This window comes from Ornithorhynchus anatinus, chromosome 9, assembly GCF_004115215.2.
Source record: "Ornithorhynchus anatinus isolate Pmale09 chromosome 9, mOrnAna1.pri.v4, whole genome shotgun sequence".
NCBI lineage: Eukaryota > Metazoa > Chordata > Mammalia > Monotremata > Ornithorhynchidae > Ornithorhynchus > Ornithorhynchus anatinus.
Window position 1 is genome coordinate 6,458,980 of NC_041736.1, and position 216,527 is coordinate 6,675,506.

At 48.2% G+C, this 216,527-nt stretch overlaps 3 protein-coding genes, 1 long non-coding RNA gene and 1 other non-coding gene across 12 annotated transcripts; 2 read left to right on the forward strand and 3 right to left on the reverse strand.

The window, feature by feature from the left end:
• Positions 1-8,578: 8,578 nt before the first annotated feature.
• ARL5A (ADP ribosylation factor like GTPase 5A) lies at positions 8,579-32,779 on the reverse strand. Its single transcript, XM_007671130.3, has 6 exons — positions 32,674-32,779; positions 22,268-22,328; positions 21,005-21,152; positions 19,349-19,432; positions 14,275-14,426; positions 8,579-12,123 (listed from the first exon to the last, which is right to left on the reverse strand). Exons 1-6 carry the CDS (start codon positions 32,717-32,719, stop codon positions 12,075-12,077), a joined length of 540 nt encoding a protein of 179 aa, XP_007669320.1. The 5' UTR covers positions 32,720-32,779; the 3' UTR covers positions 8,579-12,074.
• A 6,715-nt stretch (positions 32,780-39,494) lies between these two features.
• On the reverse strand, positions 39,495-154,670 carry CACNB4 (calcium voltage-gated channel auxiliary subunit beta 4). 8 transcript variants are annotated; one of them, XM_029071457.2, is made up of 15 exons: positions 103,465-103,542; positions 102,540-102,638; positions 101,113-101,273; positions 68,448-68,567; positions 67,582-67,704; positions 62,721-62,851; positions 60,150-60,226; positions 58,420-58,439; positions 58,095-58,175; positions 56,822-56,880; positions 53,326-53,435; positions 50,963-51,114; positions 48,806-48,901; positions 45,770-45,955; positions 39,495-43,873 (listed from the first exon to the last, which is right to left on the reverse strand). In XM_029071457.2, exons 3-15 carry the CDS (start codon positions 101,116-101,118, stop codon positions 43,613-43,615), a joined length of 1,422 nt encoding a protein of 473 aa, XP_028927290.1. In that variant the 5' UTR covers positions 101,119-101,273; positions 102,540-102,638; positions 103,465-103,542; the 3' UTR covers positions 39,495-43,612. The 8 variants fall into 8 exon arrangements, with proteins under 8 accessions (XP_028927290.1, XP_007669305.1, XP_007669306.1 ...); XM_007671115.4 differs by lacking the exons at positions 101,113-101,273; positions 102,540-102,638; positions 103,465-103,542 and adding exons at positions 153,193-153,276; positions 154,351-154,670; XM_007671116.2 differs by lacking the exons at positions 101,113-101,273; positions 102,540-102,638; positions 103,465-103,542 and adding exons at positions 153,193-153,276; positions 153,568-153,712.
• Positions 51,757-51,894, forward strand: LOC114814371. The gene has a single exon (XR_003762169.1). It is a non-coding gene; the product is annotated as a small nucleolar RNA SNORA7 (small nucleolar RNA).
• On the forward strand, positions 136,474-138,554 carry LOC114814259. Its single transcript, XR_003762023.2, has 2 exons — positions 136,474-136,663; positions 138,345-138,554. It is a non-coding gene; the product is annotated as an uncharacterized LOC114814259 (long non-coding RNA).
• A 4,383-nt stretch (positions 154,671-159,053) lies between the features above and the next one.
• STAM2 (signal transducing adaptor molecule 2) lies at positions 159,054-190,845 on the reverse strand. The gene is made up of 14 exons (XM_029072127.1): positions 190,706-190,845; positions 179,509-179,593; positions 177,275-177,350; positions 177,062-177,160; positions 174,420-174,566; positions 172,009-172,078; positions 171,232-171,421; positions 170,740-170,834; positions 169,222-169,304; positions 168,962-169,049; positions 167,591-167,645; positions 166,321-166,465; positions 162,739-162,893; positions 159,054-161,777 (listed from the first exon to the last, which is right to left on the reverse strand). The coding sequence occupies exons 1-14, from the start codon at positions 190,749-190,751 to the stop codon at positions 161,549-161,551; spliced, it is 1,563 nt and encodes a 520-aa protein (XP_028927960.1). The 5' UTR covers positions 190,752-190,845; the 3' UTR covers positions 159,054-161,548.
• Positions 190,846-216,527: the final 25,682 nt, after the last annotated feature.

Consider the following 216,527-nt stretch of genomic DNA (forward strand, 5'->3'; position numbering starts at 1 on the left):
TTCTTGCCAGATCCAATGGCTCTTACTCCATTCTGATCCTCCTTGACCTCTCTGCTGCCTTTGACACTGTCGACCATCCCCTCCTCCTCCATACCTTATCTCACCTTGGCTTCACGGACTCCGTCCTCTCCCGGTTCTCCTCTTACCTCTCTGGCCGGTCATTCTCGGTCTCCTTCGCCGGAGACTCCTCCCCCTCCCATCCTTTAACCGTTGGAGTTCCTCAAGGGTCAGTTCTTGGCCCTCTTCTGTTCTCCCTTTACACTCACTCCCTCGGTGAACTCATCCGCTCTCACGGCTTTGACTACCATCTCTACGCAGATGACACGCAGATCTACATCTCCGCCCCTGTCCTCTCCCCCTCCCTTCGGGCTCGCATCTCCTCCCGCCTCCGGGACGTCTCCACCTGGATGTCGTCCCGCCACCTAAAACTCAACATGAGCGAGACTGAGCTCCTCATCTTCCCACCCAAACCTGGTCCTCTCCCAGACTTCTCTATCACCGTGGATGGCACGACCATCCTTCCCATCTCTCGGGCCCGCGATCTCGGTGTCATCCTTGACTCGTCCCTCTCGTTCACCCCACGCATCCTATCCGTTACCGAGACCTGCCGGTTTCACCTCTACGATATCGCCGAGATCCGCCCTTTCCTCTCCACCCAGACGGCTACTTACTGTTACGGGCTCTCGTTATATCCCGGCTAAACTACCGTGTCGGCCTTCTCTCTGACCTCCCTTCCTCCTCTCTCGCCCCGCTCCGGTCTATTCTTCACTCCGCCGCCCGGCTCATCTTCCCGCAGAAACGATCCGGGCATGTCACTCCCCTTCTTAAACAACTCCGGTGGTTGCCTGTCGACCTCCACTCCAAACAAAAACTCCTCACTCTAGGCTTCGAGGCTCTCCGTCACCTCGCCCCTTCCTACCTCTCCTCCCTTCTCTCTTTCCACCGCCCACCCCGCACGCTCCGCTCCTCCGCCGCCCGCCTCCTCGCCGTCCCTCGGTCTCGCCCGTCCCGCCGTCGACCCCCGGGTCGCGTCCTCCCGCGGTCCCGGAACGCCCTCCCTCCTCACCTCCGCCAAACTGATTCTCTTTCCCTCTTCAAAACCCTACTTAAAAATCACCTCCTTCGAGAGGCGTTCCCAGACTGAGCTCCTCTTCCCCCTCTACTCCCTCTGCCACCCCCCCTTTACCTCTCCGCAGCTAAAGCCTCATTTTCCCCTTTTCCCTCTGCTCCTCCACCTCTCCCTTCCCATCCCCACGGCACCGTACTCGTCCGCTCGACTGTATATATTTTCGTTACCCTATTTATTTTGTTAATGAATCGTACATCGCCTCGATTCTATTTAGTCGCCATCGGGTTTTACGAGATGTTCTTCCCCTTGACGCTGTTTATTGCCATCGTTCTCGTCTGTCCGTCTCCCCCGATTAGACCGTAAGCCCGTCAAACGGCAGGGACCGTCTCTATCTGTTGCCGACTTGTTCATCCCAAGCGCTTAGTACAGTGCTCTGCACATAGTAAGCGCTCAATAAATACTATTGAAGTGAAGAAGCTCCGCAGATAGTAACTGCTCAATAAATACCACTGATTGATCGATTAATCGCTGCCCAGGCACAGACAAAAAATAGAAAGTCTTTTGACATTCTTGATTCATAAGCTTCATTTTTGGATCCTGGTCCTTAGAAAACTTGGGGCCCCTGGTCTGAACTTACCCATTCAACTGAAGAGCACAAATGTTTGGCAGCACACTCCATCCTCACACCTCGCAGATGGTCTCCATCTTTCTGTCTGACTGGGCCAGGGTTAAGACATGGGAAGTGGCACGTATTAAAGCGGATTTGGTCTGTTGGAAGGCAGAGATCCCAAAGAGTTCCTCAAGAACAACGTGCTCAAACCACCTACATTCTGAAAGCTGCCAAACTTGTGCAGAAGCCTAGAGTCACATCAGAGGATGAATCCTTTTTTTTCAGGGCGTAATCAAAAAGAAAGACCCATTATTCAGGACTCTTTGTGGAAAGTGTGAAAGTTTTTCATAAACATCATCCTCAGCACCTCTATGAAGAGATAGAAGATTATGACACAAGAGATGGGTTGCACCCTGCCGGAGGCAAAACAATAAAATAAGCAAGGAATTAATAATGCTGGTATTTGTTAAGCACTTACTATGTGCAGAGCACTGTTCTAAGCGCTGGGGGAGATACAGGGTCATCAGGTTGTCCCCCGTGGGGCTCACGGTTAATCCCCATCTTACAGATGAGGTAACCGAGGTACAGAGAAGTGAAGTGACTTGCCCACAGTCACACAGCTGACAAGTGGCAGAGCCGGGACTCGAACCCATGACCTCTGACTCCCAAGCCCGGGCTCTTTCCACTGAGCCACGCTGCTTCTCGAATTAGGAACCAAAACCCCAGGAATGTCTGCAGATCTAGTTTCTAGAACAACTTCTTGCTTTGGTTCAAAATCTTCACAAAGAGGGAGGCATCTTTCCAACTCTTCAGGTGGCACTTGGCTTGAATAGAAATGATTACACAAGGGACCCACAGAAACGGAAAATTGAGTTACAACACAGTATGAATTTACAGAATTCACAAAACAGGCATCAGAAATAAGAGTACGAAATAAGAAATAAGAAACATCAACAAAAAAGCAACTATCTCAAACTACACACTGCATATCTGATGGGGGAAAGGGTAATAATAATAATGACGGTATTTGTTAAGCGTTATTTGCCAAGCACTGATCTAAGCACTGGGGTAGATACAAAGTAATCGTGTTGTCCCACGTGGGGCTCACAGGCTTAATCCTCATTTTACAGATGAGGTAACTGAGGCACAGAGAAGTTAAGTGGCTTGCTCAGTCACACAGCGGACAAGTGACGGAGTCGGGATTAGAACCCACATCCTCTGACTCCCAAGCCCGCGCTCTTGCCAGTAAGCCGCACTGGCACTCGGCCTGCAGCAAAATCAATTCTTCAAGTTTTAAACTTCCAACCGCCAAGGATTGCCATATACAGACAGTGGAATTTTACACTTATTCGTAATTGCACTCTAAATGAAAAACAGCTAACACCGCAGCAAAAACAAAGAGTACCACAAAGTACACTCCTGTAGTTACAAAATTGCAGAATGAGGGTGGAAGGGACTAAAATTTTCCACGGAAGGAGACTGCACAACTACGATCGTTACCACAGATTCTTTTCCTATTTAACCTAAATTTTACATGCTGAAATCATACCAGATTTTCTTATCCTTCACTTTGAGGTGATGAAAAACAGCAGTTCTCCAACCCCTGGTTATCAAACTTTTCGACATTAGCAAATTAAATTACATTTGATTCCACTAAAATGAACCCCAGAAGAACACTGGAAGAGCTGGAAATGGTTTTGGGGTCATTTGGTCCAACCCCCAGGTTCCAGGGAGGTTACAGAATGCGTCCATGGTTTAATCAAGTGTAATATTTTAGAAGAGGATTTTAAGTTTCCAAAGATTTTAAGCTTCCAATTTGACACTACAGAAAAAAAAAATCACTACGCTTTAGTTCACTTTTAAATCCAAACTCCGGAAGTAAGACATCCTGCTTAATCATCCGGGGACATCTGGCAATTAAATCAGAAAATTTACCAGAGCTTTAAGTCTTTCAATTCTCCATGCGAAATCACACCGACCATTGCCAGTCTCTGCTAAGCTTTTCAAGAAAAACAGTGACAAAATCAGGGAAGGCTATTAGTGCTCAAACCAGTGGGATTAAAGATCTATTCACAATCCTGATGGCCAGGAAGAAGCCACACGGCCTCGTGGAAAGGCATGGGCCTGGGAGTCAGAGAACTTGGGTTCTAATCCCAGCTCTGCCAAGTGCTTGCTGTGTGACCTTGAGTAAGTCACTTACCTTCTCCACGTCTCAGTTCTGCTCTTCCTACTTTGACTGTGAGTCCCTGGCAGAACAGGGAGAGTGTCCAACCTAATTCAAAAGTGTCTAACCCAGCGCTTAGAATACCGTTTGGCACCTATTAAGTGCTTCACAAAAACCACTTTAAAAAAAAAAAAGGAGAATTTCGAGAATGAAAGCAAGTGGGTTAATATGTACAGAAAATCCTTATGCTCACAGACGACACTGCTGACAGCCAACTTCACCCACGGGTGCACAACTGACAACACCTCCCAAGACGGGCAACCCATCATCAACCGCACGCGCAATGTGCAGCACTTCGGCACGGCTCCGGTCACCCTGTCCCCGTCCTCCGCACACCAAACTGGTCTGTCTGCAGGCTCTCGTCTCCCGTCGGGTCGCTGCTCTGTCAGGTCGTTTGTGGTTGTGTTGCACTGCCTTGAAGTGGTTTAGTGCGTTATGAAAATCATGAAGGCAGAATTGCTTAGGGGCAGATCATATATCAGAAATAATGGCACATTGCATTCTACGATATTTTAATGTAACTTTACGAGCTGTTTTAATAGGTTTTTTTTTTTACAATATCGCATCAAGAAAGACTTCCATTAAAAAAGTGACAATCAAAAGAGAAGAATCAAAGGCAGATTAATGAAGGATTCTGAAGTTTAAATTGGATTGGGAATGAGGAAAGGAAAAAGCAAAAGCAAACCCAAATCAATAAAAATTGAAGGAGTGTGATATTTGAAGATTTCTCAAGAAATCTTTCTCAAGAAATTTTGAGAAAGATTAAAAAAAAAAAAACCCTAGTGTACTGGTGAATGGCTATGTACAACTTCGGGACAAGAATCACGCCTTTTACACTATTGTGCTCGCCCAAACATTTAGTGGTGTTTAGCATAGACACTTAATAAATACTATTGATTGAGCTCTCATTTTAAAGGGTCTTTTCACCCTTTAGGGGACATATCCTAGTTTTGAATTTGGGGAGAATTGAAGAGAAATGAGATTGGGGTTGATTTTTCATTTCAAAACTAGAGTCCTGATGGATTTTTACCAACTGGAACCTCACCCCTGTCAACTGCTTCCTCACCCATTATCTTCCTCCCCCCCAGTGGGCCCCTTCCCCACAACTCAATCCCTCCAAAATATTTCACCTCCTCCAGCAATTCTTGCCCGGTTCATTTCCTCATACTCTACGCTTTAAGAACCCATCAGCCAACTCTAGCACCTAGCAACTTAACAGTGCTCGGCACATAGTAAGCGCTTAACAAATACCAACATTATTATTATTTTTACCCATCCTCGGCCTCCAATATACATCCATCCTTTCCCGTCTCCAAAAGGGCAGAGTTTCAAGAAGTTACATGATAAGAGGATTCCTTAGATCAAGTTCATCTAGGCAGAAAATCCCACACATTTTTCATTCTTAAACTAATCCAAAAATGCATCTGCTTCCTTCATTACGTTATGTGGTTTCTCATTTTTTATTAAGAAAATCATCCACAAGCTTGTTAGTTTCGTTAAATAAAAGAAATAAAAAATCTACTTTTGGTGATAGTTGTTCTGCTCCTATTGAGGGTGCTATCATGACTGATCTAGTGAATCAATCAGTAGGATTTATTGACCGCTTACTATGTGCAGAACACTATTCTAAGCACTTGGGAGAGTACTATTCAATAAAATTGATGCCTGTCTACTTGTTTTGTTGTGTCTCCCCGCATTTAGACTGTGAGCCCGTTATTGGGTAGGGATCGTCTCTATTGCCGAATTGTACTTTCCAAGAAGCACTCAATAAATACGACAATGAATGAATGAAAGAAAATTAGCAGATGCGTTCCCTGCCCATGATGAGCTGAGAGATGAGGGGGAGACAGACATTAATAGATATGTAATTTATGGTATATAATATAAAGATATGAACCTAAGGGCTGTGGGGTTGAGGGTGGGGCAAATGTCAAATGTCCAAAGGTCACGGATCCAAATGCAGAGATGACGCTGCAGGGAGAATAAGCTACGGAAAAGAAGGCTTAATTGAGGATGGTCCCTTGAAGGAGATGTAGAGAATTTAGAGGAGCTCACCTACTAATGACCCAAAAGCACGAGCTCCAATTAAGCAGAGTTTTTACTTTACTTCAAGGCCATGACTCATGTTTTCATATTTACGTTTACTTAAACAAACTGTAACAAGCCACAGTTTGTTTTAGTAAACGTAAATATGGAAACTCTTTTTCAGGGCTCTGCGGCCTCACGTGCCAAAGAGGAGCAGTGAAGCAGTGTTGCCGAGTGGATAGAGTACAGGCCTGGGAGTCAGAAGGACCTGGATTCTAATCCCGGCTCCGCCACTTGGCTGCTGGGTGACCTTAGGCAAGTCACTTCACCGCTCAGTGCCTCAGTTCCCTCATCTGTAAAATGGGGATTGAGACGGTGAGCCCCATGTGGGACAAAAACTGTCCAACCTGATTACACTGTGTCTACCCCAGGGCTTAGAACAGCACCTAGCACACAGTAAGAGCTTAACAAATACTTTTTTTTTAAAAAAAAAAAAGAGAAAGCATTAAGGTGCCTTATACATCTGAGTTGTCACTTCTCCTTAAGAGCTTGCCACAACTAAGTAAGGTGGTATTGGAAGACTTGGGGTGGGTGTATACACAGACACACATTCCTATTTGGGTTATAGATCCAGGACTTGACGAATGTTGCCTTGGTTCACCAAACAAAAAATTTCTAGTGGTCAACTGTCCTCTGCTTCTCCGTGTGTTGGACTTCACTTCATCGTTGGTACAGCCCTGTCTATCTGTGTTAACTAATCACAATAGCATTAAGGAGGCAGCCCGCTCATTCATCCTGGTTTTCAGTCTTTGTTGGTAGGCAGAGTCCCCCGTTACATCATGGCAGAATGCGCTTTTTCTACCCACGTTTCTAGGACCGTCATTTTAAATCATGACTAAATTGACCCTCACAAGACTTAGGAAAATGCCCCTCCCGCAACTCAAATGATTAATTTGGGAAACCCAGACCAATTCATCATTTTCTAAATCATGGAAATTCCCTGGGAGGTGAGGCTGGGGTGTACTCTGCACCTGTAGAGAGTGATGGGTTATAATAAAAAACACCGACAACATAACGGTAATGAGAGGAGTCATTATACTTAACCTTCTTCGAAACCGGAAGACGACATACTTTGCAACAGTAGATAATGCGGTTACACGTTATTGAGTCTGATTGTTACAGCGGGCAAAGACAATTGGTCCTATTTCCCGTTACCAATCTCTTGGCAACTTTTAAGTAGGTCATTTACATAATTCATGTTTCAGAGCTGTTCAACACACAAATGTACTCTGTGAAAGATCGTCTGCCATCTTCTATTACGCCCCTTTAACGCGTGGCCATCACCCCTCTATTTCATCATTAGGCATCCATCATGCCGGGTGTCTTCAAAACCAAGTTCGGCCCAGTCTCCACCCTCGAGAATCTTACGTTTCTCAGACACTTCTAGCACTCGAAACGTCACTGCTTCACGGATGTCACTGGGAACGGTGTTTTGGGATGTGGCTTCCCCTCCGCCCAATTCCAAGGGGCTTTGGTACATTCACATCCCTCATGTGGCCACATTGAATGCCAACTTTCCTGACTGTGCAACAAGAGCCTGCAAACCCCCCCCCCGACTTACCCGTAACAACCTGTGTCGCCGCAGTTGCTTCCCAAGGTGCCACTTGTGTCAAACCTACCTGGCCGAGATAGCCAACAGGAACGGCAGATTCATTAAATGGGTGGTCCAATCCTCTTCTTCCTTCCTGCCTTTACACTGGACAGACTATCCACCTGCCACCTCGCGTTTGCTGCTGCGCATTCCTGCGTAGAAAAACCCCGTGGGTCACTTCAAACGTTAACCTACGGCCTCCGACACGACTGAACTCGTGACATAGGAAGCTATCCCCTTGTCCATCTTTATATATTTGATAAATGCTCCGTACTGAGGGCCGGGGTAGATGCGAGCTAATCAGGTTGGCCACGGTCCGTGACCCACGTGGGGCTCACGGGCTTAATCCCCACATTACAGGTGAGATAACAGAAAAGAGAAGTGACTCACCCAAGGTCGCACGACAGAGTGGCGGAGCCAGGAGCGGAACCCAGGTTCTTCTGACACTCAGGCCCGAGCTCTATCCACTAAACCACACTGTCTCTCTTCCACTGGAACACCTCAAACCCCCACAGTACAGACGGTTCCATTCTCAAATGAATGCATCAGTGGAGCATTCCATTCTCACATGAATGCATCAGTGGAGCATGAAATACTGAGACCGATGTAGGATTTAGAATGGGGACGGATCTTTGGCAAAAGGAAACGATCAGGACATCAACAGATTTTCAATGAAACCTAAAAATGACAGAAACTTAAAGCCAGATGTCTTCGCTGTATTTTAATAACCACAAAATGGGCAAACAATCCACGGTTTCATTTCCTCCTCTTGGACGTTAAGGTGCATGAGAAAAGAGGGTTCCCCTAATAACATCAGCATGTGCGCTACGCTGGGCTCTTCCCAATCCAAGTGTTTAGGATCACCCTCTAGATAAGATTTAACCAATACTACAGATCATTCAAAACTTCGGGGTCTGTTTGTATCACTGATTAGGCAATTTATGTCAAGCATTAACAACTTTGGAGGCTACTATTAGTGGCCGATCAGACAACACTAGATAAGATCCACATTATTTATTAGATATACTTTAATGGTCATCACAAATCAGTTTTAGGCACTTCTTGAACATACTGTAAAAATGTCCCTATCAAATAAAATACATCCAACCGACATGAACATGAAGGAAGAAATTTTTCAGCACGATACACGAGAAAAGAACCGATATAAACACTGTATGACTAACCTCAGGTATCCAGACACCTTTCCACAAGCTATTTTATAAATACACGCTTAGTCATTTTTAATCCTTGGCTTCTTCAATTTCCAATTTGTCTTCCTTTTTTTCAACCGCTCTATCAGTGACAGAGAGACACTATAATCGACTATCCTTTGGAGTCCGTACGTGGTGATGCATTCTTTCTTTGAAAAGTTTTGTTTTTGAAGGAGAGAACTTTCAAGTCACAATGGAAGATACGAAGTTCAAAATTTCTGAATATTTTACCAAAGTTCTTCATCTCATAAATCCAATTACAGTAAACCGGCCCATTACTCTCATTTCTTTTGAAAAGTGCACATAAAGCACGCGCTGCTTCCCAGACAGCTGTTTTACCTTCTTAAAATAAACATTAGGAGAAAGCACTGTGAGTGTTACCCGAAAAGGTCTGAAAGACCAGCCTTTAAAGGGTAGAAAAAATTTTTTAAAATCTGATTGTTCACAAGTTTCTTATTGAAATTGTCAATTCTTAACCACACGCTTTTACTTTGAATTATAACTCAAGAAGCTTCCCTTTATCAGAATACCAATGTAGTGTATCACTTTTAAAACAAGGCTTTGCCTAAAGCGAAGCATTCCTCTCAGCTAATTCCATAAAATAGTAAAAAAAAAAAAATGCGGATTGGGTCTATTTGAGAAGACTTTTTGAAAAGTAACATGAACTTTGCAAATTTCAACTCTATCAAGATGGCTTTTCACATGTGAACTAGACTTTGTTTTTTTTTTCCATTTAAAACAGTTTGGGGTCAAATAATGGTAGTGTCAGATGTCCCAATCAAAAACAAAAAACCAAACAGAAACAAAAAAAACCCGTCTCAAGATAGTGGCCTGTCTTTATGATTGACAGTTTATGTACTCTGTAATCCCTGAATGCATTCTCTTGTCACATTCGTGGTAGCCTGCACTGGAGCAAGAGAAAATCAAGTCACCTTGTCGCGCGCGTTTATGGACAATCACACTTTGGGCATGACTCGACCCAAATTTTCAATACTTTTTATCGATCTGCATAAAATTGGATTTAGAAGACAGTAAGACCATAGTATAGGCTGGTGACTTCCTGAATGAGAGGCAAACAATAATAACAATACTAATTTTTTTAAATCTCACCCTTCCCTCTCTACTGTACTCTCCCAAGAGTTTAGTTCAGAGCTCTCAATAAATACTTCTAACTGATTGGTTAGGAAGGGCGAAAGGCGTGCAGTGACTCTTCCTTTTATTAGGATTTACCGAAGAAGTTGGGTCATCAGACAAATGCATAAAGATAAATACTTAACATGAAAACACTATGCTAATACCTGGCCATGAAAAAAAGTGTGAATATTGAATTTTTAAAAATTTATTTATGATTCACTTGGCAAAAAACATAAAGTGACCTGCATATCATCATATCATTAAAAACAAGAGTTCCACTTTAAAAACGATACAGGCTATTAGGAAAACTTGAACAACCTAACAGTACGTTTTTCATTTATCCATGGATATCCTTCAAGTAAGAGTTTTCGTTTTATTAGTTCCCTAAGGTATCTTCTTAGACAAACTCTAAATTTGTCACTATTCAGATCATGAACCACTGATTCCCTGACATAACACCCAGAACCCCTGAAAAGGCCGGTTGGTACTCACTTTTTATATTATTTTTTGCAAATTCTCTGAAATGCTAGTGAGGAACAATTTTGAAATTTTAGAGAAGTAGAGATGTGAATATAATCAATGTGAGTACTTTCATTTTATAGGTTAGGGAGAGAGGCAGTTCACGTTTTATGGCGGAGGGTTGCATTTTGTTGCTGTGAAGAAAAGAAAAAGAGAAAAGAAACCCTCCACAAAAACATAACAGCTCTAACCAATAAGCTGACCTGCACCAAAGTCCGCCGAGCTTGGTGGTTGGTCAGACCATCTGCAAAAACATCCCACTGTTCAGAACCAATCTGAAATCAAACTGCTTTTCAAAGAACTCAAAAGAATTCCCCTTCTTCTGGCTTGTTAAGCAACTTTTAGGCGGGTGAAAAGCATAAGGCATTTTAGCAGTAATTTCAAATTTATCGAAACACCAACGCAGTGGAAAAACAAAACAGGGTGCAGATGAACTTCTCTCAACCAACAGACTGCGGGAGCCGCCGGGAGTCATCAGGAGCCTCAAAAATCTCTGTTGCCTGACCAGTACACATCTCTCACGGATCTTAATCACACTGCTTGAGAAATCTCAGAGGACCGCTGAGCATCCATGCGCAAATAATCCTTTCAATATCATTTTCCAAAATCTCTGGGGCAAATTTGGGGTCGATTCTTTGGATCCGAATACATTTTTTGAAATACACGCGCGCACATACATACATATATATATATACTTATATTCATAGAGTATCTTTTCCCCCGTTATTGATCTTGAAAACCCACCCACTGAATTCTCATCACTGAATACACATTTAAGATTACCAGAAATTACATCAGCTCCAAAATAAGAGACATAGTGGAAAAAGGCGAGCCACCACTTCATCCCACTGTTCCACTTAACTCTCCTCTTCCTACCGGTGCAAGCATGAAACCGACGAAAAGAATGACATTTTCCAATCCGCTGGGTCGTGATCGGATTCTTGGTTACCCGAGATGTGGGAACTCAAAGGGTTCCCGATCTGGGGTAAATTAGAAAAATACGGACAGCCTGCAAGAGAATGTGAGAATGGCGTATTTCCTCCATCAGAGTTACATCTCCTCTTACTCCAGGCCAACGTATGTAGGTTATTCATTTTCCTCTTGATCAGAAATCAAAGTAGTTAATCTAAACCTGAGGACTAGACGCAATGAACATACAAAGCCTATGCCAAACATATTCTTATCTGTAGGATTACATTTTGAAAATACTGGAAGGTCAATATACATGCCATTGATTTGCTTTCTGACTTATTGGAACAAGAAGTGGACAACATTCAACGAGGGAGGGGTTATACTGACAAAGCGTAAAGTTAAAAAAAAATAAGTTCCTTCCTCTCCTTTTATACTCACCACAGACTACACAATGTCCTGAGAGGATTCATCGTGAGAGAGAGAGAGAGAGAGAGGTCAATCGCAGCTTTAAGACCTAACTTTGGAAGAAATCCACGTGAAACCAAACCGGAACGTCCATCTTTGTTTTCAAAGTGGTCTTAACTGTTGCTTCTTCTAGAAAAAGTCTGTAAATCAGTTTATTATAAATATACCTAGCCCACTAGTTTTTGCAGCTTTCAGGTTAATTATAGTCCAGCACTTCAAATATGCAACGTCTGTGAAAAAGAGGTCAGCAGTGATCATCTGATCTTAAGTCTTGACATCATCCATTCGAGTCCTTGGCACAATCTGCAGAAAAAATAAAATGATGTAATTGAAAAAAAAAACAGTCGAAAAAGATACGTTTTTAAAAAGACACAAAACCATCAGACGAATGAGTTGTACTTGTTTACAGTTCAATGCTTTGACTTTTTGAACGAGCAGACGATTAGCGGCAACTGCAGAGCGGAAGAAATTTCCTTCAAACTATTGTTCTGAAATTAAGATACAGTTCCTCTTGCTCCTCTCAATCAACCCCAGAATGCCAACCAGGTTCATCAGTAAGAGCTGAACAAGTTTGTTCCTGGAAAGAGATTCAGTGGCTTTGGCAAAATTCAAGAGGGGTAAGAAGATAGAGGTAAATCACTGCCTTCCGCCCCCTAGTCCTATTTTTCATTTCCCACTCATCGATATCTAATCTAAGCCAACAGCGAACAAATAGCCAGCTCTGAACCCCAGCTCCTCACTACTGGAGAGGAAAATGGACATGGGTAATGAAGACCTAAGAAGCAGAGTGGGATGTTTCTACGCAAAGTAGGAAGGATAAATGTAGAAGAGGAGAGCCCTGGAGAAACTAAATATGGAGAGAGCTATTGCTGCCAACTGCAGAAGGAGCGTGGCCTAGTGCCTAAAGCACGGGTCTGGGAGTCAGAGGACCTGTGTTCTAATTTGGCTCTATCACTTGTCTGCTGCGTGTCACTTCACTTCTCCGCGCCCCGGTTACCTCATGTGTAAAATGGGGATGAATCAGTCAGTCGAAGCGCTGTTCTACGCGCCTGAGAGAGTAAAATACAACCATAAACATTCCCTGCCCACAACGAGCTTAGAGTCTAGAGGATTAGGACAGTGAACCCCACGTGGGATATGGATCGGGTCCAACCTGATTAGCTTGTATCTACCCCAGCGTTTAGTACAGTGCCTGGCCCATAGTTGGCGTTTAACAAATACCATAAAATAAAAAAATACACCGCAGGAATCTCAGGGCAAGAGGTTGGAGGGCAAGCAGGTAATCGCCTGGTCCGAGCCCAGTGAGGAAGAGAGACCACATGGAACCGTTCATCTTACAGTCACCCCAGCTTTTAGCAAGGACTCAAGAAATACCCTAATTAAATGGATAATCCACTCTCCAAGAGGAAACTGATTGGATGGCTCTACTGTTTACAATTGAAACACCGCTCTTTGATAGCTGACTGATCTACGGAATAACATCCCTGCTGGGTGGAAGTCGCAGACTACGCCCCATTTCTCCTCATTTTCTACTCCCTTCTCCGTCACCCAGACCTGCTCCCTTTGCTCTCCCTTCCCGCAGCCCCACAGCACTCACGTATATTTCTCTCAATTTATTTATCTGTACCGATGTCTGTTTGTATCGACGTCTGGCTCCCCGCCTCTAAACGGTGAGCTCATTGTGGGAAGGAAGGGGGCTCTGCACACGGTAAGTGCTTAATAAATACAACCGCATGATATGAATAAATGAGGAGCCTGGGGTTTTCTGAGGTTTAGACAAGATGGGAAGATCTGAGGTGATGGCTCTTCTCTCACTTCTCCCATCACTTTCCCCAAATTTGTGCTGGCCTGGGAAAGGAATGGGAACTGGATAAGGGGGAGCTCTCACTTCCGCTTCTAATAATAATTATAATTACGGTTATTTGTTAAGCGCTTACTATGCGCCAGACATTGTTCCGAGCGCTGGGGAAGATACAAGCAAATCGTGGTGGACAAAGTCCCCGTCCCACATTGGGCTCACAGTCTCAATCCTCATTTTACAGAGGAGCGAACTGAGGCGCAGAGAAGAGACGTGACTTGCCCAAGGTCACACAGCAGACGAGCGGCAGAGCTGAGGTAAGAGCTCATGACCCTCTGATTCCCAGGCCCGTGCTCCGGCCACTATGCCAGCCTGCTTCCGATACCACCTAGAGACTCCGTTCGGCAGACCATTGATGCCGGGGCACCAATTTGTGGCTCAAATCCTTGGAGAGATCAAAATTGCAAAAGCCGGTGGCCAAAACGTTCTCGCAACGAGCTACTCTAAGGATCTAACTCGGATGATACGTTAAGAAAGACACCAACTCATATCCTGGGTGCCCGCTTTAACATTCCCTGTGGTTTCATTTTTCTTTTCACACGGACTAAGTGAACACTTAAAATGAAAGCAAAGCGTTTACGAGAAAATTTCCTTACCCTTCCCCGGTGAGCGCACAGCAAGCCTGGATGTGCCACTGGTGATCTTTAATAGACGTTAGTTTCAGAAACTGGGAGATTTCTGCAACAGTCATGCATTGTTTAACATCTTGCTTGTTAGCAAAGATCAGCAAACCAGCTTTCTTTAGATCCTATAGAAAAAAACACCCTTATATTTAAAAGGACGGTTTATTTCTCCCCGAGGCATATTTCCAAATAGTTCAAATTATATTAATTGGGATCCATTTTCATGACCTTAGCCAGAATGTTGCTCTTAAAACTTGTTTAAAAAAAAAGAGAGAGATGCTCTCGACTTCAAGATTGACCCATATAGTTTCTGAATGGAAAATTCATATTTCCAAACACAAGAAATTAGGGAATGGTGTACCTAAAATACTTTTTAAAAACAAGGATTCTACCCGCCCCCATCACAACTGTGGGCCTCTTACAAGTACAATTATTAAGGGTCTCCTTTTGATACAAATCAAAAAGGCCCATTCAGAAGAGTGACAGTCACAGTACCCTATTAACTTTTCACTAAATGAGGTTTGTTCTATTACCCTGTCTCTAAGTAGTCTTCTACCAAGAAAAAAAAAAATCGGGGTCATCAATAATGACGTCCTGGATCTCAAGATTTTCGGAGTAGCACCAGAGTTATCTGGCAGGGCTGCTCTAATTTAGACACTGAAAGATAGTGCCACCTTCTTGTTCAAATCTCCTCAGGAAATGCAAGGCCATTTCTATTCTCCACAGTTCCAGCTGTGGGCCTGACTTCTCTGAGAAATAATGGCCTAGTGTGTTGCGTCGGGTCAGTATCTACACTGCCTCTGACCACAGAAGGGGCATTAAGATCTCTAAGGGACGGCTGCGGCAGCTGCAGAAATACCCTCCTCCTCACTGGCTTGGGAGGAGCCAAGGTTTCCCTTTCGCTTTCTGCCCTCCCTTCTCCTCTCCGCCTCCCTCCAACACCCCGCGCTCCAACTTCCGTGGACATTTCGGCTGCAACGTGGTCTTCCGCTCCCTCGCCGTCTACCTTTCCTATTGAAACGGTTTAGCTGTTTTTAAATCATGAGACTGAGTATTTTACTCGAGTTTTACTATTTGGAGGGCATTCAGATTTTAAGAGCACCGACGGAGGTGAAACGAGAGGAAAAATTTTTCCGTTACACACAACTGGGGACCGTTGGGGATCCCAAAATTCATACTACTGTATTTACTCAATCGCACAGTGATTTTTTTGTACCCCATAATTGTACGCAGTAATAGGTGAACGCACTGGGGAAGGAGGTGGAGATGGGTCACAACACGATAACGCATCCACGGAGATTCCTCTTCGACGAGGGTTCGCTCCCGGGAAAGAGGAGTAGAAGGGCCAGAACATGAATACACAGCAGAGAGAAGCTCCCCTCTAGACCGTAAGCTCGTTGTGGGCAGGGAATGTGTCTGTAGATTGTTATACTGTACTTTCCCAAGCGCTTATAACAGTGTTCTGTACCCAGTACGTGCTTTAGTAAATATGACTGCCTGGCTGACAGACTCTTAAAGGGGCACAACCAGGGGGAGAGAGAGAAGGAAAGGGGCCTAATTTGTCATGTTTCCCCCCCATGGTATGGAGCATTTACTATTAATAATAATAATAATAATAAAGACTTAAGCGCTTACTATGTGCCAGCACCGTTCTTGAGCAAGTACAATTGAAGAGATATAGTCTCCAGTCACAGGAGTCCTTTAAACTTCCTTTTCCTTCTCTTCTCCCCTGCTAAACTTATTATTGTGCAAAAAAGTGGGGCAACCAAGTGAGTGAATATGGGATTTCGGATATTTGCGAAATAACAGGCTATTGCTTCCTGTAGCGTCTTAGAGAAGCATTCACGTCTGTCTACTATACTCAAAACTGTTAGGTCCTTAAGGGCAGGGATCGTGTCTCCTTACTTTCTTGTTACTCTCCCAAACACTTAATCAAGTGCTCTGCACAGTGAGCCCTCAAAAAATACCACTCACTGACTGCAGTAATTCAATTAATCACTCATATCTTGGAAAATATCCACAGTTCCCAGAACATCAGGAAAACCCAAATGAACAAAAAAATACTGCAAAGTGACTCCCACACTAGCCATCCACGGTATTTAAGCACCTGTGTGCGGAGCGGTTTTGTCACATGTATTTAAAGTATCTTTTTGAAGCAACCGTCCGAGGAACCATCCTAAATTCACAAACACACCCCCGATTCCTCTTCCCATTTATTTCCTGCGCAGTGAATTAGTTAGTAACCATATACCAGTTTAGGATTTATTGTTCTGCTCCTCAAATCTACTGGCAGATGGAAAAAGGCTCAGAACCCATCTGTGTCCCAGTGGTATAGAGGTTCCAGAGACAGGCCTGGAGGCAGGATGGAATTACGAAGCCTCAGAAACAGTACTTTCACCCACGGGACACTACATCCATTTAATGCCGATGGAGTTATGGGGGGATTTCTGTGCAAATCTGAACCCAAAATGTATTTTTCAACTCTAAAATTATCTTCAAAACATACTCTTGCTCCGTGTGCTCTGTGCGCAATGACCGGCTGCTGTCTTGCTGCTAAATGAAGAGAGATGGTGGACGGATTACCGCTTTTCGAAAAGCAACGAAGCTGCCGTTCCTCAACCACCCACGACATCTCATCATGCCCACTTGAAATAATTTGTCCAGCTGAAGGACTTAGTAAATGACTGTAAATTGCTGAAAAGACAAGACACTTCAAGCGAGGAAAGGTGCTTAATTAAAATATTCCTCTGCTGGAAATAATTTTCTATAGAATGTCTTCATCATGTTTTCCTCTTCGTTTTATTTTCTGTCCTATTGAGTATGCGAGAGTTGTCATTCGAGCCCCGCATCTGCAGAAGTTTTCTGCTGACGTATTTTACCGGTGAGGCTCTACTCCCTATTCACTCCTTCCTCTGAAGGCATACGGAGCATATTCGAGGTCGATAAAAATGGAAAACTAAATCAACATCTGTACGGTAACGCGTTACAGGCTCCCATGTATTCATGCACTGCTGGAACTTCTAACTCAGGGTCCCGGCAGCCGCGAGGCTAATCGGGGAAGTGACACGTTAGGGGCACCCTCCATCTCCACTAAGTCGATCGTATTTATTGAGTGCTGACTGCTTGCAGAGCACTTAACCAAGCACGTGGAAGAGTACGACATACCAATAAACAGACATTCCCCGCCCACGATGATCTTACGGTCTAAAGGGGGGGAGAGTCATTAATTTAAATGATGAGTATGTACATAAATTACAAACATATAAATTACAGACAGAGCCCTACTTAAATGGGGCAGGGCGGTGGGTTACCCTGCCTAAATGGGGCTCAAGCCACATAAAATTGCCTGTGTGTTGATTTCACTGTTTCGCCGGGGAAAGACCAACTGGGACTTCCAGGAAAACCCTCACAGCGCTTCACCTGTGCCGCTGTCTACATTCATTCATTCATTCAATCACATTTATTGATCGCTTACTACGTGCAGAGCACTGTACTACGCACTTGGAATGTACAATTCGGCAACAGATAGAGACAATCCCTGCCCAACGACGGGCTCACAGTCTAAACGGGGGAGACAGACAACAAAACGAAACAGAACAAACCAAAAGTCCCGGTCTACATAAACCAGGACATCCTGAGATTCTTTCTCAGCCTTCCTCACCGAGGAGGAGCGTGGCTTAGCGGACAGAGTACGGGCCTGGGAGGCACAAGGACCCGGGTTCTAATTCCGGCTCCGCCGCTTCTCTGCTGTGCAACCCTGAGCAAGTCATTCCACCTCTCTGGACCTCAGTTACCTCACCTGAAAAATGGTGATTACGAGTGTGAGCCCCACGCGGGGCAGGGACTATGTCCAATCTGATTAACTTGTATCTCTACCCCAGTGCTCAAAACAGTGCTTGGCACATAGTAAGTGCTTAACAAGTACCATAAGTCTTATTTATCCTTAAGGGGTCGTTTCTCTGCCGGAGCGTTCCACCACTACTTGGAAACCGCTGCCGTCACCCTGCGGCTTACATTTTAGATCTCAGAATTGGTCAAAAGATGGACAAGGGTACTCAGAACAGAAAAGATAGAGGTATTTTGTTTTAAGAGAGAAGAGAAAAAGAAACCTTTTATTTAAAGCCAAGGACGGATCAAAGTCTTAGGAAAATAACGGCAATTGGCGTTTACCGAGCTGAACCGCCCCTGGGGATCCCGGGGTCCGTTGGGGTCGGCCTGAGCTTCAGGCCGCCCTCCTTCCTTCACAACCAAAACCGGGGGACGCCCCATCCCATCACAAGCATAAGGGTGGGCACGGACCTGCCGCTCCCCCCGATCCAAGGCCCCCCTCACCAATGGGGCTCCCAGGTCCGTGGTTGGGGGCAAGCCACGGGCTGGGCCACGTCCTCTCTCTCCACCCGACTCCGCAAGCCAGAAGCCCGTGCTCCCTTCATTCTAAACGATGGCCTTTGGATGGGGCAGCCTAGTCCGGGACGGGGAAAAGTGTGGCCTAATGAATAGAGCACTTGGAGTCACAAGGGCCTGGGTTCCAATCCCCGTTCGGCCATTTGTCTGCTGTGTGACCTTGGGCAAGTCGCTTCATTTCTCTGGGCCTCAGTTCCCTCATCTGAACAACGGGGACTAAGACTGTGAGTCCTAAGGGGGGCTCAATTATCTTGTATCTACCCCAATACCTGGAACAGTGTTTGGCACACAGTAGGCGCTTATGAAATATCATTATTATTATAAGCTCCTTGAGGGTAGGGATCACATCTACCAACTCTATTCCTCTGTCCTTTCCCAAGCGCTTAATACAGGGCTCTAGACCCAGTAAGCATTCAAAAATAAATGCCACTGACTGATTTTTGTTCGCTGTTTAAATCTGTCGAAATTGGCTTGTGATTTTTCCCCCGACGTCACCTTCCCCTCCTCCTACGCCGTGAGTCCCTTGCGGACGAGGGGATGCTTCAGACTGGAGACTCCTTCTCGTCTACTGTACTCGGGCAACGGGGCCCCTTTCAAGGAAGAAACTCCTCACAGAAACACCGACAAAGGAAAAGCCACTCACCTCATGCGCAAGCATCTTGTAGAGCTCTTCTCGGGTTACGGAAATCCTCTCTCTGTCTGTGCTGTCCACCACAACTATTACGAACTAAAAATATCAAAAAAGGCTCATTAAGAATTACACAACCCTTTTTCCCAAGCATACGACCACATCGCTTGAATCCTCTGAGACCATAAAACCTTAGCGTGCCCACATAATTGGCTCGTAACACTACAAGCGTCGAGGAGAGCGGTTCCCGTGAGTAAGGACGGCACTGAGGGCAAGTCAAGCTCGAGCTGTCTGCCCAATTCTGAACCGAGGAAATGCTTTCTGGACGCTAGCGTTTTTCGGGTGAACAGAAAGAAACCTTCCTATGCCCTGATTCTAAGATCCTTATAATTCATCCTTAAACTTGGCATCAGTAATCCCACCCAAAGTTCAGAAGCTTACGAAGTAATTTCGCTATCATGAACCCCGGTGGTATCGATATGTATGCGGTTCTTCGGGAAGAGATGAGAATCGGCTCCAAAGTTCACAGTCTTCCCCTTGAGCGGAGGGCTGCTTTAATTAATCCTGTGAGCCGCCAAGATAGCAACGGGGGAAATGGCGCAGCTCTGGCCTAACTGACCTGCCCCATGCTTGCACTCGCCCCGGGTCGGGTCCATCGGAATCCTTCCATTAATATACCCAGAGTACCTCCGGAAGATGTTCACCTATCTGTCTTCAAAAAACACAGGGAGCCTCTCGGTCGTCCTCGTCGGCAGTGGAGCAGATAGCGGGACGTTCCTCTAACAGCTCCGTTTAATGGGTAAATGGGTGGGGGCCATTTTCATCCCTAAACACTTTGATCAAGTTGGTTTCCACTGGACCATCGCCACCGTACAAGATACATTAATAAGTCCTTTCTTCCTTTTCCCCACTTGGAAACAAGATCTAATATGGTAATGTAGGCGGATGCAAAGAGATTTAGAAAACATTTTACAAACAGTTCTTTGCTTTCACTGGCTCTTCCGAACGCCCACTTGCTTTTCTGGGGGGAAGGAAGGCGTGGTACGATCCTGCTTTATCAACTTAAAACAAGATCCATTCACTGTGTCTCTAACACTCTCAAGTGAGAGGCACTTGGCAATCTTTGCTCTGTGATCTCTTTAGTGGTTGGCAAATGTTACCTAATGCTCTGAAGGTGGTTGTAACCAAAAGAACGGTCACACGAGACCTCCTCGGAAAGGGGGAACGGGAGAGACGGTATGAAGGTCTGGAGATCGATTCTCGTCTCTGGGTTTTTACCTAGTTTCACTGGAAAAATCTCTTAGGATCTTACTTTTAGCATCTGTAACATCAATAAGCTCCTTCCTTTGGGCACAGAATCCACCCCCCATGCTCTGCAAAGCCAGCCTGGCATCTCACTTGTACTCCCCCATGACTACACGCTCTTAGACCAGTATCCTCAACTTGAACAGAGGAACGACACCATCCGCGTCGATTTTATCAAACCTCCGTCCTTGCATTCCAAAGAATGTCCGAACTCTTCGAACTGTTTCGATGGTTTGTATGACGGCACCGCTGGGGAAGTTTCACCTGATCTCGGACAGCCCCGGGAAAAAGCACCAGGTAAAGGTGCCCGCGAGGGCCGACACACGTGGCTTCAAGAAAACTGAGTGAATTCACCGAAACGATTACCTCCGTATTGGTGTAATAAGTGTTCCACGAAGAACGGAGAGATTCTTGTCCGCCAATGTCCCACATTAGGAAACGGGTATTATTCACCACTATTTCTTCCACATTACTTCCTATTGTAGGGGATGTGTGCACCACTTCATTCATTGAGCTGCAAAAATAAGCAGGTCACAGTCAGCATGCCTAGCTAAAGAACAAAATTAGCCCATTTAGGCTAATTCGTTTGGAAGCGGTGCGGTCGAGGTTTCTGGATTCTTTTCCTGGTTGTACTCACCAACCCCTCTCCGCCCACCGAGTACTCTGCTTCTTCTGCTCTGAACTGTTGTGCAGAGGAAGCTGGTGCTCTCAGCCGCACCATGAATTCAGGGGCAGCAGTTGGGTATTCTCTGAGCTGAGAGATCATGGGGATGGGGGTGGTGGCTTTGTAACCCTCCCCACATCTGGGGAGACCTATAACTGCACTCCGGGTTTGCAAGGGGAAAATCTGTATCACCATGAGACCTCAGAACAATCTGTGAGAAAGGAAAACGGCTGCACTTATTAATCCCAACTATAGGTAAGGAAAAAACAGCCCAGAGAGGTTAGGGAAATTGCCCAAGGCCATTCAGAAACATAACCTGGATTGTTTCTTTAACAGAGTCTTTTGCAATCGTGTCACTCCTGTGAAACTTTTTCTTATTTATTTTTTTTTTGCCTTGTGGACTTACTCAGCAATCGGTTAAAATATTTTATTTACCCCTGCATACTGGAATAAAAGACAACTGCAGTCCTGAGGATCGCTTCCTCAAAGTGACACTTTATTTTTAAAAATCTCCATTCGACACAAGAAGCAGTGTACTAGGCTCTCATAAAATCACACCAACTGCCAAGTGGGCATCCAAAACTGGGTGCCTCATCAGGCTTACTAATCTCATTCATGAGAGCCCTTCGGCCTTATGTCCGGTAGCCAGAGCTGCATGGCAGAGAGGTGGTGACTTAAAACCTCTGAAGGGAGGCTTAGGGAGATCCCAAGGGCCTAACTAGACACTCACTGCGGTATTTTCTACTTTTCACAGATTGGGGAAACGAAGGAAAAGACAGAGTGACTCACCACTGTCATCTGAACTAAACACAATAACTAGACGGAATTTGATTCCTTCTCTGAAGCACTGACGACTAGCTTGGTATCCCGAGAGAATACAGATATAGAAATGGTTCAGATAGAACTTATTCCATCTCTTTTGAAATGACACCTAGTGGCATAACTGTTTACATTTAAATACTTACAACTGATAAAGAATGGTAGTCTTTCCTGCGTTATCCAGACCAACGATGATAACTTTGTGTTCTGAAATAAAAGACATCGTCGGTAAATAACCTGATGCTGTGGACTAAACTCCAAAAAAACAATCCACCATAATGTCAGAACTCGTTCAACATGCATATTATCACCTACGTGTGTCTCTCCAACGATCACTGTTCAGAACCCAGGATCGAGCGCTTGGGAAAGTACAACATAACCGAGTCGGTAGATGCATTCCCCGCCCACCGTGAGCTTACAGTAGAGGCAGGCTTCAACGCCCAGAACTTCCCCTTATGAAATAGAACCATTAAGTCCTAAGTGTCGCTGTTTTGAAAAGAGCTTTGATCCCGAGAAGCCCCAAATGCCGCCCAAGAACGTGGCACCAGGCAAGCTAAACGGTGAAACTGCTTGGCCCCCAGTTGGGTGATGCAATTTCCTGGCTAGGCCAGAGAGCAGGGCGGGCCTCCTGGCCAGCAGCCAGCCTGGGGTGCGCCCGGGGCCCACGGAAGCCGGGCCAGTTCCAGGGCCACCAGAGGGAGGGAGGAGATGGTCCACTATGGATCCTGAAGGGAGTCCAGAAGGGAAGGGAGTCCTTCCCCAACCTGATCCGGGGCAAACAGCCGCCTCGCCCCATCCCCGGGTCTGGCCTTTCTCCCATACACGCTCTCTGCCCACAGCGAACTTACTGCCAGGGTTCAGGGTTGCCTGGCACCCAACAAGCCACCCTGGCACCACTCCCCCACCGTGGTGTGGGACACAACATGCTGGAACAGCATGTAACCCTCAAGGTCCAACTAGGTCAGGAGCAACATTATGAGTGAAGTCCTAAATTCCTCTCTCTCAGCCAGGTGGTTCTAGGAAGTTTAGAGAGGATATGAGCAGTTAAAATGAAATTACTTTACTAACTTTTCCGATCTGGAAAGTATGGAAGAGGAGGACAGAATAGACTTCAGTTCAGTGGGGTAAAATAAGCGGCTTAGAACTGGCCCACTCTCAACTCCAAACCAGACCGCCTCCCTGATGTACACAGCAAGCCAGGGCCTTCTAATTTCCACGGTGAATGGAATCACGGGGAAAAGAGTAGATCCCAATCATGTCTAAACTGGGAGAGAGTGAAGGAGAATCAATCAGGCAACCGGTGGTATTTATTGAGCACTTACTGGTGCAGAGAACTGCACTAAACGCTTGAGAAAGCACAACGCGACAGGGTCGGTAGACGTGAAGTCGGCTCACAAGTTTACAATCGACCGGTGGAGATAGACATTAAAAGAGATTAGGGACAAGGGAGATAGGAGACTGAGAAGGTTCACCTGAGTGCGTGTGACTGAGATGAGTGTCAAAGCGCTCAACGGGTACACGGCCAAATGCAGAGTTGAAGCAGAGTAGGGGAGGATAGGGAAAATACAGGGCTCCATCTGCAAAGTCCTTTTGGAGATGTGAGTAGAGGAGGGTTTTGGTTGGGGAGAGTGGACTGCCAGACACAAAGGGGGAAGGGATCCTAGGCCTGAAGGAGAACACGGGCCAGGGATCAGTGGAGGGACAGGCAAGACGGAGGTACGGTGGGTAGGTTGGTGTTAGAGGAGCGGAATGGGTGGGTTGGGTTGCGGGAGATCAGCAAGGTTAGGGAGGAGTGAGAGAACTGACAGAGCGCCTGAAAGTCGAAGGTACTCTGTCAGTTCTCTCACTCCTGAAAGTCGAAGTGCCTGAAAGTGGGAGGTAAGGAGTTTCTATTTGATGTGGGGGTAGGTGGACGGGCAACCACTGAAGGCTTTTTGAGGACCTGGGAAGATCGTCGTCATCATCCACGGTATTTAGTAATAATAATAATGATGATGATGGCTTTTGTTGAGCGCTTACTATGTGCAAAGCACTGTTCTAAGCGCTGGGGAGGATTCAAGGTGATCAGGTTGTCCCACGTGGGCTCGGAGTCTTAATCCCCATTTTACAGATGGGGTAGCTGAGGCACAGAGAAGTTAAGTGACTTGCCCAAGGTCACGCAGCTGACAAGCGGCTGAGCCGGGATTTGAACCCATGAGCTCTATTGAGCACTTACTGTGGGCAGAGCACTGTACTAAGCCCTTGGGAGGGCACAGTATCATCCCGGACTACAACGAGCTTATAGTCTAGAGGGAGATATGGTTTGGTAGAAACATGACCCGGGGAGCGGAATGAAGTATGGAAAGGAGATGGGAGAGACAAGGGGGAGAATGCAGATGCAGAGAAACTGAGGGAAAGAAAAGGAAAAGGAAAGGGTCTCTGTCCCTCCAGCAACTGATGGAAGCTGACTTTGGTGCTGCCTGGGACCAGGGACCTGACGCAGCGTAGCCTAATCCTGAGTCATGAGTCCAAGTTGAAAAACCTTAGTATTTAATTTCCTCTGCTTAAAAAAAGACGATCCTAGCCTATCACTTAAGCAAAGAGGGCACAAGTTGACTACTTTCAACTAAGAAGTGTACTACTCTCTACTGAATGGTCTGTAGCTGTCTCAGTAATACTTGGGGCGCTGGCAGAAAATTTACCACAAGAAATCCTTCTCAAGTTTCAGGGTTTCTGCACCCCACGGAAGGAGGGCAGGTTCACAGTGGAAAAGCATCTAGTTTATCCTCCTTTTAGGCCAGAGCTGGGGACCCAACAGGCACTCAACGGTTACTCTTGACTCCAAATTTGCACTTTTGTGCCCACTTCCAAATTGGGGTGGAGGGACTGCGAGGGTGAAAGGAGAGTGGAGGGGTAGGTAGAAGGGAGAAGCTGATGGCATGAGAGTGGGAATTTTTCTCACGTTCAACTTCAGGCCAAACGGTTTAAATTATGCAATGCTTTTTGCTGAAATGGTTTCACTGCACTGGAATGTGGTAAGAGGTACCTGCACAGCCAAAGCATCGAGAAATGGAAGTGGCTCTGTTCAAGGAGCTCCTTCTCCCAGACCAGCTTCCCCTCCTTTCTCCCTACCGCCATTTGCCTCATTCCAGTTCAATATTAGGAATCCATTCAAACCTTACCTTTAACTTGCAACTGTGCTCTACAGAGTCACTTGTAATTCAAATCCCCAAATTGGTTAGGGCTATCACATCATTTAAAAGACCATTTAAAAGTCAGAGGACTGCTTCCCACAGCCCTATGTGGAGTCCCCTGCCTCCTTCAAAAGGGGCTCTAACAAAAGGATCTACATTTCTAGCAACAGATCGACTGAGAAGCCACACACTGAGCCCTACACATTTCCAGTTTTCAGAGTCGGGGAGGGGAAGAGGTTCCCCATGTTAACGTTACAACTTCTCCCCAGCTCCCAAGGCTGGCTGACTTTCAATGGCTGCTCTGTCTGAACCACTGATCTCTCCTCCTCGAGCAGTTGGACGTTACTGGGGGAGAGAGATGAGCAGAGAGACGCAGCAGGGCCGCAAAGGACGAAGCAAACAGGGCGGCGTGAGAGAAAGGAACTAGGAGACACGGAGGGGGAAAGGATGAATTCAACACTTCAGGTCAGGCCAGGCACCTTATCCAAGAACATTCAAACCTACAGGTGCGATAAGGGATAAAACCATGCCGTTCTTAATGATGCCTCTTCCCTTTCCTCGCGGTACAGTGCTGTGCACATTGCAAAACATTCAATAAATACCACTGATTGACTAAGGGCTCAAAGTTCTAGAGAGCCCTGATGGCTTCTCCTTCACTTTCCACATAGCCCACACGCTCATTCATTCAACTGTATTTTTTGAGCGCCTACGGTGTGCAGAGTACTGTACTTAGGGCTTGGGAGAGTATAAATGTAACAGTAAACAGACATTCCCCGCCACAACGAGCTTACAGTCCGGGCTGCACCGACTCGATCCCTGAGCTGGGGCTCCCGGCAGGCCCCTGTTGTGTTCTGTGCCATTCCCGGTGGTATTTAAAAAAGAGACTGAATGAAAAGACAGTTCAGCGTAAGGAAAGAAGGTGGACAAAGAGGAATGCATACTGCTGCTTAATTCAGGGATACTGATCATTATTATTACTGTTGGACTCCCTCAAAAGCAACCATTTGGCACCGGTTAGCTTGTCGGGTGAATTATTTAGCTGGACGTATACTTCGGAGCAGTGTGGCTCCGTGGATGGAATATGGACCTGAGAGTTGGAAGGACCTGGGTTCTAGTCCCTGCTCCACCACGTGTCTGCTGAGTGAACTTGGGCACTTCACTTCTCTGTGCCTCAGTGACCTCATCTGTAAAATGGGGATTAAGATGAACTTGATCTATCCCAGTGCTTATCCCAGATACAACCTGATGAACTTGTATCTATTTCAGTTCTTAGAACAGTGCTTGGCACATACTAAGCGCTTAACACATAGCACTATTATTATTGTTTTGCACAATTCACAGAGGTGCACATACAAAATCATACCTCTTCTAATTACCCCATGTTCTTCACGGGGACTGTGCGTGGTTCAAAGTAAGTGCTTAAGGAACATCATAATTATTATTCACACAGTTGTCTCCTCGTTGCATTCTGCTGCCTTTGAATCCTAACTCCAGGATACCCTAGCTTCTCATCAAATCGCTTGAGGAACAAATCTGGAGGAGAAAAACTGCCCCTCACCTCTTGCCCACTTCACAGACTCTGTAGGCCTTGGGTACCATGGGGAAAAAGATGGGGAAAAACTGGGTGAGGCAAATGAAAATCTGGAGAACTATATCCAAGGGGCACTAGCCTTAGAGATAAGGGTGCAAACAAAACTAATTTTCTATCATCATTTATATGTTCTGAATAATTGTGGTATTTGATAAGTGCTTACCGTGGGCCAAGCACCGGGGCAAGCACAAGATAATCAGGTTCTCTATGGGGCTCACAGTGTAAGTGGGCGGGAGAACAGGTACTGAACCCCCATTTTGCAGATGAGGGAACTGAGGCACAAAAGTCATGTGACTTGCCCAAGGCCACAGAGCAAGTAAATGGCACACTTGGGAAAGAACCCAAGCCCTCTGACTTCCAGCCCTGGGCTCCTTCCACTAAACCACACTGCTTCTGTGTACTTCAGTACCATCCTGTCGTCCAAAGACATCTGCCTAAACCTTAGGAAGGGTGCATGTTTCACATTCAGAGAGAAATTGAAAATGATGAGCGAGGGATCCGCGAATCCGGGTGCCAGCTCATCTGAAGCGACCGTAATCCGAGAGGCCATCGGGTCCACTCCCCAGCCCTCGGGCACAATTACCCCATCACCACCCAGGAGCTCAGGTACCCTTGCTCAAGCACCCATTCGGTTCTCTCACCGCCTTTCATTGTTAGGAAGCTCTTCCTCACCTACTCTAAATTCTTCCTGTTCTGGACCCCAGCTGTTCTACTCTCCCCGTAATAATTACTCCAAAACAGGGCCACTCCTCGAGCAATCAACACTGAGTGGGCAGGCTGCTGTCTCATATATGCAGAAATCATTCTCCTCGCCCCACCTGGAGGGTGCGTCGGAACGTCCTTCTCTCTGAAGAGGGTTTATGGACCAATGTATGGCTCTGACGAGCAATAACTAGCCAAAAACTAAGGAAAAAAAAACAGGTGGCCCTAACCACAGCTAACTTTTGGAAACCCAGGAACATTTATAAAAGCACAAGAAAACCCAAACGCCGCAGATCGGAGGCAACACACACACACCCGCCCAGAGGGCCACAATGAACCGGTCCCCGTTCCTTCGATGTTTCGGCTCACCTCGGCGTGACGTGGCCTGAACTTTGGCCGGTTACCTTCCCCCGTGCACTCTGCTCGGCCACGCACCGGGCGGAAAGACTGTTCCACAAGGCCCGGGTGGCAAGGTTCACCCACGACCACTCATTTCACATTCCTAGAATCGGGCGTCTCTTATAAAACCGACGAGGCCTTATAAGGAAGGCCTCGGCTTATAAAACCCGTGAGCCGGCACAGGCCCGGTCCGCTTCGAGGGGTACAAAGTCGCCGTTGGCCATCTTTGTCTACCCATGCGGAGTAGCAACTGCACAGAGCTAACCAGTGACCTGAACCGCACGTTAAAATCGGCAGAGGCATCCGAACCTGGCAGCCTTCTTTACCGCTCATCCGGAAGAGCTCCTCATTTGCCTTCAACATGTATTATGGCTGGGGCTTTAACTCATTTGTACTTAGGGCAATTTAATAATAATGATAATGGTGGTATTTGTTAAGCGCTTACTACGTGCAAAGCACTGGGGGGGGATACAAGGTGATCGGGTTGCCCCACGCGGGGCTCACGGTTTTCATCCCCATTTTACAGATGATGTAACGGAGGCACAGGGAAGTAAAGTGACTTGCCCAAAGTCAAACAGCTGGCAAGAGGCCGAGCTGGGATTAGAACCCATGACCTCTGACTCCCAAGCTCAGGCTCTTTCCACTGAGCCACGCTGCTTCTCACAGATGAGCGATTACTTAAGATACAGTGAGATTTTGAAAGGGAATGTAGCACAAGACTTGGAGTTGAATTGGAGGACCGAGTCTTTTCGCATACATCCTCTACGACCTAAGTTCGGCTCTGCTAATTCTGCTTATTGTATTCTCCCGAGCGCTTACTCTGCGCATAGTAAATGCTCAAAAAATGCCTTTGATTGCCTGGCTCTAAAATCTTTCTTCAAGTGGGGCAAGGTATTTGTTACAGAAAAACCCCCCACAGGAAAATGAAAATATTCCTGTGTCACTTCCAGCTGTCTCCTCATCAGGTCAAATACTGCAGCTTCGGCAAGTAATCAGTAGGGCTTGGCAAACAAGTTGCATCCTGAGCACCATCTTACTCTGCAGGGACATGAACCATAAAGGGCAGGGCAGGTGGTGGGTGGATAGTAGTCCACGTTCACGTTTAAATCCGAGCCCTTTAGCACACAGTTGATGACCTCACCACCAGTGGCAAAAAAAAGGGGGGAGGGAGTAGCTCTCTAAGTAAATGACAGCTCAAATGACTAGTCGGTGACATTAGGATGGAAAAAAACCCAAGAATGTTAGAAACTAAAAGTGAAATATTCGTTTCTAATATTCTTTGTTGTCTTCCCTCTTTCCCTTGGGGGTTTCTGCCCTCCCTCCCCCGCCGTGAACCCCGCAAAATTCCTCATTTTTAGGTTAAGGACAAAGGGGACTGACATCACCTAGCAATAGTTTGTGAAGTGCACTCAACAACACAACTCCTGCCAAGTTTCTTCCATTTAGAAGAGGCCCTCTTTTTGTCCTCCTTAAGTTTTTACAGTCCCACGTTCATAAAGAAGTCCTGCTTCAAGGTGAAATTCAAATTCTTATTTAAAAAAAACAACAAACTTCTCTGGACTGGCCCAAAGTTATTACAACCACGAGACACTAGGAATCTGTTGAATTTTAGTCCGCTTTTTTATTTTTCCATCCCAAAGCCCTCCCACCTACTGAAAATGAGTTTTGGGACTCAAAAGTTCTTTTGGAATCTCCCAAGTGCTTAGGACAGTGTTTACAGTAACTACAGAAAGCACGCAATAAATACCAATGATTGACTGAAATTAAGAATGAATAATAATAATAATGAATAAGATTGTTTCAAGGCAAGTTCAGCCAATGCTCGAAATATGCTCTCTAGACTGTGAGCTTCTTTTGGGCAGGAATGTGTCCGCTGTTACACTGTACTCTCCCAAGCGCTTAGTACAGTGCTTTGCACATGGTGAGTGTTCAATACGATCGAATGATCATGTCTAAGCGGCAAAACAAATAAAAATAAGCAAAAGGGCAAGGGGTGTGTGTCAGTCGATAGTATTAACTGAGCGCTGTGTGCAGAGCACTGTAGTAAACGTTTGGAAGAGTAAAATATAACAGTGCAACAGAGAAGCAGCCTGGCCTGGTGGCAAGAGCACAGGCTTGGGAGTCAGAGGACGTGGGTTCTAATCCCCATCCCACCCCTCGTCTGCTTTGTGATTTGGGGCAGGTCGCCTCACTTCTCTGGGCCTCAATTCCCTCCTCTGTAAAGTGGGGATTAAAACTGTGAGGCCCACGTGGGACAACCTCATTCCCTTCTACCTACCCCAGCTTTTAGTGCTTGGCCCATAGTAAGCGCTTAACAAATACCATAATAATAATCAGACGCATCCCTTGCCCACGACGAGTTTACAGTCTAGAAGAGGGGGGTCTTGAGTCTGACCTCGATCCGTTCGGTTGGAAGAGGGTCGAGGGGCGACCCCGTCACCCGCTGAGGCTCGGTGGGCAGCATTCATTCATTCAATCATATTTATTGAGCGCTTCCTGTGTGCAGAGCGCTGTATTAAGCGCTTGGACAGTCCAGCAATAAAGAGAGACCCTCCCTGCCCACACCGGGCTCACAGTCTAGAAGGGGGAAGACAAATATCAAAACAAGATTCAAAAAAAGGCAGAATACCCTGAGACCGTTGTGGGCGAGGAGGGTCTTTGTCGCTGACGTGGTCCTCCTGGGCGCTCAGCACAGTGCTCTGCGCGGAGCAGGGGCTCGATAAAGGCCCGTTGTTGGGCCGGGAGGGTCTCCCTTTACTCATGGATTGGACTTTTGGGGTGCTTGGCCCAGGGCTCTGCACACCGTCAGCGCTCAATAAATACGGTTCAAAAAGCACGGGCTTAGGAGTCAGAGGACATGGGTTCTAATCCCGGCTCCATCACCTGTCAGCTGGGTGACTTTAGACAAGTCACTTCACTTCTCGGTGCCTCATCTGTAAATGGGGATTAAGACTGTGTGCCTCACGTGGAACGACCTGATTCCCCTGTATCTCCCCCAGCGCTTAGAACAGTGCTCAACACGTAGTAAGCGCTTAACAAATACCAACATTATTATTATTATTATTATTATTACGGTTGAATGGATGGATGAAGGCGAGTGAATGAAGGCAAGTGAATGAGGGCAAGAGAATGGATGGATGAAGGCGAATGAATGAATGAAGGCAAGTGAATGAGTGAATGAAGGCGAGCGAATGAATGAAGGCAAGTGAATGAGTGAATGAAGGCGAGCGAATGAATGAAGGCAAGTGAATGAGTGAATGAAGGCGAGCGAATGAAGGCGAGTGGATGAAGACGAGTGAATGAATGGATGAAGACGAGTGAATGAATAGATGAAGGTGAGCGAATGAATGGATGAAGGCGAGTGAATGAATGAGTGAATGAAGGTGAGTGAATGAATGCAGACGAGTGAATGAATGAGTGAATGAAGGTGAGTGAATGAATGCAGGCGAGTGAATGAGTGAATGCAGGCGAGTGGATGAGTGAATGAAGGCGAGTGGATGAATGAATGAAGGCGAGTGGATGAATGAATGAAGGCGAGTGGATGAATGAATGAAGGCGAGTGGATGAAGGCGAGTGAATGAATAGATGAAGGCGAGTGAATGAATAGATGAAGGCGAGTGAATGAATAGATGAAGGCGAGTGAATGAATGAATGAAGGCGAGTGAATGAGTGAATGGAGGCGAGTGAATGAGTGAATGGAGGCGAGTGAATGAGTGAATGGAGGCGAGTGAATGAGTGAATGGAGGCGAGTGAATGAGTGAATGGAGGCGAGTGAACGAGTGATTGAAGGCAGGTGAATGAGTGAACGAAGGCGAATGAATGAATGAAGGTGAGTGAATGAGTGAATGAAGGCAAGTAAACGCGTGAATGAAGGCGAGTGAATGAGTGATTGAAGGCAGGTGAATGAGTGAATGAAGGCGAGTGAATGAAGGCGAGTGAATGAGTGAATGAAGGCGAGTGAATGAGTGAATGAAGGCGAGTGAATGAGTGAATGAAGGCGAGTGAATGAGTGAATGAAGGCAAGTGAATGAGTGAATGAAGGCGAGTGAATGAAGGCGAGTGAATGAGTGAATGAAGGCGAGTGAATGAGTGAATGAAGGCGAGTGAATGAGTGAATGAAGGCAAGTGAATGAGTGAATGAAGGCGAGTGAATGAAGGCGAGTGAATGAGTGAATGAAGGCAAGCGAATGAGTGAATGAAGGCGAGTGAATGAGTGAATGAAGGCGAGTGAATGAGTGAATGAAGGCAAGTGAATGAGTGAATGAAGGCGAGTGAATGAAGGCGAGTGAATGAGTGAATGAAGGCAAGCGAATGAGTGAATGAAGGCGAGTGAATGAGTGAATGAAGGCGAGTGAATGAGTGAATGAAGGCAAGTGAATGAGTGAATGAAGGCGAGTGAATGAAGGCGAGTGAATGAGCGAATGAAGGCAAGCGAATGAGTGAATGAAGGCGAGTGAATGAGTGAATGAAGGCGAGTGAATGAGTGAACGAAGGCGAATGGACGAAGGCGAGTGAACGAATGAAGGAGAATGAATGAATGAATGAAGGCGAGTGAATGAGTGAATGAAGGAGGGAAGGAGGGAAGGCGCGCAGGCCGCCTGTCCGTCTGTCGGTGGCGGGCGCGAGGAGCCCGTTGCCGCCTCTTTCCCTCCGCCTGCCCCTCCCCCCCCCCGCGGCCGGTCCTCACCCTGGTGACTGAACAGCCTCCAGATCCTGGTGAAGAGGATGCCCATGGCGGGGGCGCGCGGGGGCGCGCGGGGGCCCGCGGCTCAGGGGCGGCCGGGAGCGGGGAGGAGGAGAGGGAGAAGGCGGAGGCCCGGGCCGCCCCGCTGCGCACCAGCCCGCCCCGCCGCCGCCGCCGCCGTCGTCGCCGCCACCGCCGCCACCGCCACCGCCGCCCCCGCGCGCTCATGGCTCGCGGACATCGCCGCCGCCGCCCGCACGGGAAACGAGCCTCGCCGGCCCCCGTCGCCCGCGCGCGCCCCCAGCGTCACGCGCAGGGGGCGGGGCGGCCGGCCGCGAGGGACCGCGCCTGCGCGCTAGGCATCCCTCCCTCCCTCCCCGGGGGGGGGGGGGTCACGTGACGGCGCCGCCGCCCGCTCAGCGTGGCTCCGGGGAAAGGACCCCGGCGGGGGACGCGGAGGTCGCCGGTTCGAATCCCGCCTCCGCCCCTTGTCTGCTGGGTCACTGTGGGCGAGTCGCTTCCCTTCTCGGGGGCCCCGGTGAGCTCATCTGGAAAATGGGGATGAAGACTGGGAGCCCCACGTGGGGCAAACTGATTACCTTGTAGTAATAATAATAATGGTGGGATTTGCTAAGCGCTTGCTATGTGCAGAACACTGTTCCAAGCGCTGGGGTGGTAATAATAATAATAATGTTGGGATTTGTTAAGCGCTTACTATGTGCAGAGCACTGTTCTAAGCGCTGGGGTGGTAATAATAATAATGCTGGGATTTGTTAAGCGCTTACTATGTGCAGAGCACTGTTCTAAGCGCTGGGGTGGTAATAATAATAATGTTGGGATTTGTTAAGCGCTTGCTATGTGCAGAGCACTGTTCTAAGCGCTGGGGTGGTAATAATAATAATGCTGGGATTTGTTAAGCGCTTACTATGTGCAGAGCACTGTTCTAAGCGCAGGGGGAGAGACAGGGGCATCAGGCGGTCCCACCTGAGGCTCCCAGTCTTCATCCCCATTTTCCAGATGAGGTCACTGAGGCCCAGAGAAGTTAGAAGAAGAAGTGAGCCCAGTGAGCTCATCTGGAAAATGGGGATGAAGACAGGGAGCCCCACGTGGGGCAAACTGATTAGCTTGTAATAATAATAATAATGTTGGGATTTGTTAAGCGCTTGCTATGTGCAGAGCACTGTTCTAAGCGCTGGGGTGGTAATAATAATAATAATGTTGGGATTTGTTAAGCGCTGACTATGTGCAGAACACTGTTCTAAGCGCTGGGGGAGACACAGGGGAATCAGGTTGTCCCCCGTGGGGCTCCCAGTCTTCATCCCCATTTTCCAGATGAGGGAACTGAGGCCCAGTGAAGTGACTTGCCCACAGTCACCCAGCTGACAAGTGGCAGAGCTGGGATTCGAACCCAGGACCTCTGACTCCCAAGCCCGGGCTCTTTCCACTGAGCCACGCTGCTTCTCATGTATAGAGTTCTGCACACAGTAGGCTCTCAGATACCATTGACGGATCGCTTGACCTCAGTCCAGGCTAGGCCCCGGACGGGTTCTGTCGGGGCCTCGTGATTTCAGCCCGTGCAGGCCTCTGCCACGCAAAGGCAGGGACAGAGTTGTTTAACCCGCATGAGTTCGAATCCCTGCTCTGCCACTTGTCGGCTGTGTGACTGTGGGCAAGTCACTTCACTTCTCTGTGCCTCAGTTCCCTCATCTGTAAAATGGGGATGAAGACTGTGAGCCCCACGGGGGACAACCTGATTCCCCTGTGTCTACCCCAGCGCTTAGAACAGTGCTCTGCACATAGTAAGCGCTTAACAAATGCCAACCTTACCTTACCTTACCTTAGAAGCCCTGACATCTGGGACTAGTGACTTTTTATAATAAAAAAGGGCGGAAGAGCTGGAGTCTCTCTACTTAAATAGAGAAGCATCGTGTCCTAGTGGAAAGAGCACAGCCCTGGGAGTCGGAGGCCCTGGTCTCCACTCATTCGTTCGTTCAATCGTATTTATTCCCGGCTCAGCCGCGGGCGTCTGCCGGGTGACCCCGGGCAAGTCGCAGCGTGGCTCAGTGGAAAGAGCACGGGCTTTGGAGTCAGAGGTCATGGGTTCGAATCCCCGCTCTGCCACTTGTCAGCTGGGTGACTGTGGGCGAGTCACTTAACTTCTCTGTGCCTCAGTTACCTCATCTGTAAAATGGGGAATAAGACTGTGAACAAATACCTGATTCCCCTGTGTCTACCCCAGCGCTTAGAACAGTGCTCTGCACATAGTAAGCGCTTAACAAATACCAACATTATTATTATTAGCATAAGACAACAACGACAAGGATGCCCATCCAGTGGAATTGAGCTTGTTCTCCCAGAATCAGACTTCTCCTCCTGCTCGGCCAGAGGATGGATGGGTGAGAGAGGAGGGAGGCGTGAGGCGGAAACTTGGGAGACAAATTCTTGGCAGGGAGGGTGTAGGAGGAAGGGAGGATTTGGCAAGGTAGAGGAATGCTGGGTTTTATAGGCAGCAAGAGGGGTTAGGACCTGTGTCAATAGCAGTATTCCGACCTCACCCCTTGCTTCCGGCCATTAATTTTTAATACCACTCATCAAGTCAGTACGTCTATCCACTGGAGAAGCAGCGTGGCCTAGTGCGAAGAGCACACGGGCCTGGGAATCAGAGGAGCTGGGTTCTAATTCCACACTCCACTACTTGTCTGTTGGGCAAGCCGCTTCACTTCTCTGGGCCTCGGTCACCTCATCGGTAAAACGGAGATTAAGAGGATGAGCCCCCATGTGGGAGAGGGACCGTCGTCCAACCTGATTAGCTTGTATCTACCCCGGCGCTTAGTCCGATGCCTGGCACATGGGAGGTGTTTAACAAATACCATTTAAACAAAATAGCATTATAATAATAATAATGTTGGTATTTGTTAAGTGCTTACTAGATGCCGAGCACTGCTCTAAGCAGTGGGGTAGATACAGGGTCATCAGATTGTCCCACGTGAGGCTCACAGTCTTAATCCCCATTTTACGGATGAGGTAACTGAGGCACCGAGAAGCAAAGTCACACAGCTGGCAGGTGGTGGAGCCGGGATTAGAACCCATGACCTCTGACTCCTAATCCTGTGCTCTTTCCACTCATTATATGAACCACTGGAATGGATACGAGATAATCAGGTCCGACACGGTCTTCGTCCCACAGTAGGCCTGCGGTTTAAGCGTGTGGGTAGCCGGGAGAACAGGAGACTTGGGGTTCTACTCCATTCTCTCGTCATCCCCGGGCAACGAGGGGTTGATTTAGCTCTGAGCCAACCCTTCCTGGGAGGGAAGGGCTGAGCGTGAGGAGGGATAGAGGCTTATAGGAGAATAATAATAATGTCGGTATTTGTTAAGCGCTTACTACGGGCAGAGCACTGTTGTAAGCGCTGGGGTAGATACAGGGTCATCAGGTTGTCCCACGTGAGGCTCACAGTTAATCCCCATTTTACAGATGAGGTAATTGAGGCAAAGAGAAGTGAAGTGACTTGCCCACAGTCACCCAGCTGACAAGTGGCAGAGCCGGGAGTCGAACTCATGACCCCTGACTCCGAAGCCCAGGCCCTTCCCACTGAGCCATGCTGCTTGAGGAGAAGGCTCAATAGTGCACAATAGAGAGGGCGGGAATCTTCATGAAGAAGTGGAATCACCGTCAAAAGAACTTCAGTAACAAGAGAAATGGTCAGAACGCTCCATTAAGTTGGCGGAAGTACTTTGTCAAAGCCCCTCGGATCCCTTGGGTTGGTTTCTGGTTGTTTCTGATAACCGTTGGCTTTTCGATCGACGACTCAGTGGTAGCTATTGAGCGTTTACAATATGCAGAGCACTGTACTAAGCACTTAGGAGAGTTCAATATAAGAGGTGGTAGACACATTCCCTGCTTATGAGTTTACAGTCTTGAGGGGAAGATAGACGTGAATATAAATAAAAAAATAAATTCCCCATGTGTTACGTAAGCGCTGGGGGCTGAGAATTGGATGGGCAACAACTGGAAATTCCTTCACAAACCTCTTTTAAGGTGTTAACGACAAGATTGGCCCCAAACCTTCTACCATTGTTGAGGGCGCACTGCTTTATCAAATCAGAGCCTCGTTGCGGGCACCCAAAAGATCTTAGTATTTCTCCCCACAATCTCCTAATATCGATCCTCTTCCTTTTCACTTTGTCTCCATCTGCACTGCCTCCTCTGGGAAACTTTCCGAGCCAGAGCCGAGTCCCGGACCTGGAATCCCTAACTGCCCCTGCGGAGATAATTAGCTCTGGACGAACACATATACGAGGGAGGTGAAACGCAAGTTTGGATAGTTTTTCATTTATTGTAGAAAAGAACTTTTGTTAATGCAGTTGGTTTTTTACACATCTAAAGTCCATAAAACAAATCCATAGAAATTAGGATACCGTAAGCATGCAGTCTGCATTTTCTCTGATAAATGTTTCTCTTCACAAAAATAACACCACATTTTTTTTTTCCTTTAAAGCCACTAAAGCAGAGGGAGAGCAAAACATGCAACACTGTACACATTTGCATAGTATATTTTACCCAGCATGCCTTTAGGATGCTACACATATCAATAGAAGTAAAATTAAGAGGGGGTAAATTAGGAAAAATAATACTACTGCATTTTGGTTTCATAAAGGCATTTTTTTTTAACCATAAAAAGAGATATGGTAGTAGCCTGGGTGATGAAAAGCCCACAGGGCGGAGTCTGGATAGATGGTCCATACGACTCTTAGCATATTATTGGTTTTTTTTTTTTTTGCTCCTTCATAAAAGCTAATGGTTTTTAAATTATGTCTTCCAAATGATTAGATAGTATACATAAGAGAAACAAATTTAAGAGTCCCAGAAAGCTAATTATTGAGAGTTTTGATGGATCGTTTGGATCTCGGACTATGAAAATACTGAAGTTTTCAGACATGCCCAAAATAACATGGGTGAGAACGCATTAAAAGCTCACTGGCGATTATAACTGTACTCTTTAGGAAACACAATAAGAACATAATATTCTCTTTTATCACAAAATAAAATTTAATACATTCGCATGGAAGGGGATTTCATTTCAGAAAATAAAATCGATTACATCCACAATTTGCAAGACTACAAAATAAACTGCTGAAAAAGTATCAGGCAGCAAGTTCAAAGTGACAGAAAATGAAGTAAATCCAATGAAACTTGGAACTAAATCTATATGCTTTTTCAAAAATACTACCGCCAAATGTAACGATGGATTTTGTTGTAAATTTGTGCTATAACAAATGTGCTTCTTTCTCCTTTCTCTATTCTTATATTATTGGCAAAATATATCTATATATTTTATAATTTTGTACTGTACACTATACGTTCTTGCTACATTACGTGATTTTTCTAGTGCTAATACAGATTAGAAGTAACAACAAAAGGTTTATTTTGGCAATAGAATGCTTTCCTTTTAATAATGTCTCCGAAAATATCTGTAAGGCATATGAATAAATAGTACACGATAATATAGCGATGATGACCCTGCATATCTGATCCACCCCGTAAGCCAACAGAGCTCACAGTAATTTCCGTTAGGAGCCTGGTCGTCCTCAAGTGACATTTGAGCAAAACAGGATCAGGCCCTTAAAAAGGAGATTTAGTCACCACTGACTGAGGAATAGGTAGGCAAAACAGACCAAGAACGCTTCTGAAAATACTGTAGAGCTACAGATTTTTGTTTCGATGGATGGTCTCTTTTTGATCCTTGACGAATATCAAGAAGAGCTACTAAATGTACCACTCCAAACCACTCGAAATACACTTTTAAAGATTTCTTTGCCCCGCGATCACCAAGCACTTCACTCAGTTCAAGGAAGCAAAGGGAAAGTTCATCAGGGATTCATATATAAATAATAATAATAATACTATTAGCAATAATAATGGGATTTATTAAGCGCTTACTCTGTGTCAAACACTGTTCTAAGCGCTGGGATAGATACAAGGTTATCGGTTTGGACAGCGTCCCTGTCCCTCAGGGGGCTCACAGTCTAGGTAGAAGGGAGTGGGATTTAATCCCCATTTTACAGACGAGGAAACTGAGGCCCAGAGGAGTGAAATGACCTGCCCACGTTCACACAGCAGACAAGTGGCACAGCCGGGATTAGAACTCAGGTCGTCTGACTCCCAAGCCCGTGCTCTTTCCACCAGGCCATGCTGCTTCTCGTATAAACGTGGGTTCCAAAACAGAAAAAAAATAAAAATAGATTTGTCTTCCTTACTTAAGTGAATTTCTTTGCAAGTAAAGTGACAGCCCTTTTTTAAGAGTTCATTCGCTGTTTTCTATGGTTCTATGAAAATGTCCTTTCTTAACGTAGGTTCATTTGGATTAAATAATAAAATTCAAGCAGGGAGAGGAATAGCTGTTGAACTGCCCTATAAGAGGCGACGTACCCTTTAGGCAATACCGTCCAGGCGACAGGAGAAAGGTCTCACCGAAAACTACCCAGTTGAGGATGCCGAAACTTATAGCTGAGCTAATACGAGTAGGAGAATTACAGTGTTTCGAGGCCTACGGAAGTATTACCACAAACTACGATATCCAATGGGCCGAAGGTTGGTCATTCCCAAATCAGGGTGTGATTCTGTGATTCGACAGGCAGAAATCACAGGCACCATGGAAATGAAGGTTTAAAAAGAACATGGGAGGAAGGGACCCGTTTCCTTTACCCTAGAAAGTTCCGGAAGATGGCAGCTTAGATAGAATTAAGGAGCCAAGTTTCTGCCAACTCTCTCGCATTGCAACGACGGTCCTTGTTCATCGTAAGTATAAGAAGAGGGTCAGAGGTAAAGGTGAGCCCCAAACATAACAGAGTACAACTTTATTAGGCTTGGACACACCCGTGGTAAATCACTTTTTACCTTTTTTGCCAGACTCAAGTGGCGGCTAAGAAAATCGCCCAATACTCCCTTGCAGTTTCTTTACTCCCCGAACAACTTGCTCAGTTTTGAATCTTCCAGGTAATTGTCAACCGGCACCCGGGAAAGTACATAAAGAAGGAAGGAATGTGAGTGGGAATGGAGAAACTGTTGGAATTAGAGGTTTTGAAATATGAATATAAACGGGGCCAATAAAATGCAATTAACTCTGAAGGAAGGTCAACCCTTCTAACCTTTCCATCATTTTGGCCTGTCAGGTTTGTTTCCTAAAGTCAGGCTGATTTCTGGTTCAAGGGATACGTTAAGGGCCATCATTAAAGGACAACAACTACATTTTTTTTTTGTTTTAGCCACAAACAACGTAAAGGAATCAAATCAGCAGTATGCTAGCTTGCAGCAAATTTGCCTAGGAGCATTCTGGACTAACACACCCCTCATTTACGTACAATTTTCACGATACGTTCATTTGTAGACTTTAAATTTGGAAATTCACTTTTGGTGCAACTCACCCCCACCAAAAAAAGTTCAAGTAAAGAGGTAGAAAAAAAGGCTACCAATTTTCAAAAATATCTTTAGTTTCTCCCCTACTACAGAAAAAGAAAAAAAATTAGAAAGGAACAAGCAATTTCTCATTGATTTGCTCATTTCTCTAATACTCTCTCAGTGTAGGCTAATAATTGCCATATCTTAAACCGATCGTATAATTAAGATTGTCATATTAGCACGGACTAACAATTTAAGTGATCGAGACCAGTATTTTTCAAAAGAAAACAGAGCTGAAACAAAGAACCATCACTCATTTATAAACATTTCTAAGTACTGCTTTACGTATTGGAGTTAAACAATATAACCCTGTTCAATGAGAATTGATACTAGGATTGAAAAATTGCTATTACTTCTATTCATCGAGGACTACGTTAACTCCACAACTTCACATGAAGCCATTGCATAATATATCACGAGACAGCTGGCTAACACTGTAGAAGTTCTAATATATGGTTTCTACTATGAGTTAAAATGGTCCAGATAACACCGCAGCTTTTTTTTTCCCCCCTGTGAATTAAAATTTGTTACTTTTAAAACTGAATTAACACTGTTCAAATGAAGTAAAAACCAAGTATTCGTTCTTTTAAAAAAGGTGTATGGTAATGCTTGCCAAAAATAAAACTTATTTATTTATGTATATCTGTAGTTAATGTCTTGTACACACTCACACACGATTTAAAGTGTAAAAAAGAAAAATGGAACTTATGTTGTTCATCTGCAGAAAATAAGCCTATTGCCCACACAAGGAAGGTGAAAACAATCTGCTAAATTTAAAATGTCTCTCAAGAAAATATACATGACATGCCCCATCACAACTATCTGGGTTCCTTTGGATGAGAACATTATTATTATTATTATTATTATGAGAACGCAAAACAAAGTTCACGTTGTCTCTGGACATAGAGTGGAAGGTGAATTTTGTGTTGACCATTACCTTTACGGGTACGACACGGAAGACAAAGCTTCGGAAGGCTTTTAAATTAAATGATATCTTTATACCCAAAATAAGGATGCAACTAATCTTGTCCAGAAAAATATATGAGAAAGCTGTGGTAGCTTCCTGCCCTACTATGTAAATATCTTCAAGCATTAAATGGTTTGATCACTAATGTTACTACAGAATAAAGCTGATTAACTGTTCTAGTCTAGAATTATACATCTCAGTGCATTCTTTGCAATTAATACTTTAATGCACACAAAGAAGAAACTGGTAAAGCTTATAGAAAAATGTTTTGCCTGTTTGCTTTCTCATGCGAATGTGTGCTGTACATGTAATAACTATACTTTAAAATTACCGGAGAATGCTCATCTGTGCTCTAGCTGAAAATATTCGAAATGACAGGTTACACCTTCATCTATATGATTGTTCTTGTTCAATTATTCCGCCGAATGCAGCTTTTCAAATGTCGTTAACTGAAACGCTAGATGATCTGAATGGATTCTCTAGATGGCCGTAACATCCAAACGAAACAAACCCAAAAGGCAATCCTAAAGGTCACAGCTGAACCTGCTGCCTTTTAATTTGCTGAAGACAAATGGTGGGAACTGGCATCAAGAATCTGGCATGAGTTGCATTTCCAATAGTTAGCCTCCCCGTCAGTTAATCGGCTTCATAGCGGGAGATGCACCAGAGAGGAGGAGATGGAAGGACAGGGAAGTTCAAACTTCTCTTGGCAATTGGTCCAGAAAACTAAAAACGTCTGACTGGCTAGGAAAATCGTTTAACTGCTACATGCTCTGACAGCCTGAACAAAAGGAGGCTTGGAGAAGAGAAACAAGAAAACATACCGATTAATCATTACCGTTTTCAAAGACAAGGCTTCGAGACATGAACCAGAGAAAAAGGATTTTTAAGCATAGGCCCTTTCCAGCTTTTAGAAAATGCATGCTTCGAAAAAGTCTCTCTGTTTAAAGATAGTTGAGCCTTTCCAAAATTAGAGTCGGTTCCACTAATTACCTGGACTATTCTGAATCTAAGGCTTCGTCGATAATGGTAAGACACAGGGTCTCCAGTGACACGAATGAGTCCCCTAGAAAATCACTTCCGAGTCTCAGAAGAGGGTCGGGACGGGGAGTGTTCATTAGAAACAAGGCAGCAAAAAATCTCCAAATTCCTTTATCCTCTAATTCTACGCATTAAAAATGTCAGCGTTATCATTTTCGAGGGTCTTTTCGGGTGCTATGTTCATTTTTATATCAAGCTTTTAAAGTCTGATCGCTTCAGAAGTTTTACCCACCGCATTCCGTAGAAACTTAGCTTCGATATTAAAATTGAAAGTGACTACATTAAAAAAAAACAAAACCTTTCTCCAGGGGATTATGAAGCGATAAGAATAGGGCCAGGACCCTCCGCTCCCCCGCAAGTAGAGATGGAGCGACATGTTGCCGAGGTGCAGGCGGGTAAAGGACTGAATCCGTATGTGCATAATCGATGGCAGAGACCAAGGCCTTTCTTCAGAAGGGCAAACTCGGTATGGGAGAAGAACTCCCCTCCCTCCCCCTTGCTCTTCCTGTCCGACACTGGATTAACTTGGTCGGTGGGTTCTCGCTCGACCCAAGAGAGGACCTCGGTCCATTTCATTGCACCACCAGGCTACGCATCTGTGCCTCCCATTTCTTCTCCCCCTCCCTTCTCAGTGCAGAAGACATTCAGATGATCCTCGCTGACATGGAGAGAAACAGCGGTAATGACTACACAAAAGAAAAACACTTTGACAGCGAAAGCCGTGGGAGGGATGGGGAAGATGTAGGGGGGCGGGGATGCTACAACATTGAAAGCTGAAAATACCGCAAAACCGCCGCGTTAATCTGAGCTATTTGGCACGATCAACATTTCATTTGGTAAGTCTGAAAAAGCCATTCAGGAAAGTTAACGTGTACATTAAAATGTTTCTGTATTCCAACCGTAAGTGTAAATTTAGCTTCCAGCAAATAAATGCTGTAGCTCTTTTTGGCTTGTATTGGAATTGTGGTTTTTTTTTTCCTCATATTCATCAGCATTTTTTTTTTTTCAAATTTTTCAATTGATTGCAACATGCTCAAGTAGACTTTCCAGTCAAATTCACCCAAATTCCAACAGGAATTGGTTTATAAATTGGTTCCAACTGGAACTGGTCATTTGGAATTTCCAGCACAGGAAATTATTTTATATGTGCCTTGGTAAATACCCTAAATTACACACTGATGTGTCTAATACCTAATGAAGAAAAAAAGTTCTGTGCTGATGTGGATGTCACACTAAAAAGAAAAACAAAAAAACTATACGACTGGGCAATTCATTTCCACATAAACGAGAGGGCAGGATGTATATTTTTTTTGCCCCTTACTCAGCAGCCAACGTCAGCAGCCCGTAAGCACAGCCAAGCTGCGCCGTACCTGCCATGTTAAGATGATTGGTTCGTCCTAGATATGGGATGGCAAGTCGTCAAGGGATGGGGATGAATTCCTTCCCCCGGCGGGAGAGGAGGGGAGCTCTTAAACTCAAAGCCTGTGTCGGGAATCGTGGCTATATCCCCCCGGAGAGGCTCGGTTCCTATGTGGTTTGTAAGTGTCCTGGTAGGAGTCAGAGTACTCCTCTTCCACAAGAGGATAATGATCTCGGCTGTGCTGGGAACTGGAAGACAGCCGATTCCGACTCTTCCGGGCCCTCTCGTTGTGATAGTTTTCGTCGGAGGTCATTAGGCTTCGTCTTTCAATCGGAGAGTTCTCCGTCGAGTGGTTGCTGTGTCTCATGCGCTGGCTCTGAAGGGATCAAAAGAGTCGACCGTCGGTACGGAGCCCCCCGCTGTCCCCCTCCCCCAGGGAGCCACGGTGGTCATCCATTTTGCTCTCTGTTCAGCAGGTGCCCACACTGTCCTAAAGGTCGGAGGGCTCCGGGATCTGAGAGTGGAGCTCTTATTTCCTTACCTCTGGGCCAAAGTTAGGTCAGAGGCAGATTACCTATTGGCTGGGGGTCTTGGGGACTCCCAGAAACCTGAGCCCCCGCCCCCCCCCCCCCGTGTGGCCGGGTTCCAGCTCTGACTCCCCCTCTAGACTATAAACTCGTTGTGGGCCGGGAACGTGTCTGTTTTATTGTTATACGGTACTCTCCCAAGCACTTAGTGCAGTGTTTTGCACACAGCAAGCGCTCAGTAAATATAATAATAATAATGTCGGTATTTGTTAAGCGCTTACTATGTGCAGAGCACTGTTCTAAGCGCTGGGGTAGATACAGGGTCATCAGGCTGTCCCACGTGAGACTTACAGTCTTCATCTGTAAAATGGGGATTAAGACTGTGAGCCCCACGTGGGACAACCTGATTCCCCTATGTTTACCCCAGCGCTTAGAACAGTGCTCTGCACATAGTAAGCGCTTAACAAATTCCGACATTATTATTATTATTATTCATCCCCATTTTACAGATGAGGTCGCTGAGGCCCAGAGAAGTGAAGTGACTCGTCCACAGTCACACAGCTAAGTGGCAGAGCCGGGATTCGAACCCATGACCTCTGACTCCCAAGCCCGGGCTCTTGCCACTGAGCCACGCTGCTTCCCCAATATGATTGGGGAATATGGTTGCCAATATGTATGATTGACTGACTCCCTAATTCTATTCCGTTAGGTCACATATCAATTAATCGATCGACGGTTTTTATTGAGTGCTTGCTATGCACGGACGGAGCGCTATACTAAGCACTTGGGAGAGTACAATACGACAGAATTAGCAGACCCGTTCCCTGCCGTAGTGAGCTTACAGTCTCCGGAGAGAGTCGTCATGGGAAGCGGCAGGGTCCAGTGGAGAGAGCCGGGGCCTGGGAGTCAAGAGGACCTGAGTTCTAATCCGGCTCCTACCACTCGCCGGCTGGGTGACCTTGGGTAAGTCACAACTTCTACTCCTAATTTCCTCATCTGTAAAATGGTGGTCGAATACCTGTTCTCCCTCCTCAGACTCTATGTGGGATTGTGGTGTCCGATCTGATCATCTTGAATCTAGCATGGGTTCTAATCCCGGCTCCGCCCCTTATCAGCTGTGTGACCTTGGACAAGTCACTTAACGTCTCTGAGCCTCAATTACCTCATCTGTAAAAGGGAGATGAAGACCGTGAGCCCTACGTGGGACAACCTGATTACCTTATAACTACCCCAGCACTTAGAACAGTGCTTGGCACATAGTAAGCGCTTAACAAGTACCAACATTATTATTATTATAGTGCTTGGCACATAGCAAGCGCTTAATACCCCAGTTATTCTTCTTATGGTCCCAAATGACGTGGAAAGTTTTACAGGGCCTAGAGCTGGCCTACAACGGACTGGGGCCAATCCTGAGCTGCTCCTTGGGTTTCCCGTGCTCACTTTCAGCCGCCAAAGGCAATCACATTCCCCTGGACCGTTTTCCCGGCACAGAAAGGGGCAGTTTCGCTGCGAAGCAATTCAGCCAGAGTAGCGTTTTAGAGACTGCCATTCATCGTGGAATAAACTCCCCGCGAGTGACCCTCTGGCTCCTCGATCCTCACAGAGAAGAACCCCAGGAGTCCCCGCTGCCGGATCGGCGATTCAGATGACGATCGGTCCGGCGGAAGCCGGATTGGCTTTGCCACGGGGTACTGAACTGGTCGTCCGGGGAAGGGTCGAGGAGGTGGCTGTGGGCAGGGTGGTACCTGTAATCCTGAAATGGCGGTGGGGTAGGGGGAAAGCGCTGTGGAGCCCAGGTTTCGCCCGAGCAGGGGCGTCATGGGTGTGCTGCTCGTTGTGTGGGTGGCCCTCCAGTAGGCCTCAAGGTATTCTGCCAAGTGCTCACATGCATCCTCAAGCTGGTTCTCATCCAAAATGACATCGAACATTTCCTGGTGGGGGCAAGAAAATCCCATTAGTCCGAGCCCACTGAGAAGCGGAGCGACCTAGTGGAAAGAGCCAGGGCCCGAGCGTCAGAGGATCTGGACTCTGATCCCGGCTCTGCCACTGACCTGCCGGGTGACCTTGGGCACGCCACTGTGTCCAGTCTGATTAGCTTATATCTACCCCAGCGCTTAGTATGTACCTGGCACGTAGTAAGCGCTTAACGAATACCATTAAAAAAAAAGACTGATTCCCGGAGGAGAGGTGGGTAATGGATCCTGAATCTAATAGAGTGGCCAAACCCCACAGGAAAGTAAAGGAGCTAACCCTGAAACGAAGCAAACGATCAACTGGAGACCCTCTCTTCATCATCATCATCAGTGCTGTTTACCGAGCGTTTACCGTGTGCACAGCACTGTACTAAATGTTAGCGACAGTACAATCGAATTAGTATGCCCAGTCCCTGCCTACAGCGAGCTTAGAGTCTAGAAGGGGAGACAGACATCATTATAATTTCTGATTTTAATATATAGTCATTAAGTCAAGGAACTCAGCATCTTGTCTGTTGCAGCAGCGAAGACCCAAAAGAGGATTTGGCCAGAAAAAAACAATCCTCTTCCCCTACCTCTCCCTGGCCCAAAAGCAGCTCCGACAGCGTCGGGCAGCAGAAGAGCAAGCAGGCAACGTTCTCACTTAGGCGGCGGCTAATGAGAGAGGAAGAGTGGGGATCCCGGGATACTTTCAAGGTACATTCCCAGTGAACAAATAATCACCCTGTTATGGGTGAAAGCCATTTGGCACCTCAACATCTTTCCCATTAAGAGTCGATACGTTGGAGGCAGGGAACGTGTCTGCCGATTCTGTTGCACTCTCCCGAGTGCTTAGTACAGTGCTCTGCACATCCTAAGTGCTCAATAAATGTCACTGATGAGGAGGATGATCAAGAGAGGGTCTTCAATGGATTGTCTGTCACTCTGAGGATCAGGGAAAGTTCCAGGAATACTGAGCCCGTTGAACAGATTCACGAGGCTGCGCCTGGAAACACACTCTTTCTCGGGCAAAGGCAGAAAGGAAGAGTGATTGTCTTCTCCATTTGTGGAGGATCTCAGGGATTCCACACTGCCTTATTTCTGGTGGAAGTGGAAAGTTCCTAATGAGGTAGACCAAAATCTAGGGCATAGTCTTCCTAGGATAACTTCAAGCCCCTCCTGCAATGGAAAAATAAAGGATGGCAGTGGAGAGGATATATAAAGATACTACAGTTACTGAAATGTTAGAGGCTTACATGGTTCTTTCGCTCCTATAGAGGAGACGAGGAATTCTCTGCTAGGCGCTATCGTATGTCTTCATCGAACACAGAGTGTTATGTAGTCTCAAAGGGCATGGCGTCAGCTTTTGGAAACCCAAGCCTCGTTGTAACTAAGAAGGATTATGTTCAGGTGCTCTGTCTATCTCCCTTGGGGGGCTGGTAAACACAGAATTTACGTAGGTGAAATATACCGCCAGGTTCAAGGAGAGTTTGGAGAAAACACTGAACAAATTACTCCTTGAATGAATTGAGAAGCAGCGTGGTCTAGTCAATAGAGTATGGGCCTGGGCATCAGGAGGGCCCGGGTTCTAATTCCGGCTCCCCGACTTGTCCGCCGTGTGACCTTCTCTGTGGCTCAGTTACCTCTTCTGTAAAATGGGGATTAAGACTGTGACCCACTGTGGGACCCAGATTGTGCCCAACCGTTATGCTGTACCTACCCCCAGGACTTAGTAGAGAGCCTGGCACATAGTAAGCACTTAACAAATACCATAAAAAAAAAAATGAGCAGTCCACAATGGATTAGCAGAGGGGAAGATGAATGATGAAAGGGAAAAATTGGGGATGGTCTAAGTATCACACTTTTCCCTTCAAATAGCATCTAAACAGGGGACTGGGTGGTCTAGTGGTCTGATTCATCAGTGAAATTGGGTTTTTACAGTTCTCTACCACCCTGCCAAGGTTTCTGAGCATTCTGACTTGGGCATCCCCTTCTTTTGGGAGAGTCAGCCCCTGACTTTCTGGTGGAAACCACACATTTCTCTAAGGCCTGGGGTAGATAGGAGCTAATCGGGTCACCCGAGATAAAGTTGAATTCCACAATGGCCCTGAAACTAAGGGTGGTGCCTACCCCATTCCAGTTTTGCAAGGGGCTACTTCGTTCCTCAGAATCTTCCTAAAAAGGAGCTGGGAGGAAGGACAGGGTAATTTTGCTTTATCCACCTTAGACCCATTTGGGGCAGCAGACCCACCAAGATGGAGGGTAGGGAGGTGGTCGCATGTCCTAAGGCAGTGAGGAACCTTGTTCGGATCCAAAGGAGCAGACACCATGTGACATGCCCTTTCAGGGTCAGACCGGTGGTCCATCCAGCCTCCGACTGTCTGTGTCCACAGCAATGAGATGCTTGACAGAACCGTGCGACGCCTACCCTCCTAAGCATCCGCCTGCATGGTTAGGTTTGGACCATCCAACTGACCACCTCTACCCGCCACTTTTCCTCATGAACCGATGGATAGCTTTGCCCCACACAATTTCCCGAGGGAACAAATTCCACATCTGCCAAATTGACCCCATCAAACGTGGGGACTGGAAAATAGACCCTGAATCTTCTCTTCCCCAGATGAAACGGAGAGTTACAGACAACCCACCCTACCGACAGATGATCTTCCCAGAAGACAATGTCCACTGCCATCACACTCTCCAACACGGGGCCAGTGCTCTCCTCCCTCCCGCCCGCCCCCATCCTAAAATAAAATACCCCCAAAAGGGCGGCTGGGAGCACTGATCCCCTGGCACAAACAATTAGAGGAAACGCACAGTTGTACTTACCGGGGGACATTGTGCAAGTTTATCAGCTGCCACTAACTGAACATTTAAGTGTTTACTTTGGGACTTTCCTCTGGATTTAATCAGCCGCTGCAAAACCTGGTGGAAGACGACATGAACCTGAGGGGTTTATTTTGCGAGAGCCGGCGGGTCGAAGACACGGGAAGGGGACTGCATCCCAACTGATTGTATCTACGCCAGGGTTTAGAAAAGTGCCTGGCCCATGGTAAGAGTTTAACACGGTGTGGCCTAGCGGAAAAAGCATGGGTCTGGGAATCAGAGGAACCGGGTTCTAATCCCGGCTCTGCTATTTGTCTGCTGTGTGACCTTGACCGACTCACTTCACTCCTCTGACCCTCAGTTTCCTCATTTGTAAAATGGGGATTGAGACTTTGAGCCCCATGTGGGACAGGGACTGTGTTCAACCCGATCTCCTATCTACCCCGGCGCTTAGAACAGTACCTTGCACATAGTAAGCACTTAAAAAATACCACAATTATTAAATACCATGAAAAAAAACCAGACTGAGCTGGGGATCACGCGGTGAACGTGCAGCCTCCAGATTGGTGACACGGAAATAGAGGGTGAGACGTGACATAGTAAGTTTCCTCTAGACTGCAAGCTCGCTGTGGGCAGGGAATGTATCTGTGATAATATCCTCTCCTGAGCACTTGGTACAACGCTCTGCATACAGTAAGTGCTCAATAAATACGCCTGACTGAATGCTCCCATTTCACCGTGTGAGTGGGCTCCATCTCCAGTCTGCTCTGGAATGACCTCCTGCTGTTCTTCCCGTCAGAGGCTCTTGAACATCGAAGGAGGCCTGCTCCGTTAGAACGAGAGCCAAGTTCACTGTAGCGAAACCTCTCCTTCTCTGATGGCATCCCCCACACTTTCGGTCTCCGTGTCACCGTTACTGCCCGATTGTTACTCTCGCCGAACCCTCACATCCTTCCGGAAGCTGTTCCCCGCTTCCTCCATCCATTCCCTCCTTCCGCACCCATGAGCCTCCCAAGCTCTCTCTTTCTCCACCGCCCATTTCCTTTTCATTTCCTCTATACTGAAGGGGCAGGGAAAAATAAAAATCGGGAATACTTCAAGGGGAGGAGGAGGACGGGTATCCCTCTAGGTGTTGAGGAGGGAAGGGGGAGATGTGATCACTGTGAGCTCTTCCACTAGACAAGAAGATCCTTCAGCGTTGGGACCGCGCCTTCAACTCTCCTACTCCACTGAACTGTACTGTCCCGAGAGCTTAGTACAGTTCTCTGCCCTCAGGGAGCACTCAATAAATACCATCGATTGATTGAAAGAGATGGAGAGTTGGGGAGGAGAAAGGAGAGGGAAGTCACATCACTTCTCTCTGTCTCAGTTACCTCCTCTGTAAAATGGGGATTGAGACTGTGAGCCCCACGTGGGACATGGACTCTGCCCAACTTGATTTGCTTGTTATCCACCCCAGCGCTTAGTACAGGGGCTCAGTGGAAAGAGCCCGGGCTTGGGAGTCAGAGGTCATGGGTTCGAATCCCAGCTCTGCCACTTGTCAGCTGGGTGACTGTGGGCAAGTCACTTAACTTCTCAGTGTCTCAGAGAAGCCTCATGTGGGACAACCTGATTACCCTGTAAATCTCCCCCAGCACTTAGAACAGTGCTCTGCACCTAGTGAGCACTTAACAAATACCAACATTATTACTATTATTATTACAGTGCCTGGCACATAAGCACTTAACAAATACCACCGCTATTATTATTAGAAGCAGGGAGAGGAGGGGATGGGAGGAGACAAGAGTGAGAGGCATGGACTCTTCCAAGACAGGTGGCAAAGGGGCAGGAAGTTTTAAGAATTGCCCCAAGGAAACAGGAACCCCCACTCCAATAAAGAGTGAGCTTCACTGAGAAAATGAATTCACTGAGGAGAGATGGGAGGAGAGAAGAGGGAATAAGTTGCAAGTCTCTCCCAGGGTTGGGGATGGGTGGGTATTTAAGTGCTGAAGACATCAAAGAGTTCATTTTGATTTGAGGAATCTGATCACTTTGCTCCCCACTGGATTAAGATCGTTTTGTTTTTGAAGATCTTTCCCTCAACCTCCTCAATTTTTCCCCGGGAGGGTTTAACATTTTTAAAGGAGGGCCCTTGCCCGCAGACAGACGTGGACTAATTACCTTCGGAGATGATACTTTCACATGGACGATAATTGGAGCTAAAGAAGTCTTTATAAGCTGAGCTGGATGATTGATAGTATCTGCATCCAGGACAACCAGTTGCAAGGATCTTGCCAGCTCGAAGATTCTTTCAATTTCACTCTGCACTTCAGCTGAAAAGAAACAAGGAGACAGACAGCTCGTTGCAAATCTCCTTTATTAGTCCTTAAATCGAAAAGGGACGGTTCTCAGCAGTAAATCAGAGCAACACAACAGATTGATATGGGTTTTTCTCAAGCTCCCTCGTTCCTCCCTATTTTATATAAAATGTAGGGAGGCATGGAAGTGGTCTGTTTATCTTGGTAGGCTGAGTACTTTCGAGATCTTCGAAATCACTTGGGAGGTTATGTCACACTGCATCTGGATCTGTACCCTTAAAAATTTGATATTCACGCTACCATCAGCACTTTGGGAAGCTGAATTACCAGGAAACTTGGCTAGTGCGTCTCTAACCTCAAAATTAAAAAAAAAATGTTTTGTAGGGTCCGAACAATGTCCTGTAGCAATGAGTGCAGGCAGATTTTCCAGGCGCCTGGCTGGCTCTGCTGGAATAGGTGTGAATCCTGGGTGCGGCCTGGTTGAATTCCTTTGAAAATCAATCCCTCACACACCCTGCCTGTGGCCATAAGAAGAGTCAGAAACTACCCATTGCTTTGTCAGAGTTTAAGTCGGGGCCTTTAAAATTTAGGCAAAGGAGAATATTTCTGAAAGGAACATTTGCAAGAGGATGTTTTCTGCTGGGCTAAATTTTGGCCTTCCTCTCAGGGTCACACCTGGAGAGTTTCCAGTCCTCTACCAGTCTCGGCTACAGGAGGGAGAGTCAAGCAGAAGCCGACCCATTCCACTCCCAGCTCGGACAGTGGCGGGCGAGTGGAAGGCAATCTGCTACAAGTCAAAACTCACCTATGCTGGGCACCAGCGGCACGGGAGAGAGTCGAGGGCGGAGACTCTAGTTTACCGCGTGGAAGGCGGCAGTGGTAAACCACCTCTGGATTTTTACCAAGGAAACTCTCTGGACCCGCTCCCAGAACGATTGCAGATGGAGAGGATGGCGTTCTGGGAGAGATGTGTCCGTGGCGTCGTTATGGGGCGGAAACGACTCGAAGGCATAAGACAAGACAAGTTTGGGCCGAAGGGAACTGTGACATGTCCACTGTGGGATGCTCACACAGAAGTGCCACGGGCTACCCCAAGAGGCCTGGGAGACTGCAAGGTCCCAGGCATCATCCGGGTTTATTCCGAGACCTGAATCCCTTTGCGAACTGAACAGGAGCAGCTGAAAGGCCGCGATGGAAGCTGAATGGCTTTGACACCACCGTCATAAGTCCCAAGAACAAATTAGAACACCTGCAGGAATTGCTCTTGACCGGCTACCAGACCAGGAGCAGAATGATTGTTCAGGGGACCACTCTGCAGTTCACTCTCTCCAACTCCCTCACCTGTGGAGGTGAGAGGGGGCAAGAGAGCACCTTTGATGACTTAGGGTCTTATGTACAGATTGGTAAATTATCTATTTATATTGACGTCTATCTCCCCTCCCCAGACTGTATGCTCAGTGGGCAGGGAATGTGTCTGATTATTGTCGTATTGTACTTTCCCAACTGCTTAGTACAGTGCACAGCACGTAGTATGCGCTCAATAAATACCACTGAATGAATGAATGAATGAATGACAACTTTTCAGTGATACACTGGAGGGGGTGGGAGGAGGGAAGAAGAAGGAGAGAGTGACAGACCGAGAGACAGAGAGAAAGAAAGAGAGGCACGTGTGTGTGTGTGGTGAGGGGAGGAAAACTGAGGCCCAGAGGAGGAAGGAGAAGTTGATGGGGCTCCCACACCACTCTTGTCACTGGAACTGCATCTCTGGGCCATTCCACTAGACTCTAAGCTTCTGAAGGGTAAGCATCGCATCTACGGACTCTACTGGACTCTCCCAGGTGTTTAGTACAGTGCTCTGAAAACAATGAGCGCTCAGTAAGCAGCGTGGCCTAGTGGAAAAAGCATAGGCCCGGGAGTCAGAGGACATGGGTTCTACTCCCGTTGCACGCTGGAGAAGGCATCATCCCAGCTGGTTGGGCAACCAACGCAGGCTCATTGGAACCCAGGTGGGCTCAACCCTGAAGAGCTCCAAGCAGTGACCCAATTAGACTCGCAAGGATCAAGGAAAACACACCCCATCATTAGACTTTAGCCGGCGTAGTGGATAGAGCACGGGCCTGGGAGCCGGAAGGACCTGGCTTCTAATCCCGGCTCCGCCACTTGTCTGCGGTATGACCTTGGCCAAGTCACTTCACTTCTCTGCCCCTCGGCATTTTAACGTCTTACCTAAACTGGAGCGGGTGTTCGACCGTTCAATTATTGCTCTCTTGCTGGGATTGTTTAGGACAGACCTCTTAGCGAGAGAAATGTCAGCCGTCACTCTGGTTATTGATATCCTGGGAACAGGAACACAAAAAACAGAACACTCCAGTCAAAATTTCACCAGGCTCTATGTGATTTACAACTATAGCTCTTAATAACTACCCGGTCCACTAGAGTGGGAAACACAGTACGAGACACGCCGTTCAGGAGTATCTTAGAGAAGCGTCGACGGAGCGTTAAGATAAAAGGAAGGCGCCAGGGAAGGATCACCCTTGGCATGAGTTATAAAGGCACCTCGTGCTAGGACATTCAAACCTGACTCGCCACGATCGTCCGCTCTCTCTAATCCCCCTCGTAATCTACCCAATACCAGCAGGAAGTCAGGATGTCTTAATGGATCCCGCTCCAACCACGAAGCAGCTAGAGCAGCTCCGAAACTTGGGAAAACTTTGAACTGTTAAGTGTTCGGGTCGCTGCTAGAGGTGTTGTCAGCTCTCCAGCTGAAAGGTCGGCAGCAAAGACCAACACCATGGCTCTTGAGGTTTACACGATCACTCCGTCTAGAAATCTACCTCGGGGTCTGTCCAACAATCTATCTTTCTCTCACGGTCCTTCTCAAAACCTACCATTTCCTCCCTTTGAACGCTGCCAGCTCTCTAGATCACAGCATATTTGGTAAATATTTTCCTATACTAATGGGAAAACCCACTGCCAATGCTAACTACACCTCCGCTTTGAGAAGTAGCGCGGCCTAGAGGATGGAACACAGGCCTTCGAGTCGGAAGGACCCGAGTTCTAATCCTGACTCCACCAACCGGGAATTGACTGCTGAAATTGGGGCCTTGGGTCATTCCGCTAGACAGTAAGCTCCTTAAGGGCAGGGATCCTGCCTACCAACTCTACTGTACTCTCCCAGGTGTTTAGTACAGTGCTCTGCACACAGTGAACTCTCAATAAGGAGCTGAGGAGGTGAGGAGTTGAGTTTTTGGTTCTTTTTTTAAGGGCAAACTGCAGTTCCATGTCACAGGAAAGGAGTTCATTTTCGGCCAAAGAACTTCGAGGACCCAGTAAGCTAGGCTGAAGTCTCAAGCCTTTGGACACTATCTGCTGGTTCAAAGATGGACTCTGAAAAAGTAGCTTTGCACCTCTCTGTTCTCTTTCAGATGTAAGCATTGTAAACATCAATTATTCAGGCTAATGACCAAACGGCAGCAGCAGGATTTTAGTCCTTAGAGATTCCCTTTCTTAATGAATATTAATTATTCAGAGTTCATTAACTTTCCAGCCAATGGCAGGACTGCAGCTCTCGCGATTCTGTCGTTCCGGCATGCTCCGTGACGAGGAATGTGTCGGGGTTGTCTGTTTGGCCAAGAGAACAGGAGGTCCTTCTGCATTCTGGCTGCAGACTCATCCCAGGAACAAAATTGTTTTGCCTCTTAATAAAGATTTGTTCCAGTCTTCTAGGAACTGATAATTATGCATGAGCTGGCGAACCTACTAGAAGTTGTGGGTTTGGAGGCTCCTGGGAAACCGTGAGCGGAATACTAAAAAGATGGCGTATTCTCACTGGGGTGCTGCCTAGCGCAGTTCCGCCAAGAATCTTAGTTTGCTTAGGTCTCTCCCATCATTAAAAAAAAAATTTAAAAAGTCTTCAGTCAACTTACAGCCTGCTGGAGTTTGGCAAGGCCTGGGAGGGGCTCCGGAGGGAGAAAAAGTAGAGAGAGAGAGAGAGAGAGGCAGACAGAGGTGTGCATGGTGGGAGGTAGGCAGGACGGCAGAACAGGTCTCCAGTGTTACCGTAACACCGTGGACCCAGAGATGATGCCAGGGGCACCAAAGTTGCATCATCTCACGGGAGCTCTGCTCGTGCCCACGCTCTGCCGACTCGTCCTGGGCCGACTCCCTCCTGTCAGATAGAGCGGCAGCGCCCTTCGTTCGTCCATCCCCCTCCTGGCTACAGTGTTGCCTCTTAGTCTTTCGGAACTTCCTGAGTAGGCTTCACCCGCTTGCCTGATGGCTCTGACTCTCCTCAGCAGTCCTCCCTGAAATACGCTTTCCATCCCTCACCACTTACTGCGGCTCCGCTCGGCCCATCCTCGCTCCAACATGGCTTCCCTTCCTCCCCAGATGCATTAAGGGCTCCAAAAGTCTCCTTTCAGCCTCTTCTCCTGAGCCTCTTAACCTCTGACCTTTGGCTCTGCAGCTCTTATCGGGGCTGCTTATTTTGTGGCAGGAAACTCCAGGCAAAGTTTGGCCCCTGAGGGGCCAACTAATAATAATAATACTGAAGGTATTTGCTAAGCGCTTACTATGTTAGAGGCTCCGTACTAAGCACTGGACACAGTTGGACACAGTCTCTGTCCCGCATGCGGCTCACACTCTTAACCCCCCTTTTACAGATGAGGTGACTGAGGCACAGAGAAGTGATGTGACTTGCCCGAGGTCACACAGCATATAAGTGGCATAGCCGGGATTAGAACCCATGACTTTCTGACACCCAGGCCCGTGCTCTATCCACTTCACTATGCTGCTCCCAAACTGTGGCTAGCCCTCTGGCATTTCCAAGATTGCTTTATCCACTTCTTGAATTTAGCCTACTTCCGTAGCCACACCCAACTCCAAGATACCACAGGACCCGATAAGGAGTCGGTGAAATAAGGCCGGGGTGTCTTCAGAGGCCTCGGTGGGAAAAACTCCGCTCACCCTTCCAAGGGTAAAAGTAGCAGCCAACTGCTATGGGCTGTTGCTTTCTTCTGCCGAACTCCAACTGCAGCTTGAGCAGGGTGGCCGTCGAATCCGAAGACCACCCTACCTCAACCAACGGAGAGAACCGAGCCCCTCACCGGCTTCTGGGATCAGCAGTCCAGAACACTTTTCGTGCCGTACATTTTCCGGCCACTCCTTAGCCAATCTATAGTCCCTTCCTGGTGACTCTTCAACTGCCACCGGGTGGAAAGTTATATTTAGGGTGCACTGTGGAAGCAAAATTTTGATTTGTGGAAGAATGTCTCTCTGTCACTTTCCGGTGAAACTGAGAGGCTTTGTTCTCAATAGCAGCCCAATTACAGGCTCTTGCAATAGAGAAGTCTATTTTACTGATAACCTAATACAGCCCACAGCTTTAATCCCTAACATTTCCTTTGATATTTGGATAACGCACAGGACACACAGTCTCTCTATTAAATTCATTTTTAACCACATAGAGATGACTTAGAACTCACCAACAAATGGCAGAGAAAGAAGTTGAAAGTTAGGGATAAAATAAGGAGTTCTGCTCCATGCCCAAGGCTCTTTTGCCCCTGAAATTCAGTGTCATCTCTCAACCGTGCCAGGCCTCCTCTTATTTTTAATTTTTCACCAATCGTTGAGAGAAATTCTACCGCAGTGGGCTTCCCATCCCCTTGAATCCACCAGCGGAACACAGAGGAAACAAAAACATGCAAAGGTCTGTAGGTCTCACCTCCCATCAAACCTGTGCTTCAAGAAGTCAAAGAGGGCTTTCTGCATCATGTCCGTCACCTTCTCAGAGGTGAGGAAGACGGAACAAAGATCAGTGACAGAGAGAGAGGAAGAAGTCAAAAGTGAGAGAAGAGGCAGAAGGTAAGAAACACGGCCAATAACCAATGTCCTCCTTTATCGCAGTCCATTAAGGCTGGAGAATTGAGAAAACTATTGCTTTTTGGCAACTGCTTTTATTTTTCTCTGATCGATGAATTTTCCGACTTTTACTCCCATATCGCTCGAATAATGACCCAATTATCTGAAGTCTGATATCCGACATTTCATCTCTCCCCTCCCTCCGCCATTATTTCTTCTTATCCAGAGAGAGTAAGACGACCTCCACCCAGTGAGATTTCCCCGATAACCCATTCTTAACATCTAGAAACACTTGGCTAAAATCAAGTCAAGAACATCCCAGAAGGATTAATTTTGATGCTACAGAGATGAGGCAGTCAGTAAAACTGGGAAATATCTCCACTATGGCTCACAGCGTTATTACTACTAAAAATAGGGAAATTGGGATATCATTCCAGGCTTCTGCCCTCTCGGCAGTCATGACGGTGAGGCTTGATGGAAGGCAGGAAGAAGTGTAGAAGTGTCTAAATATCTCAGAATGTTTTGGAGGTGTCAGTTGAGCATGCAGGACATATTTGAGCACGCTCCAATGCCGTCATGGAAATCCAAGTCTTTAAAAAGTCAGCAAGACTATGAGGGAGGGGAGAGGGCCAGTGCCAGGAAGGCTGACCGATATATTTGAGACAGTCCCAATTCCAAGGCATGCATGTATTTTTTAGAATTCCCCACAGAAATCTAGGACTACCCCTTCTCAATCAGGATGTAGGGTCACCCCAGTAATATAGCCAATTCCCAGTGGTAGACAGAAGATCTCAGAAACACAGAATCCACTGAAAATCCCCAAGCCTCATTTCAGCCAACTGGCATCTTTACCAGGCCTAGCAACAAGGGGGCTTAAATGAACACTTTGGGTTTCACCTCCTTTCGATTCCTCCTGTCACCCCTTTCCAAGGAGGAAACAATCGACAGGGCGGGGAGAGGGGTGGTGTGCCGAAGGGAGAAGCTGAAGGAGGGAGAAGCCCAAGGGCGAGGATCACCACTGATCTGGATAATGTGTCGTGAGGGCGCTCGGACATTGAGGGAAATCAGTTCAGGGCCGTGAACCTAGGTGACATTAATGAAACAAGGAACCGGACAAAATGAAGTGGCGTGTCTACCTCGTAACCTTTCAGCGACGGACCCACCAACACCACCGGCCTCATGGATGGCACGACGTCGTAGGGAGGAATGTGCTCCGTCTGAAATAAGATGCGGGGGGGGGGGGGGTCGTCCCTCAGTGACCAGGGTAGAACGATCACAGTATTTCAACGCTCTTCAGCTATCACCTGGCTACACCCACCCCCCACACCGCCATGGGGCAGTGGGGAACAGCTCATGTTCCGCAACTGATCGGTTCACGGAAACCGGACACGGTAGGCAAGCACTGAAACCTTAACGGCCGATGAAGAGACGGACATGCCAAAAAAAAAATCCGAAACTTACCACTTTTTGCTTCTGCTTTGCTAAAAGACAACAACAAGAACTGTATCAATCAAGCAGCCAACGGTATTTATTGAACGCTTACTGGGTGCAGAGCGCTGTACTAAGCGTTTGGGAGGATACAATAGAAGAGATCAGTAGACATGATCCCTGCGCACGCAATCCAAACGCCCTGCAAGCAGACAAGTTCAGGTTTTAAATGATGGGAGAGCAGGCCAGGTGGTACGAATTCTCTCTGCATTTCCCTGACCCACCTCCGGCCTGGAGCAGCCCTGTGGGTTTTGTCCGGAGCTGCGAAACGACACATTTTCCTGACACGTAAGGCAGCCTTTTCCACCGATCCTTTCTGGCAGGCCCCAGGATCTTCAAGGAGAGGAGCCGAGAGGGGAATTTGGGGTCCTCTCTGTGGGCGACAGACCCTGGAGGGCATTAGTGGGGGAGGGGGGCTAGAGCAGGTCAGGCTGGGAAATTGTTTTCACGCCACAGCAGCCGTAGAGATGACCCAAGGGTGTGATGCAGCCTGAAGGCTGAGAGAGCTTGCCTTTCGGGCTGGCTCTAAGGGCAGAGGCAGGATCAGGTCCCCGTCCTGATCCTGGTGTATAGAGCCTAGGATTCTAGTGGATAGAACACAGGCATGGGATTCAGAAGGATCTGGGTTCTAATCCCGGGTCAGCCACATGTCTGTTGTGTGACCTCGAGGTCAAGTCACTTCACTTCTCTGGGCCTCGGTTCCCTCATTTGTAAAATGGGGATTAAGAGGGTGAGCCCCATGTGGGACAGGGACTGGGTCCAACCCGATTAACTTGTATCTACCCCAGCGATTAGAACAGTGCGGGGCACAGAGTAAGTGCTTAACAAGTACCATAATTATTATTTAGCATTATTATCTAACCCCCGTCGAGATTTTCCCCGTCACTGCGCTGGAGCCCCCTGAGAACCGTCCGTCGGGGAATAATGGGCTGCAGACACCAGAGGTACACTTTTAGTGGTGGCCCCAATACAGAATACCCAGGTTCATGGGGTGTAGAGGCCTCCCTCATACATTCATTCATTCAGTAGTATTTACTGAGCGCTTACTATGTGCAGAGCACTGTACTAAGCACTTGGAATGTACAATTCGGCAACAGTTAGAGACAATCCCTGCCCAACGACGGGCTCACAGTCTAAACAGTCAAAGCAAAACAGAAGAAAACAAAAACAAGACACCTGCCATTCCCAGGGGTTGGGCTTTGTGGCCGGGAGGGAGCCAGAACTGAAGTCCCGAGGTTTGGCCCACATGCGCCTCTCCGGCCCCACCTTCAGCCCTCTCTGAGCCCCACCTCCGCCTTTGAATGCGTCGCCACTCCCAGCACGCCATCGCCACACTGTTGGGCCGACCTTGGTCATTTCCCCCAAGGGTTGCTGGGAAGGGACCACCGCTTGGCAATTTCCTTCCACCTGTGATCCTGCGAGGCCCAGGCTGATACACGAGGCCCAGGATGAAAGATCCCCCAGGCTCGGGCAACCACCGGCCGCTGCTTTATCGTGGTCCGGGCGGTCCACGAGGTTTGTCTGACTTGCAGGGATCGGCAGTTTTTTAGCAGCGAAAGGGACCCCAACATATCAACAAACATAAAAGAGCGTCAACTCTTTAAAAAAGAAAAATCAACCTTCTAAAATGCTCCTGGGCCGGCAGCGTTGCCATTTATTTCAAAACAGCAAAAATGGGACAAGAGTTCAAACAAACCCCTCACCAGTCGAAGTGGGTGTAGCTCGAAAGGTTCCCGATACCATTTCGCCGAGGCTGGAAGAAGAATTTCCGCTCGATTTCCTAGGGCGTTACAAAGGGGAATTGTTAGTGCTAATATCCCGGATTTTCCTGCAGCAGAACCAGATCAGGGAGGGCTTGGGGGTTGCCTTATCTGTTAAACAAAATAACTCAATTGGAAGGCAGTTCTCGCTTTTCCCTCCTGGAGTTTGACAAGCAATTAAAATGTGACCAGCCACGATCGAACATTTCAGTACAGTGTTTAGAAAACCCGTCTTCCTTAATCCTTGACTGAGTCCCAGAGGATCTGACCTTTCCAGGAGCTCACAGGAGCAAGCAGCGAAAACATCTTTAAAGGTTCTCTAGAGGCAGGGATTGTGTCGTCTATTGTGCTCTCCCAAGTGCTTAGCACACTGCTCCGGATGCTCAGTAATTACTATTGAATGATTGATTCTGAGCCGCCCCAGGGAACAGAGTGGGAGAAAGCGGAGAACCAATAAATGGATCACAGAGAGGATTTTGCTTGAGGTGAATTCTCTCTGTGGCTGACTCTGAGGTCAGGTGAAGAGTCTGGGAAGGCTAGAGGAAGCAGAGTGGTCTAGTAGATAGCGCACAGGCCTGGGAGTCAGAAGGACCTGGGTTCCAATCCCAGCTCTGCCACTTGTCTGCTGGGTGGCCTCGGGAAAGTCACTTCGCTTCTCTGTGCCTCACTTGTCTCCTCATCTGTAAAATGGGGATTAAGACTGTGAGCTCCATGTGGGGCATGGACTGCGCACGACTCGATTAGCTTGTATCTACCCCAGTGCTCAGTACAGAGTCTGGTACACAGTAAGCACTGAACAAGAAAAAAGAGAAAAGGCTGATCTCATGTCCAATGGACACAGCAGCCTTGCTAGGCTCTGTGAGCCATCTCACCCAAGTCAGAATCTTCCCTTGCCCTAGACAGTCCTCTTGGCCACGGCTTGAGATCATCACCACTTAGAACAGTGCTCTGCACGTAGTAAGCGCTTAACAAATGCCACCATCATCATTATCTTCCTCCGCCTCTAAGACGGGAGAGGGGTGGGATGGGAAGAGAAATGACGGAGATCGGGACGGCATTGGGAAAAGGAGCGACAGGCCATCCTTTGGCCCCTCCGTCTTTGCCCGCCACAGCACAGGGGACTAGAAACTCAACAGGGGGAGAGAGGCTCCCATTTATCCAGAGATTTCCCAGACCCGCTAAGGTGGGTTTGGGAACTCCCACCTCAGCTGTTGCTGCTGCCAATTTGGAGACAAAGGCCATCACCACCAGCATCCTCCAAGTTGGTCTGGCCTATGGAGAAAATCAACCGATCGCTCGGTAGAGAGCATTTTTTGAGCTCCCAGTGTGCACAGAGTATCGTACTAAGCACTTGGGAGAGCACAACAGAATTAATAGACATGATCTGTGCCCTGAAGGAGGCCGGAATCCAGTGGGGGAGAAAGACATTTTAGATAAGTTACGGCTGCTGCTAAAAAAAGCTAGGTGGGTGGGGGGCCGGGGAGGAGATATGAAGGGAGGTCACCCGACTGGAGCTAGGCCTTTGGACCAAGGCTCAACCAGGAGCTCAGTTGGCCCCAGACATCTATCCCACGGTTTCAACATTCTACCCTCTCCCTTCTATGCCTTCTTAGAAGCAGCATGGCCTAGTGGATAGAGCACGGGTCTGGGAGTCAGAAAGACTTGGGTTCTAATCCTGGCTCTGAACTTGTCTGCTGTGTGACCTTGGGTAAATCACTTAACTTCTCTGGACCTCAGTAACCCCATCTGTAAAATGGGGATTAAGACTTTGAACCCCATGTGGGAAGGGACTGAGTCCAACCCGATCAGCTTGTATCTACTCCAGCACTTAGAACGGTGCTTTAGACGTAGTAAGCGCTTAACAAATCCCATTATTATTTTTGTTATTACGATGCCCCCGGGGCATGCTGGTCTTTTCCCCAGAATTCCCGGTGAGTCCAGGGGAGTCCTGAGCCTCTGCCTAGAACAGCACCGGGCTCTGCTTTCCGATGGCAAGGTGCCTTAACACCCTTCAGTCAGGGTTTCTGAAAATACATCCTGTACCCAAGAACATCCCAGAATGCCTCAACTGCCAAATCCAGAAATAATCCCCCGCTTCCACTGTCCTTCACGAAGGGAAAGAGTTTACCGAAATGCGGAAAGACTCCCTTAGCGCATGAGGCCAGACGTAGGTTCTAGTTCCAGCTCTGCCTCGCACGAGTCAAACGATCAATCATATTTATTGATCATATCGACCGAGTGCAGAGTGCCGTTCCAAGAGCTTGGGAGAATACAGTTCAACCGTATATCAGACGCATTCCCTGCCCACATCGAGCTTACAGCTAGAGTCACTTAATCCGCCTGCGCCTCAGTTTCCTCATCTGTAAAACGGGGCCAGGACACGTGCTCTCCACCTAATAGACTGTGAGGTCCACGTGGAACAGGGACTGGGGTCCAATCCGATTGGTGCGCCTCTTCCTTACTGCTTAGCGTAGTGTCTTGGCACCCACACTGTGATTTATTATTAAGACTTACCCTCCATGAAAGCGTCCTCTTTTCTGCTCCTGCTGAATCCGGATATTCTCCAGTCGAAGGGGGCTTGGAATGAAACCGATTTCGCAGCCCTCCTTAACCAGCCTCCCTATCCACCAATCGTTGTTGTATTTCTGCAACGCAGAGAGAAGACCCGTTGCAATCTCGAGACCGTATGCTCCGGCTCACTCCAAACAACCGGCCGTCCTACATCCCTAGTGTTTAATCTCCCATTCCTGTTTCCCGGAGGGACCGAGAAGTGCCTAGGGCAGGCGTGGCATCAGTCCTCGGGGTACAGGAAAGGAAACTGCCAAAGCAGAACTGCCTCCTGCATGCCAAGAAGTCTAACCGGTTCCTCAGACTTTATTGTCATCACATGATCCACACAAACAGGACAGGCCTGTGTGAGGGGAGATGCCTGTATTTGAGACAGGATTACAACTTCCTATGAAATGTAATCTTTTCCATTCTACGGGGAGAAAAAAATTCTATCAAATTCATCCACATCTGCCGGCTTTTAAGGGTTTTTGGGGGTCCGGGTTTGTTCTTACGGGGGATTTCTTTTTAAAAAAGAACACGTTCACAGATCTCGAGCTGAGACGATACAATCAGCTCTTCAAAGGTTCTAGCCCATGAAATGGGATACCTTTAGGCACAAGCCTCTGTACAGGACATCAAAACCAAGTGGTTTCCTTAATTTGGAGAAGCTGCACTCATATGCTCGGGAGTACTGATGTGGAGATACTTGAAGAAAGCCCTCTGTTTTACTTTTATGGGATGCAGGAAAATTTTTTTTCCCCTTCTGACCATTCATCGGTGTGCTCCATATAGGTCGCTAGTCACCTACCTAGGGAAGCAGCATGGTCTACTAGAAGAGCACAGGCCTGGGAACCAGCGGACCTGGGTTCAAATCCCAGCTCCACCATGTACCTGCTGTGTGACCTAGGGCCAGTCACTTACCTTTTCTGTACCTCAATTCCCTCATCTGCAAAAGGGGATTCAATACATGCTCTCCCTCCTACTCAGACTGTGAGCCTCATGGAAAAGGAGCGTGGCTTAGTGGAAAGAGCATAGGTTTGGGTGTCAGAGGACGTAGGTTCTAATCCTGCCTCCGCCACTTGTCTGCTGTGTGATCTTGGGCAAGCCTCTTAACTTCTCTGTGCCTCAGTTACCTCTTCTGTAAAATGGGGATTAAGACTGTGAGCCCCACATGGAACAACCTGATTACCTTGTATTTACCCCAGCGCTTAGAGATGTGTTTGGCACATAGGAAGCCCTTAATAAATACCATAATGACAATTATTAGTTATTATTATATGGGACCTGATGATCTTGTATTAGCACTTGGTAAAGTGATTGGCACATAATAAGCACTTAACAAATGCCGCAATTATTACCTGTGTGTATACACAAACAACGGCTTGTTCCTTTGTGAAGCAGCTTTTAGCCTAAACCCCTGATCTAAGTCAGTGCTTGGAGTGCCATAATATACGGCTTCCAGGGGGATGGATGAGGTGCAGGATTTATCTCAAGTACAAGCACACTGAGAAACTCACACTGGGTTTTCTCCGTACTCTCCAAGAATCACTGAGCCCTGATCGGCCGCTTCAGGAAAATTCCCTCCATAAACTCCTTGTGGGCAGGGATTGTGTCTACCACCTCTACTGTCTTGTCCTTTCCCAAGTGCTTAGTCCAGTGCTCTGCACATAATAAGCCCTCAGTACACATCATAGACTGAGATACATGTCGGTTTCTGTCCATTTCCAGCAGTCCCATCCAGCCTCTGGCAAGGTGACCCTAGTTTGGGGTCAATCCCTCTTACTCTGGCTTTCCTCAAGCATTTAGAGCTCGCTCTAGAGAGAGCCTTCTTATCTGGAGTTTCAAGACCTTCAAATCCCAGCAGGATTACCGCCTTAAGGCTGGACACGACATGCCCGATGAAAGAGGTAGTCAGAGAGCAACGGGGAACAGAAAAAGCAGGAAGGCGATGGAAGATTCCGGATGGGATCGTTGAAACCCTTCAGAGTCAAGAAGAAAACGATTCTGTTGTCCTTAGGGTGCTGCCCGACCTCTGCACCTTAAACCTGGTAGGATCTTTGGGCTAATTTTCCCCAGGTCCAAGGCCCGATCAAACGTTTTTCCAGGCTCCAGGTCTCTGACTGTGAGAAGTCTTTTTCTCTAGATATAAAGAGGAACTCATCGCCATCCCAGTTGCCATCTCCATGTGCTTGGAAATGATTCCCCAAAGGCAACTGGAAAGAATAATCACTAAATCATGTGCCCCCAGGCAGTACCGAGGGTAACCCCTTCATCGATCAATCGTTTATACTTATTGAGCACTGTACTAAGCGCTTAGGAGAGTACAACATAAGAGTTGCTCAACACATTCCCTGCCCACAAGGGGCTTACGACTGTAAGGTCGTTTCTAGACTGTAGGCTCGATGTGGGCGGGGAATGTGTCCGTTTATTGTTTTATTGTATTCTCCCAAGAGCTTAGTACAATGTTTTGCACATAGTAAGCGTTCAATAAATATGACTGAATGAATGAAGTGTGGGCAGTAGTCTCGCCTTCTTAAGAAATGGGCTGTGAGGGGTTAGATTTTCTCCTCCGAGACATCCACTAGCCATTTCTGCTGTAATCTCAGTCTCTGTTTCCAACAGAAGCAGGATTGAGGTAGTAGGCGAGACCAAGATGCCCTGTGGAGGTGGCCTGCTACTGGTTCCGGTGGCCGTGTTAGTGATGCTGCTGAAAAGCACAAAACATGTAGCTTCTGCTGGTTACGGGAGCAGCCCCCTTCTCATGCTGAATGTTTGCATATCCATGGCCAGGAAGAAACCAAAATATTGATGGAGAAAGGGGAAGGGAGTAGGAAGTTGCCTGTTTAAAAGCAAGGGAGAGGAAAGGCTCCAACAATGAAAAGCAGAGTGGTCTAATGGATGGAGTTCAGGCCTGGGAAAGACCTAGGTTCTAATCCTGGTTCCACCACTTGTCTGCTGTGCGACCTTGGACAAGTCACTTCACTTCTCTGGGCCTCTGTTCTCTCATCTGCAAAATGGGGATTAAGACTGAACACCATTTGGGATGTGACCTGTGATTAATCTGTATCTATCCCAGCACTTAGTACAGAGCCTGGCACATGGTAAACACTTAAATACCATAAAAAAAAGGGTCAGTCCCTATGTTGTCCCAGAGGGAATGGTTAACAGGGAAAAGTACTACTGCAAACCACCTTCCTAAAAATGTAAAGCTGCTCCTTTCTTCTCCTTGAAGGGAGAGAGACAAGAGGCTGGCTCTGTAGTCTCACCCTGGCTCAATCACCAGGGTTTAACTGGGGTGAGGAGAGGAGAATTACTTCTCCTCATGTAAAGGATTCTGAGTACAGATTTTGGCCGTGGTTGACCCAGCATCCATGAGCCCAAATGACACGGCTAGGACATGCCGGGGGGCAGGCCAGGAGCAATTCAAACAGGTAACGTGGGGACCATTTTTTGCCTGAGGCATCATCCTTCTGCCTTTCTAAAACGGTGCGAGCTGGGGCGGCTCTGAGCTTCCGAATCCTGTGGAAAAAAGTTCAAGGTGAGATGCTGGAGGGTGCGCAGGGGGTGAATTTTCCCCTCTCCAGAGCTGAGTAGGTGTTGGGAAACCAACTGATTTCCTTAGTTGGTATACTCTCTCCTTTTTTAGAATTAGGAACACTTTACTGGGTTTACAGATCTCCCCAGCATCAAAACAATTATTGTTTCCAATCTCTTTGTAAAGGGTGAATTTTTATTTCTTTTCAATGAGATAAGAAAAACCTGCACTTCTGCAAAGACAATCAGTGATTGAGTGTTTTCCCCAGGCTTTTAGGGACCAAAGGTTCAGAATATTAAGAAGAAATTAAATCTCACCTAACATGCCCTGGTTTCTGACATTCTAAGCAGACAGCAGCTGGGACTAGGACCTACTAATTGCGATCTTTACCGAACCTAACCATGATTCTCACAGGAAATGGATCCATATCATTAGACTACAGTATAATTTATGTGTTGAAATTCAGGTGATTTTCCATTATCAATCAGTCGCATCTGTTGAGCACCTGTGTGCAGAGCACTGTATTACGCACTTGGAAGAGTGCAGTTTAACAGAGTTGGTAGGCAAGTTTCCTGCCCATAACGAGTTTACAGTCTAGAAAGGGAGACAGACATAAATCACCGCCGTTATCACTCATCTTCTACAGTAATCAACCTGTAAATGAATGCTTTTAATGGCTTTAACCCTAGAGAAAGGGCCCTTCAATGGTACCGGTAATGATAACTATAAACTCGGCATTTGTTTTTTGGGGTTTTTTTTTTCCCCCAAATTTTCCCATTTACTACATGCCAGTCACTGTACCAAGCGCTGAGGTAGATCCAAGATAATCGGGTTGGACACAGTCCCTGTCCCCCATAGGGGTCATAGTCTCAATCCCCACTTTGCCGACGAGGAAACTGAGGCATAGAGAAATTAAGTGAAATGCCCAAGGTCACACGGCAGACAAGTGGAAGAGCCGGGATTAGAATGCAAGTCCTCCTGACTCCCGGGCTCGTGTTCTATCCAGTGGGTCATGCTTCTTCTCTCGAGTAGATCAGTGAAGCTACTCAAGGAGTATACACTGCTGCCCTTCAGGGTTGGAGCTGAGTGAATCTCGTCCCATGGGGTTAAAACATCTATCTGACTGAAAGGACCCAGGAGGGGAGACGTCACAACTAATTGAAGGATGCCCCATTGCCAGGGGATCAGTTTTCCCTTCGATCACCCCTGACCTGGAGCCTGGCAGCTCGGCTTGGAGCGGGGGACAGTTTTGAATGGGTGAGAGGAGTAGTGGGCTCTGCCCGTCTTTACCTCTTTAATGTGCAGGAAGTCCTTGGCGTCAAAGGAGATGGCAGTGCTGGGGACGGGCACATCTTCGTCGAGGGCTCCGCAGTAACTCACGTTGGTCTTCACCGCAAAGGCTACTGGTTTGGACTAGGGATGAGAGCACACGGACAGTCAGGTACATTGCCCTTAGACATTTCCCATCAAAAGGTCTGAACGGGCCTTCGATAACCCAAGCCTCAGTCAGGGATCCCACATTCTAGGACCTTCTGGATATCCTAGATTTCCTGAAGGGAAAGGATTCCTTCCTGTCTCCCCGCCACCCGCCCTCCCCCCCCCCCCCCCCGACCATACCCTACCTTTTCCTAGCCCAGAAAAGCCTCAACAGGGGATAAGTGGAAACCACTGCTCTGTGGAATCAGGGACTGATTTATTCCTCACGATGGGTCCATATAAAAAACGAAAACATTTTTTAGCAGATTCCCAGATCCCAGGCCCCTGATCCCCAGCCCAAAATAAAGAGGGAAACTCAACTGAATTCCCGTGAGTGCCCAGTTTAAGCCTCATCCCAATCAGAAACTCAAAGGTCTGCCTCATAGAGCTCAACAGGTAATGCTTTCTAAGGCTTTCTCCTCAAAAATCAAAATGAACAGGAGAAAGGGGGGAGAAGATGGTCTGTCACAGAGTGATGCACAACAGGGGAAGTCCTTCTACTGATTTAGGGATTACTGAGTCTGACAACTCCCCCACTTCAAACTCTCTCCAGATGCTGCCATCTCACTAGAAAACGAGGGGTTGTGGTGAGCCATTCCCAGTTGGAAAATCCAGGGTTTTGGTAAGCCATTCCCAGTTGGGACGCATCGAATCCCAGTCAGAAAGGGACAGACGGTCACCTTTGCCCTTTCAAGCTGAATGGCTGCTTGCTGCTCTCTTTCCTGACGGATCGCTTCTCTATCCTCTTCCAGAGAGACATCTGAATCAGATGGTCTGCTTGTGTAGGAATCTGCTGAACCCTGAAAAGGAAAATATGAAGACGAATGAAGCTGTGGGAAATAAAACCAGACAAAGAGAAATCTGTTTTTTTTTAAATTAATCAATCGATGGTATTTATTGAGCACTTACTGTACTAAGCACTTGGGGTGAACACAATATGAGCTGGTAGACAGAATCCCTGCCCACAGGGAGCTTGCGGGAGCTTATTGAGCACTTACTCTGTGCAGAGCACTGTACTGTGTGCTTGGGAGAGTACAATAAAAGAGAGTTGGTAAAAATTGCTCCTTGCCCACAATGAGCTTACAGTCTAGAGGGGAATGTGCTCTGGATGTGGAAAGTTGTGGAAAGTTTCTAAATGTGGAAAGTTGTGTATTTGTGTGCTTTACTGAGGAAGTAAATTTTTGGAATAGAACTGGAGCCAGGCCTGAAAGAAACAGGATGAAAAAGAAAATACTTCACTTAGACAAATTGTCAGAGAATATACTGAAGCAGCCTGGTCTAGTGGAAAGATCACTGATCTGGGAGCCAGAGGACTTGAATTCCTATCCCAGCTCCGCCATTTGCCTGCTGGGTGACCTTGAGCATATCACTGCACTTCTCTGGGCCTCAGCTCTCTCATCTGTAAAACGGGAGTATGAAACCTGTTCTCCCTCTTATTTAGACCGTGAGCCCCATGTTTGACAGGGACTGTATTCCGACCTAACGATCTTCGATCTACTCCAGCGCTTAGTACAGTGCTTAGCACATAGAGTCTAAGACTATTAAATTATGATTATTGTGATTATTATCATTTTATTGCAGAAACATTAGGTAATTCAAGGAAAACAAATGTATCTTTTTAGTCCCCGACATACAGTTTTAATATTACCAAGATGCTAATGGGCTTCTGGCCCTCAGTATGAATTCACCCATATTTTTAATGGTACACTGAGTCCAGCTAGCTCTGAAGCATATCACTGAAATCACCACTCTGCCCTAGTTTCTGAACCCTAATCCATTCGTCCTTCAAACTCCACCGGCCTGAATTTACACAATCTTTCCCCTGGGGAGAAGAGCAAATACTTGAGAAGCAGCATGGCCTAGAGCAGAGAACCGGGCCTGGGAGTCAGAAGGACCTGATTTAACCCCGTTCTGCCACTCACCTGCTGTGTGATCTTCGGCAAGTCACTTCATTTCTCTGGGCTTCAGTTTCCTCGTCTGTAAAATGCGTATTAAGTCTGGGAGCCCCATGTGGGACACGGACTGTGTCCAAAGTGATTAGCTCAGATCTCCCCCAGGGCGTAAAATAAAATAAATGGTGGTATTTGTTAAGCGCTTACTATGTGCAAAGCACTGTTCTAAGCGCTGGGGGAAACAAGGTGATCAGGTTGTCCCACGTGGGGCTCACAGTTTTAATCCTCATTTTACAGATGAGGTAAATGAGGCCCAGAGAAGTTAAGTGACTTGCCCAAAGTCACACAGTTGGCAAGCGGCGGAGTCAGGCGTAGTACAGCGCCTCGCGCATAGTTTGTAACAAATACCATTTTTTAAAAAAAGAAAAACAAAAATTTGACAACACATATTTGCAAAACTTACATCTCACCCCCATTTCCTCACAGAGGGAACTGGATATTTCATAAGGGTATCTCGTTGGGAAAGGAGGATTAGGTCATTCCAAGGCAGAAGCCTCTCCAATTTACAAACAGAGCATCTTTCATCTAAATCTACAGTTGCATCAGGTTGAAAAATATTGTAATTCCATCAAATCATCCATAGGAGATACTTCTTCCCAACACTTCCCTTTCCCTAACTTAACTATCTATTCTTCTGCTGTTAACTACGCCAAACCCCCCAGACTGTAAACTTGCTGTGGGCAGGGAATGCTTCTGCTTATTGTGTACTCTCCCAAGTGCTTAGTACAGTGCTCTGCACACAGTAAGCGCTCAATAAATACAATTGAATGAATGAACGAACGAACGAATCCTCCACTTAACGGACGTATCCAAACTTCATTCCCACATTTAGCTGCGGGAAACAGAGCACACCCTCATTACGGGCAAGACTCTTAAGAATGCTCCACGGAAGGACTGCTTTGGGAAGCAGCATGGTCTAGGGAATAAAACACAGGTCTGGAAGTCGGAAGGATCTGGGTTCTAATCCTGACTCTACCACTTGTCTGCTGTGTGACCATGGGCAAGTCACTGCGCTTCTTTGTGCCTCAGTTATCTCATCTGTAAAATGGGGATTCAAAACCTGTTCTCCCTCCTACTCAGATTGTGAACCCCATACAGTTCGTGGACTGTGTCCGATGTGATTAGCTTGTAACAATAATAATAATAATAATGTTGGTATTTGTTAAGCGATTACTATGTGCCGAGCACTGTTCTAAGCGCTGGGGTAGATACAGGGTAATCAGGTCGTCCCACGGGAGGCTCGCAGTTAATTCCCATTTTACAGATGAGGTAACTGAGGCACAGAGAAGTGAAGTGACTTGCCCACAGTCACACGGCTGACAAGTGGCAGAGCCGGGATTCAAACTCATGACCTCTGACTCCCAAGCCCGTGCTCTTTCCGCTGAACCACGCTGCTTCTCTTGTATCGACCCCAGCGCTTAGTACAATACCTGGAACGTGGTAAGCTCTTAAAGAATACCATAAAAAAACCAGAACGGTATTCATTCCAGTGTATTTAACAAATGATGTTGGTTAAGTCAGCATAAATTCAGTATAAAGAGGAGAGAACAGAATTCAAAAATATTTACAAATAATAGTCAGATAATTTCACAGCTTCGATTCCAACCTCAGGCACGCTTAGACGTGGGTGGTTGACGCAGGCAGAGTAGTACTCAAAACTGTCAGGATTACCAGACATGAAGAAATTCTGGAGTGTGAGACGAGTAGAGTATGTTAGTCACAGGGGACACTGCTGCTGTTCTGGGGTACCATGACTCAACTCAGGAATACAGTTTGCACCAGGCATTCAGGTATGAGGCCTGAAGTTTTTGGTTTTTTAATGGTATTTGTTAAGCATTTCCTATGTTCCAGGCTCTGTACTAAGCGCTGAGGTGGATACAAGCTAATCAGGTGGGACTCAGTCCCTGTCCCACATGGGGCTCACAGTCTTAATCCCTATTTTACAGATGAGGACATTAAGGCACGGAGAATTTAAGTGCAATGAGGCCCAGTGTGTAAAGCATGGGCACCGGAGTCAGAAAGACCCGGGTTCTAAGCCTGGCTCCGCCACTTGTCTACTCTGTGACCTTGGGTAAGTCACTTCACGGTGCCTCAGTTCCTCCATCTGAAAATGGGGATTGAGACTGTGAGCCCCATGTGGGACAGGGATGGTGTCTCACCCGATTTGCTTGTATCCACCCCAGCGCTTAGTACAGTGTCTGGCACATAGTAAAGAGCCTACAGTCTAGATGGGGAGACAGTCAAATAAATTACAGATTGGGGAAATGTCCAAAAGTGCTCTGGGGCTGAGGTGAATATCAAGTACGAGGGCTTAATCAGGGAAGGACTTTTGGAGGAGGTGTGATTTTATTAGTACTTTGAAGGTATTAAGGTGTATTAAATGAGCCTATCATTTGAATCTCTAGTCTCGCCTGAATGCATAGATCAGATAAAATTCAGACGATCCCGTAGGCATTTTTCTCATCTCGACAGCCAGGTTTCCTACAGTTTTACGCACCCCTGCAAAAAGAGGTCAAGTATTTTATTTTATTCGCTGGCAAAAAATGTATTTTCACCCCACATTACTCCTTAGCCAACATGAAGCAACAAATTAGGCTTCTACTACCAACTGCTTTTGGGAAACATTTATGCTTGCTCAGTTAAAGCCTTGAATAAGTAACGACAGATTATTTCAAACCGTTTCATCCAGTTCTAAAGCAAGGAAACATGGAAAATAAGTCTTTTTTTTCTCGCTTGTGTTGGACTAAGTAGGCCTGCATCTCATTTCCCCGCTAGTAGCAATTCAGAAAATACTATTATTCCTTTGCTCACGGGCTCAGAGTTCTGGCAGCTTTTCCTCTTGGCTTTTCTCGATTCCCAAATTCAGTTTCTTGGCAAGCTGGAGGGTGAAATTCATTATCCTACTGTCAACAGTCTTGATATTGGGCAAGATGATTAAATAATAGAAGAGGACAAAAATCAGGTAAAACAAAATATGGGAAAAACCACTTCAGAAGGTTAGTGTACCTGAATTATGTAAAAATCAACCTGAGCTGGATCACAAAGTCACTAGGCCACTAGCAGGTATATCAGTGAGGTGTTTAAGGGGTACAGGATCTGTTGTAATGCTCAAAATGAAAATCTAATGCCCTAGAAGAGTTGACAACATTCCCCCCAGAAGGTTAAAGAGCTTTCTTACCCTAGACTGGAAGCTCTCTGTTATTACTATTTTATATATTTTTTTGATATTTCCTAAGTGCTTACTACGTGCCGGTCATCGTACTAAGTGCTGAGGTAGATACAATCTTCTCAAGTGGGACACAGTCCCTGTCCTACATGGGGCTCACAGTCTTAATCCCCATTTTTCAGGAGAGGTAACTGAGGCACAGAGAAGTGACTTGCCCAAGGTCATACTGCAGATATGTGGCGGAGCCAGGATTAGAACCCAGGTCCTTCTGACTCCCAGGTCCGTGCTCTATCCACTACGCCACGCTGCTTCTCCATTAAGCACATAGTAGGTGCTTCACGCATACCACAGTTATCATTACTATCTCTGGGCCTCAGTTTCCTCATCTGTGAAAGGAGGAGATGACAGCTCTTAGACTGTGGGACGGGAATTGTGTCTGATCTGGTTATCGCGCTCGGCACATATACTAAAGTGCTTAATATATACCACGATTACTATTGGACACCCCAAGCAGCAGAATAGAGGTAAAAGTTTTGTGACTGTCCTACTCGACCAAGGACCCTGTGATCTCCTGTTTAACTGAAAACCACGCTCCTTCGCCACCGTCGTTAGCAAGAGGAAAAAAAACCAAAACACATCCAAAGGCAGCCACCTTCCCTTGGCCCGAGATATCACGCCTCATTTTGAAAATTCCCCTCTTGCCCGACTTCCTCGTAACCGTGCCTGAAAGAAATTATGGCTCCCACATTTAAAGTCTGTGGGAAACCACTGTTGAAATAATAAATTAGGTGCTTAGTTACCGAACTACGCTCTGCATCTACATAGAAATGAAAGGGTCACTTCAACTTACCACGGTTAGAATTAGGGAAGTTGACTTTTTCAAAAGCAGCAGGCTTAATCTAATAATTGCCAACATCCAGACTCGCAGTAACGTTCAACGGATTGTCAAGATTAACACCCCATCGATTCACACTACCAGCAACTGGCTGAAACCCCACCTCCATCCAACAGAAGAGAGGAGGAATGCAAATAAGGACAGAGCCGAGAGTCGATCTAGTATCTTTTCAGAAGCAATTTTAAAATAAGAGAGTCGAGACCCAGGTACGGAAACAGCCCTAAAGCGCCGTCATCAAGGATAAAGGGTTGGAACTCACACCATAGAAATTCTGAGAAGCAATGTAGAGCCAGAAGACCTGGGTTCTAATCCCGGCTCTGCTACCTACCTGCTGTGTGACTCTATGCAAGTCACTTAGCCTCTCTGTTCCTCAGTTCCCTCATCAGCAAAATAGGGATTTAATACTTATTCTCCCTCCTACTTAGGCTGTGAGCCCCATGTGGGCCTTGATTATCTCGAACCTACCTTAGTGCTTAGTAGAGTGCTTGGCAAGTAGTAAATGCCTTACAAATACCATCGTTACTATTATTATCATCATCAAAGGCCAATAGAATTCTGGGTATCATTAGGAGAGGAAAAGTGAAAGGCATCGTTTTTCCACTGCGTAAAAACAACATCTGGCAAAACACGAGCGGTTTCTATTATTGCATCTAAAGATTTACATGAGAACTAGAGATTTATTTGGGTGTTTCAGCCTGGCATGTTTGTTCCATTTCCTACTGCTCCCGTTCTCCATAAATATTCTATAGGTTGGTTGTCCCCCTCTAGACGTAAGCTCACTGTGGGTAGGGAATGTGTCCGTATATCTGTTCAGTTACATCATACTCCCGTTCAGTACAGTGCTCTGCACACAGTAGGCACTCAGTAAATACGACTGACTGACCGTTTTACATCTACTGTACTTTCCTCCATGCCGAGTACTACGTGCTACCTTCGATACCATTATGACTCCTACTAGAAGACATACTGAAGAGAAGCTGAAATGATTAGGGAGACAAGGAGACTTTCCAAATGATGATAGATTGGAAAGGTTCATCCCCTTCAATCTGGAAAGGCATAATAGGCAAAAGAGGCGTGAATGAAATTTACAAAATCGTGATAGGTGGGGAGAGGCGAAATGTGAAATTGTTATTCCTTAAATCCCACACAGTCAAGACAAGGGATCAAAGAAGCAGCGTGGCTCAGTGGAAAGAGACCAGGCTTGGGAGTCGGGGGTCATGGGTTCGAATCCCGGCTCCGCCACCTGTCAGCTGTGTGACTGTGGGCAAGTCACTTAACTTCTCTGTGCCTCAGTTACCTCATCTGTAAAATGCAGATTAAGACTGTGAGCCTCACGTGGGACAACCTGAGTACCCTGTATCTACCCCAGCGCTTAGAACAGTGCTCTGCACATAGTAAGTGCTAAACAAATACCAACATTATTATTATTATTATTATTATTATCATCCATTGAATGTAGGCACCAGCAGGTGAGAGAGTAAAGGATTGAAATTTGAGGGCTAAACCTTGGATTTCACTCCCACGGATGAGGCGCTTGACGAGTATATCAGCAGGATCAAGAAGGGTTTGAATATATTCATAGGTGTTCAACCCATAATTTGGTCCATAATAGATGACCAAAGGGAAGAGTTAGGGATGACGGGTGGGCCATCCCTAACCTTTAGAATGGGTGACAAGGATGACAACCATCACGTGGTTGCTCCAACATCCCGCTATCTCTGCCGGGGACAAAAAGTGTTGTTCCCCCTCTAGACTGTAAGCTCTTTGAGGGCAGGGACTGTGTCTATCAACTCTGTTCTACTGTACTCTCCAAGCTCTTAGTTCAATGCTCTGCACAAAGTAAGCACTCAAGAAATACCATTTATCGATTAACTGATGGATCCGGAAATGGAGAACAACAAAACACCTGCCACACCGTTTCAGCTCACACTTCCTGATCATCTACCTGAGGTGTTTGTCTCCGACAAAAGCAACGGAATCCTCAGAGGTTCGGTGGGACGGTATCCTTCATTCTAGTTAGGTGTGGACCATCCACCATTCCAGATGTTTTCCTCTAACTCATTAACATTTCATGAACTGATCAGAATCCCTCCCAAACCAACCGAATTTTAGTCTCCAAAACTTCCAGTGGCAATAAGTGACCCATATAGCGGTTTCGGCTTCATGCCGCTCCTGCTAAAATTAGTCAAAACCAGACATTGGATCGATCGAATATCTTCCGTCCTTTCACTTCCTGTTTCAGAGGCAAATCTAAAGGCAACACCCCATTTCGCCCAGACCGTTTCATCTGATTTTGAAAAAGGGAGACATTTAGGGGTAAGATACTCAGCCCTCACTCCACCCTCCCCATGATCCCCCCCCTTGGGGAAATGGTAGCTAAAGTAACATTTGCATATTCCCTCACATCATTAAAATAAGACTGGATGCTATTCCGGTCCCTTACTAGCCACTCAGAGATGCTTTTGATTTAAAAAAAAATTGCCTGTCTCCAATTTCTCAAAGCTTCTGCTGCAAAAACAGATTGAATTTTGTGTTTCATTGAATTCATCCATTCATGATTAATTGGGTAGTTAAGCACTTTCATTTCGGGTGCAGCTGGGAATTCCTTCAGCTGGCAGTAACTTTTTGCTAAAACCCTGGAAGTACAGTGAAATATAGCCCCTCACCCAGAGTACAGTGACTTGGGCAAGTCACTTAACTTCTCTGTGCCTCAGTTACCTCATCTGTAAATTGGGGATTAAAACTGTGAGCCCCATGAGGGACAGGGGCTGTGTCCAACCTGATCAGTTTATATCTACCCCAGCGCTAAGAACAGTGCTTGACGTATAGTAAGCGCCTAACAGATACCATCATCATTATCATTAAAGAGATGCGGTGGTCCACATCTGATCTGGCCCTGTAGGGTTTCCAAAAGGCACGACAGATCGAGCCATCCGACTGGCTGCGGCTGGCCCGATCATAATGTTGGTATTTGTTAAGCGCTTATTATGTGCCGAACACCGTTCTAAGCGCTGAGGCGGATCCAGGCTAATCGGGTTGTCCCACGTGAGGCTCACAGTTTTAATCCCCATTTTACAGATGAGGTATCTGAGGCACCGAGAAGTGAAGTGACTCGCCCAGAGTCACACAGCTGACAGGCGGCGGAGCCGGGATTAGCACCCATGACCTTTGACTCCCGAGCCCGTGCTCTTTCCACTGAGCCACACTGCTTCTCTATGGCCCAATCATATTGTGGCCCCACCAATCCTGGCCAAACAGCCTTGTCAACATTTCCTGTTCACAGAAGGATCTAGAAGAAAGACCCAGTTAGAGCTCGCACATCATCACTGGATGCAGCCCTTCCAGCATTAATGTGAATCACAACTGCAAGCCCGGTTCCAGCCAACTCGGGAATAAGCAAATAGCAGGCAAATCAACTCCTGCGACTTGAGGGTTGATTTAGCTGAAGACGCAGTCACGATCACAGCATGATGGATGGGGGGAGAAGAGGCGGGTCAAAATCTGCTTCGAAGATGGCTCTAAAACTGGACGCTGACCCGCTATAAAATGGAGGGTGGACCAGGTTTACAAAAAGAGTTGGAAAATGTCCCTCGTCCCCACATATCCCGGAGGGAAGTTAGGTAATGGGGAAGGGCTAAAATGCGCATTGGGTTTCCCAAATGATCAGAATGCAGCATGAGAAGCAGCCTGGCCTAGAGGAAAGAGCAAGGGTCTGTCAGTCAGAGGACCTGGGGGCTAATTCCAGCTCTGCCAATTGCTTGCTCTGTGACCTTGGGCACGTCATTTAACCTCTCTATGCCTCAGTTTCCTTAACTGTAAAAAATGGGGTTTAAATCCTACTCCTTCCTGTTTAGTCCCTACGGGACAGGGACTATGTCCAACCTGATACATTGTGTCTACCTCAGGGCTTAGAACAGTGCTTGACACATAGAAGACACTTAAATACCATAAAAAACAAAACACTGAAAAAGAAGAAATACTGGCTGGCTGAAGGAGAAGGGATCCTGTGTTCCTCTGCATATCCGATCCAAGAACTTATTAGACATGAACGTTGTATTCAAGGAGTCCTCGATCTAGTGAGGAAGGGAGACCCTAAAATAATACCCAGACGGAAGGAAGGAGGAAAAGGCGGATATGGAGATGGGTTGGTTCTTAAATAATAGGTTATGTAAGAGATGGGTATAATGCTGTAAGTAGTTGTCAGAATTCGTTCAGTTACCGTGTGCAGAACACTGTACTAAGTGCTTGGGAGAGTATCATATAACAGTAAAAAGAGACATTCCCTGCTCACAGCGAGCTTACAGTCTAGAGAGGAAGACAGACATTAATAGAAATAAATAAATTACGGGTAGGTACATAAGTGCTGTGGGGCTGGGGAGGGGGCGCTGAATGAAGGGAGCAAGTCAGGGCAAAGCAGAAGGGAGAGGGACGAGAGGGAAGGAAGGCTTAGTCAGGGAAGACCTCCTGGAGGAGACGTGCCTTCAATAAGGCTTCGAAGGAGAGTAATCGTATACGAAAAGGGAGGGCGTTCCAGGCCACAGGTGAAACATGGGTGAGAGGTCGGTGGCGAGATAGACGAGATCAAGGTACGGTGAGAAGCTTGGCATTAGAGGAGTGAAGTGTGCAGGCTGGGCTGCAGTAGGAGAGTAGTGAAGTCAGGTAGGATCAGGATATAACCTGGGGAACTAAAACGATATAACCTGGGGAGGTCAGAGGCGAATCGTGGAAGGCCTCTTGGAGGAGATGTGATTTCAGAAGGTCTCTGAAGACGGGGAGAGCTGCAACCCTCTGGATCTGAAGTTCCAGACCGGGGCAAAGACGTGAGCGAGAGGTCGCTGGTGGGAGAGGGGGAATGAGGCGCGAGAGCTACGATCAGGGCAACTTCCAGAACCGACCCAGAAAGCCGGAATGCTGAAATCCGAACACCTCGTGGAACCGAGGGCCTCCACGCGCATGCTGCTGCTTCTTGCTTCATTGCAATAGGAGGGAATCTAACCACGGGTTTGGCTCCCATCAGCAGCGCTCCTTAATGAGCAGCTAATTTCTACCACAGATAAATCCATAATTAACGGGTATATTTAGAAACGTGTTTGCATTTTTCTGATTAACGGGAAAACTACTTACCAGCCCGCCGGCTCTATCTCTCCTTTAAAAGATGCTTCACCGATGAGTGAGCCAGGGGCTGGGGATCCTGACGGTACGGACTGGGATTTTTATATTCCTGGGTGGACGTGATGACATCGTGCTTGAATAGTCCAGCGCCGGGCTGGTCCTGTTATCCCAGGTACGATCCCCTGGGAAGGCAAAGCTCTAGAGGAGAGCAACACAGCTAAATAACTAGCCACTCCTGGGACCTGGCCCAGATGGTTCCGCCTTGCGAGAGCCCTCGATGATGATGATGACGGTATTTGTTATACGCTTACTACGTGCCAGGCACTGTACTAAGAGCTGGGGGTGGGTGGGAGGGAACCCAAGTAAATCCAGTGGGACACAGTCCCTGTCCCCCCCCCCCCCACCTCTAGACCGTAAACTCATTGTGGGCAGGGAATATTGTTGTATTGTACTTTCCCAAATGCTTAGTACAGTGCTCTGCACACAGGTAAACTGTCAATAAATACCGTTGAATGAATGGGGCTCACAGTTTTAATCCCCAATTTGAAAATTAGGGGACTGAGGCACAGAGAAGTGAAGCAACTTGCCCAAGATCACACAGCAGATGAGTGGTGGAGGTGGGATTAGAACTCATGTCCTCTAACTTCCAGGCCCATGCTCTTTCCACTAGGCCTTGAATGACTGAGGTTTCTGACATACAAGACCCCAGTCAGCGATGGACAACCACATTGTCTCTTGGATGTGAAAATCTAGAACACGCCAAACCAAGAAGAGACAGCTTGAGAGGGGTCTTTGTGCCATCCCAGAGGTCTGTGCCTCTGCGATAACGTCCAACCAACCAGTTTTCTTCTACCTATGTACGATGAAACCCTCACACCAAAACAAAAACGATAAAAAACCCCACCCAGCGGCAGAACCATTTTGAATTGAGTTGTGATTTCAGAATTAAATGCTTTGTAATTAGTTCCTTCTATATGTTTGGTAATCTTATTAAGACGACTCATTAGGTGTCGCAGCAATGTGAAAATTACTAGGTGTCAGAACGTGCTTTCCTTTTGTGAATACTAATTATTAGAAAATAGAGCAATTGCTCTAAGATTTCTTTTTATGGTTCCTTTTTTTGTTACTTCAGAAATCCTGCAGTTGTCTTTATCCATCAACTCAAGGTATGCTATTTTAAAATTTGTTATTTAGATGGTGGAATAGAGAAAAAAAAATTAAAGCCATCATCTCTCTCACTTTCAAGATCCTCCTTGCTTTGATCAGTAAAACACAGGTAGCTAGAGTGTAATTGGGGCTGCTGGATCTTGATGGGATTTCTTCAAAATGATTTCCTTTATTCGATTTCCATCAGATCTACCTGGAAACTTAGAATGTCTTTTAAGCACTACTGCCTATTCCACGGGGCGATGCGGAGAATCGCCGTCACAGCTTTTTGAGCTGGATTCACAGGCAAGACTTGAATGGGGATTTCAAAGGCCCAAAATTGTGGCTTCAGACCCACCAGCTCTCTCACGTTTGTCCCCTTCCAAGCATTAGCTCCTCTTAATCACCGACCCCCTTAATCCCAATGCAACTTTGGGCTTTGACCTTTCGAGTGATGCTGAACAAGTCACTGATGCCTCAGAGCAATCAACCCATCGGTGGTATTTATTGAGCACTTATTATGTGCAGAGCACTGTATTAAGTGCTTGGGAGGCTACAATATAACAATAAACAGATAGATTCTCTGACCGCGATGAGCTTACGGTCTAGCGAAGGGGAGACGGACATTAATAGAAACAAATAAATTACAAATACGTACATAAGTGCTGTGGAGCCAGGAGTTGGGAAGAACAAAGGGAGTGAGTCAGGGTGACGCAGAAAGGAGTGGGAAAAGAGGAAAGGAGGGGCTTAGTCTGGGAAGGCCTCTTGGAAGAGATGTGCCTTCAGTAAGGCTTGGAAGTGGGGGAGAGTAATTGTCTGTGGGATTTGAGGAGGGAGGGCGTTCCAGGCCAGAGGCAGGACAGTGGGCTAGGGGTGACAGGTGAGTCCCGAAAAAGGTAGATTCCCCCTGAGATCACTCATTCCAGACACCCCTAGATCCATCGGCCGGACACCCCACAGCCCGATCTACCCCACAGCCGTTGCGGCCCTTCATCGGGGGTAGGACTTTTACCACTGCGCCCGGACCCGCATCTAACACCCGCACTCTGAGCGCCCTGTCGGTCTGCCCAGTCCTACCCAGGAAAGAGCAGCGTAGCCTAGTGGTTAGAGGGACTCAGGAGACCTGGCTTCTGATCCCCTTGCGTGACACTGGGCGGGTCACTTACTTTCTCTTTGCCTCAGTCTCTTCATCTGTAAGATGAAGAGAAAATACCTGTTCTCCCTCTCCCTTAGATTGTGAGCCCGCTGTGTCCTAGATGACGATCCTGAACCTCCCCCAACACCCACTACAGTGGTTGGCATATAGTAAATGCTTAACAAATACCACAGGGACTGGAAAAGAGGTCTCACAGGGTGACTTCCGTTTCGGCTGGAGGACGGGGCTGGGTTGAGGTTTGGAAGGAAGGTTGAAGTCTGGCCTGGTTCGGATTCTCGAAGAACCAGTTTCCCCAACCTTATTACAAGCAGAACTCACCGCACAGGGCCTGGAAAAACTAATCCCCCAAGACAAACACTGCGAGGAGGAATTAAGCAGGTCGAGGCATGAGCGGGCATCGCCTTCCAGTTTCTTCCCAGGCATTCCCTCACACTTACTCACAAACCCCTCTTCCTCACGAGGAGGGTAGGTGGGAGGCTCCATTATCCTCTTTTTCGAATAACCAAGCAGGGGGCCCAGAGAAAAAGAGGCTCCACTGGACCCCTCACTAAGGGGTGAGGTATTCAGGGGTGAGACGTCTTCTATGTGCCCAGCAGCGATCCCTATCCAAGCCCAGGCCCAGATACGGTGTCTTCCCCGAGAAACGGTCCTGGGAGGTCTGTCTGCCTCCCCGACTACCAGGCGGCCTCTCTCAGAGCTCCAGAGAGAGCGCGGTCCTGTTCCTGGGGCCAGCCAACGGGGATTAACGCAAGTCTTGCCCTAATTCCTGCTTGTAAGCTCATCGTGGGTAGGGAACGTGTTTGTTATATTGTTATACGGTACTCTCCCAAGCGCTCAGTACAGTGCTCTGCACACACTTAGCATTCAATAAATACGACTGAATGATTACTACTGACTTGTGCTTGCTGACTTTCCGATTTCTCCGGCCTGGGTAACTGCCCGCTGAACCGATAGTATTTTCCCGGGCGCTATCCATTGCGGGGACCACTGTGCTAAACGCTTGGGAGAGGCTGATGATCCTGTTTCACCCACCACTTCCTCAGACTTCCGCCAGCTGGCTTGGCCCACTGAACCTCTGCCCCGCCGGCCACATTATTCAGTCAGTCAGCCCTCTAGACAGTAAGCTCGCTGGGGTCAGGGAACGTGTCTGTTACATTGTGATACTGTACTCTCCCAACTTAGTACAGTGCTCTGCACACCGTAAGCGCTCAATAGAGACAAGTGAATGAATGGACGAATATCGAATGCAGACCACTGAACTAAACGCTTGGGAGGGTACGGTATAACAGCGTGGCTCAGTGAAAAGAGCCTGGGCTTTGGAGTCAGAGGTCATGGGTTCGACTCCCAGATCCGCCACTTGTCAGCTGTGTGACTGTGGGCGTGTCACTTAACTTCTCTGTGCCTCAGTTCCCTCATCTGTAAAATGGGGATTAACTGTGAGCCTCACGTGGGACAACCCGATTACCCTGTATCTCCCCCAGTGCTTAGAACAGTGCTCTGCACATAGTAAGCACTTAACAAATACCAACAATGTTATTATTATTATTATAACAGACACATTCCCTGCCGACAACAAGCTTACAGTCTAGAGGGGGAGACAGACATTAATAGAAATAACAGATGTATACATAGTCTGTTCTTACACTCGATTTCTTCCCTGTCAATCCCTCTAGATGTGAGGCTGTTGTGGGCAGGGAATGTCACTCTCGTATTTTTCCAAGCACTTAGTACAGCGCTCTGCACACAGTAAGCACTTAATAAATACGATTGAATGAATGAATCAATCCATCAGTGGGATTTACTGAGTGCTTACTGGGCCCCGTATACTGTGTCCTTACCATCGGACTATCCTACCGTCCCACTGCTCCAGCTTCTACCTGTCCCAGGCCAAGCGTGTCAACTGCGCGGTTCAGTGACTCACGTCTCGCTGCGTGGGGATTGGCAAGTGCCGACCCACGCCCGCACGGCCCAGAACCCAATTTAACGAATGCTGAGAAATTACAGACACTAATAGGCTTGAAATTCATCTCATCACAAGTTCGCTGAATCAGTCGCGGATCGACGGCCGGCTGATAAACTGGCACAGACACGGGGGGAATTCATTTAGCCGTGGGGAGGCAACCGTCGCTTTCTGGCTTGGGTTTCAGCTTCTTGACCTTCCCTAGTGTCACCGAGGAACCGAAGCTGTTGGATTCATGGACTGTGGCTCATTCATTCGTTCATCCGGTCGCTTTTATTGGGCGCTGACGGAATGCAGAGCACCGAACTAAGCGCTTGGGAGAGTACAATACAACAATAAGCAGACACATTCCTTGCCCGCAGCAAGCTTACATAGAGTTGGAGAAGGACATTAATATGAATAAATGAATTACCGATGTGTATCTAAGTGCTGTGGGGCTGAGAGGGGGAAAGAGTAAGGGGAGCAAGCCAGGATGACACAGAAGGGAGTGGGAGAAAAGGAAAGGAGGGCTTAGACAGGGAAGGCCTCTTGGAGGAGATGGGCCTTCGATAAGGCTTCGAAGGTAGAAGAGCACTTGTCGGATGTGAGAAGGAGGACGCGGTTCAGTTTCCTCATCTGTAAAATGGGATTCCATTCCTGTTTTCCCTTCTACTTGGGCTGTGAATCCAAGGAATGACAGAGACTGTATCTGATCTCATTATCTTGCATCCACCCCAGCCCTTAGTTCAGTGCTTAACACACAATGAGCACTAAACAAATACCACCATTATTAACCATCTTAGGGCTGAACCCGATCTGAGGTGGGGTTTTTTTTATCCTTCTGTGCAAACATTCACGTGACACAGTGATGTTGCTAAATTGGGCCGACTACATGAACATTCTTTTCCCAAAGGGCCTTACCAGTGGCAGGTGAGATAAAGGGTTTTTCCTCATAGGTTTCCTTCAGTGTCTGCAGTGTCAGGCTTGAGCCCATAAAATCTCAATCCTCAAACGAGAAACCCGGATAACGTAGTAATTCTCCGGGCCATCCGGGTCTTGGCTCAGAAACCGCTAAAAGGAACGTTGTAAGTCATTCAAGTTTGAGGTATACTCTCAGTTCTCCGATAACCAGATGTTAAATCGATAGTACTTATTCATTCAATCGTATTTCCTTCAGTCGTATTTATTGAGCGCTTACTGTGTGCTCAGTGTGAGCAGAGCACTGTCCTAAGCGTTTAGGAAAATATAACGGAGTTGGTAGACACGATCCCTGCCAATGGTGAACTTACAATCGATCAGTGGTATTTTTGGAACGCTTACTAAGTGCAGGACACTGTTCTAAGCACTTGGGAGAGAATACGGCCGAGTGGATAGAGCACAGGCCTGGGAGTCAGAAGGAGCTGAGTTCTCATCCCAGCTCTACCACTAGTCAGCTGTGTGACCTTGGACAAGTTGCTTCACTTCTCTGTGCCTCCCTTCCTTCATCTGTAAAAGGGGATAAAGAATGCGAGCCCCATGTGGAACAGGGACTGTGTCCCATCCAGTTTGCTCGTATCTACCCCAGCACTTAGAACGGTGCCTGGCACAAAGTAAGACTTGAACAATTATCACAATAAAAAAAAAACTACAATAGAAGAGAATTAGCGGGCATGATCCCTACCCATAATAAGCTTACATTCTAGAGGGGGAGGCAGACATCAAGATGAATAAATAAGCAATTTATTTATAGAGCCTTATGGTTAAAAGCATCTACTTTTGAGGCAGGGGAGAGGGGGAAGATGGAGAAGGGGTGTGATGGGGCAATAAAACCCAGAGCTTCGACAGCTGGCCTCTCAGCCTTGTTATTCCAAGGTCTCCGACAAGATCTGAGTTTCCAAGCAGGGTCCAAAATGCCCCAAATGGTGACTTTCTGGCTAATAATAAAAATAATAACAGTATTTGTTAAGTGCTTATTATGGAAGCAGCATGGCCTAGTGGAGAGTCCACATGGGCCTGGGAGTCAGAGTTTAGTCCCAACTCCCCCCACTTTTTTTAAGGTATATGTTAAGTGCTCACTACATGCCAGACACTGTGCTAAGTGCTGGGGTAGATACGAGTTAATCAGGTTGGACAGTCCTTGTCCCCACTAGGGCTTACAGTCTTCATCCCCTCTACACAGACGAGGGAACTGAGGCACAGAGAAGTGAAGTGACTTGCCCGAGGTCTCACAGCAGACAAATGGCAGAACCATAATTAGAACTCAGGTCCTTCTGACTCCCAGGCCTGTGCTCTATCTATTAGGCCATGCTGCGTCTCCGCTCTGACCTTAGGCGAGGTTTCGGAGTCAGAGGTCATGGGTTCGACTCCCGGCTCTGCCACTTGTCAGCTGTGTGACTGTGGGCAAGTCACTTCACTTCTCTGTGCCTCGGTTCCCTCATCTGTACAATGGGGATTAACCGTGAGCCTCACGTGGGACGACCTGATCGCCCTGTATCTACCCCAGCGCTTAGAACAGTGTTCTGCACATAGTAAGCGCTTAACAAATACCAACATTATTACTTCACTTCTCCGTGCCTTCGTTTCCTCATCTGTAAAATGGGGATTCGATACCTGATCTCCCTCAGACTGTGAGCCCTATGAAGGTCAGGGACTCTATCTGACCTGATTTGTATTTACCCCAATCCTTAGCACAGAGCAAGCACTTTAAAAATACCGTAATAAAATTATTATTACAATTATCATTCCAAGCATTGTACTAAGCCCTGGGTTAGATACAATACAAATCATTCATTCAATCGTATTTATTGAGCGCTCACTATGTGCAGAGCACGGTACTAAGTGCTTGGAATGTACAATTACACAACAGATAGAGACAATCCCTGCCCAGTAACGGGCTCACAGTCTAAATGGTCTAAATCAGTTCTAAATCACAGTTTAAATCAGTCCAGACACAGTCCTTTCTCATACCAGACTTGGAGTCTAAAGGGCACGAAGAAGTGGTATTTAATCCCTATTTCACAGACGAGGAACCGAGGCACAGAGAAGTCAAGTGACTCGCCCGAGGTCACACAGTAGGCGAGTGACGGCTCTGTGACTGGAGTCCGAGACTCCTGACTCCCTTGTCCTTAACAGTGCCCAACAACCTTAAAATCCCTAGCTCACATTTGCTCCCATATTCAAAATGAAAAGCTGGCACTCTGCTGGCTCCGCATTCTTGCAGAATAACCCGTTCAGGAAAAATCGCCCGGGGGAATATTCACACGGTGTCTGTTCCTTCCCCACAGGCACAATTGTTCCTTCTGACGCCACGTTCTCTCACGACAGAAACACATTATAAACACCCCCCCCAATCCTCCTCGACAGCATTCTTGCTCCCAAAACTTAGTGAAAACACACACCGCAGGAGAACGGACGGCGCAGAGCAGCAATCTGGATTCGCCTCTAGCCGAGGAAAGATGAAAAGAAACCCAGTTCTCGAATGGCGAGTGTAAGAAGCCACTGTGTCCGGGAGACTTCTCCTGGGACCCACATGGTGTCCGCTGAGGCCTCAGGGGCACCAACTATAAACGGGCACTGACGGATTCTGTTCTTAGGGGTCTTTGAGTCAGGGTAATTGTTTATCTAGATGCTAAATTCAGGGACCGAATATTGGTCTGACTCCACGATGGGACTGTAAGCTCGCTGTGGGCAGGAAACATGTCGACTGACTCTGGCTGCAATTTTTGTCTCCCAAGTGCTCACTACGGTGCTTTAGAGAAGCAGGGTGGCCTAGTGGATAGGGCACGGACCTGGGAGTCAGAAGGACCTAGCTTCTAAATCCCGCCTCCGCCATTAGTACGCTGTTCGACCTTAGGCAAGTCACTTCACTTCCCTGTGCCTCAGTTGCCTCATCTGTTAAATGGGGATTAAATGTGAGGCCCATGTGGGACAGGGACTGTGTCTAGCTTGATTAGTTTGTATCTACCCCAGCGCTTAGACCAGTGCTTGACACATAGTAAGCGCTTAGCTAGACCATTATTATTATTATTACGGTGCTCGACACACAGTACGTGCTCACTAAATACCACTGATGTTGATGTCGACTTAATAATAATAATAATGTTGGTATTTGTTAAGCGCTCACTACGTGCCGAGCACTGTTCTAAGCGCTGGGGTAGACACAGGGGAATCAGGTTGTCCCACGTGGGGCTCACAGTCTTAATCCCCATTTTACAGACGAGGGAACTGAGGCACAGAGAAGTGAAGTGACTCGCCCACAGTCACACAGCCGACAAGTGGCAGAGCTGGGATTCGAACTCATGAGCCCTGACTCCAAAACCCGTGCTCTTTCCGCTGAGCCACGCTGCTTCTCTATGTTGGAGGGCTGTTATTTATATTCCCCGATGGTACTTGTTAGGCGCTTACCACGTGCAGGGACTATACTAAGTACCGGGGTAGATAAAGGATAATTAAGTTGGACCGGCTCCCTGACCTACATGAGGCTCACAGTCTAAATGGAATGGAGGAAGACTTAATCCCTATTTTACAGATGACATAAATGAGATTCTGTAACTGGTTGTTACCTTCTGTTCTTGAAGAAAAATTATGCTTCTTACATAATCATGTCTAGGGAATTCCATGTTCGACTGAATATGGTTTACATCAATAGACTGTAAGCCTCTTGTCGGCAGGGTTTGTGTCCACCAACTCTGTTGGATTCGTACTCTCCCAAGTGCCAAGTACATTGCTTTGCACACGAAATACCACTGATCGATTCATATTATTATTCAAAAAGCTCCTTAGGTTTCTTCTGACCACGCTGGAAAACGGTGATTCAAACATGCAAAGGCTTTCAATCGTATTTACTGAGCGCTTACTCTGTGCAGAACGCTGTAATAAGCACTTGGCACTGTACTAAGCGCTTGTCCAAAGGCTATGGCAGACAGTCAGTCAATCGTATCTATCGAGTGCTCGCTGTGTGCAGAACGCTATATTAAGTGCTTGGGGAAGTGCAATACAATAATAAACAGACACATTCACTGCCCATAACGAGCTTACGGTCTAGAAGGGGAGATAGCCATTAATATAAATAAATTACATATATGTACCTAAGTGCTGTGGGGGCGGGATGGGGAATGAAAAAAGGGAACAAGTCAGGGTGATTCAGAAGGGAGTGGGAGGAGAGGAAGGCTTAGTCAGGGAAGGCTCTTGGAGGAGGTGCGCCTTCAATAAGGCTCTGTATGTGCCCGACCCTAGGCAAATAATAATAAAAATAATTATTATTTTTACAGCATTTAAGTGCTTACTATGTGCCAGGCACTGCACTAAGCGCTGGGGTGGATACAAGCAAATCAGATTGGACACAGTCCATGTCCCACATGGGGCTCACAGTCTTAATCCCCATTTTACAGATGAAGTAACTGAGGTACAGGGAAGTGAAGTGACTTGCCCAAGGCCACAGAGCAGACAAGTGGTGGAGCCGGGATGAATCCAGACTTTTTCGGGAATTCAGATTTCCCTTTTTCCTGTTTAAGTGGCCTTTCAACGCCACCTTCAAACAGAAGCCAAAAAAATCAATGCTCACAGATGAACCCCCAAAATATGTCCCTGGTTCGTGGGTTCAGGCCCTCCCGCTGTTCCGGAACGGGTCAGAACCGACCGTCTGCCGAGCCTTCCCCTCACGCCGCACGACTCCCTACTTCCATCCAAATCCACGGCGCACAGCGCCGGTCGGCCAAGCGGATGGACCGTTCTGGAAACTGGGTCTTTTTTTAAACTGGGCCTCTCATTCTATTCTGGTCACTGCATCTGAGGAAGGACGTAATAGAGCTGGGAAAGGTATATAAAAAAGACAGTGGGGAGGGTCGGGGACCGAGTACTTCTGCCCGACGACAGAAGCGGGGCCAGAAGAAAGCCGGAAACGGCGGGAACTTGGTTCTGGTGTGAGAGAAAGTCCCGGAACAAATATTCCAGAGTGGTGATGGTGGGCAGTGCCCCCCTACCCACGTAGGGCTGGACTGGGAAAAGACTGTACCCACTGTCCCTGCCGCCTCTTCAGTCAGAAATATCCACAGCCCTTTCCGGTACTCTACTAGTCTCAACTATGGGAGGCAGAATCAAGCAGAGGCATACCCATTCCATTTCTAGCTCGGGCAGTGGCTAGTGAGTGGAAGGCAAATCTGCTACAGGTCAAAACTCACCTGTCCTGGACTCCAGCGGCAAGGGAGTCGAGGAAGGAGACTCAAATTTACTGCGCGGAAGGAAGCCACGGTAAACCATTTCCAGATTTTTACAAGAAAACTCTGGATCCACTACCGGAACGACTGCAGATGGAGGCGTGTCTACGGTGTCGCTACGGGTCCGAGATGACTCGGCAGCATAAGACAAGACCCCAGCGCCTGACACATAGTAAGCGCTTAACAAAAACCATTAAAAGAAGTGAGTTCAGATGAGATAGGGAGTCAACAGGGGTCCCCATTTAGTCTTCAAAATAGTCACCTGCCAAATGTTTTCAATTAGGTCCCTCTCCGGCCAGGGGTGGGGCAGGCACTCGGCAGGAGACCAGGGAGAGGGGACTGTGAGAGAGGGATTTCTTGGATTTAGGCACCTTGACACCTGGGGCGTTTAAACCAAAACTCACAACAGGGAGCGTAGCAGGAACTCCAACATCCCCAAATGGATTTCAGGAAAGCCCAACGCAATCATCCCCAGTGAAAGCTCCATATTGTGTATCTGACCCCTGCCCTGGGTTACAAACTCCTGGAGGGCAGTCAGTGGCATTTATTGACGCTTCCCTTGAACAGAACACTGTACTAAGCGCTGGGGAGAGTACAAAAGAGTAAGAGTTTTCTCTCAAGCACCAATAACAGTGTTCTGCACTCAGCAGATAATACCTCCCTCCGGGAATTTATAGTATAATGACCAGACCAGAATCGCTTTCGAATAGTGAGAGCCGAGCAGGAAAAGGGATGTAACAGGAAGTATTACAAATGGATCACGATGAGGAAGCTGAATCGATAATACATTATGCAAATAAGCAAACATAGGTGCATAGATGCTGAAACATATAAGCATTAGGGACGGTGATGGGTGAGAGAGTCTTTCCAGAGGGGTGGGGGGTGGGAGGGAGAGACGATCCCTTAAAGACTGGAGGAAGGAAGAAGTCCTCATCTAAGTCGAGTGGTTAGAGGAATTGCAACGGTGGTATGGGCTGGTCTGATGCCATAATGGCTTTGCTTCTTCCTGAGTTATCACTGCAGAACCCCTTGGCCCATTTTGAGAGGATGAAAATGGCGGCCTCGTGGGTAAAGAGGAGAACTCCCTGGGCCCGACAGCTTACGACCGTCTCCCGCGATCCCCTTCCTTAAGAGTCTCTGAGTGTGAGGAGGAAAAGACTCAGCAGAGCAATTGGCCGCTACAAAAGCGGTCAGTTTCTTAGAGTTAAGTGGACTCGTGGTCTTGGCGTCTGCCTGAATCCTCAATGTGAGGAAGGAAGCTCAAACCTTCAGGAATCAAATCAGTTCACACATGCGCTTTTCCAGGTACCCGGACTAACGGTTTGATGCCTGGGCTCCCCACAAGAGATTCACCGGGTTGATTTTAAATCATCGGTGTTTGCATATCCTCGCTGGCAACTCTGAAGAAGGCAGTCTCTCTTTATGAAAATACACATTCAGTGAAAAAAAAATCTAACAGCTGTATATCTTGCAGTTAGAATATGTTTAAATAAGAGAAGTGAGTCAAAGCATTTACAGAATCCTGGGGAAGCTTTTCTCTTAGTATATTATTTTTGTGGTTATAATTTCTGGTCCTTTGAGTCATTAGGGTAGTCAACAAATTCACTTTAGACCCCTGAAGAATTAGAGACCCTTTGACATATCCCTGGGAACTTTTAAATCTGAAACTCAATCAGTTGGATCACTCTCTCATCTTATTCAGTCCTCAGTGCAAACACTGAAAATCCCAATATTTCATAACCCATAAATTGGGATCATAGCTGTTCTTTCCTTTGAAAGTGAAGGTGCTTCTGCAGCGGCAAGAGAGAGAGGTGGATTGCAGCAGATAGACAAGGTAGGACAGGGAAAATGGAAACTAGGAAGGGAGAGAAGCAGGGTGGCCTAGAGAAAAGACCGTAAGCCTGGAAGTCAGGAGGAACTGGGTTCTAATCCTGGCTCGCCGACTGTCTGCTGCGTGACCTTAGGCAAGTCACTTCATTTCTCCAGGCCTCAGTTAGCTCATCCAAAAAATGGGGATTAAGACTGTGAGCCCCGGGTGGGATAGGGACTACGTCCAACCCGATTAGCTCATATCTACCCCAGAGCTTAGTATTCAATCAATCGTATTTATTGAGCACTTACTGTGTGCAGAGCACTGTACTGAGCGCTTGGGAGGTACAATAGAGCAATGAAGAGAGACGATCCCTGCCCACAAGGGGGTCACAGTCTAGAGACGGGATCACAGTCTAGAGAAGTGCCTGTCACATAGTAAGCGCTTAACAAATAGCGTAAGAAAAAAAAGGGAGAGTCTAAAAAGGGCAGGAGAAAAGGGAATACCTGCCCAGCCAATCCTAAGACAGGCCAGAAGAAGCCTGAAGGAAGAACGGGGCAGCAGTCCTCCATTATGTCTACGCTACCCAAAAACTGTAAGCTCACTGTGGGCAGGGAATGTGAATTCCGATTCTTTTATACTGTATTCTCCCAGGAGCTTATTACAGTGGTCTGCACACAGGAAGCGCTCATTTAATACCACTGATTAGAGTTCAAACCCACCATCCTGAGATTAAGCGTCTCATGCTCCACCGACACAGCTAGCCCGACAGCAATAATAAAAATAATAATTGTGGTCTTAGCTATGTGTTGAGATCTGGGCAAAGCGCTGGGGTAGATACAGTATAATCGGGCCGGCCACAGTCCCTCCTGCCCTGTGTGAGACTCGCGGTCTAAGGGGGAGGGAGGACGGGTATATTAATCCTATTTTTACAGATGAGGAAACCAAAGCACCATTAAGTGACTTGCCTAGGGTCACATGACAGCCAAGTGGTAACTGAAAAAGGCGAGAAAGGAATAGCAAAAGGAAAAGAGAAAGGGTACATGATTAGCCTGAAAAAGCATCCAGCGACACGGAGATGCTTCAAGAAGGAGGAAGTGTGGCAGAGAAAACCAGCTGGAAAGGAAGGCGGGGGGAAGGGAGAGAGACAGAGAAAGAGGAAGAGTTCTGCTAGTCACATAAGAATCAATGCTGATCAATGGAGACAGCAATAATAATGTGTCTTAGTCATAAAGCCTTTCCCACTTGGAACATTGGCATTAAGAGTAATTATGAATTATAGAGAGAGAAATTGGCCTCTCTAAATGAAAATCACCTCACAATATTCGAAATGATTAAGTGATGGGTAGAGGAGGTAAATCTTAGCAATAAAGTCCTGAAAGGCTATCTTTCCTAAAACGCTGGCGTTCATTACGGTACACCAGCTTGGCCCTGCTCCTCTCTGGGACACACACGTGTTCGTGGACACCCAGACACACACTTGTGAATGGGCAGAGAGCCGGGGGTAAATGTGGAGGGGTGTTTCTTTAACAGGTTATCATCAAATTGACTCTCCGCCGAGGGCCAAAGCAAAAATTTCATTAATTTTTGTATCTGTGATCTATTTATTTATATTAATGTCTGTCTCCACCCCTAGACTGTAAATTCATTTTGGGCAAGGAATGGGTCTACCAACTCTGTTATACTGTACTCTTCCAAGTGCTTAGTACAGTGCTCTGCACACACAAGCACTAAATAACTACAATTGATTGATTGATTGATTCCACCCAGTGGAACCACTGGGGACTCAGAAAGAACACTTTCTTTTTTTGTTGTTTTTGCTTTTGGTATCTGATAAGCACTTACTAGGTGCCAGGCACTGTTCTAAGCGCTGGGGCAGATAAAAGCTAATCAGGTCAGGCACAGTTCACCTCCCATATGGGGCCCACGGTCTTCACCCCCATTTTACAGATGAGCTTCCTACTGTTTCCACAGATTCCTCATCGGGATGAGGTCCAACAGAGAGTAGCAGATAATCAACCAGCCAGTGGTATTTACTGAGCGCTTACTGTGTGCACAACACTGTAGTAAGCACTTGGGAGAGTACAATACAACAGGGTTGGTAGACATGTACTTAGATCTGTGACCTTTGGGCATTTGAAATTGACCCCACAGCACGTATGTATATATCTACAAATTATAATATTTCAAATGATTAGACTGTAAGCCCGTCAAAGAGCAGGAATTGTCTCTATCTGTTGCCGAACTGTACATTCCAAGCGCTTAGTACAGTGCTCTGCCCACAAGAAGCGCTCAATAAATACGACTGAAGGAGTGAATATGGGGGTCATAGTCTAAGCAGGAAGAGAATGGGTTTTGAATTCCCATTTTGGGGATGAGTGAACTGAGGTACAGAGAAGTTAAGTGATTTGCCCAAGGTCACACGGTAGGCCCATGGCGCAGCTGGGATTAAAACCCAGGTCTTCCGACTCCCAGGCCTCTTTCGACTAGGCCGTGTTGACTCTCTGGAACCCAGAGCCCAAGAGCAGCACAGAACTGTTAGAAATGTAACTCCTCCCGTGAGATTAGGAGCTTCTGGAGAGCAGAATCTGGGCCCTGTGTTCCCGAGAATCTCACATCAGTGCTCAGTTCACAGGATGTGCTTAATAAATACCGACGATTACAACGATGACAATAATCATAATAGAGTTTTAGATCTGTATAGCGCTACCGCAGTTATTGAGCTCTTACCATTCGATTTGCATTACACTTCGAGCTGGGGTAGGTAGAAGATAATCAGCTCAAAAATCTAAGAGGTGGGAAGGGCATGAGACAACTGAGGCCCAGAGAAGGTAAATGGTCTGCCCAAGGTCACACAGTCGACCGGTGGGCAAACTGGGATTAAGACCGGGGCCTCCTAAAATCCGAGTTTCATGCTATTTCCGTTAGGCCTCGCTGCCTCGCTAACGGGAACTATGTTAGGCTCTGATCTTACACAACGCTAACCCAAATCATGATTTCCGAGGGCCCGGAAACCTCTTTCTAACATTCTCTAGGGCACTCGGAGGTTTTCAGTTTTTGTTCTGGAAAAAGGTTACTTCCGGGTAGTTTTATTGAACAAGTCCTTGATGAAGACTCTAAAATACTATCAGAAGGCTCTGGAAAATGTTGGAAAGATTAATCAATCAATTGTATTTATTAAGGGCTTAATGGGTGCAGAGCACTGTACTACACGCTTAGGAGGGTACAGACACCACTCTGGCGTTTTCTCCGAAGTCCCTCCCAATTTAGGACGTTTCTCCTTTTTTCCACACCCTCACCTCATAGCCTGAGTGCTGCATTTTGAGGTCTGTTTTGGATAAAGGAATGTGGTGCACTTGTAAAAGGCTCTGAGCAGAGTAACAAGGGGGATTGCCTACAAGGAGCTTACAGTCTAGAGGACAGAGACAAAAAAAAAGAAATTATGGATGTGAACATAAGCACTGTGGCGATGAGAGTGAGGTGAATACCAAATGCCCAAAGGGTACAGACCCAAGTGCTTAGATGACGCAGAAGGGAGAGGGAGTCGGCGGGGGAAAAAAAGGGCTTGATCAGGGACTATTCTTGATGACAAAGCTTCATAGTAAGCAGGAAAATGATCAGGTTGAGTGACTTTCTGTGCAGGTTGCTTGTGCTTATTTTGTTTACTGCTTCTATTTTTTCTAAGGTATCTGTTAAGCACTTAGTATGTGCTAGACACTGTACTAAGTCCTGGGGTAGATACAAGCAAATCGGGTTGGACACAGTCCCTGTCCCACGGGGGGCTCACGGTCTTAATCGCCATTTTACGGATGAGGGAACTAGGCACAGAGAAGTGAAGTGACTTTCCCATGGTCAAACAGCAGACACAGGGCAGAGCCAGGATTAGAACCCAGGTCCTTCTGACTCCGAGGCCTGCACTCTATCCACTAGGTCACGCTGCTTCTCGATGTCAGAGCTGAAGACAAAGAAGCAGTGTGGCTTAACGCAGAGAGCGTGGGCCTGGGAGTCAGAGAACCTGGTTTCTAATCCCGGCTCCTTCGCTTAACTGCCATATAACTTTGAGCAAGTAATTTAACTTCTCTGTGCCTCACTTACCTCATCTGCAAAATGGGGATTCAATACCTGTGCCCTTTCCTACTGTGAGTCCCGCGTGGGACCTGATTAGCTTGCATCTACCCCAGTGCTCTGTACAGTGCTCGACACATAAGTAAATGGATTGTCTCTATCTGTTACCGAATTGTACATTCCAAGCGCTTAGTACAGTGTTCTGCACATAGTAAGCGCTCAGTCAATACTACTGAATGAGTGAATAAATGCTCAACAAACACCACGGTAATTAAATTTAGACCCTGAAACGGAGGAAGTGGACCCGCTGGCCTTCTTTCGTTCCTTCCTTCAGGTAGCGAGGGGGTCCAAGAACATCACGGCGCCTCTCTCTTCAGAGGCGAGATGCCGGTGTCCCCGGGGCGGAACAGCTATGGGCCGGAAGGGCGCACTGACAGGAAAAGGAGCAATGGAACGAACATATCTTGGGGCATCCGGACAGCTGCATCTCAGTGCGCTTACCAATTAAGTCAACCAATCAATCAGTCGTATTTATTGAGCGCTTACTGTGCGCAGAGCACTGGACGATAGAACAGTATAACAGACGCATTCCCTGCCCACACCTCCAGAGGATCGTTTTCCACCTCAGGTTCCGTCTCTCTCACTGCCAGATGGCAAATTCTGTGTAATGCCAAGTTCGCGGGCTACAGGGCCCAACTCCTGCCATCCAGCTGAGCCACTGGCCCGTTCTGCCACCGGTCTGACAGTATCAAATGGCAGGAACGGCTGTTACACCCGTCCTGGTTTCTTAGGCCCCCTCAGGGCTCCGCTACCTCTTTTCCGTTCCCCACAGGGCTTGCCCGAGCTCCGGGAACACGCAGAAAATCCCCAGCTGCCTGCAGAACGTCAAGCCGCCAGGAAACCGGGCCCGCTGACTACCCGAACTCAGGCCTGAAAACGGCCGCCACCCTTGGAAGGGCTCTTTTCCTCAGCTCCCCTCCAGCTCTCGAACTCTTCGACGACCCCCAGCTCCTCTTCCTCACTCGGATTCTTCTGTCAACGTCATCACGAAAATAGTATTTGTCAAGCGTTCACTACGTACCAAGCACCGTACTAAAGGCTGGGGTAGGTACAAGATAATCTGGTCGGAACCGTTCCCTATCCCACACGGGGCTCACGGAAGAGAGAACTGGTATCGAATCCCCATTCTACAGAAGAGGAAACTGAGGCACGGAGAAGTTCAATAACTTCCTAAGGTGACTCAAGCAAGTAGCAGGGCCGGCATGTGTATCCTCAATCTCACAGACCCTGGCTCTTTCCCCTGGACGACTCGGCTTCTTGATTATATATTTGCAGTTGGTCACTTTCCCCTCTTCTATAAAATAATCTAGTGTCTGTCTCTCCCGCTAGACTGTAAGTGCCTTGAGGGTGGGAATCATGTCTCATTACCCTATTCCATATTCCCAAACACTTAGGACAATGACCTAAACACAATAAGAGCTCAATCCTGATTGAGTGAATACTCCTGGTAAGTGCTTATGGATTGTTTATTCATTTAATCTTATTTATTGAGCACTTACAGTGTGCAGAGCATTGTATTAAGCGCTTGGGAGAGTACAATGCAACAATAAACAGATTCATTCCCTGCCCACAATGAGCTTATAGTCTAGAGATGAGCTTACGTGTTAACACTGTGCCATTCAAAAAGGAAGAAAAGGAGCACCGTTAACACCGCGACTGCAAGTTCCTCGTGGCCAGGGAATGTGCCTGCCAACTCAGTTGTATTCTCCCAAGTGCTTAGTACAGTGTTCTGCACATAGTAAGCACTTAATACACACCACTGATTGGCTGAGAGGTGCTAGTGATATTTTCCATTAAAGGGAGAAGTCAGTCTCCGACGGTGACTCAGATAATGAAACCTATTCACCCCTCTCTTAGGTCCCTCTCAGGAGAGGGCCACGAGCATCATCTAGCAGTGATGCCAGAGGGTGGTCTCCGCGGCCCCCAGGTACCACACCCCACTTCCACAGATGCCTATGCACCCCAAGCGCAGGCCATTATCCCCCAACCTCACGCAATGGTCCTGTACCTAATTATGCAGCTTTTCTCTGCTTAGAAATGATAAGCCCTCATTTCCTCTTCTCCCACTCCCTTCTGAGTCATCCTTGCACTTTGATTTGTACCCTTTATTCACCCCTCCCTCAGTCCCCCAGCCCTTATGGCTGCAATTTATTCATTTACATTGATGTCTGTCTCTCCCTCTAGACCGTAAACTCGATGTGGGCAGGGGAAGAGGGTCTACCATTTCTGTTATACTCTACTATTAGTACTAATTGTGACATTTATTGAGCGCTTGCTATGTACCGGGCACTGTTCTAAGTTCTGGGGTGGATCTAAACACGTAGGGTTGGACCCAGGCCCTGTCCCACCCGGGACTAGCCATCTTAATCCCCATTTTAGAGGTGAGGTAACAGGCACAGAGAAGTGAAGTGATTTGCCCAAGGTCATGCAGCAGACAAGTGGCGGAGCAGGATTAGAAGGAGGTCCTTCCAAATTTCAGACTGTGGAATGGTGATGAGCTGCTTTTCCCTACACCACATCAAACAGTTTAAACCCCTCATTAGATAAGGACTTTGAGAAGAATAATAATAATGTTGGTATTTGTTAAGCGCTTACTATGTGCCGAGCACTGTTCTAAGCGCTGGGGTAGACATAGGGGAATCAGGTTGTCCCACGTGGGGCTCCCAGTCTTAATCCCCATTTTACAGATGAGGGAACTGAGGCACGGAGAAGTTAAGTGACTTGCCCACAGTCACACAGCCGACAAGTGGCAGAGCTGGGATTCGAACTCATGAGCCCTGACTCCAAAGCAGAACTGTGTCTTTTGCTCTTGGACTCTCCAAAAGTGCTTAACGCGGTGCTCTCCTCAGTAAATATGATTGATGCTGTACCTTTTTAAAGGGCAAGGGCAGTAGGTTCTCCCTTGCTTTGTACAGTGCTCAGCGGCATCATCAAATACTTGTCGAGGGCCTACAGGACACACAGCACATTGAAGCCGCGTGACCTAGTGGATAGAGCCCGGGCCTGGGAGTCAGAAGGACCTCGGCTCCACCACTTGTCTGCTGGGTGACCCTGGGCAAGACACATCTCTTCTCTGTGCCTCAGTTACCTCATCTGTAACATGGGGATGAAGATTATAAATCCCACGTGGGACAGGGACTGTGTCCAACCTGATTAGCTTGCATCTGCCTCAGCGGTTAGAATAGTGCCTGGTACATCATAAGCACTTAACAGATACCACAAAAAATAGTCCCTTGGCCACGAGCGAGCTTAAGAGATATTTTTGAGGGTCAAGACAACCAACTCAGAGGGAAATAAGTGTCTTAATAAAAGTTATCCTACGGTGCAGAGGTTGTTTTGTTTCGTTGTGTTTTTTTTTTAATATACAAGTGGCCAGAAATGACTTCAAATTGAAATATCCAGATAACTAAGAACCAAGAATACTTTTACAACCAAATTAGCCAGATCATTTGCTAGTGTCAACCCAGCCCGAGGCAATTACGCCCGATTTCAGAGACGGCTCTTGGGTTCATCATTATCTGGGGACAAGCAGAGAATTTACAGCCAAGGAAAACAAATTTATTTTGGGTCTCGATTTTACTCCTATCGTAGACAAGAGAAAGTAGCTTAAAATTAGAAACCAAAAACAGAAAACCCCTGCATTCCCAGCAGATAGATCTCAGCACCCCATTTCCATCTGTTTTCTCGCTTCTAATCAGTGATGCAATGCCAACTTGGGGCTTGTTAAAAATGCTTCTCTCTCTCTGCAGAGGTGGGAGGCTCTTTAGGCTCAAGAGAGACCATCTGATTTAAGTCCCTTCGCTCCTTGATGCTTCGTGCCCTGACCCTTACCCTTGTTTCCAAGAGACCAAACGTTTCAACATCTCTTGACAAATTTTTCAGAAATTATTCCTATGCTTTCGTTTTTGTTTCCACCGTCCCAACCCCCATCCCGTTCCTCCCTGCAGTGGCCTTTCTGAGGAAACATCCTATGACTTAAAGATAATTTTTTACGGTACTTGTTAAACGCCAAGTGCCAAGCACTATACTAAGCACTGGGGTAGATACAAGCTAATCAAATTGGACACAGTCCCCGCCCCACATAGGGCTTGAAATCTTAGCACCCGTTTTTAAAGATGAGGTCACTGAGGCACAGAGAAGTGAAGTGACTTGCCCGAGGTCATTCAGTAGACTTGTGGAGGAGGTGGGATGAGGACCCAGGTCCCTCCGACTCCCAAGCCCATTCTCTCTCCACTAAGCATTTTATTTGGTTCATCTCCACTTTCCTGAACACCGCAAAGAATGACCAGGTTACCACTGCTTCACTTTCACGGCTGAAATCACAGAGCTTTTTTTCCCTTTTTCAATAGATGCCACAGAGTCATTGCATCACTGGGCTTATTGAGGAAGTCCAAAGGCTCCTGCCCTTACTGCAATTTAGAATCAAAGCCAACAGGACCAGGGTAAGTTATGTCAGCCAACTGGCATCTGGTTCCAATCCACTGGAATGGTTTAGAAATCAATCAGTGGTACTTATTGAGCACCTATTGTGTGCAGGGCACCGTACTAATCACTTGGGAGAGTACAGTATATCAGAGTCAGTGGACGTGGTCTAGGAGTCAGGTCAGTGCCCACATCAATCGATTGTATTTAGTGAGCGCTTACTGAGTGCAGGGCACTGTACTAAGCGCTTGAGAGAATACAATACGAAAGAGCCGGTAGACACGCTCCCTGCCCAAAAGGAGCTTGTGATCCGAGCAGGGTGTTTTCCAGTAGGCCCTCCACAGCATCTCCCCACACAGAAATCCTATTCCTTGTGAGCTTTAAAAAATGTCAGATAACTTACTGACTCCATTTATGCACCAATGAGCAAATCTGTCTGAATCACCTGTGAATCAGATCTGACTAGGTTCAGTCTCTGAAGTGAACATCTGCTACTCGGCCCCATCGGTGGCTCAAGCAGATAAAATGTGGTTAGGGATACGCCTGAAAATCTGAAGAGGTTTAGTTGCTGGGTGAGGAAGCCCTCCTCTAAAAGGCTGCTTGGATGGATCATAATGAGCCCGGCCACGGCTCGCAGGGTGTTATCTGCTGAGGGGGGGGGGCTCTGAAGTGAGGAAGCCAGGCCGCGTGAGCCCTCCCAGGCCTACGGAGAGCACTCCGCAGACGGCACAGTACGGAATCTTCCGGGATCTAACTTCTTTCCCAGCACAGTCGCATTCCCCAGCGAAAAAGGAAAGCTGCAGCCCAGACTGACCGATAGGTCCAAATCCAGAGAGAGGTTCCCGAGACCCACATTCTCAATCCTCAGCTTAGACGACCGAGCCCCGCACCCGCCCTTCCGGAAAACACGAAATGTACAGCACCCAGGGAGAGGCTTCGGGGGCGCTATTTCAATATGCTCAGTAATCTCTTAGAAGGAGGCTTTTCTTTTTATTCCACAGCAAAACACATCTGTCGGTTTACAGTAGCGATCTGGGCTGTCGGGGATGTGATCGTGCAGGTTTCTCGTGACAAGAAAATACCACTCCTCCCTCGGCAGTTCGGACTCGTTACAGGTTGCTGGCGTGAATGCGTGGCAAAAGGAGCGTTTACCTAAATTGTGCGCTCGCGCTCTCTCTTCACACACAAACGCTCTTTCTCTCCACATCTACACACGCACACAAAACTCTCTCTCTCTTACACACACACACACCCCAGAGGCCCCGTGCCCAGCACCAGCCACTTGCCCAAACCCCGAAAGTCGGGTACTCAGCCTTCAGTCTTTCCAGCTGCCACCCAGGACACAAGCCTTTGGGTTCCTATCCGGCAGCCCTGATCGCAGAGAGAGAGCTTCTCTGTGTAATCTGCGCAATTTCCCCCCACACTTACAGCCATAAATGCATTTGAACAGAGAATGACTGCTGAAGATGGGATACTCCAGGAGGGGCTTTAAACGGTCACTTCACCGGTTCAGCTATTTAGGCCTAGTCTTCTCCATTGGCTGGAAGTTCTGTTCACACCATCTCGGGTAACACATCACATTATTCTTCCTTATAAAAACAAATAAACTCAAATGAGCATTTGGAGGCAATTCATCGGCCTGAATACTCTCGTCTCCCCCCGTGACTGAACGGGAACGAGCCTCTATTCCCATCCTCCCCTCGCCTCCCCCGGCTAAAGATCTTCCCCCTGCTCTCCATCGTCCCTCGGTCCGACCGGTTTCTCCGTCTCACGGTCTTCCCGGGTCCTTCCGCTTCATCCAAAAGGATCCTCGGCTTGCTGTCCACACTTAGTCACCGGCGGTACAGCACTGCAGTAACCCGCCCTCCAGCCGTTCGGTCAGCCGACCCACCCCGTAGATACATTTTGAATTTCCCATCCTGCGAGATAGCTACACTCTCGGGACGAGGGGGCCTGCGGAAACGGGGGATCATGGCACCCCCTCAAACCGGTACCTCGGATATTAGCCTGATCCTGGAGGGGAGAAAGCCCAACGCATCCGTTATCGGACATCAGAGGACCCTGGATGCGTGCAGAAAAGGTGCCCCAGTTTAAAAGCCACCCATTAAAACTCTCTGGAATACGTGGTGCTCTGGGACATGAAATATGTCACCTGGAGAGAGGGGTTCCCAGCCGTCACCGCCTCTCTAGACTCACCAGAGAGGTAATTTCAAGCGGGAGATGTGCGGGCTCCATCAGTTCCCGCACTCCGACATAAAAGGTTTCAGCCCTCCTTCCTCTGAACTCATCTGGCAGTCAGATCGCTCGCTAGCACGCGGGGCAGCGACGGAGGCCAGGGCTTGTCTTAGAGTTAGTGAAAGTGGCCAGGAGGAACGGAAGAGGCCTCGTCCCAACTGTTCTTCCAGGGATGCCGCATCACGGGGTACATACGTCTGCATTGACGTACACACTACTTAAGTTATAATCGGTTTATTTTTTCAGTTAGCCATAGGACCTTACATCGGGGGTCTTCTCGACTGGGTGAGCGGCAGGTCGGTGCACCTATAAGCAGGTGCCTCTGGCCCTCCCCATCCCCCCTCCCCGAATAATTCTCCCTTGCGAGGTTTCGGGGCAACCTCTGAAAAGAGGGGGTCTGCAAGGCGACCACCCCCACCAGCAACAGCACAAGGACAGGAGACGATAATCTGGGATGGGTCCCGACAGGGCCATCACTAAAACGACCCTAGCTCTTAGGGGGCTCCGGTGGATTGGGTTTTATCGAGGTTTTGGGGTTTTTTGAAAAAGCGAGGCCTTTGGCCTAACCCTGAGGGCCGAGGGGAGAATCGAGGTCGAGTTTTCTAGCCAGGAGAGCGCACCTGGTCCATCCTACGGCGAGGCCACGCACGCTGCCGTTGTGCAACTCCGGTGTGGGCTTACCGCGGCCCCGTGCATCTGATTTTTATGATTTTTTTTCCCTGCACAAAAGATGGACAGCTCCGTAACCTCATCCCGAATCCCAGCGCGGCCCCGTGCATCTGATTTTTGGGTTCTTGTGGGGGTTTTTTTCCTGCCCAGAGGATGGACAGCTCCATAACCTCAGCCTCATTCCTGGGCCTGGAGGCGGCTCACAAACTTCCCTTCCCGCAAGCTCAAAATACAAAGAGAATTATATAACGCCCGGGGTTTGGGGTTGTGTTTTTTGCTTTTTTCGGTGGTCCAGGCTCTCCGGCGCTTCCCAGGCAAACGATCCCCCCGACGGAGCCGGTTCGTTTTGGACGGGGAGACCGATAAACCGGGGATAAATAGAATCTCCTGGATTCTATTTACCTCGATGATGTTGTCTTGTTTTGGTTTTGTTCTGTTTTGCTCCGCTGTCTGTCTCCCCCTTCTAGACGTTGGGCAGGGACGGTGTCTATCTGTGGCCGAATTGTCCATTCCGAGCGCTTAGTACAGTGCTCCGCACATAGTCGGCGCTCGATAAATACTGTCGAATGAATGAATGAGTGAGAGCCTGGACCACTTGGGCCCCCGCTAATTTCTCCTCCCTCTCCATCCCTCCGCCACCTCCCCCTTCTCCTTGGCAAGAAATTATGTAATGGAGGATTATTTCAGGTGACTATAAACTGTACACGGCCCGTCTCCCGGCGGCTGCATCCCCCCCACCCGGCGCCCGATTTCGGCTCCATCCCCCCCCCAACCCACCCGACGCCCCATTTCGGCTCCATCTTCCCCTTTCGGCTCGCCGCAGATAACGGGAAGGGGGTTAGAAGAAGCGGGCCGGGGTTGGGGGGGATGACTTACCGCCTCTGAGCCCTCGAATCCATGCAGGTGCAAATCGTCGTACATGGAGGTCTGATCATCCGAGACCCCCCTCCCTCAAGGCAAAAATAGATCTATATCTATATATTTATATGTACTAAATAAAAAGGAAATCGCTGGTGGATCCCGGCGTGGGTGGAAGGTGGTGGGGAGGGGTCGGTGAGAGAGGTTTTCTGCCCGGTTTGGAGTCCGGAAGGCCCCCTCGCCTCCTAAATCACATCCCCGAGGGCAACGGTTACCCCTGGAGACGGAGCGGGCCGGGCATCTTTCCCCGTGCCCTTTCCCCCCAATCCGGCGCAGGGAAAAAAAAAACCAGCCCCCCCCCGGCCAGAGACTGATGACGCGGCGGCCGGCGCGCCCTCTGATTGGCCCGCCTCCGGCGCCTTCTCTTTGCTCATTGGCTGCCGCCGCCCTCCGGGGGGCCCGCCGAGCATCCTGCCGCCCGCGTTTGCGGGAGATCCCGCAACCACATCCCCCTCCTCCCGCAGCCCCGCCGTTAGATCCGAGGGAGGGGAGCCCGTTCCCACCAATTGGGCGGGGAAAAAATACAAAAAAGAAAAAGAAAACACAAAAAAAGACCCCCGTAAGGGTCGGCCGGGGGGAGGGAGGCGCCCAGAAACGGTGGGTGGTCGCCAAAGTCGCGATAAACTGGGGAGACGAGGGAAAAAAAAAATGACACGGGAGGAGAGAGATTCCTTCTCACATTTGGGGCTGAAAAGTTTCCCGTTCTCATCCTTGTTAGGACCCCCTAAGCGGAAAAAACAACAACAACAAAAAAGCACTTTTCTGACCGGTCGCATTCTGGAAAGTCACTCCGGTTCAGGTCCTTGGGTGGATTGAAGGAATGCTACATTTTGGAGGTGATTTTTTTTTTTTTTTGCCCCTCCTTGCTGCACTCTAGGTTCCTGTGTTTACCGTACACATCCATGCATCCATTCAGTCCTATCTATTGAGCGCTTGCGGTGTGCAGAGCACTGTCATGATAATAATAATAATGGTATTTTTTAAGTGTTTACCATGTGCCGAGCACTGTTCTAAGCGCCGGGGTAGATACAGGTTAATCAGGTTGTCCCACGTGGGCTCACAGACTTAATCCCCATTTTGCAGATGAGGGAACTGAGGCACAGGGAAGTGAAGTGACTTGCCCAAGGTCACCGTACTAAGCGGTTGGTGCTCTGCACACGGTAAGCGCTCAATAAATTCATTCAATCGTACTTACTGAGTGCTGACTATGTGCAGAGCACTGTACTAAGCGCTTGGAATGTACAATTCGGCAGCAGATGGAGACAATCCCTGCCCGACGACGGGATCACAGTCTTACTATTGGATAAATGAATCCCTACCCCACAACGCCTTCACACCTGCGCTTTTTCTAACCTGGAGAGGGGAACTGGATACATTTGCAGGCAACTGACTACTTAAAAAAATATTTAGCACTTAGTAATAATAATAATAATAATAATAATGGCATTTGCTAAGCTCTTATTATATGCCAAGTACTGTTCTAAGCGCTAGAGTAGACACAAGGTAATCAGGTTGTCCCACTTGGGGCTCCCGTCCTCATCTCCATTTTACAGATAAGGTAACTGAGGCTCAGAAAAGTTAAGCGGGTTGCCCCAGGTCACACAACAGACAAGTGATGGAGCTATGATTAGAACCCACGGCCTCTGAGTCCCAAGCCCGTGCTCTTGCCACTAAGCCACGCTGCTCCTCTACAGTGCTCTGCACAGAGTAAGCGCTTAATAAATACAATCGAATGAATGAATCAACTTGCGGTTTCATGAAGCCAATTTCCAGAGAAATTGACCTGTGCTGTGTGCGTATGTATATGTGTATGTATGTATGTATAGGCACGGAGCTGCACTATTTATTCCTCAATAAAGCTGCAGTGGAATCGGGAATAAAGAACCGGAGGGAGATGTTACCTTCAGATCCCTAGATCCTTTCCCCGACCCCGGTGCCCAAAGTGCAAAGACTGTCGCCTGGTGAAATGGGATAAACTGGGTCACTTGGCTGAGGATTTTACAGTCTTACTAGCCAAACTGGTGTCCCCCACCAGCACCTTTATGAAAACAGTTTGGCCGGTCCCGTGGATTTCGCACGCCAGATCGAAGCACAACTGTTTTTTCGTCTCAAGCAGCTGGAGAGGTTGGCGATCCCCGCTCAGCCGGGGGTTTAGTGGTAGAGAAAAGGATCACAGCTCTCTGTGGGCAGGGAAAGTGTCTACCAACTATCTTGTCCTGTACTTTCCCAACCGCTTAGTAAAGTACACATAGCAAGCGCTCAGTAAATATGACTGAGTACTCAAGTAGGAATTGGTCATGGCCCCTGAACTTCAAGGCACTCACAGTGTGTGCAAAGCGCTGCGCTGAGTGTTGAAGTCTACAGTGGAGTGAAAAGGATGAAATCCCTGCTCTCGGTGAATTTATAATCCAACATATTTACAATCCAAGTGCTTCTAGGCTCAGGTAGCCTCTGAGGACGCTTGGGTAAGGAAGGTTGATGATCAAGCTCCCTGCCCAGGACTTGAGATCTTGAGAGTCGGAAGGACCCGGGTTCTAATCCCGGCTTCACCACTTCTCTGCTGTGTGACCTTGGGCAAATCGTTTCACTTCTCTATCCTTCGGTTACCTCATCTGTAAAATGGGAATTAAGACTGTGAGCCCCATGTGGGACAGTAGACCGCGTCCAGCCCCATTACCTTGTATCTACACCAGGGCTTAGTGGAAAGAGTCCGGGCTTGGGAGTCAGAGGTGGTGGATTCTAACCCCGGCTCTGCCTCTTGTCAGCTGTGTGACTCTGGGCAAGTCACTTAACTTCTCCGTGTCTCAGTTACCTCGTCTGCAAAACGTGGGACAAGCTGATAACCTTGTATCTACCCCAGGTCTTAGGACAGTGCTTGATACATAGTAACAAATACCATCATCATCATATAGTAAGCGCTTTAATCCGCACACACACAAAGAGAAATCTCTGTGGACAGAAAAATACACCAGATAATCTGGCATAAGAGAAGATAGGGCTATCGCCGGTGGGTTTGGAAGAATTTGTGGAAGCACGAATGAAGGGAATTCTCAAACAGGCCTGTGAAAGAAATAGTGTTAATATCTAATCAGATGTTTATAGGTTTTAATGTCCATCTCCCCTTCTAGATTGTAATCTCCTTAAGGGCAGAGATCATCTAGTAACTCTACTGCACTGTGCTCTCCCAAGCGCCTAGTATAATGCTCCGCACATAGTAAGCACTCAATAAATACCACTGATGGACTGATTGATTAATTGATTGGATTAAGGATCCTGGCTCCTCCTTCCCCCCCTTTGCTCCTTTCCCCTTGAACGTAATTCATCTTGGAAATTGGTTTGAGGCCTGAAAAGGGCATTATCTGTAAATTTTCTAAAGAAAATTTTTCTTTTCAGAAACTTCTTCTGATGGCCCTTCCTTGTGGGCAGTGAGCATGTCTACCGACTCTATTATACTGTACTCTCCTAAGTGCTTATGGTGCAGAGCTCTGCACATAGTAAGGGCTCAATAAATACGATTAATTACTGCTCCTCATGCCAGCTAACCGATAACAATAACTCTGTGGAAATATTACTGCTGATGTAGAACCTGAATGTGTTGGAATTTCCATTTAAATTTCAACACTGAAATGAATTCGAGGAGAACTTCCTACTGAAACTTTTGCATTTTTCTATTGAAATGATCCCCTGGAAAGAAAGACAAAAATTTACAGGAAAGTACAGTGGGATTCCATCCAAAGAAACTTAAACATCTGTAAAATCTTGCCTGTTTTCCAATCCATTTGGATAGAAACAGAATATTATAATACTATTCTCTGTTGCACTTGTTTTTCCAAATAATGTGTTGAAATCTATCCATAGGGTTAGCACATTGGCCTAGTGGAAAAAGGAACCAGCGGAAAGAGCTCAGGACTGAGAAATCGAAGGACCTGGGTTGTAGTTCCAGCTCCACCACTTGTCTGACCTTTGACAAATCATCTAATTTCTCTGTACCTCTCTTTTCTTGGACAGGGACTGAGTCCGATCTCATTGTCCTGCAGCTGCCCCAGTGTTGAGTACAGTGCTTGACACATAATGCATACTTACCATATACCACTATTATTATTATTGTTAATAATAATAAATTGCACTGACTGAGTGATTTAGCAGTGCTGAGCAAATAGTATAAGGCCCCGATTTCAATCAGATTGCGCAGGGAGAGTTATATACCTATTACTAGGATTTTGCCCTAGAAAACGAAGATTCTTAGACCTAGGTAGTGAGGATTGCAACGTTTTCTTGTCAGAGAGTCAACCCTTTGTGTGCAGGAAATGAATCTTGAGTTTCTGCTGAATTTTGTCAAGCACTTAGTTCAGTGCATTGCACCAAGTAGGCAGTCTACAGTGACCATTTCTACTTCTTAATATTCAGATTCTCCCAAATTTATCCAAACTCTTCTTGAACCCTCTAGACTACAAGCTCACTGCGGGGAGGGAATGTGTCTACCACTGTTAGTTTGTACTCTCCCAAGCGCTTCCAGGGCTCTGCACACAGTAAGTGCTCAATAAATACGACTGACTGATCGATTGAACCTATTGATGTCTTCTGCTGGCCCAGCTGCCTTTGCAAATAACAGGTGGCCTTTCCTTACATTCATCCCCTCTGGACATCCTGGCGACAACTTACCCAAATGAATAGGATGAAGTGGGTTCAGAGGGTTAGAAAAGGTGAGTAAGCTTCCTAAACTTGCACAACGGTCTGAGAAAAGAATGGAAAATCACTTAGACATATGTATCTATTTCCCCAAGCCGCATGTCTGCTTCATTCCACCCTTGCCTCTCATTCCAAAACGGTGAGACCTTATTTACTCCCTAGATCTCTTCTCTCCCTTTCCGCCCTGTTTCCCACCCATCTCACCTCTTCTCCTTGAAGATTTTTCCTGAAATGGTTCAACTTTCTCCTATAGCCCCAATCAATTAATCGGTATGGTATTTATTGAGCACTTAATAAGTGTAACAATTAATAATTGTAGTATTTGTTAAGCGCTTACAGGTGCCGCAGTTCCTGTCCCACGTGGGGCTCACTGTCTCAGTCCCTACTTTAAAAGATAACTGAGGCACAGAGAAGTGAAGAGACTTGCCCAAGGTCACCCAGCAGACAAGTGGCAGAGTTGAGATTAGAGCCCATGACCTTCTGACTCCCAGGCTCGTGCTCTATCCACCACACGGTGCTTGGCACATAGTAAGCACCTAACAAATACCATAATTACTACTATTATTATTACAGCATTTGCAGGGACTAACTTACTACGTGCAGAGCACTGTACTAAGCACTTGCAACATGGTGTAGTGGACAGAGCAGAGGCCCGGGAGTCAGAAGGTCATAGGTTCTAATCCCGGATCCGTCGCTTATCTGCTGTGTGACCTTGGGTAAGTCACTTCACTTTCTCTACGCCTCAGTCACCTTAAGTGTAAAATGGAGATTGAGAGTGCGAGTCCCACAGGGGACAGGGACTGTGTCCAACCCTATTTGCCCGGACCCACCCTAGTGCTTAGTACAGTGCCCAGCACACAGTAAGCACTTAAATACCATAATTATTATTATTACAACAGAATTAACAGACACGTTCCCTGCTCATAATGAGCTTATGGTCTAGAGGGGGAGACAGACATTAATATGAATAAATAATTGATAATATATAATTTAAAGATGTACGCATGTGGCGTAGGACTGGGGTGAATAGCAAACGACCAAAGGTGGCAGATCCGAGTTTGTAGAAGGTGGGGATGGCTGTATGTGTTTGGGGGAGGGGGAAAGAGACCTCTCTCTAGTCTTCCTCTATTCCTAGTCTCACAAATTCCTTCACCACTTGAGGTGTTGGCATTTTTCCACTTCCACTCTCAGCCTGTGAACATCCGTGGAACGCCGCACGTTAGTCGAGCCCTTGTTATAGGTTGAGAGACAGGCATTAAATGCACGTGCCCAAGCTTCTCCTCGTGAGCAATCACCCTCAGAGATTGTTCAGGCAGGTGGGCCCAAAGGGTCCCAAAGTCCCCCGTGGCTGGCTGAGATCAGATACCTGAATCCTTAAGCGGTGTCGGCTCCTTTTCCCAGATCGGGGGTTGGGGGGGAAAGGGTGGGGAGGGAGGTCTTAATCACTGCACCAACTCGATTAAGTGCAACACCAATCTGGGACACTTTCTCCCAGTGTGCGATCTCAAAGTCGCAGCTTCACACTCTGGCCCTTAACTGAGTGTCAGCAGGTTGGCATTTCTCCTTCCTACTTTGTGATTTTTCTAAATTCGATGCCCTCGACAATGCCGGGAACTTGTGGGCTGTGATAATCTGGGCCCAGAGAAAGTGAATCAGCATATGACTGGGTGACCCCCATCGCAATGAATCTCCGCACTCCCCGACGCTTCCGTTTTCAAGCCGAAGGCTTCGCTGACATTCCTTCACCTTCTCACCCAGGAGTTCCTGTTTTTTCTCATAATTAGCTCAGTCTGTGATATAAGCCTGGGAGAAGACTGAGCGGAGCGTAGAAGACGAGGAAGAAACAAAAGATTCCTTCCTCTTGGGGCACCTGCCATTTACACTGGGGCTCGAAACTATGTCTGGCAAGATGCACTGCTAGGAAACCCATTTAAAAATGTGAGCTCTGTTCCCAGAATACAGAATTTAGCCTTTGGAAGGGGATTGAATGGCTTCAAATGATTTTTTTTTTTTTTAGTCCTATGGATCTCATCAAGGAGGCAGGGAGCAATTTTCTCTTTTCTTTCTTTTTCTCACATCCATTGTTATTCCAGCAAAAAGAATTATGGCCTCACACTGAGCTCCTAGGATAAAATGAATAAATCCCAGTCAATGAGAAATTTCACAGGAAGTCAGTGGGGGATACCAGAAACCCCACCTCTCGACTGCAAGCTCCTCCCTCTAGAGCGTAAGCTTCTTGTAGGCAGGGGACATGTCCACCAGCTCTGTATTCCTGTATTCTCCCAAGTGCTCTGCCAACAGTTATCACTCAATAAATAACGTTGGTTCATTCTTTGAGTGACTGTGGCCTGGGGCTTAATGTAACTTCCCCAGCCTCAGGGCGACTGAAGGGGTGGACTGAAGCTGAGCATGGAAATGGATGGTGAAACTTTGGAACTTATTTATCTATAATGCCTCAGGTCTCTGAATGTCAGTTACCTAACAAATCCTTTAAGAAAATCTGCAAGACCCTCAGCAAACATTCGGTAATAATAATAGTAATAATAATGACAGTGTTTGTTAAGGGCTTACAGTGTGCCAAGCATTGCTCTAAGCACTGGGGGGATACAAGGTTAAAAAAAAAAAGTTGGCATTTATTAAGCGCTTACTATGTGCAGAGCACTTTTCTAAGCGCTGGGGGAGATACAGGGTAATCAGGTTGTCCCACGTGAGGCTCACAGTCTTCATCCCCATTTTGCAGATGAGGAAACTGAGGCACAGAGAAGTGAAGTGACTTGCCTACAGTCACCCAGCTGACAAGTGGCAGAGCCGGGATTCAAACCCATCACCTCTAACTCCCGAGCCCGGGCTCTTTCCACTGAGCCATGCTGCTTCTCTGCCAGGGAATTCCTCAAGGAGTATTAATGAACCAAATTCTTCTTCTGTCTCAGCTCCTCCCTCATCAGGTACTTCCAGAAGTTGCCTCAACTCTTAGCAGATGCCACGTCGTTACGGGGACGTAACCCTAAGTAACTTAACAGAGAGTCATTCTGACCCAGGGCGAATTGGACTCAACTCCTCTGGACTGTGAGTTCATTATGGGCAGGGAACATATCTACCAACTCTGTTGTACTGTACTCTCCTAAGCGCGTAGTACAACGCTCTGCGCAGTCAGTGCTCAGTAAATACGATTGGTCATTCATTCATTCATTCATTCAATAGTATTTATTGAGCACTTACTATGTGCAGAGCACTGTACTAAGCACTTGGAATGGACAAATCGGTAACAGAGACAGTCCCTGCCCTTTGACGGGCTGACGGTCTAATCGGGGGAGACGGACAGACAAGAATTTGAAGTGAGGGTCCACCCTATTTCTCAGATTCCTTTCAGGAAGTCTTTGCGGGTATAAATCAGATTCTACCAATGAGGGCTTTCCCCAGTGGGGAAGGAAAATGATCCGTGTAGTTCAGCTACCAATTTATTGAGCAGTTACTATGCGCAGAGCACTGTTCTAAGTGCTTGGGAGAATACAGCACAACGGAGTCTGTAGACATGTTCCCTGCCCACGAGTTTATAATTACTTGCTTCCTCACTACACCAAATAAGCGTCCAGTGACCCAGTACGCTCTAGTTAAAATGGACTTTTCTACCCAAAAATCCACTTGGAAATTTTCTTTAGAACAGCACATATAGTCTCTGAAAGCAGATTCTGTCTTGCCAGAAAAGCGGCATGGCTCAGTGGAAAGCGCCCGGGCTTGGGAGTCAGAGGTCTAGGGTTCTAATCCCTGCTCTGCCACTCTTCAGCTGTGTGACTTTGGGCAAGTCACTTCACTTCTCTGTGCCTCAGTTACCTCATCTGTAAAATGGGGATTAAGACTGTGAGCCCCACGTGGGACAACCTGTTCACCTTGTATCCCCCAGCACATAGAACAGTGCTTTGCACATAATAATAATAATAATGTTGGTATTTAAGCGCTTACTATGTGCAGAGCACTGTTCTAAGCGCCGGGGTAGATACAGGGTGATCAGGTTGTCCCACGTGGGGCTCACAGTCTTAATCCCCATTTTACAGAGGAGGTCACTGAGGCACAGAGAAGTGAAGTGACTTCCCCACAGTCACACATAGTAAGCGCTTAACAAATACCATCATTTTTACCTGGGTTCTAATCTTAGCTCCGCCACTTGCCTGCTTAGTGACCTCGGACAAGTCGCTAAACTTCCAGGTACCTCCGTTTCCTCATCTGTAACGTGGAGATTAAGCACACGTGCTTCTCCTCCCTCAGACCGCGAGGCCCAAGGAGACAAGGACTGGGTCTGATCTGATTGGACTGTATCTACTTCAGCGCTCAGCACAGTGCTTGGCACATAGTAAACACTCAACAGATACCCCAGTTATTCTAATTTGCCTCACGTCACACAGAAGCCCAGCCCTCTCCCCTCTCCTCCTCCCTCTCCTTGTCTCTCTCTCCTAGGCCCACTCCTGGAGAACTACGTGGGAAACCCAGAGTAGTCAGTCAACCGTATTTACTGAGCATTTACTATGTGCAGAGCACTGTCCTAAGCGCTTGGGAGAATACAACGAAAAACAGGCACATTCCCTGCCCACAACAAGTTCACAGTCTTGGGTGTCCGCCTTAGCCTTCCCTCCCCGCCTTGCAGTCAGTCCAACTCCGTCCCTCCATCCCCACTCCCTGCCCCATCCTGGAGAAGCAGAGAAAAAGACAAGGAGAACCGATCAATCAATCAATCAATCAGTCGTATTTATTGAGCACTTACATGGGGCAGGGAGCGGGGGAGATTACGGAAGAGCAAGGTGAGAGGAAGAGGGCCTCAGCCTGTTGTTCCCTATTGCCCAATCCAGGGAGGTTTCTTTCCATCTCCATTTAATGGAAGGTAATAGCGTTAGTGATAAGTACACTGTTTTTCTCCCGTTATATAATGCAATAGCAGAGGCAGCCATTAAGTGATCCTAGGGTTTCGGGAGTGATTAAGAGTCTAATGTTTCTCTATCATCGTTTCACAAACACGCGCCTCGGAGAGTGTCAACGCATGGACTGTGAATTGCCGGTCTCAACTGAAGAGGGGTCGAACGCCTCCTTTATTCCTGGTCCCCCCGAAAAGTCCATTTCTCCAGTGAGCGGTATGTGTTTGGGTGGCCAATCTCCTAGCATGAGAGGAGGATGTTTCTAGGAAAGAAACAATGCTGGAGAATGAAAAAAGAGGAAAATGCCCCGTGGGAGGGAGAGCACCTCTGCATGAAGGAAGTTGTGAGGTGGTTTGTTTTTTTTGCGGGGGGGGGGGGTGTGTTTTATGGTTTTTGTTAGGTGCTTACTAAGTGTTGAGCATCGTTTTAAGCGCTGGGGTAGATATAAGTTAATCGGGTCAGACACAGCCCCTGTCCCAGATGGGGCTCCAAGTTTAAGTAGGAGGGAGGACAGGTATTGGATCCCAATTTAACAGTTGAGGAAACTGAGGCATAGAGAAGTGAAGTGACTTGTCCACGGTCACACAGGAGGCAAGTGGCAGAGCTGTGATTAGAACCCAGGTCCTCTGACTCCCAGGCTTGAGCTCTTTCCACTAGGCCAACCTGCTTCCCAGTTTGTCGGCTCAGAAGCCGTTAGATGATCCCAGGGCCCCTGGCTCACTTCCTCAGTCTGATACGGCTCCAAACCACTTCCCAAATCCCTGCCCTGCCTCAGGGACTGGGAAGGTGGGGGAGACAGTCCGGCTCTAGATTGTAAGCTCGTTGTGGACAGGGAACGTATCAGCCACCTCTGTTGTACTGTACTTTTCCATGTGCTTAGTTTGGTGTTTTGCATAGAATAAGTGTTCAGTAAACACCACTGATAATAATAACTATTGTACTTGTTAAGCGCTTACTATGTGCCAAGCACTATTCTAAGCTCTGCGGTAGGTACAAGTGGATCAGGTTGGACACAACCTGTCCCACGTGGGGCTCACAATATTAATCCCCATTTTACAGATGAGGTAACTGAGGCACAGAGAAGTTAAGTGACTTAACCAAGGATTAGAACCAGAATTAGAACCCAGATCCTTCTGACTCCCAGGCCCTTGCTCTATGCACTAGGCCACGTTAGCTTACTGTGTGCCCTTGGGCAAGCCACTTAACCTGAGTCTCAGTTTCCCCATCTCTAAAATGGGGATAAGATAGATAGTGATCCCCCCATAAGGGAGAGGGACTGCATCCAATCCCTTAGCCTTGCATTGACTTTTATTCATTCATTCAATAGTATTTATCGAGCGCTTACTATGTGCAGAGCACTGTACTAAGCGCTTGGAATGGACAAATCGGTAACAGATAGAGACAGTCCCTGCCCACTGACGGGCTTACGGTCTAATCGGGGGAGACGGACGGACGAGAACAATGGCAATAAATAGAATCAAGATACACCTACACAATTCCAGTGTCACACAATGGGACAGGGACTGTGTCCAACCCGATTATCTCGTATCTACCCCAGAGCTTAGTAGAGTGCCTGGAACATAGTAGGCGCTTAATAAATGCCATTATAAATAAAACTTCTGCTCGAAAAGAGCCATTCCTTTCTTGATTTCTGTGTGCCGCGTTAATCCATTCATGACAAATCACTCCCAGTTTTCAAATGGGATGCAATATTGTCTGAGGTTTTGTTTTACTGTGTCCTTAAAATATTTCAGTTTTCCAATTTCTGCTGTCCATGCAGCAGCTGTCTGGAGATCCTGTTGCCTCTGTGGGATTTGGTGAACAGCCAAATTCATGTTTGCCTTGTCCACACCCTTCCTGGTTTTGTTTGCTTCACAATGGTCCTTCTCAACCTTGGTCTTTCTAGACTGAAGAGTCCTAAGCTTTTCCACTATTAATCATGAAGAAGCTACCCCACCTCGCTGATTTTCACTTTCCTCCCTGTATTTTCTCCGACTCTATTATGTCCTTCCTATGCTCTAGTGATCAGAATCATATCTGAGAAGAAATGCGGCTCAGTGGAAAGAGCAGGGGCCTGGGAGTCAGAGGACTTGAGTTCTAATCCCAGCTCCACCACTTGCCAGCTGTGTGATTTTGGGCAAATCACTCAACTTCTCTCGGCTTCAGTTTCCTCATGTGCAAAATGGGGATTCAAAACCTGTTCTCCTTCCCCCTTGAACTGTGAGCCCCATCTGGGACTCACTGACCTGAATATCTTGTACTTACTCCAGCTCTTAATCCAGTCCGTGGCATATAGTAAGTGCTTAACAAATACTACACCTATTCTCATTCTTATTATTATTGTGTCTAGCTGAAAAGTCCCATTAGACCTACCCCTAGCCCCCATCCTGTGATTCTCTTGCTCACCGTACTCCCTCACACCAGGACCACCTGGTCTCCACCACTCACTTCCCCTGCCACACTCACCTCCCTCCCATTGTCTCCTCCCTTCCCATCTCCATCCCAGAACCATCATTCATTTGAAAAGAGGCTCTCGGATCGTTGAGGCTCTTCAGGTAATGAAGCTTGGCCACCCCAGCATTATGTGATAATCACCGAACAATAATACTGCACCGTGCAAAATGGGGGAAACCAGGAGCAAACCTCCCATCACTTAATTACTTATAGCCTAAAGAGCCTACTCTGTTTTAGAACTCCATCGTCAGTGGGTAACACCTCTATCCGTTGTCCATTGCTAAATTAATTGATAAAACGGAAGTGAAAGCCTGTTAAGGCTGCAGATGCCCATTTTCTAGCTTCACCGAAGCTCTCATTTCCCGTAATGCATCTTCCCCTTCTCTCCCCTCTTCTCCAACTCCCTCCTGTCACCATCCCTTACTGGCTCTCGAGTCACTTTCTGGTCCACACAGTTAGTTCAGGATAAACCTCACAGAAAATTGCACTTGTTCAGCTTGGTTCAGGAGAGTTGAAAAGGTTTTACCCGTTACTAACACGGGTCACGGGGACGTCTTTGGAAAGAGGACTTCTCTGGAAAGTTTTGAGATATCCAAGTTTCTCACCAGGACAGGAAGTCCTGAGGTGGTTCTGAATTCTATGCTCCCCCTTTGTTCTGACATCTTTGAGATCCATCATCACCCTCGGCCTATTGTGCGAGAATACAAAACTAGCCTTTGAGAAACCCACAGGACAGAACATTAGAATAAATCAGAATAAATGATTGAGGGTACATTTGGATAAATGGATATGTTAAAAAAGTTAGAAAAGTGCTCGGCACATAGTAAGCGCTTAACAAATACCATCACTATTATTATAATTAGTATTAGTATACGACCGGTTACATTCCTGTTCTCTGATGGAGAAGACAAGCAGACATAAATCGACAAACATACGACAGTCGAAAGAACACGAGGGAAGGTACAATGGACCCAGGTAGAAAAACGCATCAGTAACAAATCAATAAACGTATGAACACTTAGAGGGCCGAGACAGCCGGGGAAGGTAGCGGGCCGCAAACGACAGCAGAGCAGCTCAAAAATCCAAGACCTTCTCCCAGGACAAACTCCCGCCTTCCTGAGCAGCTAAAGCGGAACTCTCAACCTCCTTGCCTCTTCTAGAAAAAGCTCCCAGATCGGAGATGCTGAGAGAGGCTGTTTTTATTTAAGTCCCTGTTGCCTCAAGCTCCCAGATCGACTCATCCAGCTGGACCAGAGAGGAGGTAAAGGGGCCAGGGCTTTGATATCACAGGCCGAGCTTCGGTCTCCGCGGCTGATGAGCTGACACTGGGCTCCGTCTCTAACCTCGCTAATTGTTTTTTGTTGTTTTTTTACTTCACACTCCCCACAGGGCTTCGGTTGGTGAATTCCATAAAGATGAGACTCCTGGTGGGATGAGACGAGCCAGGAAATACCCATCCGATTTGCCTGGCCTCAGGGAGCGATCTGACCCTTTGGTGATTTGGTCCTTTTAATTTATTAAGCACTTGCTACGGACCAAGCACTGGGCTGAGCACATAAAGGGACAGAGATCTCTTTAAATCCAACAAATCCGCAGTGGGCCGCCCTCCCCTCCCCCATCCCCCCCGCCCCGACTCCCCAGCCGTTTTCCTTTGTTGCCCCTCCATTCATCATCCCATCAACCAATGGCATTTATTGAGCACCTATTGAGAGCAGAGCATTGAACAAAACACTGTCAGCTGCGTGACCTTGGCCAAGCCACTTAGGTTATCTGTGCCTCAGTTCCCTCATCTGTAAAATGGGGATTAAGACTGTGAGCCCCCCATGGGACAACATGATTAGTGGGACAACATGATTACCTCGCATCTACCCCAGTGCTCAGAACAGTGCTTGGCACATAGGAAGCGCTTAAATCCCATAATTATTAATAATAATAATAATAATGTTGGTGTTTGTTAAGCGCTTCCTATGTGCCGAGCACTGTTCTAAGCGCTGGGGTTTATACAGGGTAACCAGGTTGTCCCACGTGAGGCTCACAGTTAATCCCCATTTTACAGATGAGGTAACTGAGGCACAGAGAAGTTAAGTGACTTGCCCACAGTCACACAGCTGACAAGTGGCAGAGCCGGGATTCGAACTCATGACCTCTGACTCCCAAGCCCGTGCTCTTTCCACTGAGCCAAGCTGTATTATTACTATTACTTTTGGGAGAGTACCCCGGAAGTAAAACTAGGCATAGTGGATAGACCCCGGGCCTGGGAATCAGAAGATCATGGATTCTAATCGCGGTTCCACCACTTGTCTGCTGTGTGACCTTGGGCAACTCACGTTACTTCTCTGAGCCCCAGGTCCCTCGTCTGTAAAACGGAGATTGACACCGTGAGCCCCACGTGGGACAGGGACTGTGTCCAACTCAATTTGCCTGTATCCACCCCTGCTTAGCACAATGCCTGGCACATAGTAAGTGCTGAACAAATGCTTTAATAAGAATAATAATAGTTATAGTTATCTTTCCCCACTCACAGAGAAATTATAATCTAATTGGGGAGATAAACATATTTATAAGTATAGTGATCAAGAAGAGGAAGAAGGGTAAAAAAAAGATAATAAAGCAGGTAGAGCAGGACAGAACATTAGAATAAATCAGAATAAATGATTGAGGGTACATTTGGATAAATGGATATGTTAATGGATGAAGAATAAGTGTAAATCCATTAATTGTATTTACTGAATGTTTACAGTGTGACGGAGGAAGAAGGCAATGGTAAACCACCTCCATATCTTTACCAAGAAAACTCTATGGATAGACATACCAAAACAACTCTATGAGAATATGGGAAGTTCTGAAGAGGGCATGTCCATGGAGTCGCTGTGGGTTCGGAAATGACTCGACAGCATTGGAAGAAGAAGACGCCTGTGTGCAGACCACTATATTAAGCGCTTGGGAGAGTCCCTGGACCGGCACGGCCTGGCTGACCAGTTGACATTTGCCTCCTGAGCCCAGTCCCCAAATAATAATAATAAAGGTATTAGTTAAACACTCACTACGTGCCTAGCACTCTTCTAAGCACTGGGCTAGATACAAGGTAATCAGGTTGTTCCACGTGGGGCCTGCAGCCTTAATCCCCATTTTACAGTTGAGATAACTGAGGCCCAGAGAAGTAAGATGAGTCGCCCAAGGTCACAGAGCAGACGAGTGGCGGAGTCGGGATTGGAACCCGTGACCTTCTGACTCCCGGGCCCGAGCTCTTTCCATTATACCGTGCTGCTTCTCGGTAGCCACCCCAACACCTTCAACCCCAGAGGTCAAAACCAGAAATGTTCTATCTGGGAGTGGGGTACGCTAATACTAATCATAATAATAGTATTTGCTCAGGACTTACTATGTGACAAGCATCGGGGTGAGTAGAGGATAAGCAGGTCGGTCCCTGTCCCACATGGGGGTCACAGTCTAAAGGGCAGGAAGAACAACTATTTTCCCCCCATTTTGCAGGCGAGGAAATAATAATAATAATTTGGCATTTGTTAAGCGCTTACTAGGTGCCGAGCACCGTTCTGAGAGCTGGATAGATACAAGGTGATTAGGTCGGAGCTCACGGTCTTAATCCCCGTTTTACAGATGAGGTCACCGAGGCACAGAGAAGTTAAGTGACTTGCCCGAAGTCACCCAGCAGGCAAGTGGCAATGCCAGGATTAGAAGCCAGGTTTCCCGTCTCCCAGTCTCGTGCTCTTTTCACTAGGCCATGCTGTTTCTCACTCTCTAAAGGAAGACGGAAAAGTCTTCGTTTAGATGATGTGGAAAAGTCACCCTAAGCCATATGACTCCGACTGCCATCTCTAACACTTATGAACTTAACCAGACCCATTCTCAGCACTCATGGGATGGGGTGTATGTGGGGGTGTTGTGTATGCGTGCGCATCTTCACTCAGTTCTTTACTTCGATCACGCTAGCTCTAAGTATTTTTATGCATAACTTCCCCCGTTGCGAGGGTAGGCTTTTTGCGGGCCGAGAATGTATTCACGTCTTTAATCTGTTCTTCCCTGGCGTCTAGTTCAGTGCACTCCACCAAGGAGGAGCTCGATACGTGCTACTTATAAAAACAATAATATTAATAATTGTGGTTTTTTTAAGCACCTATGTGAAAAGCACCATTCTAAGCACTGGGGTAGATGTAAATTTATCGGGTTAGACACTGTCCCTTTCCCACACGGGGGTCACTTGGAGAGCTGGTGTCTCATCCCCGTTTTACAGATGAGGAAAGTGAGGCACCGAGAGGTTAAGTAACTTCTCCAAGGGCCTAGAGCAGGCAAGTGGCAGGGCTAGGATTAGAACCCAGGTCCTCTGATTCCCCCGGCCCAGGCTCTTTCCAACCGAATAAGTAATTGAATATACAATGCAAAGTACATTAGTGCTGAGAATGGAAATTTAAAAACCCAAGTGCTAAGGGTGGCAGTTGGGTCGGGCAAGTTGGGTGGGCTGGAGTAATTTGGGGGAGACTTCCTGCAGGAGACAGGATTTTACGAGGGCGACCTGAGAGAAGCAGTGTGGCTCAGTAGAAAGAGCACGGGCTGGGGAGTCAGAGGTCACGGGTTTTAATCCCGGCTCCGCCACCTGTCGGCTGTGTGTCTTTGGGCAAGTCACTTGCCTTCTCTGGGCCTCGGTTACCTCATCTGTAAAATGAGGATTAAGACTGTGAGCCCCACATGGGACCACCTGATCACCTTGTATCCTCCCCGGCGCTTAGAACAGTGCTTTGCACATAGTAAGCACTTAACAAATGCCATCATTATTATTATTATTAGATACAGCCCTGGAAAGGAATTAATGTCGGTATTTGTTAAGCGCTTATTATGTGCAGAGCACTGTTCTAAGCGCTGGGGTAGATACAGGGTAACCAGATTGTCCCACATGAGGTTCACAGTCTTAATCCTCATTTTACAGATGAGGTAACTGAGGCACAGAGAAGTTAAGTGACTTGCCCACAGTCACACAGCTGACAAGTGGTGGAGGCGGCATTCGAACCCATGACCTCTGACTCCCAAGCCCGGGCTCTTTCCACTGAGCCACGCTGCTTCCCAATGGGAAGGGAGGGGGGATGGATCATATGATTTCTCAAGGTATTCTTCCAGCTCCTTGAGCCCGTGGTTCCGTGGTTCTAAACGCCAGGGACAGTTGCGCCATATTCAAAGATTTTCTCATCAATCGGCAGTAGAAGTGGAGTCAGGATCCCTCCCGCAGCCCCGGAGGGGGCCCGTCCACAATGGTGCGACTCGTAGGTTTCGGTGGCTGCACGCTGGAGCTCCGCTTGACGGTGCCGCCCCGCCTTCCGGGAGCCCTGGAAAGTAGGTTGGCTTGCTCACCTGGGGATATGGTCTGAACCAACCGCTTCTCTCCTCTTACTAATCACCGTTAGTCAGAAGAATCCAAAATACAGAGTCCATCTGTCGGAGAAGCCTAGCAGAGCGACAGCAGATTGTCTTCCCAAGCCCGCGAGGATCGCAGGATCGCTGACCTCCAGCAGCCTTGGCAGCCAAGGAGGTGAAAGAGGCGGAGCGTTCTATTTAAAAATGACTCCGTGTGATCTGGAATGGCCCCGAAGTTCACCGAGGATGGAAACTTGCTTTCCTGACTCGGAAGAGCCTGGTATGTTCTTATTTTGAATTCAGGTTGCCATGGCAATCGGGAGAGTTCTGGATGGGATTTAGATTCATCGTAATCGCTGCGGAATTTTGTGCAAACAGCTGAACACCATCTCCCGGTCTCGACTGGAGACCAGAAAGCCAAGGCTCAGGCTTCTGAATCTGTTAATGAAGCCTCACCACTCATTGGGTTAAAAAAAAAAAAAAAATCACAAAAAATTTAGACTCGCAACTGCATAATTCTGTACAACTAAGTGGGAAAACCTTAAGGTTTTCACTTCTCCCAGTAGTTCCTGACAACGGGAATTTGAGTTGTGAGGTGTGTGTGTTTATGTGAGAGAGTGTGTGTGCTGGGGGTGTGCGTTTGTGATACGCAATCAGAAGGAAGTTTACACTGACAGTAATAATTACAATTACGGTGTCTATTACACGCCATGTTCTGGGGACTCTACTGAGCACTGGAGTAGATACAATCAAATCAGGCTGGACACAGTCCCTGACCTACATGGGGCTCACAGTCTCAAACCCCATTTCACAGATGAGGTAACGGAGGCACGGAGAAGTAAAGCGACTTGCCCAAGGTCACACAGCGGATGAGTGGTGGTGCCGGGATAGGAACCCATGACCTTCTGACTCCCGGGCCCATGCTCCACCCACTACGCCATGCCGCTTCTCAGGACAATTCCTTTATACAGCGATAATTCCCACTTCTGCGAGTATAAAGAGACATTCCAGTCATTCGCTGAGAGGAAAAACGGTAGGCACCGCTGGTTTTATTGAACTGGTGTTTTCGACTCTTTTGTTCCTTCCTTAAATGATATAGCAGTGCCAGGATGCGGGATCTTAAAATCCGAGGCTCCGGGCGGCCCTGGCTCTCTTGGGTCTGGATGTCGTTGTAGACAGAGAATGTGTCTCTTTACTGTTGTCTTGTACTTTCCCGAGAGCTTAGTTCAGTGCTCTGCACTCGGTAAGTGCTCAATAAATACGACTGAGTGAATGAATTACGATCTATTACTAGTTTAAATATTTATTAAACCACTGAATGATGTGGGAAGCACAGAGCTAAGGGCTGGGACAGACACCGCGTAATCGGTCAATCATGGTCTCTGGTCCCAGTTGATGGATCGATCGAATCGTACGTGTGCAGAGCGCAAGGGTACAACGTAACAGATACGGTAGATACGTCCCCTGCCCGACAGGGCTCAAGGGATGCGGGGACTGAGGATTCTTTTCACGCTTCCCTCAGAGCAACTAAAAGAGAGCAGGCCAGGAGAGAGGCAGGCCTCGGAGGTCTTAACCCACTTTTCCTTCGTGTAAAACCAGGCAGGAAATCCACCCTCTCAATGGCACACGGGCACAAATTAATCCCTCGCCTAATCCTTGCCATCCCCACCGAGGTATGCGGGCTGGGGGCTTAGAAGAGGGCGAGAAATCCCCTTCCGCCCCCATCAATTAACTGCATTGATCAACGGCTTGCCTGAGATTATCGGAACCAGATTAGAAAGTAATACCCCCTCTGATCCAAATCCTATTTAGGGGATTTGACGGCCAACCCTCCCAGCCAAACAGAAGGGTCCCATTTGTCCGTCTTAATTACACCAGGAAAACCAAGCTCGGCATTTCTAAGTAGCCATCGGGGAGATGGTGCTGTCTGAGCTAGGAGCTCAGCGTGGCCGAGTGGACAGAGCCCAGGCCTGGGAGACAGAAGGACCCGGGTTCTGATCCCGGCCCTGCCGCTTGCCTGCTGGGTGACCTTGGGCTAATCACTTCACGTCTCTGGACTCAGTTACCCTCATCTGTAAAATGGGGATTAAGATCGTGACCCCCATACTGCGTCCGACCCAGTTACCTTGTACCTTCCCTAGCTCTTAGTATTCATTCACTGTCATTCAATCGTATTTACTGAGTGCTCGTTGTGTGCAAAGCACTGTACTAAGTGCTTGGGAGAGTACAATATAACAACAGACACATTCCTGCCCAAAGTGAGCTCACAGTCTAGAGGGCGGTTCAGCGTACGGAGTAGTTCAGTGCCTGGCACATAATGAGCGCTTAACAGATACCACATTTATTATTGTTCTACAAGAAGTCCCCGACACTGGATTTTGTCTGGATATGGCGTCTTCCCATTCCTCCGAAACCCTCCGTGGGAGGGGGAAATGAACCTAAGACTGCCAGAGCCCAGCCCGCAGAAGCAGGGGGAGGCGGGGAGAGAAGAAGAGTCACTCATCGGTGAAAGAGCCGAGTCTTTTCGACCGCCATTGCATTTTGACAGCTGACTCTTGCGTGTTTCGTTCAGGATCGCTTCACCGCAAATCCCCCCTGAATGGGATCTGGCTAGGAGGGGGTTTTATAATCTAATCTGGTTTTGATAAGTCTTCCGCAAGCCAATAACAAATGCACCTAATTGATGGCGACGGGAAGGGATTTCAATCAATCGGTCAACGGATCAGTGATATCTGTTGAGGTCTCACTGTGCGCAGAACACTGTACTAAGAACCCGAGAGGGAGAAATAGGGTAAAGTACGCATGAGCCCTGCCTTAATATTCTGGCAGGGGAGACAGACATTCCCACAAGGGAATGAGCCCCATGAGAGCCCCATGTGGGGCAGGGATTCTGTCCAACCTGATCTGCTTGTACCCACGCCGGAGCTTAGTACATGCCTGGCACACAATAAGTGCTTAACAAATACCATAATTATCATTATTATTATTAATAAAAATTAAAGTAAATTACATATAGAAGAATCAATCATACTCACTGAGCACTTAGTCTGTGTAGAGCACTGTACTAAGTGCTGGGGAGAGTACAACAAAATAATATAACAGACACATTCCCAGTCCACAATGGGCTTACAGTCTAAAGGGGGGAAAAACTGAGTGTAAGAATGTGTACATAAGCGCTGTGGAGGTATTTCTTGCCAATATCATTCCTTTCAGGGAAATGAGGTACGCACATTACATGACACCTACAGAAAAATACCATTCCATTAAGTGGTTGATTCTATTTATCGTGATTATGTTGCCTTGTTTTTCTTTCGTCCTGTTTTACTCTGCCATCTGTCTCCCTCGATTAGACCGTGAGCCCGCCACTGGGCAGGGATTGTCTCTATCCGTTGCCGAACCGTTCGTTCCAAGCGCTTAGTACAGTGCTCTGCACATAGTAAGTGCTCAATAAATACTATTGAATGAATGAAAGTGGTAATGGCCCTTGCATTTAGACCTATTGGTGATCTAAATTAGATCGAGTGCTCCTTGAAGAGCTCACCTGCTAGTTCTATTTTACTACCCCAAGCGCTCAGTAGAGTGCTTTGGACACAGTAGGTGGCTTAATAAGTATTTCCCCATCGATTGGTCTCCAGGAGGCAGTGTGGCTTACTTCCTAACCCGTTCCTCGCTCTTGACTCTCCGGCCTCTGACCCTGGGACACCCCACCTTCTTCTCCTTAACTAAACCTCGATGTTCTCCTCACTCCAGGCCTTCCTCAGATGGCATCTTCTCCACGGGGGAGGATGCCTTGATTAATCTCCCTGACATTAAATTCCTGGTCGTGACATCACATCAGCTACCTCAGCACTCGTACGTCGATTTTATTCAAGGTATTTGGTATTCATGTATTAATCTGTACACATATGTGTCTTTATTCTCCCTCTTAAATCATGTCGTTTTCATTCACTTATGCCAACTGTTTCTTCTATAGCATTTTTCCGAGGGCAAGGATCACATTTTTCCATTTCTATTTTAATATTTCCAAGTGCTTCGTACAATGTTCCGGACAGAAGAGGCATTTGATAGAGAAGCGGCATGGCCCAGTGGATAAAGAGCATGGGGCTGGGAGTCGGAAGAACCCGGGTTCTAATCCCGACTCTGCCCCTCTGTCTGCCGGGTGACTTTGGGCGAGTCACTTCGTTTCTCTGGGACTCGGGTACCTCCTCCGTAAAATGGGGACGAACCCTCTGCGTCCCATGTGGGACACGGACCGTGTCCAACCTGATTCGCTTTTATCTACCCCCCGGTGCTTATTAGGGTGTCTGGCAAATAGTAAGCGCTTAACAAATGCCATAAGACAATCCTCCATACAACTGATAAGTGCTTTAAGTCCATGTCACTTTCCCCACATTTTATATCACATTGGTATGTTTTCTTGACTTTCAAGTTCTTCTACATGGACTAGATAATATTTGTGGTTCTGAAGCGTGGTACTGAAAAGCATAGAGGTCTTGGCAAAAATACCCAGGAGTACGCTCAAATTTAGTACATTGGATTTCAAGCAAATCCAAGCAGTGTGGCTCAGTGGAAAGAGCCCGGGCTTGGGAGTCAGAGATCATGGGTTCTAATCCCGGCTCCGCCGCCTGTCAGCCGTGTGACTTTGGGCGAATCACTTTTCATTCATTCATTCAATAGCATTTATTGAGCGCTTACAGGGCACTGTACTAAGTGCTTGGGATGTACAAATCGGTAACAGATAGAGACAGTCTCTGCCCTTTGACGGGTTTACAGTCTAATCTTACAGTCTAATCTAATCTGCACTTCACTTCTCTGGGCCTCAGTTCCTTCATCTGTAAAATGGGGATTAAGGCTGTGAGCCCCACGTGGGAAACCTGAACACCTTGCATCCACCCCAGTGCTTAGAACAGTGCTTCGCACATAGTGAGGGCTTAATGATGGCATTTGTTATTATTATTATTATTATTATAAGCAAATGATGCCTCAATGATTACAGCACGTGTTAAAGTAACAGCACCACCATGTGGCCACTTCCCGGAACTTCAGAAATTCCTCCGCCTCACCTCAGAAATCGTCCAATTCGCTCCACCACCCTAATAATAATAATAATAATAATAATAATAATGTTGGTATTTGTTAAGCGTTTACTATGTGCCAAGCACTGTTCTAAGCGCTGGAGTAGATACAAGGTAATCAGGTTGTCCCACATGGGGCTCTCAGTCTTCATCCCCATTTTACAGATAACTGAGGCCCAGAGAAGTGAAGTGACTTGCCCAAAGTCACATAGCTGACAAGTGGTCGGGTCGGAATTAGAACCCACGACCTCTGACTCCCAAGCCCGGGCTCTTTCCACTCAGCCCCGCTGCTTCTCTGTTATGGTGTGTGTTAAGGGTTATTGTGTGCCCAGCCCTGTTCTAAGCGCCGGGGTAGATACAAGGTAATGAGGTCGTCCCACGTTGGGCTCCCAGTCTTCATCCCCATTTGACAGAGGAGGTAATTGAGGCCCAGAGAAGTCAAGTGGCTTGTCCAAGGTCACACAGCAGACAAGAGACGGAAGAGGGATTAGAACCCACGTCCTCTCACTTCCAAGCTCTTTCCACTAAGCCCTCCCGAACAAGGCACCTCTGAGCCGCACAGAGTTTTTTCTTATTTCTTCTCGGGGTTGATCTGGGTTCTTTGACTGGTTATTGTTTCTAATAACCTGAGAAGCAGCTTGGCCTAGTGGATAAGAGCGCGGGGCTGGGAGTCAGAAGACCTAGGTTCTAATCCTGGCTCTGCCACCTACCTCCTGTGTGACTTTGGGAGAGTCACCCAACTTCTCCGTGCCTCGGTTCCCTGGTCTGCAAATTGGGGATTCAATACCTGTTCTCCCTCCTGCTTAGTTGGTGAACCCCTTGGGGGACCGGTTTATCTTGTACCTAGAGAAGGGCAAGGCTCAGTGGAAAGAGCCCGGGTTTGGGAGTCAGGGGTCGTGGGTTCGAATCCCGGCTCCGCCACTCGTTAGCCGTGTGACTGTGGGCAAGTCAGTTAACTTCTCTGGGCCTCAGTTCCCTCATGTGTAAAATGGGGATTAAGACTGTGAGTCTCACATGGGACATCCTGATTACCCTGTATCTCCCCCAGCGCTTAGAACAGTGCTCTGCACATAGTAAGCGCTTAACAAATACCAACATCATTATTATTATTACCCCAACACTCAGCACAGTGCTTACCACATAGTAAGCGCTTAACAAATACCACAATAATAATAATAGCGATTTTTATTATTACTACTACTAATAATAATCAATCCATCATATTATTGAACACATGTGCAGAGCACTGTACTAAGTGCTTGGGAGAGTAGAGCACAATAGATTTAAGTGCTTAGTACAGTGTTCTGCACACAATAAGCGCTCAATAAATATAGTTGAATGAACGAATTTAGCAGATACATTCCCTGCTATATTATTATTATTATTATCATATGAGGGCCCTGAATTCCCTAGGTGAGAAAGCGGTTACAAAACGACAGCTCATCAGGAGAACGTGGAAACAGGCCATCACCTTTCCAAGCACAGCCGTGTTGTGTAATTCCCGGAGCGTGCCGCGCTCCAAGGTTGCCAAAGGATGCCCAACAGGCCCTCTTTTTCATTTGACCGATTTCGTACTCCTCCGGCCCCGCCAGAGGTTGCCAGATTGCCAAAAGGATGCGGCTTGGATTGAAAAAGGGTTTTCACCTTCTTCTAGTTTGCTCAGAAACTCAGTAAAAAAAAGCCCCAGTGCCCCTTGACCTCAGTAAACTGAGAAAGCAATCAATCGATCACTTGTATTGAGTGCTTACTGTGCGCACAGCACAGTACTAAACGCTTGGGAGAGTACGATGCCACGGAGGTGGTAATCACGTTCCCTGCCCGCAACAAGCTTACATTGTAGAAGGGGAGACATGCATTATTAATAAGAATTATTATTATGGTATTTGTTAAGCGCTTACTATGCGTCAGGAACTGTTCTAAGATACAAGGCTTCCCCACATGGGGCTGACAGTCTCAATCCCCATTTTACAGCTAAGGTAACCGAGGCCCAGAAGTTAAGCGACTTGGCCGTGGCCATGCAGCAGACAAGTGGCGGAGCCGGAATTAGAACCCGGGTCCTTCTGACTCCCGGGCCCCATCCACTAAGCAATACCGCTTCTAGAGAATGCTTCCGGAGAACGCTCACCCTGATCAGCACCGGGATGGCACTGAACCATCGAACAGGAGATGGGACCAAATACAGCTTGAATGGTCCAAGGTTGTTACTCTCATTCATTCGATGGTATTTATTGAGTCTTTACTGTGTGCAGAGCACTGTACTAAGCGCTTGGAAAGTACGAAACAGCAATATAGTTTTCTTCTACCCGCCCCCGCCCACCATACAAAGTTGGTAAATAATTATGGCATTCATTAAGGTATGTGCCAAATAATAATAATATTTGGGTATTTCTTTATTGCCGATTATGTGCTGAGCAGGAGATAGAGCACAATTAGAACAGACCCTGACCCACATGGGGCTCACAGACCGAGGAGGAAGGAGAACAACAAGTATTTCATTTCCATTTCATAGATGAGGTAACTGAATTAATTCGCCCAAGGTTGCACAGCAGGCAAACGGCAGAGCCGAGATTCAAACCCAGATCTTCTGATTTCCAGTCCTGTGCTCGGGCCTGGACTCCAAGATACTCAAAGAAGCCACGTCCTTGTCCCGCGGAAGGGTCGTAGTCCGAGAGACAGGGACAGTAGACATTTTACCCCCCATTTTACAGATGAGGAAACTGAAGCCCAGAGAAATTGTGACTTCCCAATGGTCACCTGGATTCTCCAAGCATCCCGTCAGAGAGAGAAGGCGGAGTTTGATGACCCAAGAACAGCAAGGATCAAGGCTCTTAAGCCACATGGAAGAGGGAAAATCCATTTCCTGGTTTCTCCCCATTCCCATTTCCTCCGCCGGACAGAATTCGCCCTTCAGATTAGACAAGGCTACAGAAGCACGAAATTGGTCAAATGAGAAAGAGGACCTCTTTGGCAACCATCCCTAAAGAAATCTTCTACCCTAAGTGGGCTCAGCATCAATTTGGCAAGTGCCTGAAAGGCAGGTTCTTCCTCTTTGGGTTTCTTCCTCCCTTTTGATCTCTCTCTCTCTGGTTCTTTCTCATCTTAGCTTTTAGGCATTTCTGAGCATTCCATCCCTTCTGTTCCCTGGATTCCTGCTTCCCTCCACTTCAATACGGTGTCCAGAGGCAACATTTCTCTGATCACTCAAAGACACACACACACACACACACACATGAGGGAGGCCACTCTTAATTACGTTCATTAACCCAAAAACCAGAGTCCCTTCGGGATTTCAAACCTTCTTCCTCTAGGTTTCTGGGATATCTGGTCTCCTGAGATTAGAAAGGAGCAGATTTCCGGCTGACTCCGCCGGGCGATGCAGGCGGCCACACAGACGCCCGCTCCGTTGGTCGCGATGACTGTAAACTCAACCGGAGCAGGGAACGTGTCCACCGACACCGTCGTATCGTACTCTCCCGAGCGCTCGGTACAGTGCTCTGCATACAGTAAGTGCCCTGTAAATACGATCGGTGGATGGGCAAAAGATTTATAATACAGAACTGAAAGATACGTAAACAAGTGCTGTGTGCTTTGCGTACAGTAAGCGTTCAATAAATACGACTGGCGGATGGATAAATAATTTATTATATAGAACTGAAAGAGACGTAAATAAGTGCTGGGGGGTTGAGGGAGGGGCAAATATCGAATGCCTAAAAGTCACAGATTCGATGACACAGAAGGGAGAAGAGAGTCAGGGAAAAGAGGGCTTCATCCCTCTTGAGGGAGATGTGACCTCAAAGCTTTGAAGGTGGGGAGAGTGGTGGCCTAGAATATTATCTTCTGTCTACTCCAGCGCTTAGAACAGTGCTTGACACAGAGTAAGTGCTTAACAAATATAACAGTAATGGTGCTTATAATAATATGGAGGGGGAGGGCGTTCCAGGCAAGAGGGAGGATTTACCGAATCAATTCTTTCTCTTCAGAGAAGGCCTTCGCTGTCATGATGACTCTATTGCACTCACTGATGTTCTGTACAGATGGACTTCCATACCATCAGGCCCCATCTTGATGCTGTTTGATGATCATGATTTTCCCCCCCATGGTATTGGTTAAGTGATGACTTTGTGTTCGGCACTGTTCTAAGCACTAAGGTAGTTACTAGTGAATTAGGTCAAACCCAGTCCCTGTCCCACATGGGGCTCACATTCTACGTAGGCGGGAGGAACAGGTATTAATCCCCATACCGATGAGGAAACTGAAGCCCAGAGAAGTGAAGTGACTTGCCCAAGATCACACAGCAAGCAGTCGGCAGAGCCGGAATTAGAACTCGGGCCTTCTGACTCCCAAGACCGTGCTCAGTCCACTGGGCCACGATGATTACTACTAATAATAATGATGGTATTTATTAAGCGCTTACTATATGCCAAGCGCTGGTATAGATACAAGGTAATCAGGTTGTCCCACGTGGGGTTCACCGTCTCAATCCCCATTTTACAGGTGAGACAACTGAGGCACAGAGACGTGAAATGACCTGCCCAGAGTCACAGAGCTGACGAGTGGCGGAGCCGGGATTAGAACCCACGACCTCTGACTGTCAATCGTAGATGCCTCGCGCTAGCCTTCTTACCTTCAGTGTGTTTTCACGAGCATTCATCCATCCCGACTACAGAAGAGGTTAGGAGAGTTGTTCTCCTCCTGCTTTTCTGGACCCTGTGGCCGGGGAGAGAGGAGGGCCGAGCCAAGACTGGAAGGGAGTGAGTCGACCCCACGGTCCACGTGAAAGTGGAAGGGAAGAACCATTTCGACCTTTGCACCGGAGGAACGAACCCGAGTCGTTTCACGACCTCATCCTCAACCGTCCCACAACATTCCAGAGAGCGGATGTAGCCGCCAGTTAACCAACGGGGCACGTGGAGCCCAGAGACGTCGAGGGACGGGTAGAAAGTTGCACAGTAAATCCACTGCAATGGCAGAACCGGAATCCTTCATCTTTTATTATGGTTATTATGATTATTGTTGTTGTATTTGTTGTGTTTACTATTTTTTGTGGTATTTATTAAGCATTTACTATGAGCCAGGCACCGTACTAAGCGCTGGAGTAGATACGAGCTAATGAGGTTGAAAACTGTCCCTGTCCCACATAGGGTTCACAAGTCCCCATTTTACAGACGAGGTAATAATAATAATGTTGATATTTGTTAAGCGCTTACTAGGTGCAGAGCTCTGTTCCAAGCGCTGGGGGAGATACAGGGTCATCAGGTTGTCCCTCGTGAGGCAACCGAGGCACCGAGAAGTTAAGTGACTTGCCCAAAGTCACACGGCTGCCAAGTGGCCGAGCCAGGATTCGAACCCAAGACCTCTGACTCCCAAGCCCGGGCTCTTTCCACTGAGTCACACTGCTTCTTCAGCTGAGGCACCGAGAAGTTAAGTGACTTGCCCAAGGTCACATAGCAGAGTCGGGATCAGAACCCAAGTCCTTCTAACTCTCAGGCCTGTGCTCTATCCACTAGGCCAAGGTGCTTCTTATTTCTACCTTAAAACTTAGAACACTTATTATAACAATATTTTAATAAGACTAATCTAGTATCCTGTACACCTACAAGTGGGTGAAACATGGTTGTCACTGCGGCGGGGAAAACCTGATTAATTCTTAATGAACCGATTTCTAAATGGAATAATTAAACAAAATTGGCAAACGCTGATTCTTACTCTAATGTCTGGCACAATTCATGCTCTGAGATATTAAAAAGATGCCACAGGCAGCGTCCTACAGATGAAACTAGTAACGTCTACTAGGAGAAGAAATAGGGTCACGAAAATAAAGATTCAGGAAGCAGAAGCAAAAATAACAATAATGTCGGTGTTCCTTAAGCGCTTCCTATGTGCCGAGCACCGTTCTAAGCGCTGGGGTAGACAGAGGGGAATCAGGTTGTCCCACGTGGGGCTCACAGTCTTAATCCCCATTTTACAGACGAGGTAACTGAGGCACCGAGAAGTTAAGTGACTCGCCCAAAGTCACACGGCTGCCAAGTGGCCGAGCCGGGATTCGAACCCATGACCTCTGACTCCAAAGCCCGGGCTCTTTCCACCGAGCCACGCTGCCTGAGTGCACTGCTTTGGGAGGTGATGAGCTGGAATACTAGGGCAAATTGGAGAAGGAGCGGGGCCTCGTGGAAAGAGGGCCTGGGAGTCAGAGGACCTGTGTTCTAATCCCGGCTGGCTGTGTGACTTCAGGCAGGTCACTTGGCTTCTCTGTGCCTCAGTACTCCTGTTCTCCCTCCTACTTAGACCGTGAGCCACAAGCGGGACGCGGACTGTGTCCAACCCGATTTGCTTGTATCTACCTCGGTGCTTAGAATAGTGTTTTTGACACATTTAAGCGCTCAGTAAATCCCATTAAAAAATGATAATGTTCTTGCTCTGTGGAATGATCCTCCAAGAGAATCAGGGGATTTACAAGGCCAAGAGGTTGCCAGAAATCAGAACTGTCTTGACACTGTCATCTCGGGCTGGTGACTAGGTTGACTTTTGCTGCTGCAATACTAAGAGAAGCAGCGTGGCTCAGTGGTAAGAGCATGGGCTTTGGAGTCAGGGCTCATGCGTTCGAATCCCGGCTCTGCCACTTGGCTGCTGTGTGACTGTGGGCAAGTCACTTCACTTCTCTGGGCCTCAACTCCCTCATCTGTAAAATGGGGATGAAGACTGTGAGCCCCACGTGGGACAACCCGATTCCCCTATGTCTACCCCAGCGCTTAGAACGGTGCTCGGCACAGAGTAAGCGCTTAACAAATACCAACGTCATTATTATTAATAACAGTTACGGTATTTGTTAAGCCGCTTACTCTGTGCCGAGCACCGTTCTAAGCGCAGCGGTGGATACAAGATAATCAGATCGTCCCACGTGGGGCTCACAGTTTGAATCCCCATTTTCCAGATGAGGGAACTGAGGCCCAGGGAATAATAATAATAATGATGGTATTTGTTTCGCTCTATGTGCCAAGCACTGTTCTGAGCACTGGGATAGATACAAGGTAATCAGGTCGCCCCACACGGGCCTCTCAGTTTTAATCCCCATTTTACAGAGGAGGTCGCTGAGGCAGAGACAAGTGAAGTGACTTGCCCGAAGTCACCCGGCTGATAAATGGCGGAGCAGGGAAGCGCTTAGCACAGTGCTCTGCACATAGTAAGCACTCATAAAAATACTACTGACCGAATCGGAACCCACGGCCTCTGACCTCCCGGCTCGCCCAAGGCCCCACAGCAGACAAGCGACGGAGCCGGGATTAGAACCCACGTCCTCCGACTCCCAAGCCCGGGCTCTTTTCGCTGAGCCACGCCGCTTCTCTACGCCTAACCGCTCTCGGATTGTGAGCCTCCCGTGAGGCAAGGACTGAATCTGACCTGTGGCATCTTGCCCAGAGCTTAGCTCAGTGCTTGGCACAGAGTGAGCATTTAATAAACAGGCCGAAGAATTCTTGATTCTGTTTATTGCTATCGTTATTGTCCGTCTCCCCCTTTTAGACCGTAAGCCCGTCAAAGGGCAGGGACCGTCTCTCTCTGTGTTACCGATTTGTCCATTCCAAGCGCTTAGTACAGTGCTCTGCACATAGTAAGCGCTCAATAAATATTACTGAATGAAGAAGAATCGGGCCTGTGGGCCTTAGAGGAATTTAATATCCTGCTCTTCCATCCACTGGATTGTCCCAGGAGCTCCCTACCTTCAAAGCCTTTCCGTCGCCCAGCCCCACAACCCTCCCGTGCGCGTCTTCCCCGTTGGCCGGGGTCCAATCGGACCTTCTTCTGCCGGTCCCCGGGCAACTGATGGAGGGCTCCGGCTACTACGGGCGCTCGGTCAACACTGCGGAAGATGATGATGTCGACGTCGATGTCCCGATGGCCTCATCCGACCATCCCGGTCTGACCGGGAAACCCAGCAGATCCCCAACCCAACCACCTGCTCGTCTTTTCAATTACTTCCGAGTCAGCTCTGCTGCCGCTCTCCATCGACGGACCTTTTCAAACGTTTTTCACAAACAATTCCCTTCATTCTGCCGGTGTAGAAATTTCTTTTGATGAATCCGCACCTGGAAGTTATCTGGATAATTCCAACCCTCTCACCCCATCTCGCCCCCCACCAAAAACCACTGACCCTCTCATCCCGTCTTGCCCCCACCAAAAAAAAAACAACCCACTGACCAGGGAAGCGGCGTGGCTCAGTGGAAATAGCCCGGGCTTGGGAGTCTGAGGTCATGGGTTCGAATCCCCGCTCTGCCACTTGTCAGCTGTGTGACTGTGGGCAAGTCACTTCACTTCTCTGTGCCTCAGTTACCTCATCTGCAAAATGGGGATGAAGACTGTGAGCCTCACGTGGGACGATCTGATGACCTTGTATCTACCCCAGCGCTTAGAACAGTGCTCTGCACATAGTAAGTGCTTAACAAATACCAAAAAGAAAAAAGCAGCATGGCCTATTGGAAGGAGCATGGGCCTGGAAGCCAGAGGACCTGGGTTCTAATCCCCGCTCTGCCAAGTGCTTGCTGCGTGACCTTGAGCACGTCGGTTAACTTTTCTATGCCTCTGTGAAATGGGAGTTGAAACCTGTTCTCCCTCCTACGTAGACTGGGAACCGACTCTGTCCAACTTAATCGACTTATATCTACCCCAGCACTTAATGCCTGACACAGAGTAAGTACTTGATAAATACCATTAAAAAACCCCAGGATTATTTAGCTATTCAGGTGAGAGATTTTTTTTTTTTTTTAAGAAACCTAAACTATTCAAGCATTTCAGGTCATAGAATACTCAAAAACACTTTGACCAAAATTGTTGGGCTACCAGGTGAGAAATTTGGGGGCTAAAGACAGACATTTCAGACACTTCAGGTCACAGCATACTCATGGGCTCCATTATCTGGATAATTTCTACTGGAGATCTCCAGCTAAATAGACCAGCTTAGCTTTGCGCCGAAATAAAAATCCTCCCCATTTTTATTCCAAGAGATTCAATCAAGACCATGTGGGTTATAAATCTCACGATATCATCTCTGCTGCTTCTATATTCAGCAGCACAAACATTAAGCACAAGCTTGAAACAACTATCGGTGCCATAGAAACCGCACAGCAACAAAGGGTCCTTGAGCATATCCTCGTGACTTTGTCTTCTCAAATCTGGGAAGGCTGTCAAAATGATTCCAGAGGATACGACCGCGCTCGCCACCGTCGTCGTTAGCGTGATTGCCTCACCTGTCAGAAACGACGATCCTAGGAAGGAAAGTTGCCCGGGGCAACCGTCCCCCAGATCTCGCCGGTGGCCGCTCAACGGTTCAACCGTTCGGTCAACAGCGCCTCGTGATTTCACCGACTGTGAAAACTACATTTCTACTGCTTTTAGGGGAGCACGTTTAACCCCAACCCGCGCTTTCCGTAAGAAATTTGACATCAGGGACGTGTCCGGCTAAATACTGTAAGTTGGATAATTGTTGCTCGCACCCGAATTTCTTAGACTATTAATATCTGAGTTCCTTTCTGTGAATTTAGACTATGTTCAAACACATGCGCTCGCGCGCACACACACATATAAACGGGTTGCCATGGAGACACTACTCCGGTCAGCCCATCTGCTGGAGAGGATATCAATTGCGGAAGGGGAAATTCTAATCGCTTTACTCTGAGGAAAGACTTCATCCAATATGGATAAAGGATGCCGAGAATTCGACTACCTGCCGTATGCAAAATTTCTGATAGGCCTATTCGGACGAGAGTCACTGTCATTTTGCGACAATTACTGCTGGTGGAGGATTCGGCCACAACTGTATTTTCTGATATTGAAGCTGTGAATTATGTTCCGCTGAGAGTGTCGTATAGGTCTTGTGTACTGAATAGTCAAAAGAACGGAAAAAATTCTTCCAGAAAAGTACTTGGAAAAGTTGCTCGGTATTAGAAAAGGCTTTTCTGGAAAACCCTACGTGGTTTTCTTCTACACGGTGGTGGAGGACGCTAAGGATGTACGACCAAAATAAGATGATTTATTTCACCTCAAGAACTGAAGTGAGGAGAGAAGAGTAAATCACTTGGATCCGTGAAGAGAAGTTTCACTTGGTTCTTATTTCTTTCACTACCTTTCCCCAGATTATTTTATGAGTGGGGTTTCCTGGGACAGGAATGATTCTATTTAGTGAGTTAAACATATTAACTCACCGGCATTTCTCTTTGTTTTAGTTTTTGCTGGAGCCAGACTCCCTTGAGATAATAATAATGGCATTTGTTAAGTACTTACTCTGTGCGAAGCACCGTATTAAACGCCGAAGTGGATACAAGATAATCAGGCCAGATACAGTTCCTGTCTCATTCGGGGCTCACGGTCTGAGCGAGAAGGAAAACAGGTACTGAATCCCCATTTTACAGATGAAGAAACTGAGGCACGTAGAGGGGAAGTGACTTGCCCCAGGTCACACAGGAGGCCTGTGCTTTCTTCACTAGGCCACGCCGCTTCCAGTTTTGCCTCCGGACATTGCGGTTATGGGTTTGGTTTCCTCCTTCGGTTTCCTCCACCCGCCTTTCGGATGGTGCAGTGAGTTCAAATTCTACTCATCTAGAAAGAGGCTCACCTATCAACTCAACAAAACACTCGGAACGCATTAAAACGCGGGCTCGTGATGACGATTCTTCCGGAGAGGTGAGCATTAACGTTTCCACCTCATAGCACACCCTCCCCCGCTGCTTGTTCCCAAGGAATTACCCGGAATTCACGGACCCGGAATCAATGACGGTCCGTGACAGCCTGAGCCCATGACAGCCGTCTGTTGTGCAGAAGGCCGAGCGATATCCCCGGGTGACGTCCCTGCTGGGACAGAGGAAGGGGAAAAAGCCAGAGCCCACTTGAAACTCCAGAACTTGAAACCGTTCTAAGCGCCGGGGTGGATACAAGCAAATCAGGCTGGACACAGTCCCTGTCCCGCGAGGGGCTCACAGGCTTAATCCCCATTTTACAGATGAGGCAAATGAGGCCCGAGGAAGTGAAGTGACATGCCCAAGGTCACCCAGCAGACAAGTGGCAGAGCCGGGATTAGAATCAGAGTCCGAAGGACTCCCGGGCCCCTGTTCAGTCAGCACTAGGCCATGCTGTTCATCCTTATACCCTAAGTTAGCCCTCAGAGCTCGGTTAGTCATTTCTCATCATGGGACTCTCAGCCATTCCCCACCGTGTCACCCCACACTTCCTTATAATAAGTTCCAGGACGCAGATCTGTGAAGATCTCACCACACTTCACGAACACTGTCGTTCCTTCCTGCCAGCTCAGTCTCAGCGCTGCATAGATCTGAGGGGGAGAGAGAGAGAGAGCTCCGTTCCTTCTGACCCTGGAGTCTTCTCTTCCCCCTTCTCAAGTCTCTCCTTCACACTTGCCCCTTCTTCACAGTCTTCGGAGCAGGGTCATCCACTCCTAGCGCTCCTTAAACTGTGACTCGAAATCTGCGGTTCTTAGTTTAACATTTGGTCCTATAGGCTCTTGGCTAAAACTCTGCCAAGAGGAATGTTAAATATTGCAACATAACCACAGAAAAAGCATTGTATGCACCAAAACTTGTGCATCTAATTCAGTGCGGAAACAAGTCTAGACTGACTCTCAAGATGATGAAACGTGGCTTCAACAGATCATCTCAGTGGTAAGGGAAGTAGCATGGCCACGCGGAAAGAGTCAGAGGAACTGGGTTCTAATCCCTCCTCTGCCAATCGCTTCCTGTGTGCGCTGAGGCAAGTCACTTCGTTTCTCTGAGACTCAGTTCCCTCCTCTGGAAATGGGGATTCAACCCTCCTCCTTCCAACTTAGACTTTGATCTCAGATGGGACAGGGACCGTGTCCAACCTGTTAAACTTGTATCAACTCCTGTGCATAGAACAGTGCTTGACACATAATAAATGCTTAATAAATGATTAAAAAAAAACCCCTCAGTGGGTGACATTACACTTGGGATGGGGCTTCAGCCTATGAAGTTTCAAAAAGTTGCTGCTCAGGGCAATCTGCTTCATGCACGGTAGCAATAAGACCAACATAAGAACAAAATAAGACCAACAATACCAGTGAGACAAATTATACGAGAAGGAATTTTTACATACAGGAGCATCAAAACACAATTATATGTTAAAAGAATAAAACCGTCCCCCTAACCGCATCGCTCTTCAAGCTTTCTGAATTTATGGGCATAGACTTTCAGTTAACCTACTTCTTTTCCCCACTAGGATGCTCATAATTGACTTTTGTCCCCTGGGGAAATGCTCAAATATAATTTTGTGGCACCTGCCATGTAAGAAGTACTTTTCTACCACTGATCTTTGCTATAAATATTTCCCTTAACAGCTTGAGTCGTAAACCTTTAGCATCTTTACACGTTTCGAGGAAGAAATAAATAATGAATGCAAGGCGGCATGACTGCAAGCATCCGAACATTCCAAGGTAAATGAAGAACTCACTTTGATTCCGATTTTCTCAGTGTCCAAAGTCGTTCTGTTCAGCTATCTTTTGACGTAAGCCACAGCAACAACAATAATAATAATATTAATCACGGTATTTCTTCAGCGCTTACTCTGTGCCAGGCACTATACTGAGCACCGACGGGAGGAATACAGGCAAATCGGGTTGGACAGTCTCTGTCCCAAGTGGGGCTCACAGTCTCAATCCCCATTTCATAGATGAGGTAACTGAGGACCAGAGAAGTGAAGTGATTTACCCAAGGTCACCCAGCAGACAAGTGGCTGAGCTGGGATTAGGACCCAAGACCTTCCGACTCCCAGGCCCGTGCTCTCTCCACTACGCCACGCTGCTTCAATCACATTTATTGAGTGCTTACTGGGTGCAGAGCACTGTACTAAGCAGCTGGGAGAGTACGATATAACAATATATAACAGAGTTGGTAGACAACGGTCCCTGCTCACGGAAAGCTTACCATCTAGAGGGAGCGATAGCCTCTCGCCACCTAATCATCATCATCATCAACATTTTTTATGGCTTTTGTAAGCGCTTACTATGTATTAAGCACTACACTAAGCACTGGGGTAGATACAAGTTAATCAGGTCTAAGTCTCACAGTCTAAGTAGGAGGGACAGCAAGCATTGAATCTCCATTTTGCAGCTGAGGAGACTGGGGCACGGACAGAGGAAGTGATTTGCCAAGGTCACACAGCAAACAAGAGTGGGGCTGGGATTAGAACCCAGGACCTCCGCCTCCCACGCTTTATCCAGTAGTTCACGCTGCTTCCCGACATGCTTAAGTGATTACTATGTACCAAGCGTTGTATTAAGCGCTGGAGTAGATAATCATCAATCGATCCTATTTATTGAGTGTTTACCGTGAGAAGAGTACTGTACTAAGCGCTAGGGAGAGTACAACGTCAGCAGCGTGGCCTAGTGGCAAGAGCACAGACTTGGGAGTCAGAGGACGTGGGTTCTGATCCCGGCTCCGCCACTTGACTGCTGTGTGACCTCGAGCAAGTTGCTTCACTTCTCTGGGCCTCAGTCACCTCATCTGTCTAATGGGGATTAAGGCTGTGAGCCCCATGTGGGACAGGGGCTGGGTCCAACCTGGTGACCTTGTATCTATCCCAGCTCTTAGAACAGTGCTTGGCACAGAGTAAGTGCTTAATAAATATCATAATTATTATTATTAAACAATAGAACAAACACATTCCCTGCCCAAAATGAGCTTACACTCTAGATGCATGATAAACAGGTGAGACACGGCTGGGTTTAGAAGCTAATTTGTCCTTTTCTGTCCTTAAGAGTCAGGTAGAGTCAGGCTAAGTGGAGATAACCCATCGATGAATCATATTTACTGAGCGTCTACTGCACGCGTGAGTCTCCTGCACTCTCCTGAACTCTCGCAGAGGTGGCAGGCATGTTCCCTACCTACAACGAGCTTACAGTCTAGAGGAAAACCACAATGTTGGCATTTGTTAAGCGCTTACTATGCGCAGAGCACTGTTCTAAGCGCTGGGGTAGATACAGGGTGATCAGGTTGTCCCACGTGAGGCTCACAATCTACGGATGATTGTACGGATGAGGTAACCGAGGCACCGAGAAGTGAAGCGACTCGCCCACAGTCACACAGCTGACGAGTGGCAGAGGCGGCATTCGAACCCATGCCCTCGGACTCCCAAGCCTGGGCTCTTTCCACTGAGCCGCGCCTGGGACACGGACAGAAAGGCTCGAGAAAGCAATTCCCCTCAAAAGTGGCCTTGCCACTTGTCTGCTGTGTGACCTTGGGCAAGTCACTTAACTTCTCTGTGCCTCATCTGTAAAACGGGGATTAAGACTCTGAGCTCCATGAGGGATGGGGACTGCGTCCAACCTGATTAGCTTGCATCTACTCCAGCGCTCAGTACAGTGTCTGGCCCACAGTAAGGACATTTTTTAAAAAGAGATTCTAACGAAGGAGTCCAGCAGACAAATCTCTCCTGGCTCCTACCCCCACCTTGAATACCAAAATAAATCCACCAAACTGGAACACTCTTCCCCAGTAGACGCAAGCTCCTTGGGGGCAGAAAGTATCTCTTGGACTCCTGTTTGTCTTTCCCAAGTGTTTCGTACAATTCACTCCCCTGTCCTCAGTAGGTGCTCAAAAAATATCATTACTACCGCTCTCCCTAACCCAGATAGAGAGGAACGATTCAGCTGAATACCTCATGCCACACATCTCTGAGTCCTGGAGCAGGGTCCACGACAAACCTTGACCTGCCCCCGCGGACTGTAATCTCCCGGGAGTCAAGAGGACCAGCTCCGCCACTTGTCGGCAGTGTGACCTTGGCCAAGTCACTCCGCTTCTCTGTGTCTCCGTCACCTCATCTGTAAAAGGGGGAGACTGAGAGTCCCAAGTGGGACGGGGACCGCGTCCAACCCGATAAACCTCTATCTACCTCAGTGCTTAGAACAGTGCCAGGTACGGCGTGCTTAACGAAAACCATAAAAAAATGGGGGAATCACATCAATCAACTCTGCTGAATTGTATTCATTCAATCAGTCGTCTTTACCGAGCGCTTACTGCGTGCAGAGCACTGTACTGAGCGCTGGGAAGGTACAGTTCGGCAACAGAGAGAGACAATCCCTACCCAGCAACGGGCTCACAGTCTAGACACCACCTACCCCAATTTTACTACTATGGCTTTGTACTCTCTCCACACGCTTAGTAGCATATTCGACCTACACGAAGCGCTCAATAAATACCACTGATTGTTAGTTGGCGCCAGCCCAGACCGGCTGACACCGATGCAGGAGCGTCCATTAAATGGCTCCTGCCTCGTCCCTGGGGCGGGACTGACCTATCCCGGAATCTCGATCGAAGTTTCAATTCCCAGAAATCGATTTTTCCCAAGACTAAGAACGGTGCCCGGAGCCTCAGAGAAAGAGAGTCCCGCCAGGACGGGGGTCATCTCTCCGGGCTCCGGCAGCGCCCGAAGGTCGTGAACACACGCGTGAAGTTGGACATGGGTGAGCACTGCAGCGTAAGCCTTGAAGCGCTCAACACCTACCATAAATAAATCAAATAAATAATAAGGCAGCCGTCGGCATCTAGAACCCCCCGAGCTCCGACTGTTATCCGCCTCCCGACTCTCAACCCCTGGATCCTTCTTCCCCGTTCTGCGGTTTTCACATCCTGCCATCGCCACAGCATATTTATCACCTGCTAAAAAGCAACTGTGGGAATTGTTCCCCACAACTCCAGTCTGAGCTTTCAGAGAAGCACAGCCATAATCACTGACGCGCGTAAGATACCACAAATTTACCGCTTCTTTCGAACGGTCTGACAACCTATAAAAAGTAACGCGGCTTTGTTTTGGCAAAAAAAAAAAAAAGTTAGTTAGACTGGATGATTTTACTATCCGGCAATTTGACCGCCGCCTCGGGAAAAATATCCGCCAAAGCAGAATGTAAACAGGGAAATGAATTAGGGATTGGGAACATTTTTTTCTAAGCAAAGCCATCGTAGTAAAATTGAGGTGGGTGGTGTCTAGCTGCTCCAGCGGTGTGGAATTGGTTAGACGATTGCTACCGGTTGCAATTCAGACACTCTCAGGCTGACGAGAACGCCTGAAATCCTATCTGTGTCCCGGCTGAAATTCTGTGAGAAGGAGAGAGCAGGGTTCCCGCTAACTGATACTCTATGAGGTGGTGAGATTCCTCGTGGAGGGTGCTCCCGGATCTCACCGGGAATTTAGTCCATTCATTCGGTTCATTCTATCGTACTGATTGAGCACTTACTGTGTGCAGAGCACTGTACTAAGCGCTTGGAAAGTACAATCGGGCAACAGAGAGAGACGATCCCTGTCCATCAACGGGCTCAGAGTCTAAAAGGGGGAGACAGACAGCAGAGCAAAACAGGCACGCTCAGTGAAATAAAAAATGGCTAGAAGGTGTCATGTGGTAGGCCTCAAAAGTTCAAAAATAGGCAACATTTTAGGGGTGCCTGAATGGGGCTGTCCTGGTCAATCAACCATAGCATTTAACCAATCAATAAATCGTATTTATTGAGCGCTTATTGTGGGCACAGCACTATACTAAGCACTTGGGAGAGTACAATATAATAAGCAGAGTTGGCAGCCACGTTCCCTGCCCACAACAAGCTTACAGACTTAATGAGCTCCTACTCTGTGCTAATCTGGAAGAGAACAATAGACTTAGTAGACACGATCAATAAATCCCCACAGCACCGATGGACAAATCTGTAGTTTATTTACTGATACTAATGTCCGTCTGCCCCTCTAGACCGTAGGCTCGTCGCGGGCAGGGAATGTGCCGGTCTCCTGCTGATTAGACCGCGAGTCCGTCGAACGGCAGGGACCGTCTCTGTCTGTTGCCGACTTGTACATTCCAAGCGCTTAGTACAGTGCTCTGCACATAGTAAGCGCTCAATAAATCCTACTGAATGAATATTGTACTCTCCCAAGTGCATAGTAGTACGGTGCTCTGCACACAGTAAGCGCTCGGTAAATACGTTTGACCGACTATCTGGACCCGGACTATCTCCGCCTGAAATTTCTGAGGGGTGGGGAGAAGTGGGCGGAATCATATATGTGCCATCCATATGTATGATGTCCTAATGGGATTAAAAGTTTGGTATTTGTTCTCATGGTATTTGTTAAGCGCTTACTATAGGCCAGGCACCGTACTAAGCGCTGGGGTAGGTATAAGCCTCTTAGGATGGACGCAGTCCCCGTCTCATACGACACTCACTATCTTATTCCTCGTTTTCTAATTGAGGTCACTGAGGCACAGAGAAGTGACTTGCCTAAGGTCACTAAGCAGACAATAATAAAAATAATGTTGGTATCTGTTAAGCGCTTACTACGTGCAGAGCACTGTTCTAAGCTCTGGGGTAGATATAGGGGAATGAGGTTGTCCCACATGAGGCTCACGGTCTTCATCCCCATTTTACAGATGAGGGAACTGAGGCACAGAGAAGTGAAGTGACTTGCCCACAGTCACACAGCCGACAAGGGGCAGGACAGGTGGCGGAGGCAGGATTAGAACCCAGGTCCTTCTGATTCGCCGGCTCATGCTCTCTCCACAAAATCACGCTGGTTCTCGCAGGAACTTCCACCCGTGTGCAGGACCCTCCCCCTACTCTCCTACACCCAGATGAACATACGTATGCACAGAATAATGACAATCATCGTAACGATGGCATTTGTTAAGCGCTTACTATGCGCAAAGCACCGTTCTAAACGCTGGGAAGGATTCAAGGTGATCAGGTCGTCCCACGTGAGGCTCACAGTCTTCCTCCCCATTTTACAGATGGGGTCACTGAGGCCCAGAGAAGCGAAGTGACTCGCCCAGAGTCACACGGCGGACAAGCGGCGGATGCGGGATTTGCACCCAGGACCTCTGACTCCCAAGCCCGGGCTCTTTCCACTGAGCCGCGCTGCTTCTCTACCAGGGACGGGCCCCGGTGGGCTCATTTTGAGGCCATTCCTGCCTTGAGGTGACGGGGTTCGTGCTGGGCTCTAATTGGGGCCAGACCTCTTTCTCCAGAGGCCCCTGCCAATCAAGAACGGTCCGGAAGACCGTCTGCGATCCGGTCCGGCCCGAACTGATCCTTAATTGGGTTTCAGGGTCAGAGATTTCCAGCTTCCCGTGAATTCCACCCCCCCGGCGGCAGAGCGGGACCGCGGAACCATCCCCCGGGGGGGTGGCCGGATCTCCCAGTGGAGATTCTACTTATCGCCATTGTTCTCGTCCGTCCGTCTCCCCCGATCAGACCGTGAGCCCGTCAAAGGGCAGGGACCGTCTCTATCTGTTACCGATTTGTATATTCCAAGCGCTTAGTCCAGTGCTCTGCACAGAGTAAGCGCTCAATAAATACTATCGAATGAATTAACGAGTGAGAAGGGGCCTGGCAGCGGTGACCGGTGACGCACCCCGGGAACCCAGGACAGAGAGACGCTCGGGATCCACTGGCACCGTAAGGGACGATGTCACGTGACTGTGGGCAAGTCACTTCACTTCTCTGTGCCTCAGTTGCCTCATCTGTAAAATGGGGATGAAGACCGTGAGCCTCACGAGGGGGCAACCCGATGACCCGGTATCTACCCCAGCGCTTAGAACAGCGCTCTGCACATAGTAAGCGCTTAACGAACACCAGAATTATTATTCTTATATGGGTCCTAATCCCGGCTCTGCCACTTGTCCGCTGTGGGACCTGGGCCAAGTCGCTTCACTTCTCCGGGCCTCAGTTTCCTCGTCTGTCAAAGGGGGATGAAGGATGGGAGCCCCACGGGGGACAACCTGAGTATCTTGTATCTACCCCGGAGCTTGGCACGTGGTAAGCGCTTAACAAATTCCATTATTAGTGGTATTTTTTATGGACTATTTTGCAAATATGCCCCAAACCACCAGAAGGAGCTAGACAGGGAATTGTACAGTCCAAGCGCTTAGTACAGTGCTCTGCACATAGTAAGCGCTCAATAAATATGATTGAATGAATGAATGAATGATCCCCCAGCCCCAGAACCCTTCCGTTACCCCTCACTGGTCTAGCTGAAAATAATAATAATAATGTTGGTATTTGTTAAGCGCTTACTACGTGCAGAGCACTGTTCTAAGCACTGGGGGAGATACAGGGTAATGAGGTTGTTCCGCGTGAGGCTCACAGTCTTCATCCCCGTTTTCCAGATGAGGTCACTGAAGCACAGAGAAGTGAAGCGACTTGCCCGCAATCACACAGCTGACAAGTGGCAGGGGCAGGATTCGAACCCGTGACCTCCGACTCCCAGGCCCGGGCTCTTTCCACTGAGCCACGCTGCTTCTCATAATAACGTATTAATATTCTCGTAATAAGAATGGTGTCCGTTAGGTGCTTCCTAGGTGCCAGGCACTGTACTAAGCGCCGGGGTGGACGCAAGCAAATCGGGTCGGACACAGTCCCTGTCCCACTTGGGGCTCAAAGTCTCCATCCCCATTTGCCAGATGAGGGAACTGAGGCCCAGAGAAGTGAAGACACTTGCCCAAGTTCACACAGTAGATAAATGGCGGAGGCAGGATCAGAACCCATGACCTTCCGACTCCCAGGCCCCGCCTCTCTCCTCAAGGCCAGGCTGCTCCTCTCCGGGCACCGCGTCCGAGCCGCGGCCGAGGGGGGCTCGGGTGTTGAAGATGTAAAGACGCGGACCTGAAAGGCCGGGCGGACTCCTGCTGTAAAGCTTGGATGTCGTTCCACCAGTAGCCCAGGTCACCGGGCTAATCTACTCTGCCATGAGGGAATCTAAAAGCTACGTTAGCTCACGGTTAATCCCCATTTTCCAGATGAGGTAACCGAGGCCCGGAGAAGTGAAGCGACTCGCCCACAGTCACACAGCTGACGAGGGGCAGAGCCGGGAGTCGAACCCACGACCTCTGACTCCGAAGCCCGGGCTCTTTCCACTGAGCCACGCTTCTTCCCCGGCCACGCCGCCTCCCCAGTACAAGTCGGCCTGGTGGAAAGGGCACTGGCCTTCGGAAGACCTGGGTTCTAATTCCGCCTCTGCCACCGGCCTGCTGCACGGCCTTGGCCAAGTCGCTTAACTTCTGTGTGTCTCAATTTCCTCCTATGTAAAATGGGAATTAATCTCTTCTCCCTCCTACTTAGACTGTGAACCCCATGTGGGACAGGGACTGTGATGGACCTGATCAATTTTCTATCTACCCCAAATCTTAGAACAGTGCTTGACGCGTAGAGAGCGCCTGACAAATACAATAACCGTCACGGTGGCATCTTTGCGGGAGGCAGTGATATTTTTTTATCAACGGTAATAATAATAGTGAGATTTGTTCAAAGTTCACTTCACGTCAAGTGCTGTATTAAGTGGTGCCGTAGCTACGAAAATAATCGGGTCAGATAGAGTTCCCGTCCCAACTCGCTGCCTGAGGGGGAGGGAGACCAGGTTGCCCAAGGTCATACGGCAGGCTAATGGCCGAGGCAGGATTAGAACACAGATCCCATACCGCCCCCATCGCCATAGGTCTTATTTATAATAATAACGATGATGGCAACTGTGAAGCCGATTAGAGTGTAAGCCCGTCGTGGGACAGGGTGTTGCCGAATTCCGTTGCCGAATTGTACATTCCAAGTGCTTAGTACAGTGCCCTGCACATAGTCAGCACTCGATAAATACTGCTGAATGAACGAAGCGCTGACTACGTGCCAGGCACCGTTCTAAGCTCTCGTAGTCTTCCCCCGCGCTCGAGACAACGCTTCCGCACCTGACAGATGTTCGGGAAACGCGACGGAATAAATGCACGGATGGACGGATGAGCACAGGCAATCCCCACCGTGAGCACCATCCCCCTCCTCCACGCTGCCCACCCCGCTTGCCGCTGCCGCCTGTCCCACCCGCCAGTGGGCCCTGCTGTGGCCACTGATGGGGGGTAGGAAGGGAGAGAGAGAGAGAGAGAAAGCATGGAGAAATGAAGTGTGTGTGTCGGGGGGGGATCCTTTTTCTCTCATGGGGGCAGCAGGGGAGGCAAGAGGGGGGTGGTGCAGGAATCACCGTTTCCTGGGCCCTGCAATGCCCCGGCACGAGATGCCCCTCAGAAGCCCCCCGCCATCAGCGAGACTAAATTTAAATCATTCCGGGCGGAAAAGAATTATCCTATTTCCAAAGATCTCCAGGGGACGGGGCTCCGCCTCCCTCCTTCTTAACCCATTTCGGGGTTTCGATCCTCACTGCCAGAAACTCTTCCTCCTTCGCAACCTGAATACCTCTTGCTCCGATTTCACTCGGCTCTCCCCGCTTCTGACGTGGGGAAGGCGTAGCGGCTGGAGCACAGGCCTGGGAGTTACGGGTTCTAGTTCCGCCTCCGCCCCTTGGGGCCGTGTGACCTCGGGCAGATCACTTCACTGGGCCTCACTTACCTCATCTGTAAAATGGGGATTGAGACCGCGAGTCCCATATGGGGCAGAGACCGCGTCCGATCCGATTGGCTTGGATCCACAGCCCAGCGCTTAGTGCGGTGCCTGGCACGTAGTAAGCGCTTAACCAATACCGCAATTATTATTATCATTATAATGCCCTTGTCAGCGGTGGGGCAGGGACTGTGCTTGCTCTGATCATCTTGTATCTATCCCAGTGCTTAGCACATAGTAAGCATCCTCTACATTACAATTTTTTTAGGGCTTGCCCCTTTTTTTAATAGTTTAAGCACTTACTATGTGCCAGGCACTGTACTGAGCACTGGGGTAGACACGAGATCATCAGGTTGGACAGTCCCTGTCCCACATAGGGGTCTTTATCCCCATTTTATAGATGAAGCATCTGAGGCACAGGGAAGTTAGGTGACTTGCCCAAAGTCACTACACGCAAGTAGAGGAGCTGGGATTAATAATAATAATAATAATGATAATAATGATGTTGGTATTTGTTAAGCGCTTACTATGTGCAGAGCACTGTTCTAAGCGCTGGGGTAGACACAGGGTGATCAGTTGTCCCACACGAGGCTCACAGTCTTAACCCCCATTTTCCAGATGAGGTAACTGAGGTCCAGAGAAGTGAAGTGACTTGCCCACAGTCACACAGCTGAGGAGTGGCAGAGCCGGGATTCGAACCCATGACCTCTGACTCCCAAGCCCGGGCTCTTGCCACTGAGCCACGCTGCAGATAATTACTCTCTTCAATCACCTTGCCCTCTCCTAACTCACCTCTCTGCCCTCCTACTACAACCCAGCCCACACACTTTGCTTCTCTAATGCCAACCTACTCACTGTACCTCAACCTCGACCACCTTGCCACCGATCTCTCGCCCACATCCTGTCTCTGGCCTGGAATGCCCTCCCTCTTCATATAATAATAGTAATGTTGGTATTTGTTAAGCGCTTACTATGTGCAGAGCACTGTTCTAAGCGCTGGGGGAGATACAGGGAAATCAGGTTGTCCCTCGCGAGGCTCACAGTTAATCCCCATTTTCCGGATGAGGTCACTGAGGCACAGAGAAGTGAAGTGACTTGCCCACAGTCACACAGCTGACAGGTGGCGGAGCGGGGATTCAAACCCGTGACCTCTGACTCCCAAGCCCGGGCTCTTTCCACCGAGCCACGTTGCAGATAATTACTCTCTCCCCCTTCAAAGCCTCATTGAAAGCCCATCTCCTCCAAGACGTCTTCCCTCACTAAGCCCTTCTTTCCCTCTCCCTTCTGTCACCCTGATCTGCTTCCTTTATTCATCCCCTCTTCCAACCCCACAGTACTTTCATACATATCTGTAATTTATTTATTTATACTAATGTCTGTCTCTCCCTCTAGGCTGGGAGCTTGTTGTGGGCAGTGAACGTGTCTGTTATATTGTTATATCTTACTCTCTCAAGTGCTTAGTACAATTCTCTGCACGCAGTAAGCGCTCGCTAAAGACCATTGATTGATTGCTTCTGAATGGGCTAAAGCACCTTAAGCCACGGATCTCTCTTCATAGATTGAATTTCCCGGCCCTGTAAAACACCTTTTTGGATTTAGACGAGGTCCACGTTTTCCATGTCCCAGACTTTAATGATCCCGCTAGACCGTAAGCTGCTGGAGGGCAGGGATGGCGTCTATTACATCTACCGTTCTCTCCCCAAGTGCTTAGTTCAGTACCTTGCTGAACCTCCCTCTCTACTCTCCCACCTCCGTACCCTGGATTATGCTGCTTTCCTGGCTCCGAACTCCCTCTCTCCCCACTGCAGACAGATCATATTTTCCTTACATTCAAATCCCTCCTAGATCAGTCATATTAGAGTGCTTGTACAGCACACTATACTAAGCGCTTGGGAGAATACAGTATTAGAGTTGGCCGACCTGTTTCCCCAGATTCCCACCTCATCCAACAAACCTTCCCTTAATCTCTCAGGACTCTGAGTCATCTGATTCCATCAACCAACTCTAGCACTTATGAACTTTAAACCCTTCCTCGACATTCATCTACAAGCTTCCGCTCTATTTCGATTACTCGAGTCATAATATTATGTTTTTCTCCCCTAATTACAGAGCAAGCCCCTAGTGGTTAGGGAACGGGTCACTTGATTCTTCTGTACTTCCCGGGCATTTAGCGCCGAGTGAGGACTCAATAAATACTACTACAGTAGGGTCTGGATCAATCCGATTGATTAATCAATGCCAGAACAGAGCTGATGTTACAAGCAGGGAGACAAAGCAAACCTCAGCCACTCAGACCATTCGTACACGATCCTGAGGCCCCGTTCAGCCCCACGAGAATGAATTACGGTATTTATTAAGCATTCACGACGTGTCGAGCTCTGTTGTGGTACAAGGCAATCAGACAGGACACAGCCTCTGTCCCGCACCGGGCTCACGGTGTAAAAGGTCGAGAGGGGAGGGCATCTTATTCCCACTTTAAAGATGAGGAAACTGAGGCCCGGTGAGGCTAAGTGACTTGTCCAGGTCACACAGCAGACTAGGGCCAGAGAAGAAACTGGAACTGGGCCTCCGGACTCCCAATCCTACGCTCTTTCCGTGAAGCTCGATGTGGGAGGGGAACATGCCGACCGACTCCGGTGTACTGTACTCTCCCAGAGGCTTAGTAAGCGCTCTGCACAGAGTAAGCGCTCAACAAATACAATTGATTGAAGCCTTCTGCCGCTGAGCTTGTTGAGAGAGTGAAGTCTGTTGACCCAGGGGGACGTGGTAGAGCATACATGGAGACGCAAGGACACACGGATACACACACACTCCCCAAGGTGTGTCTGTATCTCGCCACCGACCTCTCGCCCACATCCTGCCTCCGGTCTGGAACGTCCTCCCTCTTCAAGTCCGACAATTACTTGCCCCTCTTTCAAAGTCTACTGAAGGCCCGCCTCCTCCAAGAGGCCTTCCCTAAGCCCTCCTTTCCTCTTCTTCCACTCCCTTCTGCATCGCCCTGACTTGCGCCGTTTATTCATCACCCCCCATCCCAGCCCCACAGCACTTATGGACATATATCACTTATGTAGTTATATTGATGTCTGTCTCCCTTTCTAGACTGTAAACCCTTGTCAACAGGATATGTGTCTATTTGTTCTACTGTACTCTTCCAAGCGCTTAGTACAGTGCTCTGCAAACAGTAAGTGCTCGATAAATACGATTGACTGACCGACCAACGAAACCGGCATCTCTACGTGCGGGAGCTGAGCACTTTTTCCACCTTCCTCCGTACCTCTGATGGATTGTGGGCAGGGAATGAGCCTGCTTATTGCTGTATTGTACTCTCCCAAGCGCTTAGTACAGTGCTCTGCACCCAGTGAATGCTCAATAAGTATGACTGAATGAATGAATAAGACCAGACCCAGTTTGAAGCGTCTGCTAAATTGGTCCTCCTGGTGGAACAATAGATTGTCTCATCACCCAGCCAATTCTTTGAGTCATCGAAGCGGGGGCAGTGGCTGCCACGGACACCTCCCGGGGAGCGGCCTTGTTTTCCGGGTAGCCCTCCCCTCCTCTTCCCGCCCGTGGGTGATCCACAGAGCCCGTGGGGTTCGCTGGAGAAATTTCACAACGCCGAGGCAAACGCCAAGAAGCAGACGCAGCCCTACCTCAAACTCGTTCAAAGAGTGAGACCCCACGTGAGCTTGAACAGGAAGGGTGCCTTTTCTTGTTTCGGGTTTCACGGTTCTATTTCATTTCTGAAGGTCATGTAGAATTCCTCTCCTAAAGGGCTTTCGCCCCATCTTAAATGTCATGAAACACTCTGCCTCCCAAGGCGTCTTGGTAGGCAGCTAGATTGCGCAGAAAGCATAAGGGTATAAATAATGTCAAGGCGGAGGGGGTGAGGGGTGAGGGGAGGTTAAGTTTTTCTCTCATTCTTCACTGACAGGGCTTTCGAAAGCAACTCCTTAAGGGGCTTCTAAGAGCCCAACGAACAAACCCATCAGAGCACTTAAACCAGGATGGCCCCCGGCGTTCCCTCCCGATGCAGCAGGGATTTAAAAAATTTACATTAGGTGGAATCTAGCTCAGAAATGACCAACACAGTAAAATGAATCGTGTCGCCGGCACAAACCTAGGGAGGGCAGGTGATCGTGGACAGTATCCATTTTCGTCTTCGCCAAAATAGGTAGCCTGCCTCAGAGCACAGTGCCTAAGCGAAGCGGTGGTGGAAATGAACGGGAAAGTTTGAGCCAGATTGTTCATGAGATTTCACGGTGATATGAAAAATAGTATTGCTGCTGCATAATTAGGGTCTCCAACTGGGTGTATCAATAAAGCACTGCTAAAAATAGGCACCTTTAAAATAAACATCAGAAAACCCCAAAATATTTCCGATGCTCAAATTCTTCCCCGAGAGTATTGCCTCTGTTTAGCAAATATGACAGTGGTGATATCGGGAAGGGGCTATTTACAACAGGCTGCAAACTGGATTCTGGATTTATTTCCTTTCCCCTGATTTATTTGCTCCCAATGCACATCCATGTTAAATGCAAGTGAAACAATCTCCACGCCCTTGGAGTCCGTGAACTCGGCACCCTTCCCATCACACATTTCCCAAGTAAGCCTCGCCACGCATCTTCTAATGTAATCCACTTGGGAAGGACCTGGGTCTAATTTGAGGGTCTTATAGCCATGTGCTCCTAAAACTCAAGAAGCGATCACTCAGTAAACACAATTTAAAAAAGAGCCTCAGGCAGAAGTCCAATCCACTTTGCACAAGAAGCACGAGGGACCAAGAGGTCAGATCAGATAACCAAGGTCATACCGGGAATCAATAGCAGAGCAGCAAGGACTAAAAGTTCGGTAACGCCCACGGCGAGTACCCCACCGAAATTCGAACCGTTCGTTCCTAGGGGTCTCTAATCTGCCAAGAGAGAAAGGTGACTCACCTTTCCATCTCTCTCCGCAGGCACAAACCATCTTATCAACTAGAGAGGAGAATTAGGGGATGAGGGGGTGCTCCCCAAGGAGGGCAATAAGCTTACCTCAGCATCCATTGTTACGGTCAATGACATTGGAGTGACATTCCCAGTGGATCATTAACAAGGAACACAGAGCTAGAACCCCGCCAAGACCCAGGAAGAAAGCCGAGTCAGGCTGGCAGAAACCTTGCCCGGTAAATTCTCACACTTTTCCCAGTTCCTCAGAGACGAGAACCTTTCTCCGCTGCCTGAACCAGAGACTGCTCTTGTCCCCGGGGTCTAGACCGGGAAAAGCCATCCCAAAACCGGTCTGAATTTTTCTTTAGGAGCGCCCGTCCCCTGGCGAGAGCTGGGAGGTCCCCCCCCGGTGCGGCACCGTGAAGAGGGGTCTCTCTGCAGGGAATCCTTGGAATCCCCCAAAATTGGCTGGGGGGCGGGGGGTGGAATCAGTTCCCTCTAAGGACCCAAAATGGCCTCCTCCCTCTCCCCTTCCCACCCAGACCTGGGAGCCGGGGTCTCCTCGGTCCTGGGCACTGACAGTTCTCAGATCATCCTGACACACAAACTACTAACTACCAGAGGCCTTCACCGCCAGAGCCCACCCAGATCCCGGCACTGACTGAGACCAGCAGAAAGGCACGGAGAGGGGAGACAAGGGTCTTTGACAGAACCCCAAACTGCCCAGACTCTGTGTGTCTGTGTGTAAGAGAGAGGGAAAGAGTGAGCTGGGGGACAGGGAAGGGAGGACCAACTCCATCCTACAGGTGGAAGAAGTTTCCTGGATTGTCCAAGCTCTCAGGGTCAAGGGGGTAGAACTCCCTCCCGGCTCCTTTGGTCGCCCCCTTCCTCCGCCCCGGTCCCCTCCTACCTGTCTGAGGATGAAACTGGTCGAAGTGGTGCTGCCATCGGATCGTTTCAATCGGCTTCTGCGGTTTGTGGTGCCTCTGGCCACCTGAACTCGACCAGCCGAGAGAGAAGAGAGAGTGAGGGTGGGCTGGGGGAGAGGGAGCTAAGCGTAGAGGCAAATATATGAAGCCAAGTTCTCCCCTCCCCCCCACTACCCTCCAACCTCTAAAATAAACCCAGAGGAGAAGGAGGGAGGGAGAGGGAGAGAAAAGAGAGAGGAAGAGAAGAGAAAGAGAGAAGAGAAAAAGGGACAAAGAGGGAGAGAGATGAGAGGAGGAGAGAGACGGGGTGGGAGGGGGGCAGGGGAGAGCGAGGAGAAGCTCCCCTCATCACCCACCACATCCATCAACAAGGACTTTTAGGCAAAGGATCTCTAGTCCCCCGCATGGGATGGAGGAAGCTGCCAGCCTGGCAGTTACCAGCCAGGAGCACAGAGGAAAAGAAGGAGAATGGGGGTGGTGAAGAAGCAGGAGGAGGAGAAAGAGGGAGAAACAGGAGGAGAAAGAGGGAGGAGGAGAGAGAAAGGGGAAGGAAGGAGGTCGAGAGGGAGGGAGGGAGGAAGAGGTTGAAAAGGAGAAAGGTGGAGGAGGGAGGGGAGGGGTGGGGGAGGGAGGGGAGGGGTGGGAAGAGGGAGAGGAGGGGTGAAGGAGGGGGAAGAGTGGGAGGAGGGGGAAGAGTGGGAGGAGGGGGAAGAGGAGTGGGAGGAGGGAGAGAAGGGGTGGGAAGAGGAGTGAGAGGAGGGGGAAGAGGAGTCAGAAGAGGGAGAGGAGGGGTGAAGGAGAGAGAAGAGGAGTGGGAAGAGGGACAGGAGGGGTAAAAGAGGGGGAAGAGGAGTAGGGGAAAAAGGAGTGGGAGGAGGGAGAGGAGGAGTGGGAGGAGGGAGAGGAGGGGTGAAGGAGAGGGAAGAGGAGTGGGAAGAGGGAGAGGAGGGGTGGAGGAGTGGGAGGAGGGAGAGGATTGGGAAGAGGGAGAGGAGGGGTGGAGGAGTGGGAGGAGGGAGAGGATTGGGAAGAGGGAGAGGAGGGGTGAAGGAGGGGAAAGAGGAGTGGGAGGAGGGAGAGGAGGAGACAAGTGGGGAGAAGAGGAGGAGGAGAAGAGGGAGGAGGAGGAGGATTGGTACCTGGGAGGTGGGGGTGTGCGGTCCGTCTGCAATGCCGTTCTTGGTGTAGGAGGAGGAGGAAGAGGAGGACAGCTTGGACATGGCCTGCGCCCTCCCTCCGCCGGGCGAGTGGCGGGCGGGGGACCTGTCTGCACCCCGGGGTCAAGGCTGGAGGAGCCAGAGGAGCAGGAGGAGGAGGAGGAAGAAGAGGAGGAGGAGCGGCCCGCCAGGCCAGCCCCGTGGCTGGGTCTGCTGGCCGCCAGGACCGGCCACGGGGGCCACTGCAGCCCCTTAAAGCAACAGAGGCGCTTTTCCCCTTCCCAGCCGCTGGGCTCCAGTGACACACACACGGAGAGGGGAAAAAAAAAAAAGAGAGAGAAGAAGAGAGCTGGCACTGAGCCAGCAGGGAGGGGACTTTGCTGACCCAAAGCAATCTGCAATCAGGGCAGGACTTCTAGCCCCCTCTTCCCTCCCCTTACCCCCTGCAGCTGAGCTTCCCAGAACAGGCAAAGGGGGATGTCGGGGGGCGGGGAGGGAGAGAGAAGGATAAAAATACCGTGCAGAGTTTAAAAAAAGACAAAGACTGCATAGTCCACGAATCAAGCAGGAGCCGGGATTTGCAGACGTGGAGAGGGAAAACTGGTGCAATGTGGGCACATGGCTGAAAAGGGCAGGGATGTGGGGAGGCTGAGAAGCCCGGGACTGGGAGGGAGAGCCGACCTCTCGACCTCAGGGGTCTTGTGCGGCTCCTGGGGAGGAGGGACGGGAACCCACCCGCAGCCCCGCTTCGCGGCCGGCGGCCAGCTGGCCCTCGACCACCGGGTGGGCTCGCCGACCAGGGTGAGGAGGTAGGGAGAGAGCCCGGCAATCCTGAACCCGAGCCACGATGTCCTAGCGGGCCTGAAGGTCACCCGGGCCCTTAGCCCTGTGGCTTCCCGGGTGGGCCGTCGAGGGCCGACACCCCCGAGACCCAAAACCGGCCGCTTTGAGCCTGGAATAAAGCCACCGTATGAGGAGCCGGTGAGAGAAGGGAGGGATGGAGAGAAGAGGTTTGGAGCAGCTGAACTGGAGATGCCCAGAGGAGTAGGGGAAGGGGATGAGAGAGAGAGTTCGGGTGGGTGATGGTGGGGGTCGTGGATTGAAAAATCCCTACATATTGTGTAGGAAACCCACTCAACTTCAGCCTCCCAGCTGGCCGGATCAGTCCGGCTTTTGCCTGCTGGTGGTACCTTCGAGAACCAGGACCAAGGACACCTTAAAAAAGTAGTTTCCTGCCCAAAAAGAGCCTCTACCTGGAGAGATGATGATAACTGTGGTATATGTTAAGCGCTTACTTTGTGCCAAGCACTGTACTAAGCGCTGGGGTGGATACAAGCAGATTGGGATCGGACGCAGTTCCTGTCCCATGTGGAACACACGGCCTCAATCTCCATTTTTACAAGTGAAGGAACTGGGGCACGGAGAAGTAAAATGACTTGCCCAAGGCAGACACATGGCGGAGCCAAGATTAGAATCCATGATCTTCTGACTCCTAGGCCCGTGCTCTATCCATGACGCCATGCTGCTTCTCATAAAGACAGAGGCATAAATATAGTTATGCAGTAGTTGAGATATCACTGAATATGCAATTGAACTGACACGCACGGAAGAGTGCTGAGGAGGGGTATATAAAAGTACATAAAAGCTAGAGGTGGGGAATGGGTTTAAACTACCGACGATGCTGGGAATTAACTGGGGAAAACTTGTTGGAGCAGGTGGGAGAGCACTTAATTTTCCAGGCATAGAGGTGCCAGAGCTCCCGTGATCATGGAATTGTACACGTAAAACCTTCGGTGACTTTGATGGTGACATAAATGATGACACCACATGGCTGTGAACACCCAAGCCGAGGTTCCAGGGACCTTGTCTGTGAGGGCAGAAATAATATTTATCAAGTACCTTTCACGTGCAAGGCCTCGTCTGGCGACTGAGAAAAAATACCCAGATGAGAATTACACAGGGTGCCTGACCCTCAAAGGGTTCCCAATCTACAAATAAGGTCGGGGAAGGAGAGCGGTGATGGACAGATGAAGGAGGATGGAATAACACACACACCACAGAGGAGAAAGGACCATGAAATACATTAACAATAATAAAAATAATGTTGGCATTTGATAAGCGCTTACTATGTGCCAAGCATCGTTCTAAGCGCTGGGGGAGATACAAGGTTATCAGGATGTCCTTGGTGGGGTTCACAGTCTTCATCTCCATTTTACAGAAGAGGTAACTGAGGCACAGAGAAGGGAAGTGACTTGCCCAAAGTCATACAGCGGACAAGTGGCGGAGCTGGAATTAGAACCCACGACCTCTGACTCCCAACCCTGGGCCGTTTCCTTAGGCGTCGTGGCTCAAAGGGCAAGTTTCAGACTCTGCTGGTCAAGGAGACTGGAGTTACCTCAGAAGACAGTGGACAGAGCAGAGTTCTGGGAGTCAGCCGGACCACGGTTCTAATCCTGGCTCCGTCACCTGCCTGCTGTGTGACCTTGGGCAAGTCGCTTCACTTCTCTGCGCCCCCGTTACCTCATCTGTAAAATGGGGATTAAGACTGAGTCCCACGCGGGAGAGGGACTCTAGCCACAACCTAGGGCCGAGGAAGTCAGCCTGGCCGGCAGGCCTTCCCCCACATCCTCTTCCAGCTTGTGGGCAGGGGATCGTTTAGTCATTGATAGAACTACTTTAAAAACATTTAAGTGGTTTTTCTTTGGGGGGGGAGGTTGTGTTTTTTCAAAGAATAATTGTAGAATTCATTTTACGGTAAAGTAGGATTTTTTCTGTTAGCTTCAAGTGGGGTGACTTACAACGTAAGTTGTGTTGAAAAAGCGGACGCAAAAACGTTGTTTTTGCCGTGATTAACTCTATCGTGTAAACCTCAGTTTTGCCACGCTTCTTCAATTTTGCATATTTGCTCTACTTTTATGTTGCTGATCTTTCTTTACCAATTTGGTAAGATTTGCTTCATCAAAGCAATCCCGTGGTGACTTGCCCCCATCGGCCCCGGTCTCGACCGCATAAAAAAAATAAACAGTATTGATTGATTGATTTTCAATGACGACCCGGCTCCGGTCATCAGGAAACAGGGTCAAATGACAGGATAAGTGGGGCACCAGTTTTCTAAGGTCAATTTCTGTCACTCATGCCTTTGTAGAAGGGACCCTCTTTTTAGGACAGTTTGAATGACCCAACACTTTCTCTACCCCTCCTTTGCCCGTAATGGGGACCACTTGGCACAGAACGGTGAGTGTGCGTGGCTTGGCGCAAACCATCACCACTTCTGCAAAAATACCATGGCACATGTTGGGTTGCTGGTGAGACCCACCTTTCCTGTCTTAACCACTGGTAACCCAGCAATTCTTGCGCTGTGGACTGGGAGGGCAAAAGGTGCATCGCTAGAGTTTCATACCTAAAAGGAAGTGAGTGATTATCTCCCAAGCTGCAGTTTCACCATCAGCTGCGTATCTTCCAGCCAAAGGAAAAATACCTGGGGAGAAAATGGGAGACAACCACGCAGCGGTTTCTATTATCCGCTCTGAGGTCACTTTGGAGCCGCCTTCCACAGAGGGATCGCTCCACGAACTAGCCGCTTCACCGGAGGTCGGATGAGTGAAGGGAAAGAGCAAATAACACTGACTGACAAACTGTCATTCCATTTTGTGACCCGAAGCCACCTACGGTGAAAAGGATTCAGAAGGTCAGTTTGAGAGGCCGGGATTGGCGGGTTGAATTTACTGACACTCTCCCTGCCCCCGCGAGTAAAGATAATCGAGAAGTGGCTGTACTACTATAGACTTCCTTCAGAGTTGTGGGGCATAATTAATCAGAGGACAACGGTAAAATAAATCTCTTTCCGAGACAAAGCGCTATATCTGGATTCTAAATAATTATACCTTTAAGAAAATATAGGTAGTGGGTGTTTGGCACCCAGACAGTTCTCAGAATGTTCTCTGGAAGTACAAACCGTCACTTATCTGAATATGAAAGTTTAATGATTGTTTTAAAATTTAAATTTAGGTTACTAAATTTATATAGCCCTTCTTCTCATGGGGAAAAATCAGCTCCATGATTTTAAAAAAGAAAAAAACAAAACAAAAAACAGATCTAGTTTATATCTTTCAAAGAAAATGTAGCGTTCTAATACATAAGTGCCTGATTTAGATGTAGAGAAGCCAGTTGGGGAAAAGATTTTTTTTCTGACAGAAGACACCTCGATTGGTGCTGCATGTATTATTTTTAAAAATAACTTCAGCTTTCCCATGATGATATCCTTGAGAAATACTCTGTTGGCAGTCAAGAGCACTGTGAATGGGTGCCACTTATTGAGTAAAAACGAACAAACACCTTACTCCTTTTAAGTTGAAAGACTTTCAAATCAATTCTTTTAAAAAGTGGAATGCCGCAATTTTATCCTCGCAAATGAAAAGGTCATATATTAAGTATTTCAGATAACCTACTAAAGTGACAAATTATTTCTAAATTTTTGCAGCTCCTAAATGAAATCACAGAAGGAATGAGTGAATTGGCGGGCGGGGGGAGGGGTCTGGTTCAAATTACCAAAAAAAAAAAAAAAAACCCACCCCAAAACTGCCAATCTACTCGAGTTTTCTCTATGTAGCCGGAAAATTAGTCAACCAGAAGAACGTCTACCCAATCTTACTGAATTATAATACCAGGGAAAAAAATTAGATACATTAATAATAAAATTAATTTTATTATAATAAAGTATCAGGAATTCTTTCTATTTTAACAAGAGTTCATTTGAAAAAGCAGAAGTTATTTACTACGTACTCCTGATATAAAACAATAGATATTGACCTAATGTAGAAATCTGAAGTTAGACAATTCCTTTGGCAGCATAAAGTTTAATTATGAACAGGCTTTAAAATAAATATGACAGTGCATAAGATCACAAAGAGAAAAAAAAACCGCTACAACCCTCTATTAACACCAACAAGATTACCTAAATACACCAATTTAATAAACCGATATTTTACACTATCTACAAACTGCGTAAATGATCACACTAACTGGCAACAGCATTACCGGAGAAGAGACAGTGGTCTTGCCAATACAAAATAGCAGTTATTTTTCATTGGAGGGGAAGCAGAAAATATCTGCCGGTCTATAAAATCCCACATAGACAAATGCTTATATACACTATTTATAAACACTTCATGTAATAAAGGACTAAATTTATCTGAAGATGAATTAGGCTAATTTAGTTTACTAACTCCAATCGATGCATTGGATGCCACTGACAATGGCTCCAAATCTGAATTCAAATCAACTTCATTTTTTTAAACTCACAACAGAGACAAGAACTTACATAAAAATTCAAATAAAATATTAGTAAATATAGTTGGACAAAATACTTAAGCTCTTCCAGATAATTACCTCTTCTGAACAGCAGCTTTTGAAACCAAGTGTTAAAATCGGAAGAATATTAACAAAAAGTTAAGGTGCCATTTTAGAGTACGTTATTTATATATTTAACAACTTCATACAGAACTCGGAGTAGGGACGATTACAGTTTCCCTCCAGTTCTTGAACCAGGAGTAAGAAAAAATAATTTAGAGTGGGCTTCCAAATACTATTTTTTTTCCCCCATTTTCAACACAGATCTGTGTTGGACCATTTCAGTTCAGGATACACGATGCTTTGTAGTAGAACTTTATGACTAAATCGTTTCTGACACTAGTAAACAGTAAACCTTCAGAGCCTAAGATGGGAGAACTTCATTTGGGGACAACATTTTCAGAATCGCCAAAAATTAGAATTTTTTTTCTTTTGGTAGAAAGAATACATATGTAAAAATCACATGTAGGAATCTGCCATGCAATAACTACTTTGAATATTAAAGAGCTGTCCATTATCTCCCTCAATCTAAATACCACCTGTTCATAATATTTATATCTGTCTGATGGTAAATAGGATGGACTGTAGTGTGCAATTTTTTCAGATGGGAAAGCCGATCCCACGATCACGCAATCAACTTCTGCAGTCCCTATGAACTATTAACGCGATAAAAGTCACCTAAAAATTAGGTTATCAGGAAAACTGACTTGGTATCTCATTTCTTAATCCACTGCATGCTACGGTTCCACAAGCTCAAGACGTCTCAGAGGGACGTCTGAGTCTCAAACCGTGTGGCAAACCCCACGATCACCACACCACACACTCCAAGGTCAACACGCTAGCAACGGACACATGCCATGCCTAACATACACGTTAAATGAAAAGAGCTGACGCTAAGGGAAAGACAAGGAGCCCGGTGTCTCTTTCGCAAAAGCTCTCGGTTACTGTTTGCCTACAGGCCTCCCTTCGGGTTGAGGGAAACTCTACGGAGGATGAAAGTCCAGCCCGCAGACGGGGACGGTCTTGGCCCCGAATCTTCAACCAGAAATGGCAATGGGCCGCACAGGAAATCGTAAGGGAGATGCTTCCGTTCCCCGGACACCCCCAGGCTCCTTCTCAGAGGAAGAGATCCTTCCCCTGACTAGAAGCACGTCTAGTGGGATGCTATTTAGGAGGGTTTTTTTGTGAGAAGCTAAAAGCTCTGGCAGGTCTGTATTTTTGTGGTCCTCCTCGTTAGAATGGGAAAACAATCTCCTTCCTCCCAATTTCCTCCTGCTTCAGACAAGTACACTCACATTACTCAATACGACTTTAATGGGGAACTGACAGCGCGGTAAACATGACCGCATTTTCACTAACCAAGAAGTCGTAATGGCGAACTCAACGTTCGCATTTCGGCAACACTCAAGAGTCAGCAGACAGAACGCACAACACGACTATTTTACGGGTTCATCGAAGACATTCCTGGAAAAAAAAAAAATCTGTTCCTCCAAAAGCCTCCACCCACATTTTTTATATTTGAGAATCATATGCTCAGATACACTACTGGGTACTGTGAAAATCCTCTTAATGGTTGCCCCCAATTTTTTTTTTTTTTTTAGCCTACTGGACTAAACTCTCAGACAACCGGCCCACAGATTTGGAACTGATTTCACTTTGAAGAGTTCCTTCCTAGTCTAGAGGCTGAGGCAGATTCTAGTTGTCTATTCACGGTCCTTCCGAATCGAGGGGGAAAGCTGTTCTGCTCTCATTCCACGGCTGGATGATTCAAAAATCACAAAGGCTGAGCAATACACTTGTCAATGCTTTCAAGAATGTGCCTTGTTTGCTTTTAGAGAAGAGGTTGCTGGTGGCAAGTCGTCTGCTGTTGGACAACTGAATGAGCTGGAACTGCCAGGGGGTAGCCTGGTACTTGAGGCAAACCGGACGTGGTGCTCTGGTAGGGTGCCACGTCTGCCGACATGCCCATCTGCTGTGGGTAAGCAGCCGCCCCGGGAGCCGACTGAAGGCCAGAGTTCTGGTTTAGGTACGTGGAATTGGAAACGGTTTCCAGTCCGGTACTGCGAAGAAAAACCAGAGGAAAAATATGACCTTTCAACGGTTCTCACACACAGCATCTTTTTCCTGTACTAGTTCCCAGCAAAGGGAGGTGACTGCTTCAGTCGGATGGCTGGTCCCTTCTTTACGGTAGTTAAGCACTTCCTGTGCGCCAAGCCATGTTCTAAACACGAGGGTATTCAAGGTAATCAGGTTGGAAACAGTCCCCGTCCCACACGGGGCTCACAATCTTCATCTCCGTTTTACCGACGAGGTAACTGAGGCACAGTGAAGCCACCTGCCCAAGGTCACGGAGCGGACAAGCGGCGGGGGCGGAATTAGAACCCGTGACCTTCTGACTCCCAGACCTGTGCTCTATCCACTAGGCCATGCTGTTTCTCAATGGGTGCTGAGGGTACCATTCTCTCATCCGGAAAAAGGGAAGAGAAGGAAATGGGGGAACAGGAAAGGCCCCGAGACTGAGCCCATGGCGTCAAACATTTTCCTTCTCCACAGTTCCCACTAGGGCAGGTCCCACCTGGGGTGATCCTAACTACAGAAAAAGTACCTGGAGTTGAAAACCTCCAACCTACTAAGTTTCTGTCATATTCGAGAACGGATGCGCTAGTCTCCCTACAGACTGAGTCTGGGCTTAGGTGCTGCACACTTGCAATAAACACTTATTCTTTAGCTGACAAGAAATGACAAGTACTGGCAAAATTACATTTTAAGCAAATCATTTTCAGGGTATGATTTCACATGTGCTAACGAGCCTGTCTTGACGGAGTGTGTGATGTAGGAAATGGGATTTTTCACCGGGGTTCAAAATATCCACAGGGGAAAGACAGATTAATGGAGGCCCCGTAGTTCTTTCAGGGTCTGAGTGAACAACGGGAGACCGGGGAAATACAATCGCTCTGAGGTTTCGGGAGTTTTGATCTTGAAAGACGGGTGAAAAAGATTGGGGACCGTTACCACACTTGCCTTAAGTACGGAGTCTGAGCGGGCTGGGCTGTTCCGGAAGAATTTATGTTGGGAGGGAGAGACCGCAACGGGCCGATCTGATCGGGTCCCAGACCGTAGCCTTGGGGGACGGCCTGAACCATGTAGCTCCCTCCGGGTGGCTGGACGGGATAGGCCTAGGAACAAACAGAAAACCTTCACTGGAGAACTGCCCCCCGCCTCATCCCGCGGGTCCACGTGCCACAGTGCTAGACCAAGATATTCTAGAATCCGAGGGGGTAGAAATGCACATTTAATTCTGTAGTACTCTCCCAAGTGCCCGATAAGTACCAGCGATTGACCGACTGATTAAATCTGGCATTCGGGAGCCAGTGAACCAGAACGCTGTGCAGACTGGTCACGTAGCCCTTTTCGACTACACGTCTGGTGGCTCTTTCTGGCCCCCGGGCTGGCAGTCAAAGCTTCAGAGCCATTAACCGGCACGGGTAACCGTACGGTGCTCTGCACGCAGTAAGTGCTCAAAAAATACCACTGGTTGATTTGACCGAGTCAGCGGCGAGCAGGAGTTTTCTTCCGACTCCATTCCGGTTGCCTTTGTTCCCGAACGAGGGTGGCCCAGAGTGGGGCACGAGCACCCCTGTCCAACCCACATGCCGCCAGAATCAATTCTCAACTAACTCCACGACCCCCTAACCCTTTACTGACCCACCATCCTCTGGCAGAGGGCGATGGCCACAAGAGAAGGAGCCAGCGGTCCCATGCAAGAAAACCGCCATCCACTTCCCCTAGCCAATGATTCTGCTCCCGGAAGGGGACGGACCCCCTCAGCTACACTTCTCAAACTACTCATCCTGCTAATCTGCTGTCTACTAATCCTGTGCTGTGCTCTCCAAACGCTTAGTACAGTGCTGTGCACACAGTAAGCACCCAATAACTCCCCTCTTCCAGCCTGGAGGGTCAGGACACGGGGTCTGTACACACAAGCCGGGGGATGAGAGGTGCGAGCCTGTTGAGGGCGGGGAACGTGTCCGCTAATCCTGTTATATCATGCTTTCCAAGCGCTTAGTACAGTGCTCTGCACACAGTAAGCACTCGAATACCACTGATTGATTGATCATTCCAGGGCTGTGACAAGACCTGGGAGCTTCTGGACAGGAAATGTGTTTACCTACTCTGAGGTACTGTATTCTCCCAAGAGCGTACTACAGTGCTCTGTACAGTAAGTGCTCGCTCAATAGATATGACTGATTCCTTGGCGATGCCACAAACTTTTATCGGTACTCCAAGTGCTTGTCTTATTTACTGTAGCTGGAAGCTCTTTGGGGGCAGGGACTCTGTACGGCACTTATTACACACTGAGTTCTTAATAAATGTCAAATAACCATATTTCGCCTGCTTTGAGTTCTTCCGTTCTTGCCGTATTCAATACTCAAACACATTTCTATTAGCGCTGCTTTAAATTATAACTCTTAAAACCACCTGGCTAGTTTTCAGGGCAATCAGCTTGCGTCCAAAGCAGTCACCTAATAACGCGCAGACGGCAAGCCGAGCTTTTGCCAAAAAAAAACCCTTCTAGGCTAGTGTGCGGATTATCACCGCGTTACATAAACTATGGTGTGGCTCATCCCCCTTCTTGATGGCAGACTTCATCCTCATCAAGATCATGCCACTGGTTCGCTGTGTGACCTTGGGCAAGTCGCTTCACTTCTCTGTACCTGTTACCTTATCTGTAAAATGGGAATTAAGCCTGGAAGTCCCCTATGGGACAGGGACTGTGTCCAACCGGATTAGCTTGTATCTACCCCAGCTCTTAGCACGGTGCTTGACACAGAAGGAGCGCTCAAATACTATTATTATTATTATTATTATTATTATCTCAAACCCTACCCTAACTACTTCTGGTACCAAATGGAAAATCTTTCACACAAACAATACGGCCAAATGAGTCAAGTGGGAGCGTTCTTTCGAGCATTCTCATTTCTGGTTCCGATGGGCACCACGGGGTTACGACGAGGGGATGGCACCTGAGGAATCGAATTGTGATCGGCAAAACCTGGGTCGTGCAACCTGAGCAACAAACGCTGGCACGCAGGCATCCGAACTCTGATGGGCGGACACCCCTCTGGGACCCAGATGGAAGCTGACTTTATTCAACAATAGCCAGGCTGCTCCATTTTGCTCTGTTTTCAGAGAAGCAGCCAACATCTTCGTAAAACAACTGCAACCCTGAATAAACTCCAGCTGCCTTCTGCACCCTAAACTCCTTTCCGCCCACTCACGACGAGTCTTTCATCACTTCCAAAAGTTCCGGGCACGCCACGCTGGTTCGGTGTAACTTCTTTGATGTGGCAGTTGCCACGGTAACTATTCTTTTTACCCCCCCACTGAACTATTAGCAATCCTGTAAAAACCCACCTAAATTATGCACCTGCAGTCTACCTTTTCTCCTCAGTATCTTTCATGCGTTTATGCTTTTTTTAAGTTTACCGATGAACAAATATTTGGCAGATCAAAGCTCTCACCGAACTGTCAGTAGGAGCAGTTTTGACGGGGGAGACAGAGACGAACGGGGAAATCATTTTAGTTGGCGACTGCAAGGTGAAAACCATTTCAACTGCTTTAGGCACATTCCAAAATGTGTACGTACACACACACACACAATATCTGTTAAGCGCTTACTAGCCTGGCACTGTTTTGAGCGCTGGAGTAGATACCAGGTGATCTGTTTGGACACAGACCCCGTCCCACACGGGGCTCACAGTCTTAATCCTCACTATACAGGTGAGAGACCTGAGGCCCAGAAAAGTGAAGTGACTTACCCAAAGTCACCCAGCAGACAAGTGGCGGGGCTGGGATGAGAACCCAGGTCCTTCTGACTCCCAGGCCTGTGCTCTATCCACTACGCTGCTTCTCAATTAGCACAATGCTCTGCACACAGTGAGCGCTTAGTGAACTACTACTGATAATCGGTCTGGCCGGTAATATCTGCAGGTCCCTGAAGAGATCCCATCACATTAGTGGAGCTGGGATGGGCAACTATTTGGGCAGATGGGCCATAAACTGAGTTTTAACAAATTGGCGAGGGTTACCCGCATAAAACAACTGGTGTTCCCCATATTTATCGACACACTGATATGGGAACTACTGTACAAAGAACTCCCTGTGCCACTTCCACAGAAGTTTAACCACCCTCAGAAACTGGCTGATACGCTTAATTCAGGCACGCTCGTGTGTGACGGTTCTCATTACTATTATTTTTATTTCTCTTAGGCACCGTGGGGCGGGGCGGGGGGGAGGCAGCAGGGTAAACGATCCGATTTGTCAAGACGATGCTGGCCGCCCCCGCTCCTGATGCTTTGGCTATCTGAGCTGCTTTTAAAAGAATTCACTTTCTAAATATAGCTTTCCTTCTACAGTTTTTCCTGCGGTGTATTCATGAAATGTTAATAACTGCTCTGCTGTAGTAAAATATTTCACAGTAAGTTTTAAAGAAACTTTGTGGAAAGGCCAAATCATTCAAGGTTGATGGGATGGATACCCACAATTAAATGCCACAGACATACACCCCTTCCCGCAATTTCATCCCCCAAGAGATGTGCTCACCTGCACTGGGACTCCAGGAGAGTAGTGGGTCGGAGCCTGGAGCTTCGAATAGACCGAATACACGGGAGCTTCGTTCACCAACTTGTTATAGAGTTCCAGGGCTTCCAGAACTTTCACATTCAGTTCAGACAGTTCGGAATGCTTCCTGTCGGACAGAATCAATATTTCAAGCGTCTCCGCGCTTAGCCCCGGCAGCATTACTTAGCAATAAAACACCGGCACATTGCAATCGATAGCTCTCGTTTTCAAGCTGCGATCGGGAAAATAGTGACCGTGGAAAAAGGGATGAAACATTTTAAACACATGAAATAACGAGCTAGATAATTTGACATTTTGAGCGTCGCAGGCTCAAAATTCAATGAAATTCTGATTAGGACCCAAGGTAGGGGGAGTAAGGGGGATGGGGGTTAAAATTAAAAAACACAGTGGGAATATTCACTCACTGATTTTCAAATACTGGGCCCATCACCCTGCTAAACTCTTTATGAACTAATTTTATGCTTTTCAAGTGAGATTTTCTATGGATCATTACCACTGTTCCAGTCAGTCAATGGTATTTATTGAGCGCTGACTGTGGGCAGAGCACTGTACTAAGCACTTGGGGGAGTACGACATAACAGAGTTGGTATCTCGCAACCACACGTCCCCCCTTCAAAGCCCTACTGAAGGCTCACCTCCTCCAGGAGGCCTTCCCAGACCAACCCCCCTTTTCCTCAGCTCCCCTTCTCCTCCCCATCGCTCCGACTCTCTCCCTCTGCTCTACTGTACTCCCCCTCCCCGCCCCACAGCACTTGTGCATATATGTTTACATATCTACAGTTCGGCTTAATTATTGCCCGTTGACTTGCTTTGATGTGTATATATCTCTAATTCTGTTTACTTATATTGATGCCTGTTTCCTTGTATTGATTTCTCTCTCCCCGCTTCTAGACGGTGAGCCCGGTGAGGGCAGGGATTGTCTCTTTTGCTGAATTGTACTTTCCAAGCACTTAGTACAGTGCTCTGCACACGGTATTATTATCATGGCCACCTCGCCAACCTGGGCACCAGAAGGTAATTAAAAACCAGTCTGATCATAACTCTTCACCCACACTTTTAGCAAGAACAGATTATATACGTGTCAAAATCCCTTGCACGTTATATTGTAATTGACAGAGGAAAACTGCCTCGGAAGGGAGGTGTGTTTTCTGTCAAGTTTGCAGATTCCTTGATCTTGGGAAAGTACAGAGTGAAGATTCAATTAACGTGAGAGGCACCAAAAATCGCTCACCTATCAATCTCCTCAAGCTTTTCATCTATCATAGGGCCCATCTGTTGACAGCAGTCTGTAAACACAAAAGAGGTGTCTTTCAAACCAATTCAGGTTAAACGTTTTTCATCTTGCTTTATTACGTGGAGAAAGCAATCCCCATGCCCAATACACATAGAATTAATTTAATGTGACTTCACAACTCTGCACTAGAGAAAGAGACCACACCCAGCCCAGTCGCTTTTTAGGTTATTCCAGTAACTATTCAGCAAAAGACAAGAATTAAAATGCTACATATTTTGCACTGTTAACTGGACTGACAGATAATGGAATTTGGAGACTTTCCAAGGTCTTTAAAAAGCTTGAAAAAACTTCACAGTCAGCTGCATCAACTAGGGGTCTTGGGCCACAGTGTAAAAATGAAAATACGCTTTGTAGGTTAGTTTTAAAATCACTGTAAAAGTGATCTCATAAACTGTTCATTGGAAAATATGCTCTAGCCCTAAAATGTCTAATCCGATCAAATTTACCCAGGATAACAAAGAAAAACTGTCATCTTTACTTTCCAGATGATTTTCCCCATGGAAAATTCTGAAACTTTAACCCCCTTTCTGCCCGAACTACAGAACCTCATTTTCTCATTCCGAAAAACATCTTTATAAGGTTGCTTAACTTGGGTATGTACAAAGGCTTTGAGGAATATGTTCACTGAAGGCAATGATTTCAGGACTAGTATAAATCCTGTGTCACTTTGCTCTTTAAATTTTTGATGCAAAACAAGTCATCAGGAAGAGTAGATTCTTCTAGACTTAGGACTCAATTACTTTAGTATAGAATCATGTTTTTCTGTGCCCTCTAACAAATAAGACTAGATCGTCTGACAATTAGGGAATCAGGATAGCCTAGTAGAAAAGAGTCCAGATCTGGGAGTTGGATATACCTGGGTTCTAATCCTAGCTCTGCCCTTTGTCTGCTGTGAGACCTGGGGCAAGTTGTTTCACTTCTGTGCCTCAGTTTCCTCATCTGTAAAATGGGGATTAAATTACCTCTTCTCCTTCCTACTTAGATTCTGAGCCCCATACGGGGCAAGGACTGTGTCCTACCCGATTAGCTTGTATCTACCCTGGAACTTGGCGAGGTGCTTGGCACATAGTAAGTGCTTAATATCACAATTACTAGCATTATTTTCTTGACAGAATACCCAACATATGGTTCTCCCTGAAAAAGGAGGACAAGCCCTCCCCATTTCTACCTCGGTGGAGATTCTCCGAGTGGTGGGCTTAAATCTGTACTCTAATTACAAAGTCAGAGAGTCCACAAAATACATTTATTTTATACATATCTTGTAGTCTCCCACAACAAATTAATATGTTCAAGGGTTCACAAGAATACCTTCTAAATCCAGCAGGTCTTGAGAATCTGGCTTTGAATCTCTAGGATCTATGCTCTGAAGTGTCTGGAGAGCGCTATCCATTTTGTCCTAAAGACAGAAACATTTAAAGATTGGAAAAAAAAATTAAATCACTTCATACGGGATTCTCTGCAAAAAGATTCATGCTAGATAAGCATGTGTGCACAGATGTGACTATATGGGAAACACGCTCTTACACAATCTCAGAAAAAAAAAAAAAAGCCGAGAAAACTGATCTTACCTCATCTATATACACTGGTTCAGGTTCCGATTTAGTAACTTCTTCCGTATCAACTTCAGTGACTCCAGTTTTATCCACAGCCCCTGCCAGGTAAGGTAAGGTCAACTTTAAGTTCCTCAACATTATTCATTCAGATTTATCAAGCGCTTACTGGGTGCAAAGTACTATACTAAATGCTTCCACTGTACTAAGTAAGGAGTGTTTGGTTATTCATTATACTAATCAAATCATTGCAAATTTAGGCCCCACTTCCATAAAACATGATTCTGCCCTTGGTGATCAGAATTGCTGATAAGCTAGAACTCTGTTCAGGGTTTAGGAAGTGAGTTTGGGGAAGATCTTCCCTAAAAGTAGGACCTTAAAGAACAAATTCACTTCCAAAAAAGGTTCCTTCAGACAGACAAATGGAGATTTAACTTTACTAACAGAATAAGTGACAGGGTACAAAAGTCACTCCGCAGGAACCCGAATTCTGAGTGCATTTAACACACTGTTACTGACCTCCCCCCTTTTTATATCTTTACATAAGGTTATTTCTTTCTGTGCCCTCGCATCTAAAAGTGGATCAAAGAACACTATGAAAGAAAATAAATTCAATTTGGGATCAAAGTCAATGTGACACCATCCCACATGAAAGGGCAGGCAGAGATGAAAAATATTTTAAATGTACTTAGAAAAATGTCTAAGCACTGCAAACAAGTCCGAAAAACTTATCAGCCATATCTACCAATCAACCAATGGCATTTATTGCATGCTTACTAAGTGCTTGAGAGAATAAAACATGACTTGAAATTTTTTTTGAACCCACTTTCCCCAAAGGAGAGCTGACAGTAAAACAAATCAAATCAACATTTCCACTTATCAAGCACAGATTATCTGCCTTGAGTACCTGGCACTTTCCAAGGCTAATCTGTGTTCTCATCATGATTTTGTGTCCTAATGTACAACCATGGACATTCAACACCCTTTCTACAACAACTGATTAGATGGACTTCTAAATTGCTTAATCCAATTTCCCATTTTTCTCTATATCTAGATCTTTGTTGCAAGCAAATGCACGTTTAAATTGAGTTACGGTAGAACCCGCTTTCCCTCTGCTCCTCCCCCTCTCCCTTCCCCTCCCCTCAGCACTGTGCTCGTCCGCTCATTTGTATATATATTTTACTACCCTATTTATTTTGTTAATGAGATATACATCCCCTTGATTCTATTTATTGCTGTTGTTTTTGTCTGTCTCCCCCGATTAGACTGTGAGCCCGTCAATGGGCAGGGATTGTCTCTATCTATTGCCGAATTGAACATTCCAAGCTCTTAGTAAAGTGCTCTGCACATAGTAAGCGCTCAATAAATACTACTGAATGAATGAATGAACCGATCTTCGTAAATTCACACTAACTTGACTGTGTGGAAAAATGTAAAAAGTGGAAATAAAGAATGTGAGCATCTGAATTCCTATTCAAAGACTGCCCTTTTTAAGAAGGTCCAAACAGGCCTTTCATTCATATTTTTAAACCATACCTGCTTCGGGTTCCACGTTTAGATTAGAGGTTACAAAATTAGATGGGAAGAGTCCTATTCCTCTGTGATTTTCTCCTTTCCACCAGTTGGTATCACTAGAAATAAAAACAAATTTCATTTAGGAATGTCCCTTAGATTTTCCACCTAACATTTACGTACCCTGGTTTTAGGAGCAATGCGGACGTAGGAAGAAAGATTTGACTTAAAAAAAAAAAAAAAAGGAATATCTCAGGCAAGAGCTTTGGCCTGGTGGACAATATTTACCCAAGCATCAGGCAGAAACATAAGGAAATTAGAACACAGTATCTACCGAGTGACATGTCGCTCATCAGGCATGACAGGAGAAGGGGAAAAGAAATCAAAACAAAGGAAAAGGGTAAAGTTTTCAAGAAGATCCCTCACGTTTTGAGAGAGAAACTAAAGCCCAGAAGAATCTCGCACTTTGTTTAAGGAAAGTTTTTTTTAAGAAAAAAAAAATCCTGAAGTACGTACCTATCATCTAAAACAATGATAATTTCTCCGCTTTTAAAGGTGAGTTCATTGTCCTCGACGGCTTCAAAATCGTACAAGGCGCGTACTTTCCTTGAAACCTTCTGATTATTTAACTGAATTTCTGCAGATGGATATAAGGATTTGGTTTCTGTTTGTTGCTGTTTCTGCTCTTGCAAAGATAATTCGATAGCTAGTTTGGAAAAAGTGGAAAAATGTGCGGCATTAACTTTAGAGAAATGAAAACATTTAGCAAATTCTTCACAGACAGCTTTCTAGTTGGGAGAAACCCCAGACGCCCGAGGGCAACGGAACTGCTATATAATACGTTTTAAATGGTGAAAAATGAAATCTGTTAAGCAACGTTGGGGAAATCCAAAAAAAAGGCAGGGGGATGAAGTGGAAGTTTTTCAAGGGGCGGCATCGTGTCAAAATTTCTGTACGTAGCGTCGGCGGGGCTGTCAGACCCATCTCGGTTCTCGCCCACAGGAAAATTCACCTTCAAAAACGATACCCAAAAATATAAGCATTCTGTACCCAGCACAAGAACTACTCAAGAACTCCCGCTACGATAGCGACGCACTTTTCTAACTCCTAATCCACCTGATGCAACTGATTTTCCTCACTTCTTAGAGCAATTTTTCTCTTTTGGGTAGTAACAAAGATACACTAGAGCTCTCTGATGACACAGACATTATACATTTCAAACCCCCGCCCCGGGTTCCTGGTCCACATCGTATTACATAGCTGGTAAAGAATTTCGTGTTCGCGATCATTTACCTTTAGCTATATCTTCATCCTCTTTGTTCTGGCTGGATGATGTACCATTCTTGGAAACACTGGAGACCGTCTGCAATGTATGGAGGAAATAAATCTGATTAATTCATCGAGGAAAAAAAGGAAAGCTTTATAATTACGCACTTAGGCTATTTTTCTGACTACAACTTGCCATTTGGGGCTAGGATCTTACAGGAGCTTTCCTTTCGATAAACTCTCTGCTTATTTTACACACTGTTCATTTTCAGGACAGTAACAGAGTGAACGGTGGTTCGATTTTCCATCGGGCCTCCTTCCTGCCTGCACTACACCATCTTATTTTTGTGATTTTTCAGGTGGCTTCTGGAAAGATCACTCCGCAAAAAATTTGAAGAGTGGGTGTTTAGAGCTTCTTAACTCTAAGACGACTGCGTATGTTTTGAAATTCTAGATGAGGCCTCCATCACAGCTGCCCTGGGTCTACTGAATACCTCCGGGAACCAACCTGGAAATAAAAAGTAGTCCGGGAAGTCTTTGTTAACCCTTGCGGCCAGACTACACCGAGGAGGGAAACCGAGAGTAGGGACAGCCCTCTCCTTCACACTTGGCATCACCGCTTTTCACTGGACTGCGCAAGACACCTGTATTAGGAGGCTGTTGAGTTCCCTTGTCTCCCAGGGACAGCAAAGGATCCAGAAGAGGACAGAAGAGAAGCTGGGGAAGGAGAATGGGAGAGCAGACAAAAAGACCAAATGACGAGCGGAGGGGGGCAAGGGACAGGAAGAGAATGGCTTTGAAGGAATTACACGGAAGAGAAGTGAGGAAAGAGGAGAGGGACAGGACGGAGGGGGAGAGTGCAGGTCGACATCCCCAACAACTGTTCTGCTTGGGAAGGAGTGGGGAAGAAATGCAGTAAGGAGTGGATGAAGAAGGACAACAACGGAGGCCTAGGGGAGAAAAGCGGCATGGCAGAGTGGATAGAGCACAGGCCTGGGAGTCAAAAGATTATGGATTCGAATCCCAGCTCCGCCACTCGTCTGCTGTCACTTCGCTTCACTGTGCCTCCATTACCTCATCTGTAAAATGGGGACAGACTATCAGTGCCACAAGGGATAGCGATTGTGTCCAATCTGATTTGCTTACATCCACCCCAAAGCTTAGTAATAATAATAATAATAATAACAATGTTGGTATTTGTTAAGCGCTTACTATGTGCAGAGCACTGTTCTAAGCGCTGGGGTAGATACAGGGTAATCAGGTTGTCCCATGTGAGGCTCACAGTTAATCCCCATTTTACAGATGAGGTAACTGAGGCACAGAGAAGTTAAGTGACTTGCCCACAGTCACACAGCTACCAAGTGGCAGAGCCGAGATTCGAACCCATGACCTCTGACTCCCAAGCCTGGGCTCTTTCCACTGAGTCACACTGCTTCTAATAATAATGGTGGTATTTGTTACGCGCTTACTATGTGCAAAGTGCTCTTCTAAGCGGTGGGGGGATAGAAGGTGATCAGGTAGTCCCACGTGGGGCTCACAGTTTTAATCCCCATTATACAGATGAGGGACCTGAGGCACAGAGAAGTTCAGTGACTTGCCCAAAATCACACTGCTGGCGAGCGGCGGAGCCGAGATCAGAACCCATGACCTCTGACTCCCAAGCCCGGGCTCTTTCCACTGAGCCACGTTGCTTCTCAGTGCCTTGTACGTGGTAAGTACTTAACAATATCCTCATTACTATAACGTGAGCAGGGCGATGGACACAAGGAGGCGGAAGAAAAAAGAATGGCAAGCGGGGTAATTAGAGAACCACTGCCAAGCTCTTTTCCCAGCATATTTGTTTGGACTTTTCTTCTGCCGCTCAGGGTGGTGGGCGAATGCCCACTTCTCGGGGATGGCAGGCAGGCAGCCAGGGAATATAGTCGGCTCCGCCCTTCAGCCGGTGGCAGGGTGAAATCCGCACCCGTCAGAATTGAATATTGCCTCCCAGAGAGCCAGCTGGTGAACTTCAACTTCATACCCCTTGAGAAAAAACAACATTTCCCTTTCTTCCTCAGTCGTTTGTCAGAGCGGTGTTTTTAGGCTGATCGGACACCGGGGCAGCTACCGAGAACTTTTTTATTTTATTTTACCATCTCTAAGCTCACTGAAATAGCTGTACACCATAAGCCGGGGTGGCAACGTTTGAGCCTTTCAAGTCTGAAGAAGTCCGGGTCTGCGACTTACCGGTCCAAGCCCCGAGAGAAGACTGTCACAGCACCCTAAAGGTTTAATTTAAAGGAGACTCTTCTACCATTTTTCCCCATTATAGAATCAGCCCCTGATACTCAGGAATCATCTCTTTTACGCAGAACACCGGCCTTCGAAATGGTCAAGTCGAAAACGAGCCAGAATCACAGCAGCATATCCCTGGGTGGATAGGAACAGTATTCTGTTACCTGAGCTCCTGTTGTGGGAAAAGTAACGCCTTCTTCCTTCAAGGACTTAATAGTTGCTGAAATCAAGCTAAACTGAGGGTCCTTCTGAAATTCTTCTGACCATTCCACCATTAAAGTTTTGAGCTTCTCACACACTTTAGGATGAGTCTTATGGGATGAGAGAAAAAAAAAAGGAGAGCTGCAATAAAGGTTAAGGTTCCATCCAAACAATAGATTTCATAGTCAAATTTGCACCCAACCACAGGATGAATCCGGCAAGTCGTCATTTCTCACCGGAAACGGAATCTTCGGAAGTGGAAAAATCATTCCTGAGAGGGCAGGGTAAGTTGCCCTCTCTTTGCAAGAAGCGCACCACTTTCCGAAGACAACTTTCTTGTACAAAACTGCAGTTTTTAAGGTTGGCTCTCTTTGGAGCGACCTTCATGTTAAACCCATACTGAATGATAGCGGGGTTGGTGCCAGAGACAAGACCCACAGACCCACAGACCACAGATTGGATCTCCCAGCTCACGCCAGGAGCCTTGATATCAGTGCAGGCACCTGACTGGCCGACTGGATTTTCCTGCCCCACAGCTGGCATCCAGGCCATCTCCTCACCCCCAGGTCAATGGACCACGCAGGCCCTCCTGGTCCCAGGCTGGGTGAATAATAATAATAATGCTGGTATTTGTTAAGCACTTACTATGTGCAGAGCACTGTTCTAAGTGCTGGGGTGTACAGGGTAATCAGGTTGTCCCACGTGAGGCTCACGGTCTTAATCCCCATTTTACAGATGAGGTAACAGGCCCGGAGAAGTGAAGTGATTTGCCCACAGTCACAAAGCTGACAAGTGGCGGATCTGGGATTCGAACCCATGACCTCTGACTCCCAAGCCCGGGCTCTTTCCTCTGAGCCACGCTGGGTGAAGCCAGAGTGACGGAGAGAAGCCGCGTGGCCTAGTGGCTAGAGCCCAGGCCTGGGAGCCAGGAGGACCCGGACTCTAACCCCGGCTCCGCCTCTCGTCTGTTGTGTGACCCTGGGCAAGTCACTTCACTTCTCTGGGCCTCAAGCGCCTCATTTGCAAAATGGGAATGAAGACCAAGCCCCATGTGGGACATGGATTGTGTCCAACCTTGTATCTACCTCAGCGCTTATTTCAGTGCCTGGAATGTAGTGAGCGTTTTAACAAAAACATTAAGGAAAAAAAAGGTGCAGAGCAACCGGCAGCTGCCCCTCAGGCGAACTCCCAGGATTTTGAGGCGGGCTGAGTAACGATATAATCTCACAGAGAAAACAACATCGGCCCCGACCTCCCGCGTTACCTTAACCCAGGGCCGGCAAGTCGGGTATCGTTAATGCCATTAAGATTCAGGTGAAATCAGTGAAATTTTGGCACCCTGCCCCTGGCCTTTAGCTCAGACCAGTGAGTTTTCACTGGAGCGATGGGCACGGAACGAAAAGAAGTAGGATTACCCCTTCCAAAATTCCAAGCTCTCGAACACTGACATCCAAGTTGCATCATAATGACAACTCAACCAAATGAGACACTGAGGTTAAGCTGCTTTGGAAAAAATAAAAGCTTTATACGAGATGAAGGCGGTGTTATTGCTATTATCATCATCTTACTACTTCCACTTCCCACTTACTACTTCCACTGTAGTCCTAGGTCTTCCCTTTAATCCCAAACTTTAAAATCAAGAGCTGTCAGGGAGATCCACAGCTCGGAGTGTCCCAGAGGAGGTGAGGGGGTCTGAAGCAGCTCACTTAGAGTGGGGCCCAACGGTCCGGAGGGGAAACAGCGTGGCCTGGTGGATAGAGCACCGACCCGGGAGTGAGAAGGACCTGGGTTCTAATCCTAGCTCCGCCACTTGTCTGCTGTGTGACCTCGGGCCAGCCACTTCACTTCTCTGTGCCTCAGTTCCCTCGCCCGTCAAATAGGGATGAAGACTGTGAACCCCAGGTGGGACATGGACTGATGAGCGTGGATCTAACCCAGGACCTACTACGGAGCCTGGCACGTAGTTAGCGCTTCACAGATACCATAAAAATAAAAGACAGAAACTAAAGGACAGAAAAATCGGCCCTTCACCCCACCTCTGCGCCTCTCTAACCGACACTCCTCCATTGCCCCCACAGCCCTCCCTTCTAGCTGGACTCTGACCAGCCCCGACCTCTGGTCAGGAAGGCCGACCAGCCCCGGGTGCACGGGGTCACGGGTCTTCCGTTCCGGCCAGTAGAGCGGGGCAGAGCCTGGGGCAACTGATCCCACTAGCCCTAGTACAGGGACCGCCCTGGCAAGAATCCCTTTTCTATCCCTCAGCAATATACTTGGGCACCGGCTACTGGTATGAATTCAGGCTGTCATATTTACTAGAAGAAAATCCCGCTAGGTTACCCACTGCCCGCTCTGACCAGCTTTCTGAGTCTCCTCCCCATTGAATGCAACCGCAGAAACCCCAAAATAAACCCCTTTCAACTCGATTAAACCGGACGCGCTTTGGATGCTCCCGAACATCTTGAACTGAAGTCCTTGAGATAAGGTTTTAGTTCCCCGGGAAATTCCCAATTGGTGCAATAGAAGAATGCACACCTCGGATTACAGCAATCTTACACTTTCTGAGTTTTACTACGGTATCTTAAATTCATCTTCTTTCCACAATTACCTTATTTTTTATCACCCCACGCACTTCCGTTGCAAAATCACGGGAACATATCTCTAAATGAAAAATTTTTCCACAGTTTGACACGCAGGCTCCTAGAAGCTGTTAGAACGGAATACGGGTGAAACGAAAAAGTCAGCTGTTAAACTGCTTAATTTTTTTTAAAAAAATACACATTTAGAATTTGTGTCACATGAAGAAATCGCTTCAACTTACAGTCAGTGCTTGTAAAGCCACGTGTGGGACCTTGTGATTTACCCTTTTCATTATAGCTTTAAGGCAATCTTTCGCCCTAAAGATAAACCGGAAAAAAATCATTAGGTCCGTTCTGATTTAGGATTCCACATCAGTACTCCGGTATTAGTGGAATTTGCATCATTTCCCAAATCTTACCACTTTGGGACACTTAACCCGACTAAAATCTTTCCTGCAGCACAGTTACCCAATGGCCAGCGTGAGGAAAAATTGGGATTTGAGATGTTCAAAGAGATAAACATGGCTCATCCTGGGGCCGGGGTCTATCTCCAGCTTCTGAGGATACATCCAACCATCCCCCCCGGGGCCCCTTGTCCACCAAACCGGACCACACCGACCTCAAAAGGACTGTGGCCAGATTGTTCCGACAGTCCTGCCACGGGGCACGGGGAAGGTAAACAAGTGGGCCGGCGGTGGCCGCCCAGCTCTGCGCCGGACTCCCGGGCGGGAAACTCTTGGCCAGGAAGGGGTGCCACGTTGCGGCTCCCGTGCCACTCTCCGGTCCCTTGGGTGCCCCTCGGTAGGACCCTGATCTCCGAACCGATGACCATCTCCTCAGCCGCCCGCAGGAGGTCGCTTACTCTTTATCCTTCTTTATGGCTACCGTGTACTCTCCCAAGTACGGGGCTCTACACACAGTAGACGCTCAGTAAATACGGCTGACTTACTAAAGGGCCTCTCCGGCAAGCAGAAGCCACCTCGGGCAACTCGCCTCGGCCTGGAGTGAAGCTCAGGTTCGCCCAGGCTCACACCCGTGGCCCTGCCAACCCCAATTCCATGCTCCCCGCAACAGTTTAGCAGGGGAGTGAGTGGGTTCGGGGACCACAGACAGACAGGGTCTGACATCCATCGGAGGCTGGGAGCGGGGAGGCCGGCGGGCAGCGGGCCGTCTCCTCTGCCTCTTCCCGATCCACCGGGCGAGGGGCAGAGAGAGGAAGGGGGTGGGGGGACGGCCCCGCTGCACCCCACCCCTCCCGGAGAGGGTCCCAGACTCTGGAGGAAGTCGGACGACAGTTTTCGAGTGGGCTTTTCTTGGACAGGGCCAACCTTTCACTGCCCAGAGCCAGCCGCGGGCCCGGGTGCAAGCTGGCGGCGGGGGCCTACCGCCAGAGAAACCTAATCCAGGCACAGGCGAGATGAGCTCGGGTAAACTGTAGAGGCCCAAGCGCCCGTGACCCGGGTTTCCCAAGCCCGGCCCGGTCAGCCTAGCCAGTGTCTTGGGCCAGCTGTGGGGCCGGTAGAAAGTGTCTGGCTCCGGATGTCCGGAGGCTTGGGTTCTAGTCCCGGTCCTGCCTGTGGTTGGCTTCGTTGGGCCAAGGCAGCACATGCAGTCGGCAGCGTCCTCACTCATCTCACTTCAGGCCCCGGAAAGAATACGACTTGCAGTCCCCTAGACTGAAAGCTCCGTGTGGACAGAGAGCTTGCCTACCAATTCTGTTGGACTGTACTCTCCCAGGTACTTAGTTCAACGCTCTGCACACAGTGAGTGCTGAATAAATACCACCGATTAAGGGATGAGAGAGTGTGAGAGGGGCACCGCGAAAGCCCCTAGCACTAGAATCAATTCCTCTGTGCGGGTCCTCGGTCTGAGGACCGAGGTTCCTTCCCGGTTCCTCACCGGGACACTCCCTCGGGGAAAGGCTAACGAACGGCCTCCTTGTTCACAGGGGCGGAATCCAAATCTTCCCGGCCTCGCGGATCCGTGTCTGCTTTCCCCTGTCCTCCTCGGCCTTTCTCCGGGGGCCTCGAGGGGCTCTCGGCAAGGACCGCCCCCCAAGGGACTGGGACTCTGGCCTGATTATCTCGTATCTACCCCAAAGCTTCATTCAGTGCTCGGTACATGATAAGCGGTTAACGAATACCACAATTAGCATTATTACGATTGTGACTTCCAACTTTCTCCTCTGATCAGGACGCTGCTCCTCCCCATCCCCCCAGCGCTGGGCCTCCGCCTGCTTCTCCCTCCCAACCCGAGGGATCTTGCTACCATTCGTCATTCATGCATTCATTCAATAGTAGTTTTTGAGCGCTTACTCTGTGCAGAGCACCGTACTAAGCACTTGGGAGAGCACAATACGACACTAGACGCATTCCCTGTCAACAACCAGGAGTGTAGAGGAGTACTGAAGGTGAAGAGGCAGAGCATGGTGCGAAGATGTTCCCCAAAACCCTTTAAGTGAGATCTGTCAACTTACCCGTTCGGAACACTTCCGACTTTGTCGCATATGTCCATGATGATCCCCCAGTCTTCACTGGTGTTGTACTCATTCGTGGCCTTTTCTGCAAGATATTAAAAACGCGAGCTGAGCAAAAACCTTATACTTCACCCAAATTACAAAACTTTTAGGTTCGAGAGAGGAAAAACTCTTATTTCACTTCTCCATCTCAAGATAAAGGCTACATAGCTACTCTGAGGCACCAGATAGCGGGACCCTGCAGGGAACCGTGATTTATGAGTTTCTATTTTATATTCCAGTAGAATGTCATGAATGCACTAAAGGAGAAAAATACTACTAGAGTAGGGAAAAATTAACCCGAGACCTTAAAACACAAATACATTAGATATAAATGTATTTATACATTTAGTATGTATGTTTTATATTTTTAATATTTATATATCTATATTACTTATATATTTTATGTATTTAATCGTTTTTTTAAAAAAAATCCATCGTGCTTTCTAAATCTCACGTTCGGATTTTTCTATTAAAACTTCAGGTGAACACGCCTGCTGTAGAGAAAGAGGAATCTGTAAGACATTACCAATCTGTACTAAATAGTCAATTTCTTTGACAAACCCAGGAGGGCAACACTTCAAACCATTCTTGAAAAATAAGCTCTTAGATCCCAGCCAACGACTTCACCTTAAATGAAAACAAGGCCGAATCCTGAAAAATCGGAGTTAGAGAGTTCCTTGTGCGCAAACACTGCTTAGGTGATGCTCTCCTTCGCTTCCGTACTGACATTAGCTTATTTAGCCACCCGGCAAGCATCAAAGCTTTTCCTTTGCTAAAACCTTGAGCTCTGTAGCACGGCCTCCTGGTTCTAATCCTGGCTGTGACAACTTGCCCCCTGGGTGACCTGGGGCAAGTCACTTAACTATTCTGGGCCTCGGTTTCCTCATCTGCAAAACGGGGATTCAATACCCGTCCGCCCTCCTACTCGGACCACGAGCCTATTGTGTCTGACCAGATTATCTAACATCTACTCTGGCACTCGGTACAGTGCTCGGCACATAGTCAGCATTTAAATACCACGATTATTATTTTGTCGTCCTCAGCCCCTCCCGCCATAATCCAGCTACCACCGCCTACAGCCCAACAAACATAAAACCATTCTGCAGAAAGACAGGTCACGTGTCTACTAATCCGTTTTAGGCCTGCAAAAACTATCTGGGTTTCCAACCAAATGGCTATTTGGCGTACTCATCCTTTGTCCCCTGAAATATTTTCTGCTGCTTAAAAATAACTAAAAAGATACAAAGCATAGAGCTCACGGAACTCACTTAAAAAGAAAGTGTCAAAACGGCTCCCCAAACGAATCTCTGGCATAAACACTCGGCCCTCTCAGAATAATTGCGCTCTCAGTTTCCGAAGCAACCCCAAGCCTAAATTGTTTCTAACGGTCCACCGGAAGAACATCTCAATCTGTGGCCAGGGGAAGAGCCGCTGGGTTTTGTGCCTAGGAGTGTTTAAAATGTCCTGGGAAGATTTAAGTATTAGAATTAAGAAAAATAATATTTCAGGGCTCGCCTCACTGCCCGGCGGCGGAGGCCATCCATTCTGGGCCTCTGACAAGGCGCCTCGTCTCACTGGCTTCCTGGGAGGACAGGTTCAAAGACCTTCTCCGATGCCTAAACTCTGAATTTCTAGGAAGGTGAGCTGTATTTCCCGCTTGTAATTACAGCATCGAGGAAGGAGTGGCCGCTTCAAAAGGATTCTGAGATATTACCGAGAGCCATTTCATCAACCTCCCTCCCTGAAGCACAAAAAGCTCCCCTCCGGTCCCACTCCAGTAGCCTTAGGCTACGGGTTGACTTTGAAGTCGAGCTCATCTAATATTTAAGCATTTCAAATTCACCTTTAAAGAGTAATCCAGCACGGAATCTAAAATGCTTCAAATACTTTCCTCCCTCGTGTTTGGGATTAAAATTTAAGGCAATCCTGCAGCAGAATGAGATGGGGGCGGGGACCACGTCTACCAACTCTGCTTCGGAAGGAACGATTCCCTCCCTCACGTCATCCTCCCCAACCAGTTGGGAAACCCAGCCTTGACCATGCCAGCGTTAAGGTGAACAGCTAATTTGGCAGAAAAATCCCAAGGTCGGCGATCAGGGATCCCGCGTCCAGTGGAAGGGCGAAGGAAGGAGGAGGAGAAAGAGCATTTAGAGCGATGTCCCTTTGGGGCTTGATCATGAGCTGCTTTGAGCAAATACCTTTCATCAATCCATGGCATTTAGGAAGCGCTTACTGTAACACTGACTTACATAAATTGACAGTTCATTCGTCACCTGCATAGGGGACCCTACACTGGGTGGGCTGACCTACATAAATTGACGGTGCTCAGGGGACACTGAATTGGGTGGGTTTGTTATTTACAGAGGAAAAGAATACAATTTAAAGTCCCGGGGAAATTAGATATACGTTCCTACGACTACAAGATGACTAATTTACAATATAGCAATAAACAGACATTCCCTGCCCACCACAAGCTTACAGTCTAGACGCCTGACGTCCACCCGATGAAACACCAAGAGAGGTGGAGAAGTCTCCATCCCTGATGGTCTCTTTATTTAAAAAAAAAAAAAACAAACCCAAAAAACCCAAAATACGGTCTCAGCCCATTCTCCACACTTGAGTCGTTTATCGATTCTAGAGATGGGTTAGACTCGTGGCACCGTGAGCCTCTTTCTAGGCTCTAAGGTTCTCCAACTTTTTATATTTACTACAAAAAAATTGCATATCCATACACCAAAAAAAGGGCGTGCTGGATTACAAGTGACAAAAATGATCTGAAGGATTTTTTCGATCGCTAAATTTAAACATCCCTTCCAAAATAAGTTTCGGAGTCCTGTGCAGAGGATAGAAGAAAGGGTGCGAGGAAGAGGATAATCAATTAAAAAAAAAACCACCAAAAACCCACTTCAATTCCCCCCCCCCCCCCCAGCAATTTCTAGTCCAGCCGACATTCTCACGATCAAAAAGTACTTTGAGGTTGTGGGTGCCCCTGCTATTATAGGAGGCTCGCACGGGGTGTGAAAAGTGGTTCTTCTACTCATTCTCAGAAGACACTACAGGTAGAACGCTTGAGGAATCCACTCGGGAAATAGGACTTTAAAGGGGCGAACCAGAAGCCGCCTGGCACAGTGGATAGAGCACAGGCCTGGGAGTCAGAAGGTCACAGGTTCAAATCCCGGCTCCACCGCATGTCTGCTGGGTGACCTTGGGCGAGTCACTTCACTTCTCTGGGCCTCAGTTCTCTCATCTGTGAAATGGGGATTGAGCCTGTGAGCCCCACGTGGGACAGGGACCGTGTCCAACCCGATTTACCTGTATCGCTCCGTGATTACATCGTCTCGCTTTTGTCCGTCTGCCTCCCCCGGTTAGACTGTGAGCCCGACACCGGGAAGGGATTGTCTCTATCTGTTGCCGAATTGTACATTCCAAGCGCTTAGTACAGTGCTCTGCACATAGTCAGCGCTCAATAAATACTATTGAATGGATGAATGCTTAGTACAGTGCTTGGCACAACCTAAGTGCTTAACGAATACCACAATTATCGTTAGTATTGCCTCCTTTCAGTCAGTCGGTCAATTGCATTTATTGAGCATTTACTGCACGCAGAGCCCTGTACTAAGCGCTTGGGAGAGTCCAACGCAACAATAGAGAGACCCGTTCCCTGCTCGCGACGAGCAGCCTGGGGGATGCCAAGTTAGGGGAGACAAGATCTAGGATGGGGGAAAAAGAGAGACCTTTTCAAAACTGAATGGTAAGAGGGGAGAGACACTCCATTTCCTCAATCCCGGGCAGCAACGTGGCCACAAGAAAAGAACCGAGAAGGTTTCGGCCAAGAGTTGCGATGTTCTGGACGGCCTCGTTAGCCGAAGGGGAAACCAGGTGGCGAATGGGGGAAAGGGACGTTGGATTCCGACCGAAACAGGGACAAAAAGGAAAAAAAATGAAAGAAAGAAAAATCACTTGAGGCAACAGGGCGGGAAAAAAAAAAAAAAGCAAAAGTCTAAACTGAAAAGATGCTGCACAGCCCGGAATGCGGGGGGAGGGACAGGGTCGAAACTGAAAGGGTCTCAGAGGAAAGGGGAGTAGGACAGAGGCAAGGGGGCGTGATAAGTAGGAGGGAAGAAGGCCTGGACCTGTAGAAAATAATAATAATAATAATGATAATAGCATTTGTTAAGCGCTTACTATGTGCAAGCAGGGGAGGGACAGGGTCGAAATTGAAAGGGGCTCAGAGGAAAGAGGAGTAGGACAGAGGCAAGGGGGCGTGATAAGTAGGTGGGAAGAAGGCCTGGACCTGTGGAAACTAACAACAATAATAATAATAGCATTTGTTAAGCGCTTACTATGTGCCAAGCACTGTTCTAAGCACTGGGGCATTCATTCATTCATTCAGTTGTATTTATTGAGCACTTACGGGGTAGATACAAGGTAATCAGGTTGTCCCACAGGGGGGCTCACGGTCTTAATCCCCATTTTGCAGATGTAACTGAGGCACAGAGAAGTAAAGCGACTTGCCCCAAATCACGCAGCCGATAAGTGGCGGAGCCGGGATTAGAACCCACGACCTCTGACTCCCAAGCCCATTCTCTTTTCAATTTAAGAAAGCTCATCTCGGGTCCTTCACTTACACTGCAAAGCGCTCTCTCAGAACACTGACCCATCCCCTGGAGAATAACTACAACTCGCAAAAACAGGTAATAATAATAATGATGATAACGGTGGTATTTGTCAAGCGCTTACTACGTGCCAGGTCCCAAACTAAGCGCTGGGGTCGATACCAGATAGTCGGGCGCAGTCCCCGTCCCACAGGGGGCTCGCCGTCTTCATCCCCATTCGACCGATGAGGGAACTGAGGGGCAGAGAAGCGAAGCGACTCGCCCGGGGTCACACGGCAGAGAAGTGGCGGTGCCGGGATTGGAACCCGGGTCCCCTGATCCCCGGGCCGGCGCCGCGACCCCGCAAATTGCCAGCGGACAGAAGCACGCACGGGTGCCGACGAAGGGAGCCGGGTAGTGGGTCGGCGGGCGCCGACGGGGGACCGTTTGGGGTGACCGGCACTTGAGCAGAGGCTTGGGGGAGGAGACGGGGAAGGATGGGTCAGGGGAAGGCGCTAAAAATGGGTGGTGGCTCCACCGGGCCCTGGCAAGTAGCCCCGTGGCAAGTAGCCCTGGGGCAAGTAGGCTTGCTCCAGTAGCAGGGGGTGGAAAAGATGAGGAGGGCTATTTAGTAGGGAGTCCGGAAACCTGGAACCGGAAGCTTCGGTTTGAGAGGAGCAGCGTGGCTCAGTGGAAAGAGCACGGGCTTTGGAGTCAGGGCTCATGAGTTCAAATCCCAGCTCTGCCACTTGTCAGCTGTGTGACTCTGGGCAAGTCACTTAACTTCTCTGTGCCTCAGTTCCCTCATCTGTAAAATGGGGATTAAGACTGTGAGCCCCACGTGGGACAACCTGATTCCCCTGTGTTTACCCCAGCGCTTAGAACAGTGCTCTGCACATAGTAAGCGCTTAACAAATACCAACATTATTATTATTATTATTATTCCGCCGTGGCAAGTGGCCCGTGGCGAGTAGCCTTGCTCCAGTAGAAGGGGGCGTAGTAAACGATGAGGAGGGCTGTCGGGAAAGGAGTCTGGAAACCTAGAATCGGGAGCTCCGGTTTGATTCGGGCTCACGCGATTCAATCCGGTCGGGAAGCAACGTGGCCCGGTGGACGGGAACGCTGGCCCGGGAATCCGAATTTCCCCCTCTAGACCGGAGGCTGGCTGTGGGCAGGGAACCTCTCTGTGCCTCAGTTACCTCATCTGTAAAATGAGGATGAAAACTGTGAGCCCCACGTGGGACAGCCTCATCAGTCTGCCTCCCCCCCAGCGCTTAGAACAGTGCTCTGCACGTAGTGAGCGCTTAACAAATACCACCGTTATTATTATCGTACTCTCCCAAGGGTTCAGTACACACTCGACGAATACCACTCATTGATTGGGGGCCCCATACGGGACAGGGACTATGTCCCGCATCTACCCCAGACCTGTGTTCTAATCCCTGCTCCGCCACTTGGCTGCGTGACCTTGGGCAAGTCACTCCTCAGCTGTGAAGACTGCGAGCCGCACGTATCTCGAACCCATCCCGGCACACAGAAGGGCGACTGATAAAATGCTAATAATAATGTTGGTATTTGTTCAGCGCTCACTAGGCGCAGGGCACCGCTCTAAGCGCTGGGGGAGATACAGGCTCATCGGGTTGTCCCACGAGAGGCCCGCAGTCTTTAATCCCCATTTTACGGCTGAGGTCACTGAGGCACGGGGAAGCGACGGTCACACGGCTGACAAGCGGCGGCGCCGGGATTCGAACCCATGACCCCTGCCTCCCAAGCCCGGGCTCTTTCCCGCGCTGAACGGATACCGCCATTCGTTCTAGAAGCAAGCGGGCACGCCCGCAAAATCCTGATCGGGGGGGCGGGGGGGTGAGGCGCCATCAGAACCACGAGGCTTCAGAAGTAGAGTCTTTCCTCTCGCGGTCAAGATTAGAGACGGAAGATCAGAGAGGCCCCGAGGGAGAGTATTTACTTGAGGCGATTGGGATTTGGACCGAGGTTGAGAGACTGGGAAGCAGGGGGCAGCTCCAAGAAATACCGCGGGACAAGACGCAGAAGACTCAGTAAGCAGTGGCAGAGGAGATGAGTAAAAGATGATTCGAGTCAGGGCCTGGGAGATTCCGCCACTCCTGGATAGGATGATTTCGAGGGGGGTTTTTGGCTGGGGGGGGGGGGAGGAATTCTGCTTCAACTCTGCTTTAGACTTGTTTTAGAGAGAAGGGGGACATCAAAGTGGCAGCTCGGAAGGGCGACTGGAAACGGTACTTGAAGAAGGGGTCGGAGCCAGAAATGTAGATTCGGGAGTCACCTGCACACCAGAGCGTAAGGGAAAGGGGTCCAAGAGACACGTCATCTAGGCTTCGTACGCATCCGTAACTGATTTATTTCCACTTCCGTGTCCCCCTCTAGACTAGAAGCTCACCGTGGGCAGGGAGCTTCTCTGCGACTCGGTTAAAGAGCCCGGGCTTGGGAGTCGGAGGTCACGGGTTCGGATCCCGGCTCCGCCGCTCGTCAGCCGTGTGACCGTGGGCAAGTCGCAACTTCTCTGTGCCTCAGTGACCTCATCTGTAAAATGGGGATTGACTGTGAGCCTCGGGGGGGACACCCTGATGACCCCGTATCTCCCTCGGCGCTCAGAACAGTGCTCTGCACATAGTAAGGGCTTGACAAATACCAACATTATTATTACCTCATCTGTAAAATGGGGATGAAAACTGAGCCCCACACGGGACATCCTCAACCGTTTGTCTCGGCATGGCTCAGTGGAAAGAGCACGGGCTTGGGAGTCGGAGGTCGTGGGTTCGAATCCCGACTCGGCCACCTGTCGGCTGTGTGACTTTGGGCGAGTCACTTCACTTCTCGGTGCCTCGGTTCCCTCATCTGTAAAATGGGGATGAAGACCGTGAGCCCCACGTGGGACGACCTGATTCCCCTGTGTCTACCCCAGCGCTTAGAACGGTGCTCGGCACCTAGTAAGCGCTTAACGAACACCAACAAAAAAAATCCCCCCAGCGCTTAGAACGGTGCTTTGCATCTAGTAAGCGCTTAACAAATACCACCGTTATCATCATCATTATCCCAACTCTGTGGCATCGTACTCTCCCCAGGGTTTAGCACACGCTCAATGAATACCACTCACTGACCGTGAGCCCCACCCGGGACAGGGACCACGTCCGACCCGATGAGCCCGCATCTACCCCCGGGGCTTAGTACGGTGCCTGGCGCACAGTAAGGGCTCCACGGATATTTAAAAAAAAGAAACGATACAGGGGGATAGAGGAAGACGGGGAGGGAATCGGGGAGGGTGAAAGGGAAGTTGTCCGTTTAGTTTAAAGCTCCGGGAAAGCCAAGGTATGACGTCGGGTAACCGTCCACTCGCACAAGGTAGTCGGTTCTTATCGGGCACTTTGGGGAGCTCTAAGAAGTCCCCATCCCCGCCCCCTATAAACTTACAGTCCCGATGCGAGACGGATGACGCCCCCCAAATTAGATCCCGAGCCGCCTTTAAGGTTCAGAGACCCCGCTAAGGCAACGGGGCCGGTCTGGGTGTTCAAGCCTGGGCACCTGGCGCTGATAATGATAATGATGGCGTTCCTTCAGCGCTTACTAGGTGCGAAGGACCGTACTAAGCGCCGGGCGGGGGGATACGGGGCCATCAGGTTGTCCCCCGAGGGGCTCACGGGCTCAATTCCCCATTTTAGAGACGAGGTCACCGAGGCCCGGAGAAGTGAAGCGACTCGCCTGAAGTCACACGGCCGACAGGCGGAGGAGCCGGGATTAGAACCCGTGACCTCCGGCCCCCGAGCCCGGGCTCTCGCCACCGAGCCGCGCCGCTCCTCGATCCCCCGGGTCCGTCGTCGTCGTGCCGTGCGCTGGGCTCGATGCAAGTTAATGGGGTGGGACCCGGCGTCTCTGTCCCACCCGGGGCTCTCGGTCTTGGTCCCCATTTGACGGACGGGGGAAACTGAGGCCCAGGGAAGCCAAGCGACTCGGCCAAGGTCCCGGGGCAGACGAGGGGACGTAACTCCTCTGCTTAGAGACGTAACTTCTCTGCTTAGAGAAGCAGCGTGGCTCAGTGGAAAGAGCACGGGCTTTGGAGTCAGGGCTCATGAGTTCGAATCCCAGCTCTGCCACTTGGCGGCTGTGTGACTGCGGGCGAGTCACTTAACTTCTCTGTGCCTCAGTTCCCTCAACTGTAAAATGGGGATGAAGACTGTGAGCCCCACGTGGGACGACCTGATTCTCCCATGTCTACCCCAGCGCTCAGAACAGTGCTCGGCACATAGTAAGCGCTTAACAGATACCAACATTATTATTATTAACTCCCGGGCTCCACTCGCTAGGCCACGCCGCTTCGCGAAGCGGCTCCGGGGATCCCCCCCCGTCGCACGGGCGCCCCGATCCACGGCCCCTCCCGGCGCGGCCTTTTCCTCCCTCCCCCCCAAACGTCCGGAGAGACGTTCGAAGCCACCCGGCTCGCTCCCGCGGACCGATCGCTTCCCCGATCGTGTGGGCGCCTCTTCGGAGTTGACGCTTTCTCGCTTAGCCCGGGGGGGGGGGGGTTTCGAGAAGCGCGGTTCCAACCGGGCGTCGAAGGAGGGGACGGGGAGGACGGGGACGGCGCCTCGGCCAGGAAATATCACGCTGTCCCAGGGGAGAGAGCCCGGGCGTCACAGGACCTCGATCCTAATCCCGGCCGACCGTGGCACGGTGGGGAAAATCCCTCTGCTCCCCGGTGCCTCGGTTTCCCCCTCCGTAAGAAGGGGATTAAGACCCGCTCTCCTTCCTTCCCGGCCCGCAAGCCCCACGAGGGGCCGGGACCGCGTCCCTCATCCATCCCGGCGCTCGTTCGGGCGACCGTTAGCCAACACCGAAAATTAAGTAGAGCCCGACGACGGGTGGGGGGGGGCGGAAGGCGCGACGCCAGGCGTCGCAGAGACGACGCGACATCCTCGGTGGCGGACGGGACCAGGTGGCGGAGAGGGAGGGCAGAGGGCTGCGAGCCCCTTACCGGGCAGGGATGATCTCTTTCCGTTGCCAAAATGTCCATTCCCAGCGCTTAGTACAGCGCTCTGCACACAGCGAACGCTCAATAAATACGACTGAATGAACGAATGAGGGAGCAGGGCAGAAGACGGCGACGGGTAAGAAGAGGAGGCCGCTTAAACTCAACTCTGTGGCCGAAGATTAATCACCAAGTCAACAACCCCGTGGGTCCCGCAAGACCGGAACGGGCCCTGGGTGAGGTCGAGGCCCGCGACAACAAAAGAGTAACCGCCACCAAATGGATCCCGAGGGACAGGTGGAGGGGGGTGGAGAGGGAGACAGAGCAGGGGGGATTTGGGGGGGGGGGGAGAAAGAGACACATGGGGGGGAAGAGAGACACACTGGGGGGAGAGAGACACTGGGGGGAGAGAGACACATGGGGGGAAGAGACACACTCGGGGGGAGAGAGACACAGGGGGGAGAGAGACACATGGGGAGAGAGACACATGGGGGGAGAGACACATGGGGGGAGAGACACACATGGGGGGAGAGACACATGGGGGGAGAGACACATGGGGGGAGAGACACACGGGGGAGAGACACATGGGGGGAGAGACACAGGGGGGGGAGAGACACATGGGGGGAGAGACACATGGGGGAGAGAGACACATGGGGGGAGAGAGACATGGGGGGAGAGAGACATGGGGGGAGAGAGACATGGGGGGAGAGAGACACATGGGGGAGAGAGACAAGGGGGGGAGAGACAAGGGGGGGAGAGACCCAAGGGGGGGGAGACACAAGGGGGGGGAGATCCAAGGGGGGGAGAGAGACACAAGGGGGGAGAGACAAGGGGGGGAGAGACAAGGGGGGGAGAGACAAGGGGGGAGAGACCCAAGGGGGGAGAGACCCAAGGGGGGAGAGACCCAAGGGGGGAGAGACCCAAGGGGGGGAGAGACAAGGGGGGTGAGACAAGGGGGGAGAGACACGGGGGGGGAGATCCAAGGGGGGGAGAGAGACAAGGGGGGGAGAGAGACAAGGGGGGGAGAGACATAAGGGGGGAGAGACATAAGGGGGGGACAAGGGGGAGAGAGACCCAAAGGGGGAGAGAGACACAAGGGGAGGAGAGACCCAAAGGGGGGAGAGAGACAAGGGAGGGGGGAGAGACAAGGGAGGGGAGAGAGACACAAGGGGAGGAGAGACACAAGGGGGGGAGAGAGACAAGGGAGGAGAGAGAGACACAAGGGGGGAGAGAGACAAGGGAGGGGGGAGAGACAAGGGAGGGGAGAGAGACAAGGGGGGGAGAGAGACAAGGGGGGGAGAGACACAAGGGGGGGAGAGACACAAGGGGGGAGAGACAAGGGAGGGGAGAGAGACAAGGGGGGAGAGACACAAGGGGGGGAGAGACACAAGGGGGGGGGAGACACAAGGGGGGAGAGACAAGGGGGGGAGAGAGACACAAGGGGGGGGGGGAGAAAGAGAGCCCGAGGGCCCGGGGGGTGGTGGGTGAGTGTCCCGGGGGCCGCTCGGTGCGGTGCGGTGCGGTCCCTGCCCCCCGCTCCTCCTCCGCCCCGCGCACTCACCCACATCCTGCTCGAACGGGTTGGCGGCGAAGAGCGGCAGCGGCATGGTCGTCGTCGTCGTCGTCCTCCTCGTCGTCGTGGTCGTCGTCGTCCTCCTCCTCCTCGTCCTCCTCCTCCTCCTGGTCCCGTCCCGGCCCTTCCGGCTGGCCCGGCCCCTACGTCACTTCCGCCCTTCCCCCCGCCCGCCGCCGCCGCCGCTTCCGCCCGGCCCCGCCCCCCGCCGGAAGCCCCCGCCCTCCCCATCCGCCCCGAGGCCGCCAGGGGGCGCCCACGGACAAGGCGGCCTCCCCTCCCCTCCCCCCCACCCCCCCCGGGCGCGCGCCCTTCCTTCTTCACTCAACGGTCCCCATCAGTCATTCATTCATTCATTCATTCATTCATTCATTCATTCATTCATTCATTCATTCATTCCGTAGTAATCAGAGGTCATAATAATAATAATAATAATGTTGGTATTTGTTAAGCGCTTACTATGTGCCGAGCACTGTTCTAAGCGCTGGGGTAGACATAGGGGAATCAGGTTGTCCCACGTGGGGCTCACAATCTTAATCCCCATTTTACAGATGAGGGAACTGAGGCACAGAGAAGTTAAGTGACTTGCCCACAGTCACACAGCCGACAAGGTCATGAGTTCGAATCCCAGCTCTGCCCCTTGTCAGCTGGGTGACGGTGGGCGAGTCACTTCACTTGTCTGGGCCTCACCGACCTCATCTGTCAAATGGGGATGAAGACTGGGAGCCTCACGGGGAACAACCTGATTATCCCGGATCCGCCCCGGCGCTTAGAACGGTGCTTGGCGCCTAGTAAGCGCTTAACAAATACCAACGTTATTATTAAGTGCCTAAGAGACGCCGACATCATTGTTAGCTTCTCTGGGCCTCAGTGATCTCATCTGGAAAATGGGGATGAGGACTGGGAGCCTCACGTGGGGCGACCTCATTACCTCGTATCTCCCCCAGCGCTTAGAACGGCACTCCGCACCTAGTAAGCGCTTACCAAATACCAACATTATTATCATGCGCTTAAGAAACGGCGACATTATTATTAGCTTCTCTGGGCCTCAGTGACCCCATCTGGAAAATGGGGATGAGGACTGGGAGCCTCACGGGGGACGACCTGATGGCCTGGTCTCCCCCCCAAGCGTTTAGAACGGCGCTCGGCACCTAGGAAGCGTTTAAGAAACGCCAGGATGACGATGATGATGTGGGTATCTGTTAAGCGCTGACTAGGTGCCGAGCACTGTTCTAAGCGCTGGGGGAGACACAGGGGAATCAGGTTGTCCCACGGGAGGCTCCCAGTCTTCATCCCCATTTGACAGATGAGGGAACTGAGGCCCAGAGTAGCAAAGCGACTTGCCCAAAGTCACACAGCTGACAAGGGCCAGAGCCGGGATTCGAATCCGCGACGATCGTATTTATTGAGTGCTTACGGCGTGCAAAGCACTGTACTAAGCGCTTAACACCCTTCCTTCACTAATAATAGGAATCACCATAATCGTGGCATTGTTAAGCACATACTCTGTGCCAGCACTGTGCTAAGAGCTGCGGTATTCATTCATTCAATCAATCGTATTTATCGAGCGCTTACCGTGGGCCAAGCGCTGTACTAAACGCTTGGGAGAGTACCATACAGCAATAAAGGATGACAGTCCCTGCCCACGATGAGCTCGCAACCTAGAGGTTGGGGGTCGGGGGGGGGGGCGGGGCGGACAGACGACGTTACAAATAAATGTAAGACGAATAAACAAAGAAATACAAAGAAATACAAAGAAACAAATGAATACAAAGAAATACAAAGACACAAATGAAAAAACAGGGAAGCTGTGTGGCTTGGTGGCAAGAACCCGGGCTTGGGAGTCAGAGGACACGGGTTCTAATCCCGGCTCTGCCACTTGTCTGCTGTGTGACCTTGGACCAGTCGCTTCACTTCTCTGGGCCTCGGCGACCTCAGCTGTGAAATGGGGAGGAAGACTGCGAGCCCCTCGTGGGACAACCCGATGACCTTGTATCCACCCCAGCGCTTAGAACAGTGCTCGGCACAGAGTAAGCGCTTAATAAATACTATAATTAGAAATGAATGGGCATCGATATAAATAAATAAAATTATAGATACAAGAACACCAGGCCCCACATGGGGCTCAGCGGCTGTCGGTCACCACGTCGTATTTACTGAGGGCTTACTGCACACAGAGCACTGTACTAAGCGATTGGGAGAGTACGATACGACAATAAACGGACACATTCCCTGCCCACAACGAGCTGCCAGTCTGGACGGGGAGACCGACATGAATATAAATGAATAATTTAGAGATGTGGTCGAAAGTGCCGTGGGCCATTTATGCAAGTTCTTCACTAAGTATTCTCCCTCCCTCCCTCCCTAACGAGGGAGAACAAGTATCGAATCCCTATTTGTTGCCGAATGGTACGTTCCAAGCGCTTAGTACAGTGCTCTGCGCATAGTAAGCGCTCAATAAATACCACTGAATGAATGAATTTTGCAGATTAGGGAACTGAGTCAGAGAGAACCGATGTGACGTGCCCAAGGCCACATAGCAGGCAAGCAGAAGGATCCAGGATTAAAACCCAGGTCCTCTGACCTCTAGGACCCTGCTCTTTCCATTAGGCGTGGCTCGGTGGAAAGAGCCCGGGCTTGGGAGTCAGAGGTCGTGGGTTCGAATCCCGGCTCTGCCGCTTGTCAGCTGGGTGACTTTGGGCAAGTCACTTCACTTCTCTGGGCCTCAGTGACCTCCTCTGTCAAATGGGCTTGAAGACCGTGAGCCTCACGTGGGACAACCTGCCTATCCTCTACGTACCCCAGCGCTTAGAACTGTGCTTGGCACATAAGAATAATAATATTGGTATTTGTTAAGCTCTTACTCTGTGCCAAGCACTGTTCTAAGCGCTGGGGGGGGGCGGGGGGGGAAATACAAGGTCATCAGGTTGCCCCACGTGAGGCTCACAGTCTTCATCCCCATTTGACAGATGGGGGAACTGAGGCCCAGAGAAGTGAAGTGACTGGCGCAAGGTCACGCAGCTGACAAGCGGCGGAGGCGGGATTAGAACCCTTGACCTCTAACTCCCAAGCCCGGCCTCTTTCCACTGAGCCACGACTATTGTGCCGGTTTCTCTTTATGCTTTTCCCCCTCACTCAACCGTGGGGAAACGGGAGGTGAACCTTTGCTCCACTGCACCGGTGCGGCTGATGACACGATCCCACCGGACCCAAGAACAAACGACACTGTGCCTGGCGTCTTTTTTAGATCTTACCACCTGTTTTCACCAATTTTCCCCCACCGGAACCTCCTCCATCTTCTCGTCCTCCCTCATCTGCCACGGCGTTCTGCCACCAGTGTCTGAGGTGGCAGATGATCCTTTTATCTTGATCCAAATGTCATTCTGCATTATCATTATTATGATCATCATTAGCTGCTAACACTCTTATCATTATCGTTACCTCCACGGTAACATTAATATCCTCCATGATATCATTAACATCATTAATATTATTAGAATCGTTTTTGTCCATCCGTCTCCCCCGCTTAGGCCGTAAGCCCCTCAATGGGCAGGGACTGTCTCTATCTGTTGCCGTTTTGTACAGTCCAAGCGCTTAGTACGGTGCTGCGCACATAGTAAGCGCTCGATAAATCCTATTGAATGAATGGACGAACTGGGGAGTCCGTATCCCCGTCCCCCATTGCATTGGAAGTTTTCCGCAGGCCGGAGATCAGGTCATTTTTTATTCTTCCTTCTGGAGCGGAGGATTCTTGCTCTGGGTTACTAGTGATCTCTGTTAAGCACCGGCGTAAATGAAACACAACCAAACAGACTCAATCCCTATCCCACTTAAGGCTCACCGCCTGTAGCGAAGGGACAACGGGTATTTAATTCTCATTTTGCAGGTGAGGAAACTGAGGCGCAGAGAAGTCCAGTGATTCGTCCCAGGTGTTGCGGCAGGCGAGTGGCAAGACGGGGATTGGAACCCAGGTCCCCTGACTCCCAGATCCGTGCTTTTTCCCTTAGGTCACGCCGCTTCTCTGGTCATTGGCAGAAAAATCCCACTTTGCACAATCCCTAGCCCTTCACGCAGGCCTCCGGGTAATAATCGGGGTTATCTGGCGACTACGAACGCACACGGTCATCTTTTGGGACTGTTTCAGTTCTTAGGCGCCCCGAGTTTTCTGGGCTGATTTTTCCCAGCTTCTTACTTGGAAGACTTCGGGTCTCTTGTCTCCATCTCATGACACCACTCATTTTTTTTTTTCATCTAAATGGTGGTTAAACAGGACCTCTGGAGTGGTCACGAAGCGTCGATTTTAACTTCTCGGTGCCTCAGTTCCCTCATCTGTCAAATGGGGCTTAAGACTGTGAGCCTCACGTGGGGACCGCCTGATGACCCTGTATCTACCCCGGCGCTTAGAACGGTGCTCGGCACATAGTAGGCGCTTACCAAATACCAACGTTATCATTATTATTATTATTTTAAACACCGTCTGTATCATTCAGAAACTTGGGCTATTTTCCATTTCTCCCTGAGCGGGGCCAAACCGTGCCCATTAGGTGGCGACGTTTACTTTATTAAGCGACCCAGGAACCCTGAACCGGCTTTTGGAAATAATAAGGTTGGTATTTATTAAGCGCTTACTATGTGCCAAGCACTGTTCCAAGCGCTGGGGGGGGGGGGTTACGAGGTCATCAGGGTGTCCCCCGTAGGGCTCCCAGTCTTAATCCCCATTTGACAGATGAGGGAACTGAGGCCCAGAGAGGTGAAGTGACTCGCCCACAGTCCCCCAGCTGACAAGGGGCAGAGCGGGAATTCGAACCCACCACCTCTGACTCCCAAGCCCGGGTTCTTTCCACTGAGCCACGCTGCTCAGTAAAAGCTCAGTTTTGCTGGAAGAGCTTTACAGTAAGAGCTCGATAAAAGCTCAGAGAGATTCTCTATGGCTTTTATTTCCCCGGTCCGGATGGTCCTTCCCTCTCAGGTCAGAAAACCCTGCAGCTATGGAGGAAGAAATAGTTTGTGGCATCCAGTACGACACCGTTGGTCACTTGGTGAAGACACTAATTGAAGCGCCCTCCCTGTCCCGCCCTCCCCTTCCTGGAAGTGGGGATTTGTATTTTATTAATGCTGTGTATATAGATCTATATGACCCTATTTATCTATTTTGATGGTATTGATGCCTGACTACTTGTTTTGTTTTGCTGTCCGCCTCCCCCTTGTAGACCGTGAGCCCGTTGTTGGGTAGGGACGGCCTCTATCTGTTGCCCAGTTGTCCATTCCAAGCGCTTAGGACAGTGCTCTGCGCACGGTAAACGCTCAGTAAACACGACTGAATGATGAATGAGAGGAAGGCAGGCAGACCATACTGAAGCACAGGGAAAGAGACCTCCCCTCTCCTGGTCAACTTCATGATAATAATTACTAATAATGTTGGTATTTGTTAAGCGCTTTCTATGCGCAGAGCACTGTTCCAAGCGCTGGGGGAGATCCAGGGTCATCAGGTCGTCCCACGTGAGGCTCAAAGTCTTCATCCCCATTTGACAGATGAGGTCACCGAGGCACCGAGAAGTGAAGCGACTCGCCCACCGTCACACAGCTGACAGGTGGCAGAGCGGGGATTCGAACCCATGACCTCTGACTCCCAAGCCTGGGCTCTTTCCACTGAGCCACGCTGCTTCCCCTAACGTGCAGTATTACTAATTACTAGTACTTATATACGTGCAGTATATTAGTATTATAATATACTAATACTATAATATTAATAGTATATTAATAAATGTAATGATGGTGTTCGTTAAGCACTTACTATGTGCCAAGCACTGTACTGAACGTTGGGGTATCTACAAGACCCCACGTGGGGCTTACCGTCCGAGAAGGAGGGAGACCTGTCGGTCGGTCGTATCTACGGAGCACTTACCGGGTGCACGGCACTGTATTAAGCGCTTGGGAGGGTACGAGAGAACAGTATAACAGACCGGGTAATAATAATAATTATGGTTCTTGTTAAGCTCTTATTCTGTTCCAGGCACTGTTCTAAGTGCTTGGGGTAGATACAAGTTGACCAGGTTGGACACGGTCCCTGTCCCACCTGGGGCTCGCGCTCTTAATCCCCGTTTTACAGATGAGGGAACTGGGAGAATAATAATAACGGTTATTTGTTAAGGGTTTACTACGTTTCGGGCCCTGCACCGAGCACTGAGATGGATACAAGCGAATCGAGCTGGACTCTGTCGAGAAGTTAAAAAGTGACTGGCGCAAGGTCACCCAGCAGACACGTGGTGGTGCCGGGATTAGAGCTCAGGACCTTCCGACTCCCAGGCCGGGCTCTTTCCACAAAGCCACGCTGCTTCTTGCACCCCCGTTTTGCAGACGAGGCAACTGAGGCACAGAGAATTGAAGTGATTTGCCCAAGGTCACCCACGGCAGGTGAGGGCTGAAACCCAACCCCTCTGATCCCAGGCCCTGTCCTTTAGACCACGCTGTTTCTATTTGGTGAAGACACCGCTGGCGGGGCTAAGCGCTTAGTACGGTGCTCTGCACACGGTAAGCGCTCAATAAATACGACTGAATGAACGGTGAAGTTCACCTAAGAGCAGGAATGTGGCTGAAAAGGCCAAGGTGGGAGCCTCGGGGCGGTTGGGATGGGGCGCACCAAAATTTTGTCCCGGGTTCCGGGGTACTTGAGGTTCGCAATAGCAGGTGCTGTTTTCTCTTTTGCCTCCTTGTTTCCCTTTCCAGCGGGCGCCAGGATGAACGAGAAGCAGCGCGGCTCAATGGAAAGAGCCCGGGTTTGGGAGTCAGAAGGTCGTGGGTTCGAATCCCAGCTCCGCCACTTGCCAGCTGGGTGACTTTGGGCCGGTCACTTCACTTCCCTGGGCCTCGGTTCCCTCATCTGGAAAATGGGGATGAAGACTGGGAGCCTCAGGCGGGACAACCTGATTACCTACTTATATCCGCCCCCCCCCCCCCCCCCGCCAGCCCCCAGTACTTAGAACAGTGCTTGACACATCATAAGCGCTTAACAAATGCCATCATTATCAGAGAAGCAGCGTGGCTCAGTGGAAAGAGCCCGGGCTTGGGAGTCAGAGGTCATGGGTTCAAATCAACGTTGGTATTTGTTAAGCGCTTACTATGTACAGAGCACTGTTCTAAGCGCTGAGGTAGACACAGGGGAATCAGGTTGTCCCACATGAGGCTCCCAGTCTTAATCCCCATTTTACAGATGAGGTAACTGAGGCACAGAGCAGTTAAGTGACTTGCCCACAGTCACACAGCTGACAAGTGGCAGAGCTGGGATTCGAACTCACGACCTCTGACTCCCAAGCCTGGTCTCTTTCCACTGAACCACGCTGCTTCTTCTGACTCTGCCTCCTGTCAGCTGGGTGACTGTGAGCAAGTCACTTAACTTCTCTGTGCCTCAGTGCCTCATCTGTAAAATGGGGATCAAGACCGTGAGCCTCACGTGGGACAACCTCATTCCCCTGTATCTACACCAGTGCTTAGAACAGTGCTCTGCACATAGTAAGCGGTTAAAAAATACCAACATTATTGTTATCATTATTATTATCAGTATCGTTACATGGCTGATCCATCGGCCCTTTAAGTCTGGGTACTGTGGTCTCAAGCGCCTTCCTTCAATAAAGTGCTGTAATTAATTAAATAATAATAATAATAATGTTGGTATTTGTTAAGCGCTTACTATGTGCAGGACATTGTTCTAAGCGCTGGGGGTTACAAGGTGATCAGGTTGTCCCACGTGAGGCTCACAGTTTTTAATCCCCATTTTACTGATGAGGTAACTGAGGCACAGAGAAGTGAAGTGACTTGCCCACAGTCACACAGCTGCCAAGTGGCAGAGTTCACCACCACCATCACGGCTATTTACTGAACACACCCTGGGGGGCTGAGGGAGTCAGAGTCCCTTCCTCAGGAGCTCCCACAGAGTCACTTAAGACCAGGTGGTAAATCCTGACTCATCCTCTGGAAACCAACTCTTCACAAATATAAAGCAAAAGCTCCCTGATCCCTGATTGTCCCAGAGAGAAGCCGGAGTACTTAGCTCCCATTTTAAAGTTTAGAAACAACCCCTCTTGAGCAGACAGTTGTCAACCCCGACTCTTTAGGGGTATTAATGACCTCTACCACCTACTTAGAGAAGCAGTGTGGCTCATTGGAAAGAGCCCGGGCTTGGGAGTCAGAGGTCATGGGTTCGAATTCCGGCCCTGCCACTTGTCAGCTGGGTGACTGTGGGCAAGTCACTTCACTTCTCTGGGCCTCAGTGACCTCATCTGGAAAATGAGGATTAAAACTGTGAGCCCCACGTGGAGCAACCTGATTACCCTGTAAATCTACCCCAGCACTTAGAACAGTGCTCTGCACCTAGTAAACGCTTAACAAATACCAACGTTATTATTATAACTTAAATTCCCTTTTGGCTCACCCAGGAGAAGAAGACTTTGGGTGACTTCAACTCAGCAACCAATGAACGAAAATCAACCATCGTGTAGCGGGACGTAAGACTGTGAGCCCGTCATTGGGCAGGGATCGTCTCTGTTGCCGAACTGTACATTCCAAGCGCTTAGTACAGTGCTCTGCACATAGTAAGCGCCCAATAAATACGATCGGATGAATGAATAACAACCCTCGCCTAGCCAGAACCAAAGCGCTCTTAATGATAATTATATCAACTGGGGTATTTGTTAAGCACTTACTACGTGCCGGGCACGGTACTAAGTGGAGGCGAACAAATCGGGTTGGACACAATCTCTGTCCCACCTGGGGTTCGCAGTCTCAGTCCCCATTTTACAGATGAGGTCGCTGAGGCCCAGAGAAGTAAAGCGGTTTGCCCAAGGTCACACCGCAGACAAGTGGTAGGACTCTTCGATTAGAGATCTCCTCACCATCCCTTCTGAAATGGTCAGCCCTTCCAAGCTGAATGGAGGAAGTGACTTGTTAAGCGACTCTTTTGTCGGATTTCCCAGTTGGCTGGAAGAGTTTTCCCTTCCCCCGTCAGGCTTTTAGTTTACCCGAGCGCTCAAAATCCAGTTGCTGAAGCTGTTGGATGGCCAGTAATAATAATATTAGTAATAGTGGTATTTGTCAAGCACTTACTTTGTTCAAAGCACTGTTCTAAGCGCTGGGGGCGGCGGGGGAGGCGTTATAAGGCGATCAGGTTGTCCCGTAAGAGGCTCACAGTCTTCATCCCCATTTTCCAGATGAGGTAACGGAGGCCCAGAGAAGTTTAGTGACTTCCCCAAAGTCACACGGCTGACAAGCAGAGGAGCAGGGATTAGAACCCGTGACCTCTGACTGCCAAGCCCGAGTTCTTTCCACTGAGCCACGCTGCTTCTCTAGGGGGGCGGTAGGGTTCAGTAGGGGTGCGGTGACCAAGGGCTTCCTAGATTCCAGGGTGCCGGAATAGTTTCTTGGGTTGAGAAGCCAAATGGGGGATTTCACTTCATTCCAGTTATTCATTCATTCATTCATTCAATAGTATTTATTGAGCACTTACTTTGTGCAGAGCACTGTACTAAGCGCTTGGAATGGACAAATCGGTAACAGATAGAGACAGTCCCTGCCCTCTGACGGGCTTACGGTCTAATCGGGGGAGACGGACGGACGAGAACGATAGCAATGAATAGAATCGAGGGGATGAACGTCTCATTAACAAAATTAATAAGGTAATGAAAATATATACAGTTGAGTGGACGAGTACAGTGCTGAGGGGACGGGAAGGGAGCGGGGGAGTGTGAATTTCTGAAATGCCCTAGAGTATAATGCGGCAGGGTTGGTCGACGCATTCCCCTGCCCACAAGGAGCTAACAGCCTAGGGTGGGGAGAGAGACATTAATATAAAGCCATGCCTTGGGGTTTCAATGTGAATTTCTGAAATGGCCTAGGATTCAGAAAGGAGCGGCGTTGCCTAGTGGATAGACCACGGGCCCGGGAGTCAAACGGACCTGGGTTCTAATCCTGGCCCCGCCAGTTGTCCGCTGTGTGACCTCGAGCAAACCGCTTCACTTCTCTGGGCCTCAGTTACCTCAGGGGGACGAAGAGTGTGAGCCCCATGTGGGACATGTACTGCGTCCAACCCAATTGGCTTGTATCTACTCCGGAGCCCAGTTCGTTCCCCGGCGCATGCCGAGCGTTTAACAAATACCATAAAAAAGGACCATTTTGAAAGTGGGATTTTAAAAAATGTCTCCAAGCTTATATCAGAGTAGATTTTGGTAAGCACTTTTTTCTTTCCCCGGAGCTATGAACAGTAAAGAATATGACCCTCTCTTTCCCAAGACCCCCAGTGAGGAACGTGTTGCTTTTCAAAATATACGGGCATTGAGGTCATATAATTAGAGGGCTAAATTTAAAGTGGAAACAGCGGCTATATTGTTGGGCTGCTGCTGTCTACCAAGTTCCAGTGGTCAATCATGGGGAGCTCAAAGTTCATCAAACCAGCCGAGAGACAAGAAAAGTAATAACGATAATAATAATAATTGTAATCTTTGTTAAGCACTTACTATATGCTGGACATCTCGTCACTGTCGGACCCAGTGGGTAATCTCATGTTCTCATCCCCCGATTAGACCGTAAGCCCGTCAAACGGCAGGGACTGTCTCTATCTGTTGCCGACTCGTTCATTCCAAGAGCTTAGTACAGTGCTCTGCACATAGTAAGCGCTCAATAAATACTATTGAATGAATGAATGAATCGATCAGTGGTATTTATTGAGCACTTACTATAAGCAGAGCGCTGTACTAAGTGCTTGGGAGAGAACACTACGACGACGTCGGTAGACGTGTTTCCCTCCTCCGACGAGCTTACGAGCTTAGGGGGAGAAGTGGGAGGAGGGTGAATTTTTCCGGGTGATGAGGATTCAGTGTACAAGCTGTGGTTCTTGAGCATCGAATCAAAACACCGAGGAGGAGGAAACCACCTCCGCAGAACTGGGGAGACGTTCTCCAATCTGTCAGGACTGGTCGGTGACTACCGACAAAACCACGAGCCCCCGGGATTACTGACGCGGACCTGATTAGACGCGGGTTCTAGGACACAGAGTATCCCCCTTCCGCCCCTTGTCTGCTGTGAGGCACTGGGCAAGTCACTTAACGTCTCTGGGCCTCAGTGACCTCATCTGTAAAATGGGGATGAAGACTGTGAGCCCTACGTGGGACAACCTCAACGCTTAGAACGGACCTTGGCACATAGTAAGCGCTTAACGAATACCATTATTATTACTATCAATTAGTCAGGTGGGTGGCCTTGGGCTTCAGGCCAGTGCTTGGCAGATAGTAAGTGCTTAACAAATACCATCATCATCGTTATCATTATTATTGATTAGTCAGATCAGCGGCCTTGGGATTCAGGCCTTTATCCCAGTGGAGAAATGGCCTTGGCCGCCGCTTCAGAACAGCAGATGGCCACTAGAGTTTTTTGATATCTTTTGGCTTCAGTTACCCAATGCCCCTGTAGTCCCAGAATTCCTTTTAATGGCCAACTGCCTTTGTCTCGGACAGATTGCTCTATCGAGCAGAGAGCGGCAATTGATATTCAGGATCCTAAATTGAACTGAAATCATTTTGTCGATTCAGGTTTCAGGCTTTCTTTCCTGGAAGGGGGAACAGCATTTTTCAAAAATCAAGATACCACTCAATTCATCGAGGGTATTTACTGAGCGCTTGCCGTGAGCAAAGCATTCTATCAAGGGCTCGGGAGAGTACGACACAGCAGAGTTGGTAGACACGTTCCCTTCCCGCAGTGAGTCAGATTAAGAACGGATGAGAGAGTGGGACCAATTGGGTAAAATCGAATAAAGGGGTTTAGATACCTGCACAGTCAGGCTCAGCATCCGGGTTATGGGTTTCTGTGGCTGAATGGTACATTCCGAGCGCTTAGTACAGTGTTCTGCGCACGGTGAGCGCTCAATAAGTACGATTGAATGAATGAAATGGTTCGGCCTCGGGATGGTTGGGGGACATTGGGAGAATATGGTATAACAGAGTTGGTAGACACGTCCTCTGCCCACAAGGAGCTTATAGTCTCTAGAGGGGCAAATTTGGAGAAGGGTGGATTTTTCCACGTCTCGAGGGTTCGGTACCTAAGCTTTGCTACCTGAGCAATTAATCAGAACACCAAGGAAGAGGACACTGCCTCCTCAGAACCGGTGAGACATTCTCCCTTCGTCTCCTTCCCTCCCTTTCTCTTTCTCCCTCCCTCCCTTTCCCTCTCTCCCCTTCTCTCTTCCATTCTCTCTTTCTCTCTCCCTCCCTCTTCTATCTTTCTTCCTCCCGCTCCCTCCAAGTTGTCAACTGTGACTCAACCCAAAAAAGCTTCTCTGTTTACTGAAGTTTATATAATTATCAAAATATAAGAATTTGGTTAGGGGCCGTCTTTCCATACTTCTCTCTTTGTATTGAAATGCAATTCCCATACCTAAGTTTCCCATGGTGGTTTGAAAATGGCTGGAGAAATCATGAATTTTCCTTCAGCTCCTCCATCAGTTTACACAAAACATCACGTGGATTATATTTGCAATCCTGTGGGGCAGAACTTCGATCCAAGATATATTTTAGGAGTTTGGAATCTAACAGGGCAAAATTCTTCAGATTGGAATCACATTTACGGCTGTCCATGCAGTCACATTAAGGGGTGTGAGACTAATTAGACTGGGGTAATTTCCATGTTTTCTTGGTTGACTGAGTGTAATAATGTTTCCTTCTGGTTTGGAGAGGAGATTACTTGTCCTTTTTCATGCTTGAATAAGAGTCACAATGGAAATTCAAGAAGAACAGTGCCCTGATAATTCTTAAGCAAGAAACAAGTGATAATGATTAATTCAGGAGCCTGTCAGCAGGGAACGGCTTCACGGAAGAGAGATGCGGCTCCTCATTTGGGGTAAACAAAATCTTAGCTGACTAAGATCTCGCTGGCATGTGTAGCCTTAAATCCGATTTCTCTCAAGGATCCCCCTTCCATTAACATTTCAAAGAAGTCAATTATTTCTCCAGGATTTGTTTATAATTATTAGGTTTCATTCATTTTATTCGCCCCCCCCCCAAAATAAAACCAAACCGTAAACTGTGTTCAAGGTGACCGAAGTAACCAGTTCTACAGCCGGCTCATTTACACCGAATTAGTAATTTCCTCAGTCTGATATTTATGTTAATTAGGAAAGTCTAGCTTATGTTATATGTTTATGAATGGGCATAAATGTCTCCTTCTCTGCTCTGCAAAGCTTATTATTATCTAAGGTTTCAGTTGTCTTCCATCATTAGTTTCTTAGTGTAATTCAATATCAGTTCCTTGTTTTCATTAAGCTGATATTGGCACTGTAATTGGGAAAGGCTCCACTGTAGCTGTGGTTTAAATAAGGATTATGTGCCTGGTGAAAAAATACGGGCTTCCCTTGGCTGTCCCCTGCAGTGTGATAATCTGCACCAACAGATATATTAACAGATTCACAATATATAATGAAATCATTTTATAGGTTCGGTTTGTTTTTTTACGGTATCTGTTAAGCGCTCACTACGTGTCAAGCACTGTGGTAATCAGATTGGACACAGTTCCCGTCCTGCGTAGGGCTCCCAATCTTAAATCCCATTTTACAGAGGAGGTAGATGAGGTACGGAGAAGTGAAGTGACTTGTCCAAGGTCACACAGCGGACAGGTGGCAGAACCGGGATTAGAATCCTTGTCCTTCTGATTCCCCGGCCTGTGCTCTCTCCACTAGGCCATGCTGCTTCTCAATGTACTGTGTTGTTTCAGAAATGTTTCCATTCTTTTGTGGGTTATCTTGATTTTACAAGATCCTTCAAAGGAAAATGGTAACATGAAAGAGCTTTTAAATAACATTTTGGGGGCTTTAAAAGTCATGGTTGTTCAGTGGTCTATTCATATGGGCTATAATTACAATTAGAAATAAATACTATGATTGATATCAACTCATAAGCACTGTAATTATAATTAGAAATAAATACTATTGATCAATAATAATACCAATACCTACAGCATCGAATACCTAGAATGTGCAGAACACTATGCCAATTGCCTGTTTATTAGATGAGTGAGAAAAAAATAATTAAAGCCCATTCCTGCGCCCAAGGAATTCTCAACCTTATGAGAAGACAAGCAGACAAAGGCTGATGAATACTATAGAGAGAAATAAACGGCGGTGAATAGATGAACCAATTTCATTCGTAAATTAATTCACGAGTACCGAGACGGATAAGGGGTTACCTAGCTAGGAAGGCAGGAAGGCTTAATCAGGGAATGCTTCTTGGATGAGGTGACTTTTAAGTAAAGCATTGAAAAAAGTGTTGTTTGAACTCAGTAGGGAAGGGGCTCCAGACTCTGAGAAAGCATGAACAATGAATCAGAGGCAAGAGAGTTGAGAGCCAGGAATGGTTAAAAGGTTTTTTTGGTTTTCTGTTGTGCCATTTTGCTTTTTAAAGTAAGCTCACTGTGGGCAGGGAATGTGCCCGTAATATTGCTCCCAAGTGCTTAGTAGAATGCTTCGCACACAGTAAGTGCTCGACAAATACCGTGGATGATGATGATGTTTAGTTGGAGTAGTGAAGCTCTTGAGCTGAGGTGAAGCAGGTTATAAGTCTTGATGGGTTAGGTGGAGCCAGCTTAAAAAGAGTCTTAGAGCTGAAAATCAAGAGTTTTTGTTTGCCGTCAGAGGCAGTGGGGAACCTCTGGAGAGTTTTGAGGAGCGGAATGTTTTGGAAAGATTATTTTTGCAGCTACATGTAAGGTATTCTGAAAAGGAGAAACTCTGGAGGCAGGAAAACCTGCAAATTGATCAGTCGATCAAAGGTATTTATTGAGCATTCAGTGTGTTCAATGCCCCGTTCAAGGGCTTGAGAAAGTACAGTACTCTGATTGTATGAGCTCGTAGACACGAGCCCTTCCCTCTGTACCAGAACCCATCTTTATTTTCCATCACACTTTCATATCGATTTTCTCCTTTGTGGGGACGGGCAGTCTGGGAGAGGAAGGTAGGAAATCACTCTACTTTGCAGCTACTCCGGAAAAGGTCAAGTCATTGCAAATGGCTGACTGTCTTCAGCACGGGCAGACTCGGGCCCAAGGAATTTTCTCCTCCATCTTTACTCTCCACTCTGTTTCACTCCTCTCTTTATTCGCTCCTCTCCCTCTCTTCCCCACTTCCACCCTCTCCGTTTCTCAGATCACTCTCCCCGAGGAAAACCAACCTATCTGATGGGCATTACTCTAGATGGCTTATTGGCATCCAGCAGACTGACTCTGGGTCTGAGAATTGTCTGCTTCCCGAAGGACAGTCCCTATTTTTTTCCTTCCCATCTTTATTCGGGCAGGTTCACTAAGGAACCAGATTGGTACGGCCTTCCTGTTTGGAGTGACTTTTCTTTCAGAGAGTGTTCGTTTTCAATACTTGCTAGTACACAGCAGGTCTCCAATTTAGTTCATTCATTCATTCAATTCAGTCAGTGGTATGTACTGAGCGCTTACTGTGTAAGTACTGTACTAAGCACTTGGGAGAGTACAATATAACAATAAACAGACATCCCCCACCCACAACGAGCATACAGTCTAGAGGGGGATAGAGCGGGCTTTCAAACGATGCTCTTGGGAAGCGGCATGGCTTAGTGGAAAGAGCACGAGTCCTGGGTTCTAACCCCAACCGTTGTGTGACCTTGGGCAAGTGACTTAACTTCTCGGAGCCTCAATTGCCCCATCTGCAAAATGGGGATTCAATACCTGTTCTCCCTCTCTATTAGACTGTGAGCCCCACGTGGGACAACTTGATAAGCTCGTATCTACCCCTGCGCTTAGAACAGTGCCTGGCATATAGTAAGCACTCAACAGATGTCATCATCGTGATTATCAACGTTATCGTTTCTAGCCTTTTGATTACAGAATTAATGACGGCAGAAAATGTTCCGCATACTCTAGACTGTAAACTCATGGTGGGCAGGGAATGTGTCTGCTTATTGTTGTATGGTATTCTCCCAAGCGCTTAGTACAGTGTTCTGCACATAGTAAGTGATCAATAAATACGACTGAGTATTTGAAGCAATAGGTTCTGGCTCATCCAAGAGTAGATCCCTGGTAGTGATACAGATTCAGGCTGAGAGGCATTAATTCTCTTGGGCCACGAAGGGGGTGTGGTACCCTGCAGAAGCGACTGTTTTATTATTTATTCATTTATTCAATCATATTTACTGAGTGCTTACTGTGTGCAGAGCACTGTTCTAAGCGCTTGAAAAGTACAATTCAGCAACAAATAGAGACCATCCCCGCCCGCAACGGGTTCACCATAAAATGACTTGGACTTTGGGGAGAATTGATCCTATTTTACAGGATTCTCTCCCACTTGGCTAGCACACCCTTAACCAAATATTAGTAATGGTATTTGTTAAGTGCTTAGAAGGTATCAAGCACTATTCTAAGCGCTGGGGTCCAACTCAGGTTGGACACAGTCTCTACCCCACATGGGGCTCATAGTCTACATATCGAATCCCCATTTTACAGTTGAGGAAACTGAGTCGGAGCGAGGCCAGGTGACTTTCCTAAGGTCACACAACAGACAAATGGCAGAGCTGGGATTGGAACCCAGCTCCTCTGACTCCCACTGCTCTATCCGCTAGGCCACGCTGCTTCCCGGAAGGGAGGAGTTTCTTCCTTTCCAAATCTTCCCAACTTTCACATCTCCTCCAAGAGGCCTTCCCCAACTAAATCCTCATTTCCCTTACTCCCTCTCCCTTCTGCGTTGCCTAAGGACTAGGATCTGTACCCTTTAAACACTTGATATTTAATCCCTCACCCTCAGGCCCACAAAACCTATGTCCGTATCAGTAATTTATTTCAATGTCTTTCTCCCTCACTAGACAGTAATCTCCTGGTGGGCAGGGAGCAAACGTCTGCCAACTCCGTTGAATTGTACTCTCCCAAGTGCTTAATACGGTGCGCTCCTTAATAAATCTTAATAAATATGATCGATTGATTCTCTCTTCTTGTCACTGGTCCCTGTGAACATGAGATCCACGTCTGAGACTCGGTGACAGGCAGAGAGAAACTGGGTGTTTAATATCAAAACTCCGGACACAGAGCTGTCCCGTGCTAATATCCGGTCCCGGCAGGGGCCAGACCTGCCGAAAGCCAGACTGTCCTGTCTAAAACTGGACGGACGGCCACTCTGCAGTCAGCATAAAGAGTAATCAGAAACCCAATTTCCTGCCTCCCAGAAGGAAACAGCCTACCACAGGGACCACGGGGCTGTGGGGACCTTTGCCCTGGGTTGAACCCACAGGGCAGAGCCCGGACGATTGTCTCTCGCGACGGACCGGAGATGGACCACGGTCAGCCATGTCTGGGCAGGAAAATGTCCGGAGCGTCTGATGGAAGGGATGGACCAAACGCCCAAGATTTTTCCAGATGGAATGGCCTGTTCCTATCCATCCGGCATTCTTGTTGTACCCTGATAATTTCCCCTTGTAGCCGCGGGAGCCCAACTCGGAACCGAAGGAGGGTGCGTGGCTAGCCTTTTCTCATCCCTCTGTTTCAAGAAGTATGCAAATCATCCTGATTGTCATCCCAGCTGTTCTTTTCCATTTATGAAATTTTGATCCAATTACGACTAAATCCAAGGTATTACGGACAACGTAATTCCTTCTATATCTGTCAGCTGCCTCCTTTGCATGGTCAGAAATCGCTCTAATCCATTCATCCTTACATCGAACCATATTAATTAAATCTATAAAAAGCCTTACGTTATTTGTAGCTAAGTACTTGTGATTTAAACCTGGTCTGAGTGATTAAATTCGCCAAGTACTTTAAGATTTTATCGAGTTTGTCTCTTCTTAGATTTTATAACCTACTCCCTAGAGAATTTGGAAAATAATTTGAATCCCAGGTTCTCTTCTGATTAAAGCTATACTCCGACAGGAGAAAAGAGAGGCAACGTGGCCCAGTGGAAAGAGCACAGGCTTTGGAATCAGAAGGACCTGGGTTTTAATCCCAGCTCTTCCACTTGTCTGCAGTGTGACCTTGGGGAAGTCATTTATTCATTCATTCATTCAGCGGTATTTACCGAACGCTTATTGTCTACCCGTTGTTGGGCAGGGATTGTCTCTGTTGCCGAATTGTACGTTCCAAGCGCTTAGTACAGTGTTCTGCACATAGTAAACGTTCGGTAAATACGATTGAATGAATGTAAAGCACTGTACTAAGCACTTGGGAGAGTACAAAATAATGATAAACGGACACATTCCCTGGCCTCAACGACCTTAAGCCACTTAACTTCTCTGTGCCTCAGTTATCACATCTGTAAAATGGGGATTAAAACCGTGAACCTCATGCGGGCCAGAGACTACGTCCGTCCCAGCACTTAATATGGTGTCTGGCGTATAGTAAGCACTTAACCTATACCATTAAAAAAAGAAAAAGATGCCGTTGGGGAATTACTGAACAGTTTAATTTAAGGAAATCTTTGGTTTTAGAGTTGGTTAGAGACTCTTACTAGCTTTTCAACCCCTTTAATAAAGTTGGTATTTGTTAAGCGCTTACCGTGTGCCGACCACTGTTCTAAGCGCTGGGGTAGACACGGGGGAATCAGGTTGTCCCACGTGGGGCTCACAGTCTTCATCCCCATTTTACAGATGAGGGAACTGAGGCACAGAGAAGTGAAGTGACTTGCCCACAGTCACACAGCTGACAGGTGGCAGAGCCGGGATTCGAACCCATGACTTCTGACTCTAAAGCCCGGGCTCTTTCCACTGAGCCATGCTGCTTCTCCCTCTCTCTCTATGCATCAGCTCTAGCTGAAGGCCATAGTTATTAAGTTTTAAATCTTCTTTTCTAGACAGCTTCAGGAAAAAAAATGACCCTAACATGAAAAGCAGCGTGGCCTAGTGGAAAGAGCACGGGTTTGGGAGTCAGAGGACCTGGGTTCTAAAGCCAGCTCCTCCGCTTGCCTGTTCTGTGACCTTGGACAAGTCACTTGACTTCTCTATGCCTCAGTTTCCTCAACTGTAAAATGGCGATTCAATACCTGTTCTCCCTCCTACTTAGGGTGTGAATCCCATATGGGTCAGGGACTGCACCTGACCTGACTCATTCTCATGTACCCCAGCGCTTAGAAAAGTGCTTATCAGATACCATTATCATTATTATTATCATTAACCTAATTCTCCCTCCCTCAGGATAAACTTTCAAAACGGCCAAAGGAGTGGGCATCGGGTGAGTTGGAGGTTTCGGGCATTCTGCTGGGTCACGGTCTCTAGAAATGTTAGTCTTGGACAGTTCTGATGGCGAGAATGAGTATGGACCTTGGATCCAGGCCTTGAATAAATTATTTCCTAATTCTTTATCCAGGCTAGTCTCAAATGACTCAGATATGACCGGGTTTTCCCCTGGCAAACATAATCACCCAGTTGACTGGGTCTTTTCACCGGATAAGTCGGCGAGGCATCCCAGATTTTTCACTGGTAGTTTCATTACTCGTTACTCCTGGCTGGTGACGGTAGTACAGTGCCTGTGTGTAGTAAGCATTAAACAAAAAAACCCTCCGAAAAACAAATATTCCTCTCTCAGGTTGGCACTTGATGGGAACAGTGTTTATAGTTTGGCTGAAGCTTATTTTAAGGCTTTCATTTGGGTCACAAGCCACTATTTTACCCCCCTCACTTTTCTGGCTCCAATTAATTGCTAACTTTTTAAGTCGGCTTCACCCACGTGAGTGTTAGCTCCCCCGAGTCCTCTCCAGATGATTCTTCTTAACAGAAAAGTTCCAAGGGCAAGACAAATCGAGACTCATTTGACTATCTGAGGAGATTATTCCTTTCATCTGTGGAGAAAAGGAATTTCCTTTTATTTCCAGGTTCCAGATAGAGGCCTTTCTGGGGAATCAAAACGCTTTTGATGCTCACAACAAGAGGAGAAGGGGTCATCATTTTACGACAACCATTACGTCTGAGTGGCTCCGATAATCCACCTCTCTAAGTCTTCCTGCTGGGCTTCTCCTGGTAAAATTGGGTCCGTCCAGGCCTTGGGGTGTTCGAGAGCCACGGGAGAGGCCACTGAGGGCATAATGGATCCTTTCTGCAGGAGACAAAAGCTTCCTGCAGGCCAGGAGGTGAACCCCCCCCCCGTTAAATTTCTCTCGAAACCGTAGGGCCGTTGTCAAGACGGACGGGCTCGATCGAGGAGGAGCACAAACCCCCTTCCCTTCCGGCTCGTTCTGCGGGCCGTTCAGTGGCTGTCCTCTTCCCTCGCAGAAAGCGTGTGATGTCTGCGCCGCCCCCCATGCCAGGACACCCCAGTGGCCCGACACTGTTGAGGGGGAGAAGGGAGTCGGGCCCCTGCCTCTGGTCTCAAAGGGTGGATCTCTTACTTGGGGGTCTTTGGAGCACCTCAAAGCTAGGCTGATATCTCAGTAAATATTCAGAGATGAACACTGACCCCGCTGTTGCTCCTGCTCATTCTTTGTGATAAAAGTCCCTAATAAGTCAGTCATTAACCCCAAACAGCTCCAGGAAGAGAAGGATCTGAGGGAGGTAGAGGGAGAAGCGATGTGGTCTAGGGGAAAGAGCACAAGCCTGGAGGTCAGGGGACCTGGGTTCTAATTCCGGTTGCACCCCTCGCCTACTGTGTGACCTTGGACAAGTCCCTTCACCTCACTGTGCCTCAGTTTCCCGAGATTCATCACTTGAGCCTCCTCCCACTTTGACTGCGAGCTCCATACGGGACAGGGATTGTGTCTGACCTGATTATCTTGTATATACCCCAGTACTCAGTACAGTGTCGGCACACAGTATCTGCTTGACGAATACCACGGTTATTATTAATTTTAGGGAAGCAGGATATCTGAGTGGTTACGACCCAGAAGCAGCATGGTCTAGTGGAAAGAACACAAGCCTGAGAGTCCCAAGACGGGGTTCGAATCTTAGCCGCTTGTCAGTTGTGTGTCCTTAAGTCGCTTAACTTCTCTGTACCTCAGATATATATCTGATTTGATGCATTAAATATATATGTAATCAAATGCCGTCAAATCACTTCTAATTCATAACAACTTTAAGAACATATTTTCTCCAGAAGTGCCTCAGTCACCTCATCTGTAAAATGAGGATTTTACAGACACTAGGAGCCCCAGGTGGGACATGGACCGTGTCCCTCCTTACTATTCTGTGGAGGTACCAGCACTTAGAACAGTGCCTGGCACCTAGTACGTGCTTAAGAGATACCATTAAAAAAAGACTCTATTTGCCCGTCACACCGTGCCGCAGTCCTGTTGCGTGTGACACCTTCCTCGGGGTGGAGGGAGGATGCTGGCGGCAAGCCAGCCCCTGGGTTTTCGCTGGCCACCACCTGCATCACCCGAGGCACCAGTGGATCCAGAGGACCGGAGGAGACCCGCCCAGCTCTCCCACATCCGGAGAGCGTCTCGTAGCTGTCACCGGAAGCCGCTAATGAGGCGTTTCGGAGAGGCCGGGCCTCACTGGAGTTCTGGGGTGGCATCTGGGCCCTGTGTGGAAATGAACCGGATTGCAGCAGATGGGCCGCACCTGTCAAAACAAAACAAAACAAAAAATGGAGAGGTTTCTCCTCTGCCTGGGAATTGCCGCCATTCGGCTTTCTAACGCAACGGTTCGGACGCGGATTCCATCTTCACCAAGATGCTGAGCGCGCGTCCAGAAAGTCAGTCAGTCAGTGGCATCTCCTGAGCGCTTACTGTGTGTAGAGCACTGTACTAAGCACTTGGGAGAGTACAGCTGAACACTGTAAGAGACACACCGCCCTCCCACAACGGGCTTACAGTCTAGAGAGCAGCCGGTCCCTCCACGCGGGGCCAGGCCGACGGGCAGCCAGGAGGGCACGGGCAGCGGGGAAGATCGCCGGCCCCCGAGTGTCGGTCGGCTCACCGGCATCGGAGTGACGCCTAGACCGGCCTGGGGAGGAGAATGGCCCCCAGCCACGGCTGAGCGGTCAGCGCATCGAGGACTGTAACGGGGAAGACCGCAGAAACGTTGAAAAGCAGACTCTGAGGCCCGTCCGACAGTCAGTCGGTCTCCCGAGTGCTTAGTACAGTGCTCTGCACACGGTAAGCGCTCAGTGAATACGTTTGACCGACTGAGTGAACGGCCCAGGGGATCATAAGAGGGAAGACTGCAGAAATGCTGAAAGGCAGACTCTGAGGCCACGTGGCGGAGCTGTGGTTTCCGGACGCGTCACTGGGCATGGGGGTCTCTGCACGGGAACGCCCGTGAAGAAACGCGCATCCCACATTTCCAAGCGCAAAATATGCTTTGCTAAACCTAGAAGGGTCCGAGGTGGGTGAGGAGAAGCGGCACTCCTGTTTCTCCATCTCCATTATTCGTTCATTCAATCGCCTTTATTGAGCACTTACTGTGTGCAGAGCACTGTACTACGTGCTTGGAATGTACAATTGGGCAACAGATAGAGACAATCCCTGCTCAACGGGCTCACAGTCTAAAAGAGGGAGACAGACAGCAAAACAAAGCAAGTAGTCAGGCATCAATACCAATCTCCATTATGCTCTGGAGGGCGGGGGCGATGTAACCCAGTGAAAAGATCCTGGGGTCAGAGAGAGAAGACTTAGATTCTGATCCCACCTCTGTCAATCGCTCATTCAATCGATCGTTTTTATCGAGTGCTTACTGGGTACAGAACTCTGTACTAAGCGCTTGGGAAAGAGTTCGACACAACGGTATCACAGACACTTTCCCTGCCCACGAAGAGCTTATGGTCTAGAGGGAGTTCACTGTCTAGACCGCAAGCTTAATATTAATATCGTGGGATCTGTGAAGCACTCGCTGTGTGTCAAGTATTGTGCTAAAGGCCAAAGGGCATACAAGATAATCGGGTTGGGCACGGTCCCCGTCCCACACGGGGCTCATACTCTTAGGGAGAGGGAGAACAAGTATTTCATCTCCAAGGGACAAACGAGGAGACTGAGGCAAAGAGAAGTTAAGTGACTTGTCCAAGCCGACCCGGCAGGCAAATGACAGAGCCGAGATCAGAGCCCAGGTCCCTTGACTCTCGGGACTGTGCTCTTCCCACTAGGCCACGTTGTTTCCCATGCTGTGGCCCTTGAGGCAAGTCATTAAAAATAAATAATAATGTTGGTATTTGTTAAGCGCTTACTATGTGTAGAGCACTGTTCTAAGCGCTGGGGTAGACACAGGGGAATCAGGTCGTCCCACGTGGGGCTCACAGTCTTAATCCCCATTTTACAGATGAGGGAACCGAGGCACCGAGAAGTGAAGTGACTCGCCCACAGTCACACAGTTGACGAGTGGCAGAGCCGGGATTCGAACCCCTGACCTCTGACTCCAAAGCCCCGGCTCTTTCCGCTGCACCACGCTGCTTCTCTTAAACCTCTCTGGGCCTCAGTTTCCTCATCTGTAAAATGAGGATAAAACACTTGCCTCTCCCTACCTCCTAGACCGTGAGCCCCGAATGGGAAGGAGACCGTGTCCGATCCGATTTCCTCGTGTCCTCCCCGGCACTGAGCTCAGCGCTTGGCACAGAGTAAGCACTTAATAATGACCATCGGTGAAAGGCCCTTGCTCTGGGATGTGAGGAGGGGACCAGTGTAGGAGATGGCCACCCCCCTCCCCACATCCCCAAATCAGCCCGTCTCCGCCTGGCTACCCCTCACCGATTCCAGCGGAGCAGAGGCCAGGATGGGCGGGTGACCCTCACTCTCGATGCCAAACGGATGACTAAAATCATTTCAGAGAAACGCCATCCATTGTCTTCGCCTTGAAATGCCAGCTTTGTTCGGGGCTCTGCCGGTTTATTTTTGTAACCCCTTCGATGCGGTGCCCAGATGTAATCTTCAAAGTCTGGCATTCTGGATTTAGTTTTTTGTTTTGTTTTTTGACAAAAAAATCCCGATGTCTGCCATATGCTCCCGGGGTTGGAGAACAGAGCCCGGCGTTGGCCGTGGGCAATCGCATCAATAGGAGCACAGTAGAGAAAAACAAGTTAAAGGGCACACATTTAGCCGGAGCCCCTGCATAAAGCCGTCATTGAACGCAACACGGAAAATGCCAAGCTGTGCTTATCAACACCTGTACACCTTTCTTTTGAAGCGTGCCATCTGCTGTACCAACCATCGCTCAGAGACGCAGCGTGCTTAGTGGATAGAGCACGGGCCCGGGAGTCAGAAGGACCTGGGTTAATAATAATAATGTCGGTATTTGTTAAGCGCTTACTATGTGCCGAGCACCGTTCTAAGCGCTGGGGTAGACACGGGGGAATCAGGTTGTCCCACGTGGGGCTCACAGTCTTCATCCCCATTTTACAGATGGGGCAACTGAGGCACCGAGAAGTGAAGTGACTCGCCCACAGTCACACAGCCGACGAGTGGCCGAGCCGGGATTCGAACCCATGACCCCCGACTCCCAAGCCCGTGCCCTTTCCACGGAGCCACACTGCTTCTCTGGGTCTAGTCGGGTTCCGGTTCTGGTTCTTCTCGGGTTCTAATCCCGGCTCCACCGCTTGCCTGCTGTGTGATCTTGAGCAAATCACTTCACTTCTCTGGGCCTCAGTCCCCTCATCTGTAAAATGGGAATTAAGACCGTGAGCCTCTCAGGGGACGGGTACTGTGCCCGACCTGATTATCTTCTATCTAACCCCGTGCTTAGAACACTGCCTGGCACGTAGTAAGAGCTTAACAAGTACCATTAAAAAAAACCCAACGCTGCGGAGAATAGCTTCAATATCGCTATCCTCTTTTATCAACTGTGGAAACTGAGTCACAAAAGACGTGGCTCAGCCTCGTCACCGGGTTAAAATAAACCCAAGATTTTCACCCGGCCACCAAACTGGCAGGGTTCCTGATCCCAGTTGGCAGTGCCCGCTGTTCTGGTCCCGGGCCGTCTCTTCCCACCCGCTCCCCATGGCAATAGGCTAAGAATCACAGAAGCCTGACCCAGGTCCTGGCTAGGGAGGAGAGAGGAGAGAGCTGGAGTAGAGAAACATTAGGTGGTCCTGGGCTTCCTCCCGCCCCCTCTATGGAAAGGCAAGAGAGAGTCATTCCCCCTGCTACCCATGAGGGCATCGGTCTCATCGTCACCATCATCACGAGGTTGTGTGACCTTGGGCGGGTCACTTCTCGGAGCCTCGGTTTTCTCATCTGCTAAATGGGGACGAAATTCCTGTTTGCCCACCCCCTAAGGCTTGTGAGCCCCTCTGGGACAAGGAATGGGTCTGCCCTGATGAGCTTGTATCTAACTACAGTACTCAGTACAGTGCTTTGCATGTTGTATGGGCTTAACAAGCACCACAGTTGTTATTTTTACCGTTATCGTCGTCCTCATCGACAAGAGCATTTCCTGAATGACTTACCGAAGGCACATCTCCTAGAAGTCTACCCCGACTAGGTCGTCAGTTCCTCTTCTCCCACTCTCTTCTGCGTCACCCTAGCACCCTGAGTACAGTGCTCCGCGCAGAGTAAGCGCTCAATAGTTCCCACCAAATGATGAGATTGTTGTCCTCACTGGATTCGACAGCTGACTCTCAGCGGACAGGAAAATTCCCCCAACTCCAGGGCCCAGGGTGGGTGTCGGAAATCAGCTTGGTTTTAGCATGGAAGAATGTGTCTGTTTATTGCTGTATTATACTCTCCCAAGCACTCGATGCAGTGTTCTGCACACAGTAAGCGCTCGATAAATACGACTGAATGAATGAATGGTGTCTACTCCAGCCCTTAGCACAGAACTCGATACACAGAACTTGCCGCACAGAACTTATTACCACAATAATCAGTGTTTGACACTTAGTAAGTGCTTAATAAATGCCATTAAAAAAAGGGGGA

Excerpts from the sequence above, each read along its gene's own strand:
- ARL5A (XM_007671130.3), bottom strand. The coding sequence starts at position 32,719 with ATGGGCATCCTCTTCACCAGGATCTGGAGGCTGTTCAGTCACCAGG. Across the intron at positions 19,433-21,004 it reads CTTATTACACCAATACGGAG|TTCGTAATAGTTGTGGTGGA; the intron begins GTAATCGTTTCG and ends TGATATTTTTAG. Across the intron at positions 12,124-14,274 it reads TGTGCGCTCACCGGGGAAGG|ATTGTGCCAAGGACTCGAAT; the intron begins GTAAGGAAATTT and ends TTTTTTCTGCAG.
- CACNB4 (XM_007671115.4), bottom strand. The coding sequence starts at position 154,431 with ATGTCCAAGCTGTCCTCCTCTTCCTCCTCCTCCTACACCAAGAACGGC. Across the intron at positions 68,568-153,192 it reads CCAGTTTCATCCTCAGACAG|GGTTCAGCAGATTCCTACAC; the intron begins GTAGGAGGGGAC and ends TTTCCTTTTCAG. Across the intron at positions 43,874-45,769 it reads CCGCCATTTCAGGATTACAG|AGCCAGCGCATGAGACACAG; the intron begins GTACCACCCTGC and ends TGATCCCTTCAG.
- STAM2 (XM_029072127.1), bottom strand. The coding sequence starts at position 190,751 with ATGCCGCTGCCGCTCTTCGCCGCCAACCCGTTCGAGCAGGATGTGG. Across the intron at positions 174,567-177,061 it reads GTGGGGTGATAAAAAATAAG|ACTCATCCTAAAGTGTGTGA; the intron begins GTAATTGTGGAA and ends TCATCCCATAAG. Across the intron at positions 169,050-169,221 it reads AACCAGTGTATATAGATGAG|GACAAAATGGATAGCGCTCT; the intron begins GTAAGATCAGTT and ends TTCTGTCTTTAG.